The 257,344-nt window shown below is 44.1% G+C and overlaps 1 protein-coding gene and 1 pseudogene across 6 annotated transcripts; both read left to right on the top strand.

Moving 5' to 3' along the window:
* Positions 1-79,935: 79,935 nt before the first annotated feature.
* On the top strand, positions 79,936-80,087 carry LOC111763051 (U1 spliceosomal RNA; annotated as a pseudogene).
* Positions 80,088-84,097: 4,010 nt separating this feature from the next.
* Positions 84,098-213,089, top strand: ETS1 (ETS proto-oncogene 1, transcription factor). Of its 6 annotated transcripts, none has more exons than XM_004453812.5 (10): positions 84,098-84,335; positions 98,798-98,880; positions 113,513-113,657; positions 180,842-180,961; positions 182,567-182,767; positions 185,501-185,578; positions 186,388-186,636; positions 190,866-191,126; positions 208,232-208,350; positions 209,319-213,089. In XM_004453812.5, the coding sequence occupies exons 2-10, from the start codon at positions 98,812-98,814 to the stop codon at positions 209,532-209,534; spliced, it is 1,458 nt and encodes a 485-aa protein (XP_004453869.1). In that variant the 5' UTR covers positions 84,098-84,335; positions 98,798-98,811; the 3' UTR covers positions 209,535-213,089. The 6 variants fall into 6 exon arrangements, with proteins under 6 accessions (XP_004453869.1, XP_058145356.1, XP_071068520.1 ...); XM_071212419.1 differs by having other exon boundaries at positions 84,254-84,344; XM_058289373.2 differs by lacking the exon at positions 190,866-191,126 and having other exon boundaries at positions 84,237-84,335.
* Positions 213,090-257,344: the final 44,255 nt, after the last annotated feature.

Below are 257,344 nucleotides of genomic sequence, written 5' to 3'. Positions count from 1 at the left end.
AGAGTCTTTTTTTTTTTTTTTTTAAGTTGGAGACTTTGAAAATGAGGGCTTTGGCTATATTAGGGGATGTGAGAACTAAACCAATTGTCTAATACCTTAATACCCAAATTAAATTTTTGCAAACCCTGGGTTCTTCCTTTATTTCCTTTGCCTTTCATTATTATTATTGATGGCTGTCGGCATGTATGTTCCATTCCATGTTTGTCCTCCTCCACTGTAAGCTCCCCGAAGACAGGGGCTGAGCTTGTTTTTGCTCTCAGCTGGATACCCAGTGTTCACACCGCAATTAATGGGAAGGGAGTGGGGGTAGGTAGAGAGCAGAGAATTGGAACAATTATTTAGGTACCGCCTTCCTATCTCACCAGTAAGGAAAGAGGGGAATATAAAACAAGCAAAACAAAACCATCATGTTGTTATTAACGAAAAGCTAATGGGAAAGTTTCACCTGGGTGATGCTGATTCATTTTCTTCTTTGTAGGGTAGATGGTGCTTTGTCCTAAACTCTTCAGAGAAGTGTTTGCGTGGGTCCTGCTTCCCAACTCTTCATGTGACTCCAAAGCCAGAATGAGTACTCCTTCTCAAGGGTCATGCAAATGATAGAACTTGATGGTTCCCCAGGAAGAGGGAAAAAGGAACAGATGAGCTGAGAATGAACTGAGGAATATCTTCAGTCCATTTTGGGTAGGATTTCAGAGATGGACAGCTAACGACCTGGAGGCCTGGCTTAGTCACATTGCCTTGGGGGAAGGGGTATAGGGGGGTTGTGGTATACCCACTGAGGAAGTGCCTACAGCCTTAGCCACCCAGTCCAAAGCCAGGGATGGTGAGGCCGTCCCATTCTCCAGGAGGATATGGCCAACTCCCTTTGTCACCTAGAACTCTCAATTGGCCAGAAGAAAATTGCTGAAATTGATAACAGCTGCCCCAAGGCAGGAGGCAGAAGCCAGTGAGATGAGAACGGGGGCAGGGAGGACTCTTAAAGCCAGCATATGTCCCCAGCCCTCTCCAAGGAACAAGGGTCTTTCAGGCTACACAGTAGTGCTCCCTCACTGTCCCACTCCAAGCTACTCCCTTGGACCATAGCCCTGCAATCTAGAGCCTGGATGGCAAGTGGCATTAGGAGAACAGGAGACCGGAAGGCAAACAATTCTTCCCAGTAGCCGCAGGGTGAAGATAGCTGGAGGCTCCTGCTCAGGCTCATCCATGGACTCGATGATTCTGAGTAAGGCAATTAGGACTCAGTTTCCTTATTTGCTCAAGAGAGGACTCCACTTACATCATCATGAGATGCCTTCCATTTGAGCATGCTGTAATTCCCTGACGCCATTTGGCCTGGGAAAGGATGTGACTGAGAGGCAGAATAATATTCTTGGCTTAGGAACTTTGCTTTCCAGTCTTGGCTCTGCTCCTGATGATTGGGGAATAATATTTTGCCATGCTTTGGATGGTTTTCCTGAGCAGTGAAAGGAATTTTCACAATGTCGACTCACTTTACTCAACTCTTCTAGAACCTGCTATGTCGATCAATATCTGTTTCTTACACACCCACAATGTTTTTGGCCATGTGTGCTCCTATTTTTGGCATTGCTTTCCACTCCAAATAAAGTCCAAAGTCACACTGAGTTTCATTCTGCTTCCTCTGTGAAATTTCTGTTCCTTTTGCTTTTAATGATGGGGCAAGGAAGGAAGTTGCTTTCTGCTCTTTGAACAAGCAATTTCAGATTTTATAGGGTAGCCAACAAGAGGCACCTTCCTTATCTCTCATTATCTCTGCCCCCTTGTAGCCCTTGACAAGCTGCAAACCTAGATTGAGCTCCAGGAAATATCAAGGAGGGAGAAGGGGCAGGCAATCTGGTCAGGGTGATAAGTCCAGGAAATGGAGGCAGTGACTAGAGCAGGTCCGTGAAAAGAGCAGTTGTGCAGGGGTCTCTTTGGTTTCCAGGATGTGTGTGACCTGCTAAGACTTTGGAGTCTCACCACATCACACACACACACATGCACATAGTCACCACATGTATCGTCTCAGTGTAAAGGGTGCTCTTAGGCTAGGTAGTTGTAAAATGGGGAGCCCTCGAGTGAGGATGGAGAGCCAGGCAGGTGCTACAGAAAGGGTCTCCCCTAGCTAACAGATGCACCCCATGACCCCACCTATAAATCACACAGCACAAAGCTTCCAGGGTTGGGAATGAAGCGGTGGGGCGACTCAAGAATGGATAAGACAATGGGCAGAGAGCAAAGAGGTGCTCTTAAGACTAAAGAATTTTAGATGCTGTATATTCATTCTTCCCTTAGTCAGGGTTTCTCCTCCTTAAGTGTAGCTCTTCATGCATTTTAGTTTACTAATTTTATTTTATTTGATAATCCCTGAAGCTTATTCCAATCTTAAAAATTTTAGGAGCATACTACTAGTGTCATCTAGGATTAAATTTCCTTAGGTTTTTGGGAGACGTCCTCCATCCTTCTCCCCTACCCCATTTCTGTTAAAAACTATGCCATGAATCCTTTGCAATAATTCATTGGGATTTTAATGAGGGTGGTGATCTTTCTGTTGGAATGGAATATTTTATCTATCTGTCTATCTATCTATCTATCTATCTATCTATCTATCTATCTACCCACCATTCACCTACCTATCTATCCTATTTGTTGAGGAGTGGGTAGTGGAAAGGACCTGGGTTATATCATTTTACCTTCTCTGAGAAGGCAAAGATTTGCAAAGACTATGTCATCTTCACCCTATCACTCTGGCCTTACTGAACCCTGAAAATGGGGAAAGAGGACAAAATGAAAAGATGAAAAGAAAGCCTCACTTCTAGGGCCTCTTACAGAAGAAAGTCATCACATTTTGAGGAGGAATTAATCAGTAACCTAAAAAAATCAAAACATAACTCATGGAGGGGACTTTGAGGTGGAAGAACTCGTTGGGACACCATTGAGAAAATGCCACAGAAATACAAAATGAACTTACTGTGACAACTGAGGAAAATAGACAGCAGTGTCATCTGAAGTGAAGTTTCTGTATTCCTTCTCCCTCTTTTGCCCTTCCTGCTCTGTTTTAAAAAAAAGAAACAACAAAATCCAAGGAAGAAGTCAAGATACTGGGCCAATGTCAATTCCATTTGACTTGAAGGTCTTTGGAGTAATACACGCTATTGGGGTTTAGTTGGAGTGGGCTGAGGTGTGGAGAGTCACTGAATGAGAAGATAAAGTATAAATAATATCCCTAATGCAAAAGCTCAGAAATATTCTTTTGAAAGTTGAGATGCTTTTGGCCACACGCTTCTCCTAGTACTGGTGGGAAAGATGCTGTGTAAACACGCTGATCCAATGCTGGCCCGCTGGGTCAACGTTATTATTATGGTTAGCCTTGACTTTGACAGACTGGGGGCAGTGAGGACCCAGAGAAAGCAATGCCGACAGTGTCGCCTCAATGCACCTCTTAGCTGACCACAAAACAATGCACCCCACTTAACACAATAAACATTGGGGTCTCACAGGCTTGAGAGTTCCTTTGAAGGAATGTGGTTCCTTAGATAAGAGATCAAAAGTGGAGGGTATGTTTTCATTTTCTTGTTGGATGTTTTTAAGGCAGACTTTGTGAACTAAAGTGTCTCCCTAAGTTTTGATGGAGGGAAGAGGGATCTAGATTCTCACCCAAGTGCTGTTTTCTCTTTTGCAAAAATCAGAATCATGAGGGGCCAGTAGATGTACTGAGTTCTTGACTCTGAATTCAAAGAGCTTGGTAACGAGGAGGTAGAATGCAAGGGTCAGGGTGTGGCATTATATTTCATGCTTTACACAGCCTGACGGTGAAGCCAGTACAAACGCTGGGGACATGGACAAAACCACACAGATGGGGCCCCACTCTCGCATGACCCACGCTCACTTGATGGCTGAGTCCCACAAGTGTGACCGCCTTGTGCCGAGAGATGGTTTCTTCTTTGGACACTGGTTCTTTTTAGGGTTCTACTTTTAAAGTTGACTAGAAGAGAAAGGGTGGAATGGAGTGGAACTTAAAGAAATAGCATTCTTCTCCAAGTTTTGGATGCCCAGCCCCCAGCCCCCTTCATATCTCCTTCCCCAAGTGCTGATCAGAGAGTGGGTTGGCTGGTGTGGCTACCTAGCATGTTTGATTTTGAACTGAGTTCAGCATGTCTTTGATTTACTCAGCTAGCCACCTCTGCGGGCTTCCTTGTCCTTTTGACGTCCCCATCCTTTTCATCCTACTGAACTTTTTTTTTATGTCAGTGGCAGCAGCAATAAAAAAAAACATCACAGGCAGGGAGGAATGTTTCCACTGAAAATTTCCCAGGGCGGTCAAGAGGCAAGAGTCAAGTTGTTGTCATGACGTCAACGAGTAGCTTAGGGGACCAGATGTCCCAAGTTTCCCTATACCACCCTCTCACTGAAGTGATTCCAGGGTGTGGTCAAGGTGGAGACTTAGGGTCTCTGAATTTGCGAAGGAGTCCCCAAAGCAAGAGTACCCCTACTGGTGAAGATAGCAGGAGGGATGCGGTTCCTTGCAAGAACCAGCAAGAGTAGGCGATGATCACATTTTTCGGTTGGGCACTCCTTTTGAATTAGCACCAAACTGAAATTTGGCCTGTATCTCTAGAAGAGAAGCTGGCCATGGCAGGGAGGCCCAGAAGCTGGCAAGATGATAAGCCCTTGCAATCTTGAACGCTTATCAACTGCTGTATCTGGCTTTCTTGCCTTTATAAAGTAAATCGGGAAATCTCACCACAACAGACTTTCCTGTGAGGAGGCTGGCATTTCCTGCCAGCCCCAGTGGAGACAGGAATGGAGGCAGCACGTTGCCCTCGGTCAGCCCCTTTCATTTCGGCTCCTTTGCAAGTGCTGGGGCAGGAGGAGTGGACACCAACCCAGACCAATAATGGGTGAATCAGAGCCAAGGAGGTGGTTATTTGCCAGGCACACTGTTTCCATCTGGTATTCTCACACTCAACATTAAAAAACAGAATCCACAATTGTTTTTGAACACACACATTCAGCACATATGAATGGTGGATACAGCTGACATTAATCAATGGAACTGACGGTTCTGAAAAATTGCCATTAAATTGGTTACATGCAGATTAAGTCATATTTTAATACACTTGGAAAACATTTACATAGATTCTGTGGTTTCATCTTCTAAAAATTATGTAAATAAAGAAGCCTTTTGTAAAGGGAATTGCCCCTCCCCACCTCACATGTTTATCTTTGGGGTCAATTTTATTCCAATTTTAATACATGTGCTATTGAAAAGGGCACCAGTCCTAATAAAAAATTACACATATGACTTCTGGTCGAAGAAAGATGTGAATGTTCTTAGAAAACTTGAGCGTGCTCTATTATTATAACATTTACAGTCCATATTTCATGACACATTAGTCAGTTGTGACTGGAAAGGACCTTAGAGAAATTCATGCTTCTTTTCTCAGAAACAGAATACCAAACAGAAATTACTTCTGCCTTCATGGCAAAATTTAAACATGCTATTTTGTTAAGAGTCACGATTATTGTTATCACCAACTTTAACTTGGTGAAGACTGAGTCTCACACGAGAAACCCGAGTCCCAGAGACATTAAATAACTTGTTAAATCTTGCAAAGTGAGCCACAGGGTGGGTTAGAACCCAGCTCTTTTAAATTATAATCTCATATTTCGTGGTTGAGTTTCTATCAACATTTCCCAGGAAATAGATTAACTTTCCATCTCTAATCACTTTGGAGGTTGTTTAGTATCAATGACAATTCTCTAATATTCATAATTCCCTTTTCTCTTTCAGTTTTAAGACATCCAGATTTACCTTCTATTTCCTTTCCTTTCATCCCGGGGAGGAAGAATTGCAAAGATAGTACAGAGAGTTTCCCACATACTCTTCATCCAGCTTCCCCTAATGCAACCAGGGTAGGATTATCAAAAGTAAGAAATTTGTGATTAGTACAATGGTATTAACTAAACTACAGACATTATTCCGATTTCATCAGCTTTCTCACAATGCCCTTATCTGTACCTGGGTCCAATCCAGGATCTCACATTACGTTTAGTTGTCAGGTATCCTTAGTCTCCCTCCATCTGCAAAAGTTCCTCAGACTTTGCTTTTTTTTTTTTTTTTTTTTTTGCAGGACCTTTATGGTTTTGAAGAGGGGTTATGTAGACTGTCGTTCAATCCAGGTTTGTCTGATGTACTCTTATGATTATGATTACATTGAAGCTGTAGATTTGGGGGAAGAGGACCACAAAGGTGCCGTTGGTTGCGCATCGTGTCAAAGGGTATAGGCATTGACCTGTGATATTACTGGGGATGTTAATCCTGACCATTTGGTTAAGATGTTGGCCATGCTTATCTACTGCAAGGTGACTCTTTTTTCCTTTTGCAATGAACACGCATTTGGATGGAAATACTTTGAGGCTATTCAAATATCCTCTTGGAGATACTCTTCTCTTGCTCACTAATTTTAGCATTCATTAATGGAATTTGCCTTGTGCAATAATTACTGTGGTAGTCTAAAGATGATTTCACTCATTCCTTCTAAAGTTATTGATTGGAATTCTTTTGTAAGGAAGAGTTGTCCCTTCTCCCTCATTTATCTATTTATTCAACCATTTATTTGCATCAGTATGGGCCCGTGGATATTTATTGTATTCTTTGGATTATTATCCATTCCTATCATTCTTTCCTTTATTGCTCAAATTATTCTAACTTAGCCATGGGGAGTTCTTTAAGGTTGGCTCATTTTCATTTGATGTGCCCCCATCCTTTTAAATCTTTCTTTAGTGCCTCCATATTTTCTGGTGCCACAAGATGCTCCAGGATCAAATTGTATTTTTCCTGTCCCAGTCCTAGAATCAACTTCTTCTCCAAGGAGACTTAGTTCCTTTTATTAAAGCATGATACAGAGACACCAAGAATTAACTGTGCTCCCTGCTAGTAGGTGCTACTGCTTCTAAACCCTCTCAGCAGGCAGAACAAGGAGATATGTGGACATATATTAACTTAGGTATACATACACATCTATATTTATTTCCGTAGCTCTATCTATACACTTTTTAAAATGAGTTAATGCTGTTGCCACTGATGCCAATGTAGCACCGGGGTTCATTTTACCTTTTTCCCTTTGCTTAATTGTTAATTTGTTTCTCCAAGAGTGAGGAATCAGGCACTTATCACCTACAATATGTTTATTTATTTGTTCTACCATAGTATACCTATAAAGTAGTTTCTGAACAGCTAATCCTTACCCTGTGAGCAACAAATAAAATTCAGTGTTTGTGTGCAGTTTTTTTAAATAAGAAAATGAAATAATAATTTTTAAAAATAGCCAATAAAATACAAAAAAAATTTAAAACCATTTGAAACAATGAAAAATTTTAAGGCATTGTGTCTTTCATCACTGTAAGATTTGTTATCTTGTATGTACATTTTCTTCCATACAGTCCCACAGTGTCTTGTTTTTTTATCATTTTATCTTCAAAGAAGCTTTAGGATACAGAAAAGTCATACAGAGAATACAGGTGATTCCCATATACTCAACGCCCTCCCCTCTTTCCCCTCTCCCTTATTAATAATATTTTACATGTGCGTGGTACATTTGTTACAATTGATACACAAATATTGAAACATTTCTACTAACCATGGTCACTGGTTTACATTATGGTTTACATTTTGGATGGTCAAAACCTATAAAAGTGTGCGATCCAAAATGTGTGCAGTTTTAGGCATATTGTATCTAGTCAACATACTGCTTTCCAGAGTTACTTAGCCCATCTTCTTTCTTCCTCTTTCCTTTACTGTGGTTATGTCATTCATTGGTAATACACTTAAATTTGGTTGTCAGTCTGCATTTCAGCTTGGGATCCACTGAAATTGGAGTTGATTGTTAAAATTTGCATATAGTTAAACTCACTCTTTTTTGGTGTACAGTTCATGGGTTTTGACAAATGCACGGTGTCAAAACCAGAGGACTGTACAACAGTCTCATCACGCCCCAAATTCTCTTGTGCTGCTTCTTTGGGGTGAACCCTTCCTCCTACCTCCAGCCCCTGATGGCCACTGCATTGTTTTCTGTCCCTACAGTTTTACCTGTTTCATAATGTCACAGAAACAGAATCATACAATATGTAGGGTTTTTGGATCTGGCTGTTTTCACTTAGCAAAATCTATTTGAGATTTATTCACATTCCTGTGTGACTTAATAACTCATTCCTTTTCAGTGCTGAGTATTGTTTCTTTTTGGATGTACCACAGTTTGTTCATTCATTCACATATTGAAGGATATCTAGGCTGCTTCCATATTTTGGTTCATATGAATAAAGCTCTTATAAATATTTGCATACAGATTTTTTAGAGTATGTAAGTTTTCAGTTAGTTTGGGTAAATACCTTGGAGTGGGATTTCTTTTTTTTTAATTAGTGAAGTTGTGGGTTTACAGAAAAAAATCATGCATCAAATACAGGGTTGCATTGGTGTGGTACATTTGCTACAATTGATGGAAGCACTTATTATAATTGTACTATTAATTATAGTCCTTGGTTTAACTTAGAGTTCACAGTTTGTGTTGTGCAGATCCATGGCTTTAAAAAGAATTTATTCTAGTAAGATGTATACAACCTAAAATCTCCCCTTTCACCACATTCAAGTACCTAGTCCAGTGCTCACACTGTTGTGCCACCATCACCACCACCACTACCAAATGCTCCCTTCATCCCCAGCGGGGCAGGCTTTCTGTGACATATGGAACGTGAATGCTTAACTTTATAGCTTTTGTATTCACTCTAGTAGATCTGAGTTCCACTGGCCCTTAATATTTACCAGCACTTGGTATTGTCGGTGGAGGGTTACCTCTCCCCATTCTAACATGTGTCTAGTGGTATCTCATTTTAGTTTTAAAATTTTGTTGTGGTAAAATACATATGAAAAAACATATTAACCATTTTTTCTGTGTACAATTCCGGGGCATTAATTACATCCACAATGTTTTGCAACTATCACCTCTACCTAGTTCCAAAATTTTTCATCACCCCAAATAGAATCTCTGAACCCATTAAGCAATAACTCCCCATTCCCCCCTTTCCCCAATCCCTAGTTATCTCTAATCTACTTTCTGTCTCTGAATTTGCCTATTCTAGATATTTCATGTAAGTGGAATCATGTAATTTTGTGTGTGCGTGGTTTATTTCTCTAAGCATAATATTTTCAAGAATCATCTGTGTTTCATTTGTATTTTAATTTGCCTTTACTTAATGACCAATGATGATGAACATTTTTTCATATATCTACTTGTCATTCATATATCTTCTTTGGCAAAATGTTTATTCAGATCTTATACACATTATTTTATTGGATTGTGGTTTTCTTATCATTGAGTTTTGAGAGTTCCTTATATACTCTGGAAACAAATCCTTTATCAGATTTATGCTTATATTTTGTGGCTTGCCTTTTTATTCCTTTAATAGAGCCAAAGGTTTAATTTTTTGTAATGTCCAATTTTTATATTTTTTTCTTCAATGGATCGTGCTTTTGTTGTCATATTTTTAAAAACCTTTGCAAACTCAAGGTCAAGTCCTGCAGATATTCTACGAAGTGTTAAGTTTTACGTTTAGGTCTATGATGTCTTTTAAGTTAATATTTGGATAAGGTGTGAGGTGTGTTTAGAGGTTTGACTGAATTTATTAATTATTTGGCACATACACATCTAATTGTTCCAGCAACAGTTGTTGAAAAGGCGATCCTTTCTGTGTTAAGTTGCATCTGCACCTTTGTCAAAAGTCAGCTGGCTGTATTTCTGTGGGTCTCTTTATAGGTTCTCTATTCTTTTTCATTGATCTATTTCTCTCCTTTCACCAATACCGCTTTGTTTTGATTATACCAGTTTTATAGTAAGGCTTTATTTTAAATCAAGTAGTGTAAGTGCTCTAATTTATCTTTTTGCAGAATTGTTTTGGCTATTCCAGTACCTTTGTTTTTCCATACAAATTTTAGAATCACCTTGTTGATATCTTCCTAAAATCTTGTTGGCATTGTGATCGTGATTGTGTTGAATTTATAGATAAACTTGAAGAGAACTGACATCTTAAAACATTGAGAAATATAAAAGCTTTGCATACACCTTTTAAAGAAGTCATAAATCTATATCTTTACAAGATGCATGCAAATTTATATATATCATTATCATATTTATATCACTGCTGCTTATTGCTGGATTTGACCTTCTGATGTTTTGTTCAACGTTGTCACTAGTGGCTAATATGAGCCACAAATGTCAATATTCAACAACACAAACGACTCAGTACCAAGATACAAAATATAAATATAAAATAAACCTCCAAAGAAAAGCCTGAGCAACCAGGCAATGTTGTGCATACACAGAGTTGTCTTTGTGCCTTAAAGTTTTATTATATTTGCAATTAAAAAATGCTTCTCCCATTTTCGCTACTAGAAAACTCCTTGAAAAAGAAAGATCCTTAGAATTTTGAGCATATATTAAGGCCTTTACCACTTGATTTGCATCACTGACTAACAGCATTGTAGTCTGGTGGGTAAGGTTCTAGCTTTGGGTCAAATAGACCTCAGTTTGTATAATGGCTCTGTATATACTTAACTCCTTAATATCTCCAAGTCTCATTTTCCCCATACTTAAAATAAGGATAGTAATGGCAATTATGACAAATAATTATAAAGAAGATTAATTTATTTTATGTTTTAAAGCACCTAGCACAGTTCCTGGATCCTAATTGTCAATAAATACTAGTTATGTTAATAAACAACTTTTTGTCTTCCAAGTTTCGAATAGCGAAAACTGTTTTAACTCTAATTGTTGAAATATGGGTACACCAAACTCTGGAGGACGTACTAGCAACAGCTGCCAAAATGTACCTATTCTGAAATGTAATAACATCACTGGAAAAACTTCTAATAAAAAATCACTCAATTGCTTGCATTGAAATCAGTCTACATATAAGGGATGAATTCATAAAATATCATTTCTCAGAAAAACCGAAAGTCTAAGTGACCAAAGTCTGGTTGGCTTTTCAGTACAGTTAGGCAGCAAGATAATCTAATATTAATCTTGAACTAATGATAATGCACACAAACACACATGGACATGCATGCATTGTGGTGGGTTGAAAAGTGATCTATATTGGCCTGAGGAATTCATCTGGTCCAGCTTCAAATAAAAAAAGAAAGAAAGAAATCCTTCGCTCTCTCATTATTCTTTTTTTTTTTTCTCTCATTATTCTTGCATGAGTAATATTTGTCTCTGTTGAGGCCCAGATCTTCCTCATATAGGTATAAGGTGCTGTTTCTGCACCGGCCACATATGTGCAACATTTAAAGCAGGGCCGTGTGAGCCACAAAAGAGAAGGTGCTGGCAAAAGAAGCCTCCAGCTCTAGTTCTTGCACTTGCAGAACTGTAATATGCCGGGGTTGGTGAAACCTGAGGACAAAAAAGGGAAGCAGTGTGCATGAGATCCTTCATTGGGTGCCCTGAGTTTGGACCTGACCCCTTCAAGTTAGTTTAGTTGGAAGCTCGAAATAGCCCCTCTCGATGGTATGGGCAGCACCAGCTAGCATGGCTCCAGCTGTGGGCCCCGAGGCTTTTCAGGCAAGGCCATGGGCAGCCCGAGCCCTGGAGGATTTGTTCACCCACCCCAGGCTGGGGCCTGTGGGACCTGGAAGGGCCTGAAGGAACCTGGGCTCTCCATGGTGGGTAAGTTTGAGACTCTCTTCTCCGATTCCATTTCCTGCCTCTAACTGCCACAGTTGATCGTTGTGACCTAGTCGCCCGTGACTGCTGAGGGAAATAGAGGGAGAACAGAGTGGCTGCGTCCATCTCCTCTCCTGCCACAGGGCCAGGGCCAGAGGTGACAACCTCAGCCAGAGCCCGTCACTCACTGTCACCCTCTGTTTGAAAACCATTTCCTTAGGATCAGGGAGCAGAGATTCTGAGAGCCTTGCAGGAGAGCTGGGTGGCACTCGTTCTTCCTTTCAGCTCAGGGGCGAGGAACTCAGGCTGTGATGGAGAAGGGTAACCTTCACGCACAAAATGGGGTAGGAGCCCATGAGGGACTGTTGGGAAATGGTTTCAGGAGTGATGGAGGTTCCAGTCTTGGCTTAAATGGAGGTGTCCTGTCCAGGAATGCTGGTGTTTAGATCTTCAAGCTCCATCTTTCCACCATAGCGCATGCTCCTGCAAGTAACTCTCTCCCCACCTAGGCCTCTGTATTCTTGGTTTTTAAAATGGGGGTACCCCCCGCTGCTGAAAATGAGGTGAGAATAGCCATGGGTAGCAGAGGTTCTGAACATCACACCCCAGGTCCACGCGCAGAGAACCAAGCCTGAAAACTTGATTCTAAAAATTCACTGATAGCTAAAAATACCCTGTTGACACAGGCCTGTCTGCACCCTCTGATTTTACATTTACGTGCAAAAATTTATGTTTTTCCATTTTCGTTGGCCAGGGTTCTGTTATTTGAAGGTAAGGTATGGGAAGTCCTTCAGAGCTTCAACGGGAGACAGGGAATTGGATATAGTTTTTCTCTCTGGAAAGAACTTTCATCGAGATTTAAAAAAATGTTTAGGCTCCTCTTGCTACTGTAACCTCTAGTCTTCTGCCAAATGGCAACACAACAAAGAAAGCCTCCTTTTCAAGTTTCTGGTTAATAAAACAACACAAGGCAAGACAAATAAACAGAAACAGAAGGCTTGAGAGAGCATAACTTGGTGAGCACATGTGTGGAGAGAGGAGGGGCTCCTGGGCTGGACAGGCACACAACTGTACCCCGTATACCACCACCCAAGGCAGACCACGGTGCCCAGTGTACCACCACCCAAGGCAGACAACCATGCCCAGTGTACCACCACCCCAAGGCAGACCACAGTGCCCAGTATACCACCACCCAAGGCAGGCCACGGTGCCCAGTGTACCACCACCCAAGGCAGGCCACCATGCCCAGTGTACCATCACCCCAAGGCAGACCATGGTGCCCAGTGTACCACCACCCAAGGCAGACAACCATGCCCAGTGTACCATCACCCAAGGCAGACCACAGTGCCCAATGTACCACCACCCAAGGCAGACAACCATGCCCAGTGTACCACCACCCCAAGGCAGACCACAGTGCCCAGTGTACCACCACCCAAGGCAGACCACCATGCCCAGTGTACCATCACCCAAGGCAGGCAACCATGCCCAGTGTACCACCACCCAAGGCAGGCCACCATGCCCAGTGTACCACCACCCAAGGCAGGCCACCATGCCCAGTGTACCACCACCCAAGGCAGGCCACCATGCCCAGTGTACCACCACCCCAAGGCAGACCACAGTGCCCACTGTACCACCACCCAAGGCAGACAACCATGCCCAAGGTACCACCAACCCAAGGCGGACAACCATACCCAGTGTATCATCACCCAAGGCAGACCCCCATGCCCAGTGTACCACCACCCAAGGTAGATCACGGTGCCCACTGTACCACCACCCCAAGGCAGACAGTTATACCCAGGATTCCACCATCCCCAAGGCAAACAACTGTACCTGGTACACCAACACATCCAAGGCAGACCACACTGCCTGAAATTATAGACCCACTGCTCCAGTCCCCAAACACATGTAATGGTAGACCTGGAGAAATCTCATTCGTGCCAGCCTCTCCATTTTGTTCTCTAAGGCTTTTTACCACCCCTCTCCCCATCTTTGAATTTGTTTGTTTGTGGAGGTTGGCCGCTGAGTTTCTAGGAGCTGTGGCTTCAGGCACACCATTTGATTTGGTCTCCACTTTGTGAGAGGAAGAAGAGGAGTGGCCGTGACCAGAGGGTGCTGCTGGTTCATCACGTGGGAGAGTTTGGGCAGGACTTAGCTGGCAGCTGACTGATATAAAAGAGGAGCTCAGTCTTCCCAAGCCCCCATCTTTTCCTCTCAGTGAGATGACGTCTTTGGACTCACCTGTGTGTAGGCTGAAGCAGGTGTGGCCTGTGATAGAGTGAAGGAGGGGGATGCTTCAGAGGAGCAGCTCTAGGGTCTGTTCATCCTGTGGAACCTGGAAGATTCATTCTATTCTTGCCCCTGCCCCTTGCTACCCCTCACCTCCCTTAGTTGTGGGCTCTAAGGGGGAGTCGGTGTGATCCAGAAGTAGCACAGTAGTAAAACCCCACTCAGCCATTTTATCCTTTCTCCTCTTCTCTTTTTTCTCTTTGACCTTCAAGAATGTTATCCTACCCCTGGAGTGCCCTGGATTCACACTCTCCTCCTTCCAGCAGGACACACAGAGAAGTGGCTTTCACCACAGAAGTGAACTTAAGCTCCAACCCCACAAGGAAAGCATTTCCTATTAGTCATTTTCCTGGATCCTTTTCCTAGACATGTAGGGAAGGGTTTTCTCAGCTCTTCATCTGTGTTCTCAGGGGACATCATCAGGCCATTATGAGGTGGAATCTGTGGATCAGCTGCTGTTAAAGGCTGAAAACCTAAAGTAAATTCAACACTTGAGAAATGGCTAAAGATTTATGATGTTTCAGAGAAGAAAATGTTCATAAAAAGCTGATGGGTCAACTTCTCTGCAATGTGTTAAATAAGAAACGGAGGGTGTAGAACTTCCCTTTGTTATTTGGAGCAAATTAAATGACAGGAAAGACCATGAAGCAGTTGGAGGTGTCTTTGGAATTCAACTATGTGAAAGTTTCATCTTTCTGAAGATTTTGCGTACTTAGCCTCTCTCCCTTCAGACCTGCTGCTTCTCTTGTTTATGATGACTTTCTCTAGGATACCTTCTGGGGTATATGATTCCCCTCAGTTCCCACAGATCTCCCTCAAATCTCACTTTTTTATTGAGAGCTTTACTGATTTCAGTGAAAATTCTCTTTTTAAAGATGATCACCCCACAACAATTCGAACCTGGACAATGCTCCAAATAAGATTTAAGTCTTAAACACAATAAAGGAGTTGATGGGTGCCTATCTGGCATCCACTTTCTTCCTGAGGGAATGATGCACACCTCTTCCTCACAGAACCTAAGGTTCTCAGGGATAGTTGAGCCATCCTCAGCTCCAGGGAGGTATTGATTTGACTACATAAGTAAGGCTGCAATTCCATTCTTGAAAACATTTCATTCAGGACTGGTCATGTAACCTTATTCTGTTCAGGGTACAGATGGCAGAGGCTTCTGGAAATGTTCTTATTCACTTTTTTTTTTAAGATTAAAAAAAAAATCATTCCCCTTCCCCCCCAATTGTCTGCTCTCTGTGTCCATTCACTGCGTGTTCTTCTGTGCCTGCTTGTATTCTCATTAGGCGGCTTTGGGAACTGATCTTGGGATCCTCTGGAGTCCAGGCATTCTCTTCTGCCACCTCAGCTCCCTGATCTGCTGCACCTCTTATTCTCTCTCCTCTGTGTCTCTTTTTGTTGTGTTATCTTGCTGTGCCAGCTCTGCATGTGGGCCAGCACTCCTGCGTGGGGCAGCGCTCCTGCGCAGGGCAGTACTCTGCATGGGCCAGCACTCTGCATGGGCCACCTCACCACATGGGCCAGCAGGCCTTCACCAGGAGGGTCTGGACATCAAACCCTGGACCTCTTATGTGGTAGACGGAAGCCCAATTGCTTGAGCCACAACTGATTGCCCTTATTCACTTTTAAAAGGGAGCAGTCAACAGCCAGTATCTCTCTCTCTTCCTCTGTTTCTGCTGGTGGCCATCTTCCCATCAAGGGGAAAGTTCCTCTGAGGACTAAGCTCAGAGGAGAGCAGAAGGAGAGAAATTCTGTGAAGGGAAGCCAGAGTCCTGATCGCATGGTCTTGGGAACCTGCCCAACCTCTGGACTTCCAGTTATATAGGCAAGTAAAATCCCTCATTGTTTTAAGCCAGTTGAGTAAGCTGAAAGAATCCTAACTGATTTGGGGTTAAACTCTCAGTTTGGCACAGAGTGGGCCTGGAGAAAGAACTCAAGTAGTTCCTACTCAAGTAGGAATCAGAGGATTCGGCCTTATGAGTTTTACACCACCTTGTACCACCTATGTGTCCACAAACGAGTCTGGTTTACCTAGACAATTGACTTTTGCAATATAACAGTGTTATGATTGCTGTGTCTATAGTACAGGTTGAATGAGAATCAGATAAGTGAAAGCTTCAAAACGAGCTGGGTAAAATACTGCTGTTGCCATCATTTGGAGGTTCTGTGCATTAATCCCTTATAATGAAAATAATATCCATGGCTAACATTATTGGGAGATAATTGTGTCTCAGGCATTGTGCTAAGTGCTTTAACAATTTAGCTCATTTAATCTACATTGCAATCCTATAAAGTATAAATTAGCATACCTCCATTTTGAAGATGGTGAGAACACGTTAGAAAAAGTAATGAATAGTTGTATTGTGATCTCGTTGAAAAGTGGAGGAGCTCACTAATAAATGTTTGACATTGACGAAAACTTCCCAAGCATGTGTTCAATAGATTGTCAATTCCACAAAAGCTATCATGGGTCCTAAATTCTGTATTTGACTTACTTGCATTTTTCAGTATTTTACCACTCATACTACCATTTCCCCTAAAATTCTAAGCTAAGATAATCTGAATTTCCCCCTTGCAAATAACTACTGAACTTATTTTCGCACAGCACTAAGGAAATAGTTTGCACTTATATTCATTTACACCACCCCTCTAAAAATGTGTATGCATATGTGTGTGTGTGTATGATAGGTAGTAATTGAAATTAATTGGTGCTTCAGATATTTTGAGACTGTTAAAGTAAATGTACTTACTGGGGGCAGTGTCTGAAGTAGTGGCCTGCTGGTCACACATTGTCGATGTAGGTGATCTAAGGTCTTGCTCTGGATTTCAGTCTTGGAAATGCAAGTGCAGATTCACTAGAATGAGTGAAGCTCTCTTAAACATCTAGACCAGTGGTTTTCAACTCAGGATGAGCTGTATCTGCAGGGATTACTGGCAATGTCTGGGGACACTTGTGGTTGTCACAACATAGGGGAAGTGTTGCCAGCATCTAGTGGGTTGAGGCCAGAGAGGCTACTAAACATCATCCAATGCACAGGGACTCCCCCCCAACATAGAATTACCTGGCTTCAAGTATCAGTAGTGTTGAGAAACCCTGGTCTAGACATACCCAAGGATCAGTGTTGAGCTTTTCCTTCCCTACCACCACTGTTTGGTAGGAATCAGGCAGCCCACCTTCTTTTCGGGAGTCTGTGTGAGTATCTTGCAATGTGGGCATGTTGGTGCCCACACTGGGGCTTAGGTAAGTCTTGGAGCTTGACCATGTGGCCTTCCACTGGAGGAGCTCCAGGTCTCTTGCAAGAAGCTGGTTGGAAGGCTCTTATCCAAAAGAGTTGAGGTCAGCCTATAGGAGTCCTTTGAATAGTGGATGGTCTACAGGTATTCAGTTTCTTTCGGGGACCCTAGCACAGTTAGTTGCTGCTGGTGTTTGGCTGTTCCTGTGTTTACTTCCTTTGGCTTTGGCTCCTGATGTGTTCCTAAGTCCTGAAACCAGCAGCCTTGCCCCTCTCCTGGCAACCCAAGTTAGCATCATCAAATGTCTCTAGGTAGGGGATATGGCCATTTTCCTCTACTTCTAATTCTTTTTCTAATCTTTCCTCTGGCACAGACGTTAAGTCCTGTTGCACTGAAGAGCTTCCTTTTTAATTCTTAGGAGCTTAGGTTCGAGCTTTCAAAAGGATAAGACTCTTAATATTATTTTCTCCTATTCCTCTTGCTTTAGAAGTTAAGGACATACGACAAAGAAAGACAAAAATCACAGAGTTGGATATGTCAAGATCTTGTTTCCCTATGTCAGAGGTTCCATAAGTTTTTTTTCCCCCTTCACTTTGGAGTTAGGAAGGAGGTAGTGGTAGTAGGGGATCGATTTATGGGTTTAGCCAGATGTTAGGGACATCTGGTGACTGGATGTTTGTTTTTTAAGTATTTCTGAATGTGATGCTCTTAGAATGGAAAGTGGTTGTTGAAGGTGGGCTGATCTGGTTGCTCTCAGACTCAGGACTTGTTTGGAGTCGGGGGATTCAAGATAGGAGTGAGGAGAGGTGGTTTTGGACTGCATATGGCAACTTTTTCCTCTCTGTGTCTCCATTTCTTTATTTGAAGATGAGATTCTTTCTCATCTGATATAATCATAATGATGATCATTGCTGTAATTTAGAGTGCATAGCTTATTATGTGCCAGGAATAATGCTAGGCTCTTTGCCTATTTTCTTCTTAGCATTCAGTTCTCAGATACCAGAATCTGGGGTGCTCTGTTGAGATGGCTCCTAACTCTTCTAGCATTCATGTTGTGCTTTTTCTACTTTATCTCAGTGGGTGTCATTCTTGAAACTTAATTGTACTATTCTTTTTTTAAATTTTTTTAGATTTTTATTTATTTCTCTCCCCTTCCCCCCCACCCTGGTTGTCTGTTCTCTGTGTCTATTTGCAGCATCTTCTTCGTCCGCTTCTGTTGTCAGCGGCACAGGAATCTGTGTTTCTTTTTATCGCGTCATCTTGTTGTGTCAGCTCTCTGTGTGTGCAGCGCCATTCCTGGGCAGGCTGCACTTTCTTTCGCACTGGGCAGCTCTCCTTATGGGGTGCACTCCTTGCGCATGGGACTCCCCTACGCGGGGGACACCCCTGCGTGGCAGGGCACTCCTGGCGCGCATCAGCACTGTGCATGGGCCAGCTCCACACGAGTCAAGGAGGCCCGGGGTTTGAACTGAGGACCTCCCATGTGGTAGACCGATGCCCTAACCACTGGGCCAAGTCTACCGCCCTGTACTATTCTTTAAAAAGCAGTTTTATTCACACATCCAAAATGTACAAATGATAGCTCTCAGCATAATCACAGAGTTGCACATTTATCACCACAACCAATTTTAGAGCGTTTTCATTGCTCCAAAAAAACACATCCCTTATTAGCCACCTATTATTGACATTTAGCCATGGTGTGGTACCTTTGATGAAAGAATATTAAAATATTACTGTTAACTATAGTATTAGTTTGTATAAGGTGTATTTTTTCTCATGTGCTACTCCAATTGTACTATTCCTATATTCAGAAATCCTACTGTTACTTACCCCGGTGTAATGTGGGTTTTTTTTTGAGTGTATTTTTTCTCCATGTGATTTTTTTTTTTTTAAGATTTATTTATTTATTTAATTCCCCCTCCTCCCCCGGTTGTCTGTTCTCTGAGTCTATTTGCTGCGTCTTGTTTCTTTGTCCACTTCTGTTGTCGTCAGCGGCACGGGAAGCCTGGGCGGCGCCATTCCCGGGCAGGCTGCACTTTCTTTCGCGCTGGGCGGCTCTCCTTATGGGTGCACTCCTTGTGCGTGGGGCTTCCCTACGTGGGGGACACCCCTGCGTGGCGCGGCACTCCTTGTGCGCATCAGCACTGCACATGGGCCAGCTCCACACGGGCCAAGGAGGTCCGGGGTTTTGAACTGCGGACCTCCCATGTGGTAGACGGACGCCCTAACCACTGGAAAAGTCCGTTTCCCTCTCCATGTGATATTGATCCATTGTTTTATATTATCCACAATACTTAGTTCAAATTTCTAGAGAATTTGAATTTCCTAGGTTAATGATTTATTTTGTGACTGGAAAAGTTTTTATGTAAAATGGACTTTCCTGCCCCAAAGTCAAAGTTCCCTGCTCCAACCAGATAAATAAATATGTATTTTTGAAAAGAGGATTCCATTTTCACTTGCACTTGAGTTCTTGTTCTAGAGCTGGCAACCCAGTGGAATAGAGGTTTAGATTCAGTGATCAAAATTCATACTTCAGAAAGAGAAGTGACCACCAAGGGATCATTCTGGGTGTGTGGATTTGAAGGCCAATGGAAGAAGATTCTGTGTGTGGATTTGAAGGCCAAGGCACTGTGGCAAGCTCCATTGATTAAGAAAAGCTTTCTGGTAGCTTTTGACTGTTGCCCTAGGAAACTACGGATGGCTCCTAATGGAAGATACTCTAGAGGTAGAGACAAGTTATCAGTGGCAGTAGGTAGAAGATTCTGAAGTAAATAGGAAAGAAACAAAAAAGGAAGGCATATGATGTGGGCGAAAAAAAAACAACAGATACAGAAAGTCTTTCAAAGAAAAGAGAAGTGGGTGGAATGTGAGTAGAAGGGGAAAAAAATCATGGGAGAGTGCATGACATGGGGGCCAGAGACAAGTGGCCTAGCTAGAGGATCTAGAAGAACCTGAGAAATGCATGTGGAGCATAAAACCCTCATGAGTAGACCAGGTCATGTGACTTTCCGGATTTCATCCCAGTTTTGCTACGGTGGGGTAGCCCTGGTGGGATCTGAGGTAAAGAACTGGGGTAGAAATGAAGTTTTCATGCTGGAGGACGGTGCTGACCAATCTGCTCTAAAGGATATGTCCAGGCCTTTGAGGACTAGCTCCTTGTCACAGCTTTGGAGATTGGCCAGCGACCTGACCACTGCATTGGTGCTGGCAGGTTTACTGTGCTAGCAGGCTGGGGCATCTTGTTTCCTTGGTCAGGTGGGAAGGATTTGATATGTCTTGAGGGTCCTCAGCTTCAGAGTATGGGGAGGGTTACAGGGTGCGGTGGGAAACAATACGATACAGAGGGGAAGACAGGATGTATTTCAGAAGCTTCTCTGCATAGTGATATATGTACACTTCCCCTACTCCTAAAAAAGAAAGCTGATTAAAAACAAAAACAAAACAAAACCAAAAACTCTACTGTAGGGAGTTTGGAAAAATGTTTATAGAGCCACTCTGAAGACTAGAGAGACCCCAAATAATTCCCAGCTTCCTTCTGTTCAATGGTCTCTGCTTTCAGGGTAGATCAACCAGAGATACCAAGAATTGACTGTAAACCATGGTCTCTCCCCTTTGATCATATCCTATGAAAAGGAAAGCTTTTCAAAATTTGGAAATTTCAAAAATAAGAATTTCTTGGGAATGGATCCTTAATAACAAACTGAGAAAGCAGGATGCTTGCTTTCAGTGATATCAAATTTCATATACAGTTTAAATATTACTACCTCTTGAGATGGGCAACTATTTTCAACTCAATAAAGTTTCCATGATTTCAAACAGCCAGAGAAATAGGCCAGATAACATTTTACTATGCCTGAAAAAAAACCTTAACTGGCCATTTCCTGATCTATGAAGTTCAAAGAGATCATATAGTGCATGTATCAATAGTGCATAAAATTTTAGTCCTTGAAGTGTGGATTATATTTTCAATATTTATTAACATTTTTCTTTGTCTATTGGTTGATTTATTTGAGGCACCAGGCCCATGGCATGTGCTTCTAGTGCAGTGTAGGCTCAATTCATATGCTCAGTCTAGATGAGTGCAGTGTCTTTATGCTCATGAAGATCATTTAAGATGAAAGGCCTTAAAATGAGGTAGGATTTTCGGGATCCAGGCATCTGTTTAATACAGCTCCTCTGTATAATACTTATTTCTGGTTCTGGGCATCAAAGAAAAAAAATGAAAAGTCGGCTCTGTTCTCTTAAACATACGTCAAGGGCCCCCAACCCTTTAACAACACAGGAAATGTCAAATATTATATGGATATAAATAACTCAGTAAAACAGGGTTACAAGAACATCTGGCTTTGCACAGTTCCACGCACTCGGCTGGTGCAAAGATATTTCAGTAATACTATCCAGTCCTTGGGTTGTGTGAGACTGTGGGGCACATAAGGGAATTTGAGTGTCGAGTGAAAAATGTGCTTGTAAAAGGGTCTGACTTGTTATCTGTCTAATCCGTCCTAATCTGTTCAGTCATTTGCTCTGGGGGCTCTTAAGAGAAGAATACTGACCCCCGCTGGAAGCCAGTCTCTTCGAGAGATGCCCCCAGGGCCCCGGGGTTAGGGACAGAGGGCAGAAGGTTAACGACCTTGGAGGAGCTCGCTGCCCCAGCGATAACGGAGAGATTCCCTTGAAAAGGAACATCTCAATTTCCCGGAGAACTTGAAGCTTTACTCCAGCTTTAACACTATGGGCACAAGTGAAAAATGGCCATGCACGTCTCCTTTGTCCTTGCCACTTTTCCTCTCGTCCCGTTCATTGCATTCCTCGGCTTCCCTCTTCTCTCTGAGAGGAGTGCAAGGTTTTCCTTTTCCTTTTAAGATCGGACTTCCTTGGGCATTGGGCAATTTACCATTTGGGGAAGGCAGTTTGTGCAATTTAGACTACTGGGTTTTCATTTTACCTTTACCCACGTAAAAAAGAAAGCAAAACTCCAAAAAACAATTGTATACAAAGAATTATACACATACACACAAAGGTGCTTAAAGTTTATGGATTTCTTCTATGTTTAAATTATGGTTTGGCATTATTAAGAGTAATAAATAACAGCATCCATGTTAAAGGAAGGCAAAGTCAAATGTAAATGATACATTCTTATCTTAGATCCTTTGGGCTTCTTTCCCAAATTATCTGATTTCTTTCATTCCTTTATTTATTCTCCAAATATTAAGTGGTAAGCTATGAGCTATGTGCTGAGGAGTATGGCTGATGAAAACTCAAGGGTTTTTCTTCAAGAAACTCACAGTCTGGTGCAGGAGGCATCAGTTGTCTTTTAAACAGTTATAATATAATACAATATGATACACTATAATACGCTGCAATAGGTTCTGAAACAAGGTGAACAATTGTTAGCAGATACGGGGTAAAAGCAAAGTGCTCAAATATCTCTACCCAAATTTTTGAGTATCCAGTTATATTTATGTTTTTATCCTTTTGAGTCTTTCTGGAAATCACTGGATCTTCTGCTAAAATCCGGTGTAAGAAGAGGGCAGGGTAGCCTCATGGCTGAATGGCAGTGTTGCCCAACCACCGGAACAGGAAGTGGAGGTGATGCTGGTTTCTTTCTGAACCCATTGGGGAAATTGGGTTGAGCTTAAAGAAAACCCGTTATGTGGAATGTGGTTGGTAAAGGTGCAAGGTAATCTGGTTTTTGCAGAGGTTCCTGGAGCCCCAGAGGTGTTACCACTCGGCTCGGGCGCATCCTTTTGTGTTCTTTCCCAAATGGCCTCATTCTATTCATTTTTTAATTGGTCAATTCCATGAACACGTGTATATACAGAGCACTTCTAGTTGTCAAGGCAGATGACAATTTCAGATCCTTGCTTTCAAGGAACTCACAGTGTTCCTTGTGGGGGTGCGGTGGGGGCGGGGAAGCCACATAAATAATTACAGCACAGTATGGTAAGTGTGAGATAAAAATCTGTGCTAGAGACTAGAGGAAGATAGAAACAAATCTGGTCAGAATACAAAATTCTTATGTGGGAGGATTGGAAGCCATCTAGATGGAGCGGAGTAATTCTCACACTGAAGTCTGGGAAGTTAAATTGGATTTCTCATTCAAAATTATCCTGATAGGCTACCTACCTTGTATGCCTTAATGGAGTTATTTCCCAATCCACTCTGCATGCTCTGTAGACTTGACTTGAACGGAATGGCCAACCTGTCGCCCTGAATTAAGGATGCCCTGCCTCGACTGTGGGAATGGTTCTCCAGAACCCTGAGAGAGCGGCTTCTTAGGCTGGTTTATTGGCAGGACCCCTGCCCCACTGCCCACGTGTCCAGTCCACCCCCAGATGAGCACCTTCGGCCCTATGGAGCTTCACGCCACCCTGCTCTAGGGCTGGCTGCTTGCGCTCACTCTCGCCTCTCGCTTCCCACTCGATTCCAGGGGTTGGAGGCAACAACTGCCTGCGGACACCACCGAGATTGTGACACAGGCCAGTACACTTCAGGAAATTCAAACTGACAGAAGCTCCTGCCTTCTGCTATTGCAAAAGTAGCTCCGTGTAGCAAGACGCCAGCCCAAGAGCCAGGGGCTGCGACTGGAGGTCCGTGACCCTCTCTGCAGAGGTGGGAGTGCCTGAGGGCCTGAAAGCTTTCGGCGGGGTTGAGATAAACACTCAGTTGGAGGCATTTTTCATCTCTTTAACCAGATCTCATTATATTGTCAAACAAGGCTGCCGTGCTACAAGAAACAGCTTTGGTATTCTGATTGAAGGGTTGGGACCAGAATTCATTTTTTTCCCCCCCACTGAGGTACATTCCTTGGGATGCCGGGATGCCAGGCAAGGTTTCCACTGGGGTAGAAGTAGGGGGCTGGGGAGGCTAAGTTCTCAAAACCTGTGACGAAAACCTAAGAGCTCTCCTTGTAACGCCCCCCTGTTTGGTGTTGGGGGAAAAAAAAAAGGACCTTTGTCAACCATGCTGCCCACATCCTGTGCAGAGCTGAACAGCCCTCTCTAGGCCACCTGAGAACTTTACCCTGGTCTTGGTTTGAGTTGTTTTTGTGTGTGTGGACCCTAAAAAATTATATTCATAAGCCACCCCATTCCTGTGCTTGAGCACCTCTGTTGTATGTGGAGCCTTCTGGTTAGATTCCGTTAGGGACCTTTGATTAGATCACGGGCCAGGGTGGGTCTTAATCCTTCCCAGGAGTCCTTTACCAACAGAGGACAGAGAGAGAGACCTGCCGTTTTCCCTGCCTAGTGACAGAGGACTCCAGGATTGCCTGCGGCTGCAGAAAGACAGAAAGACTGAGAGACAGAGAGGCTGAGAGAGAGGCGGGAGGCTGGAGTCAGCATTGCAGCCCAAAGCTGAAGCCATGAACCCCAGAGGAGAGGGGAGAGCTGAGCCGTGTGCAGGAGGAGAAGGCAGGGACCAGCCGGCGCTTTGCCTTGCCACCTTGCAGGAGTCCAGGGTCACCAGTGGCTGAGCTTTGGTGAGATAGCATCTCTGCTTATGCCTTGATTTAGAATATTTTCACAGCCTCTGGACTGTAAGCTTTTACCCTAATAAGTTCCCATGATAAAAGCCAACCCATTTCTGGTATGTTGCATTAGCAGCCTTCGGTAAGCTAAGACCATGTCCAATTGTATACTCCCTGGCTATCTTATCCATTCACATGCCCTTTCTGTTGACTCCAGGAAAATGCCACTTCTCTGGGGTTTTTTTTTTTTGGGGGGGGGGGGTTGGGAGTAGGTAGTGGTAATTTTCTTCTCTTTCCCAGGTAGACTTAAACCGATAGCTGACACCTGACTATGATCAAAAATGGGGTAAATTACCCAGCCACCCAGCTATTAGTTAGAATTATTTAGGAATGGTGATGGTCCCTGTGAACATACAGCTAGTCCTAACAAGGGGCCTTGAGGAAACTGAGTATCTGCATACTGCCTCTGTGAGCGCGATCTTACCAAGCTCCTCTTCCCGCTCTGGAGGCCATTTTAAACCCTTTCCTGCTCTCCTCAAACCTCCATCACTCCACCTTTGCTCCTCCCTGCGGGGACCTTGTGTTCTACTTCACTGAGAAAACAGAAGCCATCGGGTGGGAGTCCCTTTAACTTCCTGCCCAACAAACCTACAAGTCCATCTCATATCTGCCTCCACATCACCTAGCTCCCTCCCTGTGACAGTGGAAAAGGGTCCCTTTAGGTATCAGTTGTACAGATAAGGAAACATCCAGAATGACTTGGAGAAGTTCTTAGACCTAGAAAGAGGCAGAAAGATTTTGAACTCAGGTCTTCTGATTTTTTTTTTTTTTTGGTCCCAAAGCCCTTTTCCCAGCACCATATTGGTTTCAATGTTTACAATTAGGTATGCAAGTATTTTATCTTAAAATATGCATAGCGGGCATACCTCTGAAGCATCCATTCCCCCCTGACTATTTCCAATAGCCCTAGTTTTCCGCCTGGTGGTCCACGTGGTTCTAGGGAGGCCACCTGCCCTGCCAGATCCAGCTGTGGAGGAAACGACCTCAGGCGGCCCCCCAGGTGATTGATTCAGAAGTGGGCTCTGTCCCAAGGTGGCCCAATCAGAGCAGGGGATTTTGGCATACGGATGCCTTTTCTACTCCTGTATGGCATGGTGTGAAGAGGGAAAACTGGGACCACTGTAGCTATTTTGTCATTTTGAGGCAAGTCAACCTGAGGATGAAGCTAACCACAAGAAAGAACATAAAATAAAGATTTGCAGGAAATCGAGCCAAGGAATTAAATCATAACTGAACCTTCTCAGTTATGTTAGCCATACATTCCCTTTACTGTTTAAGCTACTTTCAGTTTGGCTTTCTGTAACTTGTAACAGAAAGATAACTGACTAATATAACTTTTTTTCTGATAAGATTAGTATATGTTTTCGATATTTAACTTAGAGGTTTTTGAAAATCATAAAGAATAAAATAAAAATTATCCATCATTCTACTACCCAGAATAACTACTTTAACATTTCTGAGGTTCCTTTCCAGTTTTATTTCGAGAAGGGATGGAAATTAAGATTTTATTGGGAAGCGGACTTGGCTCAACTAATAGAGCATCCGCCCACTATATGGAGGGTCCAGGGTTCGATACCCAGGGCCTCCTGACCCATGTGGTGAGCTGGCCCACACACAGTGCTGATGAGTACAAGGAGTGCCATGCCATACAGGGGTGTCCCCCACGTAAGGGAGCCCCACACGCAAGGAGTGCACCCCGTAAGGAGAGCCGCCCTGCATGAGAAAAGTGTAGCCTGCCCAGGGGTGGTGCCACACACACTGAGAGCTGATGCAGCAAGATGATGAAACAAAAAAAAGAGACACAGTTTCCCAGTGCCACTGACAAGAATTCAAGCAGACACAGAAGAACTCACAGTGAATGGACACAGAGAGCGGATGACAGGGCAGAGGGAGGGGGAGAAATAAATAAAAATAAATCTTAAAAAAAAAAAGATTTTATTGAACAAAGTTTTATATTTTGAACATAATATGGGATAAAGTTTTACATATCCCCAAATAATTGCTGTGAAAGCAATTTTTAAGTGACAGCATGGTGGCTGAGGAACATGTTTTAATACTGAACAAATCATAAATGGACATATGATTATTCTTTACATTTGGAACAAGAAAGACTTTGAATGTTAGAATTCTGAATGGTTTTGCTTTTATAAAATCATTTAAAAATACTGAAATTTTCAAAAATTTTTTAAAAATTCAGCTTTTATATTCTATTTTGATTTAAAATACAATATTCATTAATTATCTTGCCTTTTAATTTTAATATGTAATTTTTAGTATTTTAGAAGAAGAATAATTCTTAAAACATAAGAAATAGTTTTACTTTTCATCTTGTTTACATTTACTTTAATTTAGATTTTGAAGAAATAGATTTGAAATATTTACACTTTGAGTACAAGTGCATATTTTCTTTAATTAGTACTAGCAATAGATCCTGATTATAACAATAATTAATGGTTTGACCAAAACGAAGGCATGAAAAATAGTTTATGGAATAAATATTTAACAGTTCATTATTTATATTTGCCCTTATTTTACTCTCACCAAATATTGTTGGTCTATCAAGCGAACAAGACCTTCACAATAATTAAATATATTTGTCAGTGATATTTAATTACCTTTCAGTACTATAAAAACCCTTGCAATAGTTTTTAAATCCCCTCGTTCTAAAGGTTTATTTATCAAGACAGGAGGATATAACATTTATTTACTGGTTTGTTAGCTTGAGGTAAACTTTTAAATATTTAGACGATGTTTAGGCTATGTTGCCCCCTATTTCTATTCTTGACTTAAGTCCTGCAAATGTTAGAGATGTACCTGCCACTTGGAGCAGGGAAATTCTAGCACAAATATAGAAACAGAAAAAGTTTAAATAGTGGGAAAAAACCTGACTTAACAGGGGTCTCCCTAGCACTTTATGTCCACAGACACTTTTTTTTGGTAGTGTAGTGTAGCATGTTCTTTTCAGTATTCCAAGGAGGTAGAGAGTTTGTTTATGGACGTTTAGGTGATTCTGACCCCACTTCACCTTAGGGGTGCCTTTGAATTCCTTGAGGCTCATCTCTGTACATCGAGATCTGGAGTAGATGACACTGAAGAAATGCTTGTTGAGTGGGAGAAGTTTCTCAAAGTTACCAGAGGTCATACTGAGTAGTGGTTAAGAGTAAGGATGCTGGAGCCAGAATGCTTGGGCGCTCTGTGCCTTGGGACAAGAACTCAATCCTTTGCTTCTCCCTTTCCTTGTTGGTTGAAAAGGGCAATGGGTTCATGTCCCATTGGGTTGTTGATTAAATGAGTTGATATATCAAAAGTGCACTCAGGAAGCACAATGTAAGCATTTGATGATTACCACTATTTAATTCAACAAATATTAATCAATTTATTAGCCAGGTAGATATGGGCAAATGAAGGTCTATAATGAGTGAGGCATCCTGTTTAGATTTGGATATCAAAGAAAACAGCACCCAGTTTCTGCCTTCTTTGGGTGTAGTAAGGGATTCAGGTAAATAATCAGGTGATTAGAAAATGATATATTTTCTAACATCTGCCATTATGATATAGGGTATGGGAGCTGGGCACTCTGGGAATGTATAGGAGGGCTCCTGTAGCAGGCTTGTGCTGTCAGGCATTATTTGCTAAAGAAGTGGAGTCAAAACTGGTCGAAACTATCTATGCTTGCATAGGGAAGTGAGGAATTGAGATTCATTTAGATAATAAGGACATTCGCTATCTTTTGACTGAAATATTAGGTAGTTGAGGAGAAAGCAATTAGAGTAGGGGGCTGATGCATCTAGATAACCGTCTCTGGTCCTCTCTGTGGCAGCAGCAGACTCAGCAATGAGGACCTGCCTCTGGAGGCACAGTTGTGTTGCTCTGTTACACTGTTTATGTGCTGAGCTTCAGTGGACAGTCCTCCTTGCCTCCATTTATGCCCAACCAAGCACCATCTCTGGGTTTATAGCATGTTGATTTATCTTCTGAAACATTTCTTCCTCTTCTAGAGACTTCCTTACGAGTTTCCTGTTTCCATCAGAACTAACATATCCTGTAAAGACTTTCAGCTCATGGATTAAGCATGTGCAAGAGAAGAGTTGAGTTGCAGTGAACACTCCCCAAAGCATTCCCCTTTCCCGCCCTTTCTTTTTTTGCTTCCTTCCTTGTTTCCCTTATCTCTCTGCTCCATTCCTCACTTGCCCCCAATTCTCAGACTTCCCCTGCAGATTCCAAACAGGGATTTTTAAGACCTTGAGGTCAAGGGGCTCTACCGGGGGCAGAGACCTCGATGATTCTACATCACCTTTCAACTGTCTTAGTTTTGAATAAAGGAATTATTTTGGTGCAATAAGAGAAGAACAAAATCTGTGGGTTCTTAAGGAACTAAAAAATCTCCCTTCTGTTCTACTACTATATCCCCTGGTAGAGGAATTGACATTTTCACAACTCTTACTTGTTGGTGTAAGGCAGTGGAGAGTGATGAAACTTCAAATGTTAAATAAGAAGAAATATTAGCCATTGATACCACATTATGATTCTCTGTCTACTTGCCCCTTCCCTTCTACTTAGGGGTCCAGAAGGCATGAGGTACAAGAAAAAATGAATTAATTGGTTACTTTAGGAAGTTGTGGCTTTATAGACTAATCATGCATAAAATAGAGGATTCTCATACATCACCCTATTATTAACACCTTGCATTGGTGTTGCACATTTGTTACAATTGATGAAAGCATGTTTTTATAACTGTAGAATTGACTAAGGTCCATGGTTCAACTTAGAGTTCATTGTGTTGTGCAGTTACCTTCATTTTTAAAAGAAGCGTCTTGTCTGAAATAATTTCAGACTGACAGGAATGTGTCAATAATAATACAAAAGTTTCCCATATATCCTTCACACAAATTCCCTAAACATTAAAATTTTACTACACTTTCTTTATCTCTACTTATACTTACTGCTTTGTTCATAGTTATTTGAGTGAGTTGCACACATGATACTTTGTTAATCCCTAAATCCTTAGTTGTGTGTTTCCTAAAAGCAAGGGCATTCTCTTACACAACTATAGTATAATGATGCAAACCAGAAAACGTATATTGGTACACTACTATTATTCAATGTATCATCCTTATTAAAATTTATTAGTTACCAAGATGTAAGTTTTATGGGAGATAAGAATCTAGAGAATGGGGGTACATTACCTGAGGGACAGAGGCTGATGGTTTGCCACAGTGGAGGGCCCTGTTGGCATGGGCTTTGAGGATCTGGAAATGAAGCCAGAAGATCTTAGCCAAGAGGAGTCGGTTCAGAAAGATGACCACTGTAATCTTATATGGAAAGAACTTTGTGTAAAGACTCTGGATTCTTTTATTCTCATCTACCTATCTTCTTTCTGTCTCTCTATATACTATCCATCCATCCATCCATCCATCCATCCATCCATCCATCCATCCATCCATCCAACAAGAAGATTGTGAGTGCCTATGACAGATAGGCAATGCTGTTTCTACACTTTAGGGATTAAAGATGAAAACAAATGGTCCTTGGACATGAGGAGCTCAGTCTAGTGGGAAAGACAGAGCAAACAAATAATTGTAATATACTGCAAAAAGTGCTACGAGAGCTGGAGGCCTCAGTGAGCTGGTTGAGAAGGTCTTTCTGGGAAGAGGCTGGGCAGACCCTGATGTGCCCATGCGGGGAAAGTGGCTATGTTCACTGGGGGTGTCATGGTGAGTGAATGTGAGAAATAAGGCATAAGATGGGGTTTGCGTGCCAGTGAAGGAGCTTGCTCACTGTCCCAGGGTTTGTGGATCATCGAAGGGTGTAGGACACAGGTCAAAGCTCAGGAAAATCTCCCCTGCGTGGAAAGAAGATTCACATTGTTCACATTTTCCCTATAAAATATGTGTTTTACAATTTATGGATGAAGAAATGAAAAGGAAGATGTTAAGCCAAGAATACTGAAGAGGTAGGAAACAAATATTAAGGGAGTTTGGGACTTTGCTTTTGGCCATGTATTTTTTTTTAATATATATATTTCTTATTTTTAAAAGACACTTAGATTACATAAAATGTTACGTAAAAAATATAAAGGATTGCAATATACTCTACTCCCCCACACCTCCCACTTTCCCCCACATTAACAACTTCTTTCATTAGTGTGGTACATTCATTGCAATTGATGAGCACATTTTGGAGCACTGTCACTAAGTGTGGATTATAGTTTACATAGTAGTTTATACTCTCTCCCACTCAATTTTGTAGGTTATGGTAAGATATCTAATGGCCTGTGTCTGTCATTGTAGTGTCATTCAGGTCAAATTCAAGTCTGAAAATGCCCCCATATTACACCTCTTTTTCCTTCTCCCTGACTTCAGTACCTCCAGTGTCCACTGTCTTCACATCAATGATATAATTTCTTCCATTGCTAGAATCCCAATAAGTCTATAGGAGAATACTAATTAGCCCACTATAGTCCATATTTTATCCCCCAATCCTGAGGATTCTGGGATGGTGATGCCTACTCCACCTCTAATTGAGAGGGGGCTTTGATTCCATATGGCTGATGGATGTGACTCTTTTGTTTGCAGTTGTAGACTCTCGATTCCTTGATGTGGTGGTTGTCCATTCTCACTTCCCTGTTTGTTGTCCTGGGTGAGTCCAATGTTCTAAAGAATAGGTGTTGCAACTCCGCTGAGGCTCAGGGCCCAGCTCACATATGGACAGCCCAGATATTCAAGTCTCTTTGGCATATACCTACCAACTCCAGCACTAACTATAGTTTCAACTAAAAGGGACAGAAGAGGCATGTGTAAAGAAGTCACATCTGAGTCCAACTCTATCACACTCGGGTGCACAAACTCCAAAGTAGGGCCCACTGACAAGGACCCAAACTCCAGAGCTATCTGCCATGACCATAGCTCCTGGTGTCCCCAGAGCCCTGAGGTGCCCCACTATTTGGGGTAGTATCTAGTTTGGCTGTCTATGAGATCCTGCTGAGATGTGCTTAAGCATTACCTCTCTGATGACCTCCGACACACTTTGAAGTCTCTTAGCCATATAAACTCATTTATCTTTACCTTTTCCCACTTTTATTCAAGGTCTTTTCTCAGTTGTATCATCAGCTGGTGCTTGGTAGTAATCCCTTGGTGCCTGGGAGGCTTGTCCCTGGGAGTCATGTCCCATGCTGGCGGGAAGATAATGCATTTATAAGTTGTTTGGCTTAAAGAGTGGCCACATTGGCCATGTATTTTGAGCCAATAGAAAGGCTTCTGAATGGCTCACATTCCATCCTGTGGTTTTGTCAACACAGTAATCATGCAAAGTGCAAATACAACAAATTAAGAGATGCCTATTCAACATGCTAATTAAAGCTCAAATTCAAATAATTCAGATTTTATTTTTCTTGGATTTTCCCATTTGGCTTTTGATAATGATTAAATTATGTACAATTTGTCAAGACCTCCTTTCACTTTGGGTGCCTAGAACAATCTTTGACTCCTTGGAATTCATCCTTTTGTAGGAGAGAGAGGGTTAAAAAAAAAACAGTGATTTTCCCCCGTTGGCACCCAGCTCTAGGAAGGGACAGTAGAGATTAGTCTATGTGTGTCCTGTTCTTACCATTCCATTTCCCTTAAGAAACCAAAGACTTGTTATAAGGAACCTGAGGGTCTTTCATGGCCACCTCATGAATGTCTGTGAATGCAGCTTACTGTGTCATTTTCCTGCATTTGCAAGCAGGACCTGCTTCACTGGGGGTTCTCCTGGGGCTTTTGTGAAGGCTGGCGGTAATGGAAAAACAATCCAGAGAAGGGGGAAAGCATACTTATTTCTGGTCAGCAGCTCTTGTTGCTTTTGGCGCCTCAAGAGTGAGATTCCAGGGCTGCCTGAGGCCGTCTCCACTGGCTGCCAGGGCCAAGCACAGGGGACACTCAGTAGCTCTCTCCGGCTCTTCGGTCGTTCCTGCTAAGCTTTACTATTTATTTGCTTTTACATTTCAGTGGCTTCTAATTCGTGGAAACAGATGGGGGGAAAGGGAAAGGGAGAGGGCAGCGGCTTAGATGAGGCTTAAGGATCTCTCTGAACAACAGCATTTTTTGGAGCAAGTGGTGAGAAATTGGATCCTGCAGACAGAGTACATGGCCACTAGGGGGCAGACTTGGCAGGTTCTGGGGAGACCAGTTGCTTTTCTGTAGTACAGAGGATAGCTAGTGGGCTGCCCCAGGGTATATTTCTTTGCCAGACTGAAAACTTCCAGAAACTAAGGACCCTAGATTCATTGCAGTGACTGGCATATGGTCAATAGGTGCTTCTAGAGCCCAAGCTGATAGTGGTTCAGGTTCTCCTGGCACTGATCCCTTGTGGACAATGAAAACACACCACCAATGTCCTGGATTCTGAACTCCTCTCCTGGCTAAAGCAGGACATGTTTTCTCATGCTGATGCTATTTATTCTTTTAGAGATTGCTCAGTTGTCTATTGTGCCTATTTCTAAAATCTTGTCCGTGTTAACCTGCATGCTCTAGTGGGGTGCCATGTTTGCTTATTCTTTATGCGACATGGAACATGACAAGTGGAGGAAGGTGGTTTTTGCAGGACAATAGGTAGGTGATGACTGTGAACTTGAACAGACCTGAAAGTTAGGCCTCCTTATGCTTTGAGCCCCGGGTGCCATGCTTGCCTCATCCTAGTTCTGGCCCCAGCTCCTTGCCACAGTTCCCAATAGAGAGAGGGCTCATTTGGATCTGATTGGAGAAGATAGAGGATTTGGGGCTGGGGGACCTGACCTAAGGGATAGAGGTAGCCATCGTGGCTTCCCTGAAGCCAAGTCAAATTCAGCCTTGCCAACCAATCCAATGCCCACATAGAAGAGGTGGCATTGGATTGGGAAAAGTGGACATAATGGACAAAGGGTATGGGGAAAGGCAGGAAGAGATGAGAGGTGGAGGCGTCTTTGGGACATGGAGCTGCCCTGGATGGTGCTTCAGAGGTAATCACCGGACATTGTAAATCCTCACAGGGCCCACTTGATGGAATAGAGGAGAGTATGGGCCATGATGTGAACCAATGTATATGAGGTGCAGAGGTGCCCAAAGATGTACTTACCAAATCCAATGGATGTGTCATGATGATGGGAACGAGTGTTGTTGGGGGGGGGGAGAGGGGGGGTGGGGGGGTGGGGTTGAATGGGACCTCACATATATATTTTTAATGTAATATTATTACAAAGTCAATAAAAAATAAAAAAATTAAAAAAAAAAAAAAAAATTCAGCCTTGGGCTCCAGGTCAGTGTTGACACTAAAATAACCTGAAGAGAACTTTAGGTGCTTGAGGTCAGTGACATTCAACTCTGCTTCTCTTCCAGATGACAGTCGGTCACTCACAAAGGGTGCCCTTCTTTCTTCCTCCCCACAATTTCCTTTTTTCTCATGTCCCCTCAACCCCTTTCCCCCCATCTGCTTTGCCCGTCTCCTCTTGCTCTTATTTCTCCTCCCCAACTCTTGCCATTGTTGCCCCGGGAATCCCCAAACTTTCCATTGTACTTTCCCCTGTTGAAGTCCACCCTGTCCTTTCCCTTGTGCTGATGGAAATGCTCTTTCCCTACAGCCCCCTTTGCCAGAGGATACTCATTTTCTGACACCCAAAGTGCCAGGGTCTGGGAGTGGGGGTCTAATAGTCCCTCACGTATCTACCATAACTTCCATGACTTATTTTTTTTGAAATAAGAGTTCATCTTTCCTTGCAGCTCATATCTAATGCTTCCACCTCTTCTACCAAATTTCAGGCAATGATTTTTCATTTAGACCTGTCTCAAAATCTTCTCTACCTGGATTACCGCTGCAATCATAGGAGCGCAATAAATCTGGGCAACTGGGCCGTCCTAACAGCCTGGCTCATCATTCCATGACCTGCTCCAATGACCTGCATCTCCACTTCTCTTCAGTCACTCTATTGGGACCTCCTAGACCTTAGCATCAAGGAGAACTGCTTCCTCCAGCCAAGTCCGTCTTCTACTGTCTGCCTGGCCTCTTGCTCAGTTTTCTCTCTAGCTTTCCCCACCCACCTGATCTTTGGTCTCACAGACCTCTTGATATCTCCACGTCTCCCCTGGCTCTTAGCCTCCTTCCAAACCTTCTTTCCTGTAGTTGATCATCTCAGCAACACTTTGGCAGCACCCCTGAGTCACCTGTACCCTGCTCTTCTTTACAAGATTATAAGCTTCATGGGGGCCTACTTTCTCTGGGTTTCTTCTGCACTGTACATTTAGGAGAGTGCACAGCAGAAATAAGTACTTATTTAATGAGTGCATTTGCCACACCCCCAACAAACCCCCAAGCCTAGCTCAATGCTACAAGTCTTTGATCTTGGATGCTGGGAAGCAGGGCAGTGACAGAAATCACACAGTCATGCTGCCCTTTTTTGTTCTCTTAACTCAGCCAGAACTCAGAGCCTCCCATCCAACATTTTGGCTTTTCTCCTCTGGCCATTACTGCCTTGTCCAAACCTCCTCCTGCTCACTTCAAGTTAACACTTTGGTTCCTGATTCTTGCAGCTGTTATTCCCATTTCATGGAACCACGGTGAGACTATCAGGAAATATCTTTTCCACGTGTCCTCTTGGCTACTTATCCACTTCTCTACACCTTTCTGCACCTGTACTTGCCTGTTTCCCACATACCTCAAAGAAGGGAACTGGAGTTCAAGGTTAATTCATTCAACTGTATAGGACCCCACATCCACCTGGCTCTTCCTGTGTCTCCAACAGTCATGGCTTCTGTTTTCTCTGTTTTAACTGTTCCCTCTATTTTGGTGCCTCTCCTCAGCTTATGGATGTACAAAATCCCTTCCCCACCTCAAGTCCCCTCCCTCCACTATATCCACACTCCCACCCACCATGAAATCTCTTTTCCTCTTTTCACACATACTTTCTCAGGAGTCATTTCATTTGCTGTCTCCATCCCCTCACCTGATATTTACACCCCAACCCTGTCTAAACTATGCCATGCCCCGACTGGCAATAGCCCTGATGAAAGACCAAGGGGGAAGCTATCTTAGGGATGTAAACTGAGGCTCAGGAAGGTCATCAATTAGTAAATGGTGATGCTGAAACTCAGCCCTAGGTCTCACTTATCCCAACATCCAGCTTTCCCCATGACTTGTTGTTGTGGGTAGAAGGGTTGCCTGAGGGTGTCTTAGATGTCAGATGCCATGCCATCTGCAAAGGCAGGCTGATGAGGGGCGGGTGGCTGGTGCTTATGACAGAAGTTTTGGACGCATGAAGACCAACTGGAATAGTTCATTGCAATTCCTGTTCACACCCCCACACACATGACACCCACCCCCACTACCACGGTAAAACACAGACGCACACCTGTAAAGAGCTAGGCATGCCATCTTGTTCATAATTCATCTCATGTGCTTGGCGGAACACATTGTAAGCACCTAACCATTTATTTGCTAAATGAATGGACAATTGCTCAGGCATGAGAAGAGGAGAACGCTAACTGTATTTGATTCTGGGTTTGCAAGGGAAGAAGAAACTTCCCTCCTGCGGCGTTCATTCTCTCTGGCGAGGAAGGAGACCATTCTTGAGATGCTATCCCAGCACCTGCTGCGACACCCGGTGAGCTGGGCAATGAGGAGCACACCTTTGGAGGAGCAACGAAGGCCTGGGGTGAAGCCCAGCTCTGCTAGGCACTGTTTGCCTCTGGCAGATGACATCCCATCGTGAAAACTCTCTGCTCTCATCTGTAAAATGGGACTGATAATGGCATCTCCCTCATGGATCGGTGGGAGGCTGAAAGGAGAAGAGGCAGCACCATGCCCTGAATGTAGGACAAGCCGGGAAGCTGTAGCTGAGGCGGTGGCGGTTGTTTTTATTATGAGGACGAGGATGGTAATGATGATAATGAAGATGATGCCATTCTGCTGTCAAGGTGGCTGGAAGAAACATGAGACACATCAGCTATTTGCCCTGTGCACTGAAGAAGTGATTATTGAACACCAAATATGTGCCAGGCACCGGAAATGCTCTAGAGAGTGGAGCAGATTGATTGGCTCAGCTCCTGAACCTGTAGACAGCTGAGTCAGTGAAGATCCTGGATTCCGGGTCCTGTGTGGGCCAACTCTTCCCAACAGGTGAATGCTCCACCCGTACCCAGCCTAGCAATAGCCTTTGAGGCTGAAACCCTTTGGGTTGTCAGGGAGCCCCATTTTTTACTCCTCCCAGAAAGAGGGCTGTTTCAGTTGTGGAATCTGTCTGCCCCCGGGGCAGCGGGGGTTATGAAAAAATCCTGGGGTGGGAGGCAGTAGGGAGGAGGATCAAATTGCCCGAGTGGAGCCACTGCCTGCTCACAGGCCCTTGGAGACCACCGGCTTTCCCCACTTCAGGAGCCAGACATGAGCGAGGCCTGAGGCCATTCCCTGGACCCCGGATCAATTCAGCAGCTCCCGAGGCTTCTCGGGAAAGGTGCTGCTTTCCGGACCAGCCCAGGCGGTCCTTCTGTTGCGTGCCTTCCACCCAATGGTCTTTTCACGCTTCTCGGTGTCTCTGTGCCCCAGATGGCAAGAGGCTGAGCCCAGAGCCCACAGCTCACAGCCCACGGTGGTGAGCGCATCCCCTGGGTGTCCTCTGGGTGGACTTGACACAACCGTGGGTGGCCGGTCCCCATGGGAGCTGGGCTTCAGGCTCGAGCCTCTAATTCCCCATCCGTGACTCTCTCTGGGTCTCATGCGGACCCCTGCTTTACTTGGCATTTCACAAAGGATGGAGGCACTAAGGTGTGAGCATTTGGGGACACTTGCCTTCTCTGCCCTGGCCTGCTTCACCTTTTCCATCAGAAGAGCCAGCTGATGTCGCCCATTACTGTGCTGAGCTGCCAGTGAAAATCTTTTGTGCACTAAAGGAGAACTTAGTGAAACGTTTCCCCCTCACCGCCTTTGCATTTCTGCATCTCTCTTTACCCCTGATTCCTTGTAAACCACCTCCAAGTTGGGTTCTTTTTGTTGCCGAAATCCCAGGAGTGGTGGAGACATCCTTAGGCTGATGATGTGCTTCAAATTAAAAATTAAGGTAGACCTCTAGAGCCAGCCGCTTGTGCCATGCATGCATCGTGTTGGCCTTAGCCAAGGGGTGATAAATGACACTGAAGCAAAAAAATACGGAGGCCCAGGGGGAACATCTCAGCCTGGCTCCCTTGGGGTGGCCCCGGGGCTCCGTGGGACAAGACTACCACCTTGTCTCTGCGACACTTCAACCTCAGGCCATGCCCGGCATCCTGGAGGAGTCCCCAGGTCCCCCTCGGGAACCTGAAAACCCTGGAGCCCTGCCTTGCCCCTGGGACACGTGACCAAGGCCTCGGCGGGCACCGCGCACGCGCCCTTCGGCAGCTCGCTCGTCCTGCGCGTCCAGCCTCTCCTCCCACCGCTGTCCCTGCGCGGCCCGCGTCCGGGCCGCCCGGGTCGCGCCGGGGCCTGGCGTGCTCCGCTCGCTGTCGAGCGTGGAGATTCCTCGGCGGGCCGCGCTGCAGCGCCGGCGTGCGGGCGGAAGGGGGCGCTGTCGGTGCAGGGCGCGCGTCCCCGGCGCGGCGGCCGCCGCAGGCGCCTGGAGGGGCGTCTGCCAGGAAAGACGAGAGCGCGCCCTCCTCGACAGCGCAGCGCGGGCTGGCGAGCTGCCTCACTGCCGGGCGCTCGGCCCCTCCGTTTCTGAAAAGAAATGCCCCTGAGTTTGGCCTCTGGCAGGCATGTTTCAAGACCCCAGCCCCACGGAAGCCAGCTTCCTGCCTCTCCCCTCCCAGCCCCAAACGCACCTGTCCTTTTCTTTAAAATGTAACACGCGGAGCAGGGGTTTCTCTTTAAAACCACATCTTAACGTGTAACAGATACAATTGGGAAGGTGTTTTTAATACCTTTATTTCAACTTCAAAATAAAAATTAACAGACGAAATGCAGCTGAACAAATCACGAAAGCATGGCTTTAAATAATCCTGTCCGGGCACATTTATCTTACTTAATCCTAATATCAATCACAATTGATTCTTCCGTGTTCCGAAATACAAATAAATGAGCTGAGATTGGTCAAATGACATGAGCAAGGTCTCCTCGTTAATGAAGAAAATGAAAAAAGTTCATTGATCATGTTCACATCTCGTAAGACTAAATCCCATATTCTTCTTTTGACTGTTACAGTACCTTCTTAGTCTTTGCTACAAAAATATTACAATATTATTGATTATTGTTAATAACTATTGTCTATACATCATATTAGTTGTATTCCCTTATGTATTAACATATTCTTTTTTTTTTAAAGATTTATTTATTTATTTATCCCCACCCCGTTGTCTGTTCTCTGTGTCTATTTGCTGTGTCTTGTTTCTTTGTCCGCTTCTGTTGTCGTCAGCGGCACAGGAAGTGTGGGCGGCGCCATTCCTGGGCAGGCTGCACTTTCTTTGGCACTGGGCAGCTCTCCTTACGGGGTGCACTCCTTGCACATGGGGCTCCCCTACGTGGGGGACACCCCTGCGTGGGGCGGCACTCCTTGCGTGCATCAGCACTGCACATGGGCCAGCTCCACTCAGGTCAAGGAGGCCCGGAATTTGAACCGCGGACCTCCCATGTGGTAGACGGATGCCCTAACCACTCGGCCAAGTCCGTTTTCCCTCAACATATTCTTAATACTTTGTGATACAAGGACTTCTTATATTTCTATTATTAACCAAATCCTTCTCTACCACCAAAATCACTGTTATACCATCCCTAGATTATCCTCTAGCTGTCTTTCTTTTCATAACCACGAATCTCCTTCATCTTTATAAGTTTATTTATATTTACATATTTTTTTAAGATTTATTTTTTAATTTTTATTTTTCACCCCTTCCTTGTTGTTTCCCCTCTCCCCCCCCCAGTTGTCTGCTCTGTGTGTGTGTGTTCCTCTGTGTCTGCTCAGATTCTTGTCAGCAGCACCAGGAATCTGTGTCTCTTTTTGTTGCATCATCTTGCTGCGTCAGCTCTGTGTGTGTTCAGTGCCACTCTTGGACAGGCTGCACTTTTTTCACACAAGGCGGCTCTCCTTACGGGGTACACTCCTTGCGTGTGGGGCTCCCCTATGCAGGGGACACCCCTGCGTGGCACGGCACTCTTTATGTGCATCAGCATTGCACGTGGGCCAGCTCACCACATGCATCAGGAGGCCCTGGATTGGAACCCTGGACCTCCCATGTGGTAGGTGGATGCTCCATCAGTTGAGCCAAATCTGCTTCCCTAGCTGTCTTTCAATTAACATTAACCTCCCTAGACTACCCCTTTCACCCTCAATCACATTTATAAATCAGCAGTGCTCGTTCTTCCTCTAGTCTAAATTGAATTTTTCTCCTATTGTCATGGGTTCATAGAAACAATAAGATGCTACAAACTTAGAGAGGAGTTAATGGATTTTTAAAAAATGCAGTAAGTCCTTTTGTCACCTGATTTTATGAATTCCCCATCTTCAGGGTAATGGGTATGCCTAGAGGGTTAGTCAACTGAATTCTGTCCCACCTAACAGTGAGAATCAGCGCTCAGGCCAGGGACTGGAAGACGCTCATCTCTACATGTGTTCTTCCTTCCGTGCTATGTTTAATTGTGTGTGCAGACTAAGCTCCTGGCGGCCTCCAGAATACCTTCTGCTTTCAAGCGTGTTTCCAATCACATAGTAAAGAGAATTTTTTTAAAAAGGTTTATTTCTTTATTTCTCCCCTGGCTTTGTTATTTTGCACTGTCTGCTCTCTGTGTCTTTTCACTGTGAGTTCTTCTGTGTCTGCTTGTCTTCTCTTTAGGTGGCACCAGGGAATGCTCCTGGGACCTTCTGGAGTGGGAGAGAAGCTCTCAAACTCTTGCACCCCCTCAGCTCCGTGGTCTGCTGTCTCTCTTATTGTCTCTCCTCTGTGCGTCTTTTTGTTGTGTCATCTTGCTGTGCCAGCTCTCCACATGGGCGGGCACTCCTGCGCGGGCCAGCTTGCCTTCGCCAAGAAGACCTGGAAATCGAACCGTGGACCTCCTTATGGTAGATGGGAGCCCGGTCACTTGAGCCCCATCTGCTTCCCAGTAAAGAGACTTTTTAGGAGCCCTTCTGTGGGGAAGGACTCTAAGAAATCTCAGCTAGAAGCGGAGCTGAGGGGAGAGCCCAGGGGGCTTGGCTGCCTTCCAGCTCTCCATGGTGCTCTGTGTCTCTCTCAAGGAACAGCAGAAATCATTATAAATGTCACTGAACCCAGAGGGGTCCTTCAGATTCTTGAGGACCACCAACCCCTTCCTTTTACTGATGAGGAAATGTCCTGAAAGATGAACTGATGAGGAAATGTCCCCAAAAATGATTTGCCTGGTAGACTCTAGGGTTAGCCTAAAATAAGTATTTGTACTAGGATGTGCCTTACAGGGAATGTCCATCAACCCATTCCACAGAGGAGGAAACTGAGGGACAAAGAAGTTCACATATTTCGTCTATGGTCATGCGTATGAAAGTGGTGGATCAAGAAGGGGAACCTAAATTATAGCTACAGTTTATTGAACATTTATTATGTGTCGGCCCCAGGGCAGGGCAGTTCACATTTTCCTTTCTAGCCTTAGGTGGCCCGAACAGTTGAGCATGGGCAGTGGTGTGATACACAGGCTGCATAACACAATACCTAAGCTCACACCTGGTTTTACCAATTGCGTGCTGCAGTCTTAACTCACTCTGGCTCTCAGTTTTGTCGTTTGTAAAATGTGGATAGTAATAGTGCATAATTCATAGGGTTTTGTGTGGGGGGGGGGTGTTGGGAAATTAAATACATGCTATTCACTTAGAAGAAAGCCTGCCATACAATCACATGATATTACCTAGTAGTCTGTATTTATCCATGTCATACAGAAAGGGAAACAAAGTCAGAGAGATTAGTGAACTCTTCAGACATGCTAGAGAGCAACCCAAGGCCAGTTTCAGGCCAAAGCTAACCCCTTTCTTACTATGTGGGCACATGAACAGCTTGTGGGTACTGGAATAGCCGAAATAAAAATGCAGCTCCTTGGTTCTGTGAAGCACTGACCTTGACTTTGAGGCGAGACAGGGGCTTGCCTTGGCTGAGTGGAGAGGGCTTGAGGTCCCCCACCTGTCCTTTTGACCTTCACCCCTCCCCATCAGCCTCCAGGGGGCGCCATTGAACTGCATTCGCCGAGGTCGAAGCACCCTGCACAATTTGAAATCACACAGGATGAAAGGAAAAAGAGCTCCAAGGATGAGATTCAAACTGCTAAGACTTTTGTCTTGATGACAAAACAGCTCTTCAAAAAACAAAACTGCTCCTTTGCAGGAACAAGGGGGCATTTCAGGGGTCAAGCTTATTGCAATGTGTGTTGCTTTCTCACCTTTGCTCAAGTGTATTTTTTTTTTTTAATTCAAAGCTATCATTAAAGAGAAAGAGAGAAAGAAAGAGGAAGGAAGAAAGGAAAGAAGGGAGGGAGGAAGGAAAGAAGGAAGGAAGGGAGGGAGAGAGGGAGGGAGAAGGAAGGAAGGAAGGAAGGAAGGAAGGAAGGAAGGAAGGAAGGGAGGGAGGGAGGGAGGGAGGGAGGGAGGGAGGGAGGAAAAAAGGAAGGAAGGGAGGAAGGAAGATCTCTGGAGAGGACCCATGCCATAATCTCCAACCTTAACCTCAGGAAAGGGGTTTTACAGATCTGGCTCTCACCTGCAGAAAGGATAAATGTTGAACTCTGGTTAATGATAACGGGAATCTCACACGTCAGAGAGAAAGGAAGCCCTGGAAAATAATTGGGACTAAATTTTCCTTTGCTTTTTTGCCAAATCTCAGAGTCCAAACTGGGCGGTTTCCTGCAAGCTCTCAACAGGAAAGCCAAACTGTCCCGAGGCTCGAGTGCTGTCGGGGCTGAGCCGGGACGGTGCCACACTCCCCGCCTGCCCGTCTGTTGCCACCCGCTGCTGATGGCAAGGCGTGGGCTTAAAGCCATGCTTTAATCCGATGAACGGTGCAAAATGGTGCCGTTGCTACCCCTCTCTTCCTCTGCTCCCCCTTCTCCTCCTTGCCAAAGGGCATAGACTAAGCAGGGATTGATGCTACCTGCTCTAGAGGAAATTCTTCCAGTCCCATTACTTCTGGCAACCATTTGGCAAAGCATCTCTGGTCCTCTCTAAATGAAGGAGCCTTTGAGCGTGGATGCCCCTTGCAGCGCCTCCAACGCTGCCTTGGGGTCTTTCCTGTTTTACAGAACACGGGGTAAGATGAGCGAACACCTGCTGCCCAGCTCCTGCTGGGCCCACACAAGGTTCTAGGTCTTTCGGTGCAAGTCCAAGGACCTTTAAATGACTGGACCCTCCGCTCTGGCTGAGCAGCACCAGCGGTGAAGCTCAGAATCACTGCCCCGCTGGGTCTGCCCTCACCCCCAGAGGTGGCTGGTGAGATAAGCTGAGGCTTCTGCCTTTGCCTTTTGACCCTTCAGACTCCTCCCTCCTCAGGCCTCCAAAGCGCACCCTTGTCAAAAATGTCCCCCCCCCTGGAAAGAGTGGTCAGAGTCAAGGAATAGGAGGAACCCTGGGAAAGCTTCTGGAAATCTCCCCCTGGGATCCCACAGTTTTAGTTGCTGCCTTGCTGGCTTCACACTCATGCTCTCTCTCCTCCAGGTGGGGCTCGCGTGCTTGGGCTCTGTAGACGCCAGAATCTTCTGCAAAGCTGGCTTTCTCCCTAATGTCTTTTTTAAATCTTTTTAAAAAGATACTTAGATTACATTCTAATGTCCTTTTTTTAAAAAAAGATTTATTTATTTCTCTCCCCTCCACCCCATTGCCTGCTCTCTGTGTCCATTCGCTGTGTGTTCTTCTGTGACTGCTTATATTCGAGTCAGGGGCACGGGAATCTGTGTTTCTTTTTGGTTGTGTCATCTTGCTGTGTCAGCTCTCCGTGTGTGCGGCGCCACTCCTGGGCAGGCTGCACTTTCTTTCGCGCTGGGCGGCTCTCCTTACGGGGCGCACTCCTTGTGCGTGGGGTTCCCCTACGTGGGGACACCCCTGCATGGTGCGGCACTCCTTGCGCGCATCAGCACTGCGCATGGGCCAGCTCCACACCGGTCAAGGAGGCCCGGGGTTTGAATCAGGGACCTCCCATGTGGTAGACGGACACCTTATCCATTGGACCGATTCTGCTTCCCTCTAATGTCTCAGTATTGCCTAATTTACAGCTGCTTTCTCTACAGGAGAAAAAATATGAGTCGGAAGCAGAAAGAAGAGGGTCGGCGACCAAACAAAGAAATGTAGAGCAGATCTGGTCCTCAGCAAATGGTTTCTGAGACCACCGTGGATGAAGCGAAGTGTGTTCAAGGCATGGGGTCCCGACGCCTGTTTCAAACCGACCAGCCCCCCCCCCCCCCACCCCCTAAGGTGGGGAGCGGAGCTGCAGATGGATTCACCAGCATGTTCTGTTTCTGCCATGCAGTGAGGGTGATAATTAAACGCTCCTTGATAACGGTGACAGAATCTGACTCTACAACACAAAACACCTCATTCTCTTCTCGCAAGGACCGGTCGTGGGAATGGAGCTTCCCTTGAAAAGAACTTAAAAGAAAAAAAAAATTCCAACCCCTTTAACGTATAAAAAAAAAGTCAAGTCCATCTGCTTTTTTTTGAAATAAACAGAGATAGAGTTAATAGTTTGCAGACTTCAGCTGGTTTTTTTTTTCTCCCTCCCTTTTGTTTATAAAATGTTTTTGCTCCTAACCTCTAAGAAGAAATCTCACACCTCCCGCTGAACCCTTGTTCCTTTGAGTTCAGCTGGATGGAAGGCTTTCAGGATCTCTCAACAAATGCAGTCTTTAGGACTTAAAATCTTAGCGGCAGAGAGCGCATCCCTCTGAAGGCCCCGGAGGTGTGATCATGTGAAAGACATCTGAGTGAGGTCCGGGGTCACTGGGCAACCCCAAACACAGCCCGCTCCAGCCAGAAGTGGTCTGGTGTCTTTTTATTTCCCCCAGGCAGGAGGCAGCTGGATTCTAACTTCTTACAAACAGCTCCCTTTCAGTACGGTGGCGCCCAGACGGGGCATTACAACGTCAGGCAGCACTCTCTCCTCGCTGTCCCTCAAGTTCCCCTGGTGCTTTGGCCAGGGTGGTCCTGATAAGCCCTCTGTGCGCTGCAGAAAGTTCTTCGCTCGCAGTGTGTGTGCATGGTGGCACTTGAGCCCACTGAGGGGACAGGAGCTGGGGCTTCTGCAAGGAGGTGATTCGCCCTGAGATGTATGGGGTTTGCAGCCTCCTCATCATTCTCTCTTCCCTTGCTTCCCACTTGGGGCTTGCCTTTTTCATTACCTTCCCCGAGAGCTGGCAGAATGTGGTGCTCTGCCCTTCCCTGCGCCTCACAACTTTTTCAATAAAGAGGGAGGGCAGGCCTGCTCCTGGTGGCGTCTATTCTTGGCAGGACGCCGGGAAAGCCTGGTACCCACGTTAGCAAGAGGAGAGGGGGTTGGTTTTGACCTCTGAGACGAGCCTGGCTCCTGATGCGGCCAGCCCACGGCCTGGCTGGGGGTCACACCTCCATGTGGCTTGAGCCATTAGCAGACCTCACCGCTGGGCCACCAACGCCCCGTCTGTGTGGGGGGAGCAGAACGGGGTGGAGCTGGGAGGGAGCCTTGGCAAACCCAAGTGCCATGTCGTGGCGTTTCTGCTGTCGCATCTGCTGGCTCGGAGCCTTGGCGACCCACTCCACCCGCTTCACAACAATGCATGGCACCTAATTGCTCTTTCCTTTCTATTTTATTTAGCAACTGGGTTCAGCCCAGGAAACTCTGGCTTCCAATCCTTGAGTGTTTTGACTCAGGGACCGTAAACCGTCTGATTTCTTGGACAAACACAATCTTGAGGAATTTCGCTCTTTATACAATGGCCAGGCTATGTGAATGTCATGGTTCCCCATTCAGACCTTGGTATTTTTTTTTCCTTCCTACAGACGTCAATCTACTTAAAATAAATATTCCCTTAGGTTTTGGGGGCCCCTTCCTTTGGATTACTCACCTTTATTCCTGGGATTAGAAAGCAGCTGGGAGCCAGAGATAGGGCTTTTGTTAACTCCTGCCTAGAGCAGGAGAAACAGCCTGTGCTAAGAAACCCAGCTCACACTTTAGATTTTAGCGATGGGCGCTCACCTTTGGCTTTGAAAATTGTCCTCCTTTCCCGTATGGGGCCATCTACCTGCAGGAGTTTTCATTCTGGAGTGTCTACTAACGGTCTCCCTGCTCCGATCACCCTCCTCTGAACCTAACATGAGGCCGCTGAGGCATCTTTCTGAAGCAAATGCGGTCAGGTCCCTTCCCCCCCCGCCCCCCACCCCCTGCCGGAAAACCGCTGAGGACCCCCCCCCGATAAAGTCCCCAGTGATCACCAGGCAACCTGGTCCTGCCACTTTCTTGGCTTCATCTCCCCCCTCCCCACCCGCCCCCCATGCTCTTAGGGCTGACGGCCACCCCAGACACACTGGTTCTCACCTGGGAGCCTTTGCAAGTTTGGCTCCTTCTGCCCTAATGCCCTTCCCTTTGCTTGTTGGATTCTTACTCCTCCTTAAAGATCCAGGGCAAAATTCACTCATGGGGAGCACTTGCTATGCAAGAGTGCTCCCTTCCTTTATGCCTGCCGCTAGGACAGTACTTACCATGTTCTACTGTGATTTTCTGGTCCCCCACACATCCAAACAGCATTGAAGGTGTCCACTAGCTTATTATGATCATTATTGTTTTAATCCAAATAGATGGCTAACTGCTACCCCTTCTTTTTCTTCATTTCTCCCTCCTCTTTCCTTTCTTCTATGTTTTGTCTTCCTAGTCTCCCTCTTCTCCCTCCTCTTCCTTCTTCTTGGTAGCTAACATGATCTTTGAAATCTCTACTGGGCTTGTTGGGGCACCTGGAATTCTAGGAAAAAAGGTTTCACACCATCAAACGCCACAATGCTCACTGTCTCATTTACAGCGCACAACACCCGGTGAGTGAGCTGCTCTTTTCCTATTTTTACCTGAGCAAAACAGAGGCCTAGTGAGCGTACACAGGTTCTCAAGGCCACAGGTTAGCAGATGGCATAATCCACGCTCAAGCCTCCCTGGCTCTGGGTCCTGAGCATTTTGACTCCTCTGTGGCCCCAATTCCTGTGCCCTCACTATCCCATTGGAAGGTGGGAGAGCATTCACAGGCACCCATTCGCCAGGGTGGTCCTAATGTGCAGCAGACCCATCAGGAAGCAGCTGCAAATGTTAGGCGTTCCTGAAAGGTGAACCAATCAGGACTTTTGCACGGTTCCCTAGGCCACTCCCAAATTTGTTATGCTTTCCTAGTCAAGTCACGTTATCCCTGGGAAAGTTGGCTGCAACTGGTCTGTGTTGTTAGGTAAAAACCAGGGCAGGGGAGCCGATGTGGCTCAGAGGTTGAGCACCGGCCTCCTGCATGTGAGTTCCCGGGTTCAATCCCCAGTCCCGGTTTTGCAAAAACAAACAAATACACAAAAATACCAGGGCAGTCAAGGAGTGGTCTGGCAGGTCTTGCTGGTGCAAGAATGCTTAGAAGCCCAGTGGAGACCAGGCAATGCCAAGAGTAGGGTGTACAGGAAGGTCATGGAAACAGGGCATGCATGGAAATCGGAAGTCGGTGGTGAGGAGAAGGTGGTGGCAATGCAGCCTGCCTTGGGCTGGAGCAAGGCAAGGCCCACACACGGGCATCGCCGAGGGAGGAAGTAAAGTTTCGGGATCCTGATAATATATATACTCTCAGTAATATTTGGTGTCGTCTGTTGTGGGACCTCCCGACCTCTCGTGTCCTGTCCTTCTCATGCTTATTAAGTGCCTGCTGTGTATGGAATGCTGGGGAAGGGACAGAGCTGTCAGGCACAGGACCTGTTCTGAAGAAGCTTAGGCTAGGCCCCTAACCTCACGCCATACACAAAAATTAACTTACAGTGCAGCAATGACCTGAATCTAAGTGCCCAAACCATAAAACTCTTAGGATAAAGCATAGAGGCTTTGCATTAGGCAATGGTTTCTTAGACATGATTCCAAAGGCATGAACAAAAAATGAAAGCAAAGAGAAATGACATCATCCAAATTAAAAACTTTTCTGCATTAAAGGAATTTATCAAGAAAGGGAAAAAAAGACAATCTGCAGATAGGCAGAAAATATTTGGAAATCTGTCTTATAAGAGCCTAATAGTCAGAATACACAAGGAGCTATAATTCAACAAAAAAGACCAACAGTCCAATTAAAAAATGGTCAAAGGACTTGAATAGACATTTCTCCAAAGAAGGTACGCAAGTGGCTAATAAGCACCTGAAAAGAAGTTCAATGCCATTAGCCCTTAGGGAGATGCAAACTGAAACCACAACGAGATGCCTCTTCATTCCCACCAGGATGGCTGTTATTTAAAAATCAGAAAGTAGCAAGTGTTGACAAGGATGTGGAGAAACAAGAACCCTTGTGCATTGCTCTGTCCTTGATGACATATCCCTGCCCCCACCCCATGTGATTAACAGTTGCCAAAAAAAAAAAAAAGATACTAAACATTGCAAGGAATCCAACAATGAAATTGGATTTGGGGAGAGGAGAGAGGTGGTTAAGCCAAGACCCAACAAATCCACACGAAAGGGATCTATGGGAGAGCATCTTTGGTGCCTGCCCTCTCTGCGAGGCCATGCTTCCTTTCCTTCTGTTTTTTTTTTTCATGTATCCTAGTGATACATGAAAACTGACTCTCTCCTCCCAGCTTTTTGCTGCCATCTCATTCATTCCAAGAAACTGACTCCCAGGGTGTACGTTCTTGGATGCACACGTGCAAGCCTCCCTCAAGGCTCTTGCAATGCTTCGTGACCAGGAAGTGGGAAGAGAGTTTGGGTCCCGGAACACCTCGCTGAGGGATGCTAAGAACACTTACAACCTTGTCTGGGGACATTGGCTGAAGTCATGTTTCAAGAGAAAAATTGCATCAGATGCAACAGGAACCCTCCGCGGAGCCACGCGGTGCCTAAGTTCTCAGGCTCTGGGACCCTATGGGAAATTGCCTATAGGGCCCCGCGGCCTGGGAAACTGGCCGAGAGGTTTTATAGAGTGACTAATAGCCTACGGGGATCAGTCAGGTCCCAGGACTTGCAAAGGGTCAAATGACCAGCCTCTCTCTTAGCTACACCCTTGGGATCACTCATGTCCATCTGGAAGGAACGCGCCTCAGTTAGATTCAAGACTTATTTCTCCTTCCCACCTCTCACTCCAGCCATGCAATTTGCATATCCTTTTAGATTTTCAGTTGGGAAATCCCAAGGCACTGAAAAGGCAAGCGGTGATATTGAAGCTGCCCCCAAAGGTATGTATGTGCTGTTGCCTGGGCATTGCTGCTGAGAAAGGAAGGGAGAGGGAGAGAAAGAGAAGGGGGGAGAGAGAGAAGAGAGGGAACGGGGGAAGAATGCAGATGAAAAATGGATGGGAAGCTGGGTCTCCCAAGTTTAATACTATGATATTATAATTAATAATCCCATCACCCTTGACACTCCAACGACACTAGTCAATGCAATTTATTCTTTATAATTTTGACTAAAGACTCTGGTGAAACAGTGTCATAGCAACAAAACATCTGTCTCCCTCATTTAGGGTATTTGGTAGCAGGGATGTGATTGACAGATCTTGCCTGACCTGGGGCTTTCCCCCAGTGCCAAACTGCTTGGTTATTTGTCACTCGTAGGATTGCTAAGTCCCTAATCACGCTGCACCCCTAAAACATGTGCTTTCCCATGGCCAGCCTGTGTTCCTGATAAGTGGAGACATTTACAGTGCACAATTGTTTGTTATTCATCTGGGCTATGACGGGTGAAGGCTGGAGCTCCAAGAGGCTCAGGGAGGCAGAGCGGTGCCATGGAAGTGCCTGGGATTTGGATGACACTAAACTGATGTTAAATTCTGACTCACTGGCTTTATGACTCCATCTAACCCCTCTCAGCTTGGGTTTCTGACTATGGGAGGTGAGAGAGAACCTATGGGAGCCTAGCATGTTGCATGGCATGTGGCAGTTGTCAAATCCATGTAGTGCTTATTTGAATCTATATATGATCATCCCATTTTACCCACATGGTACTAGAACCTAGACTTGGCCCAGAGGAGGGTTTCACTAAGGGGTCAGGCACTTGGCCCAGAAGAGGTTTTCACTAAGTCCTTGTTGAGTGGAATTAAGTGGTTTGTTCAAGGTGACAAATTACCGGGGCCCTGGAACCCAAGTCTCAGGATCCAGAGCCAGGACTCTTTGAGAATCAATTTCACCTTGTTCCTTTTCGGAACACACATCCTTTCTCTTTTCATCACAGTCATCAGAAGTTCCTGTACATATCTTCTCTCCAGCAAGGATGCAAGGAGGTTCCAAGTGAGTTGAGCTCATGTTGCTTCCCTGGGACTGACTGGAGCAGCTGGCCTTCTAACTGCAGCTCCCTGGGTCGGAGTAGCTGGAGGCTGAGCTGGGGGTGGGAGAGAAGGAAAGAAGTGCCTGCAGAAGAGCAACTCTGCAGATAAAGCTCTCTGGCCTGCCGGCCTGGCTAGGAGCTGATAAGCGATCTTGAGGGTTGTAAAGGGAGCTGTAGGCCCCTGCTTCCTTGGAAAGCCATGACTCAGGAATTGCGTTCACATCCTCAGGATGGCATAGGGGCTAAAAATAAAGCTTGAAAAACTGCAGGCCAGAAAGAGCTGCTGGGCGAGGAGGCAGAGGTGGAGGGAGCTTGAGAGAGCCAAGAGGAAGCAGCCGGAGTTGGAGGGGAGCAAATGGAGCAGAGCAAGGAAGAGAGAGAGGGGGAGGAAGGAAAGGAGAAAGGGTGGGACGAGAGGGGCACAAAAGGGGGAGGAAAAGATGGAGATAGAGCCTAAAGGAGGAGAGGTGAGAGGAAAGAAGGGGAGTCCTGGAGAGGACATAGAATTAACTGTTGCATTTGGCAGAAGAGCTCAGCTGGATGCTTCACCCAAGGTTGTGGTCTACTGTCCTTGCTGCAAACTGAGGGTGTCCCCACCCAGCGCCAGCTGTAGGTCTCACTCTCATCCCTCCACCCCTTCCCCAGGCAGGTTGAAATATCTTTAGCCATCAGTTCTAAGCTGGCACCCCAGATCTTCATCTCTGGCTCTCATCTCCTACCCCTGTTTGCCTAAAATAACCACCATTTTCAAACATCATTCTAAGGAGTCTTCAGATCTGAGGGTGGAGATGGGGAGCTGAAGGGTAGGGCTCAAGACACCCCTGCTTTTAAACCAGAGCAGCCAGAACATCTCTCTTTTAATTTTTTTTAACGATTTATTTTTTAAAAATTTATTTCTCTCCCCTTCCCCCCCATTGTCTGCCCTCTGTGTCCATTCGCTGTGTGTTCTTCTGTGTCTGCTTGTATTATCAGGCGGCCCTGGGAAACTGCGTCTCTTTTTTCATTGCATCATCTTGCTGTGTCAGCTTTCTGTGTGTGCGGCACCAGTCCTGGGTGGGTTATGCTTTTTTCACGAGGGGCAGCTCTCCTTGAGGGGCGCATTCCTTGCACGTGGGGCTCCCCTACACGGGGGCGCCCCTGCAGGGCATGGCACTCCTTGCATGCGGCAGCACTGCACGTGGGCCAGCTCCACACGGGTCAGGAGGCCCTGGACCCTCCGCATGATAGGCGGACACTCTTATCAGTTGAGCCACGTCCGCTTCCCTCATTTAATTTATTTTATGTACTAGGCGTTCTTCTAAGATTTTGCTTGGGTCGGGGAGGAGAGTTCCTTTGCTTAAAAAAGAAGCTTGGTGACCATTGACTTTTAGGATGAAATTGAATAGTAAAGTTTAAAATGTCCCCAATTAAACTTGACCCTTCCCCCGCCATTCTGTACTTTCCCCCCACTTCTCTCCCTTCTTCAGCATTGCAACAGTTCTCCCAGTCCCTCAGACTCCAAATCAAGGAGAAGGCTAAGGAGCATAAAACCACCTGCACACAAAATCCTGTTCTGCGGCCTTGGAAATGCCCCGAGGATTTGGAACTTTCTCTCCCTCTCCCCCAACAACCCCCAGGAGCCCATCCACTCCACAGCTAGACGGCTGTGGTGTGGGACCAACCTCTCCCTCCTTCATCCCTTCTGGGATGCCATGGGACTCTCTGACTACACTCCTTTTCACCTTTGTTGTGGTGCTCCCTTTTCCCAGCCCTTCCGGGATCTCAGGGCCTCTTGTGGAAATCCTCTGAGCAGAACTGAAAAGGCCCTCTAGCATCCTGACCTATCTGCATCCTTGGAGCCACCACTCTCCACTCCAAGAAGCTGCTCTTTCTCCAGTTGAGCCTGGTCTCCTGCATCTGGGATGCAAGGCGTGCTCAGTGCCACTTCTCCTCTCCTGTGCCTTGTACTCTTGTCCAGCCATCTGAATCTTACCCATTCTGTGGTTTTCCTCAAGTTCAACCATCTCTGCAACCTACTCCACGATGCCCTTGTTTTAGCCTCACCTTTTCCAAGTCCAGGCCATCTTTACAGTCTCTCATCCATAGCTCAGCGGTTTTTGTACACAAGAGTCCTGGTTTGAGTCTTTTGTGGACCCCAGAAAATTATGTTCTTAAACTACCCATTCCTGTGTGTGTGAGCCTGCTGTATGCAGGACCATTTGGTTAGATTCAGTGAAGGGCCTTTGATTAGCTTGCAGGACCCAGGGTGGGTCTTGACCTTTTTACTGGAGTCTTGTATAAACTGAGGACTGAAAGAGATACAGAGAGAGCTGCCATTTTACTGTGCCATGGGAGATAGGACTCCTGTATGGCCTAGAGTCCCAGAAAGATGAAGAAACCCCAAGAGGCTGAGAGAGTGGTGGAAGCTGGAATCAGAGGAGCAGCCCGAAGCTGAAGAGATGAGGCTTTGGGAGAGACGGCCATGTGCCTGACCACCCACACCTGAGCTTGGGGAGAAAGTAAGCCTGGAGGAGAAGGCAGGGACTGGCCGCCATTTTGCCTTGTCAGGTGGCAGGAGTCCAGGATTGCCAATGGCCGAGCTTTGGTGAGGCAGCATCTCTGACGATGCCTTGATTTGAACATTTTCACTGCCTCGGAACTGTAAGATTGGATCCTAATAAATTCTCATTATAAAAGCCAACCCGGTTCTGGTATTTTGCATCAGCAACCTTGAGCAAATTAAAACAACAGGTTAGCCCAAAGGCCGGCCTCATGCCTGGGCCCACTCATGGCTGAGCTCCACGGCTCCTCACTCGATGTCCTCTGGCCTTGGAGTTTCTAAACCTCAACTCCCTTAATCGCTCTGTCTTTCCTAAGGCCCACCTCTGAGACCCAACTCCCCTGGAAGGTCTTGACTTGGCATGTGCACCTGTCTGTTGCTTTGGATTACTCTCAAGTTCAAAGAGCCTGGACTCTATAAGCAAGTTTTGCTTTTGTTTTTTTAGCAGCACCTCCAGGCAGACACCTCGTCTTTCAATTTTCCCATCCTCAATGGAGTTGTCAAGGTGCATTCTTAGTCACTCTATTTTAACATACTGAATTCCTTGTACTTTAGACTTGCCAAACTTCTTCCACCCAGGGCCTTTGTCCATGACAGCCCTTTCCTCCGTCTTTGATGGGGTGATCCCTTCTTGTCTTTCAGCCTCAGTCACTTTTTAAGGGACACTTCCTGCCTGCCCAGATGGAGTCAGATTCACCGTTACCTGACCTGGAAGTATCCTATGCTTCCCTGTCTGTCATGGCGCCCACCACAGCTCCTTGCTCAGCACACTTACCCCACCAGGGCTTAGCACCCTTAGGAGAGGGACCTCATCTATATCATTTTCTCCTTTGTCACCAGCACTGAATATCCATAGAATCTGGCTTAGGGCAGAATAGATATTTATTGGAATATTGCAGAAGAAGTGTTTTAGATTTGACTTGAGAGCCAACAACCAGTTGACCTGAGATGCAAGGATCCTGCCTCCAGAAAATAGGCATTGTTTGCATGTTTTCTTTGTGTGGGACCAAAGTTCACTTTGGAAGAGACAGCCCTGCCTCACTTTCCAGAGCAAAGGATTTCATCTTCTTGCATCACAAGAGCAGAATTTGGCCTGAATTCCCCACTCCTCTGGTATCTATAAGAGAGCTCATGCTCTCTCCTGCCCTGCCCCCTTCTGCTCCCCTGGCTCCTTCCCTCTCTTCCCGCCCTCCCCCACCTTGGCATAGGCTTGAGGCAGGTGGGCAGACACAAGTCTCATCTCTGGGCCAAGCTTCCTGTCTGACACCTGGCTCCGTGGGAGGCTTCCTTACACTGTGGATGGCGAGAGGAGGGAGGGATCTGGATGTGAGCTGGGGTGGGGTAGGAGTCAGCCAGCACAGCAGGAGGGCCGCTGAGTGACGTGGGGAATGAGCCTGGAGCCTGAGGGCCCTGCGGAGCCTTCTACCACCTTGGGCCAGTTCTCTGGGTCAGACACCTGCAGAACAAAAGAAGGCCACGTCGACCTTCATCCATTCATTCATCCATCTGTCCATCCATCCATCCATCCATACACCCAACAAAAGCCTATGGAGTGCCAGGGGATAAGATGAACATAGCTCCTGCCCTCCAGAGCTCATGGTCAGTGTGGACTTAGGCAGCACAGCGTCCAAGGAACCACAGGTTGCAGACGAATCTGGGGCTAAGAAAGTATTATGGGATGGAAAGTGGGGTGAGCCTGCCTCGGGCAGGAAGGCCAGGGAGAGGGACAAGGTTTGGCCACCTGGCTCGCCAAGTCTCCCCCGCTGACAGTTTCACTTTTCCATCGTTTTGTTTTCCCCACTCTGCTCCACTCTCATCTGCTGTGTCTCCATTCTCTGCTTCCTCTTGTTGCCTCTGCTCTCCCAGTCCTCTTCCTGCTCTCTCAGTTTCTCATCTGGTTAAACCTATCACGAGGTGTGGAAACCCAGAAACCCCCCTTCTCCATTTCACTTGGCCTCTTCCAATGAAAGCCCCAGGTTCTGGGTCACCCCCTGAACTCAGCTCGTCTCCCCAACCCTGAGGGTCGGAAGAGAGCTTGGAAGACATGCTCAGGTCCAGGAGCCTCCATCTCCCGGTGGTGCTTGCTCTCGCGCTTGTGGTCTCGTTTGCTGTCGCTCCTTTCCTTTCTCTCCCTCCTTTCTTTCCTCCCCTCCTGGCCAGTCTGCCCTCCAGGATGACAAGTGGTCCTAAGATGTGAGACACGAAGGAGGAGAGCCTCTCTCCCGGGGCGACTCATCTTTTCTCCAGGCACGTGGGCAGACCTTGCTTCAATTATCGCCTTTTTGATATGGGTTAAGTGGATTCGCCACGGTTGTATGCCTGTCACTTCCTCCTCCGCTGATTTTTGTTCTGTGCAGCTTTGTTCTGTCAGACTCACAGCAGAGGGAACTAGGTGATTTATTTTTCCTTTTCTGGAGAAAAGGGAATACTGGGAATGTTTGAATTGTGCTTCTCAGTATGTGGGAACAGAACTTTGTTAAATTTCCCCTCCCTTTCTTTCTTAATGGAAACTACTGGAGGAATAGGAAACTCATATTTAATGTCGGAGTGTCTGCCTCCCCCAGGACATCAGGGCAAGTGACGCTCAGCAGCCAGTGACCTTAGCAGCTTCAGGGATTGTGGAAAAGGCGGGAGCGGATGAAAAACACAGTGAGCCCATTCATTTGCTGTGAGACCTGGGGGGACTTACTTCACCTTCCTCAGCCTCCTTTCCCCACCTGTAAAGGGGAGACAAAATAACAAATCCTTCCCAGGTGCTTTTTGCACCTGGGGATTGAAGCTATGAAAAAACCCTAAGGACCCGCCCAGGGTGCCCCGCATCACTTCAGTTATTCGGCCCCTATGGAAGGCCTCACCCTCAATTCTGCAAACGGCACAAGCTCTCCTACGTGTTTGGAGGGGGGTGGGGAGAAGGAGGGGGACAGATCAGGGAGATCTGGTCACAGACAGGGCCCCTTCCCCGGCGGTGGGGAGGGGGAGCCAGGCCCTGCTCAAAGCCCGCAGCCCCCAGGCCCGGCCGCGGCGGCAGCATCTGTCTGTCAGCTCACATCTCCGTCTGGGTTCTTCCTGCTTCTGGTAGAATCACTATCAGCAGCCAGCAGGCCAGGGCTTTGGGCCTCGGACGTGCTGTCCAGCCTCCTCTCTGTAAACGCGGCCGGCAGGAGGACAGGGAAGTTGCTCTGGTACCTGTAGGGGAGGCTTCCTGCCGGGCTCTCTCCCTCCTCCCTCCCTAGGGCAGAGACCCCTGTCTGGAGGCAAGACCCAGCCCCATGTCCGGGTCCCATGTGTTTGGGTGAGAGGTGCTCGAGGATTGGAAGTAATGTCTGCAATCGTTTGGAGAGTCTGAGCGTTGAGCGCCTTTCGTCTCTCCTTGCTGGCCATGCCGTTCCAACGAGCAGACTCCTCAGCGTTCGCTCTGCACCTGAGGTGGGGCCAGCCTTACATTCCTTGCACTATGGCAGTCGTCCCTTCATGGGCAAAGGCTGATGTGGTCCTGGAGACAGACCCACTTCATCAGTGGTATCCTTGGAGATGGTCCTCGGGAGTATCAAGGAGAGATACTCGGCAAGAATTTCAGGTTGGGGGAGAGAGGGGAGAAGGAGGCACTATGATGACAAGGAAACTTTTTGGAGAGGAGGTTTGGGGGCAGCCCTTTGGGTCACTCTGAAGGAAGCATACTTAGCTCCTAGCCCTCATTCTGTTTTCTCTCTCGGTTTTCCTTGTACTTCACTGTTACCTACTCAGTTGGCGGGCTCCTTTGCTTCTCCTCATCCTCTTGATTTTGGAAGGTGCTTGGCTCTCTTTTCTTCATTATATTCACCTCAGCCAGTCTCGGGTTTTTAAAAAGCCTCCACGAACAGGTCACTCTCCGTTTGTAACTCTAGGTCAACCTCTGTTCTGACTCCACACGAATGTATTTAAACTCTCATGATAGACACCTGGGAACTCACGGGTCCAAAACGGAACCCCCAGTCCTCTTCTCAGGCTGCCCCAGCTTGCTGCACTGCGCCTCCCTGCTCCCCTCCATCTCCCACAGCCACACCAACATGTCAGCCCAGCCTGTGTGGTTTCCTGTTCAAATATACCCAGGGTCCAATTCCTCCTCGTCCCGTGCCTCCACCCTCCTTGTCTCCAGCACCGTGGCTCACTTGGAATTCTTCAGTGGCCTCCTCGTGGGCTCCCCACAACAGCTGGTGTCCCCGCTTGTCCTTCAGGCTCATTGCCCCAAGGAAGAAGCCAGACTGGATGGGCGCCTTCTCCTCTCCCCTCAGGGGCCACACCCCACCTTCTGCCTTCAAGTCTTGGCCAGAGTCTCTCCTCCTCTCCAACCACCCCGTGGGAAGCAGCAGTGCCCTCCCTCTGCCTTCTTTCCCAGCCCGTCCAGCCTCAATTTCCCTACTCTGGTTTCCTGTACCATAGATCTTATGCCACTTCCTATTTTCCTCCTTCCTTGCCTCTTCCCTCCCCTGGGACCTTTGCCTTGTGTCCCAAGGACGCCGCTGTGTTGAAAGCTGGCTCCTCTCAGCCTCAGGGCATGGCTCGAATGTCATTCCCCAGGGGCCAGCCCAGAGGGAGGGGGTGCCTTCCCTCTTCTCCCGGAGCTCTCTCTCTGGACCCTCCATGCCTTCAGAGCTCATTGTCACAATTCGCACCTACACTTCCACTTGTGTGTTCACCTGTGTGTGCTCTGTCTCCCCACAGCCTGCCGGCTTTGTTCTCTGTGGGATCCCTGACACCTGCCATCACATCTAATAAAGAAGATGCTAAATAAATGTTTGCTGAATAAATGAGAAACACGTTTTCCGTATCATCATGTTTGATGCTCAGAGAAGTCCTGTGAAATAAGTATCATTATTATACTCCTTGCTCTTTGAAGAGGGAATCTGAGACTCAGAGAGGCTGAGAAATTTTTCCATAGATGTCACACCAGGTGGGGGAGCCAACCTGGAACCCTGGTCTGTCGGGCTGAGTGTGAGCATGTGTGCGAGAGTGTGTGTGCATGTGGTTGTGAGTGTGTGAGAGCAGGGATGTACGTGTGCATGAGTGTTAGTGTGCATGTGAACGTGTGATTTGCACAACAGCATGCATGTGTGAATTGCGAGAACGTGTGATTGTGTGTACATGCACAATGCATGAATGTGTGCGTGTGAATGTGCATCGTGTTGGAGTGTGCAAATGTGAGAGTATACGTTGCATCTGAGTATGTAAGAGTGTGAGCGTGTGAGAGCGTGTGTGATTACGCGAGTGTGTGTGAGCAAGCGCCAGGTTCACAGCTGCCTCCTGCAAGGAAAGGACTTCCTGCAGCAAGGGAGAGGGTGCGGGGGAAGCAAAACGTACGTTCTTCCAAAGGCGCTCTGGAGGACCCAGCGGCTGACCCCTCCCCAGCTGCAAGGCACAGGAAGCCACTGGAAAGGAACCAGACACGAGGCCCACGCCCAGTGCCCACCGTGAGAGCCACCGCCGATGCTTTTCCAGCCAGGCCTGGGCCTGCCTCCTGGGGAGTCAGAGTGACACGCCCCCCAGGCCTCGGGAAGACAGCAGCAGCGGTGTGCTAGCGGGGGGCGGGCAGCACCGGCTGGGCAGGACAGCTGCTCTGGGGACAGACACCGGGACTTAAAGTTGGGATGAACCCGGGACTCTTTTGGCCTTTGCCCAGCCTTGGTGGGGCCGCAGGACCTAACATACAGAGACTGGGGCTTAGCTTTTGTCTCCGGGCCGGGTGGGTGAGAGTAACATGGTGAATTAAACAGACTGTTTTTAGTGTCCGTGGAGCTTTAGCCCAGTTATGATATTGGACATGACTGTGACAACCAGCCTGCTGTTGAGTGACTTGGCTCTTCCTCGTTGAGTGTGCTCCTGTTTTTCTGATAGTAGTTTAATGAGTCTAATCCAGACCCTTTTCTCCTCAGCAGCGCCACACAGGGCCAAGCCCAGGTCTGGACAGTGGCTGGGGGAGGCCGGGGTGCACGCCTTGGGGGGAGGGGGTGCCACGGGCCATGAGCATAGCCTGAGCTATGTGTTATTGCACCCCGAGTTGGTTTTCACACACACCCCACACACCACATATACACACACATGTGCACATATACACACATACCCATGCACACACATACATGTACACATATACATGCATGTGTATGTAGAGATAAACACAATGCAGTAGTATACACACTCATATGTACACATAGATACACATACACATGTGCATTAGTATACACACTCATATGTATACACATGTGTATATAGACACATACATGCATGAATTAGTATACACATATCCATATACACTCACTCATGCACACATAACTCACACCACATACCATACAAACACACATAAACAGCACACATACTTATACACACATGCACAGATATATGCACACCCCCTGTGCACACACTCAGTCATGCCACACATATACACACACCACACACACACTTTCTCACACACACGCCCAATTAATATTCAATAGGCAATTCCTAAAGCAGCTCATTCAATGCCGCTGCTATTCTATAAAATAAAGATACATCTATAAATAGACCTTGACAAGTGTGCAGAAATGATTTCACACAGAAGCTGAAATGTGTGCCGGCTCTGTGTCATTGGCTGGGGTGCAGCTCGCCTCCCTTAGGGTGTGGGTTGGGGGCCCCCGGGGCCTTGACAACTGTCCTGGGATTGCTGCTTCGCCTGCACTGGTTTGGGGCATCATCGTGTGGGGTGAAATATTTAACCTATTTCTTTTTTATTGAACTGTTCTTAGTTCAATACAAACTGCCTCTGTTAAGAAAGAAATAAGAAAGGAAGGAAAGTAGGGAGGGAGGAAAATAGTGAAAGAAAGGAAGGAAGAAAGAGAGAGGGAGTAAATGGAAGGAAAACCATCCTTCTCTCCTGGCATGGCCGTCACCTGCTGTCTTCAGGGCGAGCCCCCATCCTATAAACAATGACACGGACCCCCCAAGCCTTATGCTGCTCCTGCAGATACAGACACAGTATCCACTTAAACCCGCTTAACTGCACCCACGGCCCGCGCGTGCCAGCCTCCATTGCCTACTTTAAAAAAATTTTTAATTTATTTCTCTCCCCTCCCCCTCAGTTGTCTGCTCTCTGTGTCCATTTGCTGTGTGTTCTTCTGTGACCACTTCCATCCTTATCAGCGGCACGGGAATCTGTGTTTCTTTTTGTAGCGTCATCTTGTTGTGTCACCTCTCCGTGTGTGTGGCGCCATTCCTGGGCAGGCTGCACTTTCTTTCGTGCTGGGTTGCTCTCCTTACGGGGCGCACTCCTTGCGCATGGGGCTCCCCTATGCGGGAACACCCCTGCGTGGCAGGGCACTCCTTGCATGTATCAGCACTGCGCATGGGCCAGCTCCACATGGGTCAAGGAGGCCAGAGGTTTGAACTGTGGACCTCCCATGTAATAGACAGATGCCCTATCTATTGGGCCAAGTCCGCTTCCCTCCATTGCCTTCTGATCCAAGCACAAATGATGACGGGTATGAAAGGCAAAAGCCAGTTTCTGCCCAAAGCTGCAAGGGCTATTCTGCATTTGATGAACGCGAGCGTGCAGAATCACGGAAGCCTGGGGGGAGGGTGAGAGCTCGGATCCTGCCCTCTGTCTGCCTGGCCAATGCCCCCCTTCATCCCTGTCTGTTCACACTTGGGCCTGCAGGGGTGTCCAGGGTCTGTCTCCCACTGTGCTGGCCATGACCCTGGCAGAGTCTTCCTGGGTTTGGGTGCCACCAGCATTTGGGGACTTTCTGGTATGTCTTGAGGCCAATGGCATGTGCCACGTGAGACCAGCAGACATTGGGCTCTGCCATCTCAGAACCATACTGTCCCTCACCTGCTGTGCTCACCTACTCCCTAGCACCCGAGAAGTCACCTTGATTTGTTTCACCCAGTCCTCAAGTCCCCAGCAGGGACCAAAGTGCCATCCTAGGAAGAGAAGGCATTGCAGGCCTTCCCTTCCCCTGGGGGGACTGGATCTGCCTCCATGAACCCCCAGCCCCTGGCTGAGCCTGGCACTCAGGGGCAGGCATCTCGGCTCCCAGAGCTGCCATCTACACTTGACATTGCCCCAGAGCCCACCCTGCAGCCCTGACTGCCTGCAGCTGGGTGCTCTCCCAGGCTGCATCCAAGGGGTTTCTTCCCTGTCCGTTACCTGCCTTGCTTGCAAGGCCCAGCATTTTGTTTGTTTGGTTTTGGGTTTTTTGCACCAATGTTTTTTTGCTCTAGAATGGCCTGCAATTCCTAGATAGGAGACCAAGGGTCAGAGGGGCGAGCTGTCTCACCCTGGCTACCCAGCTCGTTGGAAGCATGCTTGGACAGGATCTACTGGGTCTTTAGACCTGGTGCCAATGGCCCAGGAGCTGCAAATTGGGAAATCTGTTCCCCACCATCAGGTAGGAGCCAAGTGACTAGCAGAGATGTACCTCAGAACCACACACCACCCGATAACAACCCGCCTCAGGCCTGGCTCCCCACGTGTGGCTGTCCCTGCCAGCCCTGGGTGAGACATTTACCGGTCTCTACCAAAGCGTGGCTGCACCCTCAAACCACAGCGCCCCACCGCTGCAGGTGGTGATTTGCATGGGGTAGCGGGCCTCTCCCAGGAGGTTTTGCCTATCTAAGTTTCTTTTCTGCACTTGGGCGAAGAACAGCCTCTTGAAAAAGAGACAAAAACAAGGCCCGAGTAACTCTCCGCTTGGACTCGGGCCTGTAGGTGCTTCAAAGCCTCCCGTGGCTATTTCTGGCCCATTGTCGTCTGGTCTGAGAGGAAGACACGATGGCAATTCTTTGCTTTAAAGGCAGAAACAGAACATTGTTTCTCCCCGCTTTGATTTTAGGGCCAAAAACAGTTATAGGAAACTGTTCAGCAGATGTTTTATGAAACTCAGAAGAGATTGGGTCTTTTAGAATGGCTATTTTTAGACAGATGCTTCCTACCATTGAGGGTTTGGTGCTCAAAATGGGATAGAAAATGGGAGAGAGAGAGAGAGAAAGAGAGAAAGAGTGAGTTGGAGAGGGCTTTGAACATGCTGATTACCCCTTCCATTTTCAGGATGGATTACATGCGTCTGGAAACCTTTGGAGCACAGGATGCACAGGAGGTTCCAGAGAGGAGGGATTCCTTTTAGAGTTTTCTTTCTAGAACACGCGTCTACTGGGTGCAAGGAGAAGCTCTGTTTTTCACAGATTCCCTGCGTAATTTTCCAGCAACATGGAAATTTTTCCTTCCTTGCAAACTTCACTCTCTGTCCTCCTTTTGTTTGAGTTAAACCACTCCTGAAGGAACTACTCTCATCTCCAATCCCCAATTTCCTTTTCCCTCTACCCTTTGACTAATTTCAATCTAAGTCATTATTCAAAACTCAGTGGAGGGAGAATTTCCCTCTAGAAAGGTTTCCCTTAAGTCGTTAGGGTGAGCAGGTGTTCCTCCTTCATAATATCCTATGCAAATTTGAATGTTGCAATTATTGCATTCATTTTTTTAAGGCTTATTTATTTACTTATTTCTCCCCCTCCCATTGTTGTTTGCATTTGCTGTCTGCTCTCTGTGTCTGTTTGCTGTGTGTGCATTTTCTTTTTTAGGAGGCACTGGGAACCCAACCCGGGACCTCCCATACGGGAGGGAAGCGCCCAATCGCTTGAGCCACCTCCACTCCCTGCTTGTTGTGTCTCTCATTGTGTTTCCTTGTTGAGTCATCTCCTTGTGTCAGTTTGCCATGCCAGCCTGTTGCGTCAGCTCGTTGTCTTGCTCATCTTCTTTAGGAGTCGAACCTGGGACCTCCCATGTGGTAGGTGGGTATCCAACTGTTTTAGCCACATCTGCTTCCCTATTGCCTAATTTTAAAATCTGTTTATATATCTGACTTCTTCTTTATGTTGTACATTCTGTGACGTTGAGGACTGTGTCTTAATCACCTTTCTGCATTCACCACCGAACAACACTTGGCCCAACAATTGGCCTGGAATGCGTGTTTATTGAGTGAGTGGATGGATGAAGGAGCAAGCAAGTTAGTGAATTTTATCCAGTTGAAAAGGTTTTACTTCACCATAGGAACAGAAATTAATCCCTTTTGTCTGCACTATTCTAATTAAACCAAAATCTGTTACTACTATAACAAAATGATTACTAAACTCTGAGGTGGTCATTACTATTTTCAGGAAACTGAGGCTTTGGGACACAGCTGAAGAGTTGGCATGTGAAAGCGTTCAGACGAGGGTATCAGTTTTGTAATTCCAAATCCATTGTTCTTGCCAATCTACTAGGGAGAATAACTTTCTTGGGAAACGCATTGGGTGCTTGGGTCCTGGTAGGAGCCCAAAGAGGGGGAATAGCTTTTACAGCAATTGCTGGGACCATGTCCAGCTGGGAAAAGACAGACCCTGTGGCCACCCCAGATGTAGACCAAAGGATAGTCTTTCAGTTCCCACCTGTCCTGGGCCCCCTCTGGTCAGTGTCTTAGAGGCAGGTGAACACAACAAAGGCAAGCCACCTCCAACTTTTTGGAAAGCCCTGGAACTCAGCTCAGGAAAAATGAGATTCTTACTTTATTGGGCCTCTTCTGACTTTTGACTGAGGTGGGGTCCCTGTGACGTGCTTTCTCAGTGGAAGCTTTCCTTTCCATTTATTTGATCTCCCAGGTTTTGAAGGTCTTATTGAATACTTTCCAGAAGCACATTGAACTGGCTGGAGAGAAGGCAAGCTCTGATATCTGGAAAAAGATTCATTGTCTCCTGTGTGAGGACTAATGCTCTCATCACCGTGTTCTGGGCAAGAGGCTTCTGTGTTTCCTGGGAGCTGAACCTAGGCATAGCTCCCCTTAGGTTCCAGGGATGTTACAGGAATGTCTCCATATCCTTTTATTTTCTAAGTGCTGCCATTTTTTGAACAGTTGCTATGTTCCAGTTACTGTGCAAAGTGCACTAGAAATGATCTTATTCATCTTTAATTTTAAAGCACATAATGTACGAATGCTTCCTTATTATGGGGAAGCATTATCTTCTTATGTCTTCAGTGACCCTAAGAACTGGGTTCTATTCTTACTCTTATTTTACAGATGAGGAAGCTGGGTTGTTTAGAGAAGTTAAATAATCGGCTCAGGGTCACCCAGCAAGTGAGTGAAATGGCTGGGATTCCACCTCGGGTCTGGCTTGTGCAGAGACCGAGCTCCTAAAATATTTCCATTTATTTTAAGCCTCCTGAACGGATTTTTGAGTGTAACTCTTGTGTGGAACTTTTCCTTTCTTTGCTCATTCTTTCATTGGAACTCTTCCCTAAGTTCTCTGCCCTTTTCTAGGACTGTTCATTACATTTCTTATTCTCACTATTCAATTCTGTAGCCAAAGATAGAGACATTCTTTGCTAAGGTAAAGCAGTTTTATAGTGGAAGAAATGCTGATAGATTTAAGAGTCTGGAATTTCAATAACTTTGGGTTGTGCTTTTCTAGACACAGAAACAACAGCCAATTAGAAAGAGCTAGCAAAGTATTTTCCAATGGTGATAGCCTTTTCCTAGGGTGGCTGCCCATTTACTTAATTTACCTCCGACCTATCTGTCATGAGCGAGTCATCAGTACAGACATCGGCAAACTGTTGTCGAACACCTCTGTACCCGTCAAGCTGGGCTAGAGTCTGCTGCGGCCACAAGCCCCAGATCTCAGTGGCTTGAAACAACTCTTCTTACTTGCCCTGTATGAGCATTGTAGGTTGGAGGGAAACTGTTTTTGGTTTCAGGGCCACCCTACTCCCCAGACTGATGATGAGCAGCTGCCACCTGACTTATGCTTGAGAGAAAAGCAAAGTAGCTGTAACTATGCACTGATCCTTGAGACTTCTGCCAGAAGTGACCCAGGTCCGGTGGCCACACGCAGTTCTAAAGAGGCAGGGAAGAGGGATCCTACCATGTGCCCAGATTGGGGAAGAACTGGAATAGTTGGAAAACCATCTTTTTGATGTGCTTAATATTGGGTTATGTATTGATGAGTTCTGATACCATCTTCAAGGAGTTTTTTATGTAGTTGGGGAACTGAAAATGATAAAGGAATATTATGCATTGGTATAAGGTAATGTATCCTGCCAAGCCATGTAGGAGTGAATAGATACAGTTTCTGCAAGCACTGAGATGGCGAATAAGGAAAATCTGATATGGTAAAAATGCCCTGGATAATGCAATGTTCAAATACAAAGAACAGTTTAAATGACTTTTGCAGGTGAAAAGATCCTCACAGATGGTCAGATTTAGTTTCCTTAAACTTTTCCTCATCTAACTCCTTTCACCAGCCTCTATTCAAAAATTGAGATCATCTTGTTACTTTTTACTTGGATAAACTACAAGTTCATGAAGAACAGAATCTTTGTTTTAGATTCTTATCATATATCTGGACCATAGAAGGGCTTATTGCAGATTGTTTACATGAGTAATCCTGCTGAATTCATTTTATAACAGGTCTCTGAGAAGAGAAAGTGTACCCAGAGTTTGAAGGCCACCCATGGAGAAGCAAAAATCATCACTGAGCTCTCAGGGGCTTCTTTCCCCAAAACAGATCATTCTTACTCAGGCCTAAGCTCACCTTCTGTTCTTTTGATATCTCCTTACTGATGCCTTCTAGGCTAGCCATCCCAGGAAGGAAACACCCTTGACTTCCACAATAGCAATTGTTTAGAACAGGTATACTTCCCCTCTTCGGGGACAGCATGGCCAAGAAGAATGCTACAAGCGCTGAGTTCGTGAAGCTAGGAGGGCCCTATAGGGATCATCCCACCTACAACTCTTGTATCCTGGAGCCTGGAGAGCGCAGGAGATCCTTCCGAGGCTCCATAGAAGACACTGGCAGATCTGGGTTAAAACCCAGGTCTTTTGGCTCATGTTGCACTGATCTTTCTATCTGGAATATAGATGTATATTTCTGTTTCGACCTGTTGACAAACTTTACCATAACATCTAAGACTTTATCTTTATATCAAGGCAACGTTTAAAGCAAGACAGAAGCAACTAAAGGCAATTAAAGAAATGTGGTATACATGCAAGGGGAAGAGCAATCCAACACCAACACAAACACAAGATCTCTGCTCACCAAGAAACTTCACTTACATGAATGACATCAGTGTTGTAGGGAGTGGACCTTGGAATCTTTGATGAAGCAAACCATCTCTCTAGAATGGCATGAATAGGCAGGTCTTGATTTTCACAAGAGAGTGCTATGTTTTTTCGGGAAGTCTGGGCTCAAATCTCAACTGCGCCAGATTTCTAAGCTTCAGTTTTATTTGTAAAATAGATTAATAATCCTGCCTGACCTAAATTATAGTTGTCTATGATCAAATGAGACAATAATAGTGCAAGTTCTCGGTGAACTCTTCACAAAAAATACTTGTTGTTAGACCCTGATTCATGGAAGGTAACACCTAAGAGGGTCATTGACCATGACAATATTTTCTAATTCACCCCTTCTTTAGGGCTTTGAGATTGAAGTAAAGAGATGGAAAAGAAGGGAGAGTGGGAAGAGGAGGAAGAAAAGACACAGTGAGGGTCAATTGAGGATTAAACATGGTGAGAAGGGAAGACAATTACTTCTCAGAAATGTAGGTGGAGTTAAAATTATCCAAGGAATGATAGCAGTGCTGCTGCCTCTTACTTCCCTGAAAGCACTGTTTTTCCAAAAATAAATTGAGAGTAGGGCAGTAGAACATTGTGGTCAAGAATATAGGCCATGGGAAATGGATGTGGATCAACCAATTGGGCTCCCGTCTATCATATAGGATATGCCCAGGGCTCAATGCCCAGGGCCTCCTGATGAGGGCAAGGTGGCTCACGTGGCAAGCTGGCCCATGTGGAGTGCCAACCCATGCGGGAAGGTGGCCTCGTACAGGAAAGCCGCCCCGCGCAGGAGCACCAGCCCATGTGGAGAGCTGGCACAGCAAGATGACGCAACAAGAGACACAGAGGAGAGAAAATAAGAAGACAAGAAGACGTAGCAGGACAGGGAACTGAGGTGGCACAGGAAAGGAATCGTCTCTCTCTCACTCTGGAAGTTCCCAGGATTGGTTCCTGGAGCCGCCTAGTAAGAGAATACAAGCAGACACAGAAAAACACACAATGAATGGACACAGAAAGCAGACAACCGAGAGAATGGAGGGGAGGGGGAGAAGTAAATTAAAATTAATCTTTAAAAAAAAAAAGGCCAGGAGTCAGATTAGCTTGGATGTGAGTTGACTTGATTGAATTGATGTACATGTGATCTTGGGCAAGATATTTAATTTCTTGTAGCCTCATGTTTTTACTCTTAGCAAAATGGCAGTAATTATAAGACCTCTCTTAGCAGTTGTTGTGAGGATTAAATGAGATAATTCATGTCAAATGTTTAGCTTAGTGCCTGACAAGTAGTGAATCCCAATCAATGTTAGTTCTTGTGATAGTCGATATAGTTATTAATAGGAGAAATGCTTCTTGAATTTGAGCTGGGACCGCATTCCCGGAGGTTCCCTCACATAAATGGATCCAGAAATCCTTGTGTCCTCTGTCTTTCTCTTCCTCTGATAAACTTGGGCCCCTTTTAAATCAGTCTTAATTAACTATCTCATTGAGTGTCTGAAGTACTAGCCACAATCTAAGGCAGGAGTTCTTAATAAGGGGTCAATAAGCTAGAATTTAAATGTAAAAAACCATTATTCTTCTAGGGATGCGTTGGTGTGGGTATGATGTATTTATTAAATAATACACAGTATTATGTACTTAGTAAGGGGTCTGTGGTTTCCCCCTGACTGGAACAAAAAAGGTTAAGAATCCCTGATCTAAGGCAAATGAGACAATTTATTTGCCCATAAGGAGGTCAATCAATTAGGACCAACTGGGAAAATAGGAATATGGAATGGGAAGATAGGAATATGCAATACACCCAAGGCTCTATTAGGGTGGTCTGGGCTGCAGACTTCGGCTCCCCCAATGCTAGATGAGATTCCAACATAGCCTTGTATGGAAATGCAAGCTTTGCTTCCACAAAGCTTCCACTACATTGTTATAACTAGTATTGTAATTAGCTAAGATGAAGCTGAATTTCCTGTTTTGTAAAGCCACGTTTGCCGTAACCTAGGATAAATAAACGCTGAAGCAACCGTCATACCAGGAAGCATTTTTAGGGCCTATATCCTGTCCTGGCAGGGAGAGGGGATCAGATGAGCTAATGGGTCTTTCCATCGCTAACCTCTACAACAGCTGCCATGTTCCTAATGGCAGTAGCTTCAAAACATCAAGCTGTCCAGTGAAGGCAAGTTTGGAAAGTTTAATTGGCTTAGTTGCATTCTAATTTCCATCAGCACAGGAAAATGAGATACCAAGGCAGCCATGGTCTTTTTTCTATTCATGTGGAAATTAAAATTGGAATGGGGGAAACATAAATCCACCTGGTATAGGATGTGCAGCAAACTTGTGACCAGAAAGGATAAGTAACAAAAAACAGAACATCATCAGAATAATTTTAATATTTAGAGCTGGAAGGAAAACATGCTGCCCAATGTCCCCCTTTTGTCTGGTGGAGGACCTTCAACGGGAGATAGAGGATCTGATTGTCGGGGATGTGTCATTGAGTCTGTAAAAGAGGTTCTTTGACAGGCACAGTGTTGGAAGGTAATATGAGATCTGGTAGGGCAGAATCAAATGGGCTGGGCACACAGGACTACTCCAGCAGATAGATAGGCTCCCTTGAACCTTAGCTTCCAGGCAAAACTGCAGAATTTCTGTTGTCTGGTATTTAGCTCCTGTTGAGAGAATTGCTTTCTATGACATCTACTGGTAGACGAGGTCTGGGGAAAAGTCTATACAGTAAGAAGGCCGAGGACTAGAGTTCTGTCGTCTCTCTACAAATACCTGGCTCTAACCCAAATCAACGTATGGCAAGGATTAATGAGTCAAGGGTTGTGCAAGTGTTTTAAACAAAAAGGAATCCACATATGCATGAAATGATTCAACTCCCTCCCTTCAATCCACAGTCTTGTCTCAACTCAGTTATTTTGCTTGCCTGGATTATCAAGTTTCTGACTGCTTTCTCAAGCTATATTTTGGCTGCAGGTGATTGGGAAGGATGGGTTTGGCATTCAGAGGGAGTATGTAGTCCATGGATGTGGGTGGCATGTAACAGAGCCAGGAGAATTAGGACTTTCTTTGGCTTTTTTTCTCTGGTACCAAATCCCTCTTTGGGACCATTTTTCTACCTCCTTTCCTATTTGAGGGGGAGTGCATAGGCATAGATAGAGTTTGCCTCTTTCATAAGCCTGACCACAGGGTATCCTGCTGTGTGGTCACTCTTTCATACTCTTGCTGTTCTGGTGGGAGGAGAATGGGCCTTGGCAGATATGAAAGCCATTTCTGAAAAATTGGTGCTGCAAGTCAATGAGAAGCCTGAACTCCAGCTTTCCAGGCAGGGTTTGCCAAGGAACAAAGATCTGATTCATCCTAACTCATTGACTGCCTTATTTGTAATTTCCACCCTTAATATTATAAATGCAGGCAACCAGGAATGTAGGCTTGCCAGATGAGAATTTGTACAAATCAGTTTTGTTTTCCATTTTCTCTATATTTCCTGTCTACTCCCACCCCCAACCCAATGGGTCCAGTGGAAATACAATCACTTTGGGGAAGGGAACCGGCAGAGCCTTTGCTTAGAATATGGAATCATGCTTGTGAGGGGGAGAAAGGAGTTTTGCAGGGTGCCTTCACAGTTCTCCCACAGCCCTGACACAATAGGGTAGGTTGGTACCGGGAGTCTGGTGGCCGATGTCTAAAATGCAGGTGTTTGAGATGGGGGTGATGGTGAAGCTGGCCCTGCAGGTCTCTGTAGAGAAAGTGATGCATCCTGTACCCAGCCCCCACTGACTGTATATGAGATGTGCTGTGAGCTGTGTGGGAGGCTGGCTGCAGAGCATTCAGTGAAGCCATTGGCTTCCTCAGAAAGATCTCCATGCAGAAATTTGATTCTGCTACAGGGACCTTTGGAGCTATTGACTTAGGAATCACACAGGGTAATTTAAACAACATTTGCCATATCTGTTTATATGCCAAAAATGCATAAGAACTGCCCTGCTCCTTTCCCCTCTCTTGGCTCGTGTAGGCTGACAACAACCACTGGCAGGGCTTTCCATAGCTTAGGATTTGAACTGTTCATCTCCTTGGGACTTTGAGTAAGGGAATAAAATGTTATGGGCAAAGGTCCAGTTGGATGGTGAGTAGATTGAGGCATAGCAATTTATTAAATGATTGGTCTAGGAATCTCTTGATTCCTAATTCTATACTCTTTCCAAAGATCCTTATAGTCTCCTTGAAGGCCATGTTAGTTGTCGTTATAACGTTGAATAATAGACTTCAATTTTGATTTCCTGACTCATTTTCTTTAGACATCTCTGATTCCAAAGTATGTAAGAGGAGGAAATTAGCACCCTCCCCCCAATATTTCTCTCCACCTTTTTATATACTCATCATCTCCTAGTATTATAACAGTTACCTTATTTTCATTCTATTTTGTAACCATAATTAAGTCATTCATGCTTTGTCTGTAGATCGATTGTAAGGACTGAACTTCCACCAACACTATTCACATTAAAATGATTATGGAGCCATATTAAGCTGGTTCACTGCAGAACTAAGTTACGTAATTTGGCATTACAGAACAACATAAAATTCTGTGTTACTAAACTGTGTACCAGTGAAAAATATTCCAAGTGTTAAAGTCAAATGGATTCTCTTCCTTACATTGCATGAACTTGTTAAAATCATACCACATTCTAGTTTTTATCATATGACTTTCTCATAAAGCTTTTTGTTTTTCCTGGTGTTCTAATTGCTTCACTTTTCTCTATTTAATTAAAGCAGATTATGCTTTCACTTTTCATCCAACTTTTACATAATTATTTGTTACAAGGGATGCACATTCTTTTAAAGGCATTCTCTTCTTCTTATTTGAACTATTGCTTTCCATACCTATTGTAGAGCAGTCTCTGGGATGAGGTCCAGTGTGTCTTGGATCTTAATTTTACCTCTTTCTTCGTTTCTCTTTCCATTTTGCTAAATTATTTATTCTGGTTATTTATTCAGAAAACCTTCATTGGAGGTCAACTTTCACATTCTTTGTGTGTCTGGAACTGTTTTCATTTTGTTGTTTTACTTTATATACAGTCACAGAATTTTAAGTTCAAATTTTTCTACAGAATTTTTGAGACTTGGCTTTATTTTCCATTAGCATCGAATGTTGTTAATGTGAAGCCTGATGCTAATCTTATTCTCTGTCCTTTGTAGGTAACTTCCTCCCTTTTACTGAAACCTTTTAGAATCTTCTCTTATCCTTAGATAGAACTTCTATTTTAAGACTGGTGATTTCTTCAGGTCTCATAAATTTTCTTCTAATATTTTTCTCCACTTTATTTTATCTCTCATCTTTCTAGAAACCCCAGAAGGTAAATGTGGAAACTTGGGTTGATCTTCTATGTCTCTTATCTCATATTATCCATATTTTGATATTTCTATCCTTTTTGTCTTGCCCCAAGAAGTTTATTTGGCTTTTGCTTCAAGTGTGATATTGGGTTTTTATTGGGCAATCATTTAATCTTTCCAACAATTCATTCATTCATCATTCACTTGTTCAGCAAATGTTTATTGAGCCATTGCTATTTGCCAGGTATTCTTTTAAATCTGGGCATACAAAATGAAGAAAACCTACAAAGTCTTGTTGATAAGGGGAAGGCAGACAAACAAAAAAGTGGATACAAAGCATGTCAGGTGGTGATAAGTGCTGTGGAGAGAAATAAAGCAGAGTAAGTTGCATAGGGAATGTTGACAGTGGGGATGGATGGTTTTGTTTTATATAAGGTAGTCAGGCAAGACCTCAGTGATGGTCAGATCTTCATATGACATATATGAAGTGAGGGAGGGAAACTTATGTAGAATCAGAGAAGGAATAGCAAGTGCAAAGACCCTGAAATGCAAGCTTCCTTGCTCCTTGATTCACTTCCATGGTAACCTAAGAAGGTATTTCGGGGAAGTCTTTAGTATATCCAAAATTTTAAGGTACTCATGTTTTGTGGTATTTGAGACTGTCAGGATCCATTTGCAATGGAACTGGTTAGCTGCAAAACCTGTGCAACTAACATATCCATAAAGGACAAATCGATGCACATTCATTCTCAACCAACTTAACCTATTTTCCAGAGCTCCAAAGGGAGCACCAAGGGAGGTGCTAGATATGCAAAGATAAATAAGCCATAGTCCTCATCCTGAATGTAGACGGATAACCCATGGCGAAAGCAGCAAACATTTATTGAATTTATGCACCAGGTAATTGGGAATGTGAATGAGGCATACCTAATTCTACAGTGATACTGCTGGTTGTTCTGGAAAAGGGTAAAGTCAGGCAGGGAAAATTCAGAAAGAAGAGATGAAGACTGAATAAAATTCTGCTACTGAGGCCAGTTGGGGAAATGTACTCTAAATGCAATACCCAACAAGAAACAGAAAATTCCAGAACAGTGTTTTCAATCAACTCATCCTAGTTTCTGGAAGCTTGAAAGGACCCTGAGAATATAAATTTAATTTTTCCACTGAAAATTAAAGAAAGGGAGGAGTCACAAGGCAGTAGGACTCTCAGCACATTGTCCCGAACACATAGCTTTCCTCTGATTTTTTTTAATTTTAATTTTAAAATTTTTATTAGTGTAGTTGTAAGCTTACAGGAAAACCAGGCAGACAATATGGAGTTCCCTTACACTCCCCTCACTCACAGTTTTCTCTATTATTAATACTTTGAATTAGTGTGGTACTTGGGCCAAAATTGACCCACTAGGTTTACGTTATGCCTCACTGTTTGTGTTCCACTGGCTGTTTTTTTTTTAAATTTAGTTTGGTAACATAAATACAACATAAAACTTCCCATTTCAGACACTTTTAAGTATATAATTCAATGGTGAACATTATAGTCAAAATGTTGTATTGCCATCACCACCAACCATTTCCAAAACTTTATCATTACTCCAAAGAGAAACTCTGTACTGATTAAGCAATAACTCCCCATTCTCTACTCTCATCCTACCCCAGGTAAGCTGTATTCTATATTCTGACTTTGGATTTGCATATTCTAATAATTTCCATACAAATGAGAGCATGTAGTAGTTTGTCCTTTTGTGTCTAGCCTATTTCATTCATCAGGATGTCTTCAAGATTCATCCATATTGTAGCATGTATCAGAATTTCACACCTTCTTATGGTTGAAATTTCCCCTAATTTTTAGAATAAGAATTTGCCAGGTACCTGTGGCCTTGGATTGGAGGAGGCATATGATTCAAGGAACCTGAAATAAAATTAAGAATCAGGACAATGAAGTCTAACACTAGTGTTTTAGCTTTGGTCAAATTATTCTCTCATAGTTATGTTTACTTGAGTTAGAAATAGTCAATTATATGACTTTTCTAAATATTAGAATATTTTTCCTATGTTGAGCCAAAGCACGCCTTCCTATAACTTCCATCAATTGAGCCCAGATTGGTGCTTTAAAATAAAATACTTCCTCTTCTACATTACAATCCTTTACATATTTAAAAACAGCAATAGAGAGCATTGTGATAGTGGATCCACAGATTGTTCGAGCTGGATGGAATCTTGCTTTGGTCTGGCCCAAGGCAGGAAACTTCCCTACAGCATCCTGGTGAGTTGGTCCTACAGCACTATTTCAGGGCTTTTCTGGGTACTCCTTTCCCTGCTGAGTAACTCTAAATGTTCAGAAACTCTTTGTTATTTTCATCTGAAATAAGCTTCCCTGTAATGTTTATCCACTGATCCAACTTCTGCCTATCTGATCCAAGACACTTGCCTATTATGAGGCAATTTCAGTTTCAACAATGAAATATTATAACAGACTTGGCCAGGAGGGCCTCTCTGCTGCTGCCATGGGACACAATGGGATTAATCTGAGCCATTATAAGCAAAATCTCCCATCCCTTCCTTGCACAAAGCATTTTACTTTCAAAGTATTTTCTTTTTCTCTGATCTCATTTCACTTTTCAACATCCCAAGGAGAAGAGACCTTCTTACTGTTGTGGGCAACAGTAGGGACTGTGGCCTCATTATTAGTCTTTCGGCTGGGAACACTGACAAGGATGGGAGGGAAATAATCATGGAGGACGTGGCTCTATGGTGCTCAGGGATCTGATGTCATCGCTTCTTGGAATCCTGCTTGCTGAAAGGTGGGAATCCCAACACCTGCAGAAAGAATGAAATGTGCTGGGGCTAGCCCCACCTCCTCTCCTGTTTCACACCAGAATAACAAGTCTCTCAGGTCAATGGAATTTATGATAAAAGCAAGATATCAGAAGATTCTTGGTGGATATGCTACAGAAAACTCTCTGGTGAGAGATGTTGTGTCTTTTTGAGGCACCCAAATTGACAGACTCCAAAAATGCGCAGAGATAAAATTCAAATATGCACCTAATCTCCTGATCTTTGTTAGTCCCATGCGAGTTACACAAATATAGTTGGCTAGACCTTCGGGAAAAGTCAGTCGTTCCTTTCAGGGAAGGGGTATGAAAAACAACCCTCAAGAACCCATTTGTGCAGGACTGTATGTGGAAGTTTCAGGAAACACTGCCAATCTTGCTATGAGTGACAATATCAGACTTCAAAAACTCCTTCACATTCCAAATCATGGGCGAATTGAGTCCCCCATTCATTTGTCAGAGGCTACTGTGGAAAATACTGTCTCTTCCTTAACTCTCTTTGATGTGGGACAGAAATTCCTTGCTGGTCCCTTTGAAAGAGGAAGAGATTAACTTCTCAGTTTCTGGTCCAAAGAAAATGAACTTGACTTACATTTCTTCCTAAACTCCCACTGACTAGAGCCTGCAAGAAGACAGAGACTTACCTATAGCCCCAGGAGTCCATTTTCTACCGTGGGGAGCATGTTGCTCAGAGAAGCCTGGTGGTAGAGCCCAGGGAAAGATGCTTTCTTTGTCTCTGGGCCTCAAATCAGAGCCTCTCGTTTTCCATGCAGGAGACTTGTGCCGAGTTTGCAGAAGCAGTGGAAGAAGCAGCCATGGACCGATGCAGAGATAAAAGGCATCACATTTCATTGTTTCAGGCAAAAGGAAATGGAAAAATGGAAAGAAAACAATCAGAGGGTGAAGGGGAAGGGGAAATCCCTTTCATATGGCCGGTAGTAGGCAAAGTGGAGCAGTGAAGAAACTGTGGATTATATAATTTATGTGTTGGAAATCCTCTGCCTGGACTTTCTAGAAATCTACTCTGTAATCCTTTACTTTATAGATGAGAAAACCAATGCCCAGAGACCTTGCCCCAAAACACACAACTAGTTAGTAGGACTGGGAATTGATTTCTAGGTTTCAGGATTCTTTTTGTTACCAGAAGAATCAGTGTGGAATGAATGCTGGGTCCTATGTTAAACTGCTAGACCTTTTTAGGAATGCATGTGAATACCAGGCAGAAAATAAAAAATTTAAAAATTAATGATATTAAGAGTTGGTTAAGAAAAAATAGGTTAAATGCCATCTGCTATTTGATTTGATTTGATTTTTTATAAAATTAAAATACCTGTTTGCATAAAGAAGACTAGAAAGAAACAATTCATTGAAATGTTGCTACTGGCTATCTCCGGTAGGGGGATTACAAGTGAATTTAATTTTCTTATTTTGACTGCTTTCACATTTCCCAAAATTTACGCACTAAACAGGTATTACTTTTAGAATAGAAAATAATAATCAATATTTACTAAAAGATAGAGAAGGCAGAGTTGCTCTTGGATTCAAGATTAAAGTCTTTGAATTTCAGCCTGGGAAAGTGATTTCAAAGGAAGGACATCATTTCAATATAAATTCTCCACCTAAATTTCCTCACCTTTTGATTACCTTTACACCTGACCTGTTCCACCATCTGAAAAAGTTTTGGCCTTTCTGTACCTCTAACTCATCAGAGACTTTTGTCTTACTCCAAGCAAGGAGAAACATTTTTTCCCCCACTTCCAATCTTTTTGTTTCTTTTGGCCCTATTTAGAAATATCTACTACCTAAGTATCCAGAGTTTCTAAAAGCTCATTTTCTAAGTGCCACCAAAACAGGATAAAAAATGTTAGAAGACAGTATGATATTGTGTTTTGGCCGGGGGTGGGGTGGGGTGGTGGGGTGTGAGCTGTGAGGCAAGCTGCAAGAGACAGACCTAATTAGGGGTTCAATTTCTTTAGATAATGAGCCCAATTCTCACAGGTCACAAACGTCTCTGGGAGCAAGGTCAGCATCTCTGTAAGTTCTCGATGCTTTCTGGTTGACATAAAGGTTGAGTTCGATCTTATGTGATTTCCTTGGCTGGCTTTTTTCAAATAACAGTGCTGCAAGGAACTCATTTTTATGCTTACTGGGGAGTTAAAACCACTGGATTTGCAAACAAAGTGTTTCTTTCATACTCAGTGCTTGACCCATTCCACATTAGGACTGGGATCCCATTTCTATACACCTGTCTACTGTGAGGACTTCTCCGTGGTCAGTAGCCACTGATAAGGATAAGTGACTTATTTCAGGTTTTCCCTGACCTGACATTCTTAGAAAAAACTCAACAGTCTAGATCTTGTCCATAAATTACAACTACACTGCTTCTGTTTAACTCATCCTTAAGGAAAACTCAGACAGGAGATGAATTGATGCAACTACTCAAATGGTAAAGGAAAAACACACCAGATGTAAGCTGAATTACCCATATAACAAACAAAAAGAAATCTGATGTGAAGTGGTGATTCCGTCTGTCTGTTTACACAGCCTGAGTTTTTGGTTAATTGTCAGCTCTTCATTTCTCTTCATGCTACATAGAAGATAAATTATTCTCCCGGGAAGTTTATATTTGAGTTGATTGGGGAAAAGTTCATTTTAAAACAGTTTTGTAACCTCTACTCTAAGGACAGAGTTGGGTGCCTGCCATTCATTTCTCCATCCATCCATCCACCCATCCATCCAACCATCCATCCATCCATCCACCCATCCATCCACCCATCCATCCATCCATTCATCCAGCCAGCCAGCCAGGCAGGTATCCTTCCATCCATCTACCATTTATTGATTACTTTAGGTTCTAAGCACAGTGTTAAGTATGGCCAAGAAAAATGGTAAAAAGCTGATCCATTCTTTTCCTCCATGATTTTGAAATAGACAAAGAAAGCTTATTACACATTTCACAAATATTGCAATATAATTCTTGCTACAAGGGAAAAGCACGATACTGTTGAAACCTATAAGGAGAAGAAATAATCTTGTAGAAGAAGGGAGATGGAGATGATCAGAGAAAACCTCCTTGGAAAAGTAAATGTGTAAATGTCTGTGACATCTGGATCATCTTCCTTTGTCTCCCTAAGTCCTGAGATCAAGGACAGTCCTGGTTTTGTTGAAAAAATGAAGGGAAATATCTACGATAAAGATGTCAGCAGCAAGCTTGGCATTTGGTAGAAACGGTGTTCCCAAAAAGCTCAAAAACAAACCAGTCCACTTCCAATCACTCATCAGCAGCAGGGCAAACTAATGAGTACATTTAAGAACTGATGAATGTGGTTTTCTATAAATCTCTCAACACATTCATGGCTGCAGCTGACTTTGGTTACCGGATGTCTGGTCTGAAGCACAGTTTGAAGCAACAAAACCCATGAAGATCTTTCGTGCTACATTGGATTGCTCTTTTCTATCCTTGGTCTACTGGGGTCTGAGCTCCAGGCATTTGGTGTGAAAAGAAGGGAGAATTCCTCCATCAACAGATCAATTAATCTGAATTTTGCTTCTTTAGTACCGGGTCCTCTAACCAGTGCTCCGTGTGCAGCTAGGAATGACTCCTACAAATAGGCGAATGGTTTAGCTTTGAGGATGTGACTTGGAGAAGTATGATTTATCAACTGTCCATTAACCAAGAGATTCATCTCTGATTGTGTTTACTCATCTGAAAGGTGGTGAGGCTGCAGAATTCCTAAAGATGTTTCCTGTCTCACAAACTCCTGGCATCTAGAATTCTTGGGTATGCGAATCCTGCATTGGGTAACATACTTCACATGAGCAGAGGCTACTGAGTTGATCCAGGCACAGGGCATGAGTGGACAGATGTCTAAGGCACAGAGGGAGTGTGCAGCTGGAGCTGAGACAGTGGCTTCTTGACTGCTTTGGATAAAACAAAGCCTAGGCTGCCATCCCCTCTCATGAAGGCAGAGGAGTTTAGGATCACTTTAGCCAAAGATCAGGAAATATATATAAACAGTTTCAGTATCCCTCCAAGGAAAGCAGGCTGCCTTCTAAATCTAGTAACATAAAACATGTTTGGGGAAATGCGAAGGGTTGACCCTGATGTAGCTGTCTTGGGGAGGAGGGACTGGACTCGAGGAGTGTGCTCAATCTGTAATCAGTGGATTGTTTGAAAAGAAAAAATGAATGCCGTCAACATGACTTGGTAGGAGCCATCAAGAAACAGCTGCATCTGTCCTTCTACTAACTCAGCAGGGCACCTTCTCTCAGCCAGCATGTACTAATTGCATTACTGGTTGCTGTATTGGTCTCTTCTCTCCTACTCAGCAAAACAGCATTCCAATCAGGAGGGGATGCCATAGCCCCCAGCTCCCACCACTGATTCTCTTCCTCTGAGTGTGATGAGGATGACACTGGGTTGGAAATAGAAGCCTTGGACTCTCAGTCCTGGCCCCACCTCTATTAATAATAGCTGAGATTTCCTGAGTCCAAACTCGCTCCAAGGTCTGTCTTAAACACTTAACAGGGAAGCAGATGTGGTTCAACTGATAGAGCATCTGCCTACCATATGGAGAGTCCAGAGTTCGATCCCCAGGGCCTCCTGATACATGTGATGAGTTGGCACACACGCAGTGCTGCTGCCCACAAGGAGTGCCATGCCACACGGGGGCACCCCACGTAGGGGAGCCCCATGCTCGAGGTGTGTGCCCAGCAAGGAGAGCCACCCTGCGTGAAAAAAAGCACAGCCAGCCCAGGAGTGGCACCGCACACATGGAGAGCTGACGCAGCAAGATGACGCAACAAAAAAGAGACACAGATGCCCAGTGCCACCTGATAATGCAAGCAGACGCAGAAGAACGCACAGTGAATGGACACAGACAGTAGACAATGAGGGGAAGGGGAGAGAAATGAAAAACAAAAGAAAAAAAACACTTAACACCCACTACCTTTTTCTCCTCCCAGTAATCCTTGAGGTATGTAGTATCTGTATCCCATTTTGCATATGAGGAAACTGAAGATTGGACATTTTCAACAAAATGCCCAAGGTAACATAGAAAGAAGCAGGGCTGGGATTCAAACCACGACAACTTGACTTCAGAATCTCTGCTACAATATTGTGCTATCAGGTAATCTGATCCAGGCCAATAAGGTCACAAATTTAATAATAAAATTTTGCTTTCTTTTATTACAAACAGACCATAGTGTTGTATATAAACCAGAAGACACAAATACATAAGAAAAATAAAATATCTTACCATCAGAAATGAACACCCTTAAATGTATGCTTAAATGGGTGATGCATACTTTCAGAATGTACATAACATGGTTCGATCCATCACACCATAACTTTTTATATTCAGCCGGTTCATATTAGTGAGTCTTATGTTCAAGGGAGTATGTTGGACAGGCTCTGTGTGATACTCTGTGTGACACTGGTGATATGAAAAGGTCCTGAGCACCAACTTTCTGGAATCACATTCTAGGGGAGAGATAAGGGGAGAAAGACTTAGGAGAGAGATAGGAAAAGTTAACACATTGGGACAACACATGAACAGGCAGGTGGCCACGTGAAAAGTATAGGGCAATACTGGAGTTTTCAGGAAGTCACAGAGGATATAGGACTTGAGCTAGAACTTAAAACTCTTGGCAGAAGACAGCTGGTTGGTTATTAAAATGAAGGAGGTAGCTCTGAAGGTGCCACACTAGGAAGACAGTGCTGGCAAATGTACTGCCCAATGCAAAACAGCAGGTTGCCAAACAATATGTGGACCACAATCCCGTGAAAGAGGGATAGTATTTGTATACAAATAGGAAAAAATCTGGAAGGCCGCATACCAAACCATAAACAGTAATCTTTCTGGGGCACAATGATAGTTGGAAGGGGTTTTTTAAGTCATACCCTTCTGTGTTGTTCAAATACTTTCCAACCACATGTTAATTTTGTAGTTAAAAATGCAGATTATATACTTACCTGGCAGGGGACACACCATGATCATGAAGGTGGTTTTCCCAGGGCGAGGCTTATCCATTGCCCTCTGGAGGTGCTGACCCCTGCGATTTCCCCAAACGTGGGGCATTTTCAGGATTTGGAGTTGTCCTGAATGATATTGCAGGGACAAATGCAGGACATTATATATCCTGCCATAATCCACTGAATGAACTGGGGGAGAGTGTAAACTACAATGTAAACTATAATCCATGCTGTGTCAGTGCTCCAAAATGTATTCATCAAATGCAATGATGTGCCACACTGATGAAAGAGGTTGTTGATGTGGGAGGAGTGGGTGAGGGGGGTGGGGGGTATATGGGAACCTCTTATATTTTTTAATGTAACTTTTTGTGTGATCTATGTATCTTTAAATAAAAATAAATTTTTTAAAATGCAGATTATAAAAATAGTCTGTAGAAGTTAATAATCTATAAAAATCTCTAAAATATAATCTATAAAAATAATTTATAGGGGTTAGGCTTGACAGGGAGAAAAAGTGAAGATTTTTAAAAATATATTTTTAATTAAAAAAAATAGATTACATAAAATGTTACATTAAATAAAAAAGAGAGATTCCCATATACCCCACTCCCCTCACTTCCCACTTTTCCCACATCAACAACTTCCTTCATTAGTGTGGTACCTTTATTGCAACTGATGAACACATTTTGAAGCATTGCCACTAAGCATGCATTGTAGTTTACATTGTAGTTTACACTCTCCCCCACTCAATTCTATAGGTTATGGCAGGATATATAATGGCCTGTATCTGTCATTGCAATGTCATTCAGGCCAATTCCAAGTCCCAAAAATGGCCCCATATTATACCTCTTTGTCACTCTCCCTGCCTTCAGCACCTCCAGTAGCCACTGTCTCCGCATTAGTGATATCATTTCTTTCATTGCTAGAATCACAATAAGTCTATAGTAGAATACCAGTAAGTTCACTCTAGAAAAGTGAAGACTTTTTGAGAAAGGAGGGACCAGGAAGATAGTGATCAAAAATGCAGAGAAAGGATTAGGGATCCAATAAGAGGGTGGTAAGGGGAGGTTCTAAGGGACTTGTGTCATTGCACCTCTTTGAATTTGTAGAATCAAGACTACTTGGTAGGCCCAGTAGAATTAGGTTGGAGAAACATCTTTCCCAAACTTTATCTAAGCGACTCGCCAGATTCTCCATCCGTGGCCTCCCTCCACGCGCATTTTACATTGCAAAGGGGAAAGAAAAACTAGCAAGTTCGTGCAAGCGATATTGGAGCAACCTATTCTGGGGTCCTGGGAGGACTTTGGCAGGCGGTCTGGCGTCTCCATGGGCTCCCTGGCACACCGAGGGACAGGCACCTGGGCCCCAGATGTGCTTGCCTGTATGTGAGGCTCTGCTGATCCATCTGTGGCTCAAGACAAAACCTTGGCTTTTGATCAGTGAGAGGAGATAGATTCATTGCAAAGTACAGGATAAGAAGTTCCAGAGCTGGAGCGTGAATAGAAAAAGGTTCTCTGCTCTTTGCTTCGCTTTCATCTTATCTTCTGGGGCCTCTTGGACATTTGGTGACGCCGGTGCTTGGATCTGGATTTTACCATTCTCCCCCACTCCCCCATCTTAGCCTTGATGATTTGTGTAGATATTGCTTCCCTGCATATATGGAGACTTCTGAAGGCCCCCCAATTTTTCTAAGTGAAATGGAAGGAGAGAAGAGATGATGTGTTAAATGCAATAAATGACTCCCTTTGTTTCTCATGAAATTGAATGCCTTTTTCATTTCAAATGTAACTGTTTTCACATGCTGAGAGTGATTTAAAGAACACTTATAGGTATCCCTGAAGGGGATTCCTGCATTTTCTTAGGGGATTAGTGTGGGAGTGAGGGAAGGATGGTGATGGGGTTGAGGGGTCTTGAAAGCTAAGATTCTGGGCATTCACCTTGATTTTTCCTCCTAGGAAATACTAACTTGCAATGTAGCTTGCTAGGCTGAAGAAAATAAAAAGTTTTCTTCACCATAAGAACAATGATAGGTTGGTGGTAAGTATTCTAGAAATTTATTCAGGCCCTGAATCTTTAGGGCTGGACATACTCCTTCAGAGAAGCAAACAGCTCTTTCAGTGTAATTCTTTTCCGTGGTGGCCAAAAGGTAGACATGGCCTCCAAATCTCTGGGTTTTTATTTTATTCTTGAGGATCCTAAAATCTGAAATCATCTCAGAATGTGCAGAACATGGACACGGAAGATCAGCAGTGGCCTTTCCATTTTACTAAGGGTTTACATGATCATTCAGTTACACAGTCAACCCAACAAACTTGTCAAGGTGGACTAGTAACATTGTCTTTGTTTTGTGACCAATGACAAAACCATGGCTTTAAGATAGGATTTTCCTAGATCACAAAGTCACTATGGAGTGGAAGAGGGAATCAAAGCCAGGTTTTTTAGCCTCAAATCCTGCATTCCTTCCTGCAAATTCATACCCTTTCCCTCCTGAGGATCATTTTTTCCTCCCCTGTGCCATCCACGTGGGTCAGAAAGTGTAACTTGTGTGGACCGCCTATTTACTTCTATCCTACGTTTCTAAAGATGGTGAATAACACCAAACTTCCTGCTTTCTCTGGGCATTCCTGTGATCTGTGGCCTTGTTTGTACTGTTCAGATTCTTCCCTAATGGTCTCTCACACCTGATAGGTAGGGGCAGAGGATGGGGCTGGCTGATCCCAAAGGGTTGCTGCCTTTATAAACTCTTGGCAACCCCAGACGCAAGAGCCCCTCTATTGTCACACTCTACACACTTTCGGCCAACAATCTGAGTCTTCTCTGCATTGCTTTTTGCTCCACTCTTTTGCAAAATAGAGAATACAATTGTAATATTTGCGATTGTTTGATTGACCATGGGTGCCGGAAGTGGGGCTGCATGCTGGAGAGGAATGGGCTCAGGAGGCAGGTGGAACTTCTGTCACCCCCTTCATAGTCATCTCCCACGGCATATATCGTGTTTTAAAGAGATGGCTGATTTATGTGTCTGTTTTCCCACTGCAGGGTGAACTTGTTATACTCCTAGTTCCCAGCGCAGCGCAGCACCCGACTCAGAAGCTTATTAAAACTGAAGAAAGAGCACCATCTCTTCCAAGCTGTGGTAACGCGCAAAGCCAAAAGGAGAAGCGGTCCCATCTTGTTTTAACTCCACCGCCATTTGAACTGCGTTGCTAGCTTCATGCAACAAAAGTTGCTGCTGCGGCTCTGAATAACATTTCCTAGATTTTCATGGACTTCCAACGTTGAGCTTTTGTGTCTCCATTAAAAGGGAAAAGGCGGCAGCCATGACAAATTTTACCTCCCATCTATTACTCACAGAAAAGAAAATCTTTTAGGATAAAATTCTTGGATGATGCAGCCAAATGCTGACTTTTCAAAAAAAATAATCTGCCGTGAAATACCCTTGTTCATAAAAATGGGATTGCGCTGTGGCAATCTTCCCATCGTCCTGAGAATGGGAATGAAAGAGGTTGTACATTTTCACCTAGAACAGGTGTAAGGTTTCTGACTGTTGACATTTTCTCTAAACTGGATATATATGGCCATCTCTGCCCTTTTGTTCCTGCAAGATAGGCCGTGATCAGTCACTAAATGTTAGCTACTTTAGAGGTCCCCCCCAAAGCAGACTACAGGAAAAGGGTCTTTCAGCATTACTTTTCAGGAATTCCCACTCCCTATTAAGTGAGCTCTCTTCCATATAATTATTTTCTTTTCCCTGGGAAGTATCTCATTTCATATTAGGTTACAACAGACAAGCAAGACCCTGGAGCAGGTGACTGGGTGGTGGGCACTCACCTTGCCCAGTCTTTTCAGACCTTTTCCACAGCCCTCTTCTCCTCCTCCTTACCCCTTGGTAGATTACTTGAGAAAGTAAAAAAATCTGAAAAACTTGAATATTCACACATTCTGGAGAGTAAAGCAAATGCATCAACAAATGATAACTCTCAGCTGGATCCCTCTGAACTAGTTCCCTTTTGCCTATCTCCCTACCCAAATTTTTCCCCCATGAGGAGGCCTATTTAATTGAAACAGAATTTGAGGGCTAGAAAATAAGGTGTTTGCTGTTACGACAGCCAGGAAGGCCGTGTGCTTTTTCCTCCCGACCACAGCGCCCGTCCGTCCGGGGGCTGCTGCCGCGGTGGCAGGGGCTAGCGGAAGACTGCCTTTTCCCAGCCTTCCCTGGCTTGACCACACCCCCCACTTTAAGGAGGCAGCTCTATTAGAAACATTATGGTTTTTGCATCCTCTTTAGCCACCAAGCAGAGGGTTCCTGCAGGTAGTTGGGAAGAGACCACGGACGTTGAGGGAAGCTCACTGGGATCTGCGCTTGCCTCACCCTCTCTCACCGGCAAAGCAGTAAGTGAGGTGTGAGTTTCTGCCTGAAACTTTTTTCCATTCTCCTTTTTCATCCCCCCCCACCCCGCCCAAGTCTGTGAAATTAAGGGGTAAATTGATGAGGACTTTCAGGATACAAGCGGGTTTTCTTTTTTCTCTTTTCATATTTTGCTATTTACCATTCAATTGTTTATTTAATGAGCATTTTCCAAAATGCTTCCTAACCTTGTCAGAGTAATCTGAAATCAAGACCCTGTTTCCCTCCTTTCCTGCCTTCATAAAAGTCTAAATCCTTCCTGGTTTCAATACTCACAGATTACTTGTCAGAAACTCTGGATTCTTTTTTCATGTATTGGAGCACTTCCAAAGAAATGAAGCTGTAGTTGAAAGAATGAAATTTCTTTCTCTTTTTCTCTTTCATTCCTAGCAAGCCTATTGTTTTCATTTTTGCCGAGTGCAGCTTAATGAGTCGCTTTTATGGAGAGGACGTCGCTGAAGGTTGGAATCTTGCATGCCAGACTCACCTTTTTGGCATTTTCCTTGTTTCGACTCTCCCAGTTCTCCGAGCGTTTGCTAATCCTTCGGACTGTAGTTGGGGGTGGGGGAGGAATATCTCAAAGTCAGGGGGGCATTTCTCCCCGCTGCTGGAGAGCTGGACTTCTCGGCTGTTTTGGAGAAACAGGGGATGTGGATGACAATTCTCCATTCAGTGCTTTCGTCAGGCAATTCCACTTTGCATGTGGTTTTCAACTACTGTTAAAACTCCTCTGCTACCCGCTTTTAAAGTAAGATTCTATGTGAGCAAACTGTTCAAAAAGATGCCGGGTTACTGAGGTCAATGAATTTGATTGCAAGTTTTCCTATTACTTTGTGAGTGCTTTTGTTTTTTTCAATCTCAAGGTCATTTTTTTCCCTTCTTCATTCTGCGGCTGTGCAACTGAAAAAAAGATATTTGTTAAACAACAGGAAATACTAGATTCTAAAATGATAACTGGCAGCTCCATTTGATTTGTAAAATTACTGACGCTTCAGCTTTTTCATCAGCTGTGGTTCTGGATGGCCTCGCCTCCTCTATCTCAAGAGACAACCGTCTCGCTCCTGCAGGCACTTCTTAGGCACTGACAGCCGCTGGGTCGCCACTGATACTGTCAGGTTCTTCCTTACCTGCTGGTCCTGAGTGGAGGCAAGGGAGAGCTGATGAGTTAATGTCTACACAGTGCTTTGAAGATGAAAGGTCTTTTCATGTGTTCAGTACTGTAGTTATTAATATTAATATTTGAAGAAGCACACTGCTTCTTCATGTAAATCAGCAACTTCCAGTTCCAGCAACTCAGCAGTGAAATAACGTAGTGAGGGCAGCCACACAGCATCTTCTGTCCCGGTTTATGGCTGAGGACCCGAGAGGGTGTCTTGACATCAGAGGCTCCTTCCGCTAAGGTGCCAGCTGGTGGAGGGGCAAAGAGGCCCAAGGGTAGAGCCTGGGGGCTGGAGTTCCTCAACATCTGGTCATCGGTGACCTTGGAGAGATGCACCAGGGCCCACTGCCTGCCTGAGATAGCAAAGGGGTTCAAAGGCGAGGGTGGCCAAACTGGAACCAGCATTGGCTTTGGAGTCAAAAAGGATGGGTAGGCAGTTGGGCTCCATTAAAAATTAGCTTTTTAGCTGAGAACGAACTATTTTCATTTTCTTCATCTCTAAAATGCGAAGAGTCATATTTGCCTTGCCTATTTTACAAAGATGACAGATGAAAGGAAATAGCATAGGGCTTTGAAAAATGAAAGTGCCAATAACATTGAGGGACAGAGGAAGTAATATTGTAACAAACTGGGTGCATGGGTGCAGGCCCCTAGGGGAGGGCAAGAAATGCTATGGAAACAAATCACTGGCACTTACATTTCTCTTTGATTATACTTAGAGCCTCATTGCCCTGGCGAATTCCTTCCTGATAATTCAGGTTGTGCTGTACTTCATAATATTACTTATTGGTGGACAGATCTCTGCTTCCCACAGCCACTAAGTTCTCATTATCCACTGGAATCTCCAATTATTCATATTAAACACCAAAAGGAATGGTTACAGTCTAGAAGCTGGGCCATCTGTAGCCTTCCCTTTCTTCTCTTCTCTTCTCTTCTCTTCTCTTCTCTTCTCTTCTCTTCTCTTCTCTTCTCTTCTCTTCTCTTCTCTTCTCTTCTCTTCTCTTCTCCTTCCCTTCTCTTCTCATTTCTTTTCTTTTCCTTTCTTTACTTTGTTCTCTTTTCTTTCTTTCCCTTTGTCTCTTTGTTTCTTTCATGGAATTTTAAAAGTATTTAGTATTTGAGAAAAATAAAAGGGGCATGCAGCAATTTGTGCTCTATCTCTGAGGGCATCTGAGGCAAATCTGAGTTTCTTCAGTCTTGGAGGAAGTTGGATATGACGGCTAGTCCATTTTGTGTGTGTGAGTTTCCTTACATCCCTTGTCCCTGTTCAGCTTTTTAATTTTGATTCTCTGCCTAGAATACCTGGCTTTCTCCACTTGGCCTAAGGAAGCATAATTCACCCTCCTGTTTACTGCACACTAGGTACATTCCGGTTCCTTTCCTAGGTGCTTTGCATGGACGATTTCAGTCGTCTGCCATGAAGTCTCTGAGGTGAGCACTTTGAGGTATCCCCATTCATCAGATGAGGCCTCTGAGGCTTCGTGGCATGACTAAGTAAGTGGTGGGACCGTGATTAGATAAGGGGAATCTGAGTCCAGGGCTTGTGGTCTGAACTGAATCTCGTAGAAACCCAGTATCTCGGAGGCACGTAAACACTTTGAGAGCGGATATGTGGCTAAGGCGGATGATTTGCTTGTCTGGGCGAATACTGCAGGTAAGGCCTATTTTTCAAAAAGGAATCCACGGATTCCTGATTCACTGTTGGGAAGAAGCTGACTTTGATAAATTGATGTGAGGCATGGTTGGCTGGGCGAGTAAACCCCTCCCTCACCCTCTCATACGGCAGAGAGCCATCGAATGCTCAGCTTGTGTTGGGTGCTGTGAAGGCTACACAAGATGTACTATGTCAAGTCCAGGTGTTAATCTAACTCACAACTTAGTTTTGGAGTCAAGGTTTTACCTAAAAAGTGATTAGAAATAAAAAAACAACGTAACCAAGTGTTAAGTGGTGCAGTATTGTGCATGGGGGTTCTGGAAGTTCAGGTGGGAAAAAATAGAACCTAGAATACTGAGCGGAGGGTGTTTCTGATCAATTTTCTTCCCAAGGAAGTGGGCCAGTTTGGTAGTCCAGCTGACCAAGTACTGATGCTCTTTAAGGACTCAAAGGGGACAGTTTGGATAGTCGTGACTAGAATAGTAATAAAGCAACAGACTTTTAGGGCAAATGTCAGGAAACTATTCTTCACAGGGGGAAATACAATATATAATCTTCCCAAGAAATGTGGGAAAGCAGAGAACGCCAGAAGGTGAAATTTTTTAGAAAGTTTTTCTTTTCAACTAGTCATTTTAAAATACTTTCTGATGCATAAAAATTTGCAAAAAGGCATCAACCTATGAATGGATAAACAAAATGAAGTGTATTCATACTATGGCATATTTTTCAGTTGTGAAACAGAATGAATTTGTGAGATGTGCTACAACATGGATGAATCTTGAAGACATCATGTTGGGTGAAATAAACCAAACACAAAAAGACAAATATTGTGCGATCTCATATATATGAAATACCTAGAATAAGGAAATTCATAGAGACAGAGAGTAGATTAAAGGTCCCTAGGGACTGGGGGAGGGAAAGATGGGGAGTTACTGTTTATTGACTGTAGAGTTTCTGCTTGGGGTGATAAAAATTTTTGGTAATGGAGGTTGGTGATGGTAGCACAATATTGGCAATGCAATTTATACCAATGAATTGAATACTTGAAAGTGGTTAAAATGGGAAATTTGAGTTGTATATAGACTACTACAATAGAAAAAAAAAGCAAAACCATGCCATTCTAGCTTGAGATTAAACTATTATTTAAAAAAAAAAAAGGTTGAGAAAATAGTATAAAGAGTTTCCAAAAGATTTTTGGTACTTGGAGTGATCCTTAGTACAAAATGAATTCAGTCTATGGGGGACAGCAGCAAGGCCAGTTTTTTGATAAGAAGCTGGGCAACGAAAACGATGGTTCCTTAGAACAGGCAGGAGGTCTTGTCACAAGGGGCCGTCCCTCAGCTCATGGCTTGAGAGCCATGGTTGGGGCCTGAGCTTCACATTCTCCTGGGTCAGGCTTGCAGTGCAGCCAAGATAAAAGTCGAACTTCTGCTCACTCCTTGGCCCAGATGACTTAAGCTTTCACTGCCGATTCCTTGTGGGTTCTGCCTCCAATCAACTGCCTCATTATAATTCTTCACGAATCTAACAAGCAAGTCTGGATGCTGCCTTGCTACTCAAAGTGTGGCCCCAGGAGCAGCAGCCATCAGCATCATGTGGGAGCCTCTTAAAAATACAGAATCTCAGATCCTGCTCAGACTACTAAGCCAGAGACTCTTCTAGAACAGGGTTCCCATACTGAGCCAGAGACTCTTCTAGAACAGGGTTCCATACTGAGTCACAGACTCTTCTAGAACAGGGTTCCCACTCTGAGTCAGAGACTCTTCTAGAACAGGATTCCCAGGCTTATGCACATTTATACTTTGGGAAGCACTGCTCTAAAAGGCAAAACAAAAGCAGAAACAAACTGAAAGAAAAGTGAAAAAAACCTTAAAGTGTTTTCTGTGGCAGCTTACTACTTCTAGTAGCTAAAGGGTTACACCACAAAAGATTGGCATTTGTGTCAAAAGATATTGGTTTAACTTAGGATACTGCAGTGTTTCCCCATTTGTGCTAGGCAATCTTTCAATGAGTTCGTTTACCACTGTAAGAAAAATGCTTACTAACATCTTGGTTTTGAGCATAACAATGATACAAACCGACTGAAATTGTGACACTGTGTCTCTCTTCTTCTGTGAAATGCTCCGCAAATGCTGCTCAACCTGTCATTTTGGAAAGGGAACCCTTTTATGATGACTTAATTGCAAGTCCTTGTAAAAAAGATATGAAGGAGTCAGGCCATCTGGGTCCTAGTTTGATACTTAAATAAAGAACCTCTGATACCCTAAGCAAAAAAAGCCATTAATACAAACCACTATTACTACTACTTATTGAATGCTTACTAATTGCCAGGCACTGTGGTAAAACAGCAACAATAATAGCTATTTATGTATTCACCAAATGCAATGGATGGGACACAATGATGAAGGAGGTTGTTGATGTGGGAGGGGATGTGGAGGGGTGTGGGGTATGGGAACCTCCTATTTTTTTAATGTAACTTTTTTGTGATCTCTGTATCTTCAAAATAATACAATAAAAAATGCTAAAAAAATAGCTTTTACTGACCGTTTGGGTAAGGCATTTTGCTAAGCACTTTTATTTCAGGTACTTCTCTTCACCAACCCTGAAAAGGTTGGTATTATTGTAATTCTTCATTTTATAGTTGAGGTAACGAAGACTTGGTAAGGTTAAGGAATTTATCCAGGCCTGCCACCCAGCAAGGAGCTGTAGCTTCTTAACCAGGATCTCCAGCTTGAGTTCTTTGTCACTCTGCTAAACTCTTAACCATTCTGGGCTTAGCTGATTCACAGTAAAATGAGCAGATTTGATGGATTTTCTTCCAGCTTCAAAGTTCATTCAATTTTTAAAATCCCTCCACATCAAGCTGTTTAGTATTTTACAGAGGAATTTGAACCTTACGACTTGGACAATAAAACAAATGAAACTCTACCATGAAAATCAAAATCAGACCGACTCCAAGAAGTTGCTTACAGGATTTGAGAAACCTAAGGCAGCTGGTGATGTCCTTTACTTTCATTTTAAAGAGGGCATTGTTAAAGCCATGCCATCCCCTTGAATTGCTCTTTTAATAGCTGTCACTGTGTACGACATATTTCTGTTTTGTGGAGAGCTTTTCAAGAGGTGGAACCATATCTAAATTCTAGATTACAGACGACATGCTCCACACGCTGAGTTGAAAATTAATTATTCAAAATTCTCGGCTCCTTATGGATTTCTTTGGCAGCAAACATGGAGTTAGAGTTGACATATTTAGTCTTGGAGCCCTTCCTGTGGTTTGACAGGGCCAAGAATGTCGTATACCATAACCTTTGCTGCATTCATTGTTGTGAAGTGAAGAGTGCTTGATAGCATTCCTCCAGCTTGCTCTATTTTTTCCCAGGTTAATAAAAAGACAATCCTCATTTATTCAGTTATTTATGGAGCCCTATTTTGGTCATGGCACTGGAGTAGATCTGAAGACAAATGGGGTCATTTGTTGAATTTCATGGTTCGATAAGAGGATTTGAGGACTAGTATTTGAATACAAAACTGTAGCCACGTTTACTCTAAAACATTTCGCTGACTGTTTACCTTTTGCCACATGATGGCTGATTGACTAGAAAAAAAGTAGATGGTTCGTTTCTGCAAATTTGGTTACTAGGACTGACTTTTGTTTCCTCTCTTTGTTACCCTCCTGAAGATGTGAGTGCGTAGGTTTTAATGTATTCCCTTGATGTGTATGAGAGGTGAAAACCTTCCGCTCAATTTTGACATGCCGTCCTATCAGTGTGATGGTGAGGCGCTTGCTTCTGGGCAGGAGGAAACAAAGCGATCTGTGAGGCACATTTCCTCACTGCTACAGTAAAGCAGACTATGGTAAATGACTAAAGCAAACGCCCTGATTTTCTCTCCTTCCTTCAGGAGATACCAGGCAGTTTTAGTCCTTGAGAGGGGCAAAACCGTATACTCCTCTAATATTATAATGACATGAGTCATTTTCGTATTCCAAGAAAGATTAGTAGAGTGATGAGTGATGTCATTTCAAACAGAACTGAAAGTAGTGTGTTTGTTTAGGAGACGGGAGTTATTTAGAGAACTAGGAGATAGGTCTGAGTGATTTTCAGGTCACTTGTTCAAGTAAAGGTTGGAGTAATAATTACTGGTGCAGTTGGGGAGAAACAAAACTGAATGGTTCATTCAACCGAGAGTCGCTGCTTACAAACGTAGTGAAAGATTTGGTGAATTAAAAAAGGCACAGAAACCAATAATACGTAATCCAGAATATCACCTGCTATTCAGTCAGTGCTGGTCACTTAACATAAAAAAGAATGTTTTCTACTGTAACGTTGGAACTCTTCGTCAAGGAAATGAGATTTTTAAAAATAAATTTAGGAGTGAGACAGAGAAACCGTCTTTTAAAATTCAAATGGACTACGACTCATGAGAAACAGAAATAAAACAATTGAGGAGAATAGACAAATTCATCGGTAAGCTTAACCATTAGTTTAGGGGAAAATATGGTCCTGTTGGTAGGAAATATTAAAGAAGGGTTTAACCACAGGGTTGCATCTGTACCTTCCTCATCACAGGGGAGCATTTTTCTTGGTCCCAGAGATTTACCCTTATCCTCTTGGATATATATACTCAGGCACTAGCATGTAATTTGCTGCCCTAACTGACTGGACCTCATGTACATGTTCTTGCCTTCATTTAGTCAACAGGTATGTTGAATGCCTACTCCGTGCCATCGAAAAAGGCACAATCTCCACTCAAGCAACTCATGATCCAAGGTCTTCAACACAACTATACACAGAAATTATCGTTACATTTAGTAGGTTTGTTGTCAGCGTAAACCTCATGGCGGATGGTCAAGAACGTCCACCTCGCTTCCAGAAAGAGGCGTTGCCCAACTGGAGTCTTTAAAAACAGATTTAATTTCAATGGCCTTCGGAAAGAAGAAATTCAAACTCTTTCCATTATTGATTAAAGATGCTACCTAGATAACTTGGAGATGTTGTCTTTATGCTTTGGCCAAGATGCTGTCAGTTGGAGCAAGTTTCTTTTAAATGGCTGGTACTTTGGGAAGTCAAATTCTTTCTCTCTTGCATTTGCGGTCAAAAGGATATCCTTTTAATATAAATTGATGGGAATCCTAAATTGTTGACACAATGAGAAACACTAATGTAAATCTTCAAATTTTGCATTGCCTTCAAAGAGGAAAGAAGAGGAAAACAAAATACACATTTTCTGCCAGTTTTATTGCACTTTTTTGTATTCCCCACATACAATCTTTGTACTCAGGATTTTTCAGCGTAATTCTTGACCTGTGATGCTAACATGAAGAAGAGAGGGTGAAAGTCAAATTTAAAACACAGTGCCTTTGTTGATAGAAGTATAATTTTGCCTTATCTGTTACGGTAGGCAGTTTGTCAATATGTATTCAGATATAGACTATACACATTCTTTGTCCCAACAATACCGTCTTGAGATTTTTATTGCAAATATAAGATATTTTAGGATTTTAAAAATTTCTCTGAGCATGCTTAACATACTTTTTCAGACTATTCTATAGAATTACTTTCTTTTGTAATGAATTTTAGAAATTTTTATAATGACAAAAAATTGAGGTGAAATTAAGTGTACAATAATGAGACTCATTAAGAAAAGTATGATACATATGTGCAGTTGAATATTAGGAATCCATAAAATTCAGTATAGAATTTTAGTATAGAGAGCTATAGTTACTGACAAATATATCTATAGCATCATGTCAAATGTCAACAAAATAGATTACAAAAGAGCATACAGAGATATCATGAATGTAAAATTATCACATATCTATATTATATATGTATAGGTACATTAAGATACTTGGAAGAATGTTAAGCAAAATATTAGTGTCAGTTATCTCTGGGTGATAGGATTCTGAGTTTTTTTTTTTACATTCATTTCACACTTCTATTTTTAAATTTTAAGTTTGCAATGAATATGTATTATTTTGACAATAGTAATTATTTTTAAAAGAAAAATTTTTCCAACAGTATAATTTTGCAGGTTATTTACCTAAAGGCATCGTCTTTCCTTTAAGAGCCCATGACCCCAGATGAAGCGCCCCTAACAGATGTCAGACTTACCGTGGAGAAATACAGCCAAGCCGAGGGGACGTGAACTGGACCCAGCTTCCATTAGGACCCCGTCTCTCTGGGCTTTCCTTTCCTTCTGCTTTGGCTGGAAATGTCATCCTCCTTCCCCAACTTTTCCTTGATTTTGTGCATCACTCCACCTTAGCTGTCCCTGGTGAGGCCTGGGCCGAGCCAGACCCTGATCTGAAGCTCAAGGAGTGATGGCAGCTTGATGAAGAGCTCATGAGGGTCAGAAAGCCAGTTCCTAAGGCTTTATTGGACCTGAGGCATCCACACAAACCAGGGGGTTCCCGTATGCCCCACCCCCACACCCACCTGAGTAGCCTGATTTCATCCTGGGGTCCAGGAGGGTGAGGGTGGGAAAGCGTCAGGGAGGGGGTGAGGACCTGGAGTCTGCTCTCAGCCTGGGAGTCAGGGGGGCCTGCGTTTCCCCCTCACCTGTGAAAAGGGGCTCAAATGAGATAAAGGGTGTGCGCAGGCTCTCTGCCTTGTGACCCACCTCAGTGACCATTCGTGTGTCAGCTGTCCACCAACACTGGTCTGCAATCTAGGAAGATAGCAGGGAAGAAAATAGATCGAATCCCTGCCCAGTAGAGTTTCACGTCTAACGGGGTAGGGGTGGGGTAGAATGTAAACAAATCCATGTGGTGGGGGGAGTACGGGCTGCTGTCTATAAGGAGTGGGTGAACTTCTTTGGTAAGTGACAGAAAATAGCTATATAAATAAAAGGAAACTTTTCACGTAGAAACGGGTCATAAAACTAGATCTTTACAGAGTCTCTCTGATGTGAAAACAAGGTGTATTTAAATCTGATTCACCCCTTACATTTTTAGTCTTGTGAGACCCTTTCATTCATTCATTCATTCATTGATTTTAAAAAAATAGTTTTATTATGCCCAATAGTCTATCTTAAGCACAGGAGGTACAAAGATGACAAAGGTAAAGTGCCTCCCTTCAAGTAGCTCACAATTTAGTGGGAGAGACAAACAGATATAGAAATTTAAAGCCTTTGTGATAAGCAGAGTGATAAAAAACTTATGGGACGTGAAGGGAGCACAGAAGGTGCGGCCAGCCCAGAAGGCCTCCTGACAGTGATAGCTTTAGAGATGAGCCTGAGAGCTTGAGGAGGGGGCCGTTCCTGGGAGTGGGAACACGAGGAAGGCAGGGAAGGAAGAAGCCCCATGTGCTCAAGAGAAGAGCAATGAGGGAAGTGGATGTGGCTCAAGTGATTGGGCTTCCATCTAACATACGGGAGGACCCCGGTTCAATCCCCAGGGCCTCCTGGTAAAGGTGTGCCAGGGCTGTGCAGCCAGCGATGCAGCAAGATGGTGATGCAACCAAAGAGAGACGTGGGGGAGAGTCAAGGCGGGATGCAACGGAAACCAGGAACTGAGGTGGCACAAGGACAGGGAACCTCTCTCCTACATCAGAGGTCCCCAGGATCGAATCCTGGTGAAGCCTAGAGGAGAGGACAAGAGGAGAAGACGAAAAGAAACAGACATAGAAGATCACACAGTGAATGACACAGACAGCAAAAAAACCCCACAAAACACAACAACAACAACAACAATGGTGGGGTGAGGGAGAGAAGAGCAAAGAGTTCCATGTTTCCAGAGTGGAGAGTTCAACAGTACAGAGGGAGAGATGGGCTGGAGAGGGGGGCGTCCCAGGTGCCTAAGGGCCACGTGTGGAGCTCGCCATCCTCCACACTGGAGCCAACGTTGCACCTGACACAGCATTGGCTGCTCCAGTATTGCTGGTTCAGATCAAGAAAAGTCAACTCAGTTCTCCATGACCCTCTATTACCAAGCATTCAAATCATTCCTGCACTCAGACAGGTCTCTTGGATATTTCTAGGCTCGGGAGTAAATCGATATCACACAATTGTGTTGCATTTAGTTAATAAACGTGTGCAATGCCAGGGTAAGAAAAACAGACCCAGCTGATGTTCAAGCAGTTGTCATATGAGAGGAATTCTCTTTAGCCAAGAAGCCAAAAATTTTTTAAAACTCCCACAAAAATCCAAGTATTCTTTTTACTCCTTCTGAAAGGGTTTATATCTCCAGCAGCTGTTTCATGTCACCATCTTCAAGTGGAAAAAGGGTGGGTTCTTTTTTTCTTTCTCCAAAAAATAATAAAGCAGCAATCCGTTTCTGTCCCAGAGTTATTTCCTGAGATGAGAGCTCTCAGGAGCCCGGGCAACTCCCTCTGCTCAGTTTCCTCCCTGTTAAGGGGCTTTTCCCCATGGGATGTTTCATTTCTACAATATGTAACTGCAAGAATACAGCGCCAGCGCGGGTTGAGTGCTGGGCCTGGGGTTTCCTCTCTCGCCCTATCAACTGGAAAGAGAAAGCAGATTCCCACTGAAGGCATTTGCAAGGCATCATGCTGACGAGGTGTTGTCTGGCCACTTGGCCAATACTCCTGGTGGCTTTGAGCCTCAGAACAGGGTTGTCCATTCCAGAAGGCCTTCTTTGTCTTACCAATACGGATATAAAATTGGAATTCAAAGGGTTTTGGTTGCTGGTGGCTTGTGGGGGTCTAGGCATGGCTCCTGGGGCCAGATGGCCACAGCTCGCTCTGGGCTGTCTTCCATGATCCCCTCTTCTCTGCATCCAGCAGAACCCAATGCTTCTTTTTTACCATGTTGCTATAAAACATTATCACATTCTATTATAGTGAATGTGCACCTGTCTCCTCCACCACCTGCAGATGGAGACTGCCCTTTCCGCCTTTCAATTCCTTCGGGGATCTTTGTTCACCAGCGTGACTCAATTGCCCAGAACAGTGTCTGGGGTACAGTAGGCATTGAGTCATTATTTGCTAAATGACTAAATGTCAGTTCCTAACAGAGGGAAGCTACTACATGCTTATTGAATGAATGATTGAAACTATGATGACTCAGGATATTGTTGGGGCTCTTCTGGGAGGAAATCAGATGGTTGGGTGGTTTGCATGGAAGCAGCACTCTCCATGCCTGGAAATTTCTGGAAGGTGGGTATGGGTTGCCTTGCAGGACCCTGGAGGGACGGCTGATTTTTCTCTAGGGAATCTGATCATGATTAAGCCATTCTCAGTATGACACAATCAGCGTTGTTAACTTTGACATCTCATCTGTGAATAGATCAAATATTTTGAAGCAGGGGTATATGGATTGATGAAGATTTGTTAGAACTTCAAAACTCAGTTTTAGGATCCAAACTAAGGACTGCTTCAGTGGGAAGGGGCCACTGAACTCACTGGAACTATCCTCATAATATATGGCCAGGTCCACACAAACCCATGATGTATGTTCCCTTTCTTGTTTCATGCTCAGTGTCCATGCAATGTTGAACACAGAGTAGGTGATCAATATTTTTAGAAGCAAACACAGAATTGATGGCTGATGTTAGCAATATCATTGGACTGGAATACCTTGCCCTTTTCCTATTTTCCATCTTTACCCCTAGATGGTTCTTCCTGACGGCCATTTTGCTGCAGTGGAGGTTGATTCCCTGTAAAACCAGAAAACAAATTCTTGAGTAACATAGCCCAGCTAGCCAGATCCTTTAGTTAATTTATTTTTTGTAATTAATATGATTTTGGATGAAAAGGTAACACTTTAGTTAAAAACAGCACATTTCTGGGATGAGTTATGTCTTCAGAAGAGCTTTCTCTCACTTCTCTCAACCATGTTATATTTGTGGCTCTGAGGATTTGTAGCCCTTAATGAATATAATTTATTTCATTGAGCCTGTGTAACTATATCATTTAAAAGCATTTCATATGAAAGAAGAGATGCCCATTTGATGTCATTCTTTATCGAGATGGTGAAACAAAACTACAAACTGAATGTATAATGTATTTTAGTACTCTTTATTTTGTTGAAATATATCAATTGCTCTAAATGTTAAGAATAAAAGAAAAGGACAGATGAATACAAACTGGAAAGCAGTTAAGTCAAAGTTCAAAGGCGACTTCCTAACAATAGGAATTTGGCCTCTGAATGATATGCCCTAGAACTTAATCTTCTAAATCATCCAAGAAAGACATTTTTATTCAGTGTATGGGATTGAATTCATGAATGTGCATGGGCTAACATGTTTTAGAAAATATTCATATCAACAGAAATGTTTGATACATAAACCATTTTCCTGATGCTAGACAGTTAGTTGGAAAGTCCCCTCAGCCAGAGCATTCCTCAAACATTCTGGTCATTGAGACTTTCAATGGCAATAATAGCTCTCAACAAGAGTTATTTAACAACCCGACTCTCAAGATGAAGAACACCCAGCCCCCCCCTCCTTTTTTTTAAATTTTTTATTCATTTAAAAAAATATATTACATTCAAAAAATATGAAGTCCCATTCAACCCCACCACCCCCACCCCCCCACTCCCCCCACAGCAACACTCTCTCCCATCATCATGACACATCCATTGCACCTGGTAAGTACATCTCTGGGCATTGCTGCACCCCATAGTCAACAGTCCACATCATTTGTAGGATTTCTCTCTGTGTCTTGGGGTACTGGTTGCCAGGCTTCTTCAGTAGAGATTATTGCACGGTTCTTCCTTCCAACTTTCTGTTTATTCCTTTATCAATTCATTTATGCCACAACTAGATACTGTCTATCTGCTCTGTTGCCAGCTCTGGTTGGAGGCAGAGGGAAAGGGTGATATATGGGGATGCTGTCAAAAGGACACCCAGGACCCCGTACCTGCCCAGATGCCCTACCTGAGATTTCTGCCTTTCATACTCTTCTCCTACTTATTGTCTGTAGTGTGCAGATATTCTCTATTATCTCTGTGCTTTGGTTTCCCAGTTGCTATGACAAATGCCACAGGACAGGTTGACTTCAACACCAGGAATTTATTGTCTCACAGTTTTGAGGCTAGAAGTTCAAAACCAAGGAGTTGGCAAGACCATTCTGATGCTGGCTGGTTGGCCACAATCCTTGGGGTTCCTGTCACAAGGCAAATGTCCTCTCCTTTTTTGGCTTCTGTGACTTCCTGGTTTTCCAGGAATCTGGATTAAGGCCCACCCTAACTTAATTGACCATACCTCAACTGAAAGTACCTTCAAAAGTTTACACCCACAGGAGCATGGATTAAGATTAAGGACATGTGTTTGTTGGGGCCCATAGTTCACTTACCACACCATGCTACCTCGCACTTTTACAGTATCCTTGTCTTTATTGAACAATAAGTCCCTTGGGATTGAAGATGGGGTCTTCTAATTTTTACATGTGCTCACGGTGCTTCATCCCTGGAGGAACAGGGGACACACAGAGCCCCACAGGACTGGGCATCGAGGTGCGGGCTTTGTCTGGAGTCAGCCCCCATCTCTGGAGACCATGGACCAGTCACATCACCTTTCTGGGTTTTTTAGGTCCTATCTCTGTATCACAAAGAGGGGAACTAGATGATTCCTGAAGAGGCTCCCAGTTCTAAGAGCTAAGAAAGCACCGCTCTGGTTTCCAGTCTACTCAGTGGTGTGTGTCCTGGGCTCAACCAATGCTTTTTCCACACAGGTGCTGAAAGCAGGATGAGCTACTTCGTGGAGTCGGCAGTGAGCAGCGTGTCCCCTTACTCGATGGCTCGGCCTGGAGCAGTGGTGAGTGGACTACTTCCCTGCCCTCACCTACCCCGCCTTCTCTGCTCTTTTCCCCATTTCCTGGCCTCTCTTGGCAGAAAGCCAGAGACCTGGACCCCATTGATGGAATCAGCTTCGAATCTTCAGGAAGAGCTAGGTCGGGGTGGGGGGGTTATCTATTGTTTCATCAGCAATAAAAATCCGAGACTGATTGGATTTGCTGAGGACGTGTTTTAATATGTTTGAGTTTCAGAGAATATGGCTCAAATGGGATTAAATGTTAGCAATGGGTGGTCTTCACTGCTCAGTTCGTTTGGGTCGGACTTTTTAGAGATTGAAGTACTTTAGACCTATTTATAACTAAGAATTAATTTACTTTCAGCCTCATACTCAATAATACAAGTTTTTTAATCACAGAATTGGAAATTGGAAATGACACATGATGATAAGTTTAAGGGGAAACTTCATGAAACCTAAAATAAGAGGAGAAAGGGGAACTTTAAGATAAGATCAAAATAAAGTGAAATTTCTTGCTCCATAGGGAAGGCAGTGTGCTGATCAGTAGAAATGCTTAGATGCATTTCTTATAAATTTACTGTGTGAAAGAGCCTACAATGCTGCCATTGACCAATTCTAATGTTGAATGAACCTTAAAATGAGCAGAAATGTCATTAATTATCAATCTAAATTTTTGTGTTATATAAAGGTAACAGTAACTATTTTACTTTAGAAATAAGTTTATTATTAACTCAACAATCCCTTATTTACTTTAGAAATAAGTTTATTATTAACTCAACAATCCCTTTAAAGAAGCAACATTAGAATATATGCAATATATATTAATAGATCAATATAATTAATACATTTATATATATCACATTTAGATCTGTCAGTCTAAATAGACACCATTCAACCAAGGTTTTTTTTTCTTGTTTTAAATATCAGTGGTTTTTTTTCTATTAGAAACGTTATACATTTACAGACAAATCATGCAGAAAATATAGAGTTCCTCTATACCTCCCATTATTATTAAAGCCTTGCCTTAGTGTAGTACTTTTGCTACAACTAATGAAAAGAATATTACTATAATTTACTATTAACTATAGTCCATAGTTTTCATTAGGGTTCACTGTGTTGTATAGTACTAAGGTGTTTTTTTTAAATTTTATTCTAGTAACATGTATACAACTTAAATTTCCCTTTTAAACTAATTCAATTATATAATTCAGTGCTGTTAACTAGGTTTTCACAATGTTGTGCTGCCCTCACTACCATCCATTACCAAACTTTTCCATCACCCCAAATAGAAACTTTGTACCAATTAAGCATTAACTCTCCATTCCCTACCTTACCCTGGCCCCTGGCTCTTGGTAATCTGCATTCCAGTTTCTGACTCTATTAATTTGCATATTTTAATCATTTCCTATCACTGAGGGAAAAAAAAAAGCTGTTTTTTTTCCTGATTTCACTGTGTCCTGTCTGAGGGTCTCTATAATTTTTAACACTGCCACTCTCAATTGAGTCATGAACTCTCACTGTCATTGTATATTTAAATAACTGAATTGTTTGAGATCTATTTTATTTTCAAGAGGGAAGGCGCCTTTAAAGTACGATTAAGCCATCTCTCTTAATTGGCTATTCTGCAACACACTTTTCTTCTTTTCAAAATGGCTTCTGTTTTCACACAGGCGGCACTCACTATTCTGAAATATTAGACGGGGGAAAAAGGTTAGACCGTAATTTACATCAGAAATTAAAAAAAAAAAAATTAAGTGCAGCCAAGAAGTCACTCAAGTTTGCTTGTAGAACTTGCCAAGGGACTTGAACTTCAAGGTCACTTAAGGGGTTGGAAAAGTTGCCAGGGAAGGGCTCCTCCTGCTTCTCACACAGAGGTTTTTGTCAAAGGTCAGCACAAATTACAGGACATTTTCCTTAACGATGATATTGTAGAAATTGGTTAAAATAAATAAAGATACTTTGATTTCAGGGCAAATGTGTCATTGACTTGGAAAAACAGATTTAGAAGCTAGCTTAGATGAATTCTCTCTACTATTATTGTAATTGAATTCAACAAGATTAATAACGCGTCTAAAATATCATTGTAGCACAAATTTGCGTGTGCTTTATTTCATTTTAGATATGGAAATAAAAACAAATTCACTGTAAGTATGAAAGTTGCAGGTAATAATAGTAAATTATCCTAAATGGGGTATCTGGAAATGATACGAGATGAAATCACGAAAACCCGAATCATTCTAAGTGCACTAATCACTAAAGAGACCCTTTTCTCCTCAGTTAAACACACTGGATGTTGTGAATGACTTCCACTGGTTTCAAAACAAAGAACTCATGTTCCCCCTTCCCCACTAGCAATATATAAAACGCATTATCAACATGAGAGATCCTTTTCATGACCCTTTTCAAACTGGCTGGGGTAAAAGCAGAAGGTTGGGTAAGAGAGCTGCTAAATGAGGACTCCAGCACTTTCACTCACAACTTCTCTCTGGGCCTCGGTTTCTCCATTACTGGAACTAGTTAGGTAACCGTGAGACCCAGAGGGGAAGCAGACTGGTTCTCTAACTTAGCCACATACTCTCTCCTGGACAAAAGTAAATAAATAAGTATTTAACTAAAATAAGTAACATTTGCTAGTGCAAGCTCAAGTTCAATCAACCAGCGCCCACAGATAACCTCCAACTTTAGACTGGGCTGTAATAAACAAAGAATCTGTAAATTATCCACAGAGTATATAACCTCTGGGACATTGGCATTAGATAGCTCCTTCAAAGAGATACCAGCAAGCAAGTCTCACACTCGCAATTCCAATCTCAGTTTCATTCGCTTTCCCCAGGCAAGAAAGCCGAAGCCCGTTCTGCTGGAGCCTCTCGTCTCCGTGTCAATCAAGGGTGCTTGATCAGATCACCCAAGGCCTGCTGCCTGGTGCTCTGGGCTCCGCTTGGGTTAGATTAAGTCACCCAGGAAAAAGGAACCCTGTCCCAGGCCTGGGAAGTTTGAGGGTGAAAGGGAAAACGCCGGAGCAGGGGTTCTGTCTACTGGGGGTGATTTTTGCCCCTCCCCCCGACCCGGAGGGGACAATTGACAATGCCTGGAGAGATTTTTGGTTGTCACTACTTGGGGAGTGGTACTGGCCTCTCAGTGGGTAGAATGCACTAAACACCCCACAATACACCGTCTGCACAAAAAAGAATGTTCCAGCCCCAAGTGTCAACAACGCCAAGGTCAAAAAACCCTGGGCTAGAGTAGCCACAAGGTCAAGTGTGAAGAACAGGATGGTACTATGTGAACAGATTGGTCTAAGCAGATCCTTGTTACTTTTAAGTTATTCGTTTAGAAAGGGAAGTCTGGTCGAAAAGATATTCACGTTATAAGGGGCTCTACTCCGCATGCTGCTTAACTGACCTAGAAACGATCTTCTAACACATGAATATTCCGTAGTCCTTCAAGATGGCTAAGTCTCAGGTTCCTGATTTGCAAGCTGGAGGCCACATCAGCACCACTGGGTTGTCTGTTGTTCTAGAGGCATGCTTACAAAAGTCAGCCCCAGTGGTGAAACTGATGCCACGCAGGTAGTAACTACATAATCCAGAACTCCCATTATCTGCCTTGGGGTCAGTTTGTCAAAAGCGGGACATATGTTTTCCGCTTGTAAGGTCAGCCCCTCAGGAGACTGTAATGAATAAGGTGATGTCACAGCCAGGGAGCAAGAGAAACGGCCCTCCTGGAAGTTGTCTGGCCGTTGCGTGGGAGGGGGTGAGGCTTCCAGGTACTTATATGGCTGTGTCCGGGCCACGTTCTGCCAGGGGAAGGAAGGCCTCCTTCCTGTTATGCAGCCTCAGCAGCCCGCTTTGAGCCCTGCAAGTCCCTCATGGCGTCCGGCCATGCGTCATCCTTCTTTTCATGTCACTACAAGGGACAGGGCTGGGGTCGGTTTTGCTGAGGACGGGAATGAAAGGCTGGACTGCTCTGCGTTTTGACCAGACGTATCCCAGCCTTTGGCCACCATGCGGGCAAGGAGGATGTGTGTGGGAGGTCCACAGGGACTCAGGAAGCACCTTGAGCTGCTCAGAGGAGAGGGCCTGTAGAGCCTACTTGCTTCTCACAGCTATGGGGTTCTGGGGGTACGGTGTTACCCCCAGAATGCTAGACCCCATGGTAGGTACCAGTGCCCAGGAGGATGGACCAGTTTTCCCAAGAGCCAGACTTTCTTAGGAAAAGACTTAGGACACGGCTTGGGGGATATCCTTTGTAGGCGGAGCATGGGGTAAAGGCATTGCAGATTGGCCACTGCACCCCTCTCTCTGGATAAAACACACTTCTCTAATAAAGAAGGTGGCACTATTTTTTAAATGAAAACAGGGTGCAGAAACATTGTGCAACAAAGGCCATTGTTTGATAGGTGAATTTATTACATGAAAGCTTTCAAAGCAGTGTACATGGGGTCACGTTGATTAGACATTCAATCGCTTTTGTTGAACAGAATAAAATGAGGTGAAACCAGGGTTATTCCAGGCATTTGATCCCCAAAGAAAGAAGGCAATGAAGAAATGCCTGGGAAGGGGCAGCCAGGAGTCTCTCTGCCCTGGGCTGGTTCCAGGCATGGGTCTCCATCCTTCCGAGTCATGGGCCAGGGTGGCTGTGGGCCCACTGAGCCTAAGGAATCTCTTGCGTGGTGCTGGCAAAGGAGGTTTGGCTGGGCCAGGTGGCCAGGCTGCGTGCACTGCATGAATGAGCTCCAAATACTGCTCTCGGCTGCAGCTCCCTGACCCCAAGGCCTTTGGAGGCAGACTGCAGATCTCGCCAATCTCTTCATGACCTAGACAAATCTACTTTTGCACATAACCAACCTTCCCTCCCTCCCTCTCTCCCTCCCTCCCTCCCTCCCTCCCTTCCTTCCTTCCTTCCTCTTTCTCTTTCTCTCTTCCATGACATGTAATTTTCAGAGGGACATAGCACGTCACTTTTTCTCATCTCTGACATTGGTGAGGAAGAAGGACTGACCCTACTCCTTTTTCTTTTAAACCAGACATTGGACTTTACCTTCAGCCCTGAGCAGACAGCCATAGAAGAAGCATCAAGGCCTCTTCTCCTACAAAACATTTAGCCTTTGGAGTCTGCAAGTCCTGAGCTAAATTCTGGCCTGCTCCCCCTCAGCCTTGTCTCCTTGGGCAAATTGCTTCAACTCTTTGAACCTCAGTTTCCTCATCTGTAAAACAGATAGAGAATAACTTACCATGCAAGGTTGCTGTGATGGTTAGATGAGAACATGCTCACCAAATGCCTGCCAGCAAGAAGGACTTCAGTTACTTCCTTTTTCCTTCTGCTCTCTGCCTCCTCTCCTTTTTTCTGCAGACATTTTGGTTGTGTTAGTTGAATACGTGGGGGCAGGGGGAAAGATGATTTCCACTTATTATCCATACAAGGCATTGCCCGAACAAGTTGGGGCTACCGCACAAAGATGGAGACATGCTTATTGAGAAACCTCCTTGCTTCATCACCAGCCTGCCCTAGAAACAACTCCCTTGCCACCAGATCAAAGTTCTCTTGTAATCGGCTGGTGGTTTACAGCCCCATTGTGTAAACAGACCTGGTTCCCTTATCTTGAGTAATTGCAGTTTAATTGGGCCTCCTTGGGAAGCAATTCTTTTCTTGCCCATGGCCCTGCTGTTCGCACACTCTTCATCTCCACACTCTCCCAGCCCCCAGCAGGCCTCAGCAGTCAAGCCTTTGGAAATGTTCACAGATGAGTCATTCTGCTCCTCTCCCATTCTGGTGGAGGACTTGAGTTTCTTTCTATGATCGCTTCTCTTTGGGAGTCCTGGAGAAAAATGGGTCAGCTCTTCGGGATTAGAGAAGTGGAGATCCCCAAAAAGAATGTAGGATCTAAATGAAAAGGAGATTTTTATTTTATTTTTTCTCCTTGCTTGCGATGGAGAGACTGCGGGAACAGAATGCTCAGGGAAATTATTCACAGGCATAAGTCTTTTTTGGTAGTAAGTAACAGAGATTGAAGAAAAAAGAAATAGACACATATTATTTTCACAGGTTCTTAGTAAGGGGGGGATCTTCTAAGATACTGAGTTAAATCAGCCCAAAGAGCCAGACCACGACTTAGAGACCATCTCATTTTATCAGGAAATTAGGGTCCCAGTTTACAGAGCTGGGTAGGGGTCTCATGCAGAACTCATCTCCAAGTTTTTTAAAGATCTCTGTGGCTATCTAAGAACTAAAAGCAAGTTTTTATGCATGTATCCATGAGCCTTAGTTAGGTGAACTGGCCCTCCTGATTCAGGAAGTCTCCCTTTTGTAAAGCAATGAGCAAAGTGGAATTACCATTGGGTCCTTCAGCCCAGGGGGAGATCCCACAGCCTTGCTCTTAGCCAGCCGCCCCCGCCCCTCTGCCCTCTCTGGTGGGCTGCCTGGAGTCATGGCTCACTGTGCGGGCAGTCTGGAGTCTTCCTGCTAAGGAAGAGTTGGAAGCCGACACATCATGTGCTTCTCACCTGAGGTAGGTGAGTGCGAGAGGGTCTGGTTCAAGGCCCCGCCATGTTCCAAGCCTGGATTCAGCTGAAAGTGAGCTGTGTGTGGGTTGGGAGGGGGATTGGGCAGGTGGGGGATCGTGCTGATGCTGAAGAGAGGAGCTGTGGTGGTAGTTGCTCCACCACACCAACAATCGTGCTGTCCCAGGCCAGGGGTAGGCTGCCTTGTGATCCCCAGAAGGGCCGAGCACGGCCTCTTACGAAGAGTGGAATGAGCTATCCCCTCCTCTACGCCACTCTTCCTGGGCTTAGACTCTTTCTCTCTCTTCCAAACCCGCAGTGGGCCAGGGCTGCCCCTTCCTGGAGGCCCAAGTTCATCACTCTTATTGTTTTAGAAAGAATTTCCTGATCTTGGGTCTAAAATTAGATGCCCTTTGAGAGTTTCCTCTTGTCCCTGCCCCTCCTGGTGGCCGCTCTGCCTTGGAACTCTCTCCTCAACAGGAGGACTTGGGAGAGCTGAGGAGAACCTTCTACCCCTCAGGGAGCAGGTCCAACCACCTCCAGACGCAGACACACCCAAGGCCTCCACCCCTACCCTCCTAGCCCAGCTAAAGCCTGACCCAAACTCCTCCCTCAGCTTTGCCAAAACAGCTTCTCCATGAAGAGCATCCCCCTGAGGAGGAGCCGGCCCAGGCTTTGCATCTTCACATCTCAAAGTCACAGGTCTGTGGAGGGCAAGAGGGCAACTTCATGCAATGCGGCGAAAGGTTCGAAGCCAAGACATGAAATAGTTAGTGTACGTGCTTTTATTGAACCTTCTGTGGGAGAGGCCCCAGAACTGTTTAGTAGCAAGGGACTTCCTGGACTTAGCTTTTCTCCACCGAGAAGTGGGAAACATGGTGGCAACACAGTGCTTGAGCTTGGTTTTAGGAAGAACGAAGACACCCAATTCATAGACAAGGCTTTGGTAAATTTTGAGGGGACATGGCACAGTGTATCATGAATCCTAGTGATGACAGGCGACTTTTGGAGCTTTAGGCTTCTGCAGCCTGGTAAAGTTTATTTATGAGATGAATGCTATCAGTGACAAGGCCAGGAGAGAGAATGTGGATGGATGATCATAAAGGAGAATTAGAGTTATAAAGAAAGGTGGAGCTCACCAAGGCCAACCTCCTGAGGGAGCAAAAGCTCGGAGAGGTTAGGTGACAGGCCGGAAGTTACACAGCTCGTTTTCAGCATAGCAGGACTTGCACGCAGGTTTCCTGGTTTCCAGGTAGATCTCTTTCTGCTAGAGTACATGAGCATAATGCAAAGTTACCCCTGCAGGTGGCAGGCCACAGTGCCCACCCATGAAGGGTTGACTCAACTTTGCCTCTAGGTTGAAAAAGTTCTAAAATAGCAGCAGCCTCTAGAATCATGTATTTTATCTTATATGCTTAAGGCTACACCCTAGATGAAGTCAACCAAAGAAACATCAGATTTGCTTCCACAGAGTTCATGCACCAAGTACACATAACAAGAACTCATATGCAGGGAGTCTATAAGCCTAAACCTGGATGTGTAAGACTCTTTTGGCTAAAGACAGACATGAACTTGAAGGATAGCTCACATACACATTCACATATATCTGTGCTTTAGTCTTGTTAAAGTATTCCCTCTTTTTCCAGTTGGAGAGCTTTGAGGACCAGAGAGAAGGAAGACAAGGAGCAAAAGCAATGACTTTGAGATTTGGGAGGATGGGTGGGAGGCAAAGGCAGAGGGTTGCTCACCAAGCTGCTCCACCATCATTCCACTGAAACATGACCCAAGGTGAAATTGTCTGCCGACCTTACAAAAGTCACCGAAACTCACCATGTTCACTGTGATAAAAGCAAGAAGACAAAGGGTCATCTTGGATTTTTTTCCCCCTTTCCTTCATCTCCGCCTGTGCTCTGCCATGCATGTCTTATATTTCGTGTTTCCTCTTCACCTTTACTCCTGAAACCTGGATCCAGCTCTTTTTTCATAACTGGGCTGGAACTAGCACATGGTGAGTAAGGCACTCACATCGGAGGCAAAACTTAAGAGGGTGCTAAAAAACTCAGTAATCAAGCTACCTACACACACACATATATATATATGTATTTTTAAAGATTTATTTTATTTATTTCTACCCACCCCCTCATTGTTTGTATTTGCTGTGTCTGTTGTGAGCTGGTGTTCTTTTTAGGAGGCACTGGGAACCGAAACTGTCACCTCTGACCTAATTGCTTGAGCCACCTCTGCTCCCTGCTTTGTTGCATCTCTCATTATGTTTTCCTCGTGTCTCTTGTTGCATCGCCTTGTTGTATCAGCTCACCGCGCCTGCCCGTTGTGTCAGCTTGCTGTCTTGCTCATTTTTTTAGGAGGCACTGGGAACTGAAACTGGGACCTCCTGTGTGGTAGGCAGGAGCTCAATTGCTTGAGCCACATCCACTTCTCTACCTATATATACATTTTTTTTCTCTCCCCTTCCCCTCCCCGCCCCAGTTGTCTGTTTCTCTGTGTCTATTTGCTGCATGTTCTTCTTTGTCCACTTCTGTTGTTGTCAGCGGCATGGGAATCTGTGTTTCTTTTTGTTGTGTCAACTCTCCATGTGTGTGTCACCATTCCTGGGCAGGCTGGACTTTCTTTCATGCTGGGCAGCTCTCCTTACGGGGCACGCTCCTTGCATGCGGGGCTCCCCTATGCGGGGACACCCCATGTGGCACGGCAATCCTTGTGCGCATCAGCACTGCCCATGGGCCAGCTCCACATGGGTCAAGGAGGCCTGGGTTTGAACTGCAGACCTCCCATGTGGTAGACGGATGCCCTATCCACTGGGCCAAGTCCGCTTCCCTACCTATATATTTTAATGCAATATTTTAAAACATCGAAACTTTTAAAAGTTATTATGAAATATATTACAATTTTAAATAAAGTCAGATACAGTATTACTGATTTTTCCTTTTGCCTCAAGTGCCAATATGGCTCTAGGATATAGCACTGCACCCTCTTTGCCCAAGCCTAGTCCATCTCACCTAGCAGTATGAAGCAAGTGAGTCTTTCCACAACATGGTGCTTCACCATTTCACATCCCTCTTATAAAGCCTCCAGTGGCTTTCTCCTGACGTCATATTTCTCTTTCAGATATCCATGGGTCTCTTCGGGATCTTATCCTGTCCCTCCAGCTTTAGGTCCTACAACCTACTTTCCCTTAAAAAGCTTTGTCATTGCCTAGAGCAAGTCTTTCTCTCAGGTTTTTCACCACTAAACAACACAGACTTTATCTATCACATCTCTCAGAATCTTTCTTATTTCATCTTTACATAGTTGCATATGTTCTTTTTTTGCCTTTGGGTGAGTCACCTTCTTTTTTCCACATGCAAGCCCTTGTTTGTGCTAGTCTTCACCAGATTTTCTAGACTCTTATTCAAACTTTCAGTTACTATCTTCGGGCGCCTCCTCCAGGAAACCTTCTCTGATAGTGACCCCCTTTCCCTTGAACGCCACTACTTAACCCTGTCACCTCTCCTCGCTGTAATTCCCCATTTACTTGTCTGTATGCTGGAAGGGCAGTTTCATGTCTTAGCATCTAACATCAAGACTGGGTGTCTTAGTTTGCCAATGGGCTGCTGATGCAAGTACCAGAAATGGAATGGCTTTTATAATGGGAATTTTATTTAGGGTAAAAGCCTTGGACATGTCCAAGGCTATGATATGTCCAAATCAAGGCATCAGCAGAGATGTTTTTCTCACCAAAGTCAGCTACTGGTGATCCTGGGATCCTGCCATGTGGCAAAGCAAAACGACCACTGATCTCCACCGAGGTTCCAGAATCTATCATCTCCTGGAGCTCAGTGGTGGGAAACCAGGCACAGAGCTTGTCTCTTTCTGGGCCTCCTCTCTCATTCTCAGCTGCTCCACTTTCTTCCCGAGTTCAGCTGTGGACTATTGGGCCTATGGCTCATCCCTTCAGCCTTGGGCTGCTTCATGGGCCCAGCCTCTAGGAGACTTCATGCTTAAGATTTGGCTGCTAACGATCCTAGACTCCTCTCTCAGATCTCCCTTTTCCTGTGTGTCTTTCTCTGTGTCTCCTCTTATATAAGACCTAGCAAGAGTCACACTTCACTGATGTAGTCCAATCAAAAGGGTTTCATACCCACAGAAATGGATTAGTTCAAAACATACTCTATTTTTGGAAGTCACCAAAGTCAAACTGTCACATTGGGCATAGAGTCAGTGCAAGACACATACTGCTTCCATGAAGGTACATTGCCATACTTTTCTGAGCTCCTATCTTGGAACAGTGGCTCCTGTTCTTGAACAATCTGTACTGAGCCACGAAAGCATCATGTTGCACAATGGGGAGAAAATGCAGTCCAACATCAAATAGACCAGGTTAAAAATCTGTCTCCATGGTCATATTAGCTGTGTTACTTTGGAAATTTAAAGCCTCGGTTTGCTTTTATGACAAGTGGAGATTAAAAATACAAAATTTACAAAACTGTGGTGGGGATTAGATGAGGTCTGTGTACAACACTTTGCACAATGCCTGGCGCAGAGCAGGTGTTCAATGCTCGTTCATTCCTTTCAACAATCACGTGTGCGGTGAATGAGGGCACAACATGGTGAGAGGGTGTCCTTAAAACTTTTGACAGGGGTTGGGAGCTTTGATGGCCTTTCATGGACTCCTCTCTGGTTGTAGGCAGAAATGGAAGGTGCTGAGAAGAGATAATGGCCTGGGGCTTGTTTTGGGTGGAGCCCTTTTAGAGCAATGAGGTGGGAGTCGGGTGGGTCAGATTTTTGATCTGCTTACGAACCTGCTTCTCTCTCTTCTCAACTGAGACAAGTTTCATAATGAATTGGAACTGGCGATGTGGTTCTCTTGAGTAAAAATGCCATTTTCACACTCTATGAAGTAGTTATTAAGTCAGTTCATGAAATGTCTAATAAGTGGGCAGGTGTTTAAATAGGGGAGTCATGACAGGCCTCTTGGCAGTATCGACTGGCAAAGATGCTTGTGGTTTTTGGTAGGTTTGGATCATTATTGCCTTCTCATTCTTAAAAATAGGTTCCTCTGTCTCCACTGAGGACAGTAAAGAGGAAATATGTCTTAAAATGCACAGAACGTGCCATTTTTTAAATGAAAAATAAGCTACCCCTTTTGACAAAAAAACCTGGTTTTGGGGGGCAGGAGAGACTTCATGAAAAAAAGGCAACTCTATAAAATTAGGCTGCTGCTGTGCATGGCTGTCCCTCAAAGTCTCCGAGTTGGCCCACAATTTAGCCATATTGTCATCGCCCAGCTCTGGACCTGTGTCACCTCAGACCCAATGGTTCTGCCTTCCTTTTCTTACCTGTGCGTTGCATTCAGATAAGTTTCCTTCAATGCCCCTTTTTAGATTGCCTCTTGTCTGTGGTAGCCTTTGCTTAGCAGAGAAATCCTGAACTTCTAAATCTGAATTAAACTACTTCTTAGATTCCCACTACTCTAGCAGGGTCTGTAACAAACTTACTTTCTCTTTTACTGCCATTTTACCCAGGTTCTGCTTTAGACAAACCCATCACACATTCTTTCAGAAGAAGATGGGGCAGTAACTTAGAGTTCTCCTTTAAACCATGTAGGATCAAAATCTCCTCGCTGGAGACCTGATTCCTGTAACTCTGATACTTTACACTGAATTTAGAGAAAGGCTCTGAGGGAATATCTATTTATGGCAAGCACACAGTTAGATTTATGAGTCTAGGAAATGTGTTTCAAATTGTTTCAGTTTCAAAGTATTGCTGAAGACTTATTTAGTGTTGGGGATTCAAAGGAAATATTTAATGTAGTTGCTTCAGGAGCTTATGGTATTAAAATAAAATGTCAGCAAAATGGTTTGAAGCCAGGACTAAGAAAACATTTTCTGACTGAAATTCAATAAAGTACTTTTGCTGATGATTTCCTAAATCTCTTGACCCCAAATGCAAACTGCTGGCAAATCTGCCATTGCTCTGGTTAGATTCTCTTAGCTCCCACCACAACCTGTTGGTAGCAGAAAGTCAAGGATATTAGTCTTTGATACAGAACAACTCAAGGTGGTTCCATTTATTCCCAAGGGTGCTATTACAGTCTCAGTACCTTTAGCCTAGTTGGAGGGTGAACAGTCAGTCACAAAGTAAACTTCATCCAGCCTCAGTCTGAATGATTCTACAAATACAATGCAAAGTATGGTCCAAATTAATGAGGTTTCACCATGGATACAAAGCTTTTGTCTACCATGGTGACTTGAAGTTATGTACTGCAGGAAAGCATGTGTTTAATCTTAATTCATTCCGTGGGTGTGAACCCATTGTAAGTAGGATCTTTTGGTGAGGTTACTCCAGTTAAGGTGTGGCCCAGCTGAATCAGGAGGGGTCTTGATCCTATTCCTGGAGGCCTTATAGAGAAAGCTCCAGAGAGAGGAGGCATGGGAAGCAGCCAGAAGCTAAAAGTCAACAGAACCTGGAAGAGAAAGAAGATGCCACCATGTGCATTGCCATGTGATGGAAAAGGAACCCCAAGATTCCAGCCAGCCAGACGATAACAATCCTTGGAGGAAGCAAGTTTTTAGCCTCTGAAGTCACAAGCCAATAAATTCTCATTGTTTAAGCCAACACATTGTATGGTCTTTGTTTTAGCAGATAGGAAATGAAAACATCTACATTTGGGGTTCATTGTCATTATTGTGCCAATATACTCTCTTCTGTTATCTTTACTGAGTTTAGGTGAATGGACAATTGCAAAAGGGCAGGGGAGTCGATAGTGAGTGATTGAATCTCACATAATAGCACTGAGTTCTTGTATTTCAGCTCAGAGCTAGAGAGGGCGTCAGGGGTTGTCAGATCAGGGGATCTGACTGGGCTCTAGCAAGCTGCTCCTTAGTGGTAAGAATAATGTCTTAACAATTACATTTATTAGCACCTTAACATCAGTGCGTTTAATCACACCAAATTCAAGCAGAGTTATGTTTTCTTAATTGGCATTTATATGGAGGTGGAGGGGTCACAAGAGAAGAGAGTGAGACTAAAACAGGGGAAAAAAATGAAAGAAAGCTGAGGCATCTATCTTTAAGAACATTCTGTTTCTTCTTTTATGCCTTAATTTTTAATCCAGGAATGTTAAAGGGTTTCCTATATTAAAATAATACCTGCCTTATACTGAGGGCCCGGTTTTACATATACTCTTTATGACATGCATTTCATTACAATAAATAATTTTATCACATGTATTTCATATTTTATTTTTTATATATAATTTTCTTACATACTATCCCCATCTTAAAATTGAATAAAGTGAGGCTTAGGGCAAGGAGCCGTCCCAGGTCCCCAGGTTGTAAGTGGTGGAGCCAGGACTTGAATCTGTGTAGACATGGTTCCAAAGGAGAGATTCTTTTTTTTTTTTATTTTTAATTTTTTATTGATTTTGTAAAAATATTACATTAAAAAATATGAAGGAGAGATTCTTGAACTCTATAAACCATGGCTTCCCATAGAGCACCTTTGTCTTCCTTATAGAGGCCTGGGTAGATGGTACATTTTATGGATTTCACAGTATCAATGAGAGGGTGGAGAAACAGAAGGAGAGGTAGGAGAAACAGAAAATTCCTGTCTTTTGTTAAAAAAAAACTTTGTTACCAGAGATAATAAAAGCTAAGCACGTAGATTAATGAAGTGAATTTTATTGTTTATTATGGGCCATTTTTGTTGTTGTTGTTTTTCCTTTGGTATTTCTCCCCTATTACTTGTATGATATTGGAATAAGTCTTGCAAGAATACCCTTTCCTGACATAGAGTAGAATAACATAAAAAAGCCAAGATTGTATAAATTCATCGTATTTCCCTGTTGTTAACCATGGGTCTTTATTTGATGGTTAGAAAGGATATTTTTCAAATACTTGAAGAAATGGATGAGGCTAAATGTCGGTATAGTCTAAGTCAGAAATTGTTCTCCTTTCCCCCTTTTGTGGGGGTGAAGAGGAGAATCAACTGTTGGTTCTGTTCTGTAGGCGTGTATGCATGATTTCTGTTTATATGTGTTTGGTTGATAAGAAGTAATATCCCATTAGGGTTCAACTATGGAGATTTTCCTTTTAATTTCTTTCTCTCTCTCTCTCTCTTTTTTTTTCTGGTCGCAGAGGCAGGGGCTTATCAACACCTATGAGGATCCTCGAATGGCCTGTGGTCTCCAGTCCAATTATCACCAACAAAAGGCTTGCTACCCGCTCTGGGAAGAGATGGCCACGCAGGAAGTCCCTACTGGTCTTGAACACTGTGGCTCAGGTAGGATCACCAGCAAAGGCTGGGAACAAGGATAAAGTTGAAGGACAATGGGAATCATTCAATGGCTACATTCTCTGAAATACCCAAGCCAAAGTCATAGCTGCCATGACTGCTATGGGTAGGGACACTCCTGTTCTCTAATGGAAAGTCCAAGGCCTTCTCAATAATTTGGGGTTGCTTTATTCTCCAACAACAAAAAGACTGAACTTCAGGAATGGGCCCAAGAGGGGTGGCTTTAGTCCTAGTGGGATAGATATCCATTTTGTGACTAGTTCTGCCTGCTCTACGTTTCCTGATACTTATCAATTTCAGCCTGACTGTTGACAAAGGGCCTAGAAATTTTGTATTCATAAAGCATGTACTAGGTAAACATTAAAGAAACTGCAAATTATTGACACTTCTCACAAAATATGATATCTTTGGTTTACCTTCCTTTTCCATTATTCTCTCCCTCTCTGCCCGGGCCCAGCTCTATCTGGCTTGTTTTTCCCTCATTCCCTCTCCTTCCAACTCCTCTGTTATAGAACCTCCTTGCATTCTCTCATTCTTTCAGCCTCCCTTCACATCTGCTCCCTCTCATTTATTTGCTGTTTATGGTGCTGCCCTCTGGTGAACAGGAGTTGAACTTCCAGAGAACTGTGCGTTAGTGGATCTCCTCTCCCAAGGAGCTGAGAAGTTTAAAATCTTACCCACATTCTCTTTGCAGGAGTCTCTGTGTTTCTCATGGATACCACTAGTTATTGTTTACCTGTTAGCTTTTTTAAAAAAATAGAAAATGTACAACTTGAATTTGGAGTTTCTGAAATGACTAATTCTTTTAATTAATTCATTAATTTACTAGAACTTCAGTTTTTTTCATGGGAACATGTGATGATGTATCCAATTAACAAAAAGAGCCCGTCCAAATCTTCTTTTTCTTCCAGGATGAATTCTTCACATAGGAAATTTTTTTTGTTACCCTTCCCTGTTGTAAATACGTAATTCTGAGGCAGTAATGGGGGAGGGGGTTGGAACCACTGGAAACTAACTTCACTGCACCTTGGTTGTTCAGTGTTCCCAAGCAACTCTATGGCACACCATTTTTATAACAGTGGAGAAATAACATAAATGTGTCTTTTGTTGTCCATGCTTTACCTTTTACCAGAACTGAAAAGAGAGACACTGAGCAAAGATGCTGTAGCATTTGTGGGGGATGGAGGCAGGAGGTGGCTTTCTAGTTGTTTAGTTCCTCTCCAGGGCAGAATAAAATCAATTTCTGTGTCTCATAGTCTCTTGACCCAATAGTCATTGACACTGAAGTATTTGGGGGGCAGCACCCTGAATGGCAGACATTGCAACACTTATGCTGTGACATTTGGGTAAGACACTTTCTGCTTGGTGTATTCAGATGTCTTAACTATCTACCCATTTCCCAAGGAGGCTGGGAAGATTTTCCACCTGTTTACAGATGAGACTTAAGGACTTGCAATTTAGAGACATTAAATTACTGATCCTTTTAAATTCTAAACAAAAGCAATTTTATTTACCCAAACTAAAGGTCAAAATGGTAGTGTCTACATTTGTATAATTCCTGAATCCTGTTAATGCCACAGGAGTTAAGTGTTGTACCTTCCAATGCAACAGAAATCAAAGCTGCCTTACCTTAACACTTTCAACTCTGGATGGTGTTTATTTTTGCTACAAGTTACAACTTAATAATAGCTGAGGGCATCTCCACACTCAACTGTAGCCTCAAGATCAGGATATCTCTTCTTCAGAGCATTGTCCTCCTCTGTTGCAGTTGAGAAGTACATAATCTCCCAAGTGGAGCTGATTTTCCTTTCTCCTCCTTGTCAAGATTCTCCAAGGTAAAAACGTTTTCCTATCAGGGTCAGTAAGAGGGTGTGCATGCAGCATGAGAAGAACCTCTCAGGATGAAACTGCTTTAAACTGCAAGGATTTATTATAGTACAATATAATTGTCTTTCCACAGTTGACTTTATTGTTGCAAGATGGAGGGAGCTGGAGTCACCTAGACCTGTGGCTTTTGGGTAGGAGTGGAAGACGGGGGCGTATTATAACGATTCCTAGAATGACCTGGATAGAGGTCAGCTGCAGTTCAGAAATGCTAGAAAGCCTCCATGGGTTAGGCCCACCCCCACCGCAACTGTTGGCAATCTCTTGAGGAACACGTTGACTTGTAGGCCTCACCTTGTAGGCTCCCTTGGATGGAAATATCTGGCAAGAACCCTGAGTCTCTCCAGCCTTTCCTTTGCCTTTTGAGCTATTCAGATGAAGGAGTTGCAGGGATATTTCTGGGCTGTGGTCCAGTTCTCCTTAGTGATGGGAGTCATTTGGAAGGGGATTGTGGGATTATAGGGAAGGGGGTGAAGATACAAATCAACCAATGATTTCTCCAGCTGCAGCATATTTCCATGGAGATGTGTTGAGTAAAAAGAAAGGGAGAAAAATACTCCACATTTTTGTAGTCGTCTTTTATCCTATTTATAACTTCAGTTTCCTTCCCATCCTCCACCCCATGGCCACGCCCCATCCCTGCTCCCGCCTCACATTTGTGCGTGCAAAAGGGATGAATGAACTTCTTTTCAGAAGACTACACATCTGTCAGTGACTGGAATACCCAGCAGGAGGGGCCATTGAAGAATGTTTAGGGCCTCTCTGGGCGGCCTTCTTCTGAGGCTTGTTCCTCTTCATGAAAAGGGCAGAGTCTTAAGAGGAGAGGAGGGGAGGGGATAAGGAAAGGAGAGAGAGAGACGGAAATGGAGAGAAAACATGGATGTGGGAAGACTTTACCAGGGGAGTGAGAGAGAATCCTCAGGAACCAAGAACTGCCTGGCGTCAGGTGGACAGAACAGATGGTAAAAGGGGCATGGAGGAAGAAAGAAGAGGAAATAAAGGTAGGTATTGGCAGAGAGGAAATCATCGGGAAGACCAGATAAAAGATGAATGGGAAGGGGAAAAGAGGTGGGAAAGCCCAGAAAAAGACAAGGCATGAAGGGAAGGGGAAGACGACTGAAAGAGTAAAATAGATTAATCTGAAGACATTAACTATACAGCTAAAAAGGGAAGCCACATTTGCATGCAATTGCCTGTGCAGCTGTACATTTCTTCACGACAATCTTGTAGTCATCATTTTCTTTCATTTCCACCTCCTCCTCCCATCTGCCTCTTCCCCTCCTCCCCGTCAGCCTGGAGCTGTAGTGAGAGCCAATGGGGATGGGCACTGGCGTTCTGCATGAATGAATGGCCCTTTCTGTCTCAGCTTCTCATCATCCCTCGGTCGGGGAGCATGATGAATCAATGGAGCCCCTTTCACAAGGCATGGCTGAAATGTCCTTTACTGTTTATCGTCTGACTGGAGTGGAGCCCACTGAGCCTTCCTCCTCTCTGCTCCCTTCCTCCGTCTCTCCCTCAACTTCAGCCCCTTTTCTCAATTTTCAGAGCACACATCAGTGTGTATGGTGGTCTCCTGTTTCTGGTCTCTGAGAATGATACATGGCTCTTGACTCTTCTGATGATAACCACAGCCTCCTGAGAAGGGTCAGGGTGGATGCAAATCACTTGCGGATAGAGGCGGTGAGACTCTGAGTGGGCCCCAACTCAACGGAGTCACACAGTGCCCTTTTGTCATCAGAAACCAGAAAACCTACGTCACAGATCCCCCCTGAGCATCCAGCCGTGAGTGCACAGTCCATCCAGTCACCTGCCCCCGTCCACATTTTATTTTCACTTCATAGTTATGACAGTCATGAATGACGACAGTGTGTGTCAGAAAAGAGAGTGCTTACCTGTGCCCTTCCAGTGGGATATATTATCAAGTTATTTTTCATTGCAGGGATGGATTAGGCTTGATTCAGCCACACTGATGGGTAAGGGGCTGCACCCAAAGCACATGTGTGTGGAGTAGTTAGGTGCTTAGAACCAGGAAGTGGGCTGCAGCTGCAGGGCACAGCACGCCCATCCTACCCTCATGGGAAGAAACCTACAGTCTCGTCACCCAGGCCTCTGACCTGAGAAGCCAGCCGATATTTCTTTCCTTCTTGTATAAGTCAGTGTAGTCTGTTTCCTGGTCATTGAATAGGAAAACCTCCTTCTACTCACATCCACAGCCTCCCCTAAAGCTCCCATCCTTCATAAGAGAGGAAGTACCTACAATGCAAAGGTGAGGAATCCAGGTCTGCAATCAGATTGCTTGGGCTTGAACTTTGTCTCTGCCTCTTCCCAGCTGTGCCGCCTTCAGCAACTTACTTATCTCTATGCTCCATTTCCTGCTGCTGTACCAATGGTTCTCCAAGTGTGGTTCCCAGACCAGCACCAGGCCCTGTCACCTGGGAACTTGTTAGAAATGCAAATACTCCAGCCATACTCTGAACTACTGGATCAGAAAACCGAGGGTTGGTTCAGTGGCGTGCATCAGAATCACCTGCATGACTTGTTAAAACTCAGTGCTGGGTCCTATGCTGAGAGTTTCTGATTCAGGGGGTCTAGGATAGGTCTCAAGAATTTGCATTTCTGACCAGTGCTAAGGGGATGCTGCTGCTGCTAGTTCCAGAACCACACTTTCAGAGCCATTAAGTTAATACAGATAAAGCTTAAGACAGTGCTGTCACTTAGCAAGCAGCGAGTGTTTAGTACTATAGCTCATTGTCTCAGAGTGCCCAAGATTCCAAAAAAATCTCTGGGTTTCATTAAGCCTGAAAGTAACCCCCTAATGAGTTGAGCACTTTTGGTGGTCGGTGCCACCTACTGGATACAGAGAAGTTAATTGTATTTAAGTGTATGCGAGGAGATACATGTACACAATAGAGCAGATGTTCCCATATGAAATATTACACTTATTTGTGAGATAAAGATTGTCCTTATAAGTGTGTGAGTTTGAATCTCACTAATCAGAATTTCTATAATATATTGACTAGTACGATGGCAGAACTAAAGAATGTCTTTCCCAAATAAACTTTGAGAGTTCAAGTGGGAGAGAGGTTGAAAGTCTGAGCTCCTGGTCCGCGCTGGAGTTTTCTCAGACAGCTGGGTGGCTGGGGGAAATCAAACCTGGGCCAATGTTTGGCAAGGGCTATGGACAACCAGGTGGAAGGTTTCAGCAGGGAAAAACAGATGCCTGAAGTTTGGCTTTTAAGTGTTGAGAAAGTTGAGGGAATGCCAGAGAGATGTGTTAAATGGAGATTCACCTTGCTCTAAAATGTTTATTCTCAGCGCCAGGTTTGTTCTTTCAACCGACCATCTCAGCTGGCTCTGCGGTTTTAAAAAAACCTGGGTTTTAAACTCTCTCTGCTCCACATATCTGTTCTTTCCTCATTCAGGGTGTGTTTTCCTTTTCCAGGACCTGCTCAGAGTCTTTATTCTTCAAAACAGTTCTTTCCTGCATGTGTGTTTCTGGGGTGCTGTTGGATGGACTGTTCATCTCAGGGGTGACTGGCAGGTAGTCGGAGTGAAGCAAATGAGGGATGCCACTTGTGTACCCCAATTTCCAGATTTTATTTTATTTCCCAATTTTCCAGGTCAGTGTGCAATGTTTCAGCTTTTCAGAACTGTTTAAAATTGTGGAAAGATACCAATATGCAAATAATGCATAGCACAAGCCTGGGGATAAAGAAAAGCAACACAAAACCTTCATTTAGTAAGTAAAGTCTGGGCATGAAGGGAGGGGGGAGACATCTCGGCCTTTTCAGATTCTGACTTAATAGCTGGGGTGTTTGGGAAGGAGAAGCTGTAAAAGTGTCTCTAATTTTGGCCTTTCACAGAAGGCTCTGGTTGGGGTCTACCTACCTGGACAGGCTTCTCCCCCAAGACAGCTCTGAAAGAAGCTTGATGCGTGAACATGCATTTTCCCCCTCCCATCTTGGAGAGGAGCCAAGATCACCAGGCCATCTATACCAGAGGAGAGAGGAGGAGGAGGATATGCCTTGCCTAAGTAGCACCTTAGGAGAGCAATCCATATCCAAAAAATGAGCCTCCCTTGTACCATTTTTGCTCTTCTGATTATGAACTTTCTACCAATGACTGACACTATTCTAAATAAGTCAAAGGTTTACTCTGTGTGAACATGAACTGAATTTGTTCATATTTACCAATGTTACACTTCTTCCTCCTCTCTACTGCCCCGTCCCACCCCTTAATATCTTTCAAGCCCATGCTATTCCAAATGCGGATGACCAGAACTTTCTGTGTACATTTTTTTGGGATGAACCCCAGGGTACTGAGTCCAAGGAAAGGCTCAACCATGGTTGGTGACAAAAACCAAGAACATACCTGAGGTCCCAGCAGCGCCACCAGGTTCAAGCCCTCGGCTCTGGGTCAGGCTCTGAGCTTTCATCTCCTCAACTTTAATAGATGGGACACTTACACATTTTTCATTAAATGGGGGGTGGGCAGTGGGTTAATACACTCCAAAGGTCATAGCCTTTAGCAGTTGTCCAATAAGTGCTACCTTCTCCTTTTTCCTTTCAGCCTGGTTTGGGCATGATCTTATTCACGTGCATGATACTAGATGTCCCACCCTTACGTCATCAGTCTTGCCCGATCTCATCTTGTCCAAAGCTAATTTTCTGATACCTGCTGACTTTGCCCGTTATTGCACCTCGTTTTACCAGGTCCCTTAGTTTCCAGTCCGCTATAACAAATTCTACACACTGGCTGGCTTGAACAAAAGGGATTTATTGTCCCATGGTTTCGTGGGCTAGGAGTCCAAAATCGAGGAATCCGCACCCTTCGATTTCTCCCAGAGTCTGTAGCATTCTGGCAATTCTCAGTTACACAGTCACACTGCAGTCTTGCTCCTGGTATCTGCTCCTCTGGTTTCCACTGGCTTCTGGCTTCTTCTGACTTCTGAAGGCATCCAAATTCCAGTCAAATGGGTTAAGACCCACCCTGATTCAATTTGGCCTCATCTAAATAGGCAAATTAGGACTTTGTGGGAATCAGGACTCAATCCCCGACACTAGTGAAAGCATAGGAAAGCCCTGAGAGGATTAGATAGAGGAACAAAGTAGTGTGAGGGACAGGAGACTTTCCAGAGTTACTCAGGCAGCCTGGGAAGTAAGGCTCTCAAAGGCCTTTCCACACCTACACCATCCGGACAGCCCCTTGGGAAAGGAGAGAACCCAGAGGAAGCAAGAGGGGCCTCGGGTGCCTGGGGAGTTCCAACTAGCACGAAAGTGCTCAGTGGGCGCGTCCTCCCATGCATGGGCTGCTTCTCAAAAGTCCTAGGAAGCAACAACATCGCCCTGGAACTCCCAAGGGGCCTGAAGAGGGCATGGGGGGCTGGTGGGGGTGGGGGTGGGGTGGGGAGAAGTTCTCCTAACTTTTTCAAACCGCAAATATTTTGTCCGAGTTGGGAAAAGGTCCCCGGGGCACGGAGCTCTATTTGATGCAAGCAGTTTGACCCCTCTGGGCAACTCTTCTCGGAGGGGGCTGGGAAGCGCTGGCCGGTGCTGCTGGCGTCAGCCCCCGCGGGCGGGCAGCGAGCGGGACGCCGCCGGGCTCTGTGAATGGAAAGCTTCGGGTGGGTGGAGGATGTGAACGGCCGAGAGGAGCCGGGGGTGTGAGAGCGAGGAGGGGGCGGGGGCTGGGTTCCCGAGACAGCCTGTTTTTCTCAGTGTCTGGCCGCCGAGAGACTCTTACTCTCTCTCCAGATGTTCACTGTGTTTATAGCTGCTGAAGCAGGAGACCCAGCTCCCTCATTAATAAGTTTCTTTCTTGCACTGCAGCCAGGCAGGGGTCTCAGCCCGGAGCCTGCAGCTGGGAAAGGCTCGGTGGAGGCGGGGACGGGAGTGGGTGGGGGGGGGGGGGGGGTTGGAGGCGGCTCCCTCCCCTCCCCCTAACCTTCTGGGCTCTAACCCCTACCCCGCCTTCCTCCTCTGCAATCCTCCCAAAATACACGAGCGCACAAAAAGAAAAACACCAGCAGATTTTTTATTTCAGAGAGTAAACACTCAGGCCACGGGGGTCTGGAGGTTATGGGAAAAGAGGAAACCATCAGGCTAATCAGGCAGGCACACACTTCCCCTGCTGAAATAAAACAGAAATCATTGCTCCGCGGGCCTGGCCGGTTAACCCCGGCGCTGCCAGCAGCCCCGGTGCAGGCCGAGCCAGCAGGGAGGGCAGCCGAGGACTGCAGAGGTTTCAAACCCAGATCCAGGCCGGGAGGAGAAAGGGAGCCAGCAGTTCTGAACTGGCCCGTGCCTGCATGTCCTCTGCTCAGTCTGTGGTCGGGGAGCTGCCCCCACCGCCCCCCCCCAAGCTTGTGTTTATGAACAGACAGTTGGAACCTGAGAGATTCTGTACATAGATTTAGTTTTGCAAGAGTTGAAGGAGGGAGTTCTAGATAGGTTGGGGAGATGGGGAGATAGGTAAGGGAGGGTCACTCTCTCTCTCCAGAGCACAGCTGTGTGGTGTCGCCGCCAAGAAATGAGCAAGAGAGTTCTGCAGAAGGGGGGCCGATTTCGGGCCAGGTTTTAGCTGGGCCACCTATTGGCTCTGCCACCAAGGGCAAGTCACTGGGTCCCGTCTGGGCCTCAGTTTCCTCATATGGAAACTCATAGTGCCTAACTCACAGGGTTATGGTGAGGAAAAGAAGAGTTATGGAAAGTGAAAATGGCAAGCCCCAAGCATGGCATAGAGAGGGCTCTTAGGCGGTGATTTCATTGGCAAGGCCGGTGGAGGAGGGCTTGGGATGTGTGGTTTAAATTCCTGTAAATTGGCCAGGTTCCTCCCTCCCTCCCCTTTTTCCTCCTTCCCTCTCTCTCTCCTTTCTTCCCTCCCTTCCTCCATTCTTCCTTCCCTTCTTTCCTTCCATCTTATTAAATGCTTTCAGCTTCCATCTTCCCTTATTTTCCCTCTTGCTGCCTGTCCGAGAGCATAAATATCTCATGAGCCAGAAGTCATAGGTCAAACGTGAGACCTAATTGCACTTTAAGAGGAATTACCTCTCCACTGATCTGTGGGGCAGCCTCTGGCTCCCTCTGAGCCTCCAGTGATTGGCTCCTGGCGGATTTCAGCCTCTCTCCTGCCCCTCTTCCAGTTCTAGAGGGCTGACCCCGCCCTCCCACGCTCTCGCTCTGTATTGTTAAATTGGGGTAGGCTTCCTCCACACCATTTCTCAACATCCCTGTTAGATTTGATCATGATCTTTGAAGACTTGTTTGCCTCTTTTGGACTTTCTTGCTATTTAAGAACCCAGAACTTTCAGAATCTGTTTCAGCCTTGAAGATGGAATTTAAAAGACAACAACAAAAAAGGAAACACCAGTTCCTGAAGTTGTTTTTGCCATCATTTCCAAACCTCTCAGGCTTGCCACACATCTTTAATATCTTAATATCTAGAAACTTCTAGAAACATAAAATCTAGAATATCTAGAAATCCAGGGTTCTAGAAAATTTTCAGTTTTCACTTGATGTCTTCTGTGCCTCACACAATTTTGGTCACCCTTGACACATTTCTGCCAAATGTTAGACCTGCAGATCCTCATGGAGCAAGGGTTCTGAACCAGACTGTTTCAGAAATATGCAATCCTCTGAAATTGTGATCAAACTTGTATATGTGAAAGGATTTTTCTAAGAAAATATTCTGTAGCTTTCCTCTGATTCTCAAAGTGTTCTGAGACCCCAAAGAGGTTAAGAACAGGAAAACAGACTTTGGTCCAGTGGTTAGGGCATCCGTCTACCATATGGGAGCTCCACGGTTCAAACCCCGGGCCTCCTTGACCCGTGTGGAGCTGGCCATGCGCAGCGCTGATGCACGCAAGGAGTGCCGTGCCACGCAAGGGGGTCCCCCGCGTGAGAGCCCCACGCTCAAGGAGTGCGCCCGTGAGGAAAGCCGCCCAGCGTGAAAAGAAAGAGCAGCCTGCCCAGGAATGGCGCCGCCCACACTTCCCGTGCCGCTGAGCTGACGACAACAGAAGCGGACAAAGCAAATAGACACCAAGAACAGACAACCAGGGGAGGCGGGGGAAATTAAATAAATAAATAAATCTAAAAAAAAAAAAAAAAAAAGAGGTTAAGAACAACCACCTGTAGGGAAAAGGTCCTTTTGTCATTTCTGTAGCACTTGGTATATTGTACTTAGAAAGTCTGACTTGCACAATGGGCTGAGCTGGATTGAGTTCCAGGGTCCAAGCTTTTAAATCAGGAAGCTGTTTCCATCCCATTTTCTTGGTTACATTGAAGCTCTGCCTGAAGTCCGACCACATCTCTCTTTCTCAACATCTCCTTCTATTTCGTGTCCTTCAGGTTGACGTTCCAAGCACCTGTGAAGCAATTACAGGCTCTTAGGTCTCGTTAAAGTGAGGTGGAGGTGGGCTAGGCAGTCCCTCTGGTCCACTCAGCGCCCCATAGGAAAATCACACCATGATCTGCTTTTCATGGCCTTTCCAGCAAACAATAGCTTCCGCCCTGCATCCCTACTTCAGGCAGGGAAAAACAATGCTTGGTAAAACAGGCATTCCGAAGCAAAGCAGGAATCCAGACTTAATGCCTCCTCCACCCCCAGGGAGAAGCAAATATGGCAAATAAACTACAGGATGCTGAAGACACTCCCAGCCCACTGCTTCCATCTTTGGTCATTTTTGTAGTCTTAACCCTCTTTTATTTAGATTGTCTTAATTTTTTAAAAAATCACTTTAAACTTAGTTTTAGAGAAGTTTTAGTTTACAGAAAAGTTTCATCAAAAGCATAGGGGATTCCCATATGAACCCCCACCCAGCCACACACACACATTTCCCCCCATAACTCACATCTTACGTTACTGAAGTACAACATACCATTATTACAATTGGCCAACGGAATTTAAGCACTGCGCCTGACTATTCAAGGTCTATAGTTTATGGTTTACACTTTGCGCTGTTCAGTTTCATAGGCTTTGACAAACATAATGTTATGTAGCCATCACTGCAGTATCATACAGAAACAATTCCAATGCCCTAAAATTGCCCTGTGTTCCACTTTTTCATTCTTCCCCCTGGTAGCCACTGTCTTTAAACCAACATTATAAGTTCTTCTGTTACCGCATGATAATACCTACAGTCACAATAAATCTTCATTAGTCCATGGTCATCCCCCACCCCCACCCCCCATATTTGTTCATTATTCAATCTTGAGAAATTCGGGATGATGTCCACTCTGACTGCTTTAGATTGAGAAGGGATTTAGGTATTATGTTAACCCTCATTTCTGAACTTCTGCTTCTATTGGAACCATCGACTATTATGTCCACTGCCACAAACCAATTTAGACAAGTAGAGACCATTTTCAGACATCTCAGTTCTAGACAGGGTGGATACTCCATTTTGAGTCGGTTACTTTGAACAGCGCTGTAATGTCTTAGCATTTCCCTCTTTGGTCAATACGTTTGGTAGACATTCTTAGCCGAGCAGGATTTAGGACTTGCATCCTGGTGAACGCTCATAGGTTGAACTTTGGATTTTATAATGAAAGGGGCTTGTTACTTCTGGAAGCCAAAACAGCCTGTGGGCTGTTCCTGGAGAACTGAGTAAAGACTGGAGGTAATAAAAAGATTGCCGGGTGCACTTAACCTCACCTGAAATAGGCCTTTTATTAGTAATTTGTGCTTCAAAAATTCCGAGTTTAAAGTTCAAAACAACAACAGAAACCAACTTAACTCTCATAACTCAGAGTTTGCTTGACTTTTGGTGCATTTGGCTGTTTCAGTATGGTTTAGATTCCACTGAATTTCCACTTCAATATCTGTGCATGTCTCAATTTCTATGTCACACCTGTATTGACAAATACAACAATTAATTTTAGAAACACCCATATTCCAATCTTCTCCAATTTTAAATAATTTTATTCTAGAAAAGTTTGAGAGAAGCCCTGCCCTTCTGGAGCAATTCAAGGGGTTGAATAGTTACTACTCATTAAGTACTTAATATGTGCTAAGGGCCATATTTACAGTATCCCTACAGGGAGATATAATACCCATTTCACAGGTGAGATCAATGAGGTTCCAAGAGGTAAAGTTACCTCCCCAAAGAATTTAGCTGTAATTTTGGGAGGATGGAGGGGAGGGTGTTGGTAGTTAAATTCGAATCTCACTCCAGAGCCCACGATCTTAACCATTACTCAAACTTTGCCTGCCCAAACATTCTTCAAAAGTCTTCACTGTTGCCTCCACCTTCCTGGCTAATGTCCAACCTCTAGGATGAGAGAACATGAGCATTCCTAGCTTTCCCGCAAACCAGACACCAGTGAAAGTCTCACATTGAGGGAACGTGAAAAAGGCACTACTGAGGCCTAATGTTTTCTGGATCTTCTCTGTGGTTTCTTTTGGCCCAACCTTGGTTCTCTAAGGGCATGAAAGGAACCTGGGAGCTTGCAAGGCTGTGCCAGAGAATGGGTTTTTCTTTGTCGTGCCTTCTGTTAGGGTTTGGAGAGTTTGCTTAGCCCTTCAACTAAGTATTGCACTCCCTTTCCTCCTCCCCCACCTAGCTCTGTGAGCAGACAGGCTCGCAGAGAAAGCCTAAACCCTAAGAAGTTTCTGAAAGGTTATACCCTTGAAACTCTCCACAGTGTAGGCAGCACGTGCTGAAGTTTACATAGACTCCTCAGACTCTGAATAGAGAGACTAATTGTGGGGAAGCTGCTTTTCAGCACACAGGATGGGCTGTTCCCTGTGGGTTTTACTATCAAAAGGCTTTTAAAGTGCAGTGTAGCCATTGTTGAATATTTCACAATGAATTAAATACCATTTCTCTCCTCGCAGCTGCTCCATGTGAGGGAGTGTAGAGTACTTCTTTTTTTTTCCCTTTTTTTCCTGACAGAAGACGTCTGCTGTATAAACCTAAGCACTGGGGTAATGAGATTATTTGTGTGTGAATTCTTTAGGAAAAGCTTTTCTTTATTTTAAACGCAATGTGTTGCAGGGCTGCTGCTCTGGAGACAGGGAGAGAGAGAATGGAATTAAATTGTCTGGGAGCAGCCCTGGGAGAAGGCAGGGGTGAGGGGTGACGGGATCAGCCTTCCAGCCTCGGTATATTTATCTGTATTTCCCCAGGGCTGCCTGCTTCACTCCGCCTTACTAACGCAGTGGCGGAGGAGGGAAATTCCGTATTTTTTTTTTAGTAAACAATTAATCACTTTTCCATTTGCCCTTTCCAAATTCCTTCCTGAGCTCACAAGTTTTTAATGGAATTGAACGAACCCTTGTTTTGCTCCCCACCTATTTTTACATTTTAAAAAACCCAAACCTTTAAAAATGTTCAATTGTAAAACCCACAAGGAAAACAGCTTTCATGTCACATTTAGGGAGCTTACCACTATTTGGACATGTATGACCTTCACTGTGCTATTGCCACTAAGTGCTATTCCAGTTATACACCATCTTCCTTTGCTTGACTTACTTTTCCTCTTCAAATTTTCCATTGCCTTTCATAGCAATCATGGGCCGGGTGACCAGTGAGTTGGAACTAAGCATAAAATCAATTAAGATTACACACTAGTACAAGGTTTCTCTTTGGCGTGATGGTTGAACAACTCTATGAATATACTAAAAAGCATTGAATTGTATACTTTAAATGGGTGGAGTGTATGGTATGTGAATTATATTTCAATTAAGCTGTTACTAAGAAGAAGAAAAAAAGATGACATACTAGTGTAGACTTAACTCTTCTTCAAGCATCATTGAGGAGTTACCAGCTGTTCCTTAGCTCTATTGGTGACCAAGGAAAAGATGGGATTAAATGGGAAAAGAGAGATTTACTTTAGCTAGGAGGAAATTTGACTCTGAAATGCATTATTTAAGGGGTTTGAGAATAATCTCTCCCCTGTCTTTCAGGATATTTCAGAAGTAGCATAAGTAATTTGTTCTTATCCTTCTGTCCTTATCCTATAAGTCAAAAATTTTAAGACCTTTTAAGGGAACTTGAAGGGAATGTTTTAGGCAACTATGAAGTGGGAAAGAGTAGGTTAGATATGAAAGGAAAGCCTTAAGTTAGGTAATCATCTTTTAATTCTGCTTCAGGGAGAGAGAGGCATGAAGGGGTCTGAGGCTGGACATGCTGATGTGTGAACTCAACCAGTAAGTCCTGGCGGCCAAGGATAGCAAGTTTACAATGTCATTCTGTTCGTCTGCCATTGTTATTGATCATTTTTTATATTTTCCAAATTTCCCAATTCTGTGACGGGGACAATTAATCACTCTTCCCTCCCTCTAACAGAAGTAAAACGTCTTTGCCAGTAAGGCAAGAGAGAATCTCTGCTGTTTTGATTACATTAAAACACATCATCGTTTCCCTCTTTCCGGCTGGGAACAAGTCTTTTGTCTTGTGCGTATAAACCATGTTTTGTTTACTTGTTGGTGCTAATCATTATAAAAATAACACATCTCCTTAAAGAAAAATTGAAAATGAAAGAAGAGGGAGGCAAGCAGGCAGTTTCATCACTTAATGGTATAACACTTTAAGGGGTCTTCCTTGTATATTTTTCTTTGGCTAGTTCACCTGGATATTGTCCAGATTTCACAAATTCATGACCAAGTTCTGCACTTTCTCCCCTGCCTCTATAGTGTAATTTTGACTCTCTATCCTGGCTTTGGAAATAACACTGTCATCTACCAAACACCAGGCTAGAAAACTGGTAGTTACTGTTGATTCCTTCCTTTCTTCTTTAACCCTTGTCTTGGTTAAGGATTTTTGTTTCCAAGTGCGACAAATCTGGCTCAAATTAGTTTAAGCTTAAAAGGGAATTTATTGACTTAACAGAAGCGGGAAGTCCTGTAGAAGGGACAGCCTGTGGGGCTCTAGGGAATCAAATTATCCTGTCAAGTCTCTTTGGTCTTCTCCATCTTTTTCTTTTTCTTTTTTAAAGATCTATTTTTTATTTATTTCTCTCCCCGCCCTCCCCAGTTGTCTGCTCTCTGTGTCCATTCTCTGTGTGTTCTTCTGTGACTGCTTCTATCCTTATCAGCGGCACCAGGAATCTGTGTCTCTTTTTGTTGCGTCATCTCTCTGCGTCTGCTCTCCGTGTGTGCGGCGCCATTCCTGGGCAGGCTGCACTTTCTTTCGTGCTGGGTGGCTCTCCTTACGGGGCGCACTCCTTGAGCGTGGGGCTCCCCTACGCGGGGGACACCCCTGCGTGGCAGGGCACTCCTTGCGCGCATCAGCACTGCGCATGGCCAGCTCCACACGGGTCAAGGAGGCCCGGGGTTTGAGCCGTGGACCTCCCATGTGGTAGACGGACACCCCAACCAAAGTCCACTTTCCTCCATCTTTTTCTCCTCCTCTTCTTGGTCCTCTCCCTTCTCTTTCTCTACCTCCTCCTCCTGATCCTCTTCTTCCTCCCTATCCTCCTCTTCCTCCTCTTCCTCCTCCACCTGCTTTTCTTCCTCCTCCTCCTCCTTTTCCTCTTCCTGCTGCTCTTCCAGCTTGTCTTCTTCCTCTTCTTCCTCCTCCTCTTGATCCTCTTCCTTTTCTTCCTCTTCCTTCTACTGATCCTCTTCTTCCTCCTCCTGTTCCTCCCCTTCCTCCTCTTTTTCTTCTTCCTCCTCTTCTTTCTCCTCCTCCTCCTGCTCCTCTTCCATCTCTTCTTCTTCCTCTCTTCTCCTCCTCCTGCTCCTCTTCCCCTTCTCCCTCCCCTTTCTATTTTTCCGTACCAGCTCATGCCCTTGATTTGTAGAAGAAGGGAAGTCCGTGGTCATAGTTGTCACCAAACCCAAAGCTCCTCTAAGAAAGTCCTGGGTTGATGCCCATCCCTGCGGTGAATACTGAGGCAATGGCCATAGGGTTGTCTACTTGGCCATGCTGGGTTATTTACTCACGCTTGTAAATTGAAGATGTGAGAGATACCGTGAGGAACAGCTCAAACAGAACTGTGTCATGTGAAGAAGAGGCAGCTCTCTAAAGGAGAGTGTGGGGTCCTGTCCCGGAAGAAGAGGGAAGAGACTTCAGAGACATCACAGCAGTAGATATCCACTCCATCCACATCGTGAACTGATCACCAAGGCCTGTCAATTTGTCTTCTAAATGTCTCTTGAATTGATCTCTTCTTTTCTATTATTTTCCTCAATGCCCCAGTGCAGGCCCCAACTCTTTCTTATTTGGACTATGGTAGCTTTCTAAATTGTCTTCAACCTCCAGACCAGACTATGGAATTATCTTCTACCATGGCCAAGGGAAACCTCTCTCTCCAGCCATACAGAGCTGCCTGTACTTCTCCGAACACATAATCCTCCTCTGAAGCATGATATTCTTGTTGCCTAGAATATCCTTCCTCTCCTTGTTCACCATACTAATTCTTTCAAGGATCAGCTCAAGTTCTGGCTGCCTGTCCTGCTCTGGTTAGGTTGACGCCCTTCCTATTCCCATAGTACCAGGGAGATCTGTACTGCAGAGATGATCTCCTTGTTTGCAATCATGAAATTTTTGCCTTCCTCGTTAGACTTGATGCACCTTGAGGGTAGAGCCTTTGTCCTTGTCATGCTCTTAGGGCTGATTATAGTGCCTAAATTATTATGGTCATTTACTTAAGATCTGTTGAATAAACTAGCCAGGGCTAGCTAAAAGTCATCTGTTGAGATGATGGCATTCACTACCCAGGATTTTGAAATCTGTTAAGAGGTTATTAAAACAAAACCCAAAAAAATGAAAAAACAGCCTTTCATCATTGATACAGCAGCCTTCAGAATGAAATCCAGAGATTGGGCCAAAAGGCTCTTATGCTGACACCTCCCGTCTTCTTCAGGCTTATCTTTCATCACTTCCCCTTGTGTGTCCTTCCACCATACCACACTATTGTCATGTACTTCCTTAAACTCTGTACTTTCCCTCACCCACATGTCTTTGCCCATTCTGGTTACTTTCCCTCTCAAATCAAAGCACTTCACTGTTTATTTCTACATCCCCAGTGCCTGGCCCAATACTTGCCACAGAGGAGAGGTTCAATACAATATTCGTGACCCAGATGTCCAAACTTATTGGAGCTGATGGAGGAACAGGTGGTGTCTTCAATTGGATCAGAGATCACTGGTAGTTTTTGACAGGTTTAAGGTGTTCGTTAGGTTAGAGCACCCCTACTCTGGCCTGCATCTATCAAGGCAGCACATATTTACTGAGCCCTTATTTAATGTGATTTTGGGCCTACAAGGTAGAGTGGCAGGCCCGTCCTCAAGGAGCATCAACCTGAGCTTGACAAACAGGTGGAAACCATGCTGTGTAGGGTGAGGTACACCTCAGGGGAATGGGAATATTTCTGCTAGGGACAGAGGTAAAGAGAGACCAGTGCCACGCAATTCCTCCCGTGGCCTCTTTCCAAATTATAAGATAGTCAAGGTTGAGAGCGTTTTCTTCCAGGAGCCCTAATTTGTCCAAACTTGGTCAGCAGAGCCAGGGCAGAGAGTTTGATTTGAAAAGGGGTTGTTGTACTGATGTTTAGAATAGTGGTCAGTCTGGCTCTGCTTTATGTATCTTAGTTCATTGTTAATGTTTCCTCCTCTACCCTGTAATGCTCTTCACCCCCGTGGCCCTACACTGCCCCCTCCTTGGCTCTCCTGTCTGCTTTCAGACTAGTTTAGACTCCACTTGTGCCTCCCAACCTGAATGAAATGTTCCATTCGCTGGGTCTGCTGCTCCTCACTTCATTAGCCTTCCTGATGTTTATAAAGCCAGGAGATAATATTTTTAGGTTCCATTTGGAGTTTCCCGGGCAGCCTCTCTCTAAGCCACTTAGGAAGTTTAGAAAAGGAGGTCAGGGAAATGTTAGACGTTTTTCCACTGAACTTTGGTTAAGCAAATGGTCTCAAGATGATGTTCACGGACCCCTCTAGACAGATTTTCCTTGGTGATGGGAGGTTCTTTCTCTTTTAATTGTCTTGACTTTATTTCAGGGAAAGCAGGGTTTTCTTTTTTAGAACAATTTTTGAGATCTGCTTTATTGAGATATAATTCACCTACTCTACAATCCACCCATTTAAAAGTGTATCATTTAATGTTATTTTTAGTATGTTCACAGTGTTGTGGAACCATTACCACAAACTAATTTTAGAACATTTTTGTCCCCTCTAAAGGAACTTGTACCTATTTACAGTCAATTATCATCTTCATCCCCCTGGTAATTCTATGTTTAATTGTTTGAGGAACTACCAGATGTTTCCATAGCAGTTATACTGTTTTACCTTCTTGCCAGCAATGTGTGAGAGTTCCAGTTTCTCCACATCCTCACCAACACCTGTTTTGTCTGTCTTTTTTCTTGTAGCCATGGTAGTGAGTATGGAGTAGTATCACACTGCAGTTTTGACTTATATTTCTCTAATGATTAATGATGTTGAGCATTTTTCATGTGCTTATTGGACATTTGTGTATCTTCTCCAGAGAAATGTCTATTCAAATGCTTTGCCCATTTTTAATTGGGTTATTTGTCTTTTTATTATTGAGTTGTAAGTATTCTTTATATATTCTGAATACAAGTCCTTTATCAAGTACATGATTTGCAAATATTTTTTCCCATTCTGTGGGTTGTCTTTTCACCCTTTTGATGGCATTGTTTGCAGTACAAAAGTTTTTATTTTTATTTTTTAAAGATTTATTTATTTATTTAATTCCCCCCCCCCCGGTTGTCTGTTCTCTGTGTCTATTTGCTGCGTCTTGTTTCTTTGTCCGCTTCTGTTGTCGTCAGTGGCACGGGAAGTGTGGGCGGCACCATTCCTGGGCAGGCTGCACTTTCTTTGGCGCTGGGCGGCTCTCCTTACGGGGCACACTCCTTGTGCGTGGGGCTCCCCTACGCGTGGGACACCCCTGCATGGCAGGGCACTCCTTGCGTGCATCAGCACTGCGCATGGGCCAGCTCCACATGGGTCAAGGAGGCCCAGGGTTTGAACCGCGGACCTCCCATGTGGTAGACAGATGCTCTAACCACTGGACCAAGTCCGTTTCCCCAAAAGTTTTTATTTTGATGTTAATTCAATTTCTCTCTTTTTTCTTTTGTTGCTTGTGCATTGGGTATCACTTCTAAGAACCCATTGCCTAACCCAAAATCATGAAGAGTTTAGCTCTTAGATCCAGTTTCATTCTCTTGCATGTGGCTATGTGATTGTCCCAGCACTTTTTGATGAAAAGACTATTATTTCCCCTGTGTCTTGGCTCTTTTATGGACAGAGATTTTTGAGTATTCACATAGGCCATCAATATTTATGAACCGCCTTCTTAATTTATGGCATAAGTAATCATCTGAATTAAGTGGTCCTTTAGCATTGCTCATTGTGATAAATGAGTATTTTTTTAAAAGATTTATTTATTTATTTATTTCTCTCCCCTCCCCCCACCCCCAGTTGTCTGTTCTCTGTGTCTATTTGCTGAGTCTTCTTTGTCCGCTTCTGTTGTTGTCAGTGGCACGGGAATCTGTGTTTCTTTTTGTTGCGTCATCTTACTCTGTCAGCTCTCCGTGTGTGTGGTGCCATTCCTGGGCAGGCTGCACTTCCTTTCGTGCTGGGCGGTTCTCCTTAAGGGGTGCACTCCTTGCGTGTGGGGCTCCCCTACGCGGGGGACACCCCAGTGTGGCAGGGCACTCCCTGCGCGCATCAACACTGCGCATGGCCAGCTCCACACGGGTCAAGGAGGCCCGGGGTTTGAACCACAGACCTCCCATGTGGTAGACGGACGCCCTAACCACTGGGCCAAGTCCCTTCCCAAATGAGTATTTTTTGATGGATAGTGAATCTGTGTGTTGAACATCCCTGAGTTTAAAGACTGGTTTAGCATATGCTGTTTTTGGAATCCGAAAAAAACAAAACAAAAACCTGCTTAATTTTTACCTTGAGTCAAATATTTTACATACCCTATCTTTTAAAAATATTCCACAAATCCTCTGGGTTATTATTAACCCCTACCTGGGCTTTACATAGGTGAGGTAGCTTGCCAAGAGGTACACCATTGGTAAGAGTCAGATACTGAATATGAGCTCAGGTCAGCGTGACTCCCTAGCCTACCATTAACCCTGTGCTTGACTTGAGCAAATTATATAAAATGACAGTAAACTAGAAAAAAGCAACATAATGCAGTCATGATGTGTGCCTTTTGCAGGGAATGCAAAATCTGAAGACTTAGTTAAGCAAAACGATGATGAATTTCCTCATCTCTAAATAGGAACATCAGCACTCACCCCTTACTGTTTGGATTACAATGACACCAAAGCAAAGAGGTTTTAATTTTTAAGTTATTTCAGGGGATCTGAACAATTGAGGAGAGAAAAATTTATCTGTCAACTTTTCTAGGATAATTTTGTGACCATTCAATGAATCAATTGTATACATCTCATCTCGTGCAAATTTGTTTGTCAAGGACATTTCTTTTGATAGTTCTTTTTCACTTTTCTTGTCTTATCTTTGAGGATTTGTTTTAAAGGAAGTCAGTTCCAGTTGTCTGACAAACTTCCTGAATCTATAGCCTTTACCATCTATGAGACTTTTAACAAAATTAATATATTAAATTTGAGCATCTTGAGAGAAAAAAAACTGGGAATCTAAGGAACATGGAAATATTGCTTACTTTGGAGGTGTCAATATCCCTGAAATCAACCCTCCAAACCCTCTCCCCCATCTCTTTATTTTTGCGTCCATGCCTTTTCTCCCCTCTTGCAGGTGCTGAGTTGGCCTTTGGTGAAGAATTTAGGGTATGTGACTTTAGAACAAAGGAACGTTTCCCAGAAAGAATTGTTTGCACATTTGTAATGCCTTATCCTACTTGTCTTGAAGTCCCCATTGGAGCAGATATTAAAAAACCCCAATATAGATGAATAAGTAGAAAAAAAAAACAATTAAAAATACGAGTTTTGAGGCCAGCTGCTCTGTATTTCTAATGCTTCCCAATGTTTTCCTGGTGCAGCTGCGCGGGAGATGTAGAGCAGACATTGAACTGTCTGAGGGCAGTTTACTTCATGTCAGTTTCCCTCGCTCCTTAGCTCCCATGGGAAGGGACCTGCGTCCTTCCTGTCATTTCCCCTAATCCCAAACCCTGATTTCATCCCTCCTCTGGTTCATCCTTGAGCTCAGGCAGATGCAGACCTTGGCACCCTACTGTATCCCACCCCCTCCCAAGAATGTTGCTGCCTATTCTTATTCTAAATGGAGTAGGGCATTGATTGTCTCTTCTTTCACTACACCAGGCTTTCCTCCCTCTCCCTCAACACACACTTTCTTGGTGGGAAAATAATGACTCAGATGGTTTATGGTACCCAAGTGATAAAAGGTCTAATAAGAAATCCACAAAGGATGACAGAAGACTTGGCAGAAGGAAACCACATTTACAGATGCTCAAGTGGTAGGTGAGAGTGATTTTGGACACAGGAATAATGGGAAAGAGTTGAGGTCATATGTAGCTTCAGGATTTTGCACAGCTGACTTGGATCAGAGTCTCTCCACCCTGGACAGACACGTGTGGAGAGACTGCAATGCCCACCCCTCCTCCCAGCCCATTCTCATCTGCTATGAGATGATGATGGAAGTACCTGGTGACCTTCCATGCAAGGCATAACTGTTATTTCCATCAGAGGAAAGAAGAGTGCTTACCCACATTTATTTCTGAGGTTTGGCACCTAGGGGATTTGAAATCATCCATGACCTCCATGAAGATAGGAGAAATGGGTGTCTCCTAAATTGCTCTTTGAAGTATCCCTTTTGCAGAATTATGTAGCCAGTTTACACTGAAGTCATTGCGTAAATACCTGCTAACTGAAATGTACTGACATGAATTGTCAGCAGGGTTGAATCTTGATTTATCTATATTATGTCTTTTCATACTGCTCAAAAAACTCAACTGGATTTAAAAAATAGCTATTTCTAGCCCACATAACACATGCTACTCTAGAAGACCTTCCTAGTAAGGATTGTATTAACCTAATACACTTAATTCTTGTATCCAATTTCTCCACACTAGTGCTCACATTTACCGTACCTGTTTCCTATCTTATGTTCTTACTCTTTGTTTAAAGCTCATTCAGTATGTGCAACTGACCTTTCTATTTGATGAATACTGACACCCACATTTATATATTCATTTCCAATATTTCTTTTCTTTCTAGCATGTTCTCTGTTTATCTTTGTTTTAACAGTTTATTTTTGCCATGTGGTATATTTGGGCTGGCCTTGGTAAGTTAACGGGTGTGATTTTTACATGCTTAGTGGCTGCTTTGCATTCATGCCAAGCTATATCTTGGGGAGACAAATCTATATAAAAGTGCACATCTATTTGTCTTCATTCATTGTTCTACTTTCTATATATCTTAGAGGTCTTGAATTAGTCCTCTTTAAGGCAAGATCTGAGAATGGAGGTGGAGGTGGACTGTGGTGAAGGAGAGTAAGAAAGAGCTTATTGCTAGCCAGAGTCCAATTTTAACAGCTTTCAATCCATTATGATCCTTATAATTCGGGTATTCCACTCCAGTGACTAGGAGATTTGCCAGAACAAAGTTATTGCCAATAGAAAGACTGTTTTCTTCCTTAGTTTCATGTTACTGATCTGATTACTTATTGTTGCAAGGTCTTGGAATCTTTCTCTGTCTCTTTTTAAAAAAAATATTTATTTTTACTTGAGAAGCAGGTTTACAGAAAAATCATGCATAAATTACAGAGTTCCCCAATACCATCTTATTATTCACATCTTGCCTTGGTGTGATACATTTGTTACAATACACAAAAGAACGTTTAAATAATTGTACTATTAATTATAATCCATCATTTACAATAAGATTCACTGTGCTGTACAGTCCTATGTTTTAAAAAAACTTTTTATTCTAGTAACATATATGCAACCTAAAATTTCCCCTTTTAAAAGCATGTTCAAATATATAATCCAGTGCTGTTAATTATGTTCACAATATTGTGCTAACATCTTTGCCACCCATTACTGAAACTCCACAAGCAACCCAAACAGAAACTCTAATTTAAGCATTAACTGCTCAATCCTTCCCTCTGTCTCTTTATATCTTTGTTTTTTAAGATTTATTTATTTCTCTCCCCCTCCCCAGTTGTTCTGCTCTCTGTGTCCATTTGCTGTGTGTTCTTCTGTGTCCACTTGCATTCTTGTCAGCAGCACCTGGAATCTGTCTCTTTTTGTTGCATCATCTTGCTGCATCAGCTCTCCATGTGTGCGGCCCTACTCCTGGGCAGGCTGCATTTTTTTTCAGGCAGGGTGGCTCTCCTTGCAGGGCACACTCCTTGTGTGTGGGGCTCCCTCACGCGGGGGACACCCCTGCATGGCACAGCATTCTTGGCGCGCATCAGCACTGCATGTGGGCCAGCTCACCGCACCCGTCAGGAAGCCCTGGGTTTGAACCCTGGACCTCCCATGTGGTAAGTGAATGCTCTATCAGTTGAGCCAGATCTGCTTCCCTGTCTCTTTATGTCTTGCTATTTCTCTCTACCTGAAATGTACCCTCAAATATAAGAAAAACACATCTTTAAAATTGAGATTGTGATGGTAAAATAACAAGGAAAGAACTGACCCCAAATGTCTTATAAGTAATATAGAATCATCAGGAAGTGACTTTTGCTACAAGACTTTATGTTTTAAGAATGGGAATCATTCAATGACTTTGGCTGTTCTTAAATATTTGTGGATTTGGCAGAGTTCAACATCTATTTTGCCAAGTACTTTAATTTTTTTTTTCTTTACTGATAATTTTTAAGCCCAGGAGGATTTCATGGGAAACTCAAGTCATAGATGGGATTATTTTATAATTTAGTCATTCACTTATTTGTATGAGATATCCAAGAAAGCTTGGTGAGTCTTTTAAAAACACAGTTTTAAGAAAAGGTTTATATGGTCTAAGGATTAAATGATCTAGAAGCTCAAACACTGGAGCTGGTTCTAAAGTTTAAACTCTAGAACTATTAAACACATTTTTAAAATGCTGGACCTAGTTTTCTTTCATTTTAATTATTAAAAAAATATTTCTGAGAGTGTGTTTGTGTATGTGCATGTGTGTATGAGACCTGATCTAATTTCCAGTGGAGAAAACGGTGACATAAAATAATTATGCCCTTTTTTAAGCACACAAAGCCATCTGTACTGAAGCTGGGAGTTGACCTGAATGTATCATCTCAGACTACACTTAATATGAAATTGTTGTTTATGTTCATCCATTCACTTTTTCAGTTTTTATTCACTTATTCATTTATTCAGTTCCCTATGCTCTCAGTGTTGATTCAGCATTTATGATGTCTAAGTTATTGTGTTTTAAGCTGGAGGTTGGAATTTGGATAGAATATAATTTCTGACCTTGAGGGACTCAAATCGTTTTCCTCCGTGTAGTAAGTGCTAGATCAGAAGCCTCTAGCTGCTGACTTTGAAAGCAGTTTGTTGTGAGAATGGAAATGTCTGATTTTATCTGGGTGAATCCAGGAAACCCTTACAGGGGTGGTGATCCTGGCTGCTGAGGCTTGACGGATGACTGGGACAGGTGAATCAGGGCTTTGCAGACCAGGAAAGGCCTGTCAAAGTGCACATTAAGTGTAAGACATGAGGATGTGTTCCAAGGACTCCCACCAGGTGAGGATCGTTGGAGAACAGGGTGCCTCCTCGGGAAATGGGAAATGGGGGATGGGGGTTGACCAAGAAAGGCGTTTTGGGCTGCCCTAAAGAGTTGGGCTTTTATCTGGTTGGCAATAAGGAGTCTTTGAAGGAATTTGACATGAGGGATGACATGTTATGTCTGCAGTATGTTTCTAAAACTTGATGTCAAGGTTTTACCTGGTCTCTGCTTTCCTATCTTGTGCCTTCCCAAGAAGACTGTGCTTCCTCTTCCACACAGGTCTGAGTTCTTCCCCAGAGAGTGGAGGACTGCTTCCAGGCACCTTGTCTGGGCTTCTTCAGGCTCTGCACCTTTGGTGAAAAGTCCTTCACACATGTGGCAGCTGCAGCCCTTCAGACCATTATGGGAGTGGATTGCCACCAGAGATTTTACATTTTGACAGAAACTTTTGCTATCTGAAATCATTCATTTTTGAAACAATGAAAGGCTCACCTATGTCCTTAAGCTGGAAGGTGACCAGAGTCTGAGTTACTGGTGAATATGGTGCATGATGCTTGAAAGGACTCAACACTCTTGATGAAGATGGCTTTTCAAACCCTAGCGATCCGTTTAGGGAGAAGTGGAACGTTGGCCTGTCTATCTCTAAGCTCTCTGCAGAAGTTTTGGACACAGGGAAACTAATCAGGAGACCTGCATGGGGAGAGAGGCGTGTTATTTAATTAGCTTTACAATGGGCTGACTTGAAGGCATGTGGTGGTTTTAATAGAGGGAGATAGATGTCCTTTTTGCAGGGCTAATTGTTGGGAAAAAGCAGGGTCTTTGTTCAGACCCAGCATGAGGGCTCTGATCTCTTGGAGCCTAGGGCTGCCCCTGCTTATAATTTTAGACAGAGCTATTCAAGGCTGCTCTGTAGAGAAAAGGAGAACAAGCACGGTATTGTGTATGCAGGACCAGTGCCCAAACCTCCCCAAAGTCATTGGAATAGAAAAAGAAGGGAGAGGGATAAGACCCAACTATGTGCTATTGGAGTATTTCCCCATCATTTCTTTGCTACGGTTGTTGGAAAGGGCAAAGCAACACTTTAATCAACTTGGAGCTGAGGTGGGGTGACTTAACTAAACACCCCCAGAAAACCAATTAAGTCTGATTTCCCAATGATATGGCATTGATCTTGCCAAAATGGAGCCCGCGTCTAGTGAGAAGAATATGCGCGTCCCAGGCTGCCAGCCTTGATGGCTAGGCGCCAGGCACTGCTAGTGCCAGAATGCAAATGATGTAGCTGATGCCCCCTAAATAGCAAATGTGTGTTTGCAGAGGACACTGCAAAGAGGGATGATGGCTCTGGCTGGCAGAGGGATAGGCTATGTGAGCTCCCTGTCCCTTGGGTTCTTTTGGGCCACTGGTCAGCACTGAGAGTTGACATCAGCAAGTGACATGCTTCATCTGAACTCCAGTTGGCAGGAAAAGGTGACCGCCATTCTGGAGGCAGGTCCAAGTGTTGGGAGAACATGAGCTTGGTCCAGAACTCTGTAACCGAGATGTACGTGTATGCTGCACAAATATCGAGGTGTACTTGTGCTTATAGCACAAGTCATAACTGTTAGAAAAGTTTGGCTGTCAGAATATATAAGATGGGATAATATAAGAAAAGACTGCCAGCAAATGAATGCAATGGTGGATGGCCAAATGGTGGCTGGTTTGGGGAATGCATCTTAGAGCCCGGTACAGGGCATGGGCTAGTCAGTGTGTGGATTCTGCTAAGTTACTGCCCAGCTCAAAAACCAAATGGTGAGGCCAACTGCTAGAGAAGGTTGTATAAACCCATTGAATTAATATCAAAACTGAGACCCAGAGGGGGTGTAATGCAATATTGGAAGGCATCCTAAAGGGTACATATTCCTCACTTGGCTACTAATTTGCAATGTAGCTATGAGGATATAATTAGAAGTTCCATAATCTTATTTCACAACTTCATAATGGGAATTATAATTCCCTTTCATTTAAGGGAGATGGTGTCAGGATTTGTGTGGTTTGCATACACAGACCTAACATTGTCTTGATTATTATGGCATGATTTTAATGGCATACACCAAGAGGGAGCGCCATCTCATCTCTTGGTGAGAACACTGCATACAGCAGCTTTGAGAAACTTCCACGAAAATTTTAATGCTCACTAAATCTGAAGTCAAAATTCTGACTTTCTAACTTACTAATATCAAGCACTCGTTCTGTATTAGGTACAGTGCAAAGCACTTTGTACACATGACTTCATTTCATATTTAGTTCAATTCTGCCAACTGGGCACTATTTTTAGCTCCATTCTATAGATGAAGAAATCGAGGCTTTCAGAAGCTGAAGATGCTGGAGAGTGGCCAAGTTAAAATTAGAACTCTGGCTTACGTGCCTTTAGCCACTTTACTGCATTGCTCCACCTCCCTAGTTGTTTTAGAATTTAAGTGTATTTTTTAGAGCTAGGTAGCCAAAGTCTGATAAATCAATTTGGCAAGAAAACGCAGGTCGTTGTATGGGCTAATTGGAAGCCAGAACCATTGATTTGGAATTTTCTCTATCCTACACCCCAGTCTAATCCAGTCCAATCCAATCAAAGTAAAAAAATACTCTCTTCTAGAGAAAAGGTTAGCTCACTAAAACTGGGGAGTGTACGTGAATTGGATGCTGGTCCTTTCTTGAATCTGGAATGGTTTTTACCAGCCATCTGGTCTCTCTCAGTACTGTGGAATTCCCTGAAAGAAAAGAGCATAACCTTTTTGATTTTTTTTTTTTTTTAATTCTCAACATTATTTAGAAAATTTAATTCCTGGAAAGGGATCTCTCCTGGGGACCTGCCACCAGAGTGCTGGCTGCCCTTTGTTCTTTCCTCCCACAGTCTGTTGCCAACTCCCCACCCAGTTGTACCTCCCTCCTCCTCTTCCCCAGGGGGTCCCTTGTGGCTCTTCCCACTGAAGGCCTTTTCATGATGACGTCTTTCAAGATGATTGCCCAATCTGGAGAACACACAAGTTTGTTGATCAATCTGACCAAATACATTTTCATTAAGAAATAACTTCTATATTCTGTACTTTCTTGATTCTCTATGTTACCTATTATTACCCTTCAGTAGGAGACCTCAAGGCTTGACAGTGCCTCACTGGCCTGACTGATTAAATGGTGCCTTCCTGTACATCAGTCTTCTTTACCTACTCAAAGGAAGAAAGGTTTTTATTGTGTGGGAGCCAATCTGGAGAGATGAGATGGGAGCTGGGGTCTGTTCCACCTCATGCATCATCGCCTGGTCCATCCCGACTCCTTCAGGAATGATGGAGCAAGATGTACAGAGAGCACAGCTGGCTTTTTATAAATTAAAAAAAAGGAAAAAAAAAAAAACCAACCCAACATCATCTCTTTTTGGCCCTTAGGAAAAGAGAAATGTGAGGAGGGACCCCAGAGCAGTTGACAGATTCCTTCTTAAGGTCATTTTTCATCAGAGTCATGTTTGATACTTAGGAAATTCAAAATACTAATAATTACACTTGACGCCCTAAAGTTCTTTTATGGATTTATGTTCCGGCATATCTATGAAACTCAGAATCTTGGCAGGTTTTTCAGGAGAGTAGACACTCAGAAAAAAAAAGAGGTTTGAAATAGCACTGGAATTTAAAAAAAAATAACACTCTGCTGCTAGATTTAGCGTTGGCAAAGGTAAGATGGAATTACCTCATTATGTCAGCGATGTTGTGTAGTGAAGAATGCTTTAGGTAAGATAGGAGTCACTTCTTGTTGATGATGTCTGTGGATGACTGCAGTGATGTACTCAAAGAATGTTATATTTACTGGATGGCAGTAGATGGTAAAATATTCTCGTGCAACACATTAATTTTTTTCTTCTAACTATTATATGGACCCAGTCCTGGAGGTAACAATATAAAAAATATGTGAGTTTGTGATGCTCATCACAGCTCAGCAACAACGATGGGCCCTAACCAAACCCATTCTTTCATTGGCTTCTATGGTTTAAGGTCAGCCAGTTTTTTCAGTTGTAACATCTTTGTTATACATTAACAGGGACTGATAATTTTTTTTGTGCAGAAAATGAGTCGTGTACCGCAATCATACCTGAAAGAATGGTGAGGTCTTTTTTATACACATCTGTTCCACCTGCTAGGTGATAGTGATTCTGTCCACTCTCTGCCCTTCCCATTTCCATCCCCACTCTCAACTCATTCCCATCCTCCTTTCCTACTCCCAACCTATCTTCTTCCTCATTGAAGTGGGTGCTCGTTTGTCCAAAAGATACATTTCATAGCACGTTGCTTTGGGGGATCTGATCAGTTATAGCAAATTTGAGAAGGTAGAGGGCCTTGGACTTCTTGTAATTGCATCTTCCTCACAGGGATGTAGACAATTGGGTTCATCCATATATTTTCCTTCTCTTCTCACAAATAATACAGTGGTTGTACATCTTACCTTTGGCAAACAGTGAAATAAAATATTAGACTTGAAGTTCAGAAATCTCTGAAGGCTTCTTCTGATAGTAGTCTGAGAAATATGAACTGGATTCTGCACAAAATGTTCAAACTATGAAACAATTGCTCTGCCTTGTGATGTGCCAAATACCATTTGTTCACAAACAACTGTGTCCATGTATAGGCAGATGAAAAACACAACGAAGGCAGTTATCTTAGGTAACATTTCCCTTGAAGGGTATGGGAAGTGGGAGATGGGAGAAGCAGAATAAAACTTTACAAAGACCACTTTTAACTTGGAAAAGCATCACTCAGCACCTTCTTCTTAAACACTGGGCAACTCTGAGTATCACATTAGACAAAAAATTTTACTAACATCTTAGTTTATTTTCTTACAAGATTCATTATTTGGGATGTTAGGAAGCTGTTATCTGTTTAATTCAACATAATTTATTGAGTTCTCCTATCTCTGGCTAAACACCATGGGTTCTAATAATGACTAAAACTCGGCCACTGCTTTTAGACAGACAGACATTCAAATATAGACTAGTGATATGCTCAGACCACCAGAAAAAAAGGGTGCCTCATGGGGATGGGTTTAAAGCTTCCAAGAGGAAATTTCTCTGCATACGAGTAAAAGTCCATGTGGAAAAGAGACTGAGAAAATACCCTCTGTGTTCTTGATCCTTCTTCACATGTTCTGGAACCTCGTGGGCCCCTTCCTCTCTGTTTTACACTGTATCCTTTGCAGCTCTTCCAGCATTGGAATGTCCCACTGATTTGTTTTGTTGTCGTTCCATGACTGGTTGGCTGTGCTGACAAATTGGCTCCATCAAGATACACGGGATAAGTTACCAGGCCTTAATTCCATCTTGGGGGTTTCAGGCCCCAGAAGGAGAACATAAAATCATGGTGACACTCTCCTCCTTCTTCCCTCACGTACTGTTTTATTGTTCTCAGATGTGGCTTCTTCTGCTGTTTCCTCCTGTACCATCTTCCCTTTTCCTGTCAGGGCTATTTCTTCTTCTTCTAGTGTTATCTGCTTCCTCTGCTTGACTTCAGGGATCAAGAACAGGATGGAGAAATTCTCCACCCTGCCTCTGCTCCTTTATTTCTAAGGTGGTTAAGTGTTTGTCGTCGGGGGCAATTGATTTGGCATTTCCAAACAAAAAGGGGGGATGAAGGGGCATGATTCCACAATGAAATGATCTTAATGTAAGATTCCGAACATAACTGCAGAGAGCATCTGTCTTGAAGTTTGGAGTTGTCTTTGTAACCCAAGGGAAAAGCAGGGTTAGGTAAGAGGAAGACTTTAGCCATCTACCAAGATGGAGCCACCTGCACCCTGGGAGTGTCCCAGGGTCATGATTCCCTGGGGCACAGGAGCTCCCTGAGAGGAGACTGGTTCTTGGCTTCTGCCTTCACTCCTCTACCTCCTTAAGAGGCCAATTTAGGATAACTTAAATTGGAATCCAAATTACACGATCCCTAGAGGCTCCTAGGGTAGCCTGCATTCTGTATTATCTAGGGCCAGGGGGAAGAAACAATCCCAGGAAATAGGCAAACTGACCCAGGGCGGGGAGGAAACCTGCAGAAGTCTGCAAGCTGAGTGACAGCTGCTCGCCTCTTTCTGGCTGAGCCGAGCCTGATTTGCTGCAAGAGGAATACGTGATGTCTAAACGGGTGGATTTTAAAATGTCCCTTGGTCTGTGAAGTAGGCCAATCCATCCCACATTGTTGGGGCTGCAGATGCAGTTGAATGGTCTGTAATTATAGTCTAAAGAAATTGCAGACAGCAATAGAGCTAACCCAGAGCCCTCTTCTCCTTCAAAAGCCCAAGCCAAACTGTCTCCCACAGGGAATGCCTGCTTAGCCTGCCATGTCCTTACCCCTAAGACAGCACACACAGGGCAGGGCATGTTGTCAGAGTTCTAGAAGGTGACTCTGACCACCTAGCTTTTCATATCCTGCTTCATGTCTCCAGAGTGTTTGGTAACAGGCCCAGGGAACAGCAGAGACTGCATAAGTGCCATTTGTACACACAAGGAGATGCTGGTTGGGTGCTCAATCAGGGCTCCGAGTGGGTGCTCAATCAGGGTTCCCGGTGGGTGCTCAATCAGGGCTCCCAGTGGGTGCTCAGTCAGGGCTCCTGTTCTAGCACTTACTCGGCCTTTCTCCAGCTGCGTGGCCCTGGGCAGAATGACTTAATCCTCTTGAACTCAAGTTTTTTTCCTCTGCTGAAGAGGAGGTAGGACTTAAAGATCTTTCATAGAAGTCCTTCTGCTCTAACATGTGACAAATCCAAGACCTAAAGTTTGCCTCCAAAGAGACACCGCAATTTTCATCTCCCTTCAGAATTTGAACTGTGGCTTTTCTGTGAGGCTCCTGGTGAATACAAACGGGCAGTTTTCTCTTCCCATTGTGTTGTGCCGGAATTCCTCCAGCAAGGTTGAAGCTGAGCAGATTCCTGAACTGGGACCTGAGGAAGGGGCTGGGAGAGACTGTAAAAATTAAACGTGAGAGTTCTCTCTCTCCCTCCCTGGAGACAGTTCAGATAAATAAAATGTGCCAGCCACTCTGCAAAGGGATGGCCATGGAGAGCAGGCTAAAGCCATTTCTTGCATTTTCCGCTGGTGTGCTGGATCTTCAAACAGTGGCTGTAATTGAGTATTACTGAGCACGTCTCTGACCTGGCACTGTGCTACATGCATTAGCACATCGAATCCTTCAAACTACCTCCAAGTGTGGGTGGTATCATTATTCCCTCTTCACTCATGAGAGAACAGAGGTACAAAAGGGTTGAAGTGACTTATCCAAGGTAATTCAGTGGGTGAGTCAGTAGAGCTAGAATTTGAACCAGGACTTCCACTGATTTTAGAGCCCACACGCTTCTCTCTCATCTTTGCTTTAATATAGAGAAATTTCCAGTAGCAAACAGGCCCGACTCCTCTCCGCTGCCTGCCCTCCCTCTGTCCCTCTTCTCCCCACCACAGCAGTCCCCCTTATTGCCCATTGTTGATTGTACCTTCTAAACAATAGCTATTGAGTCTGGATTACATGGTAGGGCGAGCCAGGGGTGATTTTATTCACTGAAACAGAGGTCAGGCTGTGACACAAAAAGGTTAAGCGGCATTGCTGAGGTCACAGAGCCAGCTCAAAGTCAGCGACAGCACAGCTCCCAGCCCTTGATTGGGGTCCTTGCCTTTGACAGCCCCATTTAATTAGGAGAATTATTTGCATTTTCCCTCCTAGCTCTGATTTTCCACTTTACGGGCAGATACTGAAGCTCGAGGCACTGTCTTTTTCCCTGTGCCTTTTAAATGACTCAATATATCGCATGGAAACCACTGGCTCTAGAGTGAAGTTCTTGAGGCTTGTTTTCGTGTGTGACAGAGACTGTTGCCTTTTCTCAGAGAAAGACGACCACAAACGCAGCTCAGCCAGGTTGTTAAGTGAGGTCTTTTTTTAATCTTACATTTATACCGGTAAATCGACATCTGTGAGTCATAAGCTCGTTCTGGATCAGCCGTTAGTGGTCTGAATGTTTTTGCATCTACCTCCAATAAAGCATACTTTTGCCCCAAACTCACAGATTCTTTGGTTTGGTGAAGTCAAGATTTAAGAGTAGACAAAGAGCTCATTCTGGCACACTTCTGGAGAGGGAGAGTCTATCTTCAGTAGTTGAAATTAAGTGTATTATTTTTACATTTCTTTTTTATTGAGGTTGGGGTCAAGTTGAGGGAAGGGTATAAATAAAGGAGAAACTTCACGTTATTTACATACTCCATATGCTTGAGGACATTCTTGTATAAAGGTGACTATTTTCTTGATATCATTAAAGTCTAATTCCCCCACCCCTTCATTCCTGAAGTTTTCCTTGACATCCCCTTTCTATTTACCTGATATTCCCAGTCTAAAGAGTTCTAGCCCTTGGCTGGATGTCCAAGGAATGCTAAAGTCTCAGGAATGTTTAAAAATACAGTTCTGTTTGCTCACAAATGCATGAGGAGCAGTCCCCTGTACTACGAGCAAAGCAAAGAAGTAGTTCCTTCATTGATTCTTCCTGAGAGTCTTAAAAAAATCATTTAGGGTCTTGAAACATCTCCTCCGACTGGATGAAAGTCAAGGCTCACCTGCTGTTACTGTGCCGGTGGGGAAGCTGAAGGACAAGTGAAGCCGAGTGGACATGAGTGACGAGAAATAGAAGTTCTGCTCTGCCGCGAGGGTGTACAGGGCCCACCTAGAGTCAGGGTCAGTGTCATTTTTGAGTTCATCTTCATAGGCCCCAATCTTTGAATTACAGAGAATTTGTGGCCCATAGTGACCAGAAAGCTGATCGTTCCTCCATTCAGAATGTATTTAGTGAGCATCCCTCGTGTGTCAGGTATTGGACTAAGTATTTTTTTTAAAGGACCATTAAGACTTAAACGTCATTTAAAGTCCACAGAAAATATTTTGATAACTCACTTGTGTCCTAAAGGGAATAAAAGTGTCACTTGTCAAAATTTATGAGGTTAATCAAGTGTGGCATCCATCGTCCTGACTGGATTTTAGTATCTCAAATATACGAAAATACTTTAACTTGATTTCTAAATAAAGGTGGTGTGCTGCAAACCCCAATTCTTTAAGGTATTCTACTACTTTACAGGAAGTTAACCCCACTACTGAGATAATAGGCTTTATTTTTTACTTTTTAAAATAGGCTTTATTTTAATGTTAAGTTTCACATAACTTTCTTTTTTTGTCCTTATTTATTTTTTTAATGTTACATTCAAAAAATATGAGGTCCCCCTCTACTTCCCACCCCCCTCACCCCACTCCTCCCCCCATAACAACAACCTCCTCCATCACCATGAGACATTCATTGCACTTGGTGAATACATCTCTGAGCACCGCTGCCCCTCATGGTCAGTGGTCCACACCATAGCCCACACTCCCCCACGTTCCACCCAGTGGGCCATCACATAACTTTCTTAACTCCACTGATGTCATGTAGTCATCCACCGTTCATAGTAATATCCCACTTACCACAATAACTACGTTGCCACATAATCCTCATCACTTACTGTTATTGGTGCTCCTTGTCTTAAGGGAAGCTTAAACCAGATTCTAGGTTAGATGCCTACCTTCTGATAACATAATATTCATAATTAGTGTCATCTAGAAGTAATTTCCTGAAGGTCTGTATTGGCCTCTGGCTATCTCCTTGACCCTCTTATTTTATCCAACCCCATTCCTGTATTTGGACATTCATGCTTTGGAGTTTCTGTGCTTTCGGACTGGATTAGAGAAAGGACGTTTGACCAGTCAATTTGTCACTGGTAAAGAATTAGGAGGAATGTATACTTTCATTTCTAGGAGTTCATGGTGTAATCATGGTGGCTCTTTGAATGTCTAATTTTGGGGGTCTGAGCGTCACTGTTTAGGCTAACCTGGGGAAGGAAATTGAGCAGCAGACAGGGAGAGAGAGAAAGTAGCTGCTTTGAGGAAGCTGCTTTTGAAAATAGAGAAGTCCTTGCACTTGGATGAAAAAATACCAACATTTTCTTAAAACATCAACAAAACAAAATCCTCTTAATTTGCTCAGTTCTTCTACTGATGTATTCATAGTGAGCAAGGCAGGGCTGGTTCAAGAGCCTTTACCTTGCTGCTCATTTGGATGTAAAAATGTACAATTCATTCATCAGCTGTTTCCTTAAGATTTTACCAGCATCAGAAGGAGTTGTTCTTGTCATCTGGGAGCCAGCATTGTTTTCTCATAACTTTTGAAAACACAGCTAGATTACTACAGTCTTTGTTCCTTTAAAAATGGGGATTATCACATGTACATATTTTTCCTCTGGTCACCCAAGTAAGGTCGTAATCTGGAGGTTGAACCAGGAGCCAGAGATTTATTTTCTATTCCTGGCTCCTTCCCCAATTTGCTGTGGGAATCCTGCAAGTTACTAATGCTTCAAGGAGCCAAAACTGGGTTTAGATCAAGGTAAGCCAGTGTGTTATAGCTTTTAGAGGCAGAGGTTACAGTTACAGTCAAGTGAAGGGAGCTCAACACATGCTTAGAAATCTGGAAAACATTATTAAATCAGGATGACATATTTCATCTTTTAGTTTTAATCTATGATTGATCTCATTGCTTGGCTCTAGCCATACATATGTGTGACTGTATATGCACTGTTATTCTTCCTGGCTGATTAGTTAATTAGGACAAACTATCCCCATTAACAATAACCAATGTATCAGTGAATAACATGAATTATTCGTGATCATGTTTTGTTACCTAAAGTGTCAGGCGTTTCCAAATGGGACCAGGCTGTGCTTTGTGATTCTGACATGGGTGCAAATGATGCATTTCATAAATTGAAACCTCAGAGTCTCTGCATCACTTTTTTTGGTAGTGGTGGGAGGGCTGTTAGTTTTATCTGGTAGCTGAGAGTACGTGAAGCGAAAGATGAAGCTTTGGCCAGTGTTGATGTATTTAAAGGAACAGAATAATGGAGAAAAAGAAAAATATATCTTTCCCTTCTGCCCCATCCCTGCTGAAGGGTAAAGTGGAAGTTTACGGAGGCACATGACTGGTGCTGGTTTGGGGACACCTGTTTACTGACTTCCTCAGTAAAACAGGAGAACTCGGGCCTTTGTTTTGAGGGCTCCAGTAGGCTGCCTCGGGCTGAGTTCTGGTCAAGGGAACAGAAGTAAGATTTCTGCTCACTAACCCCGCGGTCAATACTTCTTAAGGTTTACACGGGTAGGTTCCGAAACACTGGAGGCGCCTCCAGAAACAATCTCGACTCCTGACTCACTAAGGGGCCAGAGCCCGACACTCAGACGCCCTCCGAGGCCACAGGCTCGGGACTCCCCTGCGTCTTCCCGCACGCACGCCGCTTCACGCACATGCCTCACGTCCTGTGTGTCAGTCCTCGTGAATGAATGATGCACACGCACTTGGAAAACTACGCTGCCAACTGGGAGGGGGGCAGGAGCTGGTGACGAAGACCTCAAGAATGCGTGCAGAATCAAGCGGACTTTCCCGAAACGATCGCGGCAGGCCGCCCCCCCCTCACCCCCCGACCCCGGCGGCCTCCCTCCCCGGCCGGGGCCGCTCCCTCAGCGGCTGCAGGAGGCAGCCCGCAGGCCCCGCGCGCTGCAACGCGGCGGCCCGGCGGACGCGGGGCGGGGCGGGGCGGGGCGGGGCGGGGCCGGCGCGGAGCTCCGCCCCACCTTCCTTTCGCTTTGGGTCGCCGCCGGCGATTGGCCGCGGGGCCCGGCCCGGCCCCGCCCCCGCCGCCGCCGCCGCGCGCCGCCCCCTGGCCGGCGGCGGGGAGGAGAGCTCCAGGCTCGGGGCGCGCAGACCCGGCGGCCCAGGCTCGGCGCCGCGAGAAACGCCCTGAAAGAGGAGGGGAGAGCGCTGAGCGAGAGAGGGAGGGAAGGAGAGCCAGGCCCCGGGAGAGCGAGGACGAACCGAGGCAGCCTGCCCCGCGGCCGAGGAGGAGAGGAGGGAGTGGGAGAGGGCGCGCACAGGGGCGGAGAGGCACCGGGAGCGCGCTCCCTTCTCCGCCAAGTGACAACTTTCCCCGGAGAGAGCGCGGGGCGCGCACCTCCGGGCGCCGGGAAAGTCAGTGGGAATTTGAGATTTTAGGGGAGAAAGTCTGATTGCCCCCCCTCCCCATTCTCTTCCCTCGTCCTGATCCCATTAAAAAAGACAAACAGCAATAACAAACGACTTGCTATAATTCCGTCTGTTCCCCCCACTCCTGGCACCATGAAGGCGGCCGTCGATCTCAAACCGACTCTCACCATCATCAAGACGGAAAAAGTCGATCTGGAGCTTTTCCCCTCCCCGGGTGAGTGGTGACTGCCGAGGCCCCCACCCCAGCTCTCGGCCCGAGGCCCGGGAACCCCTCCCTGTCGCCCCCTCCGCTGTCCCCTGCTCGCCGGTGTGTTTCTGCACCGTTGGCTGCTGGAGAGAGGGAGAGCGGAGGACTGTGGTTGGTGGCCCCTAGTCTCTTGGTTTCGGGGTATTTATTTTCACAGCTGTGCTTTTGTGGGCAGTGGGGAAAAGCATAGAATTTCCAACACTCCCATCTCCGCTCTTTAAGAATTTTCCCGATTGAGCGAGATGCCTCTGGCCTTATTCCTTAAATTCAGGGGGATGGGCTCTGCCTTAGGGGGTGTCATCCGCTGACACCGAGTGCCCCCTAATTGGAGCTGCACGGAAGGGCCCTGGGCCGTGAGAGCAGAAATGGTGTCCCCCTGGCTGGCCTGGAAGCAAAATTTCAAATCCTGTCGTGGCTCCTCGAGCTCCCTGTCACATGTCCATCAGCATGCTGTTAGCTGCTCTCTTTTGGATTCAAGGCGGGGAGATGGGTGGAGAACTGAAATTATCCTCTTAACTTGGGAAAGCGTCCTGGCTCTTTTCAAGCAGGTTACTCACTTTACCCAGTATTTCTCATCTGTCCTAAATTTGTCCTCTGGTACCAAAGATCTGTTAGGAGAGGGAAGGAAAAAAAAAAAAACCCAACAAAATACCAACATCTAATGTGTCTTTGGGTCTTTGGCTGCTGGTGTTGTCCAGCTCTTTGATTTGTACGGATTTGAGGCGGAGACGGAGAGGAGAGAAATTTCATTTTGTCTTAGACACACATTTTACCTCTGATGGACGCCTGCCCTACGGAATTCCTGAAGCAAATATTGGTTGAGAGGGAAAGATGCTTTCTTTTAGGATAGGAAATGCCAGCTGTCCTTGGCGATTAGTGATTTTGGAGGTGAAGGGATATAGAGTGCTATAGAGAGAGGGTGATGCTTTCTGGAAACAAATTAATTGCAGTAACAAGCCACTTTGCTGTGGCCGATTATCCGTAAGTTTAGCTGCTGCTCTGCGAGGTTAACACTACTTTGCCTTGGCCATACTTAGTTGCTTGTTTTAACTCTTTCTTCATCTGCTTAAAATTTTGACACAAGCTAAGCTGATGTTTTGTCATTCAGAGATCCTTCCAAAGTGTTAATAAAGAGATTTTGGCCTCATCTTCCCCTCCTGGCCCCGGAGCCCCTAACATTCAACCACAGTACTGCTGTGCCCTAAGAAGGCTGAGCTTGCTTCTTCTTGTTACAAGGCTGATGGTCGGCGCAGTGCCGAGATAAACTGAACCGTGGAGACATTTCAGGCACTTAGAGCCACAGTTCAGAAATAATACTGCTGTGATGGCTGCATTGGGGAGGGGGGGAAGCTGGAAGAAGCCAGAATAAATTCTGTTGTCACAATTGATTCAAACCATATATAGAAGTCGGTCAGAGGATGGATTCCAGGCAAAGATATAAACTCAACTAATAGGTCCTTTCCTTAAGAGTGGCTTGTTTATATGTGTGTTTATGGAGAAGAGACAGATTTGGTCATCTGGGAAATATCGTGTAGATATGTCAGTTCACATACCTACGAGGGGTCATCCATGCTGGGAATGAAAAAGAGCCCCTGCTAACACACGTTTTCAATCACAGTAAACAGCTGAAACAATTTTTTTTTAGTAATTTAATATTAATGAAATTAATGAAATTTATATTAAATTTTAGGGATTTTCAGTATATGGTGCTATTATTTCAGTTATTGATGAAAAGAAACCCTGGGCAAGTAACTTTCCTTAGCATTCCCATCTGTAAAATGAGGACAGTAAGGTCTGATGCTGCAGACAACTTCCATCATAATACATACCTTTACAGCAGCTCTCTCTCTGGTAAAAAGTTTTCTTAGCCACAGATCAGGTTTTGTAAAAGACCTTCAACCAACAAAATTTCAACTGGTCATAGAAAGTGAGCAGTCTGGTGCTATTTATTGTAATGGATTTGATTTCTGGTACTTTCTTGGAGGAGAAATCAAGAGAGAAACTTGGAAAAGTATATAGAACATAATAAGTACGTTTGTCGAGAAGCTCAGTAGCTGAAATGTGACTCTGTACCCATACTTCAAAGAGGAAAATAAAGGCCCAGAGAAGAGAAGTAACTTACCTAAAAATGTCTGGTAAGCCACTGGCTGAAAGAAAATCAATCCCAGTTTCTAACTTCTCAGCATGTTTTCCCGTGAGTAATATTGAAAGTTACCTTTGAAAAACGTGGCAAAGAAAGTTCAATTAAGACTTAAGCTCGCAGGTGGAAAGATGGACGCAGCATTGGCCAGAACTGCCTGTTTTTTTTTTTTTTTTTTTTTCATTTGTTGGTGGAAGGATAAGACGTTGGCTAAATAGGGATTTGCTTTGCCCATCAGACCATAGAGGACACGTGTTTAAAGTTTAACTTCTCACTGTGTGGCTTTGTATCCACAGTGGTGACTTAACTATTTGTCCGAATGATTTCTTTGGGTTGTTTTGTTTCCCATGTGTGGAGACAACTAGCTTGGGACCTTATCTGGCTGAAATGATTAAACCAGGCTTTCCCCCTTGGAGAGGTGAGAGCCCGAGAAAGGTGATATGGAGACAGGGTGCCAAAGCAGGAGGAAAGACCTGGGTTATTTACCTGTCTTTGTGCTAGGACTTAGTCAAGATCTTTTACTCACCTTTATTCACCTCCCGTCTATGGGGAGACCCCACAGGATTTTTGGCTTCATTTAGTACCAAATGAAGAAATACCTTGAAACAACACTGGAATTGGATTTTCTTTGTGAGTGTGCATGGGGTATCCCGTTTTGAACGCCTCAGTGCAAATGCGAGGTTCTCGGACCTTAAAGAGGCTAAAAACATAATCGGCGATGGAGCGTCCATCAAATTTTCTCCTGGTGGGCCCCCTTCTTGGGGGTGTGTGTGTGGGGGGTGTGTGCCAAAGCAAATACCTTCCAAGCTGCTTAATTTTTTCCCTTCCTTTCCCGCTTCACCTTCTTGGTGAGGCGAGCATAACACCCGGAGAAGGGCCGGAGTTCTAATTCTAGATGTGGGCACCTTTTGCAAGGATCGAAGGATCAGCGACTCCCACTCCCCCGGCCCCTGGTCTCCTTCCCCCCGCCCGGCAGAGGGTGTCATTGGACCTGCATTGTCCTTAGAGAGGAGAAGCAGCTTGGTACCTTTCCCAGCTTGGTCAGTCTTTGTGTCTTCATCAATGTCCACAAGAAAGAGGGACAGAGATAGCGCAGATTTGGTCCTGTTCGAACTTCTCACTGTGCTCCCAGATCCCGACTTAACCACGCGCCTCTAGCGGGTGAAGAGGGGGGTGGTTGAAAGCAGGGCCTCTGGCGCCAACCTGTCTGGATTTGAATCGCAGTTCTGCCCCTTACAAGCTGTGTGACTTGGGACAAGTTACTTAATCTCTCTGGGCACTGGTTCCTGTGTCTGTAAAACAAGTGTAGTAATAGTTCTACCTCATAGGGTTGGTATGAGGAATAGGATGGTTTATATGTATGACTGTCTATTTAACAGTTAACTAGAAAACAAACCAACAAAAAATGACCTTGGCCAGGGTGCTCGAAATGTTTGGTAGGGGACACGGCTGCATTATGCACCTGTCCTCATCTCTTATTTGAGAGGGAAAGGTGGATAAAATTAAAGAGAACCTTTTCACCTGCTTAGCTGAGATTTCACGTCTACAAAGCTTGGTTCGATGCCTCTGAGCACAGTGAACCAGGTAACTTTCAGAGAGCCGGAGAATCTCGAGGTCCTAGCCAAAGGCACAGGGACTGATCAGTTATTTTGGGTGGGTAGAGAATGTCAGTGTCACCCTAGAGCAGGAAGACCCACCAGGACTAGGGCAGCAGCCCATTTGCAGGGTTGCTGGAGAAGTCGAGGTTTTCAGATCCATAGGGTTGAGAAATGCATCATGTCCGGTGGTTCTAAAGGATCTCACGTTTTATTTATTTATTTGGTTGGCAGAGCTTGCATTCCTGGCATTTTTGGTTGGTGTGTATTGCTGTTTTTTTTTAGTCTGTGTAACTTTCTTCTTCTCTCTTAAAGAGGTCAGACCACCCTGTAGGAGCATCATGTCCTTCTGGGAGACAAACCGGCCCGGGGTCCACCTCCCAGAACCCAGCTTGCTCGGGACCCCGTCAAAACCTCTGCAAAACCGAGAGCTGGTTAGTGTAGCTCTGGAGTGTTCAGGAAAGAGCACTTCCCACGTTTCAAAGAGCGCAGATAATTCGACAGTGGCTGGAGTGAGAGTAGATCACGGACCCCTCTCTGGGTTGGGGTCTGCAGAACCCATGGAGAGCACCTGCTCCGGTGTCGTGCTGCTGGCTGGTGTGGGCGAAGCACATACTGAGCCAGCCTGGGTGCCAGGTACTTTCACACAGAGCAGCTCTTTTGAGTTTCACACCAACTCTGGAAGAGGGGGAGGTAATTATTTGATCCATTACCCAGAGGTTGGAAATGGTATTCAGAGAGTGCATCATTTGCTTAAGGCCACAATGTTAGAAACTAGCTTGCAAACTGAAGAGACACTGTAGGCCTTTCAGTCCTACAGCAAAAGTGCCATGCTATTCTCAGCATCTAGAGGATAACCCAGGGGCGCGTGAGAGAGCTGTCACGGGTGGGAGCGCTGGAGAGGTAGGGGCCCTGCTGGTTTCGATGATCTCCCTAGTCCCCAGGTGTTTGGGATGGCTGGGGGAAAGGCCCTGCCCGGTGGGCTCCTCCAGGCCTGGTGGCCAGGTGTGCTGCTTTAGAAAGGTGCCTCAGGGTTCTCAAACAAGGCTTACGAAGCTGAGAGCCAGGGTCTTGTTTTTCCAATGGCTTCCAGATGTCCTTCGCTCCCCGGCAGGTGGGAAGGTGATTGTGTTCACTCCCAAGGCCACAGCCTTCCCTGCGCCTCCCACTTCTTCCCGTTTTACCTCTTTCAGCACTGCCGAGGCTCTGCCTATCGTCTCCCTCGCAATGGGGATGCTGAGAGACACACATCAGCACCCTGGTCATTTTCCTAATACAGCTGTGGTTTGATTTTCCTCTAAGCATCGGGTTTATGGTATGGTTCTAAAAGAGAGCCTAGGCAACTGCATTTGCAGTCTAGGCAGCAAATCAGTTTTATTTTATTTTTTTTTCCTACAATTTAGTTTGTTTTTTTAAAAGTCCTGTTCATGTGTCAGGGCATGCGTGTTTGGACTCTGTGTTTCTATCTAGCTGCTCTGTAATGAAAGGCTGGTCTCACTTCTCTCTTCAGTGCGAATCTCCAGACGTGTTTGCCTCTGTGTTCACAAACTCTAGCTCTACACTTTGCGTACAGCTGTTAATATTTCATAACTCAAGGTTAGGAGTGTCAAGGTTAGTGCCCCCATGAATCATTTTTACTTGTCACATGTCTATAGCTACTTTTTGCTTGTGCAGGTTGGTCGAAGAGACTTTTTTTTCCCAAAACTTCAATGGGTGATTTGCAAATTGCATAAAGAGGCTGTTTCTACTTGGCTACTTTTCTGAAGCCCTGCGCCTGGCTGCTTTACTTTTTTTAAAATTGTATTTAATAATCTCCTTGCAGATGCAGAAAGAACCTGGTCGGTAGTGTAGACTGGGGTAGATCCAGTTTCACTGGCAAAGAGCCATGCTTCCAGCCAAACTCAAAATATTGTTGTTTAAGCAATAAATATTTATTGATTATTTGGCCTACTTGTTCATATTTCCCAGGTGCTTTCCAGTTTCTGCTGCTTGAGTTTAAGCCTGTCAAAGTTTGGTTTCTCAGAATTGTAAAATGCAGACCCAGATAGTGCTTTGGAAATTTTTAGGCTACTGGAGTTCAGATCTTGCTGGTTTATAGACAGTGAAATCCTATAATTTGCCATTCAAACTCGCACACTTTTGAAAGTGTAAAGGGGTGCATTTAAGAATTACACCAGCACAATAGACATAAACTGGGACTGTGGGAGCAAAAGCGGGTCACCCACTTAGGTGCTAAATTAGGAAGAGATCACATTTTCTAATATCGACTTCAATTGCTAATCTTTAGGATTTAGACCATCCAAAGCAAGCTAATAGGACCAGGCTGAGAGGCTGAAGCTGTTCAGTTCAATGTGGTTTCCTCCAACCTATATTTTTAAATTTGCTTTTGACGCATAATGTATTTCTCAGAGCCTGAGAAACAACTCAGAATCAACCTCAAACAAGTTTACTTCAAGCATTTGAAACCAAGGTAGCTTTGGGTAACTATGATAAGCCGTTGAATTTTGCTTTGCAAGGTTTTGCGGGGGAACTGTAAACTTTCTGCAGGTAGTGTGTGTGTGTGCCCGCACACGTGTGTATGAGAAAATAAACTTCTGAGTGGGGTAAATGCCATATTTCACAAGAGAGGACAATTCAGTTTTGTTTTGTTTTGTTTTGTTTTAATGTTTACCTAAGATGAGAAGTTTTAGTCTTAGGGTCACAAGGGGCAAAAAAAGATTTTTTGTACCCTTGAATTGGGTGACAACAGACACAAAAGTTAAAAATCAAAAACCAAACCCCTCCCTTAATTCTTGAGGATACCAAAGGGGATGGTAGGGAATGATGGGTTCAGTTGAAATATCACTTTTGGTTAAAAGAGGAAGAAGATGAAGGATGGCAGAAAAAAGGTAAAAAAAAGTATGACAGAATGAATGAAAGAAAGAATAAAAGTTAAGAATGAGAAAAGGAATGAAAGGATTTAGTGATATTTCATAGATTTTTAGAAAAGTCCTCATATCCTTATAGAGACCAAGCATTGCCTTGCCTAGGAGTCCCAGCCTTAGGCGGCTGGGTTGGTGGCCAGGTTTCCAGTCTGTGTGATCATTTCTAAAAGCGTTAAGTGCTTCATGGGTGTGTGGCTGGTCAGGACAACTCTGCTGAAACATTCTCTGTGTTCTAGGTACTTCTGTAGTTAGAAGTGCAGGAGGACCAGGGCTTGAATTTATGGGAATAGGTGTGGGTCAACGATTATTTACATTTTATGGGCCTTTTCCTATCCATTCTGGACTAGAATGGTTTCATGGATCAGCTTCATAAAGAACATGGGCATTTCAGAAGCATTCGAAGGCAGACTAAGAGCAGGGAGAGCATTACTTTACTTCAGGTATAGAGAACAGCATGGGAAGGATGCTGATAATTTGGAGTGAAAGAAAGACTCACATAAACACAAAGAAGAATACCTTGGTTGCAGAATGGGAGATAGAAGGGAATGTGAGGCCAGGACCTGTGTGTGACATTTTGAATCCTAGGCTAGAATTTGCCTTTAAAAGTAGGGGCATTTTAAGGAAAGAGCAGTGTTGTTGAATAGGCTTTTGAGAAAGGTTTATTTTTTTTTAAAGCATTACTTTTCCTCCCACTCATGCTGTTAGTTGTTAAAACCTCCGTATCAGTTTATCAGAATAAGCGTTAAACCTCAAAGAAGATGACAAAGTCAATCAGGTACATATTTTCAAGGTCCAAATGGAAAATAAAGATCCTAGGTCAGGCAAGAGAATCTCCTAAACATCGTGTTTGTAGAGACGTGGGTTTTTTATTTTTTAAATTTTTCCTGAAGCACTTAGAAACTTCTACTATATGCCAGGAACTATACCTGCCCTCAATTAATTGCATTTTATGAGATGATTGCTTTGTGCCAGGGCTATTCACTATTTTTTTTCTATTTATTTTATTTCTTATGGTGTGACTTTCTTTTTTTTCCTTTATTTTCTTTTAAATGTTACATTAAAAAAATGAGGTCCCCATATACCCCCTCCATTCACTATTTATCACTCATGTTTGAAATAAGAGGGTATTGTTGAGTTTAATTTAAAAATACCCTTCAGACGGTTTCAGAAATTTTCTGTGGAAGAATTGTCATGCGATTGATCTTTATACATTTGGTATTTATGCATTGTTCCTATTTGATTTTGCTTGCCTAAAATTTAAGGGAATCCTATCCATTAGGCATAGGTTGTCTTTCCTTTTTCTGGCCCTGGTCTTCTTCACCGGTCAAATAGATCAGTTGGAGAAGATGATTGATAAGGTGCCTCCTGACACTCATGCTCTAGGGCTCTGGGTGGCATTTAAAATGAAGGCTTGGAGAGGATGCAGCCTGTCAGTCAAGAAGTAGGCAAAATGGGGGTGTTTTCACCCTCATCCCTGAATCCTGCTAATCATCGAGGCGTTTTGCATACCTCTGTGGAGGGCAACTTTCAGAGGGAGCTGTAGGCTTTGCCTGCAGGTGGGGAAACCGAGGCACATTGTCCAGGGCTGCCCCTGGACCAGGGCTCATGCCTTCCTCTTGGTCTCCCTCCAGGAAGCAGCTTCCTTTTCCCCCCGGGGCTTTCAGACAGCGGAAAGCAGCCCCCCTGCGGGGTCTGATCTGGAGGAAGGAGATGGAGGTTGGGGGTCCGGGAGGTGAAGCCCCCGGCCAGCTGCATCCTCAGGGCTGAGCGTGTGGTCTGAGTCATGACCTGGTTTCATCCACGGCTGCCCCTCCTGGTGCAGCGCGCGGTCTGTAAACATTCCCCTCCCGCGGCAGGAATGCACGCTGCTATGGGCCATCTGGGCGCCTCTTCCTGGCACACCCGGCGTGCTGGGGCCCTGCCTCCCGGTTTGTACGGAGGTGTCGGGGCAGCAGCCAGCCGCGCCTTCAGCAGGACAGGCTGCCCCGTGCCGTCAGGGGCCGCTTTGGTTTGCCAGGCAGCCCCGAGGCGGTGGCCACTGTGCCTCGGGGGGTGGGACGCGTGGGCCACCGAGCTTTCTACAGGCTGCTCTTGCGGCAGTGGAAGAGCCTACCTAGCTGGCACCCGGCTGCTCTGTGACTTCTCATTTTGTCAAGGCGATTTCTCTATGTCGAGAAAGGTCCGTTGCATTTACCCTTTTCTTTCTGAAGCAGGGACCTAAGTTCACCATGCCCGTTTGGGGGGAAAACAAGGACTGTCACTGCTGGCTCAGGGCAGTTTATCGCTCAGTGAATGTGCTTCTGCAGCCACTTCTCTCCACCTTTTGTACTTTTCTTTGAAGTTATTGGGTGCTAACTTTGCGCCAAGAACCTTGCTATCTTCCCCTGATCCCTAGTAGCTAAGCATTATTCCCATTATTCCCATTTCCTAGAGAATAAACTGAGAGGTTTGCTAGGTTGCCAGGTCTCACAGCTGGTGTGGGGTGGCAAGGGGCTGGAGATGGATTCAAACCTATCTGTATCTAACTCTAAAATTCTGTGTCAGTTGCCTTCCGATTCCCCCAAATACCTGGTGTTTATTGACTACGAGCAAACACTGAGATCTGTTTCTGAATGTTATCTACCAGTTCACCTCAGTACCTGGAGATAACCTTAGCAGCACTTTACAGTTTGCTGTGTGGTTTCACCTGTGTACCCTCATTTGAGCCTCACAGTGGTCCTCTGAGGTAAAGACATTTTACAAATGAGAAAACTGCAGAGCAGCGATGCTAAGTTACTTTCCCAAGGTTATATGGCAAATAAGTGGCAGAATTTGAACAGGATGTCAATTTCTACAAAGCCTCTGACATTTCTGGCCAGCCACACTCATTTTAAGTATTTCTTTGATGTGATGAGTTCCTGGTGCATGCAATTGAATTAAAAGGAAAAACAAAACAAAACACAGCAATCCCCTAAACAAAAAGCATTAGCTTGAAACCAGATATGTCAGCATGGCACGCTCTTCCCATTTAATGGATTCAACACAGCCTGCTAAGTGTTGAGCTCTGAGCAGTCTTCCAAGATCACTCTGGCACAGCTATCTTGAAAGGTGGCACAGACGCCCACGATGCCAACCCACTGATCAGACTTTTAGTAGGTGGCAAGTTAGTTCTGTTTCAAGAAGTGAAAAAAGTGTGAATTACCTCACAGGCTACTGGACAAAAATGCCATTTCCTTCTAGGGCAACTTGGTGTCGAACTTTGAGAAATATGTATTCTTTTTGAAATCTGAGTAGGATTTGAAAATAATTCCTATCCAACCTCTACTCCATTCTGCTGAGCTATAATCCAATTGCTTGGCTCTTCTGTGCCTCGGTTTACCCCCTTTGGCAAATGAGGTCCATTTTACTGAGTAGCAGAGACTTTATTTAGGGAGCTGCAAGAGTGCTTCTGGAGAAAAAGAAAACAACAAAAAACCAAAACATAAAAACCTTTGCAGCTCACAATCTGTGTTATGGGAGAGAGTTTTGCCAAAGATATAAGAATTAACTTCTTAGATAAATGATGTTTTCTCTCTCCTCAATTAGTTCTCTTTAGGGGCAGAGGGCATGTGCTCTGACACCAGATATGATCCACTAGGAGTATAGCAAAGTTTAATTAGATGATTCACCCTAATCAATGAAATGAGCTTTCTTTAGCAACAAAAGTGAAGGCTGCCCCATCCCACGCCCCCATCACTCCCCTTCATGCTTTACTTTTTGGCCATTCTGAAAACTAAAACATCATTCCAAGGCCACATGGTGGCAGGTCGTCACATTGAGAGGTCTCTGCTCGGCCTGTTGCTGTTTCCTTGGGAGTGGGTGTAAATCCTAAGCAGGCAGCAGTGTTTGGGGGCCTCTGAATTATTGGGGGAAGATGAGGTGGGAATAAGATCTAAGGAGTGCCTATCTGATTGTCATGAAAATGGAGATCATAGTTTTAGGTGTGGCACTTTTGCATCTGGATACTAACTTCAGTGCTTGCCAGGAAAGTTTCCTTCTTATAAAGTAAATCCTTATATGACTCCTCAAATTGGGGTCTGGGCCTCTGGCTTAGTGCTCTCCATTTATGAATACGTTTGGATCAGGCCTAAGGGTCCTTGGCCTTGCCTTTGACTATTGTCGAACATTTTCCTTGCTATAGACTGGACAAGTTCACCCATAGGTGATCGTCCTAATACTTTCTTTCTATTTTTTTTTTGCCTGGTGTGAGAATGAGGATACCTGGGACTGCTTGTAGCCTTGGATGGTTCCTGATAGCCACATCTCTGCATCATGTCCATATTCCTCTTTGGTTAAGGAAGCACCTTTTGTTCGAAGAGTGTGGGAGGGCTAATGAGTTAACGTTTAGAAAGTACTCTAGAGTCATTGGTAATGCAAGAAGAACATATTAAATTGGTGAGAGATGATTTGGAGTGTCAGTGCTTAATGCATATGAACTGCCTCAGGGTGAGTCATGTATATACAGGAAATGCATCCTTGATTTCACCTAAGATCAAGAGTTCAGATCTACACCTTCCTTGTCTCCTAATGGAAACCAAACACTTTCTTCAGAACTGCCATGAGCCTGTTTTTGGTCTCCGTGCAGATCTATGTTTCAGTTTGGAAGAGTGAGAGAAGTGAAACTAATATTTTTAGAGTGCCTACTATGTGGCAGGTACTTTGCAAAGTGCTCTACAAAAATGATCTCTTATCTTCAGACAACCCGATGAGGTTGGTGTTTTAATCTCCTTTGTAGAGAGAAGAAACGGAGTCTTAGGAAGGTTCAAATAATTTGTCCAAGGCCATAGAGTTTTCAAACCACAAATCTGAAACTTGATTCTTTCTAACTACAAAGTCCTACCTACTTAGACAGAATCTGCTTGGGGAGATACTTTGTTAACATCCTCAAAAGAGGCTTTGATTCCTGGCATGGGCTTCTATATAATAGATCTCTTTTAGATGCCTCATTATATCAGCATAAGGAAGAAACATTTAGTTCATCTATAAATACCATTGGGATGTGGAGTACAGGGAAAATGAAAAATAGAAGTATATATAGTTCACATAATTTCTACTGTGCATTTTCAAATTCCAAACAGATAAGCGAACAGCAGCTGATGAAGTTTACTAAACTTGCATACAGATTGGTGCTTTGGCCCCCATTTTCCAGATTGGGAAATTGAGGAATGAAGTAAGAGCTCCACCCATGCTGAGAATTCTCCAGGGAGGGGATATTCAGAGGCACAAGTCTAGGCCTTGAGGCCACTTGATGCAACAAGAATGTTTATAGAAAAAGAAGCACACGCATGGAATGAATCAACATCTACGAGGTAGACCTAGAACTAACCTCTGAGGCAATTGAATTTTTTTTTTTTTTTTTTTTTAATAAAATATCTATTTCTGGATTTCTGAGGGCCTGTCTTGGGGCTTCTCGGATTTTCTCTGCCCTCACCCATACTGTTTTGGGATATATGGGCTGGAAGGGAGAACTTTGACATTTCAGGCTGGCTGCACTTCTCCAAACAATCCTGGGTGCTGGGGGAAGGAGAGAACAACTTGTTTTTTAGATGCATTTGGGCCCTGGAGACTGGCCCTTGATTCACAAGACTTTGATCAGCATGTGCTGCTTAGTGGCATGGGACAGACAGTGAGCCACGCACAGAGATGAGTCAAGTCTCCAGTTGCCCCCAACTGCCTTGCTTTGGAAGAAGAGAATATTTTCAGTGTTTTTTTCTGGGCAAACCAGTTCCAAGGAATTCATATTTATATTTCCAGAAGCTGTGCAAGATACACACTAGGCTTGTCCTTCCCACACTAGTCACAAATCTATTTGGGAAACCTCTCAAAATACCTGTTCTAGTGGAGCCTAAAAGCAGTTCACCTTGCTTTACTATCAGCGTTTGGTTCTCACATTTATCAAGGTGTCCTTGTGCGTTTACCTATGCCACAAGATTCTTACCTTAATCGTAGGATAGAGATGAATCTTCATTTTTCCCCTTTGGCACATGGCACCAGTGAGTGAAAAGGAAGGGATTTACATTGACTTTGATGCAGAGTAAGTAAGCTTTGTCCCTAAATATCACAGCCTGTCATTCATCGTATTGGCTGCAGTGGTATTCTCACTGGATGCAGTGGTGTCATGGAAAGAGCTTTGGAGTAAGCCAGAAGCATTTGAATTCAGGCGTGCTGCTGACTACCTTGTCTCAGGCAACTTATTTAACTCCCTAAATGTAGTTTTTCTCTTCCTTGCCGTGGAAATGATCATAACAAAGAACTTTTAGAGCTATGGTAGGGGTCGGAGATAATTCCTGTGAAATACTTTTTCACGGCTGCTGGATCTCCATAAGTGGTATTTTATCATTTTCTCGTAGGGTACCACATTCTGTACAAACGTTCATTACTGTTGACACTGTTATTGCTTCAATGGCTGTTAAAACTGTGGTTACTGTTAACCTGGTTACGGAAAATTTTCCACTTGACACCCCCAGACCGAGTGGGCCGCTGTGGCCAGCACATTGTTTTCTTCCTCTCCCTGAGCAAACTTGAGTTAGGGGCAGGTCAGGCTTCCCAGCCTAAAGCAGGATTTTCAGGCATTATCCCTGCCCCCTGGGCAAGGCTATTGCTTAGGATGGCCGTTATCAGGATATAGGGTTATTTTAATTGGTGAGTTACTCTTCTCTTTTCTCTGCCACCTTTCCCTTTCTGGGAAGTCACCAAGGCACGGAAGGTTTACTCTCTTGACAATGCAGCAAGCTAGTGGTGAAGCCAGAATCAGAGCTTCCCTCCCTCCGCTGTCACTTCCCGAACCAGGCTGCCTTCCACTTAAACTAGTCCTGAAGGTCCAGGGCAAAGAAATTCATTTGACCACTCCTAAAGATAATAAGCCTCTGGATCCCAGTCACCCGCAGTCCTTTCTTTCTCAGCAGCCCCACCTCTCCACTTCCTCTTGATCCTTTTGTGAGACTGTCCTGGTTCTAGGAGGCTCCCCTAAAGTGCGTTGCAACTGAAGACGACCGGAGGAATCGTGCACCTTGGAGTTTGCCAGTTGCCAGTCGCAGGGGTTGATTTCACGGCCAAAATTTGGCACCCAGAAAAGGGGATCCTGCGTCTTTAAACAGCTGTGAGCCAGTATGTGTAAATGTGCTGGCTAATCCAGTGACTAATTCAGTATATCATAAAGCAGCAGTGAGCTGGCTGCCAAGCCGGGGCTGGCTCCCAACTGGAGTTGTGTGTGAGGCTCAGAGAATCCTCAGTTCCCGCTCGAATGCTGCCACACTGCCACCCCTGGAGCAGGCCCTGCCATCTCTCTGTCCCCGCGGCTGGGTCAGCGCTTGCCTTGTTTCCGGTTCTGCCTCCCGCCCACCTCCTCTCTGGCCTCCCCTCTCCCCCCACTCCGTTCCTTGCCCAGTTCTTTTACTCATCCGAGGGTGTTGCCCATTGCCGAGCTCATCTTGAGTCAGGCTGAGGGGCCAATCAGAATGGCTCTGGGGGATTCCAGGGGACAGAACTCATGGTTCATCTTGGGAAAGAAGTATTCCAAGAAGATCTCTTTTCGTCACGGCGTTGTCATTGCACCTTGCTGGTTCATGCCTGGCGACCCTGCTCTGGTGTTTGTGTGCCTGGAAACCCTGTTCTAGCTGGCCTTTTTTGTCCCCCGCCGTCACCCTCAGGGGTTGGGAAAGAATCTTCCAGAACCGGGAAAGGGCTGGGTCTCTGTCAGGAGCCTTCTTTCCCCTGAAAACCTGATACACGTAAATATGAAATGGCTCGTGTCACTTTAAGTGAGTGCAGGGGCAGTCTTTTCTGGAAACATCTTTGGGTTTAGGGGAATTTGCCTCAGGGATTTTGCTTATTTCCTGGAGTCTATTGGCACCGTCTCTTTGTTCTCAATCAGTGATCCCTGCGGCACCACACGGCAGATGTGTGTGGTGGGCAGCGGACCTCGCCTCGCCTCGTCCACGGGATCCTGGTGAGCCTAGTGTATCTGTGCATTTCATGAGGATTTGCAGGTGCTGCCGTACATAGTTGTTTGTGCACTTAGATCTGCATGCTTGTGAAACTCTGAGAGTTGGGACCAGGTCTCTCTCTCGGTCACCAAGACATCCCCATTGCTTGTCCCCTAGCAGTGCATCAATAGCTTTTCTACCTAAAAATTAATATTTTGATTGAAGTGTAACTCACATGCCATAAACCCCACCATTTCAAAGCACACAGCTCAGCGGTTTTTAGGACATAACCAGAGTTGGGCAGCTGTCACCACTCTCTAATTCCAGAACATTTTTTCTTCACCCCCCTGCCCATGAGCAGTGAGTAGGCTTTCTTGAAGAAATGGAAGCTGGTCAAACAGGAGCTGTGAGGAGGTGGACTCGTGCTTCTTGATGAGCAACCCCACTACTGAGCCTTCTTCCCCCTGCCCTGAGCTGCTGTCTGGAGAGCTCGGTGTCTCGCCCACCTCTGAGCAGCTCTCTCACTCCCTCCTCCATCACCACTCAAGCTGCAGCTTTCCTCCGCGGGCTGACGCGGGGAGCTGCCCTGTGCGCATCTGGGCATTGCTCACGGGTCCTCTTGCCAGCTGCCTGCAGACGGTTCAGTCCCCGGAGCTTGGGGGCTGTGGCGGCTGAAGTTTCCTAATGGCTTCCTGATGAGACAGAGCCATTTATTAGCGGCGGATGAGAGCTGCACATCCCGCCGTCTCTCCCGTGCCCACCTGACACGGGCAGATGGAGGACGGCTTCTGCTCCCTCCCTTGTTTGCATTGATCACTCTTGCTCTGCTCTCCAGCCATTGGCCTGTCATGCCCATTGATCGGGAGGCTGGGTCGGCCTGGCGACTTACCGGCCTCCTGGGCTTGCTGCTGGAAGAAGCATCCGATGCCGTGGGCTCTGGTCCAGTGTGGGCGAGACTCTAGGGCAGCTGTGGGATTGGGAGGCTGCTGAAGTTTCCGGCTGTTCGGGCCATTATGAGAGGCCCATCTGAAGGGGAAGGGGAGAAAATCTGTGGGGACTAACAGACATCGCAGCCAGGTGGCTGTGTCCTAGATGCCTTAGTTCCCAGAACTCCAAAAGCATTCATCTTTCAGACGAGAGCTGGTTGAATGGCTCCAGGCTGTGGCCTTTTGGGTTAGACATATGACCTCATTAATTGGAAGCATGGGTTTCAACCTAGAGGCCTGTGTCCTCAATTTTGGGTTCTGGCTTTGTCAGTGGGATTCGTTATATCCCCTCCACCATATCCCTGGGCCTCAGTTACTGAATTTGGAATACCATCCAGAATGGATTGGAAAGATTGTGGAACCTTCAGATGATTTGTTGGTGGTTTATTCTCCTTTCAGTGCTTTTTCGACAAATGCCAGTGCGTTCCTGAGATGATCTGCTGCATCACTGTTTCTGGACTGATAAGAATAACATCCTCAAATTTCAGAGCTGCTGTACGTGGCGGGGTCTTGCAATTGACGTTGCGTGTTGATGATTGCTTTTTGATCCCCCTATCCATCTTCTATAGCTGAGTCTGACCATTGTCATTGAAAACTTACGATCTGCAGTGGGAACAGCTAGCATCGTAAGGCCATAAACCTCCCAGTCCTGTTTACTAGGACTTTGGATGAGATTTTCCTCTGTGGTTCCTAAGAACCTAGAGAGGAGCAGTGCCTATAGAGAATGATGACCCCGTGCTTTGTGGTGGTGAAGATATGGGGAAGAGGGTCAACCTCCCACCCCAGTCCCCTGCTCTCAGTAAAACAGCAGTGGTGTAGGAGAAACAAAAATACTGGGTGGGGAGTCAAGAGATCTAGAATTAGTGACCCTGTGACCTAAGGCAAGCTGATGTCACCTTCCTGAGCTCGACTTTCCTCATCAGTAAAAGAAATGGTTTGAGCTGGGTGATGTCCAAAGTCCCTTCTAATTCAGGGTCTCAGGACTCATGTAGGTCCCTGGCCTGTGACAGATCTTGGCTCCTCCTCTCCACCCGGCAGCCTACTCTTCATTCATTTTATAATTACTCTGGGTGGCCAGGAAGGAGAGTGTCCCACCAAGGAGCTGTTGCGGTTTTATAGCAAATCCTGTTAATTCTTCTGCTCTGCTGTTTGGCCACGGGCGAGGTTTCCTACTTCATGCCAGCATGGTGAGGGCAGGAGAGACGTGGAGACAGGGACAAGTGTGACAGCAGTCAGGTGCACAGAGTGATACTTACTGCTCCGGGCTATAAAAAAAGCCAAAGCTGAAGAGGTAGAGGGGCCCAAATTGTAGATCAGGCAGGTCTAAACAAGCCTTGGAGCAGGCTCTGATGATAGGTGTAGCAGTGTTAGGAAGCCTGCAAAAATGCCTTGGAAATGCATCTCTCTGCATCCTAAGTACCTCCTTAGCAGTTCAGGAAACTTGAGCAGGGACTCTGAAATTATGACCTAAATCCCATGAAGGAACAGGAGGATTGCTGACTCCTCACTTAGGATCTATGTTTGGATTTACTGAACTGATTGGGGGCTTTATTCCATGAGTTGCTGAACCCACAGGCCCCGATGGTGCAAACACCAGATGACCCAAGGAGCGGCCAAGCCATCGTGCTGTCATCTTTAAAGACTCCAATGGGCCAAGTGAAGGTCTCCCTCACGCACTTGCCAAACATGCTGTGGGTGGGAAGTTTTGCGTCTTCTCTGATGTCAGGCCTGGCTCCAGGGTGGGAATGTGTGTCTCCCCGCCTCCCCCCGTCCTTACCACGTGGTTCCCACGTGGCTCTCTTGTATTACACAGGGATGACTCAGCAGGGCCCTCGCGGAAGAAGGCAGTGTTTAGCTTGTGGGGAGCAGAGGAAGGGGGAGCAGACGTCAGGGAAGGAGAGTTGGAATGAGGCACTGGGTCAGGTGGACCCTGCACCCCTAGAGATCCTCGCCGTTTGGTGAATTTTTGGTGGTCTAGTGATTCATTCTGGGTTTCAGTCTCCACCATCTGGTTAGACTGAAAAATGTGCAGTTTCTGATAACTTAGGAATGTTCACTTGGTGGCTTAGTTTATGCTATCTCCATTATCCTGGTAATTCAAGTTTATTAGACCACTGTACAGATGGTGTGCACCCCGGGCATCTTGGCTCAGGCAGTTTTGAAGTCAAGGAAGAGAGAGTGTGTGTGTAAGAATATCAGTCCATCCCTTTTTACCATTCATTGTTTGCATCGGCCCAGCAATGCCCAGCATTAGCCTGTACTGTGCTGCTCAGGTGTTTAAAGTGGGAAACATTTAAGTGCCTCTAGGTCCCTCCCAGGGCTATTCTCAGTGAATCATTTAGAGCTATTTCCATGAAAAGGAGGACAAGGGTCTCATTCAGGTGCCTTTCCACCTACTTAAGGGATGGTTTGCCAAGGAGGGAGAAGAGAAATCATCCACCAGAACATGCACGCCTGAGTGAAAAGGCCAAGTTAGGCCCACAGGGCATCTCTGGAGGAAGCCCTGGATTTCTGGCCTTTGGGAGACTCCGGCTTTGTGCTGGCGATTCCTGAAGCTCTCAGGTTGGCCTGGACCCACCGGGGCACAGTTACTGACTGTGTGCGTTGGTTGCTTGTGAAGGCTTACTAGACCCCTGGAAGGCGTGAAGGAGGGTGGGCTGCTGCTGCACTGCCTGTCCCTCCCCACCCCAGACTCTGTTCATTTTCAGTTTAGTGTCTATGACAGGCTTACCTGCCCACTGCTGGCCCTTTTTAGAAAGTCTCTAAGAGGATGAAGAATAGGAGTAACACAGTTAGGAAGGACCGAAACGAGCCCCCCCAATTCATGTTCGAGCCCAATTGACATTTCCAGAAAATGGAGTAGCTGTCCCAGGGGCTGAAGCAGAGAGCGTCATTAGACAGGAAGGACACCTATCTGTGATGCTCAGTGCTTGGTCTCTTTAGCGCCAAATAAGTGAGGGAGGGAACTTCCCTTTTAGACTGCCCCTGACCATGTGTCGTTAGCAAACATCAGAGACCATAGCTTTGGTCTCTCTCTCTGCAGGCTTGGCTTTGACCTTGGCATTCCCACCTTCCTGGGATCTCTGTAAAGGGAGACCTTAATTGCTTTGGTTCAGGCCAAGCAGCAGTTGCATTTCTGCCCTTTTCAGCCCTGGCTGTGTTTCCGTAGTAGGCAAGTAAACTTCTTCACTTGGCTAAAGAGATCCTTTAGGCTAAGAAGGAACTATGTGAGCTAAAAAAGAAGCCTGTTCCTAAGCAGGCAGCATTCTTGGTGACCTCATCTTCCTCCCAGCTTGAGTCCAGTTGGAGCTGTGCATACAGGGCAGACTTCCAGTTCCTCCTGTCTGGGACTCACAGTGGCAGATATAAATAGACCAAGACTTTGTCTGTAGCCATTGTTCTCTAACTGCCCATTGTTTCTGGAAGCAAAGCATTTAAGCACTGCTGTGGCTGTAGCTTGCTGCTCTCTCCCCCTCTTTCTCCCTTTCCCACTCCCTCTGTCTCTCATTGTGCAGAGGTCTGAATCCCAGCCCAGGCCATTTCCATCAGCTCGCTTTGCATGTGTCCAGTGCTTAGGGAGAAATGTGAATGGAGGAGTGAGTGACTCCACAACAGACAGACCAACTGAATACTGTAGCCTCAAACTTTGATTCCAGCAAAGCTTTGTCTCTTTCCATGGTGTATTTGTGGTCAGGATGAAGATACGTGGATCTAGTGATCCAGTGATGGTAGAGTCAGGGGGATTTGTAACTGGTTGAGTAACTACCCAAAGGGTCTTGATGACTAACCCTTCAACTCAGCCTCTGAATAATGCATGAGCTCTAGCGTCACGTCATCTACATCGAAAGTTGCAGATGGTGCGAAGTTGAGAGGGTTTGTGGACAAGTTGAGGGTGGATTCGTGATATAAAAAATATCTCCACACCTGGCAGAAAGGGTCACAAGAAGCTGAAGTTTCGTAGAGGTGAATGTCAGTGATAATCTTATTGCTCCCATTTCGTTCTGAGAAACATGGCATCCACTCCATGACGCCCTTGACGAACCTGGCGTCCTGGGTTTCTCCTGGGCTCAGAGGGGGACGGTGGTGGCAGGAAATATCTTAAGCCAGGCCATCACGAATGGGTGGAGGAACCAAGGATTTTTAAAACCGAGCCAGAAGTGATGACAAAGGGGAGGGGTGAAGCATTTGCCAAGCTGAAATAGGAAGAAAGATGAGCTTTATACTGTATGGCTGCAACCAGCAGACTCAGCCAATGGTGAGAAGGCGTAAGAAGGCCGGTTTTCATTTGCTGTGAAGGACCGTTTTCTAAAAATGCTTGCCGTTTATAAGTGAAAGTGAGTCACTCAAAGAGCAGGGAGCAACCAAATATCTCAAGTGAGGCGTTGTGCTAAAAGGTCTTTCTGGAGCAGTGTGGTGGGCTGTGCCGCAGGCCCTGCCCTAACTGATTATACTTATTAGCAAATATTCCTTTGTTGACTTGGACGCCTGGGACAGGCTGTGTGTGCTGGGCTGCAGTGCCTGTGGTTGGCACGTTCAGAGTATTTGTCTCTTGTCCTGGGAAAATGGACTTTATATATTCTCATTTTTCGTCGTGCTTTCCCTCGGTGGAAAACAGACAGTCGCACTGTGTGAATGTGTACGGGTATGTTTTTTCCTTCTCTCTCCAGATTTATTTATTAAAAGGAAAACACATCTGCATAAAAAAGCTTTAGAATGCGGGAAGAATGTCCACTTTGTTTTTCTTTCTGCTGCACCAAGACGTGGGGTTTCAGCTTCCTCCAAGAGGTTTTTGAAGACTGGCTTTCATCTCCAACAAGGCTTTTTTTCCCATTGGAAAAACGGTCCTCTTCTGGTCTAAAAATGTATTTCTTTAATGCCTAAATAAATAAGAAAGTGGAGAGAAATTTCCCTTTCAAAATTTATGGAAAAATGTTGCTTTCTGAGCATCATTAATTGGGACTAAGTCCCTGGCTCTCTCCACCCGGTTCCACTCTGCCTTCTTGTCCTTTATTCTGGTTTTAGATTTTCCAGGCTTCACTCTCTCCTCTTTTCCCCTCCTCTCGCTCCTCTGCCGCCCTTCCTTCGCCCATCTTCGCTGCCAGCTCTTCCCCTTTCTTCTTGCCCGGCCCTTGCCCTCCTCCCTGTCTGCTGCCTGGGTGGGCACCGTCCCCCTTCCCCCAGGTCTCCTTTCCCCTCTTCCTTCTGCTCTTCCCTGGCTAGGACTGAGCAACTGAGAGCTGCCTGGAAGAGGCCTGCCTCTGTGTTTGTTTCCTGCGTGGGAGGGAGAGTCAGGCCTTGAGAAAACAGTTCAAAAGTGCAGAAAAACGGTACCTCTTCCAGCCTAAATAAACGGGCTTGACTCCGTTTGTTTGCCCAGATTTTTCCTCTGCCCATGGAGAAAACTCCTCATCCTCCCCCTTGCCCAGCACCGTCTTTCTCGTCATTTTCAGGAGCGCCACCCCTCACCCCGATCGTGTGACCGGCGGGTCTTGTGCCCAGAGGGAGATGTGGCCCCTTGGGGTGGGACGGGCTAAGGGGCTACCGGGACCGTGTGCTGCCATCCTTATCTGTGGTGTGTCTCAGGGACTAAGCTTGACACTTCAACAGAAAGAGGTTTTTTTCCATCAGGACAAAGCTGGAGAAAAGGAAAGCAAATATTCTTGGGCCTCCCTTGCTTTTTAATTCTGCTGATAGGTGCAAGGAAACAAGCGGAGTTCCGTGTCCGACGATCTGGGTCGAGTCTTGGTTCTATCATTTTACTGCCTTGATCATTTTGACCAAATCACTTAACTGGCCTCAGTGTGCCTCAGTTTCCTCACCTGTAGGCTGGTGATACTACTGAACTTGGTCCTGTTCAAGACAGTCTGAGACTAGGTGAGGAAACTTGCTCTACAAGGTAAAATTCTGTTTGGGTTTCGGTAATGGCAATTTTAGGTGGTAAGCCAGTGACATGAAAGTAAATTATCCCATTAACCAGTGTCTCCAGGGTCTGGGAGGATGGGGCCACCAAAGACCGATCTGTAAACCAGGGGTCATGGGCGCTGGGGTAATAGCAAGATGGAGATGTCAGATGTTGTCCCCTTCCTTCTCTGGGGGGGTTATCCTGGGTCATGTTGCTACCAAAGGTCTTAGGACCCTGTGATAAGTATTTCTGCTAAAGGAGGGCAGGAGTTTGCTCTCACTTAGCAGTGTAAGGAGTGGGAAGAGCCAGGAGGAAGCACTATGGCCGTTTGCCAAGGCTTGGGTTGAAAGGACCCAATTCATACTTTTCAGTAATATGGACAACATGGCTGTGTGTTTTCCATGATAAAGAAATCACACTGTTCTGGGACATTTAAGGACTTGCAAATATGTCATGTGGTGGGAGTGTAGCGGAGTACTCTATTCAAGAAATGATTTGAAACATGCAACTCGCTTTGTAAATGGCTTAAAATGATCGTTTGGGAGCTCTGAATTATTCTTTAAAGCACACCATCGAGGTGGTCCTTTTTTGCCGCAATCCTAATCGCAAAGCATTCTTTTAAAATGTGAGAGAGTCATTAAGTTAAGAGCACACAAATGACTAGGGTAGAGTGCAGTTTGGGTTCTGGCAAATTCCAAACATACAGAAAATAACTCTGAGCACAGAATTACATTTTCATTTTGTGCCACATCAACTCTAAGATAGCACTCTTAGGAAGTTTTTAAAGCCAGAAGCCTTCTTAAATCCATTGGATTCATGTAGCTGTGAGATGTTGTCATGCCAAACATATTTTAGATGATTATTCCACAAAGGAAAAAAAATATTTCCCCCTTACCAGGTAGAATAGGTAAATAATTAGCTTGTTTGTTCTGTGAAAGCAAAGAACCAACTTGAGGGAATGTCAGTTTCCGTTTGCATCTGGGATTCTGATTTTTGCATTCATTTCTCCCATTTTCTCAGTTGCTTAGCTGTACCTGGGTAAATGATCAAATTCCTTCTCTTTGTTATCTCTGTAATCATTGGGAAATATAAAAAATATATTTATATATATTTATTCTTTACATTTTGCAAGGCGCTTTTCAGTTCAGTTTGAGTCATTGACGGTTGAGCATCTACTATGTATTAAGTGTAGGCATTTTCACACGTTTCATTTAATGATCACTATGAGGCAGGTAGAGCATCCTATAGAATGAAAACCTGCTCCCATCTCAGGTAATTTTGAAGCCCCTCTCGTGCATCACTTAGCTGGGCTGCTAGAGAAGATACATGTTTAGAAGTTATTCCAAGAGGGCACACAGTCAAATACTTCCTCTTTTAGGCCATTTGCCCAATGCTTAAGGTGGGAGATTTGAATTCTTTTAAGGAAAGAGCGAGAACATTTAGCTCCAGGACCCGGAGGGGAGTTCTGTTTTCTGGCTGGGATCCTAGAACGGAAGAGCCTCTTCTGGGCTTCCCTGAACACCTGGAGTTGATTTGGGGTTTGCTCTGGCTTCGAAACATTCGTGGCGGAGGGGGAGGGTGGAAGGGAGGTAGGATAGCAAGAACTCCAGCGATTAAAAATAGCTTTTGCATGTCAGGTGCCTGAACGAATTTGGGAGCATGCCTGCAATCCCTTTTGTCTGGCAGGTCTGAACTCGGCGCTGCCGAATTACAACTGCTTTCATTTGTTTTTCCTGCTCCCCTACCATGTAATGGTCAAGGGCTCATTGGAACCATGTGTGAGGCGGGTGAGTCACCGCGTCCTCAGGACCTCAGTGGTAAGAATGTGTTAAAGCTCCTTCTGGGGGATGGGGCAGGGGTTGGCTGAAGGGGAGCTGGGAGAAGACTGAGGTCACTTCCTACAGATGTTAGATGCACTCAGCTCCCCGGCTGGCTTCCTCCTCCTCGGGCCAGGCGCCCCCCCACGAGGCCGGCTCCTCTGGAGTGTGGAACTCGCTTCACTTCGGGGAGGACCGTCTCTCCTCCGAGGACAGCCCCCCTCCGGGACGAGGCAGCCACCTCGGAGTTGACACGATGGACCCAAGCAGTGTGCATTCCCTTAGCGGCCCTGCGCCCCCATCTGCCAGGTCCCCGGGGCTGTAATTTGAGATGGGCTTGCATTTTAGGTCAGCCAGGCCACCAGAGGGTGACTTGGAGATATTCTGTGCAGCTTCTTTCTCCCTTCTTTGGAGTGGTTTTTATTGACTAGTGACTTCAAGGGAGCTTGGGATATGAAGAGCAGGACAGAATCCCAGGATGTTTCCCTGGCTGAGAAGGCTCTGTGTCGGGTCTCAGAATGCCCCACTGTTGGGATGAAGATGGCCTGGGAGGGGGGATGGCCCAGAAGGGACCCTGGAGCCGTTTCCTGCTGAGCTCCTCCTGGAGCCTGGGACTCTGCTTGTCTCTCGTTGCTCATCGCTGGGTTTCTGAGAACTGATCCGAGGGTTTGAGGAAGGAAGCTAATTTCCCTCCGTTGCATTAATGTAGGCAAGAGGCTTTATGGTTCTAGTGAGCCCTGTCTGCTGGGAGTTCTAGTGCCTGTTTCAGGATTCAGAATCAGGGCTGTACCCTCACAAGCCACATTCACCTCTAGTTCCGTTCTATCCTTGCATGAACAAGGGAAGGCAGTAGACACTGTCCTTGAGATTCTTTTTGCATCCTTCTGTGATCATTATCATCCTTACTGAGTAAATTCTCTTAGGGGCCTATAACAATTTTCTTGGGAGAATCAATTCAAGATTCAGAGTTGTCCATCCCTTGGATTGTAACATTTCTTTCTATTAGTTTGGCCTGAAGGAATAAAAGCACCTTTTCTCCTCCACGGGAACTTGTTCTAGGTGGTCTGGCAATGGCCTTAGCTCTCAAAGTGCCCTTTTGTTGCTCATCAGGAGCATTCGCAGCCTTTTTGTGCCCCTTCCTCTTCACAGTTATTAGTTCATGGATGTACTCACAGTTAGGAAGATTGAATGTTGCAGCTTTCTCTCGTAGGAAGTGGGAGTCAAAGGGACTGGTTTCCCATCCTCATCTGAAATGCTCTGTCTTCTCTGTCCAACTTCATCACTTCCCAGATCCATGATAAGAGTCTTTCATGTCATTTAAAAGACATTCTGTGATTCAAGTGGGCCAACAAATGAAATGTAGACCTGGAAGGTAATACCATGGAAAGTGACTTTCTCCTTGAGTTTATCGGCCTTGGCAAGCTTTTATCCTTCTTTACCTCAAAAATATCTTTCTGATAATAAAATATTTGTGGATGAAATGACATGTTTTCTGAGATTAACTTTATACCTTTTTAGTGGAGAAGGGGGGAGATGGAAAAAACTTCTAACGTTGATAAAGTATGAATGGGAGTTTATTATATTACTCTCTCTACTTGTATGTGTGTTTTGAAATTGCCATTATGAAAAATTAAAAACCTTGCAAGGGATGGGGGACATTCCATTGTAACTAATCTCTTTTGGAAATTACATTATGTGACTTACCCAGTGTGATTACATTAATGGCAAATCTGAGATCAGAAACAGCTGTAGTTTGACTGACAAGCCCAGCAAGCCTGGCATATTTCCCATTATGCATATATATATATGTATATGTATATATGTATATGTATATATTTTTTTCCTTCTACTCAGAATCCTGTTTTTCCACTTAGGACACTTGTGCTCCATATAAATTAGAAGGTTACTTCTTGGTTTCCTTTAAGAAATATTATTTCTTTATCCTTTATGTAATGAATTTACCTTATATTATTTGCACAGTTACCCCATCAGGATGACTCAAGGGTGAACACAGATAGACAAGGAAGCCAGGTTGTCATTTAGCCTGTGTTGCTTTGCATGGAAGGAAGGAAAGAAGGATTGAGGGAGGGAGGGAGGGAGAAAGGGAGGCTCTACCCTTAGTTGCAAGAAAGGAAAAACTTACTATAGATTCCGTAAAATGTCTTTTCTTTGTATCTTTCGGGGGCTAGTTATAGGAAACTCTGGATTTTTTGAATCCAAGAAGAGTTTTGTTTAAGTTTTTAGTTAGTTCTTCCTAACTTCTCTAATTCTCAAGTCAATGAAGAAATAAAAGTCCCATTTCCCATCTTTGAGCTCTGAAAATTTTAGTACTATCGAGTCTCCTGTTTGGATCTTCCTGTTTGCCGAACAGTGGAACAGAGTGAAAAGACCCTGGAGTAGGAGTTGGAAGTCTGGCTTCCGGCCCTACTTGGGCCTCCTGAGCCCTCTAACCGTAGCAACTTGTTGATGCCTGTGGGCCTTGCTTTTCCTCGCTTGTAAAATGGGGATTGTATCATACTTCTCCAGGTTTCTCAGCAGATATTGTGGAATAGTATATGTGAAAGTCTTGGCAAACTGTAAAGCCATTTTCAGATGTAGGGTATATTATTCATTCTCAGAGTTTTTATCATGCTGCTGTTGATTCAGTGCCCAACATGCATGGCTGGTACCATCTCCATTATCCTCTGCTATGAAGAGTAGAACGCGTCCTTCGGATTTCTTGTCCATGTCTACATCTGTCACCACCTCTCCCTTACTTCCCAGGTGCTCTGGTATTTTCCTAGTCATTTATTTGAGAGCAGTGAGAGAAGAAACTCATGAGGTCACTTGGTTCATGTCTTGAACTTCCCACTGAGCAGAAGCCACGTCAAGCCTGGAGTTCAGTGTAATGTCATTGATATGAACTATTTGGCTTCAAAGAATGAACGGTGTGAAAAGCCACATGAAATGGAAACTGAACATTTCAACTTTGAGTTATATGTAAATGAATCGACACCCTTGTTTTATGTTTCACTTGTAACGTCCATGAGGTGGTCAAAGCTTTTGTTCAGGGCTAGGCCACAATGAAAAATGAGCAGATGTTTCCCTGCATTCAGAATGCACAGGCTCACTTGGCCTCCGCTGATTCAAGGAAAGCTACCTGCTCACTTCTGCTGACATACTGTACTGTGCAGTCCTGGGGAAGATAGAATTTGGGGTGGTTATTGATTCATTGACTTTCCCCTCAGAAACCTAGGGGTTAGTTCTTAAAAATTTTAACTCAGACTTAGGATCCTGAAAAAATAATCAGTGGGTAAGAAATGTAATAGAATTGTAATAATATATTTATGTTTTCAGTTTCTAATGCATTTTGCTCAGAGCCTCCACTGCATTGGTGTAGGATTTCTCCAGGTCAGGTTCTCAGCATTTTCAGACAAATATGGTATTTGAATTGAAAATACTGTAATGCTTGTCACACAAGCAATTTCAGCATTTTTCCACAAAAGATTTACAATTAGTTAATTTCTGTGGAGGTATTGATTGATTTCTAGATCCTGTTCCTAAAATTAGAAATACTTGGTACTTAATGCCAAAGTTTTATTATAGGTAATGAGGCAAAGTCTGGGAGGAATAACTGAGCAACAGTGAGCTTTGGCTAAACCCTGGTAGATTCCCCACCTGGATGATATCATGATTGTTATTGATCAGTATAATTAACAGAATTACTCCAGTCATTAGCAAATAAAAAGGAGGGTATTTTTGCATTAGCATAGTACATGATGACAGTTTAGTGTCTTACGTTGATATCCATTTTGAAAGTGACTGTTCATCCTCATTTAAGTGCAATGCCAAGGCCTCCTGAAAAGACAGTCCTGGCCAATTGTGTAGTCACAGATAGAGGAGTTTTGATTTTCAGTTTTCACTCAAATTCTTCACTTTGCAAATGTGGGTAAAGCTCTGTCTTTCCCCTCTGAATCCTTTGAGTTCAAAGGCCATGATAATTCCTTCTACTGAGCTCATTAAGCCCAAATGCGGGCCTCTTATGTGTGCCTGGGCAGCTTTCACCAGCTGGGCTGTGAGCTCTTTTTTGAGAGCCCCAGCACATCCAGAGTCCAGCAGCCAGAGGGTCATGGCTAGGCACAGCCCACGCAGCCTCTGTGTAGCTGCGGCTGTCAGTATGTGGACTGGGCTTTGGAGATGCCATTGAGGTGGACAGGCAAAAGGAATTCCAGCTGCTTTCGTTGGAGAAAACCGTGTGGAGAACTGTCAGCCCAGCAGCACTGCCCAGATCATCAGCGTATGTAAGAAGCAGACTCAGGGAAGCCTTCCCATTGCCCTGGCATCACACTGCCCAGACTTGCATGTCTAGCAGAACCTTGGGGCCTCCTGGCTTGTCTTTTCCCTTGGTTCTATTTTGCAACAGAACCACTGCTTGTCCATTTGGCCTGGCTGTATTTTCCATGTATTGTCCTGGCCAACTTCTGCCATCAGTAAAGTCCTTTTCATTGAACCATAAATCGAATGGAGGGAAGAAGTACACAAAACAAAGCCCACGCAGTTCAAGTTCATGAACGTGTGTTGGATGGGAGTGAAGGGAGGAAAGGTGATTCAGATTTGGAAATATTTAATTCCGTTAACATTGGTTGATGGATTCATGTGTTTAGACATGTGCCAGGGGCTGCGGATGTTGCATGGTCCCTTCCCCCAGAAGCACTACTCTTTGGTGAATTCAAGAGTACCTTTCTCTATGGTAAAACTGACTTCTACTCTAAGGGAAGCGTTTCTGGACCTGGTGCTTAGCTGTGCTTGGTGTAGAGTGGTAGAGTGGGCAGGAAGGGGGGGCACTGATGTGTTTCCCTGTGACTCATGGGATGGTTACTCTTTTGTTTGAAGGGCTGGGTATTAGGTAATCATTCTATCCCCCCCTCCACCACCCCCCACTTTTTTTTCCCTCTAACAATGTGGGATTTTCCATCATTTTGTCAACCTTCCTGGAGTCATGTTGATTTTTCCACTAGGATTTTTGGGCATGTCCCAGGGCAACCCCAACTCACCACTCCCTAGAACTTGAGAGTATCCATTCAGTGCCTGGGCCTGGGAGAGCAACCCCAGTGAACCCTCCTTTTCTTCCAGGACAGAGCCTCAGTTCTCATCCATGTCCTGACAGCTCTGCTGAAAGCCAGCAGGAGGCAAAGGGGGTCCTGCCCTGCCCTTCTTTCTTAAAATCTAATACTTTCCTTCATTTTGACATTCAGAGGCACTATACTTGCTCTTTTTTTTTTTTTTTCCCAGAGATCACCGATTGCCATCGTGTCCCTAAAATGTTTCCATGTTGTTCAGCCAATAATTCATTGTGTATGTCTTGGGAATTTTTTTTAAGTAGCAAGCATTTAGAAATGGCTTGCTGAGGAACTTCTGCAGTAGCTGCTCCTGGAACTCAGCCATTTCATAACTCAGTTTCATAATGATACTCTGAAGATTCAGGCTGAGGAAGGTGGCTGACTGGAAAGCCCTGGATTTAAGGGTGTCACTGCCAAAAGATCACACAGGTGGGCTAGTAGGAGTTCTCAGCGCATATCTTTGCTTCTCAGGGTTTTTTTTTGTGTGGGATTCTTGTGCCTGAGGTGAATTCAGATATTTCAGTTTAGCCACATGGATGTGCCTTTGGTATGAAGGAGGTGTGGAATTTCAGGAGGGACTGGATATAGCAGAGATAAAGATGCATGGGGTAGAGCAAAATGATGAAATATTTGCAAATATGAAGATTATTTACCACCTATGTATGCAACCAATGAGATTGTGTAGATTTTACCATCTGTACACCCTGCAGTTCTGTCCACTTAAATGATCTTCACTGCACCTTCCTATTCAAAAGCTACCATCATCTCTCATCAGGGCTAATATTAATAAAATAACTTGCTAATGAGTCTTCTTACATCTATTCATACTCACCTTCTAAACCACGTTGTAGAACAGGTCAGGTGATCTTCTTAAAACAAAAGCATGCAAGTCATTCCTGTTCAAAAATCTCTCAATGACCTATTTTACTTAAAATAAATTCTTTAACATGCTCCCTGCTTACCTCTTTGTCTTCATCTCAAACACCTGTTTCCCGTGGCCACTCTGCTCCTGTGCATTGTTCTTTTTGATATGTAACCATATTAATTTTTCTCCCATCCTATGACCTTCATTTACTGCGTTTGTCTAGGATAGTGGTCTTCTCACATAAACATACATCAAAATCGCCTAGATTCTGCATTAAAACAGAGATTGCTGGGCCCATCCCTATTATACTGATTCAGGAGGTCTGGGATGGGGCCTGAGGATTTACACTTCTAACAATTTCCAGATAATCCTGGTGCACCTGGTCCATGGACCACACTTCAAGAACCACTGGTCTAGAGCTTTCTTTCCTTCCTAAACGCTGCTGCCTCCTCCAGACCTGGGGGCAACATCTCTCTCTTCCTAAGGGAGGTCCTTACTGACTCCTCTAGGACTTGCAGGATTTCCTATTGTCTGTTAACTTTGCATCTTGAACTTCTACTCTGAAGCCCTTATTGATGCTGTATTTAAATAGTTAACCCTGTAAGTGATTATTTAATGACAGTATCTGCTCCAAGAGTCAGTTATATCTCCATGAAGGTAGGGTCCTTTCTGTCTAGTTCACTGCTATTTCTCAATTGCTTGCACAAAGCAAGTGCTAAATATTGATATTTCATTTTCATAGGGAATTGGAAGTACCTTGTTATGCTAACACTCTTGGAGAGTACTTACAGATTAGGAGGGGCTATGGGTAAACTAATAGAGCTGTAAAGAAAGAATAGACATATTTTGTTTGGCAGGGATATAGGCCCTCTAGACAAGAGTCAGGCTGTTTGGTTGTTTTTTTTTTTTTCCTCAAGGAATCTAACACACTGTGGAAGGCCTCCCAAATTTTATGGGCTCGGGTGAGGACTTTAGCACTGTTGTTTTCCAGCTTGCCTTCTTCTTCAGCCCATCCATGCTCTATTGTGTTTTATGGGTGACTTATCACCTATTTAATTTTTGTTCATATTTACTATTTTTTTTTCTTACAGATATGGAATGTGCAGATGTCCCACTATTAACTCCAAGCAGCAAAGAAATGATGTCTCAAGCATTGAAAGCTACTTTCAGTGGTTTCACTAAAGAGCAGCAACGACTGGGAATTCCAAAAGGTATGCTTCTGTACTAGGTAAGAGAAGCTGTGGCCAGACCCTTGGGGAAAGGACAGTTTTCTCACCTGTGGTGTTAGGTAGACCTTATGACTGGTCACACTTATTGAAACTGCATGGTTGTAGATGTCTGTGAGGACAATCATAGACATGTGTGCTCATGCTTCCCCATCTCCTTGGCTCATGAGTACCACATTGGTCTTGGGGCAGTGGTTCCCAAATTTATGTGCACATTAGAAGCACTTTAGGATCTTTTTTAAAACAAAAACCCACAGCTCAGGCCATATCCCAGACCCAAGTCAATCTCTGGTGGCATCAGTCATTCTCTGAAGCTCCTCAAGTGATTCCAGAGTTCAGGCAGGGGTAGGAAACACTCTGGACCACCACTGGATGAACTCACTTGGAATTAGTTGAGTGACCTGCACTTTTTTGGAGTTTACTAATATTCTTTTTTTATTCCGCATACTTGGTTGAAATGTGTTTATACGTGGGTGTTCTTATCTGCAAGGTCTTATTTGGGAACATAAGGCAACTGGGATTGTTAGGAAGGAGAAATTACTGGAGAACACTTAAAGCCTTCACCAAAGAATGTTTCATGAACAATCTGAGAATAGAAAGACCACTTTTCTATTGAGTAGGAATCATATTACCTGTAGATCAGGCAGTCTGCTTAGATGAGAGACTTCCAGCCCAGCCAGTCCCAAGCCTTAGAATGGGTTCACCAGGTATGTATACATGTTTTCCCATGTATACTATTTTCTACAAACCTTAGTTGGCAGCAATACCAGTCATCCTTTTAGGCCCACAAGGAAGAATAATGTAAAATTTGAACACTGAATTTTCCAATATCTCATACAGTAGTCTGTGTGCTAGAAGTGGGTAACATTTGGGGGAGGTATGATATGGTCACCACCACCCGCCACCATCCCAAGCTCTTTAAGTTCCACAGGTTGCCATAACCATGTCAAATCCGTGGTCATGTAGGGAGATGCTATGTCGTCTGCTCTACAGTGTTACTCAAAACAGGGTCTGTGATTGGCATATGCTTTGCAGGGTTTCTGGTCTAGTACAGGCACCTACCAATATTCTTATTATTAAGTATCGTCTGAATGACTTACTATTACTAATTGCTATGATTATTACTAAACATAATTGGGTAAGATAATGATAATTAAGAATAATGGTCCCAAGTACATTATGATAGTCAACAGCAAGGAGAGGCAGATGCGCTCTCCAGAACACGCTCTGTTTGTTCCTAGTGCTATTAAAGAAGCCATTTATACCCGTGGTCCAGGACTTTAAAAGAATATGTAACTCTAATGGAAATAAGGTGGTGGGAGTAGAGATTCATGGGTATCTTTCCCTGAATGGAGGGTAGAGAAGACTCATGTTTCTTTTTGGTTGACTGTAGTGGTCTCTTAGCTGGCAGGATAGAGAATGTGGGGATGTTGACTGTGGAGAAGAGGGCCATGGAAGATGCTCAAGGACTTGTGTTGCTGACTGGTGCTTCCTGACTCTAAACATAGGATGGCCTCCTCAGTGAAGCCCTGAGGTTCAAGTGTGATTAAGAGCTTGACATGCTAGATCTTCATTTATCTCTTTGCTTAGATCCTCGGCAGTGGACAGAAACCCACGTTCGGGACTGGGTGATGTGGGCTGTGAACGAGTTCAGCCTGAAGGGGGTAGACTTCCAGAAGTTCTGTATGAACGGCGCAGCACTCTGCGCCCTGGGTAAAGACCGCTTTCTTGAGCTGGCCCCAGACTTCGTTGGGGACATCTTATGGGAACATCTAGAGATCCTGCAGAAAGGTAAATAAATGTGTGGAGATGGGGTAGGGCGGGGCTGCATGGTTGGCCACAGGAGTGGGTGGGTAGGGCAGCGTAGCCAGTGGTGGGACGGAGAGGACATCATCTGTGGGTGCCCTGTCACACCGTAAATGACCTAAGAGGAGTGCACAGCACAGCACAGTGCCTGGCCAACAGCAAGGGCTCAATAAATCTTAGCTGCTGCTCCTTCTTTGTGTTGGCTTACATTTTGATTTTACATCTTTGGGAAGATTGTACACCAAAGCTTGTAAGTTTGTTAGTATACGAAGTTCTGGTCTCTGTTCTTATTTCAGACGCATACACTATTTGAGTAAGAAGTGCCCGCAGCTGACTCTAAGATAGCTTTTTTTTTTTTTTTAACATATCTTAAGGTATGCTCCGTTGATTTGGCAACATAATACCTGGCCACATCCACAAGAAGGCTTAGCTGCTCAGGACTCGTTAATCAAACTGGCTTCTTGGCCTGGTAATTGGGTTGGAGCTGCAGTAGCACAGTATACCTCTTACATCTGGTGCAGAAACTGTGGGGTTATGTCGGGACGCTGTGTTGCAACCTTGTAATGACATGGCCGCCCCCTACCACCCTCCTCCAACCTTTTTGGACCAAGTGACTCATGTACCACAGTCCTGGCTGAGTATAGAAACAGCAGCGGGCGGCAAACTTGGGCGTTTTTGCGCTTATTTTTCTGAATTTCTTCTTAAAATAAATTGCAGTTACCAGCAGTCAGCAGTGCCCTCCAGCTGACTGTAAGCCTAGAAGCCGGCTGCCCTCTCTAACCCAGGCCCACCCTTTCCCTGTGGTCACCAGCCCCGACCCTTGGCCCAGATGCGGGGGGGGGAAGGGAGCAAGGCTCAGGATTAGCACTTTTATTCCATATAATGCCTTCCTTTGTGGAAGAATATTTTCCACTCTGCAAGGCTCCAGAGAGATCCGAATTTGGGTTTCTCTGCATACAGAAGTGTTATCTTTATTTCCCCTTTCCAGCTTCCATGGAAAAATAAATAAATAAACAGAGCAAAGAAATTGGGTGCCTCCTTAGGGGGACAGCTCAGGCTCCAGGTCCCTGCACTTACACCCACTCGTGTGTGTTGACACGAGCGAGCTGTTTATTGGGGGAAAAGGCAGGGCAGGCTCCTGACATATCTGACTGAATCGTTGACTTGGAAACACAACAGCAGATTCCCCCAGACTGAGTAACCCAGATGCATGCTGCTAGTATAATATTTCCCTATTTACCAAAACGTAGAGGCCAGGTGTTGTAGAGGGTTTAAAGCTGCCTCTCCTCATAGTTGAAATTACTATGAAAGAGAGTGTTTCCTGGTTTCCAGAGTGCTTTCAAATACATTTTCTCTTTTGTTCCCCCAATCAACACTGTGAAATAGGAAGGAGGGCAAGTATTATTATTGTCTGCATCTGTAAAATGAGGCTCTGGTTAGGTGATTGCCTCAAAGTCACTCATTTCCTCAAACCGGCTTCTTTTTCAATTTAACTTCCTGTCCTATGTTTAATCATATGGCCTCTTGGGCAGACTCCGTGCCTCTAAGACAGGTTTGGCCCACCTTTCTGCAAAGAGATCATTTACGAGACTTACACTTGGTATGTTGGAGAACCAAAGTCGTTTTCATCCCAGCCAGTTTTCTATTGAAAGAGGCCACAAGAATCACCTCTTTCTGGATCCTGGATGAGCTGAGCAAGATATTTGTACTGAGGCTCCAGCGTTTGTTGTGCAATTAAACAAAGCAGTGGAACACCCAGAGAACATAGCTGCTTGGGGTGGGGTGGAAGGCCAAAGGTATGGGGGCTGTTTTGATCTGATAAGCCTTGAAAGCAGAGTTTAATCATTTTATCTTGACTGGAAACTGTTTTTCTGTGCAGGCACAAACTTGTTGGCCCTGCAATCTCTGCTCTCAACAAGTTATCAAATACCTGAGGAAAACCCAAACGAGCACTCTTTATGGCCGTTCTCCTAGTGAAATACAATCAGGGTACATCTAGCAAGAATAGAGCCTCACTGTCCAATTCCAGGCCCACTGGAGAACCCCCAGCTCACCAGAGCTCCATGGAGAGCCTGTCCTTAGATCTCCTCTGTTCCCATTCCATTCTCATTCCTAGGGAAGCTGGGGTCTGGACAGCACTTTGGTTACATGGCTCTTCTCTCCCTGACAATGGACCCAGTCATGTGTCATCAGGTGGGGTCCCCTGACCAGTGTCCTGCTTCTCATCTGGGCCTGAGCTGGAAATCTGAGGGCAATTGAAAAATCATAAAACAAAAACCAGACATCTGTTAGAAGAAATGGAGGGTATAAAATCTACCTGCCTAGCAACCCATTTCTGTGGTGTTTTGGGATTGATGGGTCTGAGGGTTGGGGGCTGCACTTGGCCACCTCTGGAGCCTTCTTTAAACCTTTGGTTCTGATAGGGCACCCAGATTCCACAGAGAGGTATCAAGAGTCAGGGCTGAAAAACTTTCCAACCTTTAGAGATCACTCACTGACTCTTGTCTAGATATTAGATCTCATTTGGCAGCTACCAAAACCATAAATGTAGCCATACTTTTGTGATCTCATCCCTAAACCAGGACCCAGAGTAGACCCAGACTCCAACCTCAGTTAAAGAACATGCAGATTTCTTAGAAGGCAGCTGAGGTCACTGCAGCCCTCATCTCCAGATTACTTGTGAGTTGACCACTTTGTTCTCTTTCCTGTCTGCTCCAGAGGATGTGAAGCCATATCAAGTTAATGGAGTCAACCCTACCTACCCAGAATCTCGCTATACCTCGGATTACTTCATTAGTAAGTTCATCTTCCACTCCACTTCCCTCACCTTGCTCATGATAATGGGAACCCTGGAAGAGACCCCATTCTAGCTGACCTTGGGCTCCTTCATGGTCATTCTTAATAGATGGACTCTTCATTGTTGATTTTGTTAGTTTCCCACAAGGGTTTCAAGCTGTGTGTTTTACTAACCTGCCAGATTGCTCCACTTTAGCCCTCTTCTGCATGAAAATCCTATATTATCTCTGCCGCAGAGAGGTACCTTGACCTTGGCCCTCATTCTTTCCTTTTGACTCAAGAAGATGGCAGCAGTTCCTCTAACATCCTTCCCTAAGACTGGCATGCAGCATCCAATTCCTTCTGTATATCACAGGGGAGGCCAGAGAGAAAGAATTAGTGTAGAGCTATTCTCATCTGATGCCCTTGCTTTCCAAGGAATCTTTATAAAAAGTTTGTTTCCATTGTTATTTTACTTTATTATAGTACTTGATCCACCACCACCAACACCAATATTAACTACTATGGATTAAGAGCTTATTATATGCCAGAAATAGTACTAGGTATATATACTGTCATTTGAGCATCATCACAGTGTTGTGAGGAAGTCCGCAAACATAATTGTTTTATAGATGAGAAAATTAAGGCCGAAAGGGGAAGTAACTTGCCATGGGCCATAGCTATTACATAGTGGGGCAGGGTTAATTAATCACTCCAGACCATTCTGACCTAAATGATTTCCTTTTCTTCTTGAAGGTAAGCAGCTTGTCCCCCAAGCTACTTGTTTGGATGCAAACTTCCCTCCAGTGACAAACCCGCTCTATTTCCAGGCTATGGTATCGAGCATGCCCAGTGTGTCCCTCCATCGGAGTTCTCAGAGCCTAGCTTCATCACAGAGTCCTACCAGACCCTCCATCCCATCAGCTCCGAGGAACTGCTCTCCCTCAAGTATGAGAACGACTACCCCTCGGTCATACTCCGGGACCCTCTCCAGACAGACACTTTGCAGACTGACTACTTTGCTATCAAACAAGAAGTTGTAACCCCAGACAACATGTGCATGGGGCGGACTAGTCGTGGTAGGTCATATTTCATCTCTAAAATCTCTTGAGCTTCCAAGAATTACATAACTTTGGGAACTTTCCAGATTTTTTCCTTCCTTATTGGCCCTGTACGTTCTTCAGTTTCACCCTTCTCATCTTAGGGTGTGTAGATCTTAAGAAGCTTCTGTTATGGAACTTTAGCCAAGTCCTCAAAGATCTTGAGTCCATGGCAGAATGTAACCTGCTAGGAAAAACAATCAGATACTTTACCCCAAAAATAATGCTAGCTGCACATGGTTGTTTCTGGAAGATATGTTTTGTTTTCTTGGAGAGGATTTTGCTTGAGGAGGAGACAATCAAAAACGGTTTAGGTGGTCCTCCTGGAAATGCATTAAACTCTGCCTGTCTTCTGGTGTTCCTTCAGGAGTACTTCAGGGTCAAACAGTGAATCCTGGTTTGGTTCCTGGAATGACTTCTGGTGCTTAGCTTGCGATATTTAGCCTTCTATGACTTCTTTGGTATAGAAGATACAAAATGGTTAACCAACAGTTTATTTGGAACCGGTCATCAGCAGTGTGGTCAATGTGTGTATTTAGCTAAGGGACCAGGGAAAGAGGTGGCCAGAGGCTTCCAAAAGAAGCTTCTCTTGTTGACATGACTATTATGATAATGATAAAATATTCACTGACTGTGAAGTAAAAGTTTCAAAATAGAGCTGGATGACATAAAGCAAAAAAGATAAACAAAATACCCCCAATTTTTTTGAGTTAGGGAATTAACACTCAGATGTGCAACCTACCTAGTAAAGAGTCCGAATAGTTCTGTTTCTGAGCAAACTGCAGCCCACCCTAAGGAGGGATTTGTTCATCCAAGAAGAACTAGCTGATCTCTAAAATTTGAAGAAGGTGCCTTTTCAGATGAATAAATGGGGAAGAATTAAAACCAGGATGGGAACAGAAGAAAGTGGTGCTCCAAGCCTGTACATATAAAGTACAGGTCAGGCTTGGATCTGCCATTTGTGATTTCTGCTTAATGACTGACCATGGTGAATAGCTATTCTGAAGACCTCAGAGAAGAGCCCAAAGGAAACCTGACTGAAAAATTGTGGGCCAAGCACAGTTATCACCCCTCTTCCCCACAGACTTGAATGCCAGGATGCCTCATATCGGGAAAGTCCCTAGTAAAATCAGAACTTGCCATCTTCCCTCTTCAGGCCCAAGGGTGTTTGTGTTTCAGCCTGATGGGGATGGGTGGGACCAGTTTGCCTTCCCCTTTCTGACTTTTGGGGGTACATCTATTTTAATACATATGCACGTATGTATGTTTGTGTGTATCTTTGTTCTCAGGCAGGTCGTGGAGTTAGAAAGACTTCCTTTCTCTGGTAGTTTCTGTATATATGCGCAACAGGGTTGAGCTGTGGGTTTGGGGCTCAGCCATGTAGTAACTTTGGGTAGATCCACTCGCACATTGCTTTTAAATTGTGTCTGGCTTTGCGTTTGTGTAATTGTCGTTTCTCCCTTGCCTTCTTTTGGTTCTTATTTTTGGCTCCCATAGCCCCATCCAACAAGGAATTATAGACCCAACAGTGATCCTTAAAAGGGACAATGAGGCATTTCTCCATGGGTCCACTCCTTCTTCCTCCTTCCAAGTTTCAGACCTCACAAACTTGAGGGAAAGGCTGGTTTGTGTAGGGCTGCTTTCTGCCTGGGAGAGAAAGGCTGCAAACAGGATATAGGCCAAGGGCCAGTTGACTCTGATGGAGGTGGTGATTGGGCTAGACTGAAAGCATTACTGTTGGCTGACTACTAGTAATAACCATAATATCCATGTGGTGCTTTGTAGCATATAAAGTGCTTCTATGCTGCATTCATTTGCATTCTAAGAACAGTCTTTGGGCTAGTCTACTCTGTGGGTGGCTGTGGGGCACCCCATCTACTGCTATGGAAGGTCCAAGGTCTGGCCAGTGGAATCAGAGGGCTTTGGGAAGATCTTGCCGGGGCATTTCTGAGGAAAGCTGGCCCACGGATATCTTAGAGGACCCACGCTTCCCTGTGTGAGTATGGTAGCATAACTGAACATCTACTCCAGTTGGATTCAACCCCTCTTTGGAGAAAATACTCATCCATGAAGGTTCCCAGCTCCAGGATGATGACATAGAGCTAAAATGAAAGCAGTCTACTGCTGTAAACCACAGCTCTCAGTGAAGTTGCCTTTGGCTCATGTTTGGGGAATTGTCAGAGAGCAGTTATGGCTTCATTTATTGTGACTCCTTGGAAACTCAGCTATCATGCTGTGGAAATTTCAAGTATCCATGCCCTCCAAATGTAAAAATGGCTTACAAAGAGAGAGCCCTTTCAGAGAGGCTCCAGTATAAATTCTGCCTAAATATCAGAGACCTGGTGGGATCTTCATAAAAATATAAATTCTCTTTCTGAGGCTTTTGGTATGTTTGTCTCACAGAGAAATTGAATGACCATTAAGATCAGAGGCTGGTGTGGCAAATGCCTTTTTATGAGGTGCCACAAAATTTCCTCTTTTGTTGAAGGGAGATGAAGGCCTTGTGTCTGTGGGCCGTTTTCCACAGTTATTTAACGTGGATTTCTGGAAGGGACTATCCCCTCATTTTTAACGGTAACAAAGAGTTGCAAGTGTGACAGTGGACTGGAGAAGCAAGGCTGATAGCGGTGAAGCTTTTCAGTTTGCCTTCTGGAAATGACTTTCCTTCGAGTGGATTGGAGAAAGGAGAGCGCTGAAGCAATATAAACAACCTCCTTTCTGTTATAAGCAGTAATGGAGGGGACAAGAGGAGCAGAAAATCTAAAAGAGTGGATTATACACATATTATATACTTAACTGAATGTACTGTATCTGGGATTTTTTTTTCTTTCTTTTTTTTGGGGGAGGGGCAACATATTTTCCTTCCTAATTACTCTAAATTTACTTTGCTTTAGGCACCTATTCCTGTTTTGACTTTCACTGATTTAGCCAGTTCTCACCTACGTGTAGGGGAGAATACAGGGAAAGCACACTAGTTAGTATGGGCTTGTGCAGGCAACCTTATGCCAGGATATGAATTTTATAGTAGAATAGCCACCCATGAACAACTGAGAGCTTTTGTACAGCTATTTCTCCATAAACATCTGTCACTTCCTTTTGCCTTTGCCTTTTGCTGAATTGAGCTGGCCATCCAGTCTTTGTGATTTAATTTAAATTCTCTTGAAAGTACCTGAAAGCAGAACATGGAAAACATGCCCGTGAATCTTTTCAGTGTGTAGAAGCGTTTGCTTTCCTCCAAGTTTTTTCGGTTTGTCTCCTTTTTAATGGACGGTTTTGCCAATGGAGATTTCTCTAGGAGCTGTTGTGCAATCACAGCAGCTGTTTATAACCTGGTTTGGGAAATTAATGAACTTGTATGATCTTGTGGTCAGTTAAGAATGCCTGAAGCAAATCACAGCGGAGAGGGTTTCTGACGTTGCCATGGACTTTAGTTCTTAACCAACTCCTTTGCTTTTTATTGCCCACTCTTTCCCAAAGAAGTATATTTTCAAGTACACAATTGTCCTCGGAGAGGATAAAAACGATGGATTTCTGTTTAGAAGAGTGCTGGTGTTTCTTTATACTCTGGAAAAAGCAACTCATGACTTCCTTCTCTATTTGAGAAGGCATACAGGCAGAACATGCATCATATTTTGAAAATAGCATTTGGGAAAAATGCTAAAAAAATAATAGTACTTTAGTTTGAATTTCCTGAGAAGATCAATCTGCTGTTAGACTAATGGGATTTTTTTTCTTATGACCAAAATATTTTGCCAAATTGGGTCTTTGGAAATCATCTCATTGGCTTGAGTTAGAATAGGGAATTCAGCCTGCCACTGCTCTGATTTCTTCATCTATTCACTGGGTCTAATACAGCAGCCAGAAATCCCATATTAACACAAGTGGTTCTTGACTTTTAGTTTTCTGGCTCCAGAATTCTTGAGGTCCCAGATCTGTCTCTTTCTCCAACAGATCTGAGTAGCATTCCACTCCACATTTCTGTATCAAGAGCTATAAATCAGAGCTCTCAGATGTTGGCTCAGGAGAATCACTTTACTCCAGCGTGAACCCTCAGAAGCTTCCATTCCATCTGGCCCTTCTCCCGTCTTCCCTCTTTCCTGTGGATCTGATTAGCAGTCTGTCCTTGGACTAGAGGGGTTTTTTTTACAGTTGTTTTTTTCCCAATCCCTCCTCCCCTGTCCTCTTCCCGCCTCCTCCTCCACCTCCAGGTAAACTCGGGGGCCAGGACTCTTTTGAGAGCATAGAGAGCTACGATAGTTGTGACCGCCTCACCCAGTCCTGGAGCAGCCAGTCATCCTTCAACAGTCTGCAGCGTGTTCCCTCCTATGACAGCTTCGACTCTGAGGACTATCCGGCCGCCCTGCCCAACCACAAGCCCAAGGGCACCTTCAAGGACTATGTGCGTGACCGCGCTGACCTCAACAAGGACAAGCCTGTCATTCCTGCTGCTGCCCTGGCTGGCTACACAGGTAGGCGCCCTCCCACCCCCGAGGCAGCCTCCACCGGTGCACTGCTGTGTGCCGGTCCGTGAGAATGCCCAGAGGCTGAATGGCAGGTTCTTTCTTTTTGGGGGGAGGGTGGGATGGGGAGAAGAAGATGCTAAGTGTCCTGGCCAGTCTCAAGCCACTCCACTTGTGAATAGCCATTGATTTTTGGAAGCAAGCAGTATCATTCCACCCCAAGGGGTTATTTCCCAAGATTGGTAGGAAAAACTTTTATTTTTGACCCTTTTCCATATCTGGGGGAAGGGAATTCCAATGATCTGGTGTTCCTGGAAACTCTGCCTAGTGGCCTAGCATCAAGGGAATTTTCCTGGCCTGCTCTTGGGAGGTCTTTCTAAACACAAAACCAGCAGTAGTGTCTCTCAAAGGCATAACTGAATGGCTTAGACTCTAGGCTCTTCTGTAGTACAGTATTCATTAGGCTTTGCAGTTCAAATGTGGGAAAACTGTCCTTAGTTACCCTAAACTCTGTGCAGATTCCTCAAAGCCTACGTGGAAAACCTTTTTTTTTTTTTTTTGCTATCTTTCTCTTTTACTTACCTTTATTGCACTATTTAGATTTTCTTCCAAGACTGTAAAGTTATAGTAGTGGCCAGTGAAAAAAATCCTAGAGAAAGGAAGGCAAGAAAACTTGAAAGCTTGAGCTTTGATTGGAATTATGGAAATGGAGCAACAGAATTCTTTGTCCAAAGGGGTTGTAGCACACGGTCTGTCTAACCTTGGAAACATTTGAAGAGTCTGCCTGCCTTGTTAAATATTCTGTTATCGTTCCTGTGTTAAGTATTTAATCCTTTCTGGGAGGTGGTGGTGTCTTCTGAAAATTAGCAATTATGCCCTGAGAGGTACTTTTTAAGCTTTAACTATTCGCCTGGGATCTAGGCCTCTATTCTCCTCTAACTTCCTCCACTCTGGACAGATTACTGTCTGGGAACCCTTTGTGTGGATTAAGAACTACCCTGGCTGAAGACAAACAGCAAAATCGGTGTTTCTCTTGAGGTATCTGTCTGATTTTAGTCAGGCGCTACAGCTTTATTCTTGTGTTTAGGGCAGCCTCAGGGTTTTTGAAAGGAAAACCAGCCAACCTGTGTCTCCCTTCCCTGCCAGGAATGTGTCCTTTATAACGAATTCCGTAACTCAATATGACGCTGTGGTCTGTATAGAAAGAGAGGCCCCATGCTCTATTCTTTGGACAAAAGCCGCATGATCATTGTTTGAACGTCTCTGGTATGGAGCATGCTACTTTTCAAGGAAGTCCTTTCCCATCTCTGCACAGCAGGTTATTAGAGAGTTTACCCATTTCCATTAAAGAACTCAGGAATGAGGGAACTTGTCTTGAGTCTCTCTCAGGATGTGCAGAGTGCTGGCTCCTGTTTAGTTATCCCTTCTAGGCATTTTGAGAATGAACTATAGTTAGATATGGAGCAGGAGGAAGGAGGACTGGTTAGGAAGAAAAGGGGAAGGCTGCGGTAGCGCTGCACTGACCTTGTGGACTTCGGATGTTGCTGTGTCTCTCTCTAAAGACGCAACTCGTCTACAATGTCTGTAATGTCTATAACTCTTCCCACCCTTGCTTCCAGTACTAAATGCTTAACTGAGTATCTCCTAATCAAGTATATTCCTTTCCTCCCTCATCATCATCACCATCATGACGCACAGTGCTTTTCCCACAGCAACTTTCATTGTTCTCTTCCTTAGCATCTAGGTATGTGATATTGAAGATACAGCTAGTGAGGTCAGTTTCATGGATAATGATATTAAAATAAACTGTAAGTTTTAAAGTTTGGGTTTTGTTCAAAGAATGCCATGAGGTTTATGAGTTAGGGTCAACCTTCTGGGATGAAATTCTAGTGAGGATCTGTGGCCTCACTGCACAAGGTCTAGAATTCCATAGAAAGGGCTGAAGCCTGGGCCCCACCTCAAACCCTTCAGGAAGTGTTACATGTGCTAGTTATTAGATTTTCTAAATGGGAGAGATGATGAGGCCTGAAGAGGTAACAAAGAGATGATTATACCCTAACAGTCTGCAAGCCTGACAAAGTGTTCTGAGTAAGGCGATTGAAGTGCCTTGACAAGAATTATCTGGGGCTTGGGGGTTCTTGCCCAGGGTGTCCCTGTTTCCTGGAGTTCTTCCTAAGGAGACAATGAAAAGGGTGAATTGGAAATTCTAAAAACTAAGAATGAGTGCGATGTATAAATGAAGGACTTGGACAGTCATCAAGATGACCAATGCTAAAATGCCTCTGAGAGATGTTGCTCACCGTGCAAACATAAAGCCAGATGGATCAGGGCACCCAAAGCTCTTTTCAGCACAGAGACAGGTATGTCCTGGAGGTATGAGCTAGATTTGATGTTCTTTTGGGTGGACTGCTTAATATGTGCTTTTTCCTTCTTCCTCCCTCTCATCCCTCCCTCCCTATTTCCTTCCTTCCTTCCTTCCTTCCTCCCTCCCTCCCTCCCTCCATTTTTCATTCTGACATGGTACAAGGGAATAAAATGTTCACTGAGTTTAAGAAAATGGAGATTGGCTATCAGTTTATTATCTCAAAGACTGAAATACTCATTGGAATGAATAAAAAATCTTACCATTCAGTTGTTTCTCCTTTATAATAGGGGATTTAACTTTTCATACTATCTCAAATACTGCTAAGAACAATAGCCCAGAAAACAGAAGTCCTCTGTGTGCCCTCCCAACTCTTAACACACTGCATGATTTTAGGCAAATTTACTCTGTGCCTTTTTCTATTTTTAGTGAAGTAGAAGTGCTCATCCTTATCTTGGTGATAGGAGGTCTGTGAAAATGTAATTGAACTAAATCAATTAATTAAATAAGTGCTAGACATTGTGGCTGTGCTAAAGAGGTGGGGGGAGATCTTCAATTACAGCAAAGCAATTATTTCAGCAAATGTTTCTGGCACATATTGAGTGCAGATATGTTCTCCTCACCCTTGAAGGGACTCACTGTCTTGTGGAACTCAAGATACTATAAGCATAAGACTTCCTAAGAGTAACAAAAAAATAAGACAGTAAATCTAAAAAAAAAAAAAGATACTGTAAGCGTCTTTAGATTTAAACTGGATTCCCTTATTGTGGCTCATCCGAGTAAAGGAAGGTCAGAATTTCTGAGGCAGGTGGGGAGCAGCCAAATTTTGGTGATTTTGTTTTCCTCTGCTCAGTGTCCCATGGACATCTGCCAGCATTGCACATTCATCCTAGGTGGCGGAGGCTCTTGGACCCTCCTCTGGCCCCTTCTAATTTCACACACAATCCTAGCGATTTGACAAGGGGATGGAAGTTATCTGTTCAACCCCCTGTGCCAATCAAGGAGCAGGCAGTGATTGGAGTGTCTATAAATGGTCTTTCTACTTTATACAGACATTTTAAGGTGTGCTCAAGTTTGGAAAAATACTTGGAAAGTGGAAATCATTGCACAAATGTTGGTAATACTTTTCATTGCTTGTGAGGGTCACACGTATCTTCTCTCTAAGTCCTGCCTTCCTTTTCTATCTTCTCTCTTAACGTTTGCTTACTCCCAAGTATGGTTGGCCATGCAGTAAGAACCACTGTCCTTTTTCAATACAGTCTTTGGCATGAACTGTAGGGTGTACGCTTAGACTCTCGCAGCTGGGAAAAGAACCCATCTTTCTGCCATTGCACTAGAAGCCCAGGTCTTTGTCCTTATCACCTTCAAAGAAATACATTTTACTTCTTCATATGGTGTCTTAGTTACTACACTGTAAGTGTGGAAATCAGTTAGAAACTGACTTTTCACATTCTCTTGCACAGTTGCATTCTTCCTCCCAAGATAAGAAACTTGCATCAACTTCACTGGGCTCCCATGGCAACTTGTTAAATTAGGTCAAGATGTGGGGGCAGATAACAAGACTCCTGCCTGTTAGCTGAGTTAAGAATACATCAAATGCAATGCTGGCTTCCGCCAAAATGTACCTTCTTACCTTACTGTGAACTGTTTATGGTTATCAAAGTGATAAAATCAGAAAGCTCTGTTTTCTCTTGTTCGAAGGTACATTATGAACCCCTCTAATTTCAAAACGGGCTGAGAGGGGTGGCCCCAAGTTTTCTCTATATTTTATAAGCCTATGGAAAATTCTTCCCAGGTCCTTGGGGAAAAAAAGGCATCTCTAACTGGTTTTTGTTTCCATCTCAGTAGGTATAGGGTAATCTCCTGGACTGGCAAATGGTTTTCTCCCCTCTTCTCCATCCTTCCACCTGTATTTTATAGATGAGGGGACGGAGGCACAAAGAAGTGACTTGTTCAAGGCCATATATAATTGCAGTCTGTTCTGAAGGTAGCGTTTGAATTAAGTCTCAAGGGCCTGATGTCTCACCTGAAAATGAAAATGAAACCTTCTTTTCTCCATGTGAAGACATGAGTGTTCCCTGATTATCTCTGTTGTCTCCATTGAGTGACTGGGGACCTTGGCTGCCCCTTGTCCCTTATGGACATTTATGTCAGTAGGGTAGGGCGATGTGGGAGGGAGTGGGGCTAGCCTTTGCCTTCAGTCCTGAGTGATTGGCCCGAGTTGTTCACCTTTAACTGAACTTCAGATTGCCGGTCACAGCCTCCATGAGACTCCAATTGCTCTTCCTTCTGCACTTGTTAGGGAGCTGGGCTGGTGGTAATGACCTTGTTTTTCACAGCAAGGTGACTAGAATGGTCAGGGACTCTTATTTCCCCCATGGTGTCCCCCCAAAACTAAGCCCAAAGCCATTCATTAACTGTAACAGAATAATGTTTTATAGTGTAGTACAGATCTGTAAGTAGACAGGCTCCCAATTTCTTGAAGGCTAAATTTGGGGATCTCTGGAACTCAGCTTCTATGTTTATGGTGTGAGATATGGAAAAAAGGCATCAGCCTTGGAGAACAGGAAACCCTGTACATTCCCTTCTTGGACCTCTCAAGTCCTGTTCTAGCCCTGCCATAGATGGCACAAGAACCAGTGTACACTCACACAATGAGGAAAGTCCCAGCCAAGCCTGCAGCTTTGGAGTGCTGGCTCCAAGTTGAGTTTTAGATTTTCCGGAACCCAAAGCTACTGCTAAGACAGGTTTTTGAAAACAAACAACTTCGCCGTAAAAGGGAGTTCTTCAAAGCTCCCTAATTCAGAATGAAATTTGAGATTTGGCAGCATTACCCGAAATCTCAGTTTTCTGAAGGAAAGCCGGATTGCAAACTAGTGTCAGTGTAGCCTGGTACAAGCAACATCTGAGAGAACATAGAGTATCAGCCAAAATTAGTGATAAGGAGAGGGGGGAGGGGTCACCAAAGCATGTTGGTAGTGCAGTGTGAATGTGTGCAGAAGATTAAAAAAATTCTAAACCTACCTGTTCAGGTGAGACCTATGGGTATGTGTTAAAAATAGCTTAGGGTTTTTTCATTTGGGGGGATTAGCTGAACAAAACTCTAGAATATAAAGTCTCTGGACCTCCATGCTGACATGAGACAGTGTAAATTGACCAACTTGTTGGGCAAGAAGGACCAACTTGTTGACACTAGCATCATGGACTCTGGTGCCCATTTTGCCCAGGAGCTGCCTTTGTAGGAGGGCCCAGGGAAGCTGTGTGACTGCCCTAAGATTTGGGGCTGGGCAAAGCCAGGCCTTCAGGTGCTAATAGAAAGAAAGGAGCTTGGAAGTGAGAAAGACAGCGGAAGAGAACATCTTCCCTACTTGCTTAGAGCCTCCTTTGATGAGAAGTTTGTGGGAAGCCACAGACCCCCCCAGCCAGAGGGAGCTTCCCACCAGCCTGCGACTCAGAAGTTGGGGAGAATTCTCTGTACAGTGCTTGGGGTGAGCCCTAAGGGGCTGAGTGAGAAAGACTTCAGGATCTCCGTGGAGTAAGGGGTTCAAATACACCTCATTTCCGATATTGTTGTGAGAATGGTTGCCAGTGCTAAGGAGGAGAATGCCCTGAAAAGTTTGAAACTGGATGGAGTGATAGGCCCCTTTCTGTTGCTCGCAGAGCCATTTCTCTGCATCTGCCTCCGAACTGATTAGCTTTGGGACAATTTTCTCAATGATCTGCTGCCAGTAGGAAAAGATCTCATGGTTGGGGGATTCAGCCTTGCTCTGAATTCTTTTCTAAATGTCTTTTAAAATGTGGACAGTGGAGGTTCCCTATTTTGGTCTGCTGCCTTTGAAGATGTGAAGGCTGAACCATCTCAATGGCTTGATTCAGGCCCAGTAGAACCCTACCAGCTGTCTTGGGGACAGAATAGGTCCATTTATACGTCACAATGTATCTCAAACCCTGGTGCTGTTTACAGCTCTCTGAGGCCTAATGATGCTTAAATTTCAGGAAATAGGAAGTTGACCCATCTTTTCTGGATCCAGCCCCCATGGCCAGTTTTAAAAGTGTCTCTGAGTCTCACATGTTTTGGTCACTGTTCCTTGAACGAAGTCTAACTACCCATGATGGGATTAGGCAGTGGCTGCTCTGGAATTCCCCTCTGTCTCCAGTTGGAAGCTTCACCTTTTTGCCTTGGAAGTGAAACATTTCCACTGAGCAAAATTCAGCCAGGGTGCTGAGGGAGGCGTCCCCATGAGGCCTCGTTGCCTTCAAACAACAGGCCTCGGAAATAGCCCCTGGCTTCTACTGGGAGAGGGCCTGCCAGAATGTCCAACTTTTCCTGCATTTTCCCCTTTGGCATGCCTTGCTCTTCTCCCTGGATGGCCTGCCTGGCTGTGGAGAATGAGCAGGGACTCCTTGCTGCAGGGTCCACTCAAGAGTCTCAAGCTACATCCCTCTCTGGGCCCCTCAACTGGATTCCATGTGACGCCTGTGGGTTGGGCAGTTCATCAGCTTCTGCTCTGTCATTCTGGTGTGCCCTTTGGATCCCAAGTCCAGGATGAACTCATGAGTAGGCGACCACCCCTGGCTCTGTATCCTTGGTCTTAAAAACTAGTTATGTTTCAAACACCATGTCATGTAGAGGCTGAAAGCTTGGACTCTGGAGCTAGGCTAAGTGTGTTCTGGCTCTGCCACTTACCTGCTGTGTGTCCTTGGGCTGGTTATTAACACTTCTGGGTCTCAGTTTTCTCGTCTGCAAAATTGTAATAATAATAGGTCCTGTCTCATAGATTGTGAGGTTTAAATGAATTAGCTTGTATTAGATAAGTGCTAATAATAATTCATATTATTTTTGAACCTTTATCTTTTCAATATAGTTCAGAATTCCTTGAGGGCAGGGGATGAAGCATTTTACTTAGAGAATTCCAGAAATTTCCTGGCAGTTTTGTGGGTGCATCCTATATTTAATACAAGATCAGTTCACTTCACATCTTCCTCCCAACCCACATGTATTAAGCTCCTACTGTGTGCTGGATTCTCTTGTATACAGTATTTCTTTTAACCGTCACCTACAACCATGTGAGGAAGGTTTTCTTCTCCCCATTCTACACATGAAAAAGCGAGGTTCAGACGGAGAAATGGGTCTAGGCCAAAGTCACACACACGATATGTCACACCGAAGATGCCTTGCGAATTTTGCAGTGTCAGACAATTAGAAGGAAAGTCTCCGATACTAGGGCATGTGTTGGTTTGTGTCTGCCAAGAAGACGGGATTAGACGTATAAGAGATCTATTAGAGAAACGTCTATGAAAGGCAAGAGAGGAGTGAGCAAGAGAAGGCAGAGACAGCTGAGCAGTTGGCACCTGCAAGAGGAGAAGAGAAAGGAAGAAAGAAGGAGACTGGGCAGGAAGAGCCTGCGACTGCAGTTTAGTTGAAGGAAGGTTCAGCCAACCTGTCACCGAAGTGGCCATTGGAGTAGTCGGCATCCCACGGGAGGGGCCTGCATGGCTGACCCTGCGCGTCATTGTCGGGGAGCAGCCCTGGGAAGCCTGGCCTGGAGGAGGCCATCTGGGCTGCACCTTCTCCTGGCTACCGCAGGGAGGACGGCTGCCCCTCAGAGCCTGCGAAGGACGTGGCCCATCGGATGGACCACCGCGGCATTTCCTTCTGGCAAGCAGGACACGGGACGTGGTCCCCGTCCTCTTGGTGGCCCGCAGCAGGCTGCGGCGCGTGTTGTTGACCCTAACGAACCAAACCGCCCTGTCTTCCGTCTGACTCACCTCTCCCTGAGAGCTGCTGAGAGTGAAAGTTCTCCTAAGGTGACTAAATGCGAAAGTCTAAATTCCGAAACTAGGATGGGACTCGGTTTGCCCGAAATGCTCACAGCGTGCAGCTTTGTGGAGGTGTTGACGTGCCAAGCCGGGTGGTGGGTGCAGTTTCTTGTGAAGGCCTCTCCCAACACTGGGTTCTCCATCCTTTCCTTTTCTAAAGGTGTAGCTTGAACACTTTCAGCTCATCACAAACAAACAATCTTTGTCAGGCCACCGTCAGTGCTATACATTGTGTTTTGTTCTTCAGTGCAATCTGACTCCAATACCTTATATTGGTGGGGTGTTCAGAAATTGTTTGCTGAACAAAGGCTTGAAAAAAATCAGTGCCCAAATGATCACCTAAGATCCGATTCACCTCCCCCAAATTCTAATAGGCTTTGCTAGTCATTTCTTGATATGTGGAGGAGGCTTTACCTCAGAGATCAAATAAGGTCCAGAGATTGGGCTGCGAATCCTATGAGAAAAGGTGTAGGCTTCAGACTTCTGAGGTCTCCTTCTCCAAGCCTCATCAGTGGATGCATCTTTCTTTTTCTCTCTGGCTACCTAACTAGGGAGGCATTTTCTGTAGACACTTAGGGTGGCTAAAAAAAGCATTGCTTTGGTTTGTAACAAAATTCTCTTGCACCCTGCCCCCCAAGCCAAACCAAGCCCGCCTCTGGCAACTTCTTAAAACAATCCATTACCTAGAAAACAGCAGGAGGAGAAATGCTACGAAAGAAACCCACTTCCTGACTCGGGCTGCCCTCCCTCGCTGTCCAGGTCTGCGTCTGAGTGTTGGGCTTAACACGGTTAAGAAGCACGATCTGTGGGTTTACAAGAAAGAGGTGGCTCTGCTGAATACAGGCTGCCCCTTTAAGAGAGGAACAGGCTCCTTTTTCTTGCTGCCACCCCCACACATGTGTACTTGAACGCATGCAGGTGTGAAGAGCTGGCGCACACGAGTGTCTTTCCTCCGTCCTTTAAGATCGTGGGTCTTGCTCTGGGGCTCAAGACAAGCTCACGGCATGAGCCTCCCTTCGGTCTGCTCCAGATGGGGCAGCTGGGGAGCCAGTTGCCCGCCAGCCTGGCTCCCTGTTGGGGCTGCCTAAGGCACTGACTGATGCCTGGACCAGACGTTCTGCTGTCCCTTCAGCTCAGGCCAGTGGATCTGTCTCCTTCAGCCCAGGCAGCCCACATTTGTGGGGAATGCTGTCTGGCTGTCTAGTTCAACCCTCCATAATTATTTGGTGGAGGTCAATTGGTGAGGAACCTGAATGATTAGGGGCCGAAAATACATTTGGGGGAAAGAGGATCTAAGTCCGTCTGTGGCCGAGATTTCCCCAAACCAGAAATGTCTGTGATACTTTCACTTGCAAAGCAGTTGGCATCTGTTATATCTTCTGGTGTTGCACCTACTTTTAATTAGAGCAGGGATTTCAAGGAGGCGTCCCTAACTTTAAACGATCTTGAATGTTTGATGTCGCTAATGGTTTTTCAAATTTTCACATTCCTTTACTTTAAGCTGTTTTGTTTTTTAACTTGCAACTTTCCGCTTTTTCCAAATTGCCATACAAAAGGCCAGTTTAATGGTTGGAAGCACAATTGAATTTTACCTAGTGCTCTATTATCTTTCTGTCCCATCATTTTTTTTTCTTGGCATTCTTTGAGAATCTTGTTTTAAAAAATTTCTTTCCTTTTTTTTATTTTAAAAAATTATTGATGTTTATCATTCCTACATGAACATACATAAACAGTAAGTGTATAGTCAAAGTTGTGAGCTTACAAAACAAACATGCGTAACATCATACAGGGCCCTCACACATCACCCCTCCACCAATACTTTGCATTGTTGTGAAACATTTGTTACAAGTTATGAAAGAACATCCTACTAACTATAGTCCATATCTTCATTAAAAAATATATATTTTCCATTGTTTCATTTTGTTGTTATTCCATTGTTGTGTTTTGTATTGCTCCCAATCTGCACTGCACTGTGCTCGCTCTGTTTGTTTGATTTCCCTTGTATAATTCATATCTCTGTAAAGTAGGGAGAGCAGGGGCTGCTATTGCCATTAAAGTCTAGAGTTAAAAGAATTGGGTACGATTGCCCAGTGAATAGGAAAGAAGGGAGACCAAAGCCTTGGCTCCCTGCTGTGGACTTTCCCATAGGCATGTATATTTCAAGATGGTGTCATCTCTCAGTCCTCCTCTGCCTGGCATGTTGTTTGTTTGTTCGTTTGCTTGTTTGTCTGTTTTGAAATGCTTCCTGGTTTCTTTTGGTTTAACAGGTCGGAGGCATTTGACTTGACAAAGGCTGCTTTTAGTTGATTTGAGAACTGGTTTCTAACTGGATTCCATTCTTAGAATACTGGCTGTCTCAGCAACGTATAAGTACAACTTCATGAAGTTGTTATGCACCATTATGTTCACCAAACATGCTTTTAAGCACCTGTTACCATGTTTTGTGTTGTTATGAGTTGAATTATTAGGACCTATGTCCCCAGTCACTGCCCTTAAGTTATTTTAAGTTAAGTTAAGGACATATTTACTATACAGCAATTCCTTAAGCCCAGGCATTGTTGGCTAGGTATAGATTGTGCCATACCTAGGTTATGGTAGAAATGAGACTGGGTCAAGGAAGGGGACAAAGGAAAGGTATATTCATAAGAACTGGGACAGAGCAGCTGTAGGCATAAAATTAAACCCAAACATAAAGCAGTCCCTACCCTTCCTTTTCTTTTAAAAATCCTCCCAGTGCCTTGATTGCCAGACAGTCCAATAATATAATATGTTGAATTATTCTTCCGTTAGGCAGAAGACTTAGTGCAACTTTAGGTTGAATTGGCTTCAGGTAGGAGAGGGCAAATACTGTCAGAATATTTTGTTTGCCATTAAACTTCATTTTATTATAAGGACTTCGTGGAAATAGATTTTGGAATCTTCTGTGAATGATTTGGAAGAAGGGTGATAGGGAGGGGGTAATGCTTAGACCCTGGGGACACCCGCCCTCCACCCTCTGAGATGGGTAACTTAACAGTAGCGTGAAAGGAAGATACACTTGTGAACAGATGGGTCATTTCTGGATTTGAGTGTTCCGTGTTCTGTTTTTGCTGTCGTCGTTTGGCTGTGGGTAGTGACACCTGGCTGGAAGGGAGGGGCTAGTCAGGCCCGTTCCTCCATCTTGGGGCCACCTGCCAGATGTGTACCATTGGGGCAGAGTCAGCCCTGCTGCAAGGGTGACCAACCATGAGAGTTTCATAGGTTAAAATAAACGTAGTGTCCTGCCCACATGGAGGTATTTGATTTGACTTTTAGAGGAGAGCTAGAGTGATGAGCTTCTCAAAGTAGCAAAGTAAACCCCAAAGGACGGCAAGGTGTGGTTGTTTTTATTTTTGGGAGCATGTTGATGAAACGAAACGTAGCCTGGGAGTCACCCATGTTGTTTGGTCCCAAATTAGTTTAATAGAGAGAAGCAGCTTTTGGTAGCCTTTACCTCTGTAGACTGTTCTTCAGGGGAGAATTGTTTCAGTCACTCAATTCAGTAACTGTTTATTGGGCACCTGCAAAAACCAGGCTTCAAACAGAGAGTATAAGGATCAAGAAGGTATGGGCTTGTGCTCAGGGAGCGAGTGGCTGGAGTCAGTCAACAACAGGTGGTTGGTGCAAGGTACTGGTCTAGGCTTTGGGTTACAGCAGTGAAGAAACAAATTCCCTGTCCTTGGAGCACATATTCAGAAGATGAGAGAGATGGACATCAGCAAACCATCAGGGTTAGTCTAGGGACAAGCCAGCTACCAAGGAGACTTCCCAGAAAAGCCGGCACTCCAAGCTGACCTCAATCTGTATGGAAATCAAATTTATAGCTTAGCCCATCACTGGGGCACAGGTGACAGAGTGAGAACTTGTGGGTGAAATGGAAATGAGGAAGAGGTGGACGGCAAAAGCTGAAGTCCAATCCTAACCACTGTTCCCTGGCAGGGAGGAGGCCAGTGCTCCTGATGGGCAACCCCCAAACCTGGAAAATGAGAAGAAGCTTAGGACCACTTCGTAAAAGGATAGGAGTAGGCATCAAGCCCATCTTACTAACATTTTGTCCCAGCACTTTGCTTTATATTTATTTCCATGGCTTGCTTCTAAGCCTCGAGGTAAGGGACCCAGAAAGCAAGGGGTATATAGTAACCCTCCCTTGTGGAGATAAATGGGGGGCCTTCTAGTGCCAAGGCCAGGAGAAAGGACTTAACTACAACCGGGATTAGTAGATGTTTAATTGAACCTTTGCCCTCTCTGAGAAATGAGATCATGTTGTTAGACTTGAGGGGCCTCCAGACTCTGGAGGAAAGCACCCTTTGCGTGACTTGCTCCACTGGCCTGGTTGCCCTCCAGGATCCCATTTGGTAATTCTTCTGCTGAGGCCGTAGTATCACCATCAACGGCATACCAAGGATTTTCCTCTGATCCAGAAGCTGGGAAGAACAAAGCAGCCGGAGGAAATTCCCCTCTGCTGCCAGTGAGGGAGAGTTTGAAGGGAACAGACGGCAGGGGGTGCAGAGGCCCCGGGAGATGGTTGTGTGTGAGTGTGTGCGGTCCTCCCCACCCCTCCACTCCTGGGAAACGCGACTTCCTTCCAACAGGGACCCCTCTGTTGTCCTGGCTCAGAGCTTCGGATTGAGAAACATAGTTTCCCAGTGATGACACTGGATTCCTGAGGGGTGACATTCCAGGGCAGCATGGTGAAGGAGGCTGTTGATGGCCATGGGGCCCCCCAGACAGGGGCGCCATTGTGAGTCACATTTAGCATGTGAGGCCCCCTTCCCATGACTGGCACTATTCTTAGCACCATTCTCTGATCCTTAGGACAAAGGTCACTGGGACCACAGTTGAGTGGGTGGATGGGGCTGGGCCCGAGGGCCAGGGAGAGTGGAGGAACAGGCATTACACTATTAGGCTATGTTAGAGTGAGGGCAAGAGATGGTTGTGGGCAGACCTAAACTGAGCAATGCACAAATATCCTCTGGGAGTGTTTGTAACTGGGGGGGGGCGCTCGACTCATTCATTGTTTTGATGTGTCTGGGGACTTAGACCTTTGGATGGATGCTGCTGGCAGATCTGTGCAGCCTGCCTGCGTTCCGAGCTCAGAGCTGCTTCTAGCCATGGTTTGCCAAGGGGCCTTGATTTACCTCCCAGACCTGAAGTGAGAGAAACACACTGGGGTGGAACGAGGCTCCTGCACAAGACTTTACCTGCTGGTTACCTGACGCCAGCGTGCTTGCCCTGACCCAGCGTTGCTGGCTGGCAGAGTACTTCCATGTCCTCTTGCTATGACTACCCAGCACCAAAAGGGCAGTATTGGGGTCGATAATAAGGTACTAGAGAGGAAACTTCAGGAGGAGTCATGGATTCTGCTCACTTGGTAAAGCAATGAGGATTTTCTGAAGAGTGAGGGGAGACTTTCAGAAAGCCCAGACCGAGGGCCCTATGGGTGTCCATTAGCCCTGGGTGGTGGGCATAGAGGATCTCTCAGCAGGAATTGGGGGCAGGGGGCTGGAGCTGATGCCACTACTCTTTTGCCTTTCCCGTTGTGACACTTCTCGTGCAAGTTCACATGCTTTCTTTAGACATCTTATTTTCCTTTGTATCTTTACTCTTTGCTTTGGTGCTTATAAAAAAGTGAGTTAGAAAAACCCCACTTAGGATGTGAGTTCTAAGTTCCCGAATTGAGCATTTTTACACTCCTTTTGAACAAAAGAAAACTCACAGAGAGGAGAAAAATACAACAAAAACCTACAGACCGGGATTCACCCTGTCCCCAGCCACATACAGAGCCATCAGGGGTCAAATATGCGCAGAGGAAGGGTTGGAGCAGGGCATATATAGCCCGAGACTCTTTGGCATTTCCAATTGGGAAATGGCACTGGCAGAAAAAGCAGCAAGGCTACTTGTATCAGAAGTGTCTTCCTCCGTGGGTTGCTGCCAATAGGACAAACTGAAGTCCCCTTTTCAACTGTAGTCATCAGGGCAGGAAAACCTTGGAGAACTCTTGATGCCTTCTTCTCTAGGACTTGGAAATGTGCTCACTGAAGACCTAGATCTTTCCATCCCATTCTTCAGCTTTGTATGATCAACTGCCTTCTCCCCAAGGGAGTTTTAAGGTAAATGGAGAGAGAAATAACGAAATAACCTAACTGCCATCCCGAGGGGCCATGATACATGGTCTGGAAGCATTACCCCACCTGCAAAGGCTGTGTGCTCTCTAGCATCAGAAGATTGGGAGAACGCATGTTGGACTAGTGCCCGTGACTACAGGGCCAGGTGGGAAGATGAGGTTCTTTATTTCAAGCCAGGTTCCTTTATCCTGTAGGTTACTGCAAGCAGACACCATGCTTTGATGCCAGGTGTCAGTCTTGGTCTTGTCTAGGGGTGCTGTGTTGAGATGAAGAACTTGGAGGTCAACTATCTGGGTGCCAGTCATGGCCATTCCACTTCTGACATGAATCTCCTGGGACAAGTTAAATAACTAGACAGTGTGTCCATTTTCTCTGCTCCAAGCTGGTAAAACCAAATAGGGTAGCCATAGGCTCCAGCCCATGGAGTTGTTGAAAGGAAGAAATGAGATGGTGACTGGTGCCCAGTAGGTACACAATCAGTTATAACTCTTGCTGTTCTTTTTCACTGCCACGGGACTTAAAGCAACCTTTCTCCTTATGTTCACAGTAGTTAGACTGATAGCTGGGAGGCTCCAGCAACCATTTATGTAGTTTTGGGGGTAGTGGTAGTTGCTTTTTCTTTTCATGTCTTTCTTTGGGACTCCTGTTGACGTGTCACCATGAACTTCTTTGTCAAAGCCTGTTTTGCCAAAACAACTCTCGTAACTGCTTTTTCTTAATTCTTTTCCCATCAGAAATGTTGTGGCGTTTCCTAAGATTTGCTTTCTTTCCTCCTTTTGCCCACTGGGTTGACTTCTGAGTGGTTTCTTCATATAGTGTCATGTCCAGTCTTGTGAGACCAGGTGGGAAGTTTTAGTCTGGTCACTTAACTTCCAAAAAACCAGTAAATGTGTTCAGGTTATACACAGAATGGTTTTTAAACATGGGATACAAACAGAGGAGGGTGATATGTCAGCAGAATAACCCAGCTGTTCCTCCGAATTTTCATTTATTTTGTAAGCACACACTGAATCATTTTACTCTAGAATAGGTGTGAGATGTTTCTTGCAAGACGGTAATAAAGAGCTAAAGGTACATTCTTAGAAAGATGAGGTAGAGATACTACATTTTCCATTTTTAGCTTGGGGTGTGCTGAGGGAGGTCCACTGGAAACCACCTTTAGGAAGTTGTTTCTGAAGGAAGCTTCCGTTGACAAGGCATGTCAGTAGCTGTTTCCTTGTGTGACATCAGTGAGTTTGCTCTGGTGGCCGGAGCTGGAGGCCTGGGTCTTAACATCTGTCACCACCATTGGCCAACTGGGCCTTGGTGCAAAGCCACACACTTTTTCTGAGCAACTCTTCCTGCAGAAGTAGAATAGAAAGAGTAGACCACTTGTTATCCTACTCTACAGTGGGAAGAGGATTTTAGGAGCAAGTAAAATGAGGTTATGTAAACACGAATCATTCAAGTGTAAGATATAACAAAAGATTTCTCTTGTAGACCTTAAAGGGCATTTCTTTTTCTTAGAGTGGGAGTTAATTTAAAGCTTGTTTTCTTTCAAATATCAGTTCCCTTTGGATCAGACAAATTTGAAACTCAGGGTAAGGATTAGTGCTTAGACAGTCAAGGTTCTCTGTATGAACTTGAGCATCACAGGCTTCATTCATCTCTGTGGACTTGGTCTTTCCAAGCTTGGGAGAACATAGTCCTACTCTATCCAGATTGTTTCTGAGATGGTGCTTAAGGCAGCATAGACATGTAATGAGAAACAAGGGCAATTGGGTACATATTTACCTCTTCATCTACACCCGCAAATTAGAAAGGAATCACCATGAAGCGATTTCTGAATATAAAATTATCCTAAAAGGAAAGCTACATGGCATAAATGTAGCTTTAGCATAAGATAAATTGGCTGCCCAAGTGTAGTGGGCATTCCAGGGCTGACATCTTGGCAGTGTTGATGATGGCTAAGATAGGAGAATGGCGTGTGTGTGCCTGTGTGTTTAAGTTAGAAAATACTGAATCGATGAAGACTTTTGAGACAGTTCACATCTGACCTCTGAGCATTTCCTGGGTGGCAAATTAGTTCCTCAGATAGTGACTTACTTTGAGTGGTTGCCTGTCAGTGACCTTGAGGGTGGGGGGAGAAGAGGAGGTAATAGCTGAAAGGACATCCAATTTCTGTTCCCTCTGATGTGACTGGAGATAGTGATCCATCTCACTTGCAAATCAGGCTCCGCCCATGAGGAAGTGTTTATGAGCTTTGACTTCTGCTTTGGAATGGCAAAGACATTCTTTAGGTAATACTATTTCTTACTTCTGAAGGCAAATAATAATGACAGAGTGCTAATAGTAACATAGTGTTTGATTCTGGCTGGAGGGAGAAACAGACTAACGTGTCCAATCATTTTTTTTTTTTAATCCATGGGAAAAATTGGATCTTGAATTATGGACCCCTTATGAAAAGATTCCATTGTTTTAGATTCCATTGTTTTAGAGTATCTCAGAGGATAGACCCAGTGTTTTCTTTCTAGATTTTGCTTAGCATCAAAAATGGACTGACCTGTAAGTAAATCAAACCAAGGCCATTGATACATTGTCTTGAATTCTTTTTTGGTGAAGAAGTCCTTCATCTTTCCTGTCTGTTCAAGCTTATCACACCTCCTCCAACATTTGCACTATATGCTGCCTTCATGTTCTCCTGGCTAGACGGACGGACGGAGTGAGGAGGAGCAAGAGGGAGTACTGTATAATGAGATTAGTGGCTGATTGCTCCCAGAGTAATGATTTACAATTACTTGTGTTTCCAGGCAGTGGACCCATCCAGCTGTGGCAGTTTCTTCTGGAATTGCTCACTGATAAATCCTGTCAGTCTTTTATCAGCTGGACAGGAGATGGCTGGGAGTTCAAGCTTTCTGACCCAGATGAGGTAAGAAAGGAGAGACGTGGAGTACCGTGTTGAGGAAAGATGAACGTGCCCCCCACCCCGCCTCCCCAGGGAAGGGATTGTGTAGACCTGGATAATATTTTCTAGAATTCAGATTCCTGCTCTGCCACTTGCTACTTGTATGACCTGGACCAAGTTACATAACTGGCCTGAGCCTTAGTTTCCTCATTTGGAAAATAGAGATAATAGCTATTTTTCTTATTTGTTTTCCAAGAATACCTGGTATGATGCATGTAGAATGTCTGGAACATAGCAGGCCTTCCTAAATCCTAGTTGCTTTCCCTGACTTAGCATTCCTCCCAGCCCTGTGGCTCCATAACTATAAAAGTAGCCAGACCACTCAAGAGGCCTTAGAAGATTGGCATAATTTGTCCATTCATTCCTTCTTCCATTCAAGAATTGCCTATTGAGTGGTTGTTCTGGCCATGCATGAAGCTGAGGCTAAAACACAATGAACAAGAGAGGCAACATCTCTGTCCTAACAGACAGGAGAAAATGTTTTGCCCTGGTACAGACAAAATATTTCTTATTGAGGAAAGGCAGGTATGGTTGGCAACTCAGTGCTGCACCACTCCCACACATGAGAGTTCATATTTTCAAAGCAAGAACATTCTACTACTAGTAGGGGAAAGAGGCAATTCTCTAGTGTTGCTTTTCTTTTCTTTTTTTCCTCCAAAATCAAATACTTTGTCCCTTTTACACAGCAGTTCAAGGTCACTGCGCTTTTATCAACTTAAAGAATCAATTGGCTGCCATCCTTGACAAATTGAATTCAGAAGTGTTAGGTCAGAAAAAAATTTTTTCTGTGTACACAAATCTCTGAGCCTCTCACTTTAACATCATCGGTGACCACGGATGGGCATTCAAACATGTATATCACATAAATTCGAGATGTGCTATAGATTCTTACTACCTCTTCTGGTTTTGGTTTTTTTTTTTTTTCATTTCAGGTTGCCAGGAGATGGGGAAAGAGGAAAAACAAGCCTAAGATGAATTATGAGAAACTGAGCCGTGGCCTACGCTACTATTATGACAAAAACATCATCCACAAGACAGCAGGGAAACGCTATGTGTATCGCTTTGTGTGTGACCTGCAGAGCCTACTGGGTTACACACCTGAGGAGCTCCATGCCATGCTGGACGTCAAGCCCGATGCCGATGAGTGACGGGCGTGGAAGGAGCCAGGGAAACTTTACTAAGACATTTCAATGAACAACCGCACCAGTCGGACTCTTCATTTTTTAATTGTTATTCTATTTTTTATTTTCCAGAACTCATTTTTTACATTCAGGGGTGGGAGCTAAGTGAGCTGCAGCTATAATCGATTGTGCGTGGATGGAAAAGGAAAGCCAAGACTTTTTGGGGTGGGTGGGACCAGATGTTCTTGAGCAAATTTTCAAGAGAGAGAGAAGGGACTTCTAGAAGCTTGAAGAATCTGGCTTGAGGGAGGAACAGATTAACATGTCCAATCATTAAAAAAAGAAAATCCATGAAAAAGAAATGAGTCTTAAGTTATGGACCCTTTAACAAAAGAAATTAACACATCAGGAGACATTAGACGGATGACCAATTCATTTGCTTTTTTTTTTTTAGGTATGACAAAAAAAAAAGACGGGTGGGATGAAACACTTTGTTTGGGGGATGCACTAAGACCCAGGAACTATTTACCTTTCACTCTACTTTTGAAACAAAGATGGACTTCACTGGGGAGGGACCAAAACAGTTTTTGTGTTAAAGTTTATTTTATTAAATTTTGTGCCAGTATTTTTTTTCCTTCAAAATCGTCTTAAGCTCTAAGGTGGTCTCAGTATTGCAGTATCATGCAAGTTTGTTTTTAGTTGCCGACTGAGGAATCTGTCACAGTGAAAGAAAACTGTTTATATAGACCCCACTGGAAAAGCAAAGTGCTGCCACTGAGATCGGGGCACCCCTCCATGTGAGACTTCTGTAGGAAGGAGAAATTAATGCTGACTTGGGTACAAGAGAACTGTGCGTGTGAATGTCACCTACAGTTTTTAAAAATGGTTTTCACACCCTTTTACTTATTTGTCATTCATAGATTCTTGGGTTTTGGGCTTAATGTTGAGCTGAGAAACATTAAGTCTTTGAACTGAATGTATTTTGCAGCCCTGTTTTTGGACTACAGTTGGTAGAGTAGCACTCTTGAAGTAGTGGGAAGGAAATCCAAGGAGGAAGATTGACTTGGTTCTTTATAGGTTCTAGACAGGTAATATACATTACTTGGAATAAAAACTGTGCTTGAGCAATTAACCCTCAGGCCTTAAGAAATAATACCAGGAGGCATGTAGTTCCAGGCTCACACCGTACACCATCTCCTTTAGATCTTATTTTCCCAGAATCCCACATTTGTTGCTCCCCTCCCCCCACTCTGTTATTCAGGAAAGAGAAATGTCCAGCCTTCTGATTGGTGCGTGAGAGAGTAACTTCAAATGAGATTTGAGTTGATGAGTCTCTAGGAAACCCATTTAGACTTGCTGGGTTCTAGAAGATGCAGTGGAAATTAAGAGAGCATACAAGTAAAATGTGACTTGACTGTCTTTGGGGAAAGAAGTACAAGGCTTTCCTTGACAGAACGTGAGCCCGTTGAGATTTAAGATATTTGGCGTGACTGTGTATGCAAGGTGAGCAGTACAAATGCGGTTAGGGCCTGGTGCTTGGATCTCTTCTCTTGGCATGGGGAAGTGAATATTCGTAATTGGGGAGAAGAGGAATCACTTGAAGGCAAAGGAAAAATAAGTGAAGGAACTTGAGTGAAGAAGATAAGATGGTCCTGAGGTTTGAATGCATTATGATCATTGGCCATAACCAATGCGGCAGGTTGTGAGAGGTGACCTGAACTTGGGCTTGGTGGGGAAAGCCAGCATCTTATCAGTGAGGAGAAGTGCCTAACCCATGACTCCATTCCTCCACATAAATGCCCCCCTCCTAGGATGATGAAAGCAGGAAGGTTTTATGAATTTCAGTGAGAGAGGGGGAGAAACATTGAAAATGGACTTTTCAGGGCTAGCCCTTCTTGGACTTTAGCTGAGAAACTGGAAGTATGAACTACCTTCTGGCATAGCTTCAAGAAAATTAATGGTTTACTCCCAGGTCCTCATGCAGACCCTGAATTTTCAGGAACAGAGTTATGTGATTCATGAGGGGCCTCATGCAGATAAATGGAGAGTCCACATGGACAGGAAAGGCAGAATTATCCCAGCTGTGTATTCTGATCTTCTTTCTGATGCAGGTGCCTTAATGAAGCTCTCAAAGTATTTTAGGAGCTGCTCAGGGAGTGTTAGGTGGGACTGTTGGGACTACATTGTTTTCTCTTAGACTATGTGATCTTTGTTGGGCACTGGCAAAGGGGTGAGTGTGTGTGTGCGTGGTGCGTGCGTGTGTGTGTGTACACGTACATTTGCAGACATGAAAACTGAAGCTGAGATAATACCTGAATTTCACAGTTCCGTAATGGGTGAAAGTAGAACCATGGCCAGGTGTAGGGCCTTACTTGCTGTTTGCCACCAGGCATAAAATGTTGTCAACTCATCGACCTTTCTTATTCAGTTTATGCGGGAAACTCCCTCTTTTGTTAGCCTGTCTAACTCCTTCAATTCCATAGCAGATAAGATAAAAGAAAGTGCCTCCCAATGCTCTGCAACCAGCTTGTCTGCTAAGATTCCCTTGCTGTCTAGGTCCACCGTTTTCAGTATTGTAGACTGTCTCAGTTAAGACAGCTCTGTCAACCTGGCCGGATGCTTTTCTCCCTCTGTCTAAAGGCCAGACACCATCCCAGGAAGAGTGGTGGGTGGTTTATACACTGGAAATGTAGCAGAACTGTTGCATTTATGCTTTTTAAAAACACACGTAAACTTCAGAGGAAGGATGGGCAAATCTGGTGTAGCTGGGTGAAACCCTTATTTTCCTGGAGATGCCTTAACCTGTTTGGGTTTTGGCTTTGGGGATCAGAGTCACTTTGTTCCCTTCTCCATTCAGGGGAGGGGACCTCCCTACACATGGCCCTGATTTTGTGGCTTCGGGGATTGGAGGTAGCATTCCAAGATCAGATGTGCTTATCCTCACTTTGGAGATGAACACTCTGGGTTTGAAGCATTAACCTGACTAACCATGGTGAAAAATATACCTTCTCTATCCTAGTTATGCTGTGCATGCTGCTTTCTCTGTTGGGGTCTATATAAATTTGTTGAACTCTTACCTACATTCCAAAGACGTTTCAAGGAACAAGAAATATATGTATACATATACATATATAAAATATATATATTAAATGGAAATTATCTTTATCAGGAATACTGCCTCAGTTATTGAACTTTTTTTAAGGATACTTTTTTTAAGCCAAGAAGTATAGGGGTAAAAAAAAAAAAGATGTTATATTGTGTTTGACTATTTTCCAACTTGTATTTTCATATAATTTATATTTTTTAAAAGTTGAAAATTTAAAAGCAAGATGAAAAAAGGAAAAGCAGGTGCTTTTTACAAATCAGAACTGAGGTAGCTTAGAGATGTAGCGATGTAAGTGTCTATGTGTTTTCTTTTGTTTTTTAAATGCAAAAAAAATTTCTTATCGGGGAGTTTTTTTGTTTATTTTAGTAGCTGATGCTGGCACATCATTTTGCTGGAGAGTTTTTTATATACTGTAGCCTGATTTCATATTGTATTTTAAACTGTGTGAGATTAAAAACAAAGAAATTCATTCATAATGATGCGGATTTGGCTCGATTCTTTCCTGTCTGGTTCATATACTAGAGGAGGACAAGCTAACCAACTAGAGGCAAACACAAGAAGGAATGCAATTCGCTCTCTCTGATCTTACCAGCTCAGGACTGTTTTAGAGAAAGATCCCTCAATAAAGTGAGAATAATAGGAGGACAGGAAGTCACCTAACTTTCCAGTTATCAAATGTAGGGTGTCATTCTTTGTGGAATGTCTTCAGCCTTGTCATACTCCATTTTGTTCCTGTCTGAAGGACTAAGAGCCACTGAAGAACATTTTTAAGGATTCAACAGATAAATGTTTGATTTTAACTGGGCCCAGTTCCTGATATTAACCCAGAAAGTTGAACACCCATCAGGAATTGGTCTGGACTAGAACCAGTATTCTTGTTTCTCTTTCTGAATCTAATTGTGCTCTGTGTCACTTTGGGTCCATCCCATCTATCCTGTAGGTCCCAATGCTTTCATCTGAAAATTGGGAACGATGATGTCTGTCAGAACCCACAGCAACCCATGTCATAAAATCAAATTTATAAGTGCTTTGGAGAGGGCTACTTAGGAACACATCCTGCAGAGTGCTTTCTTCTTGTTGAAACTGTAGAAGGTGGATGTTTTTAATTAACACCAACATTTGCAACATGAATTCCAGCTCACAGCTGGAAAGAGAATTTTTGCTGAATTGTTCACAAAGAGAGCTCTGTTTTTGGAAAGTTTGTTTCTTCAGACCTGGAACTTGAGGCTTGCTGAGCATACGTTAAACATGGACCATGTGGTCTAGTGGTTTGGGAGCTGACTGGCAGCAAGCAAAGCTCTTGGCCCTAAATCCCAATCAAGCCACCACCACTCACTGGGAGACTTTGGGGAAATTGTTTGAGATCCTTATATTTTTTAGTTTTCAGCTGCAGACCTGAGGAAACCCACAATTCCTTAGCTAACCTGAGGCCACATCTAAGATCTTCTCTCCATGAATAAATAGCACACAGAGAATAGGTTTCTGCCTCAGTCCAGGATTCATTCAGAGAGCGTTTTGTCAGTGCCCAATTACTGTTATCCCTCAAGGTATCTGATTTAATGCTGACCAGGTTAAAAGATACCAGGTATGCTTGGGTGAAACCAGCTTAGGCTTCTGATTCTCTAAACTGGGCAATGTAGATGGAGAACTCTGAGACAATGGGGATTTGGTGGTTTTTCTCAACATGCTGCTGAGACCACCATCTTGGGGCTGTGGGGGTGAGAGTCAGGGACAAGACAGCATCTTCTGAAACAACAGACTGGATTTGGGGGAAGCGGGTAGAGTGAATGACAGGAAGGAGAGGAAAATAAGACTCCTTCTAAAGAAGCTGGTAGTCAAAATGTATAAGCTTTAGGGAATTTATGAGATAAGGGAATTGGCCAAATCTAGTGTGGCTCATTTGCTCTGGCTTTGGAGCAATCCATACAACCTAGCCCTCCCCACCCCACCCCCGCCCCCCCCCCCCCCAAAAAAAAAAGGAAAAATAAGAGAAATTGAGCAACAGAGAGTGCTCTGGTATAATGCAGTGCAGCAGGGTATAATGAAGCAGACAATGTAGACTAAAGGTTATACACAGGCAAGCTGTGGACTGATTCCATGCCATGGAGATGTTTAGTTTAGCTCAACAACACTGGAACCTTCTCATGCAGCTGGGATGAATAATGACCTGCGTTTAGAGTAAGGGGGGATGGTCCTTAGATCCCTGTATTTCTGCATGTCAATCCCATGAGGACATGGAGTGGAAGCTGCTACTTCGAAATGAACACAAATTTCCCATTTTGTCTACTAGGTCATCTCCACACACATTCCTGCCCTAGACCCTGTGGAATTTGAGTTTTTGACCCCTGTACAGATATCTGTCACATTCCATGTTTACTTGACATAAAGCTCATTTTGTTCTCAAATCTACAGTGGAAGAGAGTACAGGAGGCCATCAGGTTCATCAGAACCATCTGACATCTAAGTCCTGTTCTTTCCATCATGCCACGTTGCCACAAAGAGTTCTGAAAGGCCTCCTTTGCTTCTGCTGGCTGCTGCCTCACCATCCATGGGGGTGACAGCTCAGCTTGCTAAGAGGTACATGTCATGTATCAAATGTGGGCAAGGGCAGGGTCTTTTTTTGGTAGGGAAAATTTTTTAGCCCTACAAACTTCTGTTTCTCCAGTGGCTGCTCTAGAAGTTGGGTTTGTGATGTGTTTCCTTCCCATTGTAGAGAGATCCTTCTCTAGCTCAGATATTGGTATGCTTGACCCTCCTTGTAGCTGGTCCAAAGACCTGGACCTTCACATTTTATGGGAGTATTGGCTCCACTTGCTGCTGGCTGTTCACTATTCTTTGGGGTCCCTCCAGACAGTGGGAATGCTCATGTAAGAGCAATAGTCGAAGAAGAGAAAGCACTTTCTTGCCCCTCTTGGAAAAAGACAGGAACTTAAGGAGTAAGATTGAAGCAGGGATTGAACATGGGCAAAAAAAAAAAAAAGACTTGAAGTTGAAGCAAAAAATCAGCTTTTGAGAATTTAGAGCCCCAGACCAGGGGGTAAGGTAGCTCTGGCCTTTCTGTCCCTTGATCCAGGCCATTTCCTGTTTTCCTCAGTGCCCTAGCCTCCAGCTCTTTGCCCTTTTGCCATTTCCCTGGCACATATTTCTGTCCTGGGAAAGCCAATTTCTGTAGATTGCCTGGTGTATATCAATGTGCTGACGTCCAAAGTAATGATAGTGATGGCCATCTCTCCCTGGCAACATTAGGAAATCAACAATGAGCAGGTTTTGTGACAATCTACACAATTTCCTTTTGGAGTTGCAAGTGCTAGCCCTAATCTCTCATCCCTGTCACTCAGGCTGTAGAGTTTCTTCAGCCACAGCATTTTTACAGGACTTTGATGTCACATCAGCTCTGGTAACTCCATATGATACGATGTAGAGGAGCAAGGAGGTTTTCAGCAGCCACTTGTGAGAATTACTGGAGGCTAAGAGATAGCCACTACCTTTCCCTGACCACTCCACAGGTCAGTCTGAGTCATTGACCCTGGGGCAGTAGCAGGCTGTTTTTTAAACTTTTTATAGGCAAGCCCTCTGAACTTTGAACTGTGGCTCTTCTCACACCTTTACAAGGGCTGCCCCACAGAAATGCCTGGAAGTATTAAGTGTCCAAAGATACCTGAAGAGGTGGCAACAGCCTCCATGAGTCTGGAAAGTTGATGATGACAGTTGACTATGATCTATTTATTACAAACTTTATAAAGAGAAATGGGACCAGGAACTTCAAAAGGGTTTTGGAAATTGTGTAGTATGCATAAGAACTCATCACTGATCTCAGGGGAGGCAAGTTAAAAACTCTAAGAGGGACTGAGATGGAGAGTCCTTTTCCTTGCCAATCTATTTCTCAGGTAGGCTGGTTTTGTCCCATTTGTTTTTAGCTTCAGTGGGAACAATAAAGTTTACAAAGTATAGTGCATCTAAGCACACTTTTATTTGGGAATTTGTATATACATTAGAGGAAAAGTAAAAGTGATGATATAGGCCATGAGCAGTGTTTTAAAGGGCAACAGATATTTCATTCAGTTATCTGATTTGTCCACATAAAGTTTTCATAATGATAATGCAGAGCCCAAGGGGATTTCATAGTATTTTCTTCAAAGGCTGGCCTTCAAATAATGGAAGTCCAGCCTCGAAAGGATGCAGCAAGGAGGCTGTTTTAACTCTGGGTGCAGGTTTCATTTTTAGGAGCCGGTAGAGGAGTAGGTGTGTCTGTGCATGATGGCAGGCTTTATTTGTTGCTCCAGGTATCCAGGTGTGCAACCTCCTTGAAGTCCTAGAATAGAGTCCTGGCCATAATCCTAACTAGCCTTCTTTCCAGTGATCACAGGTGTCAGCCAAAACCAAAGCCAAGGCACCAAAGACTGAATTAAAACATGGGTAACAAATATCTCAATTTGCTTGGGACAGTCTGAGGGTTCACTGTTTTCCTGGTATAACTATTCGTGACAGTTTCTTTCATGTCAATGATCCTTTAATTGAACCCAAGGATGGCCTGGAAGATGTTGAAAGAGTCAACACCAGAATTCCAGAATTCTAAATTTTAGAGTCAAAAGGACCTTAAAGATCTTATAGTCAAGCCTCTTTGATTAGGCATTCATGAACTGTGATTGGTGACTTGTCTAAAGTCACCCCATTAGTGGCAGAATGGGTACTAGAATAAGAGCTAACTTTCCCAGGGCCATCTCAGTTCTGTCACCTATTCCTATTCTATGTTAAATCTCATCCATTTTCCAAGCAGTACAACCTGGTTTAATGCTGACAATAGTTGATTGGGTATGGACCATAGTCATTATTTCTATTCATCCTAATAGATTTCAAAAATCTGCTAATTGTTGATGCTTGGGTTGGTGCTAGAAAGAGAGATATGGGGGAGGGGGTTGGGGTCTTCTATCTCTTACATTGCAGAAACTGAAAATGCAGGGCCTCTAAGATCCCAGTTCAGGAAACTAGAGGATGTTACACCTAGAAGGGACTATATATATGACCCCACCGAATAACCAAGTAATTGTATTTCAGGTTACATCCATTGAGCATCTGCTATGTGGTTAGAATTGGGTGCTAGGGGACCCATAAATGGAGAGAATACACATTGTCTTTTACTCTGCTTTTAACAAATTAAGTGTTATAAGCAAGTAAAGGGCAAATGAGGTGATGCTTCAGCAACTAGAAGGAGCACCTAATGCAGGAATTTATAGCCTGAAGGTAAGTAGCAATTAACTAGGTAAAGGAGAGAAAGAAGTTCAGCCAGAGGGGAGAGCATGTGGAGACACAGCACAGCAGGCAAAGGAGTAGTGGTGAGACGTAAAGAGGGAGAGAATGGAGAGGAGGTCATTCAGACCTTGCAGGGGCCTTGGTAGGATTAATTCCAGCTGTGGAGCAGAGAATGGACCAGACAGACAAGGTTGGAGGAAGGACGCCCAGTTAGAACACTGTTGCCCAGTTAGAACACTGTTGCCCAGTTAGAACACTGTTTCCCTTGTTAAGAAGAGATGCCTTGAAGAGATGCAGCAGTGAGGATGAAGACAAGTGGGAGATGAAGAGGATAATTAGGAGATAGACTGGGCAGTTGATTACTGTAGAGAAGTGGTGGGGCCCTGCTAGGATGAGGGACTTTGGGTGCTATGCAAAGAGACTGCCTGTCCTTGATTGCAATAGGATCAGAGGATGGAGGGTAGAACTGAAAAGTCCAATGCCCACACTGGACAGGTGAAAGGGTTTAAGAATAAGTGGATTTAGGTGGCTTGTCTGAGATCATATTGCTAACTGGAGACAGCACGATTAGGGTTCATGTCTACTGATTCCAAAGCTACTGAGGAGGGCTGGGAGTTTATTCTTCCAAACACAGGCAAGAGATAATCTCTTTTTTCCTCCTTCCTCCCTCCTTCTCTCCTTCTCTCCTTCTCTCCCTGCCTCCCTCCCTTCCCTCTCTGGGAACAGGAGTTATTTAGTTTACAGGAGGATGTGACAGGTCTCCCTGTCTGACCTGACAGACTGTCCTTTTTCATCAGGGTGCTCATCTCTCCCTGGAGCCCTGGGCACCTGCCTCATCCCAGGCTGTACTGGAACCCAAAGAGAAGGTATTCATTTAGCTGTTCCAGCTGCCCTGCTCTTCAGCCTCCCCTAAGAGTTGTCTGCACCCCATTGGCTAAGCCATCACTGAGCATTATTCTCAAAACCATATTAAAATTTTTTTTGGATAATTTTCCTTATTTATTTATTTATGTATGTATGTATTTATTTATTTATTTATTTACATACTTACTTTTAGAAGGTACTATTGTCGAAGTTGAGAGAGAACTTCAAGTATAGAAAGGCCAGGACATGTAGGAATGATTTTGAGATGGAAAAAATGACTTTTTGATGGCCGGCCAGACCCGAGAGGTTTCTGTTTCAAACCCGAGTCTCAACCAAGATTTTTGAGGTCCTTTTATACAGAGGAAGGGCCAAATCGTTCTTTGTTTCAGTGCTCAATAGGCTTGAATCAGCATATATCTTCCACATCCTAGGTAAGCTTTTAGCACATTTGGTTTGCATTTTCCCTGAATATTTAAAGTTTATAGCGTTTGCATTGCTAAACTGTTTCTCTGGGACTGGAGTTGTTGCCAGGGTCACCAAGGGCAGGGCTGTAACCTCTCCCTGTCCCACACCCACAGGTCAGGACACATACAGCTTAGGTTATTTACGAAGAGACAAACAGCCTCCCACCCTTGGCCCACATCAGTACCAGAGATTGAACCCAGGACTATGTACATGGGAAGCAGGAGCTCAACCACTGAGCTACACCAGCTCCCCTAGAACCCTGTTTTTAGTGTAGGAATTAGCAGTTATCTATCTATTGGTGCATCTTCCATTTCCAAAAGCCTTTCTTGCCATCTCTGTGTCTTGTGTTAGTAGCAGAGAGAAGTCAGGTGTACACGGTATCGAAGGACAATTTCGACAGACTGGACTTGGAGGACTCTTGTCCTTATAAAAACCAAGTACTGAATAGAATTTTTTGGTCCCTTCTATACAGAGGATATAAGAGTAGGGAGTCATGGTGATTGTATGCAAAAGGATTTTTTGTTAGTTTCTGCAAGTGTTTTATCAGATAAATAGGTTACTTACTCTAGGTAAGCTTCAATTAACACATATGCCCCACATTCCTGGTAAGCTTTTAGCAAGAACCCCCCACATTCCAGGTAAGCTTGACACATTTGGCTTGCATCCTCCCTGAATATCCAAAGCCTATGGAGTTTATACTTCTCAATTGGCTTTCTAGACACATCTGAATATAAAAGAAGTTTGAATTTATTCACAGGCTGTATTACTTTCCCCCTTTGACGCATGCTTAAGGTTCAGCATCACTATTGTCAGAGTCTCCCTGGACTGACTGGTATGTATATAGAGCCATGAGGTGGGCAGCTCTCTGCGTTTTTACCATATCATTTATTAGGGTACATATTCTGTTTGCGATGAAACAGAGGAAGCAAGAAAGTATGGTGCATCCTTCTCTATGAGGATGGCAATTATTCCCAGTAGAAGCTTGAAACTGTTTACTATTGACTGCCATCTTCCAAAGGGATTACTTAAATTCCAACCATTCCAGGTCTGTACTGGAACATGAGCAATTTTTACCATTTTGCTTATAATTTCATTGATAACCTTTCCAGTGTTGTCTAGTTCAAGGTAGCAGTTAGAGAGATTGAATTTTCTGCAAACTCTCCCTTCAGCTGCTAGGAGATACTCTAGGGTGAGATGGTTTTGATAGATAGCATTTCTGAATTTAGTTTGCTGTTTGGCTAGTAAGTTTAGAGCACGGGCAGTTTCATTAGTTATTATTTCTACCATGGCTTGTAAGCAGATGATTTGGTTTAGCATATAGATAGGGGTTTGATAACCCCACATGCCTTCCTCTGCCCAAGTTGCTGGCCCATAGTACTGGGTTTTACACCCAGTTCTTCACTTCCCCAGGTAACAACAGCCCTTTCTTCTCTTATGTTTTGGTACACTGGCTGGCTTAGCTCTTTCTCTTCTGTTAAGGGAATGAGGAAGAAGGAGGGTGTTATTGTACCAGGCATACAAGTACCACACCAGTTCTGGGGAAGTTCTGGGAATGCAACCTTTCCACAAATCCAGTACGGACCTTTTGGAGCAGTAAAGGGGCCTTTTGCAGTGGAGTTCCACACTGTGATTAATTTGGGGAAAGTACGATTTATGAGAACGAGGTCAGATTCATTCCATTTTCCCCAAGGCTCTGCTGTATAGGTGGTATAATTTTGGAATTTTTCCCTGTGCATGTTAGGTTTCCAACAGATACAGAGGAGTTTAGGCAGGCCCTTGAAGCACAATATTTTCCTATGACAGAAGTTTGCAAGGGCCATATACTATCTTGGGGGACAGATGGGAGGCCAGTTTCATTATATGGTTGGCTATAATTGTATTCTTCAGTTTCCTAGGGTCATTGGTCTCCCATATTAGTACCTCCACATACATAGCACAAGGAGACATTTAAGGCTGCCCCTACTACTTCAGATAGGTTTATGAAGAGGGTTTTTGCTGCTTGTGGAATGGAAAAGGGTTTTTTCATTTCTTTATAGAAGGAGTGGAACACGGAGTGGGCTTTACTTGTGAGTGGGTGTTCCTGATACCCAACCCAGATGTAGGCTCCTGGGTCTATTCCTCTACCATAAATGTGGAGGCCCATTTGGACTCCCTGAGTCTGCCAGGATTCAGGTTTGAGGGTGGTGAGGTTTAAGGGGTTACATTGATCACGTGAACAGTTAGCCAGGGCCATACCTTTGGTGAGGATGGCTGTTTGTTTAGTGGTGTCTGTGTTCCAGGTGGCCAGGTGACACAGGACCAGTAGGGGCAGTAGTATGCACCTGTGTATTTGCACCAGAAGCACCCCCCTCCCTTGGGCTACACTTTTCATTTTTGGAGCACACAGTTACTTATTGTTATGAGTATGTTTTTGCTCCCAGCTGAGCCCTCCACAATTTGTGTTCCATGGTATCCTAGAGTCTATAACTTGACATGTGTTGAATAGGAGGGACACTCGTTGGTTCCAGCTAGTGACTAGGGTAGAGTTAAGTAGCTCCCCATTTTGATTAAGCACCCTTATTTCCCATTTACAGGAGACTGTTGGGGGTTTGGGGTCATAGCAGGTTATTTGGCCAGATATGTTACAGACATTATAGCAGATTTCTCTGAAACTGGCAGGTGGTTATATGGCCCTTGCAGGTGTAATGGCTATGATATACTAATGTGGTATTGACACGGGCCCCCATTTGCACTTCTGGATACATGGCTTACACTCTGTGGTGCTGACCTGGGACCAGGGTAGGGTCAGGGCTAGGAGTAGGGAAAATAACTGAAGGAGCATTGTAACTGGGATTAGACCAGATTCCTATTCTTTGGTTGTGCATGGACAGGTCAGCTTCTGGTGTGTAACTGGAGCAAGGCTTGGTCTTTTGTTCTCTTACAAGATGAGTTTTGTTGAGTTGTGGGTATCTGGAATACAGGTCCAGGACTCTGGGACAGCTCCCTTGACCTGGCTATGGTGTATCCACGGGGTGATTTCAGCTATTTTAACTGCACTGGGGGCGGATAAAATAACAAGATAGAGTCCTCACCATCGAAGGGTTAGGGGAACTGATTTCCAGTCTTTGACCCAAACTGCATCTCCTGGCTTGTACAGGTGTACAGAGCTGCTTAAGCTAATGGGGGCCCTTTCTTGGACCCAGTGATGCAGGGCTTGTAGGGTTTTTCCTAAGATGATCATTTGCTGAGCTATTAATGTTTCCTCTTTCTCTGATATCCCCTTCTATATTTCTGATTAAGGGAGGGGGCCTCCCAAAGAGGAGTTCATAAGGGGTTAGGCTTAGCTCTTGGCTGGGGCTGGCCCGACCTTGAAGGAGGGCACTCGGGAGTACTTGCACCCATGTTAGCCAAGTTTCTTGGCAAATCTTGGCAATATAAGTCTTTATTGTACAGTTCATTCACTCTACTTCCCCTGAGCTCTGAGGATGGTACGTGGTGTGCAGTTTCCATCAGATGCACAGTGCTTTGGCAATCTTTTGAGTGATTTCAGAGACAAAGATGGGTCTGTTGTCAGAGCCAATTGAGAGGGGTAGCCCACATTGAGGAATGATTTCCCTGAGGAGAACTTTGTCTACTTCTTCAGCTTTTTCTGTTGGAGTGGGAAAGGCTTCCACCCAGCCAGAAAAGGTACAAACGATGACTAGGAGATATTTATAGGTTCCAGATCGTGGCATTTTAGTGAAATCAACTACTAGATATTCAAGAGTCATACTGCTGATTCTTTGGGCTCCTGGGGCTTCCATGGGCCCCTGGCGAGGGTTATTTTTTGCACATGTCACACACAGTTGGCATACGGCATGGGTCATAGTGGCTAGACTTGGGATGTAGAAGAATCTTTCTAACACTTCTTTAAGATGGGTTTTTCCTAAGTGTGTGTTCTCATGGTAGTCTTGAACTACAGTTGTGGCTAATATTCAAGGCATGACTATTCTGTGAGTGGGCAATGTCCACCACCCGTTTGCTCCTTGTGTCCCGCTCTCAGAGAGTATACACTCTCTCTTGGCTTGAGTGTATTGCGGCTCCCAGTGATTCAGAAGCTGTTGAATGGTAGCAGGCAGTGTATACTGGAGTTTCTAATAATTGAGAGGTTGAGGAATGAGAGCAGCAGCCAGGTTTTCAGAAGGGGATCCTTCCCGTACCATTCTTTTCGCTTCAGCATCTTCCCTCCGATTTCCTTAGGTGATGGGGCTGTGGCTTGTGTCCCTTGCAGTGCATCATGGCCACTTTGATAGGTTCCTAAACTGCTTCCAGAATCTATGTGCCATATTTAATGCTCTTTCCTCCTGAGTTAATGAGTCCTTTTTGTTTGTATAAAACTCCATGCACGTGCTGGGTAAGGAAGGCATATTTGGAGTCTGTGTAGATGTTAACCTTGGCTCCTGTCACAAGTTGTAGGGCTCAGGTGAGGGCAGTGAGCTCGGCTTTCTGTGCTGATGTGTTATTGGTGAGGCACTGAGCCTCTACTGTGGTCTTGGATGTTACTACAGCGTATCCCACTCACCGATTGCTGTCCTGCATGAAGCTACTCCCATTCGTAAAGAGCTCCAGGTCAGGATTTGCTAGTGGCTGGTCTTGGAGGTCTGGCAGGCTGGAATACACTTCTTGCAATGTTTCCAGGCAGTAATGGAGCAATATTTCCAGCTCCACAGGTAGCAGGGTGGCAGGATTTAGGGTGTTTACAAGTTGCAGTTGGACAGATGGACTTTCACATAATAGGGTTTGCTATCTAACCAGGTGGCTGTTAGTTAGCCAGTGTGTTCCTTTGGCTTCTAAGATTGTGATTACTACATGCAGAATCTGGACAATTACAGGCTGCCCAAGAGTTAATTTTGGCTTCTAGTGTTAGCATTGCTGCAGCTGCTACAGCTGACAGGCATGAGGGCCATCCCTGGGCTACAATGTCCAGTTGTTTGGATAGATAGGCTACAGGTCTTTGCCAGGAACCGAGGTATAGAGTGAGTACCCCTACTGCGATGCTTTGGCAGTTATGAACATAGAGGTAGAACTGAGATCTGGAAGCCCGAGACTCGGTGCTCCAATTACAGCTTGTTTGAGAGCAGTGAAAGGGTTTTCTGTGGGCTTTCCCAAAGCAGGGGATCACGATCTCCCCGCTTTGTGGCTTCATATAAAGGGTGTGGGAGGACCCCAAAATTGGGGATACAATTGTGGCAGAATCCAGCTGCTCTGAGGAACTCTTGCAGCATCCGGTGGGTGCTGGGCTCAGGGAGACTGCAGATTGCATTCTTTATTTCAAGTCCCAATTCATGGCACCCCTGCATTATTTTATAACTTAGATATTTGACCTGAGGTAGGCAGATTTGGGCTTTTTCTTAAACACCTGATAGCCTTTTTGCTGTAGATGCTTTAAAAGGGCATGTCAACGCAGTCTTAGTAGGTGAGGCTTCCAAGGATGAGGTCATTTACATATTGGAGGAGGAAACAGTTATGCCTTTCTGGTTTAAAGAATTTGAGATCACTGGCCAGGGCTTGTCCAAAAAATAGTGGGTGCATCTTTAAATCCCTGAGGTAGCCGTGTCCACGTTAGCTGCTGCTTTTCACCTGAGTTCGGATTGTCCCACGTAAAGGTGAAAATCAGTTGACTCTAGGGCACTACCCAAATGCAAAACAAGGCATCCTTAAGATTTAGGCATGAAAAGTAGATTGCCAATGAGGGTATTAAGCTGAGAAGAATATACGGATTAGAAACTGCAGAATGGAGAGTTATTACTGCCAAATTAACTGCTCATAAGTCCTGGACCAGGCAGTAATCCCCATCAGCTTTTTTAACCGGAAAGAGTGGGGTGTTCCACAGAGACTGGCACAGCTTTAATATGCCTTCATTCAGTAATCTCTGAATATGTAGATCTGACTTTTTCTTGTGCTTCGCATGGAACTGGATATTGCTTTATGCTTATAACCCTTTGGGTTACCCTCTGCCCATACTTTGAGCACACCTTCAAAGGGTTGCTGCATGGCCGTGGATTGGCCAGTTTTGCTGAGACAAAACAGTGTCCATTTCTCTTGCAGAGGGAGGGTTAGCGCTATTTTCGGAGGGTTTTGTGGTCCCAGTGTCAGTGTGGATTGCCCTGTGGTGTAAAGGTAATTTGAACCTGCAGTTTAGACAGCAGGTTTCAACCCAAGAGGGGGACTGGACAATCTGGGAGGTAAAGGAACTCGTGAGTGACCTCCTTACCCCCAGTGTTGCAGGTCCTGGCCTGGAGGAAGGGCCACTGGGTACTTTTGCCAGTTTCCCCTACAATAGTGGCTTGTCTTTTTGATAGAGGCCCAACTGGCTTGGTCATTACAGAATGTTGAGTCCCAGTGTCAACCATCATATGTATGGTGCAGCCCCCAATTTGGATTCTGACCATACGCTCCACAGGGCCAAGAGAATAGGAGCACGGTCTGTCCTAATAATCTCTATCAGAGTCCTCTATTCCTGCCAGTCCAATGAGCTGATCTGCAGGTTTTTTTCCTGAATTTTTATGAAACCAGGGTTTGGTTTGTGACACTCCATTAGTTTTTCTGGCTAATGTTTTGGCTGCAGTGATGGGGTTGAGTGACTGGCTGGGACACTCCCTTTTCCAATGTCCGTCCTCCTTGCAGTACAGGCATTGATTTTGCCCTAGGAGTGGGCCCTTCCCCCTCCTTGGGACAAGGGTTTCCCAGTTTACTCTCCTTGACACAGGATTGGATTTTTCAACTATTGCCACTGCCAGAAGATCTGCATTCTTTTTCATCTTCTGATTTTCTCCCCTCCTTGTCAACCATATGGGGTTGACATAAACCTTAGTGGCTATTTTCATGAGCTGAGAGATATTCACACCAGCAAAGCCATCCAATTTCTGTAGCTTTCTTCAGATGTCAGCCTGCGATTAGGCAATGAACACTGCATTGACCATTGTTTGACTCTCAGGAGCATCTGAGTTAAAGGGTGTGTATACATGGAATGCCGCACATAGAATTGAGCCGAACTCTCATCAAGAGCCTGTAGGATTTGGTGGTGGTTTTTGCCATGTTTACTTCTTTCTGGCTCCCTACCCTGAATCCTACAACTAAGGCCCTATGGAACTGGTTGAGCCTGGTTGCTTTATTGGGGTCCCATTGGGGATCCTCATCTGGGAACTGAGAGCAGGCATATTGGTCAGTGTCCAGAGTTCCCTCAGGTGGGTGCTCTTTAAGCCAGGTTAGAACCAACTGTGTGACATGCATTCTTTCTTCAAATTTTAATGAAGTCATTATAAGTTGTTTACAATCAGCCCAGGTGGGTGTGTGGGTCTGTATGATGGACTGGAAAAGGTCTGTCATGGCCTGAGGCTTCTCTGAGAATGGTGGGGTGTGGCTTTTCCAGTTAATGAGGTCCGTTGTAGTAAAGGGCTGATAAATAAATGTCCAGTTCTCCCACTGATTCTGACCATCTGCTTCATAATAAATCAGGGCCCTGGCTTCAAGGAGAGGTAATTGTAGGACCACCTTTCTCCCTGGTCCCTCTGCCTCCAGGACTCCCTGTGATTTGAGTTGCCATTTTTCAGGGACTCCTTCTTGAATGATAGTCAGCACTACATTGCCAGAAGGAACCAGCTGCAGAGGCGACTGGGCTGCATTTTTCCACGCGGAAGGTGGCAAAGACAGCTGTGGGGACAGTGTAGGTGCCCTCTCCCTCTCTGGTGCAGATGGCAATAAAGGCAACTGCAGGAATGGTGTGGGCATCATACTTCCCAGCATGGATAATGAGGGAGTGCTGCTCAGGGAAACTTGCTCATCCTCATTCCAGCACTGCCGCCATAGGAGCAATTGCATAAGGCGGCAGGAGGTCATTTTCATTTGGTCCTTCTAAAATGGGTGGGTTGGCACTGGATTTGGGGTGCACTTTCTCTGGACTCTTTGCATAGTGTTTGTTTGGTCTGGTCCCTGGAACAGCACTCCTTGGTTTTTGTATTAGGCAAATCCTGGCTTCTTTAGTCTTACACTTCCCTAACAAGGACAGACTTTGACTCACAGCATCTTGCCAGGCATCTATGTAAGGAAACTGTCTGGGTGCCCTGGTTTTCTGGTTACTGTGTCGTGGATGGACTTCACAGATCATCCGGGGGGCTAAAGTTCCCTTCTGAGGCCAGCCCACATTGAAAGTCAGCCATTCTAATTCACAAAGCATTCTGAGCTTTCCTGGCTAGAACTTTATGCCATATATACTTCTCCATGGAACTCGTGGGGGAAGTTTTTCAGCATACAACCTAACAGGGTCGTACTTTGTGTGTTTCCCATGTTTCCACTCTGTGCTGATGCTGCACAACATTCACTCAAGCCTTCCCCTTCATCTGTCTCTGACTGTGTCCCTTGCAGGAGCTTAAGGGCACCTCTTAGCTGTAGCAGGTCAGTACAAACCTCCAACTCAGAAGAGGGTCCCTTTGCAGGGAGGTCCCCCCCCCAGACCACCCTTCACCATATGAGGTCACCACAGAACCACAGATCAGAACTCTGCACTCACTCCACAGAAGTGATTTTCTGCATCTCACTCAGTTTCCACAATCACATGCACACAACTACCCCCTTTTCCTTTCTTAGACCTAAAGAGAAGACGGCTTCCTTCTGTATTCTAAGGTATGCTAGAGTCTCCTCCTTTAGAGAGCTGATCAGGCTCCCTCCTAATTTTAGAATTAGGCTTTTCCTGTGCTATGCCCCTAGGGGTCTTACTTGGCTGGCATGCAGTGCTCCTTGCTTCATTCTCAGGGTCTCTTAAACCTTCTGGTGCTCCTGGTTCCTCCGGGAGGGCTCTTGTGAAGTCCACAACCTCCTTCTGGACTAAAAAGGGGAGTCCAGGGGTGCCCAGGGCTGGGTTTTACCCAGGCCCTCTTGGCCTCCTTGGAGACATCCGGGAAGGACAAACAACCATTGCTGTCTCTGACCTTCTCAGTGTAATCCCGGACGAGCCCCCAGAAATGTAGTAACAGAAAGAAGTCAGGTTTACACAGTATCAAAGGCCAGGATGTGAGAATTCTGAGAAGAAAGGTGACTTATTTTGAACATCCAGACTCAGTGGACTCTTGTTCTGATAAAAAGTGAGCACTGAGTAGAATTTTTGGGTCCATTTTATACAGAGGATATAAGAGTGGGGAGTCAAACAGTGCTTGTAAGCAAAAGAACTTTTTGTTAGTTTCTTCAAGTGTTTTATCTGAGTATTAGATAGGTTATTTCCTCCAGGTAAGCTTGAATCAACACATATCCCCCACATCCCAGGTAAGCTTTTAGCATGAACCCCCCACATTCCATTGACACATTTGGCTTGCATCCTCCCTGAATATCCAAAGCCTATAGAGTTTATTCTTCTCAATTGGCTTTCTAGGCATATTTGGATATAAAAGAAGTTTGAATTTATGCACAGGTTATATTACTCTAAGACCTCTTCTTTTGAAATGGCACTCTTCTGCTTTTTTAAAAACAAATCTTTGTATCATTCTAGTCCTCAATGATTCTTCCTCTTTCTTTTCCCCATCCACTCCCTTTTTATTCTCCATTTTACATTACCTCTCTTTGTCACTCACACTTTGTATTGCTATGAGAAGAAATGCGATAAGCCAAAGAGAAGAGGTAGGAACATTTAAGAGTATGGACTCTGTGAATTTAGGTTCATATGTCACCTTGGCCAGGTAATGGTGCCCAGTTGTTTGGTCAATCAAGCATTGCCCTACTTGCTACTGTGAGGACATTTTGTGGACTTAAATCCTCCGTAAGCAGAGTGCATCTGTGGTTGATTACATCTACAGTTAACAGAGGAGATGGTCTTCAACAGTGAGCGATGATTTCAGCAGTCCAAAAAGAGAATTTCCACCTCTATTTCAGCCAGTTTCTCCCAGGGAGTTCATGGAAAACCTTCATCATAATTTCCAGTTTGCAGGCTGCCGTATGGAACTTGGACTTGGGCATCTCCACAGTCATGTGAGACAATCTTTATATCTCACAAAACTTACAGATATCTTCTCTTGGTTCTATGCCCTATAGAGTACCCTGACTAATACAGACCTCTTTTAAAAAAAAATCTTAAAAGTTCAAATTGTTAAATTGAAGAACGTGGACTTTTTTTTTTTTAAGTTCTTTTAAAAAGCTAGACTGCATGGTTTTCAATCCTGGACCCACCATTTTTGAGCCGTGTGACCTTGGGCAAGTTATTCAGTCTTGCTGTGCCTCAAATTCTTTATCTGTGCAATTGTACCAACCTCACAGTATTAGAGTGATTGCAAATTAGCATGTTCATCCTGAGGCGTAGTGCCTGACTAGTCTGAAACTATAGGAGGAAGTCTTTTTCTCCCTTCATTGACAGCCATTTTCTTCTGGATTCCTCAGACAAGGAAAAGACCTCATTGTCCAGGCAAAGACTCTGGAGGGCATATCTGGAAAGATGAGCATCTGTAACCAGCCCTCCCTTTTCCCTCTGGACCAGGCTTTGGGTGCCAAGGCCTCCCTGCCTGCTGTAGGCCCTGGTTGCTGTCGCAGCTGCAGGTGGGGAGAGTGGCTGGCTCTGAGCATGGAAAGGCAGATGCTGTCCTGGCCAGCTCAAAACTCAGCATTTTCCACTCCTCCTTGCTTTGTTTGTTTTCCTTTTTGGGCTCCCCCCGCTGAGTGGGGACCTCTGAATGATGTCCAACAGCAACCTTGTGCCTGCCCAAAGTCCTCTCCCTCCCCTAAGCTCCAAGCCCTTCTCTTGTCTCTTCCTCTTGGCAGGCAGGAGTAAGTGGGGCCTGGCTGGCTGGCCAGAAGGCCTTCAGACAGCATGCCATTGTATGGGCTGGTTGAGGGGGAGACAAAGGAAAGGGATTTCAAAATAATCAGCAAGTTATTTTTATCCATGGAGGGCTGAAATGCCTTTTATTCTCCAGCTTGGCAAACAAACTTTAAGGGATCATTGTGCTGCTGTGTGTTTTCATTTACTCCAGTATTCACACACCTAGGAGGTAGGCTTCTGAATGATGTGGGTACAGAAAGGATGAAATCTAGAAAACCAACTTGCCAAAGTTCACTTGCCCCTAGAGGATCTGGGTCAAGCGTCTGTGGGTATGTCCCTGATGTGTTGCAAGTGTGCCTTCAAGTCCTCAAGCTTTTCTCTTGGCTCAGTGCCCTGAGGGCAGACTTACCTCCTCCAGGTCTTAATTCGCACTTCCCCACCAGCTGACTCCCAGCTCTTCACTGGCCTCTTCTTGTCCAGACCATCAGGGCTCAACCACCTGACCATGAGCAGAACTGAGAGACTCCTGGGTCCAACTCAGGAATGTTGTGCCAACTTACTTCTAGGGAAAGGGTCTCAGAGCAGGAAATGCCCCTGGGATAGTACAGAGTAACATTGGGATATGGGAGGAAACTATTCGAGTTCTTATCCACAATTATTTTTATCTAAAGATGTTACTGATGGGGGCCACATGATTGGGAGGGAGTTCTCCAAGGCATGTATATAGGATTCATAAAATGTTCTCATATATGTTGGGTGTTTTCATAGTAGTTACAGTTACAAATGACAACTGAGGGAGTGCTGAATTCCTACCCAGGGGAGCTCTATCACATTCCCCAATGGAACAGCAACAATCCCCCAAGTGCAACAGCCAAGACCAATGAAGAAGGATGGTCCAATGATGAGCCCTTGTACTGATGACTATGCTTATGAGCTTGCATGCCTGAAATATGAACTAGGCTTAGAGTTGCAGGGTGCCTAAGAGTTACCTCCTGAAAGCCTCCATGTTGCTCAAATGTGGCCACTTTCTAAGCCAAACTCAACGTGTAAATGCATTACCTTCCCCCCAGCATGGGACAAGACTCCCAGGGATGAGCCTCCCTGGTGCCAAGGGATTACTACCAATCAGTACTGTTGACGCAACTAGAAAGAGACCTTGAATAAAAGGGTCCACTCAGATCAGCAGAATTTCTCAGCCTACTTGTAGTATCAAAAAAAAACCCTGCTTTTTTACCTTGAATAAATGGAGGAAATGGCAAAGACAAATGAGTTTATATGGCTAAGAGTCTTCAAAAAAGAGTTGGGAGGTTATCAGAGGGGTTGCACTTACACATGCCTCAGCAGGATCCCAGAGATAGCCAAAGTAGATATAACTCCAGGTACTGGTGCTCCTGAGGGCTATGGAGACACACAGGTTCTATAGTCATGGTAGATGGTTCTGGAGTTCAGTGCCATGTCAGTGGGCCCTACTTTAGAATTTGTATTCCTGAGTGTGATGGAGTTGGACTCAGATGTGACTTTTCTACACATTCCTCTTCTATCACTTTTACTGAAACTGTGATTGGTGCTAGGGTTGGTGTATACTTAGGAGACTTGAATCTCTGGACTGTCCATGTGCCAGCTAGGCCCTGAGCCTCAGCAGAATTGCAGCTCCTATCCTCTGGTTCATTGGACTTATGCAGACCAGCTAACAGGGAGGTGAAGATGGTTAACCACCACACCAGGGTATCAAGAGTGCCAACAACTGCAAGCAGGAGAATTGCATCCATCATCCATGTGGAATCTAAGCCCCCTCTTGAGCTAGAGGTGGAGTGGACATCACCATCCCAGGGTCCACAGGATTGAGGAATAAAATATCAGTAAGAGTGGACTTACTGATATTCTACTATAGAAGTATTGTGACTAGTAAATGGAAGAAATTGTAGCATTGATATTGATATGGAAAAAGTGGCCACAGTAGTTGCTGAGGGCAGGGAGAGGGAAGAAGAGATGTGATGTGGGGGCATTTTGGGGATTTTAAGTTGTCCTAAATGATATTGCAGGTACTGATGCTGAACATTATGTATCCTGCCATAACCCACTGAATGTACTGAGGGAGAGTGTAAACTACAATGTAAACTATTATCCATGTGGTGCAGCAGTGCTCCAAAATGTATTCACCAAATACAGTGAATGTGCCACAATGATGAAAGAGATTATTGATGTGGGAGGAGTGGGGTGAGGGGTGTGTGGGGTATATGGGAATCTCTCATATTTTTTAATGTAACATTTTTTTGTGATCTATGTATCTTCAAAAAAATACAATTAGAAAGTAGTGATGGGGGTGCAGGGTGGAAAGTGGAATATATGGGAACCTCTTATGTTTTTTAATGTAACATTTTTTGTGGTCTATTAACTTTAAAAAAGATAATTAAAAAATAAAATAAAGTTTAAAAAATTAAATAAAATGGTGTAGACACAGGGGGAAAAAGAATAAATGATTTGGAAAAATGAAAAAAAAATGAAGATATGAAATACATTTTTGCTTACTAACATTGACCCTGGTGCCCTCTAGTAGGGTTCCTGGGGTCATTTGCATCTATGCAAAGCACTGGGAAGAAAAATTGGAATCACACCATGTGAAGCTGGGGTCTACAAGTAGTGCCCACATTTCTCCTTTCACTTATAGCATCGTACAATATAAGGCTTATATTCACAATGGTTATACTTACAGACCAAATTATCTAGTTTTAGGCAACAAACACTCACAAAATGGACAAGGAGCTCATAACATTTCCTGCAATGAAACTATGGGTAGAAAGTGATAGGCATAATTCCAGGTCCAAGAAGACAGTAAGAAGAAAGTTGGATTGCTTATTCTACCGTTGGAAAAATGATTTGTCAGCCATCTATTGAGGTTAAAATAACAACGAATTAGTTCCAGGTGACAAGATTTGGCCAAAAAAATTGTCCTGATTCTTTAGACTATATTAAATACATATTTGCATCACTGCCATTAGTGATGATTATTAGTGTTCTGGACTATTATTTTATCAATCAATGCTCATATTAACCAATGCATCTATTTCATGAATATACAAATATTTGTATATTGAAGGAAGTACAGACAGCTATTTACTGATGAGGGTATATGATCAGAAACTTACAAGACTATTCTTCTTAAGGAATATTTGCAAACAGTCAAAATTGGGTTTAAATTCTGACACCACTACTTAAACCATGTAACTTTTGGATTATATGTAAGTTCTCTGAGTTCCAGTTTCTTCCAAATCAGAACTATGACCTCACAGATCTATTTTGAAGATCAATAAAATAATTCATGTTAAATTCCTAGAGCAGTACTGAACATATAGTAAGTACTCAAACAATGTTTTAGCTTTTCCATTCTCACCTTGCTTCTTCTACAAAGTTGAGAAGATCAGAAGGCTCAAGGTAGAACTCATTCTCTACAAGATTCTACTGTGATCCCCAGGAACATTGTCTCATGGCTGAGAAGGTAAGCCTGTTTTCCAACACATCATGGTTCGGCTATTTTTGGCCCTAAGAGGATGGAAGTTTTGAGTGCCCGTGTATGTGTTTGAAAATCACTCAGGCTAGGCCTTCCTGGTGGTTTCCAGGCAAGTGTGCAATAAATGGTTGTCTGTTGGTATTAGGTTAGTTCTCAGCAGTTTTTCATGCTAGAACACAATACAGCCACAATTGGCAATAGTTAACCCCTCCCACTCCCCATGCTGTGCAACTGAGTCAAAGGCCTTAGAAATGAATGAGCCATGGAAACTGAGATGCCCTCTCTTTCCAACTGGCAGCTCACTGAGCTTGGGACCTGGCCCTTTGGCAGAGAGCATTTGGCACTACCAAAGCTATGTTGTAAAAAAGGTGGGGTCACGTTGGAGAAGACACAGTTCTTCTGGTTCTTTTTCCTGACTCCTATTTTGCACACTAGGATTCAAGATGATGGACAATCAAGGCTTCCAAATATAAGAACCATAATCTTACTTTCTACCAACTCTCATTTATAATTTTTGCTCATGCTAGAATTTGGGTTACCTGATAAAAGTCATATGCTATCTTGGAGAATACATAGACCAACTCGAACATATGGATGCTCTTTACCTATCAGACCCCCATTTCAAGCAAAGCTTCAGGCTAAGGTCCTAATCCCAGACTCCCATCCCTTGGCAAATTTTTAGGAGTCAGAAACTCCACTGGAAGCTTTAAGAAAATGATGGGAGAATGTTTCATTCGTAATTCTGAACTGAGAGGTGCAAGGGGAAACAAATGAAACCTTTAAAGCTCAGGACTCAAAGAGAGTCCTAAAAGAGATTCTCTTCACAAAGAGCTTCCAACAGAAGGCGGGATTGGATTGATGTGGCTGGAGGCTTCGATCAGAACACAATTGAAAGGGAACCTGCTCTGACCCATGTTCCCTGGGTGACCTCATTCTTGTGCTCTCTTGCAGGCAATTCCAGACAGGTGATCAACCTGTGAGTCAGGCTTGCCTTGGCAGGAGGCAACCGATGCAGAGAATACACCCATTCCTGTAACTTGACAGCCTTGACCCTTGGTTTCTAAGCGGTTACTCTATCTGGGGACAAAGCAGCCTTTGTCCTATAATCTGCCTAGCGGTTATAAAGAATGACCACATTCCTCCCCTTTCCCACCAGCTGTGATTGCAGGACCCCAGATATTTTGGGTTTTCTCTGAGCCACCCTCTTCTCTGTTTATGGCAGATAAGACTTTCTTGAGTTTCAGCTTAAATATACCTCATTCATGATGCTGCTATATGAATAATGCACTTTGCCTTTGGAAGAGTGATTTCCCAGAAACCAGTGTGGCAATTTCTAATCCTGTAGGCAGTGGTATATTTCTGGGGCTCTTCCATCCGGCCAAGCACTCTTTATCCTCTGATTTTCAGAAATCTATGTTCATTCCCATTTAATTATAAAAACTTGGACATCAGAAACAGGCAGAACTATAATCAAGTTGGGGGAACTTGGACACATAAAAACCTGCCTGAACCAACATTTCCTTTTTTGAAAAATGGAATAATATCTCTTTCATGGAATTGTTATGAGGTTCAAATGGGTAAATAAAATGAAGTAGCTTTTAAAGGATTGGATACATACCAAGGACCCAATAAATATTAGTTTCCTTTCCTTTATCCATTCTACAAGGTAGAAATGTCCCTCCCAAATAGTTATATTCTTTTTTTATTACTTTTACATATTTTAAAAAGCTATGCATTTTTTTGAATATTTAGATAGTATTGAAAAATATTCAGAAGATAGTGAAAACCACTTGTCATTTTTCTTTATTTGAATTTTGGTATAGTCCATTCAGAATTTATACATACACACACATATTTGCTAGTAAACATATTTATTTATTTGTTTATTTATTTATTTATTGTGAGATACCGGAGCTGGGGATTGAAACTTGGACCTCGTATGTGGGAAGCCGATCCTCAACCACTCAGCCACATTGGCTCCCCTGAGTTGGTTTTATCGTTTGTTTGCTTATTTATTTATTTATTTATTAGGAGGCACCAGGGGCTAACCTAGTACCTCCTATGTAGGAAGCAGGTGCCCAGCTGCTTGAGCCACATCCACTCCCCATAGAATTTTTATAGAGATAAAAGTTACATATAGCATCATGCACAAATCTTATTTGTGCAATTTGATGTTTTGACAAATGTAGACATTTGTTAAACAACACCACAGAAAGTTCCCATATCCTCCCCACATAGTCAAACACTATTCTGATTTCTATTACCTTAGGTTAGTTTTGCCTGTTCTTGAACTTCATAATTTATGGGGACCTGGGTCAAGTACTGACAAAGGTTTTGCATCAATAATGGGGCAAAATTAGCTTTAGACTAAATGCTTCTCTGATTCTTCCTAATAATGCCTAAAGCAAGACCCAAAAGGATCAAACTACTCTCAAGTAACTCAGATAAAGAATACTTTTAGGAATATGGAACTACAAGATAAATCCACAATATCTGGCATCCAATAAAAAATTAGCAGGTGTGCCAAGAAGCAGGAAAATATGACTCATAATTAGAAGAAAATCAATCTATTGAACATTTCCCAGAAAAGACACAGTAGAGAAGGACATGAGAAGAGGAAAACAATTCCACATATTCAAGAAGTTAGAGGAAAGATTAACGTGCTAAGTAGAGATATGGAACATGTAAAAAGAATCTAAATCAAATTCTACAGATGAAAGCTAGACTATATGAGATGAAAAACACATTGGATGGGATTAATGACAGATTTGGCACTGCAGAGGGAAAAATTAAAGAAATTGAAATCATAACTATCCAAAATGAAGCACAGAGAGAAGAAAGACTGAAAAGAAAAATGAGATGAGCATCAGTGAGTTGTAGGACAACATTAAGTGGCCTAATGAACATGTGATTGGAGTCTGCAATGGGACAGGAAGTCTGTCAGGAGAAAAAAACTGAAGAATTAATAGCTGAAATTGTTGCAAATTGGATTAAAAAATTTAAACTCTTAAATTCAAGAAGCAGATGCTCAACAAATCCCAAGTAAAAGAAACATGAAGAAAATTATACCAAGGCATATCAAGATCAAATTGCTTAAAACCGGTGATAAAGAAGAAAGCTTTAAAAGATAAAAAGAAAGCAATACACTAATGAAGAAAGACATATTACACATAGAGGAATAAAAGTGAGGATGACAGCAAATTTCTTTTCAGAATCAATTCCAGACGCATATAGAAGCTAACTTCTGAAAGAGTCAGGCTCGAGGTTTTGACCTCATCAACTCTGGATATCAACCAACTGAGCAAGTCAGCCACTGATAACACTTAAAAAAACTATCTTGAGATATAAAGCATATTAAACTATAAGTAATTTAAAGTGTACAATCTGTCCAATTTTGTAATATGTTTGCCCTCATGAAACCATAACCAAAATCAAGAAAACAAACTTTTCATCAATTCCGAAAGTTTCCTTGCTCCCTCCACCCCATCCCTAGCAACTACTCATGTCCTTTTCCTCAGTACTGAATAATTTGTACTGTCAAGACTTTTATGTAAATGGAATAATACAGTATGTCCTCTTTTATCCCTTATTGTATCTTAATATATTGAGAAACTACGCCATCTCTCTTATTTCTGAAAATCCAGTACCATGTTGTTTTTACCATAGGAGTCATATGGCTGGGTAATGTGATAAATGTGTGTTTCATTAAAAAAAATAACATTTTAATTTTAGGATAAATTTGGGTTTACAGAAAAGTTGCAAAATTATATATTACATCCAGTTTTCCATATTATCAATATCTTACATTAGTATGGTATGTTTGTCACAATTAATGAACCATTATTGAGACATTATTATTAACCAAAGCCTACACTTCATTCATATTTCCTTAGTTTTTACCCAATATTCATTTTTTCTCTAACTCCTACTGAGTGTAATATTTTCTCATATTTTCCTTGCTTCTGATGACCTTGATGGTTTTGAGAAGTACCAGTCAGGTATTGTGTAAAGTATCCCTCAATTGAGATTTGTATGATGTTTTTCTCATGATAAGATTGGGGTTATTGGTTAACTTTCCTAATTATTTTTATTAGAGACTTTAGCAGTTTGATGTAGTTATGAATTCCAAAGATAGATATTGGATTATGTTTGTAATCTGGTCTATTATTGAACATGACTGAATTATGGTTAGAGCTTTGATTGGGCCAAGACATTAGGGTGCTGAGATAAAAGGCATGGCAAAGGACAGAGGTGGGGGTTTTTGATGTTGGAGTTTTGATGTGGAGTTTGATGCTGAAGCTTTAAGCTGGAGCCCCAGGAAGTCAGCTCACAGAGGAAAGAGAAGCCAGCCCCAGGAAGAGAGGAACCTTGAACCCAGGAAGAAACAAGTCCCGGGAAGGAAGGAACCTTGAACCCAGAGAGAAGCAAGACCCTGGAAGGGAGGAACCCAGGAAGCCTGAAATCTTGCAGCTGTCAGCATCCATCTTGCTCCAACACGTGAAAATAGACTTTGGTGAGGGAATTAACTTATGCTTCATGGCCTGGTTCTGTAAGCTCCTACCCCAAATAAATACCTTTCATAAAAACCAACCAATTTCTGGTATTTTGCATCAGCACCCTTTGGCTGACTAATACAGAGATGTTGTGAGCTTACAAAACAATCATGCATAAACTGCAGAATTCTGGTACATCACCCCTCTACCAAAACCTTACATTGTTGTGGAACATTTGTTACAGGTAATGAAAGAACATAATCAGGCTATTACCACTAACTATGGTTCATAGGGTACACTTGGTAAACTTTTTCCATGGCCCCCTATTATAAATACCATATATTAGTATTGTACTTTTGTTATAGTCCATGAGAGAACACTCTAATAATTGTACTGTCAACCACAGTCCATCTTCCACCACAAGGTTCACTGTGTTATACAGTCCCATACCTTGTACATTTTATCCAAACTGTCCACACAGTGACTCTCACTTTCATCACAGAGCTTTGCAGTCACCACTGCAGTAAACTTTTTTTTTTTGCAACAATTCCAATATTTTATTGATCAAAATAATTCTAAATTGATTTCGAAATGGCATTTTGATTTAGGATTAGAATTAGGACAAGAACAGGTGTATGTCTTCAAATACATTGGTCTAATTTAACAAAAAGCCAAGTTTTGGGCTCTGCAGCACATGATTTATCCTGAAAGATGATGCATACACCTAATTAAATTACTAAATTTAAGATCTTTAAAGTGTGTAAATAGTATAGAATTGTTGGTCATATGTATTTCATGTAAAAGTAGGCAGCTGCACTTTTTTTTTGCACCTTGGATTCAAATAATTTTCAACAGCAACAAACATCAGACTGTTTTAACCAGTATTAAAGATTGTCAGACCAAATGTTTACGTTTTTGAAGTATCTCTTTTGAATATTTTCATGGTCGAAAAGAAGAAAATCCCATACTTACCTATTATTGACCCTTAGCATTGACATAGAATCTTCTTTGACATTAATTGAAGAATACTACAGTATTGTTGTTAATTATAATACGTCCCCAAGTAATATTAATTGTATTTTTCCCATACATCACTTATTCTTACCACTTTGTAATAGTGACATACATTTGTTCTATTTCATAGAAGAACATTCTTGTATTTATATTATTACACACAATCCTCATTCATCTCTGGGTTCACTATGTTACTTAATCCCTAGATTATTCTCTAGCTTTCTTTCAACTGATATTTACATCCCTAGACTATCTCTTTCAAACACAATCCCATTTATAAACTAGCCGTGTTAGTTATACTCACTATAATGTGTTACCAACTCTATTTCCATTTGACTATCAAGCTAATTGAAAATTCTACATACACTAAGTATCAGTACCCCTTCTCAGTCCTCATCCTATCTCCTAGTAACCTATAGTTTAGGTTTTAACTCCATGTGTTTATTCTTCATATTTAATTCATACTAGTGAGACCGTACAATATTTGTCCTTCTGTACCTGACTTATTTCACTTAGCATAATGTCCTCAAGTTTCATCCGTGTTATCATGTGTCCCAATAGCATTACTCCTTATAGCAGCGTAGTTTTCCATCATAGGTATATACCACATTTTGTTATCCATTCATTGGTTGACGACCTGGGTTGTTTCCATCTTTTGGTAATTGTGAATAATGCTGCTATGAACATTGGTGGTGCAGATGTCTGTTTGCATCACTGTTTTCAGTTCTTCTGGATATAGTCCTAGTAGAGGGATTGCCGCATCATATGTGAATTCTATATTTAGCTTCCTGAGGAACCACCAAATTGTGTTCCATTTTACATTTCTACCAACAGTGGAGTGTTCCTATTTCTTCACATCCCCTCAGCACTTGCTTTCTGTTTTGTTTTGTTTTTTTACTAAGGGCCATTCTATGAAGTGTGAGATATCTCATTGTAGTTTTGATTTGCATTTCCCTAATAGCTAGTGATATTAAACCTTCTTTCATGTGCTGTTTGGCCATTTGTATTTGCTCTTGTGAGACATGTCTATTTAAGTCATTTGTCCATTTTTAAATTGGATTGCTTGCTCTTTTATTGTTGAGTTGTATGAGCTCTTTCTATAGCATGGTAATCAAACTCTTATCAGATATGTGGTTTCCAACTATTTTCTCCCTTTGAGGGGGTTGCCTTTTCACTTTCTTGAAAAAGCCTGCTGAAGCACAGAAGTGTTTTAGATTAACAAGGTCCCATTTATCCATATTTTCTTTTGTTGCTCATGCTTTTGGTGAAAGGTTTAAGAGTCCACCATTTACCACCAGGTCTTGAAGATATTTCCCTACTTTTGTTCTAGGAGTCTTATGGTTCTCACTTTAGTATTCAGGTCTTTGTTGAATAGGCTGTTCTGCCCAACTGTGTGAGATTGGCAGCCTTGTCAAAAATTGTTGACCATAGATGTGAGAGTCTGTTTCCGAAGCATCAATTTGGGTCCATTTGTATATATATCTATCTTTATGCCAGTACCATGTTGTTTTTACCATTGTAGGTAGGTAATATGATTTAAAGTCCAGAAGTGAGAGTCCTCCAATTTTGCTCTCCCTTTTAAAGGGAGTCTATTCAGGGGCCCTTACCCTTCCAAGTAAATTTGATATTTGGGCTTTCCATTTCTTTAAAAAATGCTGTTGAAATTTTTATCAGGATTGCATTGAATTTGTATATCAATTTAGGTAGAATTGACATCTTAAAGATAATTAGTTTTTCCATCCATGAACATGGAGTGTTCTTCCATTTATTTAGGTGTTCTTTGATTTTTTTAAGCAATGCATTGTAGTTTCTGAATACAAGTGCTTTATATCTTTGGTTAAGTTATTTCTAAATATTTGAATCTTTTTGTTGCTATTGTAAATGGATTTTTTTCCTGACTTGCTCTTCAGATTGCTCTTTATTACTGTATAGAAACATTACTGTTTTTTGCTCATTACTCTTGTATCCTGCTACTCTGCTGATTCATTAATTAGTTGAAGTTTTTCTGGATTTTCTAGGTATAGGATCATATCTGTGAATAGTGTAAGTTTTACTTCTTCCTTTTGAATTTGGATGCCTTTTATTTCTTTTGCTTGCCTGATTGCTCTAGCTAGAACCTCTAGCACTTATTGAACAACAGAGGTGACAGTGGGCATCCTTGTCTTGTTTCCAGTCTCAGTGGGAAAGCTTTCAATCTTTCACCATTGAGTACAATGTTATCTGTGGGTTTTCCTATATGCCCTTTATCATGTTGAGAAATTGTCTTCAATTCCTATCTTTTGGAGTGTTTTTTTTTTAATCAAGAAATGATGCTGGATTTTGTCAAATGTATTTTCTCCATCAATTGAGATGTTCATGTGATTTTTCTTCTTTGATTTATTATTGTGGTGTATTATACTGACTGATTTTCTTCTGTTGAACCACTCTCTTGCATGCCTAGGATAAAACTCTTTTGATAAGGATGAATAAGTCTTTTAATGTGCAGTTGGGTTCAATTAGCAAGTATTTTGTTGAGGAGTTTTGCATCTGTATTCATTAGGAAAATGGGTCTGCAATTTTCTTTTTTGGTAATATCCTTATTGGGCTTTGGTATTAGGGTGATATTGGCTTCATAGAATGAGTTTGGTAGTGTTGTTTCCTGTTTAATTTTTAAAATAATATTACTTCCTGTTTAATTTTTTTGGAAGAATTTGAGTAAGATTCATATTAAATGTTCTTTGAATGCTTGGTAGAATTTACCTGTGAAACAATCTGGCCCAGGCTTTTCATTTTGCAGAGTTGTTTGATGATTGTTTCAATATCTTTGCTTGTGAATGTTTTGTTGAGGTCTTCTGTTTTTTCTAGGATCATTGTAGGTTGTTTGTATGTTCCTAGGAATTTTTCCATTTCATCTACATTGTCTAGTTTTTTGATGGTGTAGTTGTTCATAGTATCATATTATGATCTTTCTGGTTAGGTGATATACATTTATGATTGTTATTTCTTCCTGGTGAATTTCCCCTTTTATTAGTATATATTAACTTTCACTGTCTCTAATAACAGTTTTGCTTTTAAAGTCTATTTCATCTGATATAATTTTAGCTACTCCAGCTTCTTTTTGGTTACTGCATGAATGGAATATGTTTTTCCCAGTCTCTCACTTTCAATCTACTTGTGTCCTTGGGTCTAAGGTGTATCTCTTGCAGAGAGTGTATACATAGTTTATATTTTCTTATCCATTCCACCAGTCTGTGTCTTTTGATTGGGGGAGTTAAATCTATTGACATTCAATTTTATTACTGTAAAGGCAGTTCCTACTTCACTCATCTTGATCTTTGTTTTCATCTGTCATATCTTGTTTTCACCAATCTTTTTACACCTCCGGTTTCTTTTACTGATTACAATCTTCATGTCTAGACTCTCTTCCAAACTCTCTCTCTCTCCTGTCTTTTCTTTTCAGGCTGTAGCACCCTTTAAGTATTTTCTGCAGAGCTAGTATCTTGGTTATAAACTCTCTCAGTTTATGTTTATCTGTGAATATTCTAAATTCATCCTCATTTTTGACAGGCAATCTTGCCTGATATTAGATTCTTGGCTTGTAATTTTTCTCTTCAGTTCTCTTGGGAGTATGTTGTGTTCTTGGACATGGATATCTATGTGTCTCAATAGGGTTGGGAAATTTTCCACCACTATTTCCTCAAACGTTTCTTGTGCCCCTTTCCCTTCTCTTCTTCTGGGACACCCATGACACATATGTTTGCACATCTCTTGTCATCATTTAGTTCCCTGAGACACTGTTCAACTTTTTCCGTTCTTTTCTTTATCTGTCTTATGTATTTTCACTTTTAGAGGCCTTGTCTTCAAGCTCACCAATCCTTGCTTCTGCCTCTTCAAATCTGGTGTCATATGCCTCAAAGTAATTTTAATTTTATTCATTGTGGCTTTTATTCCCATAAAATCTGGTATTTTTCTGTGTGTGCCTTCAAGTTCTTTGTGCTCACTCAGTGTCTTCTTGATGTCCTTAATCTCTTCAGCCATCTCATTGAATTTATTTACTTATTTTTTATTTTATTTTTTTACAATTATTTTATTTTATTTTATTTATTTCTCTTTGCCCTCCCCCCCACCCAGGTTGTCTGTTCTCTGTGTCTATTTGCTGCGTCTTCTTTGTTCGCCTCTGTTGTTTGAGTGGCACGGGAAACTGTGTTTCCTTTTGTTGTGTCATCTTGCTGTGTCAGTTCTCCATGTGTGCGGCACCATTCCTGGGCAGGCTGCACTTTCTTTTGTGCTGGGTGGCTCTCCTTATGGGGCACACTCCTTGTGCATGGGGCTCCCCTACGTGGGGAACACCCCTGCGTGGCAGGGCACTCCTTGTGCGCATCAACACTGCACATGGGCCAGCTGCACACGGGTCAAGGAGGCCCGGGGTTTGAACTGCAGACCTCCCATGTGGTAGACGGACGCCCTAACCACTGGGCCAAGTCTGCCACCTCATTGAATTTATTAAGAGATTTGATTGAGCATCTATGATTAGCTGTCTCAACTCCTTTATATCATCTGGAGGCTTCGTTTTTTCTTTGACTGAGCCATATCTTCCTGTGTCTTGGGTATAGATTGCAATTTTTTGTTGGTTTCTTGGCATCTGATTTTCTAGATGTATTGTTTTGGGCTCAGTTTCTCCCTTTGGTCTAGGGCTATTGGATTCACTTTATGCTACAGTCCCTCTTTGAGACTTAGATCAACTTAATTTGGAAATTTATAGCAGGTCATGTTCAGCCAGTCTAAATTTTTTTTCAGCTCTTTTTCATCTGATTCTTGTCCTTTGTCTCTTGCTGGTTGTGGAACAAGAGCTGAGGACACAGTTGGTACTGTAAGCCATGGAGGCTGAAGCTGCCGACAATGTCCCAGGAATCTTCTCCCACCTCACTCCCCTGCCAAGGGTAGGGAAAGAGCTGCAGTTGTGTGCAGTAAACCAAACAATGCAGGAAAGACCATCTGTAGTCACTCAGAAAAACTGATGAAGCTCCATACCCCTTTCTCCCCTGCCTGGGGTGGGGATGGAGTCACAGGTGTAGGCAGCAAACTAAGCTGTGTGAGTAAAAACTGAGCACAGATGCCCAGGTAGACTGATGAAGCACCAGCCCCCTCCTCCCCTTCCAGGGTTAGGAATGGAGCTTCTAGTCCATGCAGGCAAAAAGTGACTGCAGTAGTCTGGAGAAGGTGAAGGAATACTGTCCATCCTCCTGCTCTGTCAGGGGTGGGAATGGAACCACCGAAGTGTCTGATAATCTAGCTCATGTGGGCTGAAAGTGCCTGCAGTTGCCCAGAGGGGCTGAAGAAACTCCACCCCTCCCCTCTCCTTTAGAGGCTGGGTGGAGCTACAGATGTGTCCAATAATCTAGTTTCTGTTGACCAAAAGCAGCTGTAGTTGCCTGGAGAGGCTGAAGGAGCACTGTACCTTCTGCCCTGTCAAAGGCAGGGATGGATCCACAGAAGAGAACAACACTCTAGTCCCAGTGGGCCAAAAGTGCCATCAGTTTCCTGGAGAGGATGAGGAAACACGGCACCCCTCCTATCCTGTTAAGGGCAGAGATATATCCACAGATTTGCCTACCAATCTTGTCCATGTAGGACAAAAGCACCTGTAGTTGCCCAGAGAGTCTGCTGCTGTAGGTCTGCCTAGCTTTCTCCCTGCTGGAAGTGGGGTAAGATTCTAGGTTAGGGCTGCAATCTGACCTGGATAGAAAGAAGCCAGTCCCTATCATCACTGTGATTTTCTATCAGCCCCACTTCCCCTTGTGCCAGGGATGGAGTTAAAGTGGAGGCTACCAGCCTCTTTCTGATTTGGACAGGTTCAAACTTCAGGTGTTCTTAGGATTGGACTTTAGTCAGCCAAATTTACTAATCAATAGCTGAAATTGGAGATGACCATATCTTCCTCCCATTTTTGGGAAATGGGGCTTCCAACTCCAGCCAGGTGGTTTGCACTGCCAGTGGACAATGGGCACCGGCCTCCTTGGTGTGGAGTGCTCCACATAGGAATCTTCACCGTAGATGGGCTGTCTCCTATTCTTCCAAGGACATTGCAGGATGCTCTTGTGGTCTCCTGGGACCCCCAAATAGGTGCTTAGATAGCTCTATCTGATTACTAACTGCCCTGTAGGATGAGCTAACTCTTTGAGCTTCTTACTCTGCCACCATTTTGCCTCCTCCCTAATCTTTCATGGGTTTATTTTTAATGAAACTTTGAAACCATTTTCTAAAGTGATTGCATCATGTTACATTCTCACTAGAAGTGTTTGAAAGTACCATTTGCTTTTCATTCTTAAAAACACTCCATAGATTCAGTCTTTTTACAATTAGATGTTCTAATGAGTGTGAAGAGATATTATTGTGGCTTTAAGTTATATTTTCCTATGACTAATGATGTTGAGCATTTTTCACATGTTAGTTGCAGATTCATGTATCTTCTATTGTAAAGTGACTATTCAATTCTTTTGCAATTTTCTCACTGTATTGCTTGTCTTTTTATTGGGTTTTAAGAGTTCTTGATATATTTTGGTACGCTTTCCTTGTCAGGTATTTGTGCTGCAAATATTTTCTCCTAGTCTGTGGCTTGCCTATTATTTTCTGAAGAGAGTGATTTTTTTGGTTTGATGAAGTGCAATTTATTAATTCTATTTTTATGATGATTCAGACTTTTGGTGAATGTAGCAAACAAAACATTGCCTAACAAAAGAATTTTCTTCCATTTATTTATAGAAGTTTATAGTGCTACGTTTTTCATTTCTTTCCAATGATTGATTCTGAGTTAATTTTTGTGTATTGTCAAGTATAAATCAAAGATAATTTTGTTTTGCAATAAGATATCCAACTGATATAGTATCATATGTTGAAAAAATTTATCCATAGAACTGTTTTAGCGTCTCTTAAAAAATCAAGTAAATAAATATGTGTGGGTCTTTTCTGAACATTCTAATCTATTCCACTAAACTATATGTTTAATTTTTTTTACCAGTAACAAACTTTCTTATCATTTTATAGCTGACCTTGAAATTAGATATATAAGTCCTCCAACTTTGTGTTTCTTTATAAAAATTGCTTTGGTTCTTTACATTTCTTTATAGAATTTAGAATCAACTTATTGATTTCTACCAAAGATCCTTCTGGGATTTTTTTAAAGGTTTATTTTATTTATTTATCCCCCCTCCTTGCCGCTTGCTTGCTCTCTGCTCTCTGTGTCCATTGCTGTGCATTCTACTGTGTCTGCTTGTCTTCCTTTGTTGCATCATCTTGCTGTGCCAGCTCTCCACGAGCATGGGCCATCAGCTCTCTGCGGGTGCAGGCTGTCAGCTCTCTGTGGGTGTGGGCCGTCAGCTCTCTGTGGGCGTGGGCCAGATTGCCTTCACAGGGAGGCCCTGGGAAGCGAACCCAAGGCCTCCCACATGCCCAATTGGTCAAGCCACATCCATTTCCCTATGCTGGATTTTTAGTTGGGATCGCATTGACTCTATGGAAAAGTTTGGGAAGAACTGTAATCTTAACTATGTTTTGTCTTCCAATCCATGAGCATGATACACCTTATAATTTATTTAGATCTTTTAAAAACTTATTTTAGGGAAGTTTTATTGCTTTCATTTTATAGTTCCTGGTCATCTTTTATTAGATTTGCTATTAGGTATTTTATATTTTGTGGCACCACTGTAAATAGGGTTTAAAAAGTACTTTCCATTGTTTGTTGCTACAGCATAAGAATAATTGATATGTGTATATTTATCTTGTATTCTGCAAATCTGCTAAATTCAGTCATTAGTTCTAGTAGATGTTTTGTACATCTCTTTGGATTTTATTTAGGTATGCAATCACATCATCTGCAAACAGAGAGAGTTTTATTTCTTCTTTTCCGAACTTACTATATTGGTGATCATTGATGAAGTTTGATGAGTGTATAATCAGTGAGGCAGATTTTCACTTACCTTTTGAAATTCATTCTTCCTCTGAGTTTTATTCAATCTGCCATCAGGTAGATGAAAACACTGATAAAAATTAGTCAGTCTCTCATACCCAGAAATGTAAGTAAATAATAGATTGAATGTGATGATGGACAAGTATTATTTCTGTTCTGTGAAGAATGGATTTGGAGTATGTCCTTGTGGTCTGTGACTATATATCATTTGCATGCTATTTCATGAATTTGAAGGTAATTTTGTATCCTGCACAAAATTGGGCAAATAAAAGTAAACTGAAAAATCCCAGGAAATGACAAGTTTGATGTTTTAAAATTCAGCTTCTGGTAGCAGTGTGGCTTTTTCATTGCATGTAGTGGCGGGTAATCATTGAATGATAATACTTGTGTAATGAGGAAGATTCTGTGGTCTAACTGTCTGGAAAATTCACTCCAAAATAAGTGGCATAAAACCTCCAGCTTTGGCTTGCAGCACTAATACATTTGCAATAGAGAAGTGAACATGGCTCAAGCAGTTGGGCATCCACCTACCACATGGGAGTCCCTGGTGCCTCCTAAAGAAGATGAGTAAGACAGTGAGCTGATGCAGCAAGACACTACAACAAGATGACTCAAGGAAGAGACTCAATGAGGAAACACAATGAGAGAAACAACAAGCAGGGAGCTGATGTGAGTCAAGTGATTGGGTCTGCCCTCCCACATGGGAGATCCGAGTTTGTTTTCTGGTGCCTCCTAAAAAGAAGATAAGCAGATACAGAGAGCACACAATGAAGAAACACAGAGAGCAGACAGTGAGTGCAAACAACAAGGTGGGGGAGGAATAAAAAAATTAATCTTTAAAAAAATCAGTAGCAGTAGACATCCGCATAAATTTTAGAGGAGGGTTATAACACCAGTATTTGTTCAGATTTGTGCAGTAGCTTATAGGAAGTGAGACACATCAGGCTTACCTTTGGACATTTGTTGGAAACTATTTCCAATGATCATGACTGACACAAGGAAGTGACCATCCTGACATTCATAATCATCATGAGACATAGAAGAAGCTCAGAGTGAGGATACTGAAATTTCCCTTAGCCAAGTGTCTTAGTCTGCCTAAGCTGCTATCACAAATACCACACAATAGGTTTGGCTTAAATAGCAAGCAGTTTTTGGCTCACAGTTTCAGAGGTCAGAAGTGCAAACTGAGGCTTTGACAAAATCATGCTTGCTTTCAAGGTTGTTAGCATTCTGGGGCTGGCTTGCAGGCAGCTACTGAGGTTTCTTGGCTTTATCTCTGCTTCCCATTATATGGTAATTTCCTCTCTTCTGGTTCCCACTACTTCTTCCTTCTCCCTGGGACTTACCCTTATTTAAGAATCAGTATTACAGATTAGGACCCACCCTGGTACAGTTTACCATACCATAACTAAAAAATGACATCTTCCAAAGGTCTTATTCAGTCACTTCTAAACTGGAGAACAGAACTGAACCTACCAAAGCAAGTTATGACAATAGGGTAACAAATGAAAAACGATTGGTAGCTAAATTTGTTGTTTGTAGAAGGGTGTGAGTGTATGTATGTGTGTCTCTTTGCTTAGTTGGCCCCTTGTACACAGATCACTTCATAATTTTACTGTCACAGTTTTTTTAACTAATTATTTTGTTCCTTTTTAAACATCCTGAATAAAAGTACTATAGTCCCTAGTATTTGATCTAGGCACTATCATCTGACACTTGCTGTCAAGATCAATAGTTTGGAAAGGGTGACTGTCAAGTGTTCTACCTGTTTCAATTTCCTATCTGTTAATTTACTTTTTTTTTTTCTTTCCAGGTTTTCAATTTATTTTTTAATATATTTATTTATTTATTTTTTAAAAGATACATAGATCACACAAAATGTTACATTAAAAAATATAGGAGGTTCCCAGATGCCCCACTCACACACCCCCCACTTTTCCTTCATCAACAACTTCTTTCATTAGGGTGGTACATTCATTGCATTTGATGAGTACATTTTGGAGCACTGCTACACAGCATGGATTAAAGTTTACATTGTAGTTTATGCTCTCTCCCAGTCCATTCAGTGGGTTATGGCAGGATATATAATATCCTGCATCTGGCCCTGCAATATCATTCAGGACAACTCCAAGTCCCAACAATACCCCCATATCACATCTTCTTTTCCCTCTCTGTTAGCAACTCCCATGGCCACTGTCTCCACATCAATGATATAATTTCTTCCATTGCTAGAGTCACAAAATTCTATAGCAGAATACCAGTAAATCCACTCTAATCCGTATTTTATTTCTCCATCCTGAGGAACCTGGGGTGGTGATGCCCACTCCACCTCTCAGTTAAGAGGGGTTTCAGTCCCACATGGCTGGTGGATGGGACTTTTGTGCCTGTAGCTGTAGTCTCTCTCAGTTCCCTGGTGTGGTGGTTGTCCTTCCTCACCTCCCTGTCAGCTGACCTCGGTAAATCCAATGAATTGGAGAGTGTGTGCTGCAACATTGCTGAGGCTCAGGGTCCAGGTGGGACATGGACAGCCTAGAGAGTCAAGTCTCCAGGGCATACACCAAATCCAGTGCCAGCTACAGAACAGAAGAGGCATATGTAGAGAAGTCACATCTGAGTCTAACTCCATCACACTCAGGAGCACAAATTCCAAAGAAGGATCCACTGGCAAGGCACTGAACTCCAGAGCCATCTGCCATGACCGTAGAACCTGGGTGTTTCCGTAGCCCTCAGGAGCACCACTACCTGGGGTTGTATCTTCTTAGGCTGTCTCTGAGATCCTGCTGAGACGTGCATAAGCGCAACCCCTCTGATGACCTCCTGACTCATTCTGAAGTCTTTTAGCCACAACTCATTTGTCTTTACCATTTCCCCCTTTCATTCAAGGTCTTTTTATAGTTGCATCACCATCTGGTGCTTGGTAGTAATCCCTTGGTGCCAGGAAGACTCATCCCTGGGAGTCATGTCTCATGCTGAGGGGAAGGTAATGCATTTATGTGCTGAGTTTGGCTTAGAGAGTTGCCACATTTGAGGAACATGGAGTCTCTTAGGAGATAACTCTTGGGCACCCTGGAAACTAGGCCAAGTTGAAATTTCAAGTAAAACAGGCTCATAAGCGTAGTCATCAGTATCAAGAACCCATCACTGGACCATCCTTCTTCACTGGTCATTGCCCTTGCACTTGGTGGGTTGTTGCTGTTCCATTGGGGAATGTGGTAGGGCTCCCCAAGATGGAAATCCTATACTCTTTCAGTTGTTGTGTAAATCTCTACCCACTGTGTCAATACCCAATGAACATCCGAATATATCTGTATGCCCTATATGCATGCCCAGGTGAACTCCCTCACATGTATCCCCCATCAATGATATCCCACACCAATGCTCCTCCCCTGCCATACTTGAGCCCCTCTGTGATCCAAAACTTCTTAAAAAATGATGCCTAATATATTGCCAAATTCAATTAATAAGAAAATGAAATAATAGTGATAGGTTTAAATACTAGAAATAAAATATGTAACAGTTTAGAAAAAATAAAACAAAGTTACAAAATGGGATATTAAAAAAAGAAAAATACTGTAAATTTTTTTTTGACATTTTGCCTTTCATCACTGTAATAGGTATTGTCCTATATGTACTGTGGCAAGGCAATCTCTTCCATTTCTTCTTCAGTGTCTTACCTCTTTTTTTTTTCCATTATGTTTTTAAAGAAGTTTTAGGTCACAGTAAAGTCACATACAGAATATTGGGGACTCCCATATACTCAACATCCTCTCCCTTCCCCAACAATGATCTTTATACATGTGGATTTACATTTGCTACAACTGACGTACAAATATTGAACCATAGCTACTAACCATGGTCAGTAGTTTACATTATGGTTTATATTTTAGACCATGCACATTTATAAATTTTTGGTGAAATATGTTAAATTCATGTTAAAGCCTGTATCCATCATTGCACGATCATGCAGAACACTTCCATTGCCCCCCCAATTACCCCCTCTTCCATCTATTCTGTTCCTCTCAGTTCCCCTCCCCTCGGGGACCACAGTACAACCAAGCTTCACTGCTTGAAGGACAGGATTCAAAGATACTTGCAACAATGCTGAGGGTTTGACACACTAATCTGTCCTCATCCATTAGGAGCCACCCATGCTCTTGAGAGACACCCTCCCTTCTGTTTGAGCACATCAGGCCGCTCAGGATAGGGGTACAATACCTTCCTGCTCATTGTATGGGTCTCCACCCGCTGATATAACACACTATGACAAGATGAGCACCCACATACTCCCTAGAAGCCTGCCCCAGGAACAACTTGTGCCAGATGCCCCCCATCTAACATCCTTAACCAGTAACCCTTTCTTATTTAATTTACTTTCTCATACTACATTTGTTTGAGTAATACCTTCAGAATATTTACCCATGAAAATTAGAATGTTCTAATTTCCTTATCTGGAAAAATGGGATAAATTAGAATTGTTTTGGAATTCTTGCTATGTGCAAAGAAATATGTTACAACTTTTATGTGTTTATCTTAAAATAACAGTACCCATCTTCTAGGACAGCTATGAGGATTAAAACAGATGTGGATCAAGATGGTGGAATAAGATGTTTCAGAGCTCTGTTCCTTCACAGAAGCTTTGCACAACTAGTAAGAACTGGCAGAAACACTTTTTTCAAGGTTCCAGGAAACAGTTAAAGGACTGCAGTCACAGGTCAATGGCTGATTCAAGAGAGAGGCTACTTAAAAGCAATAAGATCTCCTGGTGCCCTGGCTGGCCCTTGCTCTAGCCCTCACCAGCTTGGCACAGAGCTGGCTCATGCTCCCACGGTAGATCCCTGGTTCTAGGTCCAGAAGTAGCAGAGTAGCTCTTGTGCAAATGCTGGGAGCATGTATGTCTGACCTAATCTGGCTGGCGGTGGCATGACAGACTTCCTGCCCCAGAACTTGCCCTGGGGCTCACTGAGCTCCCCTACAAAATGCTGTGGGAGAGCAGTCAAGTAGCTGCCTGGTGGTGGCGGACTTGGCCCAGTGGTTAGGGTGTCTGTCTACCACATGGAAGGTCTGTGGTTCAAACCCTGGGCCTCCTTGACCCGTGTGGAGCTGGCCCACGTGCAGTGCTGAAACGCGCAAGGAGTGCCCTGCCACGCAGGGGTGTCCCCCACGTAGGGGAGCCCCATGCGCAAGGAGTGCGCCTCATAAGGAGAACCGCCCAGCATGAAAGAAAGCGCAGCCTGCCCAGGAATGGCACCGCCCACATGGAGAGCTGACACAACAAGATGATGCAACAAAAAAGAAAAAAACACAGATTCCCGTGCCGCTGACAACAACAGAAGCGGACAACGAAGACACAGCAAATGGACACAGAGAACAGACAACTGGGGTGGCGGGGGGAAGGAGAGAGAAATAAATAAATAAATAAAAATCTTAAAAAAAAAAAATATGGCTGCCTGGGACAGGGGATTGCTGACAGTAGGACCATTCTGTCCAGTGCCTGCAACCACGAGGAAACAGTTTCCTAGGGAATGGAGGCATCCATTACCAAGTAAATGGGAGAATTCCTAGGCCCAACTGCTCATGCCCAAGACAAGACATGTGCACAGCAAAGGCCAGGGCCTCCATTCTTTGGCCTGGAGCTATTCTATAAACTCATTGTACGGATAAAGTCTGAAGAAGAGTACTCACACAGGTCAATCTGCAAAGATTGGAAAAGGTGTTTTCTTCTTAGTCTTCTTCTTTGTCATCTTTTTACTCTCTATAGTATCTAAAAAGAAAATACATAAAGTATGATTATAAATCAATGGTTTGGACTCAGTGTATAAATATGCAATTTGTGATAACTTTTAAAGGTGGGGAGACGGGTATAGGAACATAGTTTATGTATGTTTCAATATTATGTTGGTATCAAAGCAAATGAGATTGTTATAGATGTAGGATGTTAAATTTAAGTCTCATGTTAACCTCAAAGAAAATATCAGAGAATAGGCAAACTCATAGAGACAGAAAGTAAGGTATAGGTTATTAGAGGTGGGGGCCAGGGGCAATGGGGAGTTAATGCAAAATGAATATAGGGTTCCTATTTGGGGTGAAGGGAAAGTTCTAGTAATAGCTGGTGGGGAGGTTATTACTGAAGCATTGTGAATGTGATTAATCCCACTGAGTGGTATGCTTGGTGGTATTGGGATGGGAAGGTTTATGTTGTATGTATGCTTCCACAATTGTATAAAAAAGAAGGATAAACTAAAACGCTAATAAAAATTAAATCCAATAGAAGATATTGTATGGGATCTAAGTACAGAGGGACAAAGGCTGAAAAGGATATTACAGGGACAAAGAAAAATTATAAAGAATGTAAACTTTTTATCAATGTTAAGTTTGCTGAACTTGAAATCTCCACTTAAGGTGATTACATAAATGAATATCCTGGTTTCAGGAAATGTGCATGGAAGTATTATGTGTTCAAGGAGTATGATGTATACAACTTGTGCTCAAGTGTTCAGAAAATAGATAGATAGATATAGATAGACAGACAGACATGGAAAAGGTGAAAAACTGCTAAAATTGGTGCATCTGGGTGTCTGGGAGGTGGGGTATGTTGGAGTTCTCTGTATGTGGTTTCTATTATTTTTGCAACTGGCCTTGATGTTTGAAATTATTTCAAAATAAAAGGTTTAAAAATATATGTTATATATAAAGCACAAAAACTAGGTCCTGGTAGAAAATGAGCATTAAATATTAACAATAACAGTGTTTTACTGCCACTACTATGGTTTGTTTTATCAAGGTCACATGGATAGTTTTCTGAATTGCTGACCATTTTTTCACAATTGCATGAGATTCGGTGGTATTTATCTTAATATGTATAACAGTGCATGTATCTGCTACTTTTTTTTTCTCTATTTTTAAAAAATGTTACATTAAATAAATATGAAGTCCCCATATACACCCCACCCCTCTCATTCCACTCCTCCCACATCAACAACCTCCTTCATCATCGCGGGACAGTCATTGCATTCGGTGAATACACCCTGGAGCACCGCTGCACCACATGGATAACGGTCCACACCGTAGTTCACACTCTCTCCCAGTCCACCCAGGGGGCCTTGGCAGGGCATACAATGTCCAGCATCTGTCCCTGCAGTTGAAATTCTTAGAAGTGGAGTTACTGTTAAGATTTATTTGGTCACAAGTAATAGGAAATACATATTTTATGGATTAGGGGTGAGTGATGGCTCAGTGACTGAGAGGAAGGCAGCTGGTACTGTGAAGTTTCTAGAAGCAGGCACTGAAACATCACCCATTCTAGTTTCTTTTCTCCCTGTGCTTCCGCGGCATTCTTTCTTCTCTCTGCAGGCAAGCTCCCACTGTTTTTCTTGCTACATAAGAGGCCCTGAGACAGCTTCTGAGCTTATGTGTTATGGGCCCAGCCACCCAGCAAAAAACTCTCTCCTTCTCAGTCACAATTTTAAAATCCCGAGAAAAGGGTTCCTATAAGCTCAACATGAGTCAAATACCTACCCCTGACCAAGTACTATGGAAAAGTGAAGGCACGTTTTGTTTTGTTTTCTTCTGGAGCTGCTCTTGTGGATAAGGCTGGCAGTGTCCATGGAAGGGTGCCTGGGCAGTAGCTCAGGAAGTGCCCAATCGATTGGGTCAAAGCTTGCACCCATCACAATTTTAATGCATATTGCCAGGTTTTCCTCCACAATGTTCTACATTTCCACCAATGGTGTATGAGAGCAGCTGTTCCTAATTCAAAATAGTAATTCTCCAGTCTATTCCTCTGCATCTAAGTCTTTCAACAGTAATATTCAATTTAAGGAAATAAATTACTGGAGAGGGAAAATCTAATATTGTAATATTCTTAAAATGGAACACCTCTCCTTAAACTCATGCTAGAGTATCTTTTTTCCCCTGCCCCTCCTCCTAATTTTGGGTGGCCTCCAAGGAGTGAGGTTCAGCACTCAATCCTATCAGGGAGCTTACTGACTTTCAGGGTTTCATTTAGTACTTTTGTAATAGTAAGCTCTGGCACTGAAGTCCCCATCTGAACTGTTCTTTTTCTCTGTCATTGTTATCATGATTCTTACTATCTCTTTGACGTAAGGCATTAACTTGGACTACTTCTTTTCCCTCCTTTGCTATACCCAATATCTTGCCAAATTTCCCTTTTCCCATTTTTGGTCATTTCTCACCTTCTTTCTTCTTCTTCACTTTGCCTTATTTTCTATGTTTCCTATTTTCCCACATTAGCCAGATTTGCATCAAATCATAGCACTTACCTATTGGGTTTTCTTGTCTGCAATATCCCCTGTACATGGCTAGCCAACGCATTTCCCTCAACCCCACACCAGAGCCTTCCCTCTGTTTCCACTGCCAATGGGCAATCCAGATTTCTCTGTGTAGTTTTCAAGACATATGTTTTCTAGTCCTCTTTTCTCTTTTGCTTTATATTAGTCAGCCAAAGGGGTACTGATACAAAATACCAGAAATCGGTTGGTTTTTAAGAGTATACATAAATACACAAATAAGGGGTAGGAGCTTACAAATACCAGGCCGTAAAGCATAAGTTATTTTCTTCACTAAAGTCTATTTCCATATGTTGGAACAAGATGGCTGCTGACATCTGCAAGGATTCAGGTTTCCTGGGTTCCTCCCTTCCTGGAGCTTGCTTCTCTTTCCTCTGTATGCTTACTTCCTGGGGCTCCAGCTTAAGGCTTCAGCATCAAATTCCAACATTAAAAACCCTTAACTCAGGAAAACCAGCAAGATGGCAGTGGAGTAAGGCGCTCCTAGAGTCAGCTCCTGCTACAAGGCAGTTAGCAAACACCCAGAGCTATCTGGAGCTGCTGAAGCACCTGTTTGGGGGCTCCAGGAGACCAACATCCTTGAAGGAGTAGAAGGAAAAAACTGCCCATCTGCAGAGAAGACTCTCAAGTAGAGTGCTCCACGCCCCAGAGGCCGGTGCCCATCTTCCACTGGAGGCACAAGCTGCCTCGGGAGCTGTTTGAGGCTGAAATTGAAGGCTCCACTTCCCCAAAACGGGGGAGGAAGAGACGGTTGGGATTCCACTTTCAGCTACTGATGAGTAAATTTAGTGGGCTTAAGAATTATCCTGAGAACAGTTAAAGTTTGAGCCTGTCCAAGTCAGAAAGAGGCCAGGAGCCACTATCTTAACTCCGTGCCTGACATGAGGGGAAGCAGGGTGGACTGAGCTTCCCAGTGCTGGTGGGGACCGGCTTCTTTCCATCTAGGTCAAAATGCAGCTCTAGCCTAGGCCCCAGTGCCACCATCAGCAGGGCGGAAGCTGTGGGAACCTGCACCAGCCTCTCCAGGAAGTTACCGGCCAAGCTGCGGAGGCCAGTGATTGTCCTACTCTGGTGGCACGAGCCACCCCAGGGGCTATTCTGTGGCTGGAGTTGGAGGCTCCATTGCCCAGAAATGGGGGAGGAGGAGATGGTTGACTGCTGATTTCGGCTGCTGATTGGTAGACTCGGCTGGCTAAGATATAACCCTGGTGACAGCTGAGATGCCAACAGCCCAAGTCAGAAAGAGGCCAGTAGCTACCATTCTGACTCTGCCCCCAGCCTGAGGAGCAGCTGGGCTGACTGAAACTCTCAGTGTTGGGAGGAACCAGTTTCTTTCACCTAGATCAGTCTGCAGCCCTAGACTAGGCTTCAGCCCCACCTCTGGTGGGAGGACCCTGAGGAGCCCTGCACCAGCCTGTACATGTAACTGCAGGTAACTTTGGCTGGAATAGACTGAAAATCAGAAGTTTACCAGGGCAACTATGGTCATCTTGGACCTGCACTGTATAGATTGCTGCCCACACCTGCAGTTCCATCCCTGCCCTAGGTAGGGAAGAAAGGGATGTGAAGCTTCATCAGTCTTTCTGGGCAACTATAGTCTAGGCCTGCACTTGGATTATTCCACATAGCTGTGGCTCTGTCCCTACCCCTGGCCAAGGAGAAAGTTGGAAAAACCTTCATTGGTCCCTGGTGCAATGAGGGCAGCTTGAGCCTCCACAGCATACAGCACCAACTACATGCTTGGCTCCTACTGCACAACCAGAAAGGGAGAAAGGATAGGAAGCCCTAAACTAAAGAGAAAAACTGCACCCAGAATAAATACTCTAGTAAGCCAGATGCGAAGACACTAACAAAAAATTACAATCCATACCAAGAAACAGGAAGCTATGGCCCAGTTAAAGGAAAAAGATAAGCCTCCAGATCACATAAAGGAGTTGAGGCAACTGATTTTAGATGTTCAGACAAATTTCCTTAATAAATTCAATGAGATGGCTAAAGAGATTAAGGATATTAAGAAGACATTGGATGAGCACAAAGAAGAATTTGAAAGCATACATAGGAAAACAACAGATCTTATGGGAATGAATGGTGCAATAAATGAAATTTAAAAATCATTGGGATCATATA

This window comes from Dasypus novemcinctus, chromosome 27 (assembly GCF_030445035.2).
Source record: "Dasypus novemcinctus isolate mDasNov1 chromosome 27, mDasNov1.1.hap2, whole genome shotgun sequence".
Lineage (NCBI taxonomy): Eukaryota > Metazoa > Chordata > Mammalia > Cingulata > Dasypodidae > Dasypus > Dasypus novemcinctus.
Note: the sequence above shows the minus strand (reverse complement) of the source record. Positions and strands in the feature narration are given on the sequence as shown.

Excerpts from the sequence above, each read along its gene's own strand:
- ETS1 (XM_004453812.5), top strand. The coding sequence starts at position 98,812 with ATGAGCTACTTCGTGGAGTCGGCAGTGAGCAGCGTGTCCCCTTACTCG. Across the intron at positions 98,881-113,512 it reads TGGCTCGGCCTGGAGCAGTG|AGGCAGGGGCTTATCAACAC; the intron begins GTGAGTGGACTA and ends TTCTGGTCGCAG. Across the intron at positions 185,579-186,387 it reads TACCTCGGATTACTTCATTA|GCTATGGTATCGAGCATGCC; the intron begins GTAAGTTCATCT and ends CTCTATTTCCAG.